The sequence below is a fragment of the Scomber japonicus genome, chromosome 3, assembly GCF_027409825.1.
Source record: "Scomber japonicus isolate fScoJap1 chromosome 3, fScoJap1.pri, whole genome shotgun sequence".
Taxonomy (NCBI): Eukaryota; Metazoa; Chordata; class Actinopteri; order Scombriformes; family Scombridae; genus Scomber; species Scomber japonicus.
Genome location: NC_070580.1, coordinates 13,853,634 through 14,089,974, shown reverse-complemented (window position 1 = coordinate 14,089,974; position 236,341 = coordinate 13,853,634). Strand labels below are relative to the sequence as shown.

At 42.1% G+C, this 236,341-nt stretch overlaps 1 protein-coding gene across 4 annotated transcripts; it reads left to right on the top strand.

The window, feature by feature from the left end:
* Window positions 1-60,148: 60,148 nt before the first annotated feature.
* On the top strand, window positions 60,149-216,284 carry LOC128356277 (plexin-A1-like). Of its 4 annotated transcripts, none has more exons than XM_053316767.1 (31): window positions 60,149-61,330; window positions 76,147-76,329; window positions 110,518-110,658; window positions 130,527-130,627; window positions 133,485-133,608; window positions 134,460-134,613; window positions 135,685-135,784; window positions 142,143-142,257; window positions 158,730-158,930; window positions 173,638-173,734; window positions 176,408-176,598; window positions 182,845-182,996; window positions 185,784-185,907; window positions 186,028-186,164; window positions 188,567-188,734; window positions 192,334-192,427; window positions 193,545-193,781; window positions 195,708-195,851; window positions 197,106-197,340; window positions 200,361-200,509; window positions 202,147-202,403; window positions 205,158-205,224; window positions 208,625-208,771; window positions 209,185-209,344; window positions 209,976-210,079; window positions 210,429-210,525; window positions 211,993-212,183; window positions 214,406-214,575; window positions 214,842-215,054; window positions 215,142-215,292; window positions 215,469-216,284. In XM_053316767.1, exons 1-31 carry the CDS (start codon window positions 60,149-60,151, stop codon window positions 215,562-215,564), a joined length of 5,682 nt encoding a protein of 1,893 aa, XP_053172742.1. In that variant the 3' UTR covers window positions 215,565-216,284. The 4 variants fall into 4 exon arrangements, with proteins under 4 accessions (XP_053172742.1, XP_053172743.1, XP_053172744.1 ...); XM_053316768.1 differs by having other exon boundaries at window positions 210,429-210,537; XM_053316769.1 differs by having other exon boundaries at window positions 60,206-61,330; window positions 200,361-200,503.
* Window positions 216,285-236,341: the final 20,057 nt, after the last annotated feature.

Here is a 236,341-nt window from a genome sequence, read left to right as displayed (position 1 = left end):
CTCCTCATCCACTCTTCGCTAGATTGTTGTTTCAACCACAGCGGTAGCTAAGATTCAAGGCCAACTTATTTTATATTCCTAGTGATTCAGTTTCCTCGTGTCTCGCATGCTAACTTGTTTCTCTTGTGTCCCGGGGTCATTACTCACCTGCCTGTCCTCCTGCTTGTCCGTCTGCCTGTCAACTACTTCCAAGCCTCCAAGTTATCCCTGCCTGCAATGCTGTCCCTCCTGCTCACGCCAGCCACACTCCTCCATTACCTTAATTCAACCCTACTGTCACCAGATCCCCATTCCCTGCCATCAGCCTCTCATCCAGATTCTCCCCTACAATAAAACCTATTTTCTTGACATATATCCCCCTCCATGTCCTCATTTGGGTCCTTCATGTGTGTTCATAACAGTTCTCACACTTTCACTCCAAAATACTGCCAGTGTCCCCCTGTATACTGAAAACTCTGCTGACAGAACACTTGCTTTACCATGTTAGTCTTAAGTTGTACAAACTGGGTCCAGTCCATGAACTTATCTGTAAAGCATCCATCAATATCTCTTCCACTGTGTGAATATTTTCTTCCATTTGGAGGAGAGAAGTACAGAAAGGTTGGCTGGGGTCAAACTATATACCTTCTAAGATTTTGTACGTGAGAGATAGAGGCCGAAGCAAAGGATAGGCGTTCAGATGGAGTTAACGAAAGAACGAAAGAGTGAGTGAGAGTAACAGTAAACAGTCAGATGATAGATGAACGCCTGATGTGACTCAGCTCTGTTGCCGGCCAGCATTTCCATGACTGGCGAGTCGCCTGCACGACGAAGACAAACGACCCGGCAATGAAGGAAAATGAGGATTTTATCACCCATTTCCCTCTCACACCGTTGCCGGCCCACGCTCCCCAGATTGCTTGTGTGTGTACGTGTGTTTTTCTGCACTGGGAAGTTAACCAAATGTGTGTCCCGCTTTCCTGACAGGCTAGCTTATGGTCGTACGTTGGCCCAAGGGTGCAGTTTAGAGAAATCACTCACTCAGTTGGAGACTTGTGGAGAAATGCCCAAGGTCTGGAACATCTATATGTTACCTGGGAACCTGTGTGTGTGTGTGTGTGTGTGTGTGTGCAAGGGAGTGTGTTTAAAAGGACATTTATCTCATCCTCATATATAATTACACTGCCCTGGGGTAGGGGGGAGTTATCCAGCTCTACCTCCTCTATCCCTTACCTTCCCTTTCTTATCCTTACTAAGAAAGCCGACACGACTCTGCCATCATCGGAAGTCATTATGGGATTAACTTATTCCCAGCATATGGATCTCTTCCGCGGAGCCCATGAAGGAGGCTCCAGTTCTTCGCTTACCCACACACAGCTCACTCCAGCTGGGGTAATCAGCCAACAGCCCTGCTTCCTTCCGACTGGAGCTTCTCCTCGGGGGAAATCACTTCTCGATTCTCCACACTTCATCCAGAATATTAATCTGCCTAAAATCTACTCAAGAAAAAAAAGAAAGAAAGTTAAATGAATAAAATGCTTTTGGATTCAGAGGGGAGACTTATGAATTTTTTTGTTTCGTTTTAATCTTCACTGTATGAAGTAATAGCTGTGGCTGCTCTGTAGCTGATGATGAAACAGGCGCTTTTGTAATGATAATAACAGCGTTTCCACAGACCTGACAGGAATCTGCAGCCTGGGGGGGAGAGTAGTGTAACATCATCACTCCATGTTTGTGAAACTCTCACCCCCATGGGCTGTTGGGTAATGACACCTGCCAACATGCCAACAACTCTCACTTACTCTCAGGGCAAGATTAACAGTTGAAAGCAAAACAGTTTGTTCTGAAGGGAGAAGTTGATTGAACAGGCTTTGGAGGGTCTGTAATCCTCCTCACCTCAATTCACCTGTAGTTTATCATACAATAAATACACACGTACAGAAAAAATAAGACCGGTTTTAAAAGACTTACAATGATAAATATCAGCGCTTAGGCTGGCTGAAGTTCTTTATAATTCAAATAAAGAGGGGGAAAAGGCTCTACAAGTTATTAATCCGCTGTGTCACATCACAATGGAACAGTTCAAGGATTTCTCAGGCTAACAGGCACTATTTTATGAGCGCACATTCAGTAGGCCCTTTCTGTTCTACGCTGTCTTCACAACTGTGCAGCTGTCTTCAGCCTTGCTCGGGGGCATAATAACCATGTGTTGATGCCATACACACATACACACACACTCACGCAGACCCGTACACACAGTGTTAACTTCAGAGTCCCAAGTTAGTGTTTTTTCTAAATTGTGCCATGTGGCAGCCTTCTGTTAGAAAGACGCCACACACATTTTGGCGCAGGCTGGGCATTTATCTAGCATAATGTGATTCCGCTGACGTGCCCTCGCTCTCGGTCGCGGCGGGTCAGGATGGGCCGCATGGTTTGGGGTCGGCCCCTCCCTTGGGCCCTGTTTTTACTCACAGTAGCGCTGGCCTTTGTTTGCACAAATGTCGCCCGTCAGGGAAGCGAGGCTGATAAAAAGTGACGACCCCTGCTTTAAGTGATGCTATTCCTCTTTTCTCCTCTCTGCTTTGTCGTTATGTTACTGCCTGCACTACGTAAGGACATCTATCAGAAAGATAAATCAATTCAAGTCTACTTCCACCTTAACACCTCTATGTGTAGAATATGTGATTGGCTGTGTGATTAGATCTTTTAAATAATTCTGAGGAAAATAGAAAAACCTGGGAGAAAATTGGTGCAGGTTGTTTAGAGTATCCCCAGATTGGATCGATTGCAGGGGGAATTAACAGTGTGCATTGTTGTTTACACACAACACTGACACATTTAAGTTGATAGTGTAAAGTTGTTAGCAAAAAGCAGCTTCCTTGACTTCCTGACCACCTGAAGATTCACTGTCTTTTTAGCTCTGTTTTGGTCTCCACCAACTCTTGAAGGGAATATATCACTCTTCTCTCCTGCTTGGTGCTGCACAGGTAACAGAGCCTATTCACTTAAAGCATACATGCTAAATGCTCAGAGATGGCAGCGAATCACAATCACAATGATGCTGAAACTCTCCATAGATCTGAGAGGTACTGTGGAGTCTGGTTATAATTATCTGAGCATTCGTCACCTCAAGCAAACCCCTTTCACATTACACATATTTAATGGATTGAACATATTTAATGGATGGAATTTTGATTACAGCAGCTAAAACTAGCACAAGTAAGCACGCAAAATGATAAGCATTTGGCTGCAGGAAAGTACTGTATGCCAGTGAATAGAAAACAGAATACAAAAACCCAGCAAATGTTCATCATATTAAATTAATGATTTGTTACATCTCTACAAATCCATATAAATAAAAGAACTGACCTTCATCAAGCCTCAACTTCACAGAATGTCTGCTGTATACTGCAACCTCCCACCACATGCCGCCAACAAGCATGGCCTGTATCTGTCCTCTTTTTCACAGTACCCAAACACACATGGTCATCCTCAGGCCCTCTGGGATTTCGCCCATTTAAACTTGTGTGTGTGTGTGTATAGACCATCTTTAATTATCCCTTTTCCCAGGGTTTTAGATCACATCCATCCACGTCTAGAAGCTGGTTCTCTTCCCTCCCCCCTTTTCTACTATACTATTCTCCCTCTTCTTCTCCCTCTAGCTGACTCTTAACCACCTGTGGCCACCTGTGTTCGTTCCCTGTGTCCATACCACATCCCTCCCTTCACCTTCCTCCCTCTGTTATCCACTCATCCGACCGACCCTTTCTCCTACAGGGAGCCTGTCTCCAGAGTAATGGTTCATTCTGACCGATTGTTATGACTCCTTCAACCACAAATGTCTCTTGAGTGACAGCCTGAAAGAGGAGAAAATGCCAGTCAGATTGCTGTTTAAGATTGGCCAGGGGAGACAGAGAAGCCAATCTCTTCTGGCTGAGGGTTTAAATATTCCACCTAGATTTAGCTTAGGTGACAGCACTGTGAGACGAGAGGCTCCCCTCACCTTCATAGCAATTTCCTCCTGCAGAGATAGCTGCGGTGACGGGAAGAAAGAGGATGTCGGTTCAATTCCCACTGGGGAAAAAAAGAGTAGTGGGTGTATCTGCTCCAACATGAGACCTATGAGATGAATGTTGTGTGTGTACACTACTTTAACAGTTGTGTCTAGACCTTCTCATAGAAACAGCTTTACCAGATACATCTCTCCATCTTTCCATCTCTTCTTCCCTCTGACACCCTCTCTTTCATCTCTCTTCTTCTTTTTCCCATCCCCCTCTACTACTCTCTGCTTCCCTCTGCTCACCGCTGTGGTGGGTTCAGTTCTTGACAAGGCCCCACATCCTGCTAGTCGCTAAATGAATAATACATGCATGTTCTAGCGGCGCTCTTAGACAGCGGGAGAGAGAGAAAGGGAGAGGGAGAGAGAGAGAGAGACAAAGAAGAGCGCATGAGAGATGCAGTGTGTGTTTGTGTGTGTGTGTCAAGGATTGTTTGGTCTTGAAGCCCCTTATGGAAAGGCCAAAGCTGTCACAGAACTTTAGAGCCAGTCTATACACAGCATGCACTAGAGAAGATGTCTGCATTAGAATATTTAATGTCAGATACCAATCTTCTCTCTTTTAGTGTCTTAGCAGAGACTGGGTGGGAGGTTGTCGGTGCAATTCCCACTGGGGTGAAAGGGGGAGACCAAAGCAGCCATTAAGAAAGAGATTGAGAACATAATTTCAGTCGGCTTTGACTTCCATGACTCTATGTGTGTGTGTTTGCTTGCCGCTAATCTAGCAGTTAGGTCTCACCATTTATTCCGAGTTTTACTAGTTCCCTTAAACCCAGCAGAACGAGGGTTGCCCTACATTTTATCAGCTCCTCTCGTTCGGTTTTGACAGAGATCAAAGCAATATGCCAGCAGCCAGCGGAGCATGCATGCATTATCAATCACGTCTGTGGCTTTTTGTTGTACAGGAAAATATATTGCAGAACAAAGATCAAAAGGAAGAGGTCATCAAAGGCAGAGTCATTCTCTAGATTCACGGGTGGGGTGGGCTGGGGGGGGGGGTGGGGGGCATATATACGTCCACAAACAAATATTTTCGCTGTATGTAATTGTGCTCATGCGCTGTCGTGCTGTCGTGCTGTTGTGTATGTGCGTGACAAAGAAAAATGTGTGAACAAAAACATTTTCTGCATTCTGTCCTTTGACACTGAAATTAGACATGTGCATCTGAATGCTGTATACTTCAGAGAGCTTGTTATTTCTCTCTCTCTCTCTCTCTCTCTCTCTCTCTCTCTCTCTCTCTCTCTCTCTCTCTCACTCTCTCTCTCTCTTCTAAAGACAAGAAATTTCTGCTATAAGCGTGGCACGTTATCTCAAAGGACACATGCAGAGTCAAATGATTCGCCTCTCGCTCTGAACTATTTCCACTTTTACTGTAGTAGGAAAAATTGAGTGGATGAATGGGAGCAGTGGGGGTCTCTGGGCTACGTAAAGTTAGTGGAGGCAAGTGAGCCAGCCTTGTTTTAAGACGACATCTTGTGAAGTGAATTTTTTAAGGGGGTTTGGAGATGCAGTCTCAGCTGTTTCCAACGCTCCAGGTACAATGGGAGGTTCTGCCACCTCAGACGGCAGGTTGCTGATTGATGCACCATGACTTCACGCCTCTCACACCGACAGGCAGCTCAAGAATCTGTCTAACCTGCTCTGCACCAGACTCACACAAATATGCACAGACAATTTGTTTCTAGGCAGACTACCTGTGAGGGCAGCATTGCCATTGGCAGTGCCTTTAACCTTGCACCTGACCCAAATGTATGACGGTTTGTTTCTCTAGTCTAATTTTCACCCCCCCCCCCCCCACACACACACCAATATTCCTTCCATACTGCCATACTGTAAGACCTCATGCTGTTATTCTCATCAGTGGTTTAAGTCAACAATTTGCTCCAAACAGTTTGAGAGCTAAATTAACAAGGAGCACATGGCCATTTCCCATAATGCACCTTTTACAATATTAGCATTTTTCTTTCTGCATCGTGTAGAAAAGCCCTGCAGTTAAAGAGACACTTGTGACCAATGTGAACAAGTGTTGTTTCGGCTGTTAACAGCATTTTGTGCTATTAAAAAAAGCTGTGCATGACCATTTGTTGAATGAGTGTTGGGGAGAGTTGGGCAGTAATGCAGTAATGTAATGTAACACTAACAATCTGTGTTTGAAATTTGGTGAAATTTGGCATTTGTCAGTGTGTTCAGTGGACTGTCTGGTCATATTAGCTCTTTCACAGGAGCTATAACCTCAAACATAAGGGGATCAATGTGACTCCCAGTGAATCCAAAGTTGTCATATAGTCATGTTATGCCTTATTGGCTGGCTTGCCCACATTTATCACAAGACTACAGTCAGTAATAAGCTGGTTTTTGCAGTGATGAGATGTGTGTGAACCCCACGGCTTCACTGTGAGGACTTGTGGAGCGCTGCATGCAGTCACTGTGGGGCTAAGCTTGCAGCCAGTGATGAGTAAATGCCTTCAAACCAGGGGCTGAATGCTTGTTAACCACAATCTCTCATTTTTTATTTCTACACACATTAAATTCAAAAGATTTGACCTGTGGGTATGGCTTTGGAGTTGTCTAAAGGCACCTTTGCTGATGAGTAATTAGTAAAGTAATGTGATTCATTTTTAAATGAGTAACACATTCTCATGACTTGTTGGGACATACTGAGAATATGAATTAACGCAATGCATTATGTTGCAGGAGTGGTTTGAACGTTTCAGTGGATGTTATGATGCTTTGTTCTTGACATGAAATAAGATAAGCTGAGCTGCTGTTCTCTGTAATGGAACGAATCTTTCTCGAACTGCGTTTGGCTAACAAAATCTGACCAAACTACCAGAGTGACCTTATTTCTGGCCACCATCTGTCTTATGCCAGTAATTGTATTAGGTCAAATGTAAAACATTGGATTAAATTCATATACTGATCTCACAGTTACGTGCTGTAATCATGTTTTTCTTTCTGTGCGGAACTGAACGCGTGACATGTGGGCCTTCCTTTTTGGTTCTGTGGAGGTGAAGCAGTCTCCACGACAACAATGTTGATTCTTTGGTTTTAGTTTATTCCTTCAGTTGTTTTTTCCTCATAGTTGTCCACGGGATAATTTGTCATTGTACTTTTTAGTTTAGTTTCCTTACAGTCTGACCATGTGAAAGTTAGCCTTATGTAGACAAACAGGCATGCACAGATGAATATGTGGGTGATTCAGTTATATATATATAGATACCTTGACAGTTAGCCATAAATGCTGCTACAGGTGGCCACCCTCTGTGATTCATGTTGGTTAGGCTCTGAAACTAACAGTTGAAACATCATGTCTGTTTCAAAAGCAGTAGAAGGCGAACAGAGGTTACCCTGGTAGCTGTCTACGTGAGGCCTTGTTCACCTGGCTTTCAGTCTGAATCACCAAGAACAAAAGCTACCCTTTCTCTGGCCACTGTTTATCTTAGTGCCAGTAAAAAAATCAACCATTGGATATAAAATATTGTGTCTCCCCTTTGAAGTGATCTCTGTGAAATGTAACATTTCAGCAATCCGGCCATGGGGGTTAACAGTTATTCAACCTCAAGATCAATCTCAGAATACAACAGTTAAACAGTCTGGATGAAAAAACTGAAAACTCTTCTTCTGTGTTGTAGTTCTTTTCCAAGTTGCTTCTTGCCTCCAGCAATATTGCCACCCAATAGCGTGTGTGTGTGTGTGTGTGTGTTGAACCTTTATGGGGAAGAAATGAGTCCCTGAAATAATTCCTGTGTGGGGCTTGAGGTTGACTCGGTGCTTGAGTATACTCACATTGCTTAGGTGGCATCATGGTCAAAACTGTCGCACAACAAATACGCAACAATCGAAACTGTTGCAGAATGATTACGTCACCTCTAGAGTCCGGTGGCTCCTATCATGGTCCTACTCTGCAATAGACACATAACGACTGAGAGGACCAAGTGACAGAACATTCCTGTAAAGTTCCACCTCCTAAATTATACCTGAAACTTCCTTCATGGAAACGGGGCTAATCTTAACACAAGTCCTAAAGCCACTAACTTATATACAGATAATTGAACCCACCAAGTTATTTACACATGCTGTACATACACAGAGTAGAAGACTGACCAACAGTAAGACCATGCAGTGTCGGGGGCTGGAGTGTGAAGACTGCCAAGGTCACAAGAAATGTGAGACTTTTTCTTTTTGTATATGAACTGGACAAACTTAGTTTCCATAGCAACTGTGCCGGTAGCTTAAAGAGATTAATGCCCTATTAGAAAGTGCATGTGTATGTGTGTATGTGTCGTAGTGGCTGCCATGATGCATTGTCTTTATACCATGTACGGGCAAACAAAAAAACCTAAAGGCTCTGTCCATCCAAACCAAAAAACCTCTCTCCCACCAATACACAAAACATGAATGGTATCATGTTTTTGAAAAATTAAAAAATGTGTCTTTCCAGAAATGTGTTTTAATTAATCCACAGATCTTACTTTCAATAGTTTTCATTAAAAACAATTCCTCCTGACGAAATAGCAAATCTAAACAAAGTTATCTACATGGATTGTAATGGAGGTAAATGACAAAAAGTTTTTGTGAATTAATCATTATTAATGGACTTTGCTATTATATTTGCCATAGAGTACATAATTTGAGGTGTACTAAGATTAAATTATTTCCAAAGACTCTTAGCCCCTGTTAAACACAGAGTTCACAACCCAAGCTTTTTCATGTGTGAGTGTGTGTATGCTGTGACCCTAAAAGTGGGTTTAAAAGCATCAGAAGATTCACTACCAAGACAAGAAAACAGAGAAACTCTCCTGATTAACCAGAGGGAAGACAAGCTTAAAGCTGAGAGCAGATGACATGGCACAACCTTGCACGCTTCAGCTAGCACAGCAGCTCAGCACAAACACAAGTAGTATGGCACAGTATGATGGCATACTGCTGCATGACAACCTCCTGTCATTAAATACGCTTCAGTACAAAGCAGGAGCATGACTGTAAACTCTGCTCTGCTCTCTCTTCTACATCCGGATCTCTCTGTTTGCATCTGCACTATAGTTTCATTCTCGCTCTCACATGTGAAAATCCACAGTCTGTAATTTACCTTCCACATCCCAAGTGCCTCTTAATCGCTTGTTCTCTCTCCTCTCTTTCTCTCTTCCTCCCTCTCTCTTTCTTTTCTCGCCTCTTCCTCTGCCTGAGAATCCATTGAGGATTCACAACAATAGAGTTGTAGACTGGATTAAGCAATACAATGTCTGATGGAGGGGGTGTAGTGCGAAGAAATCAATGGGCAGATGTGATTTCCTAAGCTGCTAAACATCCTCTGACACGTCGGCCAATTAGCTGTGTCAAACGGGGATATCTTAACTACGTGTACAAGGTCATTAGATAAGTATGTCCGTAGCACTGGAGCTTTCTGCACACGTATTTGTGTGTGTGTGTGTGTGTGTGTGTATACTGAGACAAAGAGAAGTATGAGATGGAAACATTTTAAAATTGAGCGTAGTGTAGTTCCTTCATCTTGATTACCTGTATGCATTGCTTAATAACATTTTGGATTGCACAATTTGCAGCTTGTCACACTCATCGCAATTGCATTCAGTTTAGAGAAATGAATGGAAAGGCAATTTTGCCATCATTCCTTTTTCATAAGGGGAATAAATGCAGCTAGAGCACACTATATTGGTTTGTGTGTGTGCCTTTCAACACAGTCACTGCTTTTCATCCCTCTTCTTTCTGCTGTCACAGGACACTTACTGGAGAAAATTAATGACAGAATGATGCCTTTTTATTTATTTTTTAGTCTCTACAATGAAAAAGACCTCACAATAGCAAACAATAACTCACACATTTAACTGTACACTGTCCTCTGTGTTATTGGGAGGAAAATGGTTCTTAGTTGTGAGATGTTTCTGTTGTGCTGCTCATACTTTCATTTTGGTCAAATCCAGCTGTCCTTTATGCTTTAGTAATGTGTACATATCTGACTGAATGAAAGAGGAATCACAATTATATCAATGTACCATTTAAATAATGAGGATGCATTGTTCATTTGATCATTTCCTTTTTTAATACAAAACGTGAGCTAACTTCTCCATCGCTCATCTTCAGCTCTGAATTTAATTGCTGCTGCCGCTTTAGGTCAGCTGACAAGATTGGATGACTTAACGTGAAATTCCTCCTACGAAAACCTCGGAGCGAGTGGCGAGGCGATGAGGTTGTATTATGGGTGCAGTTATTGCTGACTATTGCCTCGGGGTAAGACATGATGGCTGCAATATGGAATAGTGCCCTTGATAAAACAGCCATGGTGACACAAACTTTTTAAGAGCAGCTGGAACAGAATAAGATTAAAAAGGAATCCTGTAGTGACTGCTGCTTTAAAAGCTATTTAACTCTCATTTTCACCTTTTATAAGTAAATATTTTTACAGTAAGTAATGTTCTACCTCTCTTCGAGCTGCATTTACCAATATAATTGTATACAAAAAAAAGGGAAAAAAGAGTCATTCATACTGAAAAAAAGAAAACTACCAACCAACTTTACGGTTGCCCTCAGCTCTAAGCCTCATTCAGCTCATTCTTTGAGTTTTACAACAACATAACTGTTTTGTATCAGTCTCACTGTTCCCATCAGCAGTGTTTCCAGGCACAGCCAGCACTTGTTCATAGAAAAAAAAGCACAATATATGCTCCCTAGGCACCAAACAGCAGACAAAGCTAACATAGTGGAGCATTTAGCAGAAAAAGACCCAGATATATTTCTGAGGAGTTGGTGAAGATCAAAGCACATCTCAAAGGAGAGTGAATATTGGACTTACATCTGTCAGGTGAACAGGAACATGACCCCGAATGAATGCTAATGTGACTGTTTGTCTGCTAGAAGTAGAGAACTGTTTGCTAACACATTTTCTTCGGGGGAAAAAAAGAAAATACTTATATGCTGTATCCTCATACAGAAAGGAATAATCACCTACACTAACTGTTATGGCGATATGCAGATGTCAGAGGAAGAGATTTCAAACATAAGTGACAGACTTCTATGTCACTCCACCCATCTAGGGTGACACTTTTCTCCTTTCATTAGCTGTCAGCTTATGGCTCCTGTGGCTTGTTAATATATAGCAAATGAACATTGATTAAACTTTCTACTTTTACAGCATGTAACTTTTTCCCCTCCATATGGCAACAAGCTGTATGTCACATTTGATGAAGCAGAGACAGCATTAATTGTGCTCTGTGTCATATTGCAAGAGGGCTGTAACATCTAATGATAATCACCTTGCTCATGCTGTTCGTTTTATATATGATGTAGGTTGACTGCCACTATATTTGTTGAAGAGTACATAAACGTATGACATCAAAAACCCTTTAAGAAGGTCTTGGCACTGGATGAATTGTGACAATATAGACACTTTTACTTGTGATTGGCTTTTTTATTTCAATTATGTTGTTTAACAAAGTATAACATGATGTGTAATATAATGCATTTTTCTACCTTCTATGGCCTGTGGATATCCATGTTAGATTCCAGATTAGCTGCAGACACAGTGGCTCCACATGTTAATGTTTGGTATCATGCACCAAATCGATAAGATGACCCCTCTTGGCCACAATCAGCCCTGTAACCCCACTTTCCTCACATTGTATCACATTCCTGTATGACCAATCGACAATGCGACAGGTAGCATTGTTTAGCATTTAAATTACTCTCTGTCCCTCTATTTCCTCCAGGAAGAAGATTGCACTGCCAGGCTCATCTTAGCATCCTAGCATATGATGTTGTTTTCCCAGTTTGGGCGATGCTTGGCTGACTGAGTCCAGGACAGCTGTGAGTGAGGGCCACTCACTGCTCTGTCAGGGGTGGAGACGGAGGCACTGAACTGAGGCCAGCCGTCCTGTGCTACTCCTACATGTCACCTTTTCTCTCTGTAATGGGTTCTTGTGTGAAAGGCAGTCTGGAGTGAAAAGGAGAGAAATTGTATTTCCCTGTGTATGCTTGCGTGTGTGTGTGTGTGTGTGTGTGTGTGTGTGTGTGTGTGTGTGTGTGTGTGTGTGTGTGTGTGTGTGTGTGTGTGTAGATGTGCCTAGTGAAAAATCCTCAGGTAACTAACATCAAGCCCTCGACCCCAATCTTATAGAAACCCCAAGGTCTTACCACGGAATAGATTATATAAATTATTTTGTGTGGATTACATATGGAAACACTGAGTATAACATCCTCAAGGCCCTCGCAGAAAAAAGAAAACAAAGAACCCATAAACTGTTTTTATATGATGTGTGTATGTGTGTTTAGAGCTCAAGTAGCTGGATATGAGACACTGAGAGGGTTTGGAATTATTGTGCGTTTCAGGCATTTCAGTTCCTTTAGTATTGATTAGAGTACAAAGCAAAAAGAATATTTATGTTTTATGTTCATTAGTTCACCCACACGCAGGGTGTAGGTGGGCTGAAGTAAAGTAATGTATGAACTAAACTCACCATGGTGCCAAGGTAACTCAGCATTGTAGAGGTGAGTTGTGAAGAGGAACATGGTGAATGTCTTTTCTCTGCAGTTGCTATTCGTAATGACTTTCTCTGACTACATCTACTCATAAAACTGTTTTTGTAGAAGGGCAGTTCATTTATATCATGATTATTTTTCTTTTAATTATTTCTGGTTTAAAATCCAGGCCACTTTATCTGAGGACAACATCCCCCCTCCTCCCGCCTCTAAGCAAGAGAGCATGTTGTGCAGTATTTCTATGACCTTGGGCTGTTCAACATAGAAAGAGAAAAGACTCTCGTATTCAAGTAATCATGAGCCAAGTGGTGGAGCTATAATAAAATACTAACTGTGAATGGGATACCAGTTTTGCAAACAGCTGACAATAAAAAAGGCCCCTTTAGATTCTGAATCAAACTTCGGATGACAAGAGTCTGTAGCAGCTGAGGTTGGTTACAGTGCATTTGAAGAGTGGTATATGTACTGTAGATATCCCAAACCGCAGACTCTGCACAAGCATAGACAGCTGCTTTAGAGAGGCAAGACAGGATTTCCTGTTAAAATGACAATCTGAGAGTTGTCTGGTTGCTAAAGTCTGTTGCACTGACTTATCAGTGCAGAGAAGGACAGACAGAACTTTTGTCTTCTCTGTGGCTCATATAGACAGGTGACAAATTAAAGGAAAGACGAACATGATGTCTTAGTAAGGTGTTCACCCAGAACAGCTTCCGTGTTCCTTGGCATTGACACTTCACTGTCTCTACTGGAGGAATGAACACAATTCTTATTGACCATGATGATGGTGGTGGAAAGCTCTGTCTAACACGTCGGTACAAAATTTCCCATAGGTTTTCAATAGGGTTGAGAGAATGTGACTGTGAGGGCCATAGCATATGATTCACATCATTTTCAGACTCATCAGACCATTCAGTGACCCCTTGTGGCCTATGGATGGGGGCATTGTCATCCAGGAAGAGACCACTCTCATCAGGATAGAAATGTTTCATCATAGGCTAAAGGTGATCGCTCAGAACAACTTTGTATTGATTTGCAGTGACCCTTCCCTGTAAAGAGGACAAGTGGACCCAAACCATGTCAGCAAAATGCTCCCCACAGCATTACAGAGCCAATGGATCCCCTCACTGTAGAGGTCAAAAAGAGTTGGTCTTCTGTTTTTTCCTTACATCACATCACACTAAAGCACAAACATTACTGTCATTAAATGTACATTGTCAACCACAATTTCCAACCCTTTTACTGATGTCTTTCCCATAGATCTAAATGCAGGCCTGCTTAGCATTTTAAAAACATTTTTATGCCACAGAGCATGATTGCATGTTAATTGCTTAATTGTACCATGCAGAAGTATCCACATTTGTTATGTTTCTCCACTCATTTATTCAGGTTATCCTGTCATTTCTCACCCGTCTGTATATACTGTGTCACAGCTGCAGTTGAGCTGTTTTTGTGGGGGTCCAGTATTTCTACTAGCACCAGAGATTAGAAATCACTTACGCTGCTGTAGCTCGAAGTTGCCAAAGGGGTGTAAAACACATCCTGCATAGCTGGCACTCTATGCTGTTAGTCTTGCTTACCAAGAGGCTTGTGTGCATAATTGTAAACTACAGTCCACATTTCACTGTTTATTTTCTGGCATGTATCACACCAATATTAATTCAAAACGTATATGATAGAGTGAAATCATTTGAATACAATTGTTACTACAAAATAAAATCACAGATGTAACACTGACTGTTTATGATAAATGATTAATAACTTTTCAGGTCACCTAAGTTGACTGCCGAAAACATAAAGACCCAACAGTATTATCTAGAGGAACTCTCTTTCTGTTCAGCTGCTTCCATTTTGGATTCACCCCGAGGCTACTGTGATGTGAACAGTACTGTCTCTCTCTACATGGGATCTTGTGTCCTCTCCACCTTCTCAATAATTCAATGGAAAGAGGAGACGTCAGCTGTGGTATAATTACTGTGTGAGGGTGACAAGCTCCTCTGTCAAGGACAGGTTGAGACTGAGCTTTACAGTGCTGGAGAGACCTAAGACGCAGCAATAGTATGTGCCATGACACCATTGATGACAAAATCCTCAGCTACTGGGAGGTGATGAAACTGCAGGTAACAGTCACTGTTTATGTTTTCACTAAGAACTCAACTCACTGCTTAGTCATTGTAAATCAGCTGCAGAATTGAAATGGCCCCAGCAGCACCTCAAGTGTAACATTCTCAATGTTACACTTGAAAAATAGATCAACAGATACAGGTGCAACATTTCATTTGTGAACTAAAATTTGTATCTCAGGTTTTGGTATTGTTATGTAAGTAATCAACAGGCAACATGATCCATCAATGTTATACAGAGAGGTGTGCTAGATCTGATTTCAGCTCTGGGCCCAGCTGAGATGACAGACCCTGTTAACATAACACCAGCCAAATCCCAAACTTCCTGCACAGTATAACCCTCAGCATAAGCATACCTGCCAAGATATGACTAAAACTGTTACTGTCACTGAGACCTAAAGTCTGGCATGGACAAAAGCTTGGCATAGAGCCCCTGGTTTAAAATGAGGTAGACAAAGTATGTAGTCATTAGAAGTAGGTGTTTTGACACACTGTCTCCCATGGGTACCCAGCAAAAAGCTTGGACCAAAATGTAGAGTCTCTCTGAATAAAAGCACTAATTTGGAATCACTGGGCAGGTCCCTTATCTGTCTCATTCATTATAATATAAAACATAGAGCTGATCCAAGAGCAGCACTCATTAAGTAATTTGAAACTTACTTGTTTGAAAGCTTACAGAATAATGTAAGCATCAGAGGGTGAATGAGGAACTTCATTCTTACTGGATATATATATCTCACAACCTTGGATACGAATTTTATTCCTCAAATATCTCATATTCATTTTCTGCCATAAAGTGTCATTATAAAAACTGGAAGGAGCTTATAAAATTATACTCTGCTATATTTAATTAAACAAGACTAGTCTAGTCACCCTAATTGTTCTTTGAGTTTTTGAGTAAGGCACAGCAATGCTTTAAGTTTAATGATAAGGTCATCTTCACCATCCTAGTGTAATTGGCACTAAACACAGCTGAGACTGATGGGAATGCTGTTATCTGAGTTATACCAATTCATCTTGATATACATGTTTGTACAAAATCTCATGGAAGTCCATCTAACTGTTGAGATATTTTACTAAAACCCACAAATGTCAACTCCATGGTGGTACTCGAAGAAAAGCCACCAAATCATTAGGATAGATTGTCCAGAAACCTGAAAGTTTTTACATCAGACATCCTGATAATCTGACCTAATGCTTCATTCATACTAGCTGATATCTAGTACTTGTAAAAAGAAAAACACTTTTTTTTGCAAACCACACTGCTCCAGCATGTGGTAAAGTATTTTCTGACATGGTAGGGGAGGATTGGTTTGTGATTACTTTTAAGCCATATGTTACAATATTGTTTCAAGCCCACACACTGAGCAGAAAAGTAGTGAGATAAACTCTTAAAGGACATCTACAAAAGCAGCCATGAGTTGTACAACTAAAAGCATCAAAGCTGCCTTTTCGTCACTTCTCTTTCTCTTTCCTTCCTCATTGTCCTTCAAATCTCATGGCTCTGAAGTGGGCTGAAAAAAGCCATTATCAAAAGAAAGTCGCGACACAAGTACCTGTAATTTTTGATCCTAATGAAATGTGTGGCTTTTAATCAAAAAACTGGTGTTTCCTGGTCATCCTACCAAGCCCACCCCAAAGCGCACACATCAGAAACCGGCCACATTAAGTGTTTGATGGCAGCCAAGAGATGACACAAAGAGGCTGTTTGTAGCTAATTAGATTCTGTTCGCCTCACCTAGATTTTAATTATGATTGGGTACTTCAAAAATGTCCCCATCAAATATCTATGTACCTACTTTCAAGCTTCCTAAAAGAAGAAGGTGGGGAGCAGAGCTGCTAACTAGCTAAGCATAAAGTAGCCTTCTGCCAGCATGCCTGACTCAACACACAGCACCTGGGAAATATTGTGTTTGAAGTGCGTCATCTTATTTTTTTTATAATTGGAGGTGTGTTTTCTGGTTCCAACATGCTTCTAATCATGTTGCTTTATTCATTTGATATCAAAGCCATTGTTGTTTTTGATGGCAATTATATACATCATAGAACCTCTGTCGCTAATTGACTCAGAAAAGCTTTAAGGTATGGTGAACTTCTGTTTTCCACGCTGCAATTATAAGTTCTAAGCTGTTCTTAAATTTACACAAGACTCATCTGAGGAACAATGACATTGCAAATTTGTTGTATTTTCATTGTGGTCCTGCTCTCTTGTCACATTTATAATTAGAGGAATCAGTCTTCAGGCTTACCATTCATTCAATGTGATCCAAGTAGTTAATTTTGAGATTTATAAGCATCTTAAATTGATTCACAAGCAAATTGCAAATTATTATCTCACCAGACTTTTTCTCCCCAGTATGACAGATTGTAGCCCAGAGGAAAACATTCAGCAGCTGAGGATCTCAAGCGCAGACAGGTGATTCACTTCTAATGGATGTTAATATGGCGGACACGACTAAGGCTATTCCCAGTGGTGTACACTTACAGTTAATTGATAATTGAGGTCTATGAGAAGATGCACATTAAATCATGACCAATGAGCCTGCCTATAAGGTTGCAGCAATTTAAAGAACAAGTCTCCAGAGTCTTTTAAGGTTTCCCCCACAACTGAAATGCACTGCGGATGAATAATTACATTGGAAATATTCGTAACTCACATTAACTCACATAAGACATTACTATTTCAAACATGCAGCATATGCATAATGTTAAAGTGTAAAAAAAACACTTTAACCTCCGCCTACACCAAGTTGCTTAATCCTCTAATGACTTCATGTCTCCTTATGCTACTGTTTGATCAGGGACTTTGCTAATGAGTCCACGTCCACGATATGATTCTGTGATTTACTTAAATGTGATACCATGTCATGTTTCACATCAATAACCTGCAACATACTGTACATAAATAAATGTATTATTATTGCAATGCTTTTTACCATAAATTGATACAATGTTATTGGCCATCACATGCATGTCATTTTTAAGATTTAAACAAAGTCGTCACTAAACACTATCTTCACCCTCTTTGCATCTACTTAATACTAAAGTGCATGCTATTTACTATGTAGTCAGCATTATGTAGCTACTGATGTGGCTTGCAGGTATCACAATATTATCAAGAGTGTTATTCCAATATTGAGTTACATCATAGCTTATAGGTATGTATGCAAGATCATAAATAAAATAATTAAATTGACCTTCATTGCAATGTATTGTGGTCTGCTGTTGTATTGTATCAGACCAAACTTGGAAGCTTGGAATCATTAATTTGAATAATGTAAAACTAAAACAGGACATGATCATCATGACACAACACCAGTGGAAGTTCACAAATGATTGAAGTATCATCACTCCTAGCTACCACATTTAGACTAGTGTGAAGTCAGCCTAAAACAGAGAAAGAACAACTCAGATGTAATAATTTATCATTCTCATTGTTCATTATGTTGCTCCTTTGCTATGCTAAAGACACATTTCACCATGCAATTATATACACATTTGCATTTGCATTTTCCAGTGAAAGCTGTCAGATTTCCTAATTTAAAAATATCCCTGCGCTGGTTTGTTGTTATGGGAACAACAAAGTGTAGAGAATTATGGGATGCTTTTTTTGATCATGTAGTAAATGTGGGATCTGTGTGTAAACATTTTGTGTCATTGCCATAGTCATTGTTTTCACATAAAAAGTTTGTGCATGCTAATTTTTCCTAACTATCACTATGTAGTATAGCATGCAAGACCAACACAGCCAATGACTGGCCTAAAGGGAGACTGGTGTTCCCTTGTTATTACAATATGTTGGCCAGTGCTTGTACATTGAAAGAAAACAGTTAAAACATCTTATCATGGTCTCAAATGGGTATTTCAAGAAGTTTCTCTTTGTCCTGATCTGGCAGTGGTGTGCACAGATGGTGTGGTTCCATAATGGCCAGGGATCCTGAGAGATGAGATGGGACTGGAGCGACTGATATGCTATGACTGCTCTACCTAACCGTCAAGCCATCTTGTTGTTAGCCAATTAATGGATCATTACCTGGTTATCCTGTACTGTGCCCTGTGCCACATCAGGTTACAAGGCTACCAAACCTGCATTTCACCCCACCCACTGGCTCAAATCTGATTAGTTTAACCTGATTGGCACAGATCAGATGTTTTGTTCTTTTAAGTAAGGGGGTTTCGAGTTGCATGAACAGTGAAAGAGGTGTATTGAGTTTTGAGGATTAAAACACAGGGTTTTTGTTTATTTTATATATTTTTATCATGAATGACTGGAAACACAAGTTTGTGTGGATACATGACATCATGATATCTATGAATACAGTCTATTGTGTTTGTTATTTCTTTATTGTTCAGATAGAGTCTGCATAAAAGCTGTAGAATCTGTGACTGGATCTATATTCCTCTGACTTTGCCTTGTGTATGTGGATGCACACTATTAACACAAACAGTCTTGACTGTATATGGGTCTGTACAAATGCAGGTTAGTGTATTCTTTGTGTGTGTTTTCAAGGACAACCGGGATTCTTTTCTTTCCACAATCAGTCAATTCTTGTATTTCTCTGCTCACTTAAAATGTTTGTTCTTCTTGCCAAACACAAGCCCATTAATAGTGCATGAATAAAAAAAAAGCAAATAGAGAGCAAAACAGCAGCAAACCACCAAACAGCCACGCGTAAATTTATTTAATATTCTCTGTGCTTTCAGCCCAAGCTGCTAAGCCTGTGCACTGTCTAGTCAAATCATGACAGCCAAGATTAATCTGGCTCATTAAAAAAAAACATCACTGAGCACTGTATGCAAAACAACTTTTGGTTGTACACTGTAGTGAAGTATATAGAAGTGTTGTCATTTTTAAGGGCTGTGTCTTTATTTTGACATATCATACAAGAGTAACATGTACTGTAACACATGTGCTTTTCAACAACAAAGGACTCAACTTCTCATTTTGCATGCAATCCTTTGATGCTCTTTTGTATAAAGCTAATGTTGTACACTGATGTATTTGGCGTTCCATAAAAGTATTCCCATGAGAAGTTACAGCAGGCCTGAAGTGGAACTGGACCAACGTGAACTGCACTAACTCAGAGCTAATCAATGTGTTAGTGTTTTAGTGCGAGATAGAGAATTGCTTTGTCCAGAGGCCTTTCACATGGTAAGTGAGGCTAATCTCTTCATATTACTAAGGCCAAACCAACCATTTCTAATGGCAGACAGTGGGCTTTTGAAAACCATTGAAAGCTGGGTGGTGTGATAGACTCAGGGGAAACATTTCTGGCAAGTACTGAAATTCAGCTGCTCTTGTATTGGCATAACACACACACACACGTCTCTATCTTTCTCAATCAAAAATACACATCCCCTCTCCCTACGTTGGACACATACACATACACACACACAACACATGGAGCCAGGTGGTGTGGTTTGTGCCAGATCTTGCTCTCTGCTCTCTTGAGTGCAATTGGTAACCTGAGCTGCCTGTTTGAATAACTCAGTTATCCCAAAGCTGCCTTGCTGCAGAGACATCATGGAACAGTGCCCAAAACACACTTTGTCCAAGCTCCTGTTATTCACTGACTGTGTGATGAATATTGAAATTCAGCCTTCAAAGTCACTTTCACTGTCTCGTGGTTGCATATCATAAACAGAGAGTAAAAATTAAAAGTTGGCTGGATAGCCTCATGGCTTAAGCTTGTATCCAAAATCTGTCATCAGAGTGTCACTCAGTGAAAGTTAGTAGGTGCGAATGTGTCAGCTGATGGGATGTGACAGGCCAGCCTGGGGCCCCCTCATTTAATTAGGAGCCCGCCTTGTTTTATGGAGCTCACAACCAAAACTGTCTCTCATCGTCTCCAAGGCATTTTCTATTTTAAACACTTTTCACTGTAAATCTAAGTTTCTGTTATAGGTGTAACCTGCAGGTGTACACTATTCCACACCACATCACCCTGTGCCTATCAGGGCATTACTCACTAGTAAATATTGCAAATATAAACAACCTGCAGTAAACAGACAGTACTGTCTACGGTATGTTTTTCCTTTGCTGTTGCCAAATTCTTATGTAACCATGTTCCTGTGTCTTTTAAGTAGTTTTAAAATGTATTTTTGATGATGATGATGATGATAATGATTTTATCATTGTTATGATTAGCTGTAGTTGTTGGAGTGATAGAAGACATCAGCAATGTCTATGTTTCTATTTTATAGACATTTTCGAGTTAGTCAGGGTTGAGTGGCAACAGAATATGTTTAACTAACCATATTTATACTGTACTTTGTTATGCAGCCTTAATTTCTGCTGACCAGTTTTCATTTTCAAAAGTATGATTGTTTCGGTGAATATTTTTACAGTAATTGTGAGACTCCACAGGGTATTCTGTGTCAAGATGAGGCAAAGAGGAGAATTAGGTATTGTCATTAAAAAAACATATTTCATTAGTTTGTATTTTGTCACTAACTCTTTCTGTCAGCTACCATGATACCTTAAATGTGGCAAATGTAAGTGAAAGAATACAAGCCAGCGTTTGAATAACCTCTTACTATCCTGCTTTTGATGGTTGGACTGGACTGAACTGACTTTACAGGGAGAGATTATGTTTCACTGAACATTGTTTACTATGACTGCATGTCAAAGTGTCCTTGGGCAAGATACTGAACCCCAAATGGCTGTCATGGGTGTGTGACTGTGTGTGTGAATGGGGCTGTGGGGCGCTTTGCATGGGAAGCGCTCTATCGCTCCTGATGAGCAGGTTGGCACCTTGCATGGCAGCCTCTACCATCAGTGTATGGGTGCATGTCGAAGTGTCCTTGGGCAAGATACTGAACCCCAAATTACTCCCGAAAACTGTGCCATCGGTATGTGAGAGTGTGTATGACAGATTAGAAACTCCTCCAGATGGGTTTGCATAGCAGCTCAGTGTATGAATGTGTGTGTGAATAAGTGTAGTGAAAAACTTTGAGTGGTGCTATATAAATGTAGTCTATTTAGCCTACCATGTGTGTGAATGGGTGAATGTTGGCATGCATTGTAAAACAGTTCAGTTAACTACAATACAACAGATATAGAAAAAAACAGTTAAACTAATTTAATAAAAAAAAACATGAAACATAAGTTAAATCAAATCAGTTGAAATATATAAAACATTAAAAGTGTGGAAAGCGGATTACTGTTACTGTTTGTGACTATCACACATGTTCCTGTCTTACCAGCTGTCAGCCCGGGGCGCCCTCTATGGGCTCTATTGGGTACTGCAACACCAGAGAGCCTCCTCCCTCCCCTCCTCCCCAATGCCTCCTCCCTCCTTCTGGAGCCGGAGCTGCATTCCTCTCCTCTCCACTCCATTCACACGCAGGGAGCCGCCGGAGAGAGAGCACCGCCACTCCGTGACCAGAGTGGAAATGTCCCTAAGTTTTGGAATGTAAAACCATGGCGAGGATATCCCTTCTAAGGATCACTTAACCTGTAAGTACCGTGAAAACTCCTGCGTGGGGGATTTTTTTTCGTGTGGAAGCGGCGTTGTTTTTTTTTTTTTTGGCGGAGCCGGATGAAATATTTAGGTTACATTTTCCCCCCCTTGCTTTGCTCCGTGCGGTTGAGTTTGTCGTTGTGTCCCCCCTCCACCACCCATTCGCTTCTCCTCTTGTCTTCTCCCTTCTTTCACGAGTTTTGAGGAGCTTGAGGCTTCAACCAAACCCCCGCGGCATGAAGAGGACGTGTAGAGTTGTGCTAACCACGCAGCTATTGAGGTGTGTATCGGTGTGTAGAGGCTCGTTTCTCGGTGAGCGGTGTGGTGAACGTGCGCCCCGGTGTGACCAACACCAGTCGGATTGATCCACAACCAAACTGCGGATATTTAAACGAACCAACTTCTTAAAATCTGCACATTGCTTTACTAATTATCTCGCGTCAATCACTTAAAACTAAAAAAATATTGTCTATTTTCTCCCAAGTAAGCTCAGATTTGGTGCAGTGAGATAGTAGGTGAGTTTTTGGCTGCTTGGAGAACATCGGCTGCAGTGACTTTTTTTTTTTTTTGGTGTGGAAAAGCTTCACCTTGCAGTAAAAAATGTGGAGTCTTATAGCCTACTCAAAGAAAAAGCACCTGGGCTTGGAGCTGTGTTTGTTGTGCGTGTAGCTGTTGCATTGCCTCAGAGGAGGAATGCCTCCACCACCATACATAATTACAGGTATTCACAGAGCTGACACTCACTGTCGCCTGAATAAATAGTCCGGGGAGACTGGAGGAGGCTGCATGGCTTTAGATTAAACATTTGCTTCCATGCTTGTTTATGTCCTCGTTTCTTGAATGTATTCAGCAACCGGCTTTCTTAAATGGACCTAAGGGAGGAGTTGTGTTGGATTTCTCTTGGGAGGCAGTGGGGTGGTGGAGGGGGGGGGTCGTGGTGCTTGCTTGCTTGCCTTTGAAAGGGGGAAAAAATCGATTCCTCTATTAGCTTTGAAATAATTAGAAATTGTGTTGGTGTGGTGTGAAAAGAGCGTTAATCTGCTAACGAATGAGAAGCAATTTGTAAGCTTTGTTATTCGACAGCAATTGAATTTCTCTTTTGAGCAGGGATGGAGTGGCGAGGGCTGTCTGTGGGTGTGTTGAGTGCGCATTGGTTGTCAGCTATTGGAAATGCTCTCATGGCTCCATCGGATTCTCCTCAGTTCTGTTTAAAATAAAAAGAATAAAAAATCCTGGTTAACCAAATTAGACTACCTACCCCGACCCCGCACGCTACGTGAATTCATTTGGAGCCCATTTTTAAAACATGTATTCATAAATCATATTGGATGAGCATGCGCTTAGACATCATTTCAACCTTTTTTTTTGGGAAAAGGAGGGAGAGGCAAGAGGCTATGGACCAAAAAAAATCACTGCAATATTCCTTTAATATTTAGGTGAGGGTGTTACAGTGTATCTGATGTGCATTTGAGAAGGCTCACTGGTGTGTTTCTTCTTCTATGGTACAACCTGATCACCCTTATATAGGTATGATGTGACACCTATCACCTATAGTTCTTTATCATAAGTGACATGACCCAATTTTTTTGCCTCTGCTCAGTCAAGCAGCAGCCGCTTATTGACAGTTCAACGCGTTGTCTGGTATTCACACTGACTAAATGATGTGGGATTTGAACCGTGACATGAGTGTTTATTTAAGAGGTGGTGCCCAGTCACAGCTCTACATCATTCAGCTACAGACAGACTGACTTCTTTCCTACTGCACAACAGAAGTGTACCTGACTTGTTCAATCAAACCAAGCATCACTTTACACGAGTGTGTGATTGATAGCAAGGAGCAAGGAGTGGCAGTAATGTAAACCAACTAAGATATGTCTCTCTTTATGCCAGGGCTGTGTAATCTCACTATCAACAATCAAAAAAAAAAAAATGTAGCTGGCGCAGGTCTGCAGAAATGCTTTATCTTACACCTGTCCAAACAACATATCTGACTTCAATTGCAATACAATGGTGTAAAATCTTATTACAAAATGTATTGTATGTAATTTTTTTTTTTTTTTGTAAAACTGTGACCTTGTATGGCATTTCACATGAAAGCTGGCAACCCAGCCAGAAAATTACAAGCAATTTGCCTCAATCTTCCCTAATTATGATACAGATCTGCCCACAATAGACCAGCGGTGTCATGAATTTTTGAAAGTCGGCCCCGTCCGGTTTTGTCTGCCGTTGTGAAGGGTAAAATCTGTGATGTCCAAACTTTGGAATTCGAGCTGACATGTGCACTTTGCTCCCCTCTGGTCCTGCTTTTGTGTGCAAGCCCCCCCACCCCACCCCACCCCACCCCCCCCCATTGCATTCCTTCAGACCTTTTCAGTGAGCGGCATATTTAAGGTCTAATTAGATTGTAGATGGATGACAAAGCAGAAGAAGCTGTGCTCAAGTGGGAGGTGAATTGCAACTTTTGCGTTTTTAAGTCTGGCCCTAGAGGTTGTGTTTTTTTTTTTTGTGTGCATGTATCAATGAAAGGTTTAAGTGAGATTCCATCACGCTCACATGGGATTTTCTCAGCTGGAGTGAAAAACTACTTCACTGGGTCACTGAAATTGTTTATATATGTGAAAGGACTTTTCAGTGCATAACTGTATTCTTCAGGGTGTACTGTACTGTGATTCATTGCTTTTATGCAGCGAGCCGATATATAGACTGTGTTGGTGCTCGCAGTACATACAGCGTGTGTGTGTGTGTGTGTGCTGTTAAAATCCAGCTCTTTCCCAGTTTCCCCTCACTGTTCGACATTTTAAACCAGTGTGACAACCTCATCTTCAGGCATTTCCTTTTCTCGCCTTCTCTCTCTGTCTCCAGTCTCATGCTGCCACTCAGAAGTTCTCCCGTCTTCCTCCCCTCACTCTCCCTTTTTTCCCCCCTTTCCCTCTTTTTCTGTCCGGAGCCCACTGCTGTGTGCGTCTATCTCCCTAGTTCCACACCACCTCTCTCTGCCTTTTTGCTTCCTTCCATTTTTCTGATCTGTCTTTCCTTTCTCCTGTTCTCTTACTCACTGTCTGGTTACATGCTAGTTCTCTTCTTCTTCCTACGCTCTACCTCTGTGTTCCCCTTTTTTTTTGGAGAAAAGTTCATGGCCTAGTCATACTCGCATCATCATCCTGTGTCACTCACTGCATTCAGACTCCTTGGTACAATTTCCAGTAGTCTGAAAAAATCCCCTGTTTCAGTTCCTCAGCCAGTTCCCTGATACATTTCTGGATTGATTACTGGTGTTCTTAGCTCACCAGTCCCTGACCGTTGCTCCTGTTTGGTTCAGTGTATGAAGAAGTGTTCACTAGTGAAAGAGGATCCCATCCCATACTGATATAGGGGATATGTCAGAGAGCGTTGGGGGCGCTTTAGTATAAAATCTGCACCCGTGAGTGATCGAGGGCTTCCTTGGCACAGCGGAGCTGTAATGCAATCTGCTTTCATATCATAGCCGGTGGAGATTGCATGTTTTTATTACATACATTTTCATTTGTGTCAGTCTTGCTAAAGAGGTTAGCTGGAGCGCTGTGTCGCTGGCACTCTGCTGCTCTGACTGCGCTTCATTCACTCTGCTCGTCTTGTCTCGTGCTCTTTTTGTTTTTATCAGATCAGTTTTATTTTTCCTCTATTTTCATCTTTCCTTCCTCCCTTCCTCCCTTCCTTCCTTCTTTCACATCCTCTCCTACTTCTCTATATCGTCACCTCTCTGTCCATGTCTGAGATTCGTCCCATCCTCTCTCCCTCTCTGGCTCTCCCACTCTCTCTCTCTCTCTCCCTCTCTGAGTGTTTTGACTGGGTCTATGGGGTTTGAGTGGAGCCCCGAGGCGAGGAGCCACACAGCAGCAGCAGCAATATTAAAACGCACTAAAGAGGGAACAGCAGCAGGGCTCTACCCAAAGGCCCTGTTGTACACACACATGCACAGACACACACACACACACACACACAGCTCTCATGGTGCTAACACCTCTCTAGCCGACAAGCCTTAATATGAAATAAACTCACTCGCCAATACCTGGCGGGCCTGTCTTGACTGACTGCTCAAATGGGAATGACCTCCATTTGGCCTGAATAAGTTGCTGGGATTGAGAGTCAGTGGGCGGTGTTGAACTGCAAAGCTGGTGCATTACAAATTTTATCAAGAGGTGAGTTTGCAGGTGAGCCGGCAGCATAAACCCTCATCAGTGCCAATCAAGAAGTGAATTTAAAGGCAGACGACGCTATCTCCAAGCTTCATGTTTTTAAAGAGGAGGGTGCGCTCGAGGCTTACAGTTTTATTTTAGTCCCAGGAAACCGCTGGAATTAGAAAGGATGCACGAAGCAAGTGCCAGTGTGAAGAATTTGAAATGAAAGCTTGGTTTGTATTGTTTGATGCCATGACCTTCTTACAAAAAGAGTCCTTGTTGCATTCTTTGCTTCAGTTGTAGCCAAATAAATATGACCACTGTGGCAGCAAAGCAGAAATTTCCCTAGCCAGAAAATGTTTTTTTTTTTTTTTCTCTCTGAGGAAAGCAGCCTTAGTTTCTCTGTCTCTGTCGTGCTCATCCAAGTGAACTGTCTGTTATGTATAATTAATTTTCTCCTCTCTCCCAGTTTATTTTTATCGCCCACTTTTAACCATTCCTTCAAAGGACCCCTCCCCCGCTCCCGTCCTCCACACTGCCTGCTGAAAGTGACAGCTGCTCGGGTACGGGGGATGCTTTTGAAGCAGGCACTAAAAAGGCCACTCACTCAAGACGACTTGGAATAGAAAAATCTCTGCCGTTCTGACAGTATCAAAAACATGCCTGCTAATCTGGCTGCAAATTGAAAATAAGCTCCATCTCCACTGTAGTCTGTGCTGCCTGTTGGGGGAACAGAATTTACACGGGCTCTTTTTGTTCAAAGGCTTGTTGATTAGTTTGGTTGAAGTGTTAAAGCAGAGTGACGAGATTGACTTAAGTAGGGCACAAAGAAGTTCTCTTGTTCACCGTTTTGCAGGCACTTGGTTTTATCGACAGGAGCACTGCATCGGATTTATTTTCTTGTAAAGTCAAATTGACTTTGCCCATAATTGTAAGAACGGGCTCTCATCCAAACCAGAGGAACAACATCGTCATTGGTTGTATTTGACCCTCATCCTCTGGCACGTCAATGCAGAGATTGAGTTATAGCCATCCTGAAGGTTCTGCCGGAAGGTCCAAAGATGCAGCATTGACCCCGGTTCCACTTCTGACCCAGTGGCCTTGTGTAGAAATCCCTTCGCTCTCTGCTGCTAGTGGGCACAGCCTCAGCATATGAGGTTTCCTTACTGGCATGCTAATGCTCTTGTCAGCATTCTGTCCATCTCTCAGACACTGAGATAGACAGGCAGCTTGGGTCCCTGATTTGCGTCGACATAAAAAAAAAGGCTTATCTTGTTGCATTCCCTCCTGTGAAGACTTGCTATTGATCAGGAAGTCACAATTCCTTCCTGTAACATAAGACAACACCTATACTGTCGTCTGTATTGTATTCTAAATGAATTGCAAAGGTGTGCAACTTGCAGGAGAGGCCATGCTCAGGGCGTTCAGTTATTCTGGTTATTCCTGTATTATTTCTCTTCTGTTTCTTGCTTGGAGTTAATCTTCCACAATCACCACACACACTGGTTATTTTCAGGTGGATCTCTGATCAGTTTTGCAACCTTCTCTCAAAAAAGCAGGTCGCAAATGGTACACTATAGTTACGGTTCATTATTTTCTTGGTATTTTAAAATAATGTTTTGGGTGTATCAGTGTTTATAGGGAAAAATTAACTATTTAAAAATGTGAAAATGTTTGATGAGCGATCGAACCATTTCTTGTTTGTTATTATTTGAGTAAAGGGATTTTGGCTCATTTGTATTTCTCTCCATGTTTCTATTGATGTTTTCTGTTTCTGGGCTGTACTCATCTTTTCCTCATGCTTACAGTCATTTCATAGTAAACTAAGGTGAAAACTGTGTGTGTGAGGGGGGGTGTAAAATGTAGCAAAAAATCTGCTTCTTGAAAAAAATCTGGTGTTCATTGTTTTGTTTAAACTCAGTAAAAGCTGAAAATGATGAGTCTGTGATGTGCTGTGAGTACACACAACAGTAGATTTACAGTATTGATCACACAGCCATGTCAGAATGACTCAATGTTGCCAGGACCATCAGGCAAAACCAATATCTGCCTCCCAAATGTGCCCCTGAGCCAAACACACCAAATTTCACTGGTTCAGTGAAAAAAAAACAGCCAGATCTTTGGAATGGAATGTATCCGGCCCAGCCTGTCAGTATCATCTGCAGAAAGTGTGAGTTGCTGATGCTGAGATAGTCTCAGTTTAGATGAGGGAGCCTACTGGTTGTTTACCGTGCTCACTAGAGTCTGTCTGCCTCTTCAGGCATGTTTGGCTTGTTAATGAGAACCACTGTGTGAGAGAGGAGGCAGCGCACTGTGGGTGTGTGCCTGTGCATGTATTTGCATTGAGATAAGCGGTGCATCGTCGATGTGCATTCACTGATGTGCACTGTATACAGGAGGAGAATATACAGGATGCTATCTGGTAATGTTTTGTGCGCGTGTGCATGAGGTCTCCTCGTGTTGAATGTAAGGCAACGCTCTCCACTGTGGAGGAGATGGGAGCGGGAAGAGTTTACACAGGCACACAGACATTTATTATTGTGATTAATGATAATGGTGCTGCAACCCATAATTGCTCACTACTTTTTTTTCTCCTCTCTCAGACTCTGTATCTCCCACTTCTTCATTCCTGTCTTTTATCCTTCATCCCGCCTCCGTGCACACACACACACACACACACACACACACACACACACACACACACACACACACACACACACACACACACACACACACACACACACACACACACCCTCTTGGTTTCTGTTGTATTTACCAAGGGGAATCTTAAATAATTCAGGAGCTCTGTACTCCCCAGCCCTGTAAATAAGACCAATAGAAGGCGGGCCTTTTTAAAGAGAGCCATTTGCCCAGGGAAAGCATGGCCATGTGCTAGCCTATAAATCAGCTAGCTAGCTGCCTGTCTGGCCCATTACTGTGGCGGTGGCGAGGGCTGGCCAGCAACAACCTCCATGTTAGCGGAAGGGAGGCCAACTCGTTCTAGAAAGGTCACTGGTTTGGCGTTGCTGCCTTTGAAGCATTGATGAGCAGTCAGAAAATGTGTGTAAATGTGCGTAGGATGCAGGTAGGATCACTATTTTTACTCTCTTAGATGCACACTGGTTTGTGTTTGTGCACACTCACGCATGGACACACGCTCCATGGCTCATAAACCACACAGTCTGATGTCAGCACCTGCATGTGTGTTTACCAGATGGAGATATGTGCTGATTTATTCGTTTTGTTTACCACTCCATTTTTCCCCTGAGTGCCTGGCACTCTTTAGATGTAGGTTGGTTGGTGCTTATGGCTAGTTTTGTGTGTGTGTGTGTGGGTGTGTGTGGTCAGGTGTGCTGATACTTCACAGAAAACCATTCAATAAAGGAACAAAACATTTGAGTTTTTCAGAGTAACAGAACCGGCAGTTAGCCCATTAAATCCACTATGCGATCCCACTTCAGCTGCAGAAAGAAGGCTAGATTTTGAATAGCTTGAGCCCTAAATCACTCCAGAGCACTTCCCAGCCTCTCACGTCCCCATGTTAAACTCTCAGTAGCCACTTTTCCACAGCAGGGCCAAGAGGAACCCGTCAGGTTTTGAGGCCAGCTCAAAACTTTTCTAAGCTCTGATTGAAAGCAGTATTAGTTCATTTGAAACTGCAGCCTGATTGACAGTTGATTGGTGTTCGTAACAGACATCTAGAAGAACCACAGAAATGCCATATTGAAGAAAACATACATACAAGCTTGTTGGACCCTCATACTCGGAACAGGACGACTTGCTCTACAACCCTAATCAGTGTTTATGTCCCTCTCTGAATAATAGCTTGCATTCCTGGCATCTTTTGCCCCATGCTTACTGTGAAGCCAAATTCAATTTTTCAAACAACAAATGTAATTTGAAACTCTCTTTAAAACGGTTCAGAAGCAGCATAGAGTATCTTGCACCTCCTCCCTCTCCAACATTTTTTTTCTTTTCTACAGCCCCTTTTGTAAACTTTCTCTTTTGTGCTCCTCCCAAAGGGTTAAAGAGGGAGAAGTGATGAGTAGCCCGCCGTGTCTGGCCTCCATTGTGCGTTGGCATTTTGCCACTGCATAGCATGTCGACCATAGACACATGTACAAGGGACTTTTCCCTATTGGAAGGCGCTACAGTTACCCAGTAATACTATCCTCCTGCAAATCAATGCAAATACTTTCTAAAGGTTAGTGGGGTTAGCAGGCTAATGATAACACTGACATTTCATGGCCAGCTCAATGCAAAAAGACGTCAGTCAAAGAGATTTAAAAGCTTAACTTTTGCATTGGTTCACTCTTTTGAATGCAAGCTCCTTCTAGCTGAAGAGCTTGGAGTACCTTCATTCAACATCTTCTGACTTTTGAGATGCACCAAAATGATTTGGTTGTTTTCCTTCTCCTCCCTCAGTGGAAACATCTGCTCGAGGACCATAAAACCCCCGTTTCCCTCCCTTTCCAACCTTACATAGCTTGTTAAGAGGAAAACCACTTGGCGGTGTGTTGTGCTGAATGCTGGTAGCTGCTCAGCCTAATTCTTTTAGCAGACCTGGGTTACCTCTACGCTGCAACGGCACAACCCGGGGGTGCTTTTAAGTCGCCTCTCCCTCCTCGACCCCCTGTGGAGGAGAGGCAAGCAGAGCAGGGGGACTTTTGGAATAAGTACTCCAGGCCAGACAATGGTGGGCCGCAGGGAAGGGGGTGGGGAGTAGATTGTAGCCAGAAATAGAGGCGGTGCAGCAGGAGGAGGAGCCCTCCAAACTGGAAGGAGGGATGGGATAGAGGGAGGTCAGAGGTTAGACTGATCCCTACTTTAAAGGTGGAATGGGGCTATGGAGGTTTTATTACCAGGGCCCTCTTGTAGCTTTTTGCCCAGTCTGGGGTGCGTTACGGGGGAGGGGCAGTTAGGTGTGTGTGAGTGCAAGCTATGCACTGCTATCCCATGATGGATCCAGTTGTGCTCGTTGACCTCTGACCCCGTCCTCCTCTCTCCCCTGATCGGGAGCTGTCACACAGGTCAGTGACTCCTGCGTGATTTGAAGTAGTAGTAGTGGAGAGCGTCTTCAAGTGTTACTCACCGCTTGTTTAGTTTTTCCTCTTCTCTCAGCTGGTAGAATTTGTGGGGCGGATAAGGAGGCCGAGCATGTGACGAAGCAGCAAGCAAACATGAAGGAATGCGTCAGCGATACCATTCAGCTCCTGTCGGGCCGCCGCATTCCAAATGAAATGGGGTGTGTAACTTGTGACTGGTGTGATGTGCTGATCCGTGGCAGCTGGGAGGAGTTGCTTCCTTTCTCTTCCAAGTTTTTTCTCTCGGGGGGCTGTCCTCCTTCCCTCCCTCACCTCACAGAGATCCATGATTTCCTTGGTCTCCATTGCCTGTGGAGGAATGTGGCTCTTCTGGTTGATCGGCTCCACTCTCCATTGTTACCCGAGTTTGACACGAACAGCAGACTGCCCTCTGACAAATGGCGGATAGTAGTTGTCTGGCATTATTTCAGGCAACACTGAATGCTGAGTGTAGCCAGAAACAATGACATAAAACCAAAGATTAATTTTAGACCAGATTAACAGGCCAGAAAATGTTACATTTTCAGAGAAGGAGGAGGCGGCGCTGCTGAATATCATCCAGCTAAAGCATTTTTTTGGAATCAGTTACTTAGCTGTACATGACTCCCAAACTACTAGTGTAGACAGATTTAAAAGCCATCGCCACATGTGCTGCACACAAAACATGGGTGCAAGCTGTTTTTAGCCCGTTCCAGAGGCACACCTCGTTGTGCCCTCAGCTATCAGCGCTGCAGTCAAACTTGGCCACAGCACAGACACATTTTCAAAAGTAGCCCGGCTCCCAGTCTGCTTGTAGCTGCATCAACATAAAAGCCTTGAGCGTTTTAGATTTGTGAAAGGGCGGGATAGGAGAAATCTGAACAAAATGATGCCAGTGCCTGCACCTCGGCCAGAAACGGCTGAGGGGAAAAGGAAAAAAAGGAAAGGGAGAAGAAGACAACAGAGGAGTGAGGGAGGGAACTTGGCAGTGCCAGCGAACTCAGAACAGCAACAAGCCAGCTCGCACCGAAGAATAATAAATAACGTCGTTGCGGAGAGAAGCTCTTTTGTGCGAGGCGGGGCGGAAAGAAAGAAGCAGTGCGGGGAAAGAAGGATGACAACAACTCTGAGAAGCTGAGTCAAACTTTAATTAAGGACCGAAGGCAGCATTGGAACAGCTGCTGTTGCTTGCGCCACCCCGCCACACCGGCTTTACGGCTTTTAAATTTTTTTTTAATTTGCATGCCAAACAGATGTTAGGAGGGGGTGGCGATTTTATCGGACCAGAGGTTTGGTTTCGGGGAAGAGGAGGAAATTAAACTCTCCCACTCTTTTAGACGGGTGATTTCAGGGATTTAGTTTTAAGGTCTGTTGGTCACAATGATGATGATTGTGACCCTGTGATATCTTGTTAGCTCCCCCACATTACAGTGTGATATTTAGTAAAGAGCACAGGCTCTATTGAGCCGCCTGTGTAATTCAAGGGCATAAAAAATTAAATTGTTACTTATGCATTCTGTTCACTGCGAGTTGTGTAGGATAATAACAGCCTGAATCCTCAACTGTAATTTGTAATTCATCGCTCTGAATAATGCAGGACTTTAAATAAGGCTATGATTACATTTGTGGTTATCAAGGTAGATGTGTTATAGATTTAAGGTCACGTCTTTCAGCCCTGCCCGGTAATATCTCCTCTGATAATGAGCGTTGTGCTGTACTTGTCCTTTGCGGTCAGCGCTGAGGCACGGCAGCTATGTCCACTGGAGCTCACAACGCTTGTCATACAGTCAGGTGATATTCACACCAGCTGGCACGCTGTGGAGTTTCAGTTTTCTCTGCCTTCTCTTATCCAAACGTCTGCCATCATCAGTGTGAAGGAATCCCATTTGGTCGGGCACACTTACCTCCCTTATCAGTGTGTCTGTCTCTTTCCCTCTCTCTTATTCTGTCACTCTCCTATGGAGGACGTGATGAAAATGGCTGTTTAATCATGCAGAGAGGTCAACAAATCAAAGCGCCAGTGCCGAGTGATTTAAGGGCCTATTCAGAACACAGCTGGAGGGAGAAGGAAACGAGGGGAAAAGAGAGAGGATGGCGACAGGCAAAAAGAGAGAGAGAGACAGGTTGGGGTTTGATTGCTGTACGGCACAGGTCACCTCTCATGCACTTACCACTGGTCTCGTTTCACCAATAATTGTGCGTGATAGATGGATATATGGACAGGGAGATGAATGGAGAGAGTGGGAAGAGGGCGGATTGGCAGAGAAGCTCACATTAGGAAGCCGACCTGCCGTACACATGCTTCAAAATCACAGGACCTCATCAGCAGCGGTACAGACCCACGCCTTTCTCCCATTAACTTAAGCAGGCTGCTTCCACTGTTACTGCCGAGTTCCTCACCACACACACACACACACACACACACACACACACACACACACACACACACACACAGACACAGACACAGACACAGACAGAAATGCCGTCTGCAGACAAGGCAGTTCTCACCTGAATGTCAATGGGAGATGGTGACAGATGGGGTGGGAGGACCAGGGGAAGTAAAGACAGACAGAGACAGTGATTGTCCCATGCTCTTTTCACACAACCCCCCCCCCCCCCCCACATCCAGTTTATGATATGAATATTATGTACATGGTTCCAACACACAGGTTAAACAGCTTGTCATTCACACAGCTGTAGCTTCATACACACGACTGTCACAACAGAATTTTAGAAGAGCTTGTGTAATTCTGCGAGCTTAACAGGATTATCAGATTTCAGTGTCATTAAAGTGGCCGCAAGCAACAGTGTTTTCAAACTGGAGATTCAATAAGGACTGACAGCACAGACTGACAGTTCTTTAGTTGGTCAGCCTATCAAAAGTTAATGTAACAGGTTGTGCTCTACATGAGCGATGATGTAAATATAGTAATAGTGTAATTTATGGCTGAGAGGTTGGACATTTGCACCATTATCTACTCTACTGAAGTTGTAGAAAATATAGTTTTATTGTACAGTCGCTATAGTAACCTCTGCAGGTCCAAAAATAGCCGTATCTGTTATTAAATGGTAAACAAACAACTTGGCTCGTGAGCAGGGTGAAGCCAAGAGCTCATAACTCATGTCGCCCCATTCACACCAACAGCAATAACATGTCTGCAATATCATGGCAAGGTGATTGTCTCCTCTCCATTACTTAAACAAAAAAAAAACAACTTTTTCCTCTCTCATCCTCTTTTAAACACAAAATCTGATTTTGATTGCTGTGCTACAAAGATTTTCCAAACATTTCAATGTGTGGAATGTAGCTTTTTAATGGTTTATTCATTAGACATGGAAGTGTAACGCAACTTTTTTTCTTCCCTGATCTGATCACTGTATATATTTCCTTCATGCTAACATCGCAAAGAAAGATTGAAGGGAATTTCACCTGTTTGTGACAGCGGTCCTGCCTGATCAACTTTATTGAGTCAACTGTTATAACTATTATTGACTTGAGCTCCAGTTCACACGTCACCCTGACACAGCAATTTTCCACAAGGGTAGTGGGTTAAGTTAATGTTTCGAAGGAGACGTCTGTCACTCCTGTCCTGTATTTTTCGCCTGGCTGTTTCGGTTCAGGGATTTTCTTATCTTCTGTTTCCTCTCTCTGTCTATGTCCATGTTACCCTGACTAATCATACAGGGTTTATATTTTACATTTTTCTTTTGGATTATTTCAGTGTGTGACCCTAATTCATCACTGAGTCTTTAAAAGCTGTGACAGTAGTGAAAAATGACAGCCACAATTTTCAGATCCAAAGGTGAAATCTGCAGATGGCTTGTTTTGTCCAAAGATGTAAAAAAAAACCTCAAAGATGTTCAGTTCTTAAAACACATAAAACAGAACATTTCAATGTTTGCAATTGTTGCAAAAGGCCAAAGATTTAAGGGCTTTAGCCTCTCAATTTTGGCGATTTTCAGCTTTTTTTGTGTTTAAATATAATTTTAAACCGAATATTTTGCGGTTTTTCACTGTTTTCATCACATTTCTAGATCAGTTGCTTGATAAATTGAGAAAATCATTGTTAGATTAATTGTTAATGAAAATAATACTCTTGCTGCACTTCTTCAGGAGTTAGAAAGGTCTTTTCTGTTATCTCGTTTGTTAATCTACTAAGGCTAAGGGCTCAGGGAGCTTGAGAACACATATCCATGTCTGTTTTACAGCTGCAGCATTCAGCGGTAGAGATTTTGTTACTTTGTGCTCACTGTGGCCCGCTTGTGTTTCCGATACAGCCGCTGAGTTAGTATCTGTGGAGTACCACTCTAGGAGATAGCTGTGGCCTCTTGCTTTCTCTCTCTCACTCTCTTTCTCTCCCTCTCTCCCTCCCTTCCCATCTCTCTGACCTTGCGTCGTTGTGTTGATGAGCGCTGAGTGGATACACTCATGAGTGGTTTGTGTGCGCACGTGTATGTGTGTGTGTGCTCACAGGAGAAACCGTGGGAGCTCCATTTGTTGTGTAAATGCAAGCCGCTAATTGACTGCCGGGGCACGCAGCCTCTCCTTCAGCGGCTGAACCCTGCCCTCCGCCGGGTCCCAGGGATCCTGCCAGGGGAATGTTTGCCCCCTCGCACACACAGACACACACGCTCACAGCACCCTCCCTTTGTCTCCCTCTGTCAGAGCGGGCCTGGCGCGGGGCCAGTGCAAAGATGGACACAGCGCAGGCCTCTCTGTTCTCCCTCTGTCTGTCTCTGTGTCAAGCTCTCATAATGAGAGGCTGCACGGCATTTTCTTATCATAACGCGCTGTGCTTTTTGACGCTCATTTGGTACAATTTCTCATCTCAGAAAAACCCAGCAAGTTCTCTGTTTCTTGTACTGATAATGAAAGTGTTGATCATCTTTGAAGCAAATAAAGGATGGAAAATCTTGAGGAATAAGTACATTTACTGGTACTGGTATTAATTTTATCCTCTAACACTGAAAAAACCAGAACTATACCAGCTCAGTTTTAAGCCATCATTCAGTTAGTGCCCAGTCCACTAGCCACAGTAGCCATATCAGTTTTAGCCTCAGTCATAAGCCCACATGAGACAGTTAGCACAACTGTTGGCTGGCTAGAGGCCCAGATCTCTCTCTGTCTTTCTCTCTCACACACGGGCACAGTAGTTCTTATGTAAGGCTGTCTGAATTAACAGACTGCAACTACTGATAATGCCCTTTTGACCTTTTTAAGTATTTGTGTCTCTATCCACCTTTTAAATGCAATTGCCCATTTGTAATATTGAGGGTAAAGTGGGTGTTTCTGTCAGTGACATGTTGGTATCCTTTACAGAAAAAAAGTCAAATGGCAATGTGGCGGGATGATCTAGACAAAATCTGTTGATAATAAGAAAAAGTGGGGAAATGATCAGTAAAGTTGATTGCCAAAGGGGTACTGTAAAGGCTCTTTGTTCATTTAACCTAGCTGGAACAGCATTTCATCTGTATTACAGTAAATAATACTTATATATAAATCTCTTGTGATGTTTTGGCTTCTATAAGTCAAGTGTTGCTTGCACACACAAAACAGACTCTGGCTCTAGCTCCTACATGACACAGAAGCTTGTCATGGGTTAAGGTGCATATGGAAAGGGTCTTTTGTCTGCCAGGAGGTGTCCTAATCCAGCTGTGTGGAGCTGTAGCGGCTGTCCGCTTCTGGCTGGTGTATTTGAGGAAATGTGTGCTGAAACATAGACAGCGGGGCCTCAGACGGCTCAGAGGTTCCTCAGTGGAGGTTTGTAAATGTGTTTTGTGTATCAAGGAGACTAGTATGACGGAATAACGGAAATGCAACAATACCTGAATTACAAGATGTGGTCGGAAAAACATGTACACACACACACACACACACACACACACAGAGGATCAGACCTTCCATACTCAGGTTTTCCCAGGCCAGTTCATTGTTCTGTGGAGGTAAACATCAGGGAGCACAGAGAGAGGAAGAGACAAACAATAAACTGACACACTCTCCCGAAACACTCTGTTTAGACTGCAAACACAAATGAGCAAGTGTGTGTTTGTGTGTATCCAACACCATGGTAAACTGCAGTTCTGAGAAAGAGAAAAGGCAGGTTGCCGTGCAGGACCTGACGCATAAAGATAGCAACTCGCCTACTTCTCACTGTTAACCTTCCCACGGTACCAAGCATTCAACATCAACTACATCACTTTCTATTTTGGGCTTTCAAGAATGCAGAGAATGCAGCGGATAGGCAGCGATACCCAAATGAAGTCAGTCTAATAGGGATCCACATTTAAACACTGTCGTGTTAAGCGTGTTCGATGTGATATTCACAGTGTACCTCGCTGGATTCACCGTATATGCATAAGAAGGGTACTTGACTTTCAAAACTGGTCAACACTTAAATGTGAAGGACTATTATTTTAGCCGCTCAATGGCTGCTAATGAGACACAAAGAGACAAAAGAAAGGATTTAACATCAAGCCCGCCACTTATGCTCCAGAGACAACAACAATAGGATTAGCTGGAACGCTAAATAACTAAGGCCTAGGCCAAGCCTCTTACACTGTCACAAGGCCCTTTTTAATGTGCTTTAATATGGTCACCCGCTCTTTTAATGTAATAAACTGGCTATAAATAAGGTGCACAATAAGTTCTTTCTAGATCACATGAGAAATATGCGCATATTTCTTGCTGGACATGACTGTTTCTTGTGCTGTTTAATAAATTGAATCCGAATACTTCTCGAGATAATAATTATTATCAAATTGAAGAATTCTTATGTCCATTATTATTGTTAAAGTGGTATTCAGGCTATGGCGATTGTCTCCTGTCTTCTTTGTGTTTATGTTTCACAGCGTGATGCACTCAGTAAGTGGGGCTGTTAATAAGTTGCCCAACAAGTTTGATTCATCACTATAGCAGAACTGGAACATCTAGTAACCACATGTGGAAACAAAACACAGTGAGAGAGAGAGTGACAGCAAAAGATTGATTTTGAGTATCGGTATCGAGGAAGTGTTTATCAGTCGCTCACCATTAAAAGCAAATGTATTTCCTGTTTTGATCCCCACTGTAATCCCCACCTCTGCCTCGCAAACACATTCACTGCCAATAAAGCTTATTGAATCCTATTGACTGTGTGCGGAAGCGGGGAGAAAGAGGGAGAGACAGAAAACGACAGGGTGGCAGGAAAGCGGGGTGAGGGAGTGAGGGAGTGAAAAGCAGAAAAGAGGAAGTGAAACTGAAAACACAGGGAACAGGGAGGAGGAGTAGGAAGAGCGACGGAGCAAAGAGAAAAGAGAGAAAGTAAACGAGACTGGGAAAGAGCAAATCACTCTTCCCCCCTGCTAGCTGTACCAGCAGTATTGCTGCCAGACAGGCAGTGTTGAATCTGAGTCAGCAAGCCTTGAACTGGGGCCCTAGCCTATAGCCCTGGGGCCACTCGTAACAAACACACACACACACGCACACATACACAGATACACACAGACACGGTGTCAGACCTGTAGCCCTATTCTCCTCAGCCCTCCAGCTCCAGCCCTAACTATAGCTGTTCAGCCAACCACTCTTAATTAGTAGCTGCTGTTGCCGCCTGCCCTGCCCCGGCGCCACTGTGGTAAAGCCCCAGCCCCATGTCTGTGTGTGAGAGCGATGTGTTGGAGGTTCAGGTTGTGTTTACTCTGTGCATCAGCTGCAATGTTGCCTCTCTGCAGCCTTTGCACAAGCGGTTGTTTTCATTGTTCACGCAAGCTTATAGTTTTGTCTCTGCCACCCGAGTGAGTGGGTTGAGGGTAAGCGTGTGCAGACGTTACAGGTGGAAATGGAAAAAACAAAAAAAATAAAAAATAAAGGCATAGTTGTTTATGCTCAACAGACACTGTGGTTTTGCACATTATAGTGTTACACCACAATGCTCTCCTGTTGCTGCTTGAGAGGAAGCTGGCACTTTTAAGCTGCCATCACAGAGGCAAAAGTAAAATGCTTTCCTTTATTGCCACTGCTGGAAGATCACATTGAGTTAGTGCAGGAGAGAAGACGTGCTCTGAGCGGCAAAAGAGACTCAAAAGACCGCGAGCAAAATCAATATTTCCCTGATTTCTGATGTTCTGGGAGCAGTTTACTGCACAGTTCCTGGAGATTGGTGCAGGATGCTGTTTCACTATTGTTCTTGCTGAGGTTTATATGTCTGTCAAAAAAGAAAGAAAGTGTGTATGTGTGTGTGTATATGTTTTTCTGTGCACTTTTGTATGTATTTACAGCTTAAATAGTTGGCCATACTTCTATGACCACAGGAGACAAAGACACTGCTGCACACAGAGCTCTTGCTTGCTCTTTGGTCATGTTCAAACTCTATACATCTTCACCCCCCCACCCCCCTCACCCCCACTTCCCATCACGTCTTGTCATGTTCACGGTGAGAGGCGGCAGTGAGGGTCTCGTCCAAGCAGTGGATCAGACTAGACTGACACATTTCTCCCCGAGGATACCCCCTTTCAGTACAAACACATAGCTTGAATAACTCCACCAGCCAACTACCGCAGCCACTGGCCTGCTAATCAAAACCACATTATAACCCGATAGAGAAGGGGAGAGACTTAGCTTAGCTCAGCACAGGAAAGAGACACACACACACACACACACACACACACACACACACACACACACACACACACACACACACACACACACACACACACACACACACACACACATAGCTAGAAGAGATCAGATCGCTTCACATGCACCCACATTCATATCATCTCCTGGAGGAACGCAGGCCGCAACCCGGCAACACAGTGACCCAAATCAACAGCATCGCGCTCCTTTCACTCCCATGGCTGGATCTAGGCCACGCAGAGTCACGCCTGCTGGGTGAAGCAACTCATGCATTGCCCATCACCATCCATTCACACACAACTACATCAGTCCATATATTGATGGGTGACTCAGAAATCCATTGTGAAGTTAGAGATTTGGTTGTGTGTGCAGCCAGTAGCTTGTAAAATAAATGTTAAGAGAGAGAAGCGCTGCAGTTGAGCCTTTCTAGGATTTCTCCTATTTGACACGATAACAGCTTTAAGAGTGTGTACCCCCCCCCCCCCCCCTCCCTTTTTTTTGGTGGTGAAAGCGGTTGTGGTCACCCCTACATAATCTGTCCATCTCTTTTTACTTCGGGTCTACTTCCAATCGCCCCTGCCCCACTGAATCAGCTTATAATGGAGCTCCATATTTCAGTGTAGCTGTTAAACTCCATATGTAGCTGCATTATATCTCTTCTTTAGTGACAGACTGATGCGTGTGACTACTGAAAATTGCAATCAAAATAAAGACTGCTGGACTGAGCCTTGAAACCTCTACATCTGCTTTGCAAACACAGTAATTTATTGACCAACAGCACTCCTTGTAACCATATAGCTCCCAAAATCCTAAAGTTTTTTCTCCTCCTTTCCTGTCTTTACAGGAATTAATGACCACTTCCACACAGACAGTTCATTTTGGCTCGTGTTTGCATTGCATACTGTTTGGGTCGGCAGGTTAGGGAAATGGTTTCATTTTTTTTCCTCCCCCAAGCGAGAGTTGTCTGCATTTCCAGTAAGAGTTTCATTTGCATTTAAGATGCTAATGTAGCCTTTTGGGTGAGCAGAAATGGCTAGAGTGTGCTGGCCTGGCGCTTTGTTTTGTCTCGGTTATTCATTAGGCTTTAATAATTGCTGCCTCGCGCCTCATACAAACACCGCCACAAGAAATGGATTCACTCCATTCTCTCCCTGCAAAGGTCAAGGCACATAGCGAGACACCTCCCCAACACACAAATTCACGATTCATGCATCATCTCTCTCGGAAAATGTGCTTTCTCTTGGCTGATTGAGCTGGAAACCTGCTGTTTGTGTATGCGTGTGGGTGTATGTCTCTTGCTGCTGTGTTTGAGGCAGCAGGTCGAGATGCGAGTATTCCTTGAGAGATAGAGAGAGACAGAAAGGGAGAACCAGGGATCTTCTGAGGATATCTCCGTCTTTCCCTGCGTGGGCATTGTGGGTAGAGGTCGCCTGCACCACTCTGGTGACAGGTTCTTGCCATCATACAAGTCTTAACCTATGCCCTTGTGTAATCACATGAGTTTTAACAAGCCAGAACAGATCATACGAGCCATCCTTCAGCACATCAAGGGAAGGGTCAGCCGACCTGCAGTGGAAAGTGGATTGCTTTGCGGCGATGGAGACCAGCTTAGTGCTGAATCCCATTATCAAACAGCGTTTGTCAAATAATAGGTCAAGGCCCACTTGTACCAATGACATATTAGGTTGTGGTTTAATTCCAGAGCTTTGTACAACAGATTTTTTTCTGTGCCAAGTGATTTGCCAGAGAACAAAAGGTTGCTTGTATTAAGTCCTTTCAGACATTTGGACTGAAGGCACAGCTTGATCTTGGTTTCTTTGAAAAAGAGTACATTAATAACAAGGCTGGTAATATTTAGAAGGCCTGCAAACATACCGCAAGAATAATTGTCTTGTTTACTTTGCTTGATATAAGGACCACAGGTGCTACTTTTATGAGTATTAAATATTTCTCTGCACTTTCCTTGGTAACAATAACAGTTTGCTTTCAATAATATCAATATCAACCACTTCAATATTACTACACTGCCTGTCTCTTACATTTATGAATTGCTGAAACTAACAGCCCTCATGTCAGAGCTCCATCCTATACTATTCACCCCAGTTTATATTTCTTGCATCATTACCAATGCCATCTACATCACTTTGAAGCCAAGAGACATAGCTTCCATAAACACCCAAACAACGTGCGATAATGGCACTCAAATAATGCCCGGGCCATATTTTCAGTGTGCTCTGAAAGTGGCTGAGTGGCTGAAATAAGCGAGAGATCGTGGAGTTATGAGTGGCAGTGGGTCCCTGGGGGACCATGAAACATGGCAGGTCATTTGCCTGGCCAGTGTCGGTGATATATTTATACATTACAGCGAGGTGGCCGGCTGAGAACGCAGAGGAGGGGGCTGAGATGTAGAGGGAGCGAGGCGCTTATTCAGCAGGCTGGAATGCAATAGAAACACACGGGCGACTTAATCAGATGAGGGGAAATAACATTTAAACACATTGAAAGCCACAGGGAGCAGACTATTTCTTATCTTGCAATGATTGCATCCCTCAGTGATGCTGTGTCTGTCATGCACAGCAGTATACAGACCTGAGACTAAAATTACTAGTTTTATTCATCTCCTCAGCAGGATGCACTCTGTGTGGGGCTTTGTAGAGAGAAGTCTCTTCTTCTTTGGGAGTACTGTTGTCAGAAAGTTCAGGCCTATAGCATCCAGTGTTTGTGGCTGTCCTATAAACCATGCCTGAGACTGTTCACATCGAGCTCAGAGCTGTGTTGAGCAAGACGCTGATATATTTAGTCTCCTCTTCTCTCCCGTTCTTCTTTCCTCTCCTCCCCTCTTTGTCTCTGGCATTCCTCTCACTCACCACTCTTCCTCTCATCTTCCCCCGCTCCCACCAGCCTCTCCTTATCTCTCTTCCTCTGCACTCACATTTCTGTCTTTCCAACACGTCTTTCCCTCTGTGTTTTTCTTTTTCACTCCACGTCTGTTTTTATCCTCCCCCACGCTAAAACCTTCTCCCCAAGGCTCTACCTCGTTCTGGGCTCTGTTGCTGTAATGATACTAACTGAAGCTCTTTGGACACAGTTCTTTTTCTTTCTTTCTTTTTTTTTTCATTCACAGTTCTTCGCCTCCCTCTGCCACATTTAGAGACAGGGATGTTTATTGCAAACTTAGATGGACACAAAGACCATTGTACACCCACACAACCCGCCCTGTTTACACGAGCGCCAGGTTGAAAGACAGTTGCTGTAATATGACCTAATGAGCACGTGCTGGAGGTTGCTGTGTGTTTTGTCTTCAGTTGAACGTACCTGCTCCCGCCTCTTGTCTGCCCTGTGACTGACTCACAATGGCTGATATTACTCGTCCTTCTGGACCAACCAGTAGGCCTGGCCCTTCCTTTTGGGATGGCTCCAAGAACAGCTAGGCGCCTCCCAAATGGCTCCAAAGGTCTGATCACGAAATGAACTTGTTGGAGTGAAGACTGAATTCTACTTCGACTTCAGTGCTCAACATTTTAGGCTTGAGTAGCTGAAAACTATATCATCATCAGTTATTTTGTCATATATCATGTACGTCTATCCTTCTTAAACAAGGAAGACAAAGCAGATGAAGAAAAAGAATCACATGTAAGATTAAACTTCAACAATAACACAAACTATTCTCCAGATGGTTATACTTTGATGCTTGATAACACACAGACTTTAATTAGCTCCTATATCGAATGGAAAAAAGATGAATTCAGGGTCTGCTGAGAGACATTTTTTCTGACTGTCTCAATTGAGAATGCCTAACAGGTTTTAGCCATTACAAAATAATTCCTAGCTCCTCTCATTTAAAGCCCACACAGTGATAACCGCTTGACTATTGAAGCACTCGATTAAAACTCTTTAAAAAATGTGGAATCCTTGTTGAAAGTTGTAGTGCGGCACCATAAAGAGTATTGTTTTGAAGTACTTTGTCTAAGTTGAAGTGGTGTTGGGTGTAGTTATGTGAAAGGCACTCAGTTGCCCACTTGCTAAGGGGCAGTAAAAAAAAAAAAAAAGTTTCCCTTTTAGCTAACATGCACAGACTGTTCTGCGCTTATCTTCCTCCATTCCTCCTCGTTCTGCCTCGTTGGATATCTGAAAAGGTATCGTAGACTCCTCTCATTTCACCCCTCTATCGCTCCCTCTCGCTCTCTGTTTCCATCACCTTGCCTTTTCACCTGCACCATTTTCTCTCTCATGTCTCTTCATCTCTCCAGCCTGATTATAAAGCCTTTCTCATTCGATCACTCCCCCCCCCCCCCCCGCTCTTCTCTCTCTTATAGTTTCTCATTCTCTCTTCCAGCCCAAATCTAATTCTGATTTTAAAGTCAGTGGACATTAAATGGTGCATTTAAATAGCTTTTTTTGTAGTATAAAAAGTGAACGGTAGAGAAAGTGGAACCTCAGAGGCACCGTTTGCGTCTTGGTTAACAGTTACTGCTGTTTGTGAATAAGGTATTAGTCACACACACACACACACCCACACGAACACACACACACACCAACCCCCGTCTGTCTCTGTCGCTGCCTCTATAGTGAAGCAGTGATGCATGCGCTTCACCAGGAATACAGTATGTGCTGACTATCTGGGACAAGACAGGAAATCTTCTGAGCTCACAAGCCCCCTTTTCTTCTTCCTCATGAAAACTATTCACGGGTATATACACACACACACCCACACACACACACACACAAGCACACACACACTGTCTCTTGGCTGGTATATTCACCGGCATAAAAAAAAGGGCTCATGAGCTAAAAACGGTCAGAATAGATGAGCTTCCTTTGTTTGAGCTCCACGATGATGTGACTGAAAGTAATTTGCATTGGCCTCACATGACTCAGATGTAACAGTGCTATTTAAATAAAAAAAATGCTCCCTTCCTGCAGAGTTTCTGGACATCAGGGTGTCTTTGTTGAGCTCTCTTTTTTGCGAGTCTTTCCGTGTGTCATGATGAGTTTGACCTTGTGGGTCTTTGTTTTCGGGCGGCTCATCTGTTTCTTGAGATTCATGCAGAACAAAAGCTCACGCCACCTCGTTTCTTACAGTAAACTCTGAGAATTTAGTTTTCCAAATAACCTGCTAGAACTACCGTCTGTTGCCCTTTTTAGTTTTTGTGCCATCTTCCATGTAGAATTTGAACCCATGCTCCTTTAAACCTGCACCTTTGCATTTACCCTGTCATCTTGTAACCAGTCTGAGGACATAAATCGCATTGGACACCATGTGACACAAGCCAAACGTCTTGTCTTAAAGCATTTAGGACAATGGATAAAGTCATGCGGTCATAGCCAATGATATGGTTACTAATACTCCTCAACAGCACGCATCCGGAAACAATATGGGCCTTAATGGACAAAGATGGATAAGGACGCTGTCCAAGTCAATTGTGAACCAGCCCAGATACACTGTGAGTTCTTATGCTTGTGTGCTGCCATTGGAATAAAACAGGACATTAATCTGTATAAACTTGTGCTGAATGACGTAATGATTCAGACCGAGGGAAGAGGTATGGCAGATGGTCAGTCGGCTGTCTGTTTTAATAAACTCTATAAGCAGAGACGGTATCAAGTGCAATGGGGCACCAGAAGAATTTCACCGCTGAGAAGATATGAGCTAGATGAAGGCATGTCAAGTCTGTTTGAAGTACTCAGGTCAGATATTGTTCTCTTTGTGATCTAATCTCAGCAGGGGAATCAAAAAGGATTTTGTCGGGATAGTGTTTATCAAGAGATGCATATTTCATCACATTCTTCCTGTTGTCACAAAAGCCAGTGATGATGCCGCAGATATTAAAAGGCCAGGAGCAGACTGTACTTTAGACTTCATTTTCATTTTTCAGATTCCTTTTATTCTCTGTGTTTTTTTTTGTTCTCAAGATTGAAAGTTGCCTGAGATGAAGTTAGATTTGGAGTAGGTATCAGCAGTTTGACATATTATCTTATTGGCTGTTTTTCTTTTGCGAGTTGACCATTTATCTGATGCTCGAATGCAACGGCGTGATCCACAAATGCTCACGTTTGAAAAGGGGAGGCTAAGTTTATGGCGCTGTTAAAACAAAAGGAGACAGCGATTCTTTTTTAATGCCTTTCTCCTTGAAGGGAAGCAACTCCCCTTCCAGGCCAACACCACCACCATCACCAGCATCATCCTCCAGTCCTCAGAGAGAAGATTTATAATGGCGTGCACTTGTTTTAACAACAATCAACACTGTCTGGAAAGCTTTAACACAGCAGTACAGCAACAAGCCCACTCTAGCATCCCGGCTGTCAAGGGTTAATCAAGCCCTAAGTAAAATATTCAAGTAAATGGCGGGTGTGAAGAGGATAATGTAGACGGAGGGAGTTGCAGTTGAGGACAGCAGCTTTTGGTAATAAGCTGTTTCGGGCAGAGCGGGCTGCATTCCTTTACAGTGAACTCAGCAGGGAGAATATAAGCAGCGTTATGGAGGAATGCGCTGGCTTTGTTGTTACAGAAAGAGCTCACATACCTTACACAGCCCACAGTTTTTATCACTTCACTGCACTTTTAAAGTTAGTTTCACCAAGCAATATCATGAGACGTTTCTTCACTTACATCCTCAATTTCCCATTTTTTGATCCCACCTCTGTCAGTCCAACGTCTGAACCTGTCCTCACTTTCGCTTTCCTGACACAGACACCTGTACAAGCAGCTTGAAACGATCAGACCACAACACGATTAGTGGTGTGAATGACTGTTGGGAAACCACAAGGTTGTTTGTGGTTGACCTTCATTGTGACTGGCATCCCTCTGTGTTTACTCAAGTCATGGGCTGGCATGTATATGCATGCCAGGTCTGTGATTAGCAGCAACAAAGCTCATCACCATTGACACGGACCAGGGTATAGGGGTGTGCTATATTGTATTGTTCATGATGATATTGGTATGATTTTTTAATGTGACAGAAAAGATTCATACATTATTATATCTATCATGTATTGTGATAATGGCAATATTCTCATTTCTTGACATAATGACAGTATAGCATTACTACAGTACAGCAGCAACAAACATGACTGAAAGCAAAAGTAACATTGCTACAGGCTCCATGGTGGATGGGCGTATGGGTGGGGAAGTTTTGGTAACAAAAGATCAGATGTACAACAAACCACGGTAATACCCAAGAAGTACAAGAAGACTGTTAGAACAAAAGGGGGAAATATAACAAACTTATCTCACTGATTCAAGCGGTAGCACCCAGTTGAGTATGATGAGAATCAGAATTCCATCTAGGAATGTTTAGTCATATTGTTAAGAAGATCATCATCACAGAAATATCCTAAAAAAAGTCAATTTTCTTTTTTAGAGCTATATTGCCCATCCCTATGAGAGTAGTTCCCTAAATGAGCTATGTAGGTGCAGCTTTGTAATTTCCAAACTGTGCTCAGACTGTGTCTCTTATCCAACAGGAAGATGTGCCTGACCCCTAACAATCACATTGCACGTAGAGAGCTCAAATGCTGCTTTTTGGGTTGTTCCTGGTCAGATAACAAGGGTTATCAAGAGTGAAGTTTTCTTAAATCTCAATTAATGGCCATCTACATGGACACCAGCAACAAGTTTCCTTCCGTAAAGCAACAAGAAGTCTTGACATCAATGTACCCAGGGTCATTAAGTCACACCACGGTCCGCTCCACTCCAACTAGGCTGTAGTTATCTCTACACATGCTTGAGATAGGTTATCTACCACACTGAACTTTTAGCTGTGGGTATTCTTTTGTTAAAAGTTATGTTCACATTGCGCCACAGTGCATAGTTTTGAATACGTTTCCTTGGTGCAATCATACACTTGTGGAATGCTAATTTGTCTGAGAGAGTTTGGTCATCAAATATTGTTATATACTTGAGCTTTGTTGGCATTAGGCATGGGATGATAACCGTGTTCAAGGTATACCGCGATTTGAAAAACCACAATAACCGAAACCGACAAATTTTCTGTCATACCGTTCCTAAGTTATGAGCAATTTTTTTGTCTGGTCAAAGACAAGAAGTGCTGGTCAAAGACAGGAAGTGCTGGTCAGTAATCCCTCAAGTGGTGCAGCTGCAGCGTAGAGTATCACAACCCCTCACACTGTCATTACAGTGTATATTCAGATTAAATTAACATGTCTGTCTTTATTTTTCTTACTTTTAGGAACATTTTAGAGCTGTAATCGCAATATCGCCATACCGTGAAACCGTGATATTTTTTTCTTATGGTTATCATACCGCCAGAATCTCATACCGGCCCATGCCTAGTTGGCATAAAATTGCACCAAGCAATTTGAAATAATATTTCGTATTTGAATGAAGAGGTGGAAAATTAATACATTTTTTATCTGATTCATCGATTAATCGAAAAAAATAATCGACTGATTAATCGATTATCAATATAATCGTTAGTTGCAGCCCTATTATTTTTCACATTTTTCTTCCGGGGGCATACCCCCGGACCCCCCTAGTGTTGCTAGGTGACTGACATACAGCACCGTTGCTACAAAAATTTCAAGGGGAAACACTGAATCCACCTTTAAGTCTGACAGCGATAAAAAGCATATATGAAGAAAAGTAAACTGGCTAAAAATGCAAAGTGTGTGTAAATAATCGAATACGTTTTTTTTTTTTTTTACCAGCAAAATGTATTTATTCTGCTTTATGGAGTAAGTTCATTTCATTTTAATACAGTTCAAGTTAAGTTAACAAGCTGCTGTTGTGTGTCATCACCTCCTCTGATCAGCTGCCTGAGCTGTTCTTCTCTTAAAGCCATCTCAAACACAGGAAGCTTTAGCTTTATGCTACAGACAATAGTTACAGTGTGAGCCGGTGGTGAAATGTTGATCGCCTACCACTTCAACCTCTCACACCACATCGCCTACCTCTCCCACCTTCACACACTGACACACACACACACACACACACACACACACACACACACACACACACACACACACACACACAGACATAGGATTTGTCATGGAAAGAAAGACCGATTTGAGAGATTAAGAGTAAACCACTAATCTAACGGTGCCTGCATCAGTGTGTTTGTGTATCTGTGTGTGCCTTTTTTTTCCTCTTCTTTTTTTTTGGAAACGTGGGCAGGTTTTATGTGATGCCTGGTTGAATGGCGTTTCATTCTGTCTCAGCAGTTGGAACGAAGGCCTTTTGTTTTTCCGTAAATTTCACCCCTGTGTGAGAGGAAGCGGGGAGGAGAAAATGGGCTCCCATGCTCATAGTTAAGTTTGTTGTGATCCACATAAATTTGGTGTTTGAGCAGTTGGTAATTTGTTGTTGTTTTTTTTTGCATGGCTATGAGTCATAAAAGATGGAGAACAAAGGAAATGCAGAGAGAAGAGAGTCATTTGGCAGAACTGAGAAAGGGTTAGAAGACAAGGGTGAGAGAATCTAGTGACGTAGAGTAGTTAGATATATAGATGGAATACAGCCTTGAGGTAAGATACACACACACACACACACCTGTCACATAGATTACCTTACACACACAGACTCGAACGCTGTATATTTGATGAGGTGATGAATTCCTCGTCGGGGTTCGTCTGCAGCACATTCCCTCTGCATACCAGGTCGGAGCTGACTTGGTGTCAGCGGTCAGATTCAGAGAGGTTGCAAGAGCAGGCAGGAGTGCGTATGTGTGTGTTGTATTACACACACAGTATGCGACGACCCCCTGCTCCCCCTGTCTCATATTTGGCAAATGCAGGCAGAGCAGGGACAACTGTGCACTGTCGCCTCAGAGCACAGGCACATGTGGGTGGTTGACATATAGGCCGGAAAAAGTATTTTTTTTTAAAACTTCATTATTTTCCCTGAAAATTATTTTTTTGTGTTGTTATGACTCATAACTTTCCAAATATATATGTGTTCTTTTAGATTTTGTGTCGAAATATGCATTTTTTTCATCAATTTGCTGCATCAGTGCCTTAAATTGTCATATGGTGTGACGTGAAAACTATTTCATATTAAGTGAAAATGGGGTATTTATTTTTTTTATAACTCACTTCATCAAACATTTTAATTATGACTGCTTTGATATTTAACATTTCCTTGTGAAAATGTGCAATATTTCTGTTTATTATTCTAAGTAATCATGCAAAGGAGTACATCGCTCCTCAATCTCTCAAGATATTTTAGATTAATTCTCTTAAACCTTGTAACAACTGTAAGAAATTGCTTGAGACTCTTGCTGATACTAATTTCCTTGTGTTCTATTGATATTTTCATGAATTACCACTAACAAAGCTGTTTTTGGTCACAATTGTGAACGTCACACCAAATGACATGAGTGTCACGCCATATGATAAACTGCACCACACCACAATATGTCAATGCAAAAAGAATTTTATATGTATTTAACACAAACAAAACAATTGAGGAAACAGGTTACACATGAATTTCAAATATAGAATAACATTCACATAACCTTAATGGTTCAGTATAAACTCCACTTAACATTGTGAATTCAGTAATAGTATTGAAATGACATTGACAATCTGATGAATTGAAAGTGAGTATTATGTTTATGTTAATATTTTTAAAGCATGACAAAAAATTATCAACACACTTACAAAAAACATTAAAAATGTGAAGAAACTGAAAAGTGTGTCAGCATGAATGTTATCATGAATGAACATTGTAAAAATTAGTGTGTGAATGAGTTATAACAGTAGCACCTTTGTAGCAAACAGATTAATGTTCTAAACTGCATTAAGGAGATTCACAGACATTCATAGAATCAGTATTTTAACATAACAGTTAACATTACAATGTACAATTCATACATTAATATTCCAATGAATCATGACATTTGATATTTGTTTTGTAGTTCACGTGTTTAGAACTAGAAACTGTGAAAAGCTAAAAGTCTTCAGACCATATGAATGGACACTGAAGGGCTTAATTTTTCCTTTTTGTTTCTTCTCTTCATACCTGTTAAAGGAAAATATAGAATGATTAAGATTTTTAAACATTTAATTTCAGGTTCACTATGGTAGTAATAGTAGTCATAATATTACTATGCTGGTTGTGGCCTAGACTTTCAACCTCTGCTATAGCTGTGTCTGTCCTATGTGAACTGGCATCATCTATTTACTTTCTTCTCCTTTCCCTGAGGACTTTCTCTCTCCTTACGGGGTCTGCATTCAGTCTTTCCCTGTACTTGCGTGTCCTCTCCTTGCTGGACATATCTGCCTCACTCTGACAAGAAATGCAGGACAAAGATCTTTTAATATGCACAGTATGGCAAACTGTACAATATGGTCGCATGAAATATACAATTGAAAAGTGGATTATTTATCATATAGATAATATTTTTTTCTGTCAAACCTTTTACATATATAAATATTCATGTAAAATAAAGTGAATGTCATATGGTGTGACAGATGTGTCATATGGTGTGACTTGGAAAACCAGTCACACCATATGACACAGTGTCACACCATATGACATTCTGATCAGTTAAGCTAATTTATTAGCAAACTAAAATCAGCTAGCTGATAGTTACCATGTAATTAGCCACATGGCAGCAATGATTTTTAAGAATTAATAAGTAAAATCTGTGAGAAATATTTATTTTTTATGCAAATAATGCCACACCATAAGACACAAAACATCAACCACTACTGGTGATGTCAGATTCATAGCTTTTTAACTAAAAATAAAAAAAGCACCACTCACCTCATGAATTTGCAAGTCACTCCAGAGATGTTACTGTAACTTCCTGGTTGGGTGTGGTCCTCTTCATCATTAAGATGTCCAAATTATTGCCCGTTGAAAATATGCATTATAGTGTCACACTATATGACGACCATTTTGCGGACAAAATGTATTTGGTCAGAACTTGTTTTGACATTATGCATAGACATCAACACTTTATGTGGCTATTGATAACACATTATTATTTTATATGCACTGTAGAACTATCAAATATTCATAATTTATTTGGAAATATGCTCTTATTTCTGAGGGCACAGATATGCCGGACAGTCACACCATATGACATTTTTGATGTTTGGATCAAAACTCTAAGTATAAATCTTAATACACCCACAACACCTTTGGTATTATTGTACTAAATCTTGTCAGAGGAACAACATTTAAATATATATTCTTAAAAAACATAATTTTTTATCAGTATGTGACACACGGACTGTCACAATTGTGTTATTCGTCAACCACCCATATACACATTTACATGATCAACTACACACACGCACACACACACAGACGTATATCCCTGTGTATCTTAAGTAACGTCTGTTAGCATATAATCCCATTTACCTCTGAAAACACAAGAGTGTGTGTGTGTGTGTGTGTGTGTGTGTGTGTGTGTGTGTGTGTGTGTGTCTTTATTGTCACAGGGACTGAGGAGAAGAAGAATTCGTGTGATGTAGTGCCCACAGTCTGTCTACTGTCTCGGAGTGGCAGCTGTCACACACACACACACACACACACCCACACACACACGTTTGTTATCCACAAAGCACACTGGGTGTCAGAGAAGCAGTTGTCCTTGCACTTATTACTGCTCCAGCCCTTGAATTTGTGAGTAGATTGTCTGTCAGTTTCTCCCCTCGTCCTCTCGTCCTTGTGCAGGCTGCTGATTTAAGCCCAGAAACAAATAGAGGAGAACAGCGGAAAAAAGTGGTATCAGTGTGTCTGTCCAATTAATACACATTAATGAACAGTCTTTTCTGTCCAGTTTTCATGTTGTTTATCATCATGTATTTAATGGCCCTTTGGCTCATGATACTCACTGAGAAAACATTTTACAATCTTCAAATGTCATTATTTCATGTAACAGAGCTTGTAAAGCGACTGCTGTAAAGAATTTATTCCTGGCTAACGTACTTGGGCAAAATTAATACAGAGCAAACGGAGGACAATCTTTGAGATTTTTGTTTCAAATCTGTCGTTTTCCCTCGACTCCTTCACGTCAAAGGTGGATGCTGGACCAAGCCTAGATCAGGTTTAATCACTCCAGCCGCTTTGATGGCTTGAAAATCAACCTAGCAAGGTGCTTTAAAGACAAGGGGCTCAATTTGTTCCAGTGTCTGACTTGCTAACATACACATGGACAAGCAGACACACACACACACACACATACACGTATACACTACTTTTGTACTCTGGAACAGGGCATTTGTTTTGGCAGGCCACCTGCCACACAGTTAGAGAGAGGAGGGCACTGGCGCTTGTCCTCCACTAAACTGATTTACGTTGGCACTAAAACAGAACTCATAAGGGCTTTTTATACGTCCCAAGACTTGCCAGTCAGCTTTTTCCCCTCTAGCCAAGGCAGGAAGGAAATGATACAAGATACCACGATATACAATACTGCTTTATTGTCCAACCTCTTGGAAAGTGGTCATACCTCCTCAGAAATTTGTTTTGGCTTGCCAGATGACTTCAATACAATATGAGGACAGTTGTTTTTGGCACTAGCTCATATTGCAGATGTTCTTTCCTCATCATCAATTGCTTTGTTTCTCACTTTGTTTTTCTTGTTAAAGTAATCATATGAAGTAATGCCACAAAAATGAACATCAAATCTCAGCTTTACTGTTTCTGGTTATACTGACCCTGAAGGACGCTTAAGAAACGCCATCCTTATTCATTTATTAATCTGTTTTCTGCTGTCATTCAGCTGTTATTGAAAGAAAGGGGGAACAAATTCCCATGGACAGTGACAGATGGGCTTGAATATTCCACTGAGTTATTGTAATGATGTTGATATTCTGTGATAATCCTCAGCAGACAGTGTGATTGCCATGTTTCAGTGTTCAGATTTGAGTTGGTGCTGTGTAGTGAAGCAACGGTGAGGACATTCTCCTGTCTGTTAGTACATTTGTGACAACACCGGTGATTACATGGGACATTTTACAAAATAAATGTATCTTTCATGTTTGATCTGTGAACCTGCCACCGACATTGCAGATATATTTAGTCACCATACATGCATGCGCTCCACTTCACACCATCTCTCTCTGATATTCAGTGCATCATTTTAAACCCGACAGTTAAGGATGGATGTCTGTCCTCTCTGGTCCAGCTTTTGCTGCGGGACTCATTTTGCGGGCCTCACTCTTGTTGTGCCTTTGAAGGTGTGTGTATGTGTGTGTGTGTGTGTGTAGATTAGAGGTGCTGCCTCCAGATGCTGCCACCTTCATCAGACAACGGTTACAGATTGCCTCATTAATGTTATCAGGTTCCCTATTAGCATCAGGTTTAAATCCAAAATATTGCCAAATAGGCGCTTTTGCCTTTCGCTTTGACACCAAATTACTTTGGTCACATTATAAATGAAATCTGTCTGTGGTGCGACTCTTGCAGCTGCAGACGGTCACGAGGAGACACTTTCAGTTTATTATTGTAATGTCGGTTGTCCCATTAAGTGTTGATAACACACTTTGTATTTTAAAAGTTAGAGGGCAGTGATAAAATGAACTGAATGGATTTAATTTCTATTAAGAAGAAAAAAAAAAAGAAAAAAAGTAGGTAGGTTAAAGTGGGCAAGTATTGTAATGCAACACTGATAACACAGAGCACTGCAGCAAGCCTAGTAACAGGACTGATGTGTTTAGTGTGATTTGAATTGGTAGCCAGCTCCCCCACCCCCCCTTCAGCCCTCTTAGCCCCTGAGATTGACTTGCCGCCTCAAACTGGGACATAAGTCAGACTGGTTTTCTAACCAGGCTGCAAATTACTGCTCTGCACAGAGTTTACCTGCACTGTGTTTGTGTGTGTTTGTGTGTGTTTGTGTGTGTGTGTGTGGGTGTGTGTGGGTGTGGGTGTGTGTGTGTGGGGTGTGTGTTTAGGTCTGAGTGTGTGTCTGTTGGAAGCACAGAAATAGTTTAGGGAGCAGCTCCACTTCCTCAACCCTGTAATAACTCATTCAGTCAGACTTTTCTTGAGTTTACGTCTGCCTATGAGTATGTGTGTGTGTGTGTGTGTGTGTGTGTGTGTGTGTGTGTGTGTTGTTTGTCCAGGGATTGCCACCCATCCCTCCGTCCGTCCGTCCGTCAGTGTGTCGGCGGGGTAGGGGGTGGGGGGGTTGGTAATCCATTCTTCCCATATGCAGATAGCGGCGGTGAGATTAGGCAGACCCTGGGAGAGGATTAAGGCTTCGGGGCTTGGCTCCTTTTCTATCTTACCTCCTCTCTAACCATCCCACCCCCTCTACCACCCCCTCTACCGCCTCCTCCCCGCTTCCTACCACCCCCTCCTTGCTGTTCAATCCCTCTGCCCACCCTACACCCATCTCCCACTCCTCCCCCGGGCAAATCTCCAATCTCTGGAGTGTGTTTGGCTGCTGACTGAAGAGGTGGAGGGCAGATTAAGATAGAGAACCATTATGTTTTTTTTTTTTTGGTGCTTGTGTGTGTTTTAATTTGCATGCACATAATGTATTGGTTGCTTCTTTTTGTTTTGTGCTTTTTTTAAGTATTTGTGCACATAGATACCATTCATGCACAGAGAAGGTATGCAGTGGGTGTAGGGGGGGGTGTTGGAGTCTGTCCAGTGTGCGTCTTTTAAGTCATATTGCTTGCCGTTTCCTCTTTGATTGCACTATGGTAGGGTTACAATAATTGACTCTGTGCATATGCGAGAGTGTGTTTTGCAAATTATCATTTTTTTTCCCCAAGTCATTTTCCTATCTCCCTCACTATATAGTCCATCTTTCTTAAAAAAAACCTCAGTTCCACCTTCTCTCCTCTCCCAGATGTGACCCACATGTTGTGTGATGCAGAGGGCAGAGAATTTGTCTAAGTGTTGCTGCTGCTCCTCTTCCTTCCTCATCATCATCCCTCTCTCACCACCTTCTCCTCCTCTTTCTCCCCTCCAGTGGAGAGTGCTGTAATTGATATGCCACCGGCAATAAATCAGCACAGCTCCGGGCCTGAGCAGCGACCATTATCTGAACAGACAGGTTTAGCTGCTTTGGAGAAGAGGCTGAGAGAGAGAGGGAGAGTTGATTCAGTTCAGCTCACAAGAGTCACCAACAGCTCACCACTTCAGCAGCCTCTGGTATTTCCTCACGACGTACATGGAAACACACCATCACCACCATCTCCTCTAAGGATTCCCGCCTCTGTTAAACTAAATAAACAAAATGAAGTAAAATGAGAGGACTCCTCCCTTCCAAGGCTTTTTTTCCCTCTCAGTCATGTCTTCTAACTCTCTTTTTTTAATCCTGTATTCCCATTCCTAGTACCCGTAGTGAAGCACTACAGCCCTTTGTCAATTGATAGGACATCCTGATATCAAATCCAATCAACTTGGCCCCTTACTGCCCGTCCTCTCTAATGCTTTTCCCTGATGTGATAACAGCCTCGGCTCCCTCCGATATGGTGACTGCCCATTCCCAAAGCCACAGACACGCTCCGGCCCATAATGATTGACATGTTTTTCCTCGATGGTGCCAGATATGGCTTGCTACCTTGCTCCTGCCGCTCTTCCCGCCATTTCACTTTAGCTCTGGAGGAAATTGAAATTGAAGAGGGTTCTGAGGGATAAGGAGAGAGAGAGAGAGAGACAAAATGGAGAAATTTGAGTGAAAAAAAAGCAGACTGTGTGTAAGATGCTAAGTGACTACATCCTCAACTGTTGGACACATCTGCCGTGACAGGGGATGGAAGTAGAGGAATTGAGGGGAGAATTTTGAGGGCATTTTGAAGTTAATCTCATGAAAGAAGATAACTCTATGCTGTCTTTTTTACTAACGTGTTTGTTAAAGTGTGTTGTGATGTCATCATCTTATTACTGGGATAGATAACAAGCAGCCAGAGACCCCCAGATGCAATTTGTTGTGCGATTCACACTCTATTACATCAAGCTGTGGCTGGCCTATATGAAGAAGAATTACTGTAGGGACGATTTCTTGTGTCAGATTCTCTCTCCTTCTTTATCAGGCTCTCTCATTTGCTCGCTCGCTCTCTCTGCTTCATTGTATCTTTCCCTCGCTTGGAAATGACAAAGGAAAATGAGGCAGACAGCCTCCTTATGCGTTGCCACGCTTTAAATTGACATCTGCTGTCGTTGCGCAGCGCGACTGTACCGTTGAGCAAGAAATTAGTTTTTTTTATAGGCTGGCTCGTCACTTTATTGCGGCTGGTTATGTCGAAGAGGCCGTGATCCGCGTCTAGTCGTTTTAATCTCACAGAGTGGAGAGTGGGGGTATATTTGATAACTGTAGCTCAGGCCCTTCTGTCTGCTGTTACTGTGCTTAGGTGCCTCGATTCACAGGCTCCCCTGGTGTTTGATTCAAGCGCAGGTAGAGCCCTGATTAAAATGCAGCATAAGTGCTGCCTTTTGTTTGGCTCCCGCTGGTCCTCACTCACCCTTCTGCTCTTCTCTTTCTATGCTTTTCTGTCCATGCAGTGTCTGCTTCCCTCAGTCTCTTACTTTCTATTTTTTTCTTGCTCTGCTCCTCTTTCTCACCTTGTTTTCTTTTTATCTCTGCTATACATTTGTCTTCTCCCAGCCTTTCATTTGTGGACCTCTCCCTGAACCTGACTGGCTTTGTCTGAGCTGAGCTATGGTTTGCTATTCCACGAACAACGCCACTACAATTTCTCTTCTCTCCTTCTCAGACTCTCTCTCTCCCCCTCGCTCTCTCCTGCACTTAATGTGCAACAGCAGTGACCAAAATTGATGTGCAATTCAATGACTCCTCTTACAGAGGTGTCTAATTCTTTCAATACTTTCAAAAGTGCACTTTTCCCCCCTTTAGTGTCTACTCACACTTACCTACTTTTCAAAAAGGCGGCTGAAACACAAGAGACACACAGATATTGAAACACTCATTCATCCCTCTGAGCTCGGTAAACTGACCACACTCCTGACCTGCATGCTTGGTGATTGATTGGCAGATAGCCTTGTTTCTGAGTGGCTCACACCAGAAGGGGAACAGGAGGCGAAAACCAAGATAAGGAGAAAAAGGCAAAACCCATATTCCTTTTCGCCTCTCTCCTCTCCTTTTGATTTTCCTCTATCTCATGTTTTTGCTCCCCTCATCCCCTCCTCCTCCTCCTCCTCCTCCTTCCTACCCTCCTTGTCTCTCCGTAGCGTCTCTCATCTTTTCCGATTCGGTGTGGTCATAAAACACCCTTCGCGCAGACACTTTGATAGTCAAGGTGAAATTGAAGCTTGGGGTCCCTGGGAGTGTTGTGTCCTCTTTTGCATAATCAGCATTTACAGGAGAACTAATGTCCCAGTATTGCAGGAGCATGATTGGCTTGTCAAGTAGCAGCACACACACACACACACACACACACACACACACACACACACACACAGACAGACAGACAGCAAACCTCCTCCTCATCATTGTATTGTAGTTGGAGGATGCCCAAAGGAGCCAAATACTCACTCTCTTGACTCCTCCTCTTCTCCTCCCTCCTGTCTTTTACCTGTAAACCTTCCATCCTATAAATTACCGTACTCCTGCCCTTTAAACTCCCTCTCTGTTTTCTGCCACATCTCAGGTCGTCCAAGGATAACCGCTCTGGGGTATAAAATGTGCTGTATGAAAAATTATTTGTGCATTTGTGAAAAGCTGCCAGATGAAAGCAGAGCTGAGTAAAATATGTATTTGCTAAGCCTTACCTCTTCCTCAGAATTAGCTGGTGTGAGAGGGCAGATGCAGCAGTGAGGAAGGGAAACATGGGCTATACGTTCTGAAGGTGTTAGGCCACATCCAGACCAAAAAAATAGCACTTATTTGTGAACCGCTCTCCACATAAGCAGTAGAACGTGAAGAGAGTGTGCTGACTGTTGTGTAGAGGGAGGTGCCTGGAGTGGCAGTGTGTGAGATAGTGACCCTTCAATGTCAGTGATGGGTTAATTGTGTTGTATTGTCAGCAAATATCTCAATAATGTGTTGGCAAATGCAAGTATCGGTTAGACATTGCCGTGTATGTGTGTGTGTGTGTGAGCGCATGTTGGTGTTGGATATATGTGGGGGCACCACCACAGTTGAATACATTTATGAAAAACCCAGTTGCTGAATTGTGTTGGATGTATTGCCCTTAAATTGATTGAGCATCATACCAGACACTTCTACTGCATTCTTAATCAGCCAGCCTGTGTTTCTCATCAGATAATGAGACCAAATCTTATCTGAAATAAGTTTGACTAAAATGAGGAAACATTATTGTATTTGGCTTGACTACACTGACTGAAATGTTCAGTGTAATCTGATGTTTCGATTGACTAAAACTATAATAAAATAGTTAGGATTTTCTTTGACTTGTAAAATATATACAGTCTATATTGGATCGCATATTGGATATTGGATATGATTGCATCTTCCTGAGAGAAAGCAGAGTATTGGGCGACCTGTTATGCTGCCATAAGAACCTAATGCCTAGATACAATTGCCAAAACTGCAGGCATAATTACAGCGGATTACTGGTTTCCGTGTTGATACTGTTTAAACAGACAGGGAAGCCTTCAAGCAGACCTGGCTATAAATTGCTTGCTGTCAATGTAACAGTGCCCACTGGCACTTTTTCCAACACATGCCTCCTCCAAAGCCAGCATAGTAACATAGAAAGTTATGAAATATTAAAGAGTTCAGTGGTGTGAGTCTATAACTCATTCCAGCAAGACTCACATTATGTGTACAGAGCCTTTAATAATCGGCCCATGCCTCCTCTGCTATCTTCCCTCATAATTAAATGCCGACACACATTTGCCTTTCAGACTTGATTTGATATCATTTATTTATCACTGGGGCAAATGTCAGCTTGGATTTTTTTTCTAATTTTGGCTGTGCAATTTGTGAGCCTTGTAGGCTTCCCTGCGTGCTTCATGCATAGTCAATATAAAATGTTCCTTGGACGCTCACAGTGTTTTTCTTTTTCTTTCTTTCTTCCAGGGCTCCCACATCGTGCCTCTGTGGATGATGTTTCTGATGACGGCTTGCCACACTGAGAAGAGGACAGCGGATTGATAGGAGTGTTGTTCCCCTTTCTTCATCCCTCTCTCTTTCCCTCTCAGTGTCCTCCCTTATTTTTTGACAGTAGCACACAAGCAGAAAATCCTGACTTGGGACTTGGTAGCAGAGCTTGTACTCCTCCTCCTCCTCCTCTTCCTCCTCCTCCTCCTCTCTTTCTCCTTCCCCGTCCCCCTAAGCCTTGCCTCTAGACAGCCCAGATATGTATTCCCTCGCTCGGTCAGCGACCTCCCCTGGCCTGGGGAACTTGTTTCTCCTCTTGGGGCTTTTGTTCATCATGAGTCCATCCCTCTCTGGAGGCCAACCTCCGCCATTTAAACGGTTTAATCCTTCTGTGTGGGGGCTTACACATCTGGCCATCCACAACAAAACTGGAGAAGTTTATGTGGGAGCTATCAACTGGATTTTCAAACTATCTAGTAACCTCACCAAACTGCGCAGCCACATGACTGGACCTGTGGATGACAATGAAAAGTGCTACCCTCCACCCAGTGTCCAGTCCTGCCCTCACGACCTGGCCCAAACCCCCAATGTGAACAAGCTTCTTCTTATAGACTATGCTGAGAACCGCCTCATCGCCTGCGGTAGCACCTCTCAGGGCATCTGCCAGTTCCTACGTCTGGATGACCTCTTTAAGTTGGGTGAACCCCACCATCGCAAGGAGCACTACCTGTCCAGTGTGGCTGAATCAGGTACCATGTCAGGGGTCATCATAAGCTCCCCCGACAGTAAGACGAGCAAGCTATTCATCGGAACCCCCATTGATGGCAAGTCTGAATACTTCCCAACCCTGTCCAGCCGCAAGCTGATGGAGAACGAGGAAAACGCAGACATGTTCAGCTTCGTCTATCAGGATGAGTTTGTTTCCTCTCAGCTCAAGATCCCCTCAGACACTTTGTCCAAGTTCCCTGCTTTTGACATCTACTATGTTTACAGCTTCAGCAGTGAGCAGTTTGTATATTATCTAACAATGCAGCTAGATACACAGCTCACTTCCCCTGATGCCAGTGGAGAGCAGTTCTTCACCTCCAAAATCGTGCGCCTCTGCGTGGATGACCCCAAGTTTTACTCCTACGTTGAGTTCCCCATTGGCTGCACTAAAGATGGAGTAGAGTACCGGCTGGTGCAGGATGCCTACTTGGCCCGCCCGGGCCGTCAGCTGGCCAACTCTCTGGGGATCTCTGAGAATGAAGACATCCTCTTCACGGTCTTCTCACAGGGTCAGAAGAATCGGGCCAAACCACCCAAAGAGTCAGCGTTGTGCCTGTTCACCCTGAGGAGGATAAAGGAGAAGATCAAAGAAAGGATTCAATCCTGCTACAAGGGAGACGGGAAACTCTCCTTACCCTGGCTGCTCAACAAGGAACTGGCCTGCATCAACTCGGTAAGCTCTAACCTCTCAATATCGCTTCTTTTTTGGGTTCTAGTATAGTAAACACCTTCTTAAGAGCTTTTTCCTCAGAGCCATTCAGTGTACTTATCTGCCAAAGCATACTTATTTTTTTTGCTGCATTAATGTTATAGACCATTCAGAAACTGGTCTTAAAGGAAAATATGTCAACACTGCTTGCTTTCACATAGTTGCTAGAGCCTTTTGTCAGAGCACGACTGAAAATATTCACCCACATAATCCATATATTGGAAACTACTCTTGATGTCAGTGAAATGAGTATCCTTAAAACAGTCTGTTACTCCTCTTTCTTCCTCTGACCCTATTACTCTCTTCTGTTACATGGTGGTTAATTGATTACTGGCCTAACCATGCTACATCCATTCAAATGGACCACTGCTGCAGGCCCGCGTTGATTAACAATGTAAAGTGTGAAGAGCTCTTGTTTCTTTCTCCTGCTGACTCCCTTTTTCACTTTTCTCCACTTAATTTTTGCTCTTACCACAACCTCTTGGTACTTTGATTTAGTCAGACAGGGGACATCATTAGCCCAGTCCCTTGGATTTGTGAAATGTCACTCAGGAGTTAGCGTGCGCACACACACAGACACACACACACACACACACACACACACACAGTATGATTTGGTGCACCGCAGTGCGAGATCCTGGGGGATAGCATGAGCTAGTCTTGGTTTTTTTACGAACTGATCCATGGAGCATGGCCCCGCATGCGTTACAGAGGACACGCACACAGACACACATGCAGACCTTAAAGCACCACACAACATCACACTCTAGCTTCCTCTATGGTGAACATATACACCTGCTCACATCCTGCGCTTATACTGTCTGACCTTCATTCCTCATTAATTTCTGTCTCCCTCTGCTCACCTACTCCTCTCATATCTTTCTTCAGTCTGTTAGTGTTTTGTGTGCCTCACTCTTAGTTGACCACCTGTCTCTGTGACCCCATTCTTTAAAGCCACACATCCATCCCCTCCATCTCGCTTGCTTTTAAGATAGCTTAATTAGAAGACCTGTTTAAAGCTTTTTCTTTACATGTCAGTGCACACAATTTTTATCAGCATGTGTCTTTGCACACATACACACACACACACACACACACACACACACACACACACACACACACACACACACACACACACACACACACACAATGGAGTGGGACAGCCTATAAGAACAGCGCTCCTTCTCTTTATAAGACTTCATTAGCCTGAGTGCACAGGTGTTTTTGTGTGGTAGTGTAAGTGATGTGAATGACCGACCAAGTCAAATTTGTCTCTTTCACTTCTCTTTCTTCCTCCCTTTTGCCACCTTCTGTAGATGCAGTCTCTTTCCTGTTCAGTGGTTGTCTTCATTTTTGTTTTTGTGGCTTTTCTCTCTTAGGGCCCATCACACTGACAATAGCTTTGAGGCAAAAAAAAAACAGACTATCTCATTTATTTCAATTAGACCTTTGCACTGGTGCTGCAGAGGCTTCATGTGCAGAGTACTGTGGAGCAAAATTGTAGGGTAGTGAAGCGAAACATTTCAATCTACTTTTTATGCGATGTAGTGCAACAAAATCAGTCCAGTCAAATATCGTATGTGCCAGTGCTCATGCCAGGTAGATGAGTTTGTTGCATTATGCTGATATGATGCTTACCCCCCTGCTTATATTTGGATGAAAAAGGAAGATTTTGCCGTCATGACAACTCTATATAGATGGATGATGCAGCCTCAAAGGAATATAAAGCACCATCCAGTGTCTGTGCTTTTGATAAGACCCAAACCTAGACATGGTGGTGGTTATGATCTTCCAGCTGTTGTTCTATGAGTGAATCCTGCTTTGAAAAAGTGATGTGTCTGCCATATTAGTCCTACAGTCTTCATTTTTAACTTTTTTTAAATGTTGAACTATCATCTGTCTTTACATTCATCTCAAGGTATTTTACAGTACTTTGATCCTTCAGTGCTCCCCGTCCCATTGTACCAGTCATCCCTGTTGAGAAGGATTCACCTATAATTTATCATCGCTCAAATATCCTCTCTCAAAAACTCTCGTCCCATATAAGCTGTCAGCAATAATGATGTAATCGCTTCAAAGATAAGCTGATTGGCTGACCCCATGACAGCAGCAAGGCCCGAGAGGTCAGCCTCAGGTTAATGATATCTGCCACATTCCCCTTAAGCAGTGACCTAATGTCAGCTACCCACTACTGACCTTAACCATAGTCAGCGGTCCCAAGGACCTCAAATCTGACCTCGGAGTGCCTTAATGTCATTTTTCAGTGTGTGGGAACGGCCACTGTGCAAAATAACTTAACATAATAAGAACAGAGAAACACAGAAAGAGCTGCATCACAGTGCATAACATGAGAGGTGTTATTGTATCAACTGAGAATGTAAGTAAGTGCAAAAATGTGCTTGGCATTTAATCTTATATATAATACACATATTTTAACATGTCCACATCTTTACATAACCATAAGATTTGATTTCATACAATTCGTATTTGATCAGGTATCTCTACTAGAGCTGCAACGATCACTTTATTAATGGGATTACCTAATCGACAGAAAAATTATTGGCAATTATTTTGATTGATTAATTAATTTTATCATTTTAAATCATTTCTCAGTTCCAGCCAGTCGTTTGTGTGGATTTGATACTTTTCTTCATTTCATGTGTCTCAGTATGATGATGTCATTAAATATTTTTGGATTTTGGACTGTTGGTCTTACAAACAAGGCAATTTAAAGATGTCCCCTTGGACTTTAGGATACTGTGACGGATCTTTTTCACTGTTTCCTGGCATGCTAATGAAAATAGTTAGTTGCAGCTTTGGTCTCCACCATTCAGACTTTTTAAGGGCTCATGCGAGTGTGAGTTGTTATTTAGTTTACTTCCTGATTTAAAAAACAAACAAACACATAAATTGCACCTAGTTAAATATACAGTTAACTATTCAGCTACCAGGTGTCAGGCTTTCACTGTTGGCTACTATATGGCAAATATATGAACTAGTAATATCCTACTCTCTAACACATCTCTCTAACCTTTAAGCTACTGGTATTTTTAGCGCTGAGACCCAACCTTGATTTTTCCTAGCCACTCCAGGAATTCAAATGCACTTTTCTAACCTCTAGGCTGCAAAGTCATAAAAGCCTATCACAGCTACTTTTTGACTGAGCAGTGTGGGAAAGGCTCTGTGAGGTGAGGGGGTGGAAGGTGAATAAGTTTAGCTTGACCCTTCCATAGAGCAGCGGAGGGGGGCAGAACAGGGGTGGAGAGAGGGAGGGCCCGGACAGCTGTTAGCCACACAGACATGATGGATGAGCAGGCGCTCTGTGGGCTCCTCGTGTGAACTTCATATTTGCTCTGGATCATAATTTCTAACCTCAGACCCCTCATTAGGATGACACGTTGATAGTGAAAGTGAGATGGTGTCTGTTTTTATGTAAACACAAATGTTTGGGTATATTACAAGTCGCACACATACACCATTCATCACCTCAGAGCCATTTACCTGGCTATATTTGTCTACTGTGTTTGTTTGTGTGTGTGTGTGTGTGTGTGTGTGTGTGTGTTTGTGGCTATGTGCTTGCTTGTGTGTCTCTGTTTTGTCCCTGAGCTTTATTAGTGAACCCCTGACCTTCTCTTCGGTTCGAGAGTGGATCAATACAAACCATTTCCACAGAAGGAGAGCGAGAAAGAGAGAGTAAGAGGGTGAGAGACAGGGTGGTGAGAGGGAGATGAATGCAAAAAAAACCAGAAAAACTGGTGAAATAAAGGTAGTAGAAAGGAGGGAAACAAAGAGAAATATATATAGAGGTGAGGAGCAAGTTGCAGGAAGTAAACAAGAGACAGAGAGCCTGAACTAGTGAGAGGAACAAGACAGAGAAAGAGGGATAGAGATGCAGCATGTGGGTGTAACAATGACAGACGATAAGGGAGTTGGAGAAAAAAGGAAGAAGCCAAAGCGAGGTACAAGAGAAAGGAGGGGAATTTTGAAGGGTGGTGTTCAGGAGATGAGAGACACAATGAGTATGAAAATAACAGAGCGAGCCAAGGAGGCTTGAAGGGAAAAGAGCAAGAGATTGAGAAAGAAAGCACAAAAAAATAAAAAATGAATTTGTCCACAGTCCACACAAATCTGAAAAGAATCCCAAACCTGATCTACGGTGCACAAAGTTGTCCACATTGTTTTTTTGTCAAATGATCAAGTCACGTTTGGAGGCATTTCTAACCCCCTCTGGAAATGACTGCACTGACTGTAGACATGCACATCTAAGCTAACTCATGTTGCTTTTTCCCCAAGCCAGACAACCAAAATAACATAGATGAAGAATGGAGATATGTTACTATTGGACAAGTGAAATGTCTAACAATATCAGTCATCAGGAGTTTGATGAGGAGCCCTGTTCTGTGGTGCAGTCACAGCTGGCTAACTGCACTTTGGCTACGACTTCACTCTTATGTTTGTTACGTTGACTTGCCAGACTGATCATCTCTATAAAATAATCCAAAATCCAATTTCAGACCACATGTGTTAGTTTTTATGGCTGTTTGTGTCCATACTTGACAAAAGCAGTTCAAGTCTGAGCCGAGGGGAAATAAATCACGCGTGTGCTGCCAACTTCACCATTGCATTTGAGAGCGAGATAGGTAAAAGAAGTGAAAATGACACCGCAGTGGTGATTTTTTTTAATGAGAGTGGAATAAACAGGTTGAGAGGAGGATGGCACACAGGAGGAGGAGGAGGAGGAGAGAGCAGAAAGCCTTTTACAGCCAGGGTGTGCTTGGAGGGAGAGGCAGTGATTCACCGACACAGAGAGGAAAGAGGAGGAGGGCGAGAACAAGAATGATAGCCCCAGAAATCTTTTCACTGCCACTGCCAAGAACAGCGGGAGAAAAGGGCGAATGACAGAAAGAGGGGAGAGAGAGATAGAGGGGAGGAGAGGGGGAGCGTGATTGAACACAGGCTGCTGCACAAATAGTATCGGTGTCCGTCACCTGGCCACTACACTGTCCTCTTCAGCAGCACGCCTCTCTGTCATGTCAGCCGTGCGTATATGTGTGTGTGTGTGTGTGTGTTGTAGCTCATCTGACATGGTGTGTATCTCTTAAAAAGAAAGGTGCTACAATAACATGGACTGGAGAACACAACAGATTTTCCTTATGGTGTGCGTTTCTGGAATAGAAATGGGATAAATTCTCATGATGCGTCTTTGCTACGAGGTCACTTTGCTTGAATATATTTTTTTAACTCACTAAATTCAGATGTAAGTGATGGCCAGCTGTTTATCTCCACAGCAAGGAAGACATTAAACTTGAGAGCAATAACCTTTTAGGTCATTAAAGTGCACTTATTTAGTTGTGGAAGGTCATGGAAAAGTTATGGAATTGAACCGCAGAAAGGTGATATCAAGGCGAATGATTTCGGGCCATTCAAGGCATTTTTTTAATTATTAGTTTTTTCCAATTTCCAATACTTTAGCAGCTGTCAAAAATGACCCCCTGTGCCCTGTTAAAATACATCCAGATCCTTCCTTAATCTTTCTGCAACATCAGTTTCAATGACAAACCTTTTGTTCACGGAAATGATGCAGAACACTAGAGGAATCAATTGAAGGAAGCTGTGATGTAAGCTGTATTTCCTTAATGCCTAACTATAACTATAAATCAAAATAGAAATATTGGTTTGGGATTGAAAATCAGCACACACTGAATTTAATCTGGAAAATAAAATAAAAACCTCGATCACAACATTCCTCGTCCTCATTGTAAGTAACTTGTCACTACATGAGGCTCATATCTGACACAAAGACTATTCAAAATGTCAAGCTGCTTTCTCTCCGCCACAAGAAGGATGGTGAGCTTTTGAACTGTCACAAACCAATGCATCAATCAATCAGTCAGAGAATCAATCATAAATCAATATAAAGTGTCCATTTGATGTTGCATAGGCCAGCTGTTTGTGTGGCCATTTGTGACATTGATGCTAAGCCTGAAATCCATATTGAAATGGTCACTTATGTAACATTATTTAGATATTTGAGTGGCTTATTTCTGTAGAATCTCTGTGCTTAGAAAACATTACTTGTGAGACGATGTGGGCGGTGGTGTTATGTCCTTTCCTCGGAATTTGCGATGATGTGTGATTTTGTTTTTGTCTTGTAGGCAGGGCTCTTTTCTTTGCTCAGGCGTGTGTGTGTGTGTGTGTGTCTGTGTGTGTGTGTCTGTGTGTGTGTGTGTGTGTGTCTAGTCAAAGCAGCTGCTGAGAGAAGCATGGTTATCACAATAAGTAGCGTCCTGTGGTGAGCTGCACCCTGGAGACTGATTACAGCAGTCTAGCAGATGCAAATGTAGTAACCAATCTCTTATACCTATAGCTGATAAGAATGCTCTTTATAGGAGAGTATTACACTCACTTACTGAATTGGATCCACCGGAGCACACACAATCAGTCTTTGCTTTTTTCGATGTTGCATTTGCTCTTAGATTACTTTCTGATTTTGTGAACTGATAATGAAATTACAGGTTTTCTCTTTGCCGTAAACCGAAACGATTTACATCACAGAAAAGACAAAGTAGAATTGACTCAGAGGGCGGCCCCTAACCTTATTAAATCCATAATTATATTTATCATTATATCGTATATTATATTATCCATCATCAAATGAATGTAACTCACTTGTGTTCTGTGTAAAACACAGTCCTATTTCTCTGGACCTAATCTAAAAGGATGTGCTGGCAAATGCGTTTAAGTAATTAGACCTGATTAATTGAGCCCGAGTTGATGAGCAGAGTTAATTGACAGTCTAAAGTCTCGAGCTAGGAGACACCGATTGGGTGGGTTGTCTTAAATGCAATTGGTACTAATAGGTCATGTTTCGTTTAATATTTGCTGATTTGATTTGAAATGAGGAATTTGTTAATTTTCATACAGGATAGACTTTCTGATTTACATCCTCTGTGTGTGTGTGCGTGTGTGTGTGCGTGCGAACAGTGTCACGCCCACTCTGTGCTCTAGTGTAGCTCTCATCCCATTATTAAAGGACAATAGAAAACCTTTTGGAATAGACCCCATGCAGACTGTGTGTGAGCTGCTTAATTCTCTCTTTCTCCTGACCTTTCTCTCTCTCTCTGAGGAGTGTTTAGCTCAACAAATCCCCATCTCTAGCACCACTCTAATGATACTAATTGTCAGTGTAATTATGTATTGATCTGTGCTGTGTGTGTGTGTGGGTGGTGTGTTGCGTACATCATTATCAGGAGTAATCAGAAAATGTGGGGTACGGGTTGTGTCTGTGTTGTGGATGCCAACATCGTGTGTGTGTGTGTGTGTGTGTGTGTGTGTGTGTGTGTGTGTGTGTGTGTGTGTGTGTGTGTGTGTGTGTGTGTGTTTCTCTTAAATTTCTTTTTAAATGTTTTTTTTTTTCTGTGCTATGTGATCGCAAAACAGCACCAACGTCACCCTGCTTCACATGTATACATACATTCCATCTGGATACTTTACATAAGAACAGGTTTGACACCTGTGGGTTGAACAATAAGTAACAATCACTCCTTTTGTCTTCTTCAACAGCACATTTTCTTTTAGATGATCAGATCATTTCAACATGCACACCTGGATGGGATCATGCTATGATTTCTAAATGTATTATGTTTCCTGTTGCAAGAAGATTCTTTATCATAGTTTACATTAAAAAGCAAAAAAACAAAAAAGTGAAGAGAAAAAACATGTTGATGTGGTAAAATCCTTCAAAATGGGAAAAAAAAGGTTTTTAATACAAACTTAAATTTTTCAACTTGGACCCCATTTTCCATCTTTTTGTGTCTAAGTGACTAATAGGGACAACAATTCCTGAAATTGGTCCAATATTGAGCGAGAGTGCTAGAGCCAGCAGCCACGAAATGGGCTGAAATGTTATCCTTCTGGAGCAATAGTGCCTCATCAATGTGCGTCGGCTGAAAGTGCTTGTTTTTACCACTGACAGGCTCAGATTGTTATTATCAGTGTCTGAAAACATTACTGAAAGCCCCCCAACAGAGAAATCAAACATTTACAGTAACATAAAACCATAAAGAAAAATAAAACTGGTTGCCTTACCCTCTCGTGAGATTTTAGAATGAGGCTTCTCCTCGAGCGAGACTTGGTTATACACAAAAAAACCCAACATTTTATTTCTCTGTAGGGATCCTTAGAAAGAAACAGAGTTATGTACTTTGTGTAAGGGCACCTGTGGTAGTTGATGATGGTGAGAGGCAGTGTTGTTACTCATTCACTTTACCCCCAGCCCCCTTTACTCAGCTGGAGTTGGGGATTTGAACTGATGATCTTCTGCATCACAAGCACTTTCCTCATTTCCAACTGCCTGTGAGGTTACACTGGCATCAGTTCATGGCATTCAGTTTCAGTGTCTGTATGCTTCTTCTTTATGTACGTTCATGTTATTGTTTTTTTTTTTGTCTCTACATACTCCATACAGTATCTATTATTTCTTCTGTGTCTCACCCATTTAGTTGGATTGTGGTCTAAATATGTGGTGACAGCTTTTGGAAGCAGCTCTCTGAAAAGGTGCCAACTCCTTGAGGTTTCAATGTCTGCCTGGCGTGCACTCAACATAGAAATGACTACCCTGCAACCCATGAATATGGAACTGGTGCAGTCATCTCTTTTCTAAATTATTGATCAATGAGGATCAAGTAACATATTTTAGAGAACAGCTACAGCGTCTTGGTAGGAAACAATTCATAGAGTGTAAACAAGACGAAAATAAATGTCTTCCTGCAACAGATTGTTTTTGCTTGTAGTCTTCAGTTTTGAATCAGTTAAATTAGCATAATGAAAAACTTGTTGTCAGTGCATCTTGCGTTGTGTCTAACACCTTTGAGAAGCAACCAATCAAACACACTCTGTCTCTAAGGAGTGTGTGGCGTCACAGCTGACGTTGGTTGTGAGCCTCATGAGATTTCTATCTGTTATTCTAAACTCACAGAGGGCTTGTGTGAGTGGCTTTTACACTCACGTGTTATATCTTCTCTACTTGTCATTTAGCAGGCTAAACCTTGATTTACAGTAGTTATTGGCTTATTATGGCAGTGATGTTTTTAAGCAAAATGAAATAGGAAACTCACTGTCAGATCCTCTGAAGGTTTAAAGGAGTAGCTCACTGCAAAATTAAAAAAGCTCACTGTAAGCTTGGTGGCTGTAGAATAAGATGGTGAGTCATGACTGTATTACCACCAGTAATTCCTTTAATTGAAACATGAATTGCCGGTGGGTCTAACAGAACCCCCCACTTAGATGAGTATGCTTAAGAAATGTGGGGAAAACATAAATAACACAACAGCCTGAGGATCTTTGTACAATATTCATATTTATCTATATGTATCAACTTTGACATGAACTTTTTGATAGCATTCATATTCACCCTATGGATACCATGAGATGCTACATTGCTACATTGCTCTCCTGCTTTGTAAACAAAGCATACATACAGACACACATGTTAGAAAAGGTACCTGCATTAGGCAGTGTAGGGGTAAGGTGTGACTTAAGGTTAAGTTCAGGTGAGGGTTAGAGTTTGTGTCAGGGTATCCATAGTGAATAGAGTCAATGCAATGTCCCAACATGGATAGCTGTGCAAACCTGTGTGAAAATATTTATATATGTATATATATATATTATATATACACACACAAACAAGCACATGCAATCACACACACAGATAAATTACAGGCTTGTCTTGAACCCATGCCGTCAGCATGAAAACAGCCACTTGTGTTCCTCCCTATTCTGTCCTCTCCACTTGTTTCCTGCTCTCTGTGATACAAACACACAACTCTGTGTAGTTTTTCAGTGTAAACATGTTTTTATTTTGAAGCATAGCGCCTGTCAGGTGCAACCCTATTCATGTTTCTGTTGCTAAATGAATGAACATGTTTGTGTTTGACATACATGTTTTCCTGTCACCTTAATAGCTGTAATTCACAGCAGTGCATGTAATCAATATCACCATGTATGTTCCTGCACATAAGCCCATATTGTGTTCTGCTGTTTCCATGTGTTTCACTGAAAGGAGGTGACTATTGACAAATTCCACTTGAGGTCAGCGTAATGTGTGCCCAGACATATTTTTCTGACGTAATGCGTTAAAGAAATAGCCATCATAGGGGAATGATTATTCAACCATTTCCTGCAGTGCGGGGCAGCCAGCGCACATCTGTAATCAGTCAGTGTTATTGTGGGCTGAGATGTGTGTACACGCGTGTTTGGTGCCATATGAATGACTATATTTCATCGTTTTGCAGTGTGAAGTGGCTGAGGCAGGGTGAAAGCGGCTCCACCCATGGAGAAACCACAGATTTGGCTGTTAGCCAGCAACACACGTGACCTCGAGTAGTTCCTAGAGACCACTCTGGGTTTTATAAGTGTGTGTGTGTGTGTCTTGTGTGCAGTCCTCATATATTGTAACAGCAGTAACTAGGGCATGTATTTTTCTGTGACCTTGAATATCAGTTGACAGCTCACATGGACTGTATACTGTATGTACACACCATACATGTAATAATTCCTTCTCAGCCTGTATGTTAACCCTTTCACAACTCCCATTAAAGATCACAGCTGAGGGAGATTTATGTGGTTGTCAGGAAATGAATCAGCACCTTTTTTGAGACCTGATCACTTATTTCAGTCATTTTAAAGCCTAAATTGCAAATAATGACCAGTTCCACTCTTTCACTAGTGGATATGTTGTGTTTATCTCAGTCTTACATGACAGAAAACTGAATAGGATTAGGTTTTGCCCTGTTAATCAGAAGAAAACAATACTTTTAAAATGTCGCTCTGGGAACGTCAAATTGATATTATTATCTGACATTGTAGAATTGAATCATCTAGAAAAGAATGTGTAGATTGATCAATAATAAAGTAGATAAGTAGCAGTAGCAGCCTTCATATGCAATACACACATTTATCATGTTTTTAATAAATGCCTTCATCTTTGTGAAATAATAGATAAGAATAGTAGTAGAAAAAACATCATAAGCTCATGTTATCAGTTTTCACATGACACACGCACGCACACACACACACACACACACACACATCCTCTACTGCATTTGTAAGACCCTGTTGCCAAAGTCAGCGGAAGGTTGTTGGTTTAACTCCTTCATCCTCGGAGGAGTTGAGCCTCTTTTGAAAAACACAGCAGAACGTTAAATACAGTCTCCGGCCAACAGCCCCGCAGAGACCGCGGAGGGGAATATTCTTTCCACGGCTTTAATTCACGTGGGAATGTTTTAGTGCCTTAAACTGCAGAACCCACATCAGAATGTAGCCCCCATTAAAAAGCTTTCCAACCTCAAGGGAAAATGCCTTTTATTCTATGCTGATCCATGCTGTTTAAACCCTCTAGACCTGCAGGAATGCTATAGCACCTTTACCCTCCAGTGCCCCAGAGAGACCTATATGGACTACTTTATGTGCGTGCGTGTGCGTGCGTGTGCGTGCGTGTGCGTGCGTGTGCGTGTGTGTGCGTGTGTGTGCGTGTGTGTGTGTGTGTGTGTGTGTGTGTTAACCCATATGGACTCTAGAGGCTACTGTATACAGTATTTCCAACAGTTAGTCTCCTCCATAGAAGATTGATTAACCCTTTTAACTGGTTTCCCTTAGGCTCGGACGTCACAGGATTGCTTTTGTGCTTGTGTGTGTGTTTGGGTGGGTGTGGGGGGGGGGGGGGCTGACTCTAATCCAGATTGATGGATTACTTTCCCATGACTATATGGTTTAAAATTGCTGCCCCTAGTTGTATGTCATATGAAGACGATGGGATCAGTTTTGTTGCTCGTAGCAAAATACGTTCACGCGCACACACACGGAGAAAATGGACTAGATGCTTTGGTTGAATAGTCGCATGTGTCCCGGAGTGTGTTTGTGTGTGTTTGTGCGCAGGTTTACAAGTCCATACATGTGTATTTGTCGGTGTTTGTTGTCTGTCAGTTGCCTTTGTTCCTCTGAAAGAAATTGCCCCCCAGCCATAGTGGTTACAAAAGAAAGTTGTTTCAGGTAATGGCTGTGTGTGTGTTCCCGTCTTTCACTTTCTTAAACACACACACACATACACACACACACATACACACACACAGCCATACATACAAATGCTTCCGTTAAAATGTCTTCTCTTCTTTTCTTTTCGTGTAACATCAGTATGCAGAAAGAGAAAGAACGATAGAGCAATCTGTTTGTTGACTTGAGTTAATAGTAAGCTGACCACCCTGCATCCACCAACCTCTCCACTCTTTAGAGAACATAATGTGGGTCCAAAGGGGCGTGCGAGGGGAGAAATGGTGGCAGGGAGGGATGGATGAAGAGGGAGATGCAGAGCGATTAGGGGAGGAGGGATGGATGGACAGAGGTAAAAAAGGACAGGGAGGGGGCGGGGTATCGATGTGCGCTCAGTTACTGTAGGAGCTGGAAGCAGACGGAGAGAAAGAGGGAGAAAGTAGAAAAAGGCAGAATAAAGGGTTATTGACGTGCGCTGAGCTGCAGGCAATTTAGGCAGATCGGGAAGGAGAGAGCGAGGGTGGGGGGTGTTATCTTTTCTCCTGTGTGGATCAATCAGATGATGTAGTGATAAGACTGTGGATTACACCACCATTTACACACTCCCCAAGTGTGGGTGTGCGAGTTTACCAACTCACACATGTGTCTGTTGGTTCTTGTTAACACACACTAACACACAGTCTAGTTCCACACTTTAGCAGACAGTCAGAAACCCCTCGTCTGACACACACGTTTCACACTCACATGTTTGGTCTCTGTTGCCAAAGCAGCATCCAAAACAAGACATAAAAAAGTGTTTGGAGCTGGAGCAATTAGTTGATTAAATGCTCAGCTGATCAACTGAGAATTAATCACCTATTTTAATCAACTATTTTGATATTCAGTGAATTGTCATTTTTTGAGAACTAATACCCAAATTCTCTGGTTCCAGCTTCTTAAATGTGAATATGAATGTTTTTTGGGTTGTGGACTGTTTGTTGGGATAAAATATGTAATAGACATTTTTCACCATTTTCTAACATTTATAGACCAAACAACTAATGAATTAATGACTACTATTGTTCTGATTAATTGATAAATATAAAATGTCAGAAGAAAAAATGTTTAAATGCTCCTTACCACTTACCACTTACCACTTTCAAAGTTTCAGCATAAAACAGAAAAAGGAAGCAAATTCTCACATTTGAGAAGTTGGAGTGAAGGTGTAGCACTTTTGGTTGATAAATGACTCGTGAGATTTGATGGAAGTTCCTTTACTGACATTGACATTTCAGCACCAATCAAACCATACTGAAACCAGACTTTGAAACTGTGCACGATAGAGCGAGCGTGCGACAAACCCTTCATTGTCCGTGCCACTTTAACCTACTTCATAGGGAACTGATTATACTGTGTGTGTGCAAGTGTGGTAAGTTGTTAAGCCATCATATGGGCCAGTGGGTTGCCTGGGGCGATAGTCCCCTTGTGACACTGGAATGCTCCAGATATTGTCACATGGTCACCAGCATTACCACCGTGTCACTGGCGTGACTGAACACTTTACAATATGCCAAAGCTTTTGCATGGTGGGATTCTTTTTGGGAGAAAGAAGGCGTTTGTTTATGAATGGGCCGTGTTTGAATGGGCTACTTAACACGTTGGATAATCAAATAAAAGCGTTTAAGTTAGATGATGCACCTTCAGCCTCTATGCTCTCCCACTGTTATGTGGAATTCAAGTAACAAATAGAGTTCAGACGGCTGTGCTGCTTTCATGATTAGCTTTGAGGGGCGTCCTGGAGAGTCATTTGACGTTTTAGGCTTGATCCAACTCAGGACCTTTGTTCTGTTTCACTTTGAACTGTTTAACCAGAATTAGGCTACAAAATACAAAAAAGGACATCATACTAAATATGAAATCATACTTTGTGATGAATCCAAAGAAAGTGATAAAAGATAAAGTAAATTGTGGAGATTTAGAACAAAAGCCCTCAAACTTTTATGTGCTTCTCTTCCTGCTTTACATTTCTTGTACTAAGCACCAAAGTGATGCGTAAACACCTTCATTTGTGTATTTCTTTGGTGTGAGAAAAAACACTCAACATCATCCACTTACCTTTCACAACCATACATTTTGAATTTGTCTTATGAAGGCACATAATAGTTATATACTACAGTTATATATTGGGCAGCCAATTTTATCGGCCAATTATTATTATTATTATTGGCCTATTACAGATATATCAGTATTGGTCTATAGGTTATCCAACATGTGCCAATATTTTTTTATTATTAATATTTCCTTTTTATTTAAGTCATGCAAGCAGCTTTTTATATATATTGATAGTTTTTCTTCATTCAAATGTAATATGTACGTACATATGCTTTTTTAATGTTCTGTGTTTTTTATTTCAAATAAAAAAGACTTTATAGTAAAGTCTGTTGTTAAACTGTAGAATATCATGCCTTGATAACATGTCTTTACCATGTTTGATAACCTTATTTGATTGATCGTTGCAAAAAATGTGTGTTTATGTATATATTATGTGTAAATTATAATATGATCATCGGCCAATATGGATATCAGAATTCTTTTACTCCCTAATATCTACAGTAAAAAAATCCCTAATATCCCAAAAATCCAGTATCACTAGAACACATAATTAATATTGTAAAATGATGTTGATGATGATTCAAACTACTTTACTCCGTTGTCATGCCTCTTGTCTGATTGTTGTCTTTTCTTCTGTCCTCCAGCCTTTGCAGATAGATGACAACTTCTGTGGCCAGGACTTCAACCAGCCCCTGGGGGGAACCAGCACCATTGAGGGCATCCCGCTCTTCATCGACAAAGATGATGGCATGACCTCCGTGGCAGCTTATGACTACCGTGGCAACACTGTGGCTTTTGTCGGCACGCGCAATGGCAAGCTGAAGAAGGTATGAATAATATATATTTTTCTTTTTGTTTGTGGAAAATGTTGGTTGTCTTTTGGTTTTGGTTGATTTTGAGGGTTGATGCTAGGTAGTGTTTTCTGCTTTCCTCTAGTACTTGGCATTTAATGGACATCTAGCAAAAAGGATGTAACCCATTTAGGGACATGTGTTTTCTGTTGTGTACGGCGAGAAGCCTGTCAGCATGCCAGTGGTGTTAGTTAGGGTCATCACTGAGTGAATCTGGGTTAAGACTTAATCGTTTTTACACCAATCACTGCACAGACACTTTTTATGCCAGGATTAAATGCGTTCAGCACCATTTTTCTCACGAGCGGCCGTTTCCAGCAAGACACTGAAGTGCTTCTTTAAAGCCTTTTCCATTTTAACAAGTAATGTAATGCGAGGCTGTGGCTATTCCCTCATTGATTGTCATGTTAGTCACTTCAGACATAAAATGTTACTGCTGCTGTGTCCCAACACCACGTATAGCCTCGCCTCTAATTTTAAGAGCTCGCCTTCAATCAACCCAACAGCTTTGGCCGCTGAAAGGCTCAGCTGTGTTGTGTCGTCTTTTTTTCTGCTCAGCTGTGCAGCACTGAGTAATTCAGGTGCATAGATTGAAGGAAGCACAGAGGATAGAGTAATGATGGATTGATTTCTATTAATGTCTTTTAGAGTCTGACTTTTAGGAGCAGTAATGGATTGTAAGTTTTCTTTCTCTGAGTAATTTTGGAGTGAATTTCTGTTTTACCACAGTAATGTAGCTGTTGAACCCTCATGAAGAGGAATGAGAAATCTCGTGGATGAAATCAAATTAACTGTAAATTCAAGTAACAGAGTGGCAACTCTGGATTGATACGGCTGACTTATACACAATTTGTAGTGTGTATGTTAGCTATACACTCTTACAATGTGCTATAATTACAATTCCTTGTGTAATATGCTTGTGTGCAGCTTGTGTATTTGTTGCTATGTGTCACGTCGTTGTGCGTGTGTGCATGTGTGCATCCAGTCTATGGAGGACAGAGCTCTCGGGGTAAATGGTAACTCATTAGAATTCACCCGGTTTCCCTCTGCACTGCTCAAGACCTGTCATCCATTCAATATTATGAATGTATAATCAGCCCATGTGTTTGTGCGCTTTTAATGCACGTTTGTGTATTCACGCCAGGTTTGTGTGTTTGTCACTCACAGTACGCATAATAATGTGTGCGCTTGTGACGGCGGGGATCTGCATGCACGCGTGTGTGTTTGTGTTTATGAGGGAACGGGAGACAACAAACAATACAATGTTGACTAAGATTCAGCGCTATGCATTTGTCAAAGTGACACCCATTCACTTAGCTTGGCAACAGTCCCTTTATTTATTTAGCTATTCTTCCTTTCTTCTGTACTGTTGTGCACTCTGGCTGAGGTGTGTGTGTGTGTGTGTGTGTGTGTGTGGAACATCACCTGGGAAAGTAATGCTACAGTTAGCTGTTGAGGTGTGGTGTATTTTTATTTGCATGTGCATGTTAAAAAAGTCCCTGGAGTACTTTTGGCTGCTCTATGGTTCAGAGAGAGAGAGAGAGAAAAACATTTGCATCAAAGGAATCTAAAACCTGACATTTGAGCACAGACATTCACACAGAGTTTCACAGCAGTGCCAGTGTGTCCTGTTGTTAAGAAAAACTTGATGAACATTTTGACAATAATGGAGAGTGGAGAGTAGTTAAGAGAAAGATGACGGAAATATGGAAAAAGAGCAACCTAATTAATAATCTGTGATTCGACTTCTCTGATACCACAAATACTCCTCCTCTCTGTGTGGGTGGTAGTGAGTCGGCCTTTCCGTGAGTGATTTTTATTTGTACGATTATTATATCATTAGCAAAATTAGCAGTTAGACTCCTGAGGAGCTCGCTTTTTAGCATCCAGCGGTTGTGCCAGAGTGCACGCAGACCATGAAGTAAAGACGGAGCATGGTCCTGTTCTTACTCTTGTCCTCTGGAGAGCACTAGTGCTGAATGCTGTTTATATAGCCGTGCCTGAGGGGCTGGTACAGAGAGAGTGGTAGGGGAAGAGAGAATATTGGTAGGATGGATGAGTGTGCTTCAAGGAGGAAGTTTTCTGGCATATTGTTTAGTCACAGTTTGAGAGAAAGAGGCGGGCACTGATAGCATTTATAAAATGCGTGCATATGCCAACTGAATTTTTTGTCCTCTTCAGAATCCTTGAAAACACTTTAAGAAACATTTTATTACTTGTAACTTCATTTCTTTCCTCATTTAGCTGGACTTCAAGTGTTTTGATATCATGTTTAATCTACAGTTGGAGCCTATTTTTAACCAACTCTGCTGCCTCTTGGGCTCAGGCTCTCAAGGTTGTCCACAGCTACAAGAGAGCAGCATAAACAACATGTTCAATGCACTAATGAAGTCCCTCTGTACTCCGGTGGCCACACACACTCACACGCACACACACTCTCACAGGGGAAGCTTCTACTAATGAGTCCTGGTTTGATGGGACACAGATAGGAGAGATACAGGGAAAAAGGAAAGGAGATAGAGCGAAAGATGAGGCCGATAGAGAAGAGCAACGAGAGGCGGAGGAAGAGAAGGAAGTGATGAAGAGAGGTAATGTCCACTGGTGTGATTAACTCATTCCAGCGGTCATCTGGATACCACTGCGGTCAAGGACACAGCAGCAAGCCGGCCATCCGCTGCACTTAATATTTAGGATTAAAAGCCTCCATTCTCTTTGACTGTTTCATTATCTCTGTCTGCTTTGCTTGGCCTGTCATTGGTCACCGCTTGTCTCTGTTCGTCTGTCAGCACGCCAGCTTTACATACAGTAGAATATCTCATTCTCTCTACTATCCTTTTTATGTCTTCCCGTCTAAAGAAGTGCTGTAGCTAAGCCACTTCTGTCAGCCGAGGAAAGCAGTCAGCAGATGGACGTTCAAGCAATTTGGCCAATTCTCTCGGCCACTTCTGCACGTTAAGGCACTGTTGAACATTGACAATGAGAGGGCATTCACCGTGACACACACACACTTGCGCACATACACACAGTCTCGATAGGTGGTCTGAGGAAATGAGACAAAAGAGAGGATCCCAGGCGATAATCCAATACCTATTGTAAGTCCCTTTTTATACTGCACACACACACTCACACTCACACACAAACACGGGTTAGGATTCCTCAGCTGCGCTTTCCATCGGGGGCCAATGTGAGCCATCTGCTGTGTGCATGTGGCCAGTGTGCCATGTGGTAGGAGCCCCCAGCGCCCGCTGTGTGCACCTTGTGTCTGTGCCAGGCTCAGGTGGGTGAGTGCGGAGGTGCCGTCCAACGCCCATTCATCTCATCGGGGTATCAGTGAAGCAAACCCAGAAGCTGCAGGTACAAGACTAATTGGAAAAGTTAAAACTATCATTCTATTTATATAAACATTTAAAAAACTAAGTTTAACATTGTAAAAAAATCCTTGTAAAGGACATTTAGTAGCTTGTGGTTAGTGTGAATATCTCATAATCAAAAGATAACACTACTGTCTGCTGTACCAGCCAAAGTGTTTAAGTTACCTAATTAACATTGGCTCTAGTGTCCTTGAGCAGGAACATGATCTGCTATCTGTTAGCTCATCATAAAGGAGGAGAGGATGACGGCATCAGCCAAGCAGCTACAATCCACACATCAATTGCCAGATGGTATTTGACATGTTGTACTTGCTCTGCACACAGCAGGCCCCACGAAGCCACAGTTGGTTCTTTTTTTATAAACGATGGCTCTCTCTAGTTTTATTTGATCAAAAGCTGGTGAGAATCAATATTTAATGTAGGCATGAAAAACTGTAAAGCTTTGTATTAAGTACGGTAATACAAAATAATCACAGGAAGACAGATTGTCCCCAGGGTTGATACCTTAATTTATACTTGAGGTTAGTGCTTTGCCCAAACTGAAATTAGTACCCTCAGCTCTTTAAATACATTCACAGATTAAGTGTTTAAAATGTAAAGCAGCTTCTAACCTTTTGTAAAACTGAACTAACCCAAGTCAGACTATCCCAGCACTTGTAATTAAACTCTAGCTGTGGCTGCTTGATCAAGAAAGCTATGATCACTTCTCTTTATTTGAAAGAGCTCTAAAACACAAGCGAGAAGTGATGTCATGCTAGCTTAAGTATTTGTGCTTTGTGTGTTTGGGGTGTATATTAATGTCAGCTTATACATAGATTGTTTCCATAGTAAGTCCACTGATGGCATAGTGTTCTTGGGGTTAATAACAAGTGACAGGTTGTCGTTTCTATGTGTATATTGCTGTGTGAAGGCATTGATGTATTCCATCGGGACTGCCGGTGTCAACCATCAGGAGACTGTGTCAAAGCCTAATTGACTGATGATTGTTATTCTATCGTTGCACAGTGCTGCCCTGTAAGACTCCGCTGTGTGTATGTGTTTGTATGTGCAGGCACGTGTGTTTGTGTTTTGCATTTAAATGTGTGTGTGCACTTCCTAGACTTAAATAGACTGGACCTCCACCACAAGTGAGGAAGAAAAATAAACACAGTGTGAAAACACGGCAGTTATATTTGACCAGTAGGTACAGTCATGGGGGTTTAATGATGGAAGAGCTGTGTGTGCATGTGTTCTATGTGTGTTCTTATCTTTCTGCTCAATAAGTTATTAAACTGAAAATTCTCACCAGAAAATATGGCATAGAGACTTTGTTCCTCTGCGTGTGTGTGTGTGTTTGGTGGGGGGTGGGGGGGTGGGGGTTGTGTCATCATTTGGCTCAGCCAGCCAAGCCACGAGTTGGCCTGGGCAGCAGCACAGAGGCTGTCTTTGTGCAGGCGTTTGGTCGCCCTCGGTCATTAGTTCACACAACTGCATGCAGTCACACACACACATACACACACACAGACACACAGCCACGCAGAGCGGATGAGAGAGGGACGGGGGGGAGATGGAGATGTAGAGAATGATGAAAGGGATCAGATACGGCTGGGGGAAGAGAATTTGAGACCGAGCGCTCAAGACAAAACAGATAATTTACACATTGCGTTTAATACTGAGTTTTTCCACTTAATTTAGCTCTTTCCCAGAGCGCCATCAGTCACCCAATCTTATCAGGATGTTCCCAAATTAACAGCAAAATGTGTCATTTTCTGCAGCGCTTTCTCTTCTCTCCCAACAGCACAGCTTTTAAATGGCGTTTTCCTATTACATAAAGCTCACTTAAGCCATAATGTGCGGGTGTGACAAGCCAAGCATATACAGTATATCTTTCTCACCACACGGACCCTCTCTTAGCATGCAACCTAGCATGAAATCAACGCAGTCTAATGAGTTACCTCCCCAGCTAGCTTCTCATAGCTATTTACTGGCCAACCAATAATGCTCAGGGCACAGCTAGACTCAGGGTCACTGAGAGTCCACATGGGAGTATATATCTGTGCTGGAAGCACTGCATATTTGTCAGTTTTTGAGTATGAATGTGTCTCCTGTATGCGTGTGCATGTGCGCGTCCTGTTGAAGCATGTGGATATCAATTATCTCTCATCATCACCATACCGGGTCTTTCTCCCATCTGTTGGCATGTCCTCTCATGAAGCTACACTCCACCAAGCAAAGCATATAACATCTCCCTGTGGACGCACTCACACACACACACATTTATACACAATGACATGCATAGGCCTTGCAGGGTGTTATTGCAGCATTTCATACAGTGAATATGAAATGTACATGTGACATCAAGCTTTGGGTGCTGCCACCTCTGCGTTTCTCATCATGTGACAAATAGTTATATAGATCGCTGGATGCTTGAAAAATGTCAAGAACACATCCATAACACTCGTTCTCGCTGCAGTAGCCACTGTATAACCACAGTTATGAATTAGTAAAATGAATCATCCATTGCTTCTTCACGTTGCCTCTCCGCTTCTGTTCCCCCTCTCATTTTCTGTTTCATCTGCTGCTCACATATTCTCTTTCCGCTCCGTCTCTGTCTCCTCCTGTGATCAAAGATTCCTCTCCCTGATAATAGTTGAGTGTTGTGTATGCGTAGAGATGAGCTGTAGTGATCGCTATTTTTCTCTAATCATTCTCTCTCATTAAAGAGAAGGGCAGGGTGTGCACACACATACACGTGTGCACGCGCAAGAGTGTAGACGCACGCACTTGTGTGTCTGTTAGCATGTAAAAGTAGGGCGCGCAACTGTGCAAACACGCACACACTTTCACGTCTTAGAAAATAGCTTGTAACACTTATGTTGTAAGGGTAGACATTAATGAGGGGTCTTCTTAAAAGATTTAATGCCACCCCATCTCCTGCAGACACACACACTCGCTGATCCACCCACACAGTCTCATTAAACTGGTGTCTCTAACTCCACACCTTCATCCTACAAGAGCCTCATCTGCCATAATGATCCATATTTCCTACCTTACTAACAAGCACCAGAGACATTAAGGGACACTGTGGATCGCTGCAGGTTGATTGATCTTATCAATTCCTAACAAATATCACTTCCTAAACTCAAAGCCAACTATTACCTGACAATTTCACCATTGCAGTGCTAAATGTTCAAAGTTAATCACCTTTAAAGCGTAGGATAAGTTACGATGGGCTCCTATGTTAGCTAATGCCATTGATGAGAACAGTTCAGTCCTTGATAATCTCTGCGCTAATGCACTTCAGCCCGCTTCAGCAGAGTGTGACTGCACTGCGCGGTACTCATTCACTACCTCTGCGTTCCCATCCTAATTCGCTACTACCAGGGGTTAATGAGGCAAAGTGAGGAGTAGATGGAGAGAGAGAGAGAGAGAGAGAGAGGAAAAGCTGAGAGAAGGCCGGGAGAAAAGGGAGACAGAGGGAAAAGAAAAAGCGAGGGAGATGAATAATAAATGTGCCATGCTAGAATCCATTTTTAAGGGAAGATTAGAAGAGTCTGGATGCAGACTGGGATACTCACATGATCCAAGCGAGGGCTAGGCCAGCCTGTTTCTAGGTCATCTCCATTAGACATCTCGGGATAGAACATCAAAGAATCCCTGATTTTAATAACATATATATGTGCAAAGTTAGGCACTTTAAATTGTCTGAGTTTCTTCACTTTTACACTGAGTTGTCAGAAATAGTTATAACCTGCCTTATTGAGAGATATATAAAGTTCATAAAGCATATTCCTCATTAGGCATGCATGGAAGTTTTATGAACATTGTCAGTATGTCAATATCACATCATAGCTCTAAATGAAATATTTGGGTCAGGTTTACGGTGAGTGCTCATTGTTGTTAACATGGGACAATGTTTGTGTGCCTGTATGGAGGGAAGTTGTGGGTAAGGAAGGGAATTTAATGTCCTGCTACAGCCCTGTCCATGCCAGCTGACACAGCCAACAACACACCTGGTGGATGGCGCAGTGCCGAGACTTCCGCGAGCACGCTCACTTCTGGCAAAGCACACACTCACACATACAAACACACGGACACCCCACACACGCATACTGACACCAGAAGGGGATGTCATATCTCAAGCTAACAAGCCAAAATGAGCGTATTCATGCAGGTATATACAAACTCGGACTCACACTGGGGCAAGTTGGATGGCAGCGCAGTGTCCAGAGGGTCAGGCATGAGCGGCACAGTGGGTGTAGATTACCTTTGGCCCACACTGGCTGTATACAGGGGCACACACACACATACACACACACACACACACACACGTCTCACACACTCATTTCCTTGCAATTAAGCCCAGCAGATCGCAATATATGCCTTGGCTTCAAAGAGACTGCCTTTAAATGGCTGCGCAGCTCTCTACAAGGCCGCATATGGAAGCAACATAATGTTTTAGCCATTAAGTGGCAGGAATGATCAACTGGTTACAGAAAGACACACTTGCATAGAAGTAGGAAATCATGGGTAGCACCGATGCTTCCCTTTAAATCTCTGTAAACAACAGGATGTGAGGAGCTTCATCTGCATTACGCCAAATGACGAGTATAAATGAGTGTAAATATATGAGTTACTATCAAATGAGCTAATCTAGCGTGAAGAATGCAGACAGCAATACACACAAACACACTCTCTTATGGGAAGTGACTGGAGCAGGCTTATCAGATTACCCATTGCGAAGCTAATAGATTCTTAATAGATTGTTTTTGATTAGTTCCTCTGGTTTAGTGACATTAAGATGATTAACGGTTGTGTACATACACAGGTCAAAGATGCAACCCACATACATTAACATGCTGGGTTTTATTAGTTAACAAAAAAGAAAACGCTGTAGCTGGTGTGGTTTTTCCACTGTTTCGGTTCGAGTGTGTAACTCTGTCACATGGCTATCGTATGCTTTGGGAGCATTTCAGGGCCACAATGTTCAGGCTGGGCATAGAATTTGCTCTCTCTTTCTCTCTCACCCCCTCTATCTCTTTCTCTCTCTCTCTCTCTCTCTCTGCAAAATACCCTTGAGATACACACAGACGCACAAAAACAACTCCGAATTCAACAGCTCCCCACGTTAATCCTTCTCACACAGCATGGTTTTGTCTCCCGTCGTCTTAACTAATTACCCCCCCGTCCTGCATACCCCAAAGGGAATAGCTTTAGCCTGAAACCTAGTCACAATGTTAGTTGGCTTGGTAACTTGCCCCCGGCCTGCCTGGTTTTAGCCCATTTGCCTCTTGACCACTGCTAGCCATATTGCACTGACCCCGTGGCTAATCCTGTTAGCATAAGAGTTGGTGATAGTCAAGCGGAAAGCCAATCCGCCATGCTGGTGTAATGCCCTCTGGCTAATCTTTTAGTGTAACAGTTGGCTAAAGTGAACCTATTTCAGTTTCTTTGACTTGTTTGTTAGCCGCTCTACCACGCGAAGCAGCAAGTCCACTCTTAATTACTGAGTCCACATTACATTTAGTGCTAATTGAGAGGAGTAACTGTTCTTCCAGCAGTGGCTTACGCTTTTGTTTTTAACGTTAGCAGAGCTAGCAAAGAAACAGCTAATGGCTCTATTATTGGTGGAGCTGACCTTGTGGCTTTACCATTTCCATCTGCTAAGCCCTTAAAAATGAAGAATTAGGCGTTTAAGAGGAGGCTCACTGGGCAAAAAGTGTTACTCACTCTCTCGCAGAGGGTTATTTCTTTTTTATCGCCTCTCTCTTTTCTGTTTCCCTATATTCCTCCTCCTCCTCCTCCCCCCATCCTGAGTCTCTTAAGTCGGAGAGACAGAGAGAGCTCATCGTCTCCTCTTCATGGTAAAATATTTATCCATCCTTTCCTTTGGTTCAAATGTTTCAAACTGATGGAGTCTTTAATTAGTCATGTATGCATCTATCTCTCTTCTCCCTGCCTGTCTCTTGTTCCCCCCTTCAGCTTTGGTCTCGCCCAGCCCCTCTTGTTTTTCTGTTTGATTTTCTCACACCATTGCTACTGTCTTTCTGCTCCTCTCCTTTCTCCATGGAATTAGTCATTAACTGACTTGTGCATCTTCTCCCTGTCCCTCCCTCCAACAACTTTTTCCCAACACAGTCTTTCCTTTTTCTCCTCCCATCTTATTCTCACCCTACCCACCTTCCTTACACCCCCACTCATCCCCTCCTCACTTTCTCTTCACCATCTTTGCTATGATGATCCTGGCCACAATATCAGTTTACAGTGCAGAATTAGTGCATCAAGAGACACAAACCCCCCCCTCCACCCCTCAGTTTCCCTATATCTTCTCTATAGCATTAATTGGACAGTGTCATCCTAAATTGGCTAACACCAATTAAGCCCTCACTATTATATTTAATTGGTCATTTAGCTTGGCTACAGTTAGAATGTAGTGTCTCCATGGAAATGGTTTAGCTGGCCTCCCGCAGCACATGTGGCCATTTCGGAGACAGTTTCCTCCTCCCTGTGGGTTTCACAATGGTCTGGCCAGCTACTGCTACTGCCAAGAGCAGAGACAGAGGGGTGGTGATGATGGTGTGCATGTGTGTGTGTGTTTGTTGGGGGAGTAACAAATGGCAGAAGGAGAGATATTCTCCTCTCTCTACCCTTCCCTCTCTCTTTCCAACCATCATCACACCCCTCTCTTTCTCCACTCCTCCATCCATGTGTTGCTGTTGGATTAAGCTAATTAAAGCACTGCAAACAGGGTCCCCAGAGCGAAGCCGCATACACACACACACACACACACATGATTATACACACACACGCACACAACAGGAAAAACAGGCAGGAAACATGAGAACAAGCTCACATACATACAAAGGCATGCACTACACTCTACATGAACTGTAGCAGCAGATAGATAGCGTTTGCTTGTGTGGTAACCCTACTGTACAGTGCGGCCCATTATATCAAATCATCATGTTAATACTTTATAGACCACTTTCTTGTAGTGCAAACAGGCTAAAACTCCTCTTCAGTGGATTTCAATGGATATCTGCGCAGATGTAATTATTTGTCATTAGTGAAGAACTGAGCATAAGTCCATGTAACCCCACGTCAATATGCATTACATCAAAGCTAACCCCGCATCTTCAGTCTGTGTGCGCTGCAAGCTTCAGCCTAAGGACTCCCAACTATGTGTTATCATCCGTAAGAGCCTTGTGCTGTCAATTTATGGGTCGCTGGCAGTGAACTAGTGGCCTAGATATAACACACAATCCTTTTACTTCAACCTTGGTGTATTTTCATGGGCGCGTGTGTGCATGAATTGAGAGAATATGGCTGGTGGTTTTTGCACATGGCAGTCATTTTTAGGACATGATTGATTTTGCTTGTGTATATACAGCACAGGTGAGTTTATTCATACATGTACTACTACCATATATGGAACAAGTCCGCACATGTACTGTGAGCTTAAATATGAAAGAACAATGTGTCTTGGGGACCAAAAAAGAAATGGGTGGGGTCAGATGAATGAACTAGCGGTGGACAGAAGGAAGCCATTCATCCTGTCAGAGAGAAAGACAGGAAGAGAGGGTACGCTTTGCCACTTAGAAGAAATTCCTTCCGGATGTTTCTGCTGGCAGGATATTGGCTGTGTCTCTGGAAAACCGCCTGCTTCCAGGGAAACCTATTGGATTACTGATAACCTTGGAATGGATAGGGCCAGCACAGAGGGTGTGTATGTGTATGTGGGTTCAGTTTACTTCATTCTTTTTCTCCCTCCTGTGTTTTCTATTCTTTTTCTCACTGAATATGGTGGTTTCCTCATTTAATTAAAGCAACGACAGGTCTAAAATTAAATATGTGTGTAGGTTTGGCTTTCAATGTTCACTCTAAATTGTATTTGTCCTCCCATGCCATGGCGAGGGTATGGCTTTCGACTGCACTGATGCCCCGTGAGAGACCTGTTTTATTATTGCGCGGAAGATTTTAGAGCGTTTGAGTACACAACAATAAACCCAGTCACACCCGAGCACACACAAGCACACACCCAATAATAAGGCTCCAATAACATAGGGGTCTTTACTCCAAGTTGTCTCCAAATCCCCCAGTGGCAGGCCTGCTCCTCGGTTTCCATGGCAACAGTAGTCAGGGCAGCCACGGCTAGCGATAGCGAGGAAGAGGAAGGATGACAGAGAAAAAGACACAGAGAGAGAGAGAGAGAGAGAGAGAGTCATAGGGAGCATTGATGTTTGTGGTGGAGGCAGGGGATTTGAACACAGTCACAACATTGAAACTGGGTTGATCCAACGTTGCTGAACGTTAGAGTTGCACCCAGCGCTGCGGTGGGAGCACAGCTTCAACTGGGGTTGGAAATAAGTGGGCTTGTAGGTCATGTTTACCCCTGTGTGTGTGTGTGTGTGTGTGTGTGTGTGTGTGTGTGTGTGTGTGTGGCAAAAGAGAGAGAAAGTGAGAGAGAGATGAAACTGCAGAGGCAGCACACTCTCTCATTAACTCCCTCGGTATGTTCATTCTGTCTACATGTTTGTGTGTGTGCAGATGAGCTTTGTGTTTGTGAGGACATGCTCAGCCATGCACAACACAGTAGATTCAGTCCACACTCCCGGTTGCTTTGATATTACATTTACAATATGGGAATATATGATGCCATTGTTCCCGGTTTGTTATAAGTTAATATAATGTGAGTATTATTTAACATTGTATAAAACAAGAACAGTTAATCTTACTTATAAGCTATGTTTCCTTTAACTTCGTTTAAACGCTGACTTGCACTTTCTTGACTGTGTATCAATATGTAGCATTGCAATATATTGTAAGCATTGCCATTGCCAGAGATGTGAAAAGAATTACAGAAACACTGTAGAGGGGAGAATCTGCTCTCATTTCCTCTCCTCTCCATATACAGGACTGAATAGTGCAGCAGAGACGAGATGCACAGCAAACAGGCAGTTAGTGTCAGGACTCCGATGGAAAATCCATAGTTTCATTACAGACCCAGTGGTATGAATGTGGCCGGGAGGCGACCAAAGCTCTATCATGGGCCCTACGGGAGCCAAAATGGCTGCATTTAGTGATGCAGTGAAGTGAAGAGGAGGCAAGAGGGTCAAGACTGCCGCTGGGAATGAAGTGTGTTAGAGAGACAGAGAGAAGCCGCCAGATAAAGTTCATGTGCATTAACTGGCACAGCTGCAATTGTACCCCACTCACCTTCTGAGACTCCTGCCACACTGTGTCTGTGTGTGAGCGTGTCAAGGACCTCACAATATGATTTGACATCAGTGCTGTGGGTCGTAACATAATGCCATTTATTACACCTTAGATAGTGAGTTATATTACATACAAGGTGCTTCCTTTTACAATCTCAATGACTTCTGTTTGCTATAGCCTTTAAGAATACTTGTTATCAAATTAAAATAAAAATGCACAGCTATTTTGTGAATTGCAGCCCCTCAAATAATAATGTGTAATAATTTCTGCAGTGATTCATTATGAATATCATGCTGATTTCTAGCTTAAAAATCAAAACTACTTATTTACTTTGTTCATTTGTCTTGGGATAAATGCTAATGTGATGTAGCATGATACTATCATACTGGCATCCAAAAACTCTCCTAAACTCGTCGTCTTTATTTCAAGTAGAGAGATCCCTCTGTTTATCACAAATCACACATGACTTCCCCTCACACACATCTTTCACTTTTTCTCATCACTAAAAATCAAGCAGCACATTAAAGGCATGCAGCCACTTAGAGTTATTGGAAAAGGCCGGAGGTGAGTTAATCTGGGGGAAGGTAGTGCTGAGTAGATCCAGCCTATTGTTTGTTCCTCTAGGTGATTAGAGTTAAGAGTCAGGCTTTAAGGGAAATTAGCTTTCGATTGGACTTTCTGATAAAGATGTAGGATTGTAATTGTTTGTGACCTTCAGGAACATGGAGTAATGACCTGGTGAGGCTCATTGTCCATTTATTTGCTGAAAGTTTTCTGCGCACGCCATCAGAACTGTAGGGAAATGAACAGCCACACTGCACAGAATTTATATTAAACCTAAGATTTTTAGGAAAGGTTTATCTCATGGCCAACTAACCCACTTGGACACCATCTCATCCATCTATGCCTCCATCTCCCCATCCTCCTCTCTGGGCCCATGATGAATTGACAGCTGTATTTTTGTCACATCCTCACCTCCACGTGTACCTAACCAGATGATGTAATGTCGAACCCTAGAAAAACAAACCAATTCCTCTGAGGAAGAGGCGAATGAGGAATTGCAGAGGAGAGCTGGAGTAGAGGAGTAGGAGATGAGAGGGGAGGCCGTATACACACTTTCTCTCTCACACACACACACACTTAATCAGACTGATTGCTTGCGGCTCTGACTCCTCTCATTGCATCATCTCTCTAATGCATTGGTCCTGCATCACTCTCTCCTGCTGTGCGTATGTGTGTGTGTTCAAAAAAATATGCAGGGTCCTCAGTAGACTGGTAAAAGCCACAAGGGACATGTCCTGCTGTTATGAAACCTTGGGTGTTCACCAAAATATATGTATGTATGTGTGTGTGTGTGTGTGTGTGTGTGTGTGTGTATGTGCTGTGCTTGTTTACAGCCTTCGGATTCACATCTAGTTAAGTCTGTTAGATCCAACAGTGTTGATATGTGTATAATATTTATCACAGAGTCACTTTGCTCAGAGCACATTTATATGGAGTCAATTTCATTAGAGGTGGAACCTGCATCCCTCAATGAAACAGTTTGTGAATAACTAAATGGAGTATTGAATGACTGGATGCCTGGATAGATGGAACAGCTGATCAAGTGAGTGTGCAGTCAGTGTTTAAAATGCACAAACAAAACACATATTCCTGCATGTTTTCACCTTCCTTCGCCTTACTTCTGACCCCCTTTTGAGACTTATACATTCACTTACAAACACGCACACCAGCCCTGTGACTCCTTCTTCATTCCCATCTCATCTTCTCACAGAGAGCGATGGAGCCAGGAGCAATGCAAATTGGGTAAAATGTTCCGGAAAGTGGCTTTTCCCACTGGGACTTCTCAACTCTGAGTTAGCAATCTCTCTCTCTCTCTCTCTCTCTGTCTCTCTCTCTCTCTCTCTCTCTCTCTCTCTCTCTCTCTCTCTCTCTCTCTCTCTCTCTCTCTCTCTCTCTCTCTCTCTCTCTCTCTCTCTCTCTCGCACTTGCATTTGTGGGTGTATGAAAGCAAATTGTTCCTCATGTGCTCATGTGCATGGGAGGGTGCACGCCCGGATATGTGCATATGTGTGTTCCTCTCTCTCTTTCCCTCAGGCTGCCATGGGCTATGGACCATCTTCCATGATTTTGCGGCGTGTGAAGAGAAACGACTCAAGAGAGAAAGAGTGTGTATGAAGCAAGGCAATGGTGGGAATTGAGGGCAACTCTATCATCAGACCTCACCAATTAGCTGCTAGAAAGGTCCAACTGGCTGTTAATTTGACCACCAGAATAGATGGAGAGTGAGACAGAAAAAAGAGAGAGTGAGCGGGAAGAGGAGGAAGTGGGGAGAGTTTAGGATATAGGGGGATATTTTAGGTTTACCAAGTATCCTCTGGTATTTTCACAGTGCAGTGTGAAATCAGGGTTTCAAAAGCTCATTACCTTCATTTTTTGCACTCAGGACTTGTCAACTGTTTGTCATTCAGAGGAAAGCTTCCAGTCTTTCACAGCTGGTCTACATTGTTAATCCTTTAAGTAATGTTCAATGATGTACTGCTGAAAAATCATCACCCAAATGCTGATATTTTCTTACATGAAAAGGTCACAGATGATATTTTACATACTGATAACGACGCACAGATATGCCATTGCATTGTTTCCTTGCCTTTGTGTTAAATAGCTGGCTTTATCTTCCACAAGCAGCTAAACCTGTATTACTTTGAGAAGAAGCCAGAGTATTGACAAAGCATTTAACTGCCAAAAAAAAAAAAATTAAAATCCATGAATAAAAGTAAAACAATCAAAATAATCCGGCTGCTGTTGAAATCAGGTTTTTCAACTTGCTCAGAACAGCAAAACTCTGCGAGACTGTCGGTTTTGAATGGCTAAAATAAAGTCTTTCATATGTTGCCAAGTCTCTTTATCGTTGAAGAACGGCATCACATGCCCTCCTCTGAGCGTGAATGAAGTTTACCTCCAGATGAACTGCCAGACTTGGTATGTTTTTCTGGCTTTCGGCATTGCTCTCAACATGTCCGTTGTGGGGGTTGTATTGTGCTGGTTTGAATTTATTGCCCTCTCTGCATGTGTGAGTGAGTGTGCGTTTCTCTCTGTGTGTGTGTGTGTGTGCGTGTGTGTATATGTATGTGTGTACCCTCCCAGTTAGGGCGGACAGTGAAGCATTGCCCTTCTGCAAATGGGCTGTGGAAAACCTACAGGTTGGACCATCTGCCTCTAGCGTGTGTGTGTGTGTGTGTGTGTGTGTGTGTGTGTCTGTGTGCGCAAGCATGTGTGTCTTGTGACTTTTTTTCTGAATGGAAAGGTATTGTCTATTCAAAGTTTGTGACCTGGCCTGGAGCAGTTTAACCAAGCACACACACAAACAGTAGATTTATGCAACGGCTGACTCAACAGAGTTGGCATTGGAAAACTTGGAGGATGCGGGAGAGGAAGACAATGGGACTGTGATATTTAGCTTTACTGGAAACGGCGCAGGAAGGAGGAAGAGGGAGGAAAGAAACGCAAGGAAGAAAACTTTGGAGAGAAAAGGCAAGAGAATGGGCAGGGAAAGGCAGAACTGTAAATAGTTTGAGTTACAGAGGCAGGGAATGAGGGAGAAAGAGAACAAAACAAGCTTGTGAATGCATGTGTTGCCAGAAACAAACACCATCTATCTCCAGTTACAATCTGTTAGTAGTAATATTGGGTTGTAAGGATGTTGGATACATTTTCATCATGGCACTTATCTCAACAGCCTGGCAAACGGAGCACCATTAGACATATTTACATCAAATCCCTCCCTCCACTCTCCACCTCCCCTGTGTTGTCTCCCAGGGGGAAGCCAGCAAAGTGTGTGTTTTTAAAACGCAAGAAGAGAGCCACGCCATCTGTAATGCACTCGTTCCTGGAAATAAGAATATAAGTCTAATTGAGCTTTTTAATTGTCCTCTAAATCCTGCTGAGCGCCCATGCTGCTGCTTAATGGCTTGTGTGTGTGTGTGTGTCTGTGTGTGTTTTGCATGTGTGCGCATGTGTCCGATTTGTTTTTGTAGTTTTGCAAAGTGTGCGTGCGTGTGTGTGTGTTTACATGAGTCAGGAAACAGGAGAAAAGGAGAACTGCGTAAGAGCCATTCATGATGGGTCTGGTGCGTCATTTCAGTTCTTTTAAAGCCACTTTTGAACCTATTTTTGTGTGTAAACAGCTAATTGGTTGCCAATGTGACAGTTCAATTCTAATCTAATCACATAAATTACCCATTGTATGGCATCAACACAGACTGTGTGAGGGAGTGGATATTTAATTTCTCCATGGCTTCGAGTCAAGTTAGCACAGCTGGAATAGAGTCATCATTATGTGTGTGTGTGTGTGTGTGTGTGTGTGTACGCACAAATGTGTGTGTGTGTGTGTCACTCTATAATTAACACCACCTCCAATCAGGCTTTATCTCTTTGATTGCATGTTGGTGTAATTGTCCGTGTGTGTGTGTGTGTGTGTGTTTTTGTGGATGCATGTGCATGTGTGAGAGAAGGCAATCTAGCACGAAGGATTTCCTTATTTTCCTATATGGGCTACTTCCCATGCTCATACACACATCCTGTTTCTGTCTGTGGGGCAGTGGGAGCGAGACGGGAGGAAGTGAAAGGGCAAGATAAGCTGGCAGATGTTTGTTTGTGTGTGTATGAAAGAGAGAGAGAGAGAGAGAGAGTAAGCTAAAGAAAGAGACACAATACAGAGTGCGACTATAAAAAGCAATCTTGTGACAGTCCAGTGCTCTCAGCTGACTGTCTGGAAACTTCGCTGTGCATTCTTTTCCTCTCGCCTATTTTGGTCCTGGGGATTGAGCGTTAGTTTAGCGTTTTCCATGCGTACGTCAAGGAGGTGACACACATTAAGTCTTAACACAATTTTCACTTACTTCCTCTCTTTTTACAGCTTTTTTTATAGCGCAGTGCCCTGCAGAAGGAGACTGAGAAAGAGCTGGTTAGAAAGCAGACTGCAAAGGAGGAGATAAGAGACTTAATGCTTAGTGACATGTGTCACAGGCTGCTTTGTCAGGGACACACAAACACCGATACTGGAGCTGTCTCTTTAGATGCTGATGGCGGCGCACAGGATCCTGATGCCTATGCCATTTCTCATTAGGTTATGCTTTTACATACTCTGGTTGTGCTATACCACACACCGGCACACAGAGAAATCCCATGTATCTTCCTGGGAAAAGAAAACACTGATGAAACTGTCTGAGGAGAGGATCACATTTCTTTTTCAGGTCACTCCTCTGTCTTTCAGTTCCTGCCTGGACCCCTCTTCCAAATTGAATCTGACAAATGGTCATCTTCCTTATTTGTCTTCCTAAAGTTCTTTAGTTCTGGCTTCACTCTCTTCATACCTCCCTCATGTCCTCCCTTGCTGACATAAAGGAATGAGAGTTGACCCAGCTGGTCGCCACCTTAGACAAACTGTTCTCTGTTCCTCTCTTTATTTGTCTTTGTTTCTGTCTCACCAAAACACGCACACACATTATCTGTTAGTAATTGGCAGCCAAGCAGTCTTAGATTTTTGAACAGTCACACTCATCAGCTTTTCTTGAGCTTTCCTCTTTTTTTCCCTCCTCCATCATTGCTCCTTTTATCTTTTCATGTGTTTCTTTCTGTCCTTCTTTTTTTTCAGAGCTGCCCTGCTCTGTATTTGTACTCTGAGCCTGTGGGACTACGCTTAGTTCAACTCTCTCAACACATTACAACATAATATTTTAGTTCTGGTTTTGTGCCCTGTAAATCATGTGAACACAGTTTCCCTATGTGGGAAACAAACCATTTGAAACAAAGGGCTCACGAAAAACTTGCGAAACTTTGAAAACAATCACTTCCTGGTTTTCTTGGTAATGTCCCTGTTGATCTGAATGTTGCCAGATTTGTTAATGCTAATTGTATGAGTGCTGCCCAGCTCGGGATGGAATCAGGCACCCACAGAAACATGCAGCAAGTCAATTACAGCTTCTAATTGTCATAATTTGGCAGGAATGTGGTTGAACGTGGGTGGGCCGTATCATCTGGATAGCTTTGGGTGTCAACCAAACCCATCCCCAACTCCCCTCCAGAGACTGCAGCCATTGGTCGGGCCCCATTGTGTCACTGTGGCTACAGGCCAAATCAGAGGCGGGGCATCTGTCCCCCACCTGGTTGTACCAGCTGCTCATTGCACTGCTGTTGTGGCATGCGGGAGTGTGTGTATGTATGTCTGTTTGCACGCCAACCCGAGTGGAGGCAGAGTGGTCCATGTGTGTGTATAGGAGTGTATTCCTGTATGTTTGCGCATACTGTACACCTCCTCAGCTATAGTCTATCTCTAACTGTGCCCTCTGTGACCCTGTGGTTACATAAGGCAGTTTAAAGTGGAACTAGTTGTGTAGTCAAGGTATTAATAGATGTTATTTGAGTGCAGCACGCAAAGCTTGCAGCCCACATATAGAAGCATACGATGTGTCTAAATCTGTACCCACCTCCTGGTTCAGTGTACCCATCACGTTTTTCAACTAGAAAGTGGTGGATGAATTATTTTTTTTAATCATTCTGATCCTCTCATTGATAGGGAGACAACATCTGCTTCCTGGTTTTGTACGTTTACTTCTTCTCATTGACTGAGCTCAGAGCACTCTGCAAACTACATTCCTCTCATTCCTATTTCTGTCGCTATGTTTCATACCCACTGTTTAAACTGTAAACTTTTGCAATAACCAATGACCTCCTGGCTACAGGAGATTCTGAATTAGAGAATTGAAACTTAATTTAAAGTCCAGTTAAATATTGAGCAATTACAGTATTTTGAACATTGCAAAACCTTTGACCACTTGAGGCAAGGGTGAAAACCATGTCGAAATTTTATCTTTCTCATTTTTCCTTTCCATTGGCGTCATTTCATGAGTAACATCATGACTATATTGGATTAAATAACACTTGGGACTAGGTCATGTCTCCACTTCAGTGTATGTGTGTGTACGCGTGGGCTTGCACACATGGCTAGCACATCTGCTGAATGTCACTATGTATTCTCCACAGCTGTTCTCTCTCTGTCACTCACTCTCTCTCTCACACACACACACACACACACACACACACACACACAAATGATGTTGTGTGTTTTAATAGAGTCCGGTAAGAGCGATGTGTGGTCTCTTATCCCCTGTTCTCTCTTTGGATGACTTCAGCAGCTCAGTCTCTCTGTCTCATCCTCTCAGTTGCTCAATTGTGTCTTTTCAGCCTGTGTCGGACTACACCCTTTTCCACTCTCTCTCCCTCTGTCTCTCTGACACACACACTCCATAGACTGTATATAAAGATGGATGACGTGTCCTCTTCCTACCGCTATGCAATACTGAAGCCAAAATATCTCCTTCCCTATTGATGCCATCTTGCTTGTTTGATGTCATTTGGAGCCAGAGTACGCGCAGTAGAGTCAGGCGGTGGGATGACGGCCCTCGCCACCTGACGGAGTTTTGAGAGCAGCTTTCAATCATGATGTCACACCCCCTTTTTAAATGATCAAATAACGATTTAAAAACAGAAAAAAAGAGCACTTGAACAAATGTCCTTAAATGACAAAAACTTTCATTGGGAAAAATGTATTTGACGTGCACATCCATGCTAGCAGACGGGGGCGGGATTTGTGACCTTTATTGCAGCCAGCCACTAGGGGGCGGTTGAGATTTTTTGGCTTCGATTATGGCAAGTTGTCATATGGTCCGTCTTTATATACTGTCAATGAAACACACACATATGGAGAGAAACATTTTCCCCCTCTCTCTGTCCGGTTCACTCTGTTGGCTCTTGAATCAGTCATGCTCGTTGTATTTGGTGGGCAGCGGCCAAGATCGTCCCCGTGGAACATTACAGCACACTAGGAGAGCAGAATGAGCCGGGAGGGAGGGAGGGGTGGAGGGAAATGGGAACTGAGCTGAGAGACGGAGTGAGATACAAAAATCTAAAGAGGAGGACAACACAGAGATGAAGCGGTGGAAGGAAAGGGATTGAAAGAGTGTAGTGCAGGCGTGAAACCACATTGCTTTAACTCTCACTTGTTTTCATGTCCGTGGCAGATTTCCCAGTTCTTTCTCTGTCTCCTCCTTCAGTTTCAGAAGTGGATTCCCGGCACCAGGCCCCGAACCCAAGCCAGGGACTTTCCTCTGGCTCCTCCCCAATGAAGAGTTAGCAATCTGGGCAAAAAAAAGTGGGTGGCCTCACCTGGGGCTGGAGGGGCATTAAAGCTGGGTCAGGAAAGGAAAGAATTAGTTATATTTTGTCTTAGCCACAATGCTGGGTCAGACTTTTGGTTTCAGACAGCAGCTGTTGTCTTTGCTTTGGTGGAGGAGTTGGCAACTTTTCCTGAAGGAAGGCAGAAGAAACAGCAGTGCTACATTACACTAGTTATAGAGTGTGTATGTGCATACACAAAGCTATACACTGAAAAAAAGGCACAGTCCACAAACCGCCATCTCATCACCACTCCTCAAGGATTTCTAAGATGTGTGTACACAAATATGCAAGTTCACCCGAAACCACGTTCTACAGATACTAATGCATATTTTCAGCCACCCCCATTTCCCAATCCAGATTCGGTGCATCAGTAACCTCATCCACCAGGTCATCTCTCTCAAACTCTCAGCAGAGGGCATTACATTAAGCCTCACGCCAAGAAAAACAGAGTTCTGCATGATAGAGAAACACAAATACAGCCCAGCCGTGTTTAGCTAACAGCGCAACCCCCCCGGACGTACAGATCACATACCACATTACCATTTAACTCAACAGCAAGGCACAGATCTCACACCCAATTTTCATTTTTCGCCTTTCTATGTCCTGTAATGTGGAACTAACACAGCACATGTAGCAGAGCGCATACACACATACACACATACACACATTCCTCTCTCTCCCTCCAGTGAATGTCATGAGGTCACTGTGCCAATGTCTCATCTGTTACCTCTTTGACATATGGAGTGTGTTGGTGGATAAGACTAGACTGGTGTGTGTGTGTGTGTGTGTGTGTGTGTGTGTGTGTGTGTGTAAATGTGTGCACAGAGATGTTTTCACACGTACAGAGGCATTAACACACTTGCAAACATATACCAGCACACACAGATACAGTTGTTGTTGGTAAGGCTGTAGTGGATTGTATTGAAGGGCAGGATTAGGGCAGTCATGTCAGGAATGTGCCTCCGCCTCTCCTCTACAGAAACCAGGAGTAACACACACACACACACACACATACACACACACACAGAGCAATCGCTAAACCCAACACCCAATACCTTTGCCTGAGTTTGCACTTTTGACCTTCCTATACAGTAAGTAACAGGCAAGGTTGGTGATTTGGATTAGTATTATAATAATTATCACAACATTAACAGCTCATAATTTCAAATATAGTGCTAAAATCATTAGTTTATTAATCAGTTTATCTTTTAAAAGCCCAGTCACACCAGCAATGTGTGAAGGTGACTTCAAGTGACGCCAGAGAGTGCAAAATGGAGGAATTGTCGCTTATTGTTAGCTCTATTGCTACGCTCACTTATATTTAACCCTTATACATTATATATACATTGTAATTTAATTAAAAACCTGCCGAACTCATGGAAAAACAGCCCAAATTCTGTCCACCCACCCAAACCTATTTTTTCCCCCACACAGTTAAGCGGAAAACTGCCTAATCTAGCAACACTGAGCCCAGCATGCTTCTGGCTTGCTAGCAAGTTAGCCATTAGCTCACCAGCTACCTGCAAGTAGTCCACACATCATCAAGCTTCTTGCATCGCCTGTTTCATTAAGAGAAACACAAATGAATTTGCTGATTCATTTATCAAGCCAAAAAACATGAAGCGTTTGCTGGTTTGAGCTTTTTAAATGTAACATTTCACTGCCTTTTTTTATTGTATATAACTGACGTGTGTGCAACTTTTGGTCAGATAATGTAAGATTTCAGCTCTGGTAAATTGTAAGGCACTGTGGCATTTATCATCATTTTTTTGACATTTAAGATGAAGAGCATGACAAACAGACAGTGTTGTGTCTCAGGGTGGAGTGGTTCATCTTACTGGAAAACTAAACTTATAGGATCATGTTGTGAATAGCGTAGTATGCTAGCAGACTACCATGCACAAATTAAACACACACACATACAGGGCCAACCACTGCCAGCCCGCCACTGCTGTAAATCGCTCTAAACCACGCTATAAAAGCTCATTTTAAACACCATCTGCATTCCTCATTCTTTATAACCGCCAGACGATATTTGTGTGTGTGTGTGTGTGTGTGTGTGTGTGTGTCTGTGTATGTATGTGTGTGTTCTGTCATTTTCTTTGTCCTCAAATCTCCTCATTTAAGCCACCAAGCTTCCTATTGTTACCAGTAACCTTATATTTAATTTAAAACATCTTCTGTGTCGCCAACATTACAATGTTGTGGTTTGGCTGGGCTCAAGCCATTTTGTGCCCAGAGCTCATCTCGACTTTGTTTACGTCAGTCAACAACTTCTCCCTGTCTGTTCTCTGTCAGTCTGTCTTTTTCTGCCTTGGGTGTGTTTGTGGTCAGTATTGCTAGATCTTGTGAGAGAAACAAGCAACCAGGGCTATGGAAACAAACCCAAAAGATGCAACTTGGCTGAAAAAACTGCCCAAAACAGGCAACCTTTCCTAGAGGGAGAGGGACCACTTGATCAATTAATATATGTGGGAATTTATTTTGTATTCCATTTGCAACCATTAAAAAAATAACTTTTAATTTGACATTTTTCCTTTCTGACAAAACAACAAAAAAATTAGGTATGAATAAATAAATTAATGAAAAGTTAAGAAGTTGGATAGGGATGGGGATGGGATATAGAGAGAGCGGATGACAGACAGCAAAGGGTCTTGGTTGGGATTGAACCTGGGATGTTGCAGTAAGCACTCAGCCTAATGTTATGTGGTATGTGCACTAACTGGTAAACCACCAGGGTGCAGCTAAGGATTTTAATGTCAGCTGGAACATGCGTGATTATGAGAGCAGGCAGTGATATTTGACAACTAAGATGAAGCTCAGTCAAACTTTATTTAACACTAGACACAGAGGGAGCAAACCCAAATAAGAAACCCATAACTACCGATATATGTAAGCGACTTGACACAAAAACAAGTCCAAAAGTCGCTTATAATAAGCAGACTTGGCATCTGTGTTTGTGGTGTGGGAAGGAGCTGAGTAAGATTTTTTTCTTCTTTTCTTTTCTTTCCTTTTCTTTCTTTTTTTTGCCTGTGTTTTGGAAAGACAGAAGACAATGTTGAGGAAAAAAAACAGAGAGCTCAAAATAAAAGAGGACGATTAACCGGAAAATGAACGTGTCAAAACAAAAATAAAGAGGAGGGTAAAAAAAAAAAGGGAAAATTGAAGAAGAAGCAGAGCTGTTTCAGGAGGGGAGTTGATATAAAATGAACAGAGGGAAAGAAATGAAAGAGGCGGAGGAGAGGGAGGCATTTGTGGCCAGGAATGGTTTGGCACACATTACTCTGAGGTGTGGTTTTGGCCTGGCTCCCATTAGCCTCTTGTGTTACATCCATTACAAACATCTGCACACACATGCACACACACACACACACACACACACACACGACTACACACTCTTACATGATGGCACAGTCAAAACAGACCCACATCTTAACCACCATAAAATTCCTCCGCCATAATTGTGCTCCTCCCCAAGAAAGATGGAAATCACCCATAACCCCCCCCATCTCTCTCTCTCTCTCTCTCTCTCTCTCTCTCTCTCTCTCTCTCTCTCTCTCTCTCTCTCTCTCTCTCTCTCTCTCTCTTCTCTCTCTCTCTCTCTCTCTCTCATTCTCTCTCTCATTCTCTCTAAAAGATGCTATTAGAGGCACCAGTGGCCATGTAATCACTTTGGCTCTCCCACAGGAAGACACACACATGCGCTCACAAACACACACACACACACACACACACACACACACACACACACCTACCTTGGTAATTACAGCTGAAGATGAGGTCCTATTTGCTGTAATCCTAGTGAATGGCTGATCTAGTCAGTAAATGGTGGGTCAAGCGGTGCTGCATAGTGTCACATCAAGAGCTGCATTGTCTGTGTGTGTGTGTGTGTGTGTGTATTTGTGTGTACGTGTGTTACTTCAAGCTATTAATTGATGCCTTTTTAATGTGACTGATGTAGATTAACTCAGTACACACAATTGCACTCTTGCATGTATTCACTGCACGCAAGCATTCTGTTACACATGCAAATTGATTGACCGTCTCACACACTTTGTGTGCACACTCTTTTCTTTCATACAAACATAGCCTCCCCCCACTCCTACACACACACACACACACACACACACACAAACACACACACACACACACACACACACACACACACTCAATACAAACACTTTACTCCCCAGCTGATTTCTTCCACTGTTTGTATGTGCTCCGCTCCTCTCCTCAAACCTGCATACACACTTCATAGACGATAACATCGGTCCCCCCTCGCTGCATTTAGCACTCTTCCCAATCTTTGTTTAGCTTCCCACCTTCCTGTGTGTGATAAGACTAGCAGCTTGTTAGCATAGCTCTCACTTTCTCTTAGTGGCGTGACTGTTTAGTAGTGGTCCAGAGATGCCAGTGTCACTACACAAATCATCTGCTTGGTTTCTATTCTTATTTGCATGCATCCATAGACATATAAATATTAAATATGGTCTTTAAGTGTATGCATGTAATGTCTTTAACATAAATATCCTCTCAGCAGTCTTTGATGTAAATCTGTAATATTATTTCGGTTGAGATATTCCATAAGGGATTTGTGTTGCGTCTCAATGTAAGAGGAGGTCTTTTCTCATTTGAATGGCGACACTAAGAAGGCATTCAATTGGAAAGCTCTATCTTCAAGTCTCATCTTATTGTATATGATAATGTTGTGGTGCAATTTCTTCCCCCGTTTGCAAGACAGCTGATAAAATCAGTCATAGTAAAGCACCTCTGTAGACGCTGCGCTTTTCACACTCACAGCTTTGTGTGTGTGTGTGTGTGTGTGCGCGCGTGTGTAACTCCATGCAGATGATTGAGTTAGCATGATTTAGTGATGGTCGGAAGATGAAATACCGCCGCCGCGCCGCGTCTAGCAACTCGCTACACACACTTATCTGACGACTGCTCGCTAAAGGCATTTAATTTGGAGGGAGAGAGGAGGGAGGAAGCAAAGGTAAAGAGGAAATACTGGGGGAAAAAAGAGGTACACTGGAGATGAATGAGAGGGAGAGAAATGCATTGGAGGGGGGAGGCTGAGGATGCGAGACACGGGTAGAGATAGAAGGATAGAGCGATGACAAGGTCTTTTAATTTCAGTGAGCATGAGGATTAAAAGTCCTTAACAGTGATGAATAGGTTTAATTTGCTGTTACAGCAGCTCACTTTCTCTCGTATTGTTTACACATATTGTATGCATGCATGCATATGCTCTGGGAGAATCACACCTCATGTGGCCTTCATTCCTTTTTTCTCTAATTTTTTGGTATTTTCTCAGTTTTTGCTTCTCCTGTAACTGTATGTGTTTATGTGGTTGATGTAGATGTGGTTGTGTGTCTGTATGTGTGTGTGTCTGTGTGTGTGTGTGTCTGTGTGTGTGTGTGTGTGCACTTGTGTGAGTATGTGACCTTTCATAAGCTCTGCTGGTGAAAGGCCACAGGCTCACACATGAATAACCATGGCATAGACATGCTGGTGAATACCAAAGCCAGTCAATGAGAGTTGGCATAGTAAGTAACCTGATAGGACAAAATGCACTGGTTTACACTGCAGGGTGATATAACTGAAAAATGGATCTTGACAAAATGTTTCAGATCAGTTGATATTTTTCAGTTCAGATATTTTTAACAAAATGTTGAATTAGACTACTTTACCCATCAAGGCAAACAAGGAATCATTTTAATATTAACATCACAATGAAAAACACACACGACTATTTTTAATGCATAGTTTCCTCACTGTCTGCACACGTTTTCTCATGCCACACTGTTTCTGTTGTTGTATCACATGTCCGTGGTGCAACTGATCAACACACCTGTTAAATAATTGGCTGTTTGCGTGTCTCTCGTTGCACACTCCGTTATCAAGGGATGTCTTAGGCTGTTTGTGAGCCAGGAAGGGAGCGTGCTTGCAGGGGTTTGTTCATGCAAACGAACTTTGCATCTTTATTGTGTGCTATGGAAAATTCCATTGAATTTTCTTATTGCTATTAATGAATATATTGCCAGGACATATCGCCATGATTTTATCACCCAGGTCTATTACGTGGACACGTATTCGAACTCACTGATGAGTGCTTGATGTAAGTTTCAACAGATATAACGGAACCTGCTTCAGAATAGAGTCCAAATCCCCCTTTATACTTCCACTTCTATTTTTAGGTGAATTAAATGCTCATGAAATTGCATCTCGTTTCATCCAAATCTCAAATCTCCTCACAACACATTGTTTTTTTGGACAGGAACACTAGATTGTCATGGTAGATAAAGAAAATAAGAGCCAGTCTTGTGCTGAAACATTAAAAAGATAATAGACAGACCTTTTGGATAGTTTTTTAATGGAGCAGTGATAATGATAGACGGGTGCTGGAGAACCTGGGATTCTTTGTGCTTTTTTAGTACAGGAGACTTGCAGGTGTGTGCATTAGTGTGGGTGATGTATAAATAGTGTGTGGAAGAATTACTGTAGGGAAGCGAGAGTGTGTTCGTCTGAGAGATTTAAGCTGGTTGAAACATTTGGATGCAACACAGAACAGAAAAAAGGAAGAATGATGATCTTCGCTGCATACTTTTCTCATTTCCATTTTTCTTTCCCTCTCTTCTCTCCATCTGGGCTATTTGTCTAGGCTATATACTATCCATCTATATACTTATCCATATAAAAACACTAAAGGAATAAATAATCTCAAGAAGCACTCTTTCACAAATACTGATAAATAGCATGCAGACAAAGATCTTTTTTAAGTAGAAAGATGGGAGTGTAAAGTTCATGTTTGCATCTGTTCTCCTTCCCAGACCTTAAAATAACCCATCTCAGACACACACTGTGTTTTGATAGCAGACACACTGACGTTCCTGTTTGTGCGTGTATATGTATTTGAGTGGACGCCTCCTCCATCATTGTCACCATAGCTCTTTGTCTGTCTTGGTGCTGTTGAGGGATGGGCTGGCTGGTCTCTGACTGTCTGACCCACATATGGTACAGGTTTACTCTGTTCTCAGCTGTACTTTGTCTGCATGTGTGTGTGCACTGCAGGGTTGTGGTGATGAGGGATTTGTCCCGTAGATGCATCGGGGCGATCACTCACTCATGTGTGATTCTCCATCTGCTCACACACATACACACACATACACACTTTGAGCAATCAGAGAGAAAAGGAGTGTCTCTTTTTTACTTTTTTATTTCCTCCTGTATTACGTACACACACACACACACACACAGCAAGAAGGGGAAAAGGTGCGTTACCTGACGTCTCTTATGGCGACTGTTGCCGTTTCAGTAACAATTGATGGATTTGTTTTGTGTCTCGCTGTGCTCAAGTTCTGCCAGGCACACAGTGCGATAGGAAGTGAGTGATTTCAGCTCTTTATCTGAGCTCCCCTGCCGCAGATAGAAAATGCAGCTTAAAGAGGGACAGGGAGGATAGGGGAGACGTTTACATGAAGCTGTCATTAAGTAGTTTCCACCGAGCTGAACATAATGCGGTCAGACTCTTGTTTGCATTTATTTGGCTGTGTGTGAAATAATCACACACACACTGACTCTGTTGAGCGGTCAAAGGTCAGTATTTGGATGAACTGTGAGGATAAATTAGCATAAAGTCTTGCAGCTATTCCTTCTATACTAAATAAAGTCTGGAGTTTTTAATTACATGATCACATGATCCTCACCAACCTTAGCGAGGAACACACACAGTAAAGGGGAGGCCGTTATACTCTCAGAAGTAAGGCCCTGCTCAGAGCAACCAAGTGGTATGTTACCTTACCCAAGATCACAGAGCTATTGGGGTCCACTAATAAAAAGTGTTTTCATCTGTTGTTCTCTCATTCACTCCCTCCCATCGTTCTGTGACTATAGGACCCTGCCACTTTTCTCTTCTCTATTCATCACCCTCTCCCCGCTTTTCTTCATTTCCTTTTGTTCTGAAGAGGGCCACACTGAATCTCCCACTTCAGTAGGGCCCCTTAAACACACATACACATCCGCACGCACACACACACACATACACACACAGACATACACATACATACAGAAATACACATGGGGCCCTCTTCCACATCAAAGTCAGGAATGTGGGGCCTTCTGCTATTATGCATGGGTAGACCTAGTTATGTTTAGTTTACCCCTCTATAAAGGTGGCGGATGTGCACTTGTGTGTGTGTGTGTGTGTTCCTACATGCTATTAGCGAGCCGAGTATGCTTTATGTTCCGCACACATCTCCAAATGCGCTTTGAAATGTCAAAGCCATTACCCAGCTACGTGCTCACGCTGGTGTGTTATGGATCTCGGGCCGACATGGGAACACCTGGACCATTTCCATCTGTTCCTTCTATGTGATGCTAATTCACTGTCTTGGAGAACCCCCCCCCCCTTAAATTTCCGTTCTTTTATTAAACTGTAGTGCAAAAAAATTCAACACATGAAGTGCTTCTTTGAATAAAGTTTCTCCTTCAGCTCGTTGCAACATTCTTTAACTCCATCATCCCTGCTACCAACACTTTTCTTTCCCTTGTTCTAGTTCCCCCTCCTCCATTTCTTCCCACAGTGCATCCATGCAGTAGAAGACATAACTCTCTCTTTCTCTCTCTCTCTCTCTCTCTCTCTCTCTCTCTCTCTCTCTCTCTCTCTCAGTTTCTAAGTCTCTCACTTTCATGTATACAAGCTCCATCAGTTGTCACTTGCGGCTATGACAGGCATCATTCTCATTGACATGCCACTGTCTTATCACCCGGCTCTCTCACCGTCATACCCCCAGCCTTCCTATCACCTTATGGCTGTCCTGTGTGTCTATCAGAGCTAACCAGGCCTGCCTGGCACAGATAAAACCCGGCATTAGGGGCTTTTGGGTGGATCTTCGGGTTGAGGGAGGTGTTGCTGCACAGAGAACAGATTAAAAAAAAAAATAGATGTTGGATGTAGTGGGAGGAGGAGGGGTGGTGTAGCTGGGAATCTTTCATAGTGGTGATATGGTGTGGCGTTGGTTTTAGTTGCAACCCTTTTTTCATCATACTGTAATACACAGCTTATGCAAGCTTTCTGAATACCAAGAGGCTTGTAGCACACAGGAAAATTCAGAGATGGTAATAAAATCCCTGAGGATGTCGGGGGGGAATGTTTGTGAATTTTAGAAATGACCCACTTTGTATGGACGCACTAGAAGTTATTTTACAACTTGTTTAGCTCGTTTATCGCATTAGACATCAGATTTCAGTTGTTTTCAACATTGCAGGGCCACTTCTCTCCAGAGAGCGCAGCTGTAGCGGAGGAAAAAAAAAACTCCTTCATTTCTTTGTTTTCGCTGTTCTGCTGAGCTGACAAACAATATTAAAAATCCAGGAAGGAATAACAATTGTAGGTCATGGAAGTACTCTGAGCAGCAGTTACAGAAAGTCTTGAAATTTGACATCAGAGCCATAGAGAAAGCAAAGTCTAAAGTTTTTTTTTTCTGTTATAACTTATTCAGCTGCCTTTTCTATCCTTTCCCTGTGGCTTTTGCTCCTTCTTAAAGGTTTATTATATCTCCACTCATTTTACCAACTTGGCTTTTATCCAAATCTTGGTCTTCAACTGTCTCTTTTTTTCTTCCATTTACTTCCACTTTGTTTCTTTGCTGTCTCAATACTTCACTACACGCTCATTACTTAAGACAGTGCCTCTAATGTGTTTGTTAATGTTACATTATACATGTTGATGAAAGAGCAGAGACAGGCTTTTCCTGAAAACACAAGCTTAGCCACCGTCCTGCGAATCCATCCATCACACACTTAGCAGAAAGCAAAGTAAGACAGAGGGGGGACAATGAGACAGCAGCAGTGTCTCACATAATCACTGACGACTGCATTGATTTTGTGACTTGGCGCACACACACACACACACATACACAGAGCTGTGCATGCAAACATAAACATAAATCTTTACATGTGTGAAAAAAACAGCATAAGGTGCTTGCTGATAAATGTGACTTACACACACATATGCACAGGCATGCACACACACACACACACACACACACACACACACACACACACACACACACACACACACACACACACACACACACACACACACACACACCATTAATTCCCAACATTTGTACACACTAAGCTCTTCCAGCAGAAGCTCTAAACCCTCCTCAGTGAATGGCTGGCTCCTGTTAACCTGATTATTAGGTTGTAACCCTTGACTCTCAGATGCAGTCATTCTGTTTGACTTGATTACACAAATGGCCCTTATTTATCCCATCCATCCATCCATCCATCCATCCATCCATCCATCCATCCATCCATTCATCAGTCAATCTGTTCACTTTGTATCTTCTACAGTCCTTTGTTCTCTCCCTGGTTTCAATATTCTCATGATGGTTTTGGCTGCAGTGCCTGATGAATATATTTATTTAAGGCGATTTATTACCTGTTGTTTTCACACGTCACTCGCCCTCCCTCACTCACCCCCACTCTTCCGTTTTCTCTCTTTCCCACCTTTCTCACTCTTTGCACACATTTTTGAATATTATCACTGCATATGATCTAAAAGGGAAAGAGTGAGTAAAACAAAAGGGAAACAAAGAAAGGAAGGGGTGAAAGTGTTATTTTGTTAAATTTAGTAGCGCAGCAGTCAGTGTAAGTGCTGTGTTTTGAGTCCCTGTTTGGAAGTGTACAAAGTGAGATGAAGTACGTTTGTACATTTGCAGGCTGGACCACGCACAGACAGGCAAGCAGATGGATACAAATGGAAGATAGGAAGGCTGACAGAAAGGCAAACTTTTATTCAGTGTATTTTCTGTGTCCAAAACCAGTCTCAACTTGCGACTGGTCATTAGCAGCTGAACTGGACTTGAGTGTCTGGTCCAGAGATAGATGTGGCTGCCAATGGAAATGCCTCTTTTTTATGTTTGAGAGAGAGAGAAAATGATGCCGGGAGCACACCGAACAAACACTACTCTTTCACCTCTGCACGTGTCAGCTGGCGTTTTTCCTTATTCTGTTTGTCTGTTCTTCAAAACTCTGTGTGTGTGTGTGTGTGTGTGTGTGTGTGTGTGTGTGTGTGTGTGTGTGTGTGTGTGTTTAGATGCGAGCCATCCCTGAATGAAATGTATCCTTTGTTTACGGGCCCATTATCTAGATAATAACATCCATATTTCCTCTCATCTCCAGTGCTTTATCACAGCCTCATGAGCACTTTCTCTCTATCTCTATCTCTATCTTTCTCAGCTTCCCTCTCTTTCTCTCTCCCTGGCACCCACACGCACAAACACACACACACACATACACACACATGCACGCAGGCAGTGAGAGATAATGGGATTGTTGCCCCTGGTTTCTTTTGGTGAGATTGTAAATAAATTCTTCCATCTCAAATGTGCGTTCAGCACGTGCATGCGTGTGTGCATGCACAGATCTATCAAAGCACTTATTAGGGTATGCATATCTATCATCATCTGCCCATGTGGGTGTGTGTTTCTCATCATTTTCATCTATCTGGGTATGAACCTATCTGTGTGTGTGTGTGTGTGTGTGTGTGTGTGTGTGTGTGTGTGTGTGTGTGTGTGTGTGTGTGTGTGTGTGTGTTTGTGTTCAGTATCATTTTCCAGCCAGTCATTGCCTGCTGTCCCTTCCTTGTCACTGTGGGCTGATAGCAGTGCGAGTCGACAAAGCTCAGTAATGGAGAGCTGATACTTGCCGCCGCCGCCGCCCCCCCCCCCCTCCCACCCCCCCAGTCGCTCTGCGCTTTTCATTTGCTGCTGAGATGTCTTTGGCTCACAGCCATCCCAGCCAGCCAATCTCCTATCTTGTATCTGCACCATTACTTTCCATATCTGGGGAAATTATTCGCCATGGCTCACAAAGAAAATTTGAGCGTGCCGTGCACTCGCTCGCTTGCAGTGTGCTACAAATTGTTATGTTTGTCCACAGGTGTATTGGGTGATTAAGTTCCCATTAAAAGCCAAAGATAGTAGCGCATTGTTATTCACTCTGGGCTTTATGCAGGGACTCCATGTTTTCATACGCGCCCATTTTTGTCATTATTTCACTTTTAAAAGTGTTTTCATTAGTTCCTCCAAGGTGCTGAATAGATCTGTCTTTCCTACAGTTGTAATAACACTGGGCCTCTGTAATCATGCCTCTTTTCACAATCATGATACTATATTCAATACAGCTATTAACACAGCTTTTCAATTAAGCCCTTTACATGGCTCTGTAAAGCTGTCGTTCTCAACCTTTTTCCAACATGTCGGTAATTTCACGCTGCCTTCCGCTATAATAACCACCGTCACTGCTAAAGTCAATGTGGCCCATTTCTCCAGCTGAACAAAACGTACAGAGACTATTATATGTGCAGACTCTGGTTTAAAGAAGAAATATGTAACGTGCAACTGTAGATACATTAGTTGGATATTGCAAGGCAGATAGAAGTGAGAAAACAAAGATTAATGTGTCACAGTGTTTCACTATATCTTTATGCTAGTATGTGTTTCAAATATAAAGCCATGTTGTTTTAGATGTATTATAATAAAGCAGCATATTTTTCAATGTATTTTCTGCTGTTTAATACTGTCTTGACTTCTGCCAAGCAACAGGTTACAGTAGTATTCTGAGCTATAACATTACTCTCACTTGCTTTGTATGAACCTGCTGCTTCAGACTCAAATCTCTCATCATCTTGCTTTCTGTGCTGTATTGCTGCAGCGATTAGGTAATGAATTGTTAAGTTGATCGACTTGAAATTAAATCAGCAGCTGTGTTGATAATTGTTTGTCATTTTTTAAGGAAAAATGTCAAACGTGCTTCATTCAGATGTGAAGATTTGAAACTTTTATGTGTCATACATGATAGAAAACTGAACATTTTTAGTCATCACCTCTCACTCTAAGAAGTTGTAATGGGCTTAGACAAAATGATACTGATGTTAGTGATTAATTGAGAAAATGATTAGCAGACAGATCCATACTAAATGTAATCTACCTTACTTTCCTTTCCTACTTTCAACGTTAATCTAAACTTATTAAATACTACAGCAGCTGCAGGCATGTGATGTACACGGTTTATAGAAGTGATTGAGATGGCCTGCGAGGCTCACTCATTAATACATGTTACTCTTGTAGATATTGTTATGGCAATAAAGATGCAAATGGTACTCACTCTGTTCAGCATAGTTTGTGATTTTTCATGAACAGTGTGAGGTTATATGATTCCTGAAAATGGATATTTGATGAAATGACACATCTCTACACATTTCAGACCTGGAATATATCTGAAGTGCTTTTCTACGTTTGTAAGTTTGAGTGTGATTCTAAATGTGATTTCTTTTGTGATTCCCTTATAGATCTTGGTGAACTCTGTGAGTCCTAACCGTCCCGCGGTGCTCTATGAGAAGGTGACCGTTAGCGAAGGAGGAAGCCAATTACTGAGGGACATGCTGTTTAGCCCGGACCAACAGCACCTCTACACGCTGACTGACAGACAAGTGAGTTCATTGTTTGAGACACAAACGGAAATATGCACAAATTAAGAAACACGTGCGCAGAATACATCTGCCTGTGCAGCTGTGATGTGGGAACTAAACTGCAACATAACAAGTCACATGGAATCAAACTGATGGAATTCCTGCTTGTGGTGAACACACACCCAGTATGTATGCCATTATGATGGGTATATGTATATAGCCATCATTAATCACCGCATCCAGCATGCCTCAGCACTGCAGTTACTACAGGTGACAACACGGGGCTAACAATGCCTTGTTAACACACATATCTGCAGTTAGATATTTTATTTGGGTGGACCCACAGGGCTACTAAATAACACACAAACACACTCGCATTCTGTTGTATTGCATAATTGCAACAACAGTCTGGTTCCAACTGTCCAGAGCACACCTCACCCCTATTAGTCACTAGTTGTGGTATATTTTAACCCTCCTACCCACTGAACAATCACAACAGAACTCATTCCCATGGGATGTAATTATACAGAAACACACACACACACGCACACACACACACACACACACACTCTGATTCTCTCTAACCAACTCCAGCCACACGCACGACAGTTCGCTAATAATCAAGATGTTACATGCACACAGACATGCAGAGAGCGTTAAAGGTCACATGTGGAGTGTGTGTGTATGTGGCCGCGGTCATTACCAGCTTCACCGCTGGTGAGGGCTGTGTCTACTTTGATGGTGAGACAGGAGGGTGGTGGGTTTTTTTTTTTGTGAGGGGAGGGAGGGAGGCGGAGGAGAGCGTGTCGCATCTCTGTCGCTCCCCAGGCCCAGCTGCTCCCCTCGTTTTTCAGTCTCATTAGTGTGGTGAGTGAAGGAAGCAGAGATGGAGCGAGGGGGGCGGGAGTGAGGGTGTGTGTGGGGGAGGTGGTGGGGTGGGGTGGGAGAGTGGGGTTGAACATGATATGAATATGTCTGTATTTAATAGATCCAAAACGAGCTTTGGGAAAAGACTGTCTGATTAAAAAGGGTGAGATATGTGTCTGAGGTCTATTTGGTGGAAGGTGTTTGAGGAGAAGCAAGTCGATTCTGTAGCTGCTAAACCAAAGTGTGGCTATGAAATGCAGTGTTTTCCATTGATTCATGACATGGACCTGTAGCAATTATATAAACTGTGATACACACTTTATACATTTCCAGATGAACTACTGGAATACGTGTGTATTGTGGTATGGGCTGGGTATTGTCTAAAATGAATGTAGGTGCCAATAGCATACAGACTTTCACTCTCAATCTATTCTTGTTTAGTGGTGTGAGACACAAGCACACATATGAAAACTTTTCCAAAATCAGAAAAGTTAAGATCAGGAAAAATGTGATTTCGGAAAAAAAAAGACTCTAATAGAACATGTGATAGTTGATACTGGTGAAACATTAAGATGCTCATGTATGAACTGCCTAAGGGGTAAGGGCTCTAGCCTTCTCCATCTCATATGATTCGATTCATATCTAGATACACAAATCATGATCCAACAGAATAATGATAGACAAATCAATTTTAACAGATTTGATTTGGCCATAATTAGTATTTGCTATGTGTGTGACCAGTGTTACAAAAATAAAAAAGGTTATTTCTTGCCTTTTTACCTCAAATACTGAATCAGAAATAAAGTTTTTTTCTACTGCAACACAATGACACTGTAAACATGGGCAGTGTGACACCGGATAGATTTCTGGCCCCACTCTAAAGATGATGAATGATGATGACTTTATCACTAAAATGTAGCTGAATGGGACTTGTTAATTTCAGTACCTGAGACAGTGTCATCATTCTGAATGTGATATTTTCAGAAATACTCTGTGTGTGTGTGTGTGTGTGTGTGTGTGTGTGTGTGTGTGTTGAAGCAGCCAGTCAGAGATAACGTTAGCTGCTTGTTGTATGCTCCACTCCTCTCTGCTACTTTACTGTCAGTGCACAACTAGCCTTCTTAATTAGTTGGAAGGTTTGACCTGCCGCACGAATAATTTATGATGCAATTGTGAATTTTGCAGACCGTTAATGCAATGTAAAATTTTCAGGCAGTGTGTTACTCAGTAGTCCAAGGGAGATGAATCACTTTTAGTAGCATAGTAGCAACACAGAGACACATTTTTCTATAATGAACATGTTAAAGATCAAACTTTTAAATTATCGGTTTGTTTTCTAGAAATGTGTAGAGTAATACACAGGTAGGTGTGTGTATGTGTGTGTGTGTGTGTGTGTGTGTGTGTGTGTGTGTGTTGTGTCTTTGTGGACTGCTTTACTTAATCTTGGCATCTAGAGCAGCTAAGGGCACGACGGACGCACAATCACTCACCTTTACTTATAGACACTAATACAAGACATGAACAATGTATCTGTTCACACACTTGTACACTTCATGTACGCACACACACACTTACAACCATTAACACTCCAAGGACGTTCTGTCTCCATCCTGCCCTTTTTCTTCAGAACTACCCCCATGTTCACACACATACACAGACACACACTATTATCTTGCTGTCTGTTTGATCCCCATTAATGGTTACCAGGCTTGGGTTAAGCAGAACGGGGGGCTGGGGTTGCCAGCACTCCTAGCTAAACCCCCTCTCCAGCACTAATGACTGGAGGGGGCAATTCCCTTCTCTCACCCTCCATCCTACCCTCATCTTTATCCTCTGCCCTCCATCTATCCCGCCATGCCCCCCATCCCTACTTTTATAAATCCGCGGCTCGGCTGCTACACACACTCCCATGTTTCCATCTAAGCCCAAATTGAGTCCTTCCCTCTCAACTGCCTTCTGCTGATCCCATTCCCATGTTTTTAATGATCTCTCACTATCGCTGCTGCGTCCCTCTTTTCTCTCTCTCACTCTCACTCCCACACACACACACACATACACACACACAAACACACACACTGTGTCTTTCTTGGTCTGGCACCCCAATATTTCTCTTGACATGCTTGTGAGCTATGAACCAGCTAGACCCCGCAGGTCATCTGGAACAGGCCGTCTGGTTATTCTGCGGGACTCCACAAAAATTGGTCAAACTGCTTTTGGCTTTTATACTCCAAGTCGCTGGAACATTGTACCCAATCATGTTAGGCATGCTATTACGCCATCGTCTTTTAAAAGTAATCTGAAAACATTCCTTTTTAGCTGCGCCTCTCAGTAGTGTAGTTTACTGGTTTTAATTAATACTTTAAATTATTCTATTCCTACTTTTTCTTAATAGTTTTTAACTCACATGTATTATTTATGTATTTGTTTTAATTGTGTTAACTTATGTCTAAAGTTTTATCTTGTACACTATTCATGTAGTTTTTGTGGCTGCAATTTCTGTGGTAGTCAGAGCTCTGTGAAGTACATTGAACTTCCACCTAGAATAAAATCTGGTACATGAATAACGTTTTGCTGTCTAACTTTCTAAAAGCAGGCAGAGGTGGAAATTTGTGGAATAGAGAGGAGCATGGATTGATGAAGGGGAGGTGGAGGACTTGAGGCATGATGGTAGGGGGCTGGTTTTGAGATGAAGCAGGGTACTACTGTATGACACACACACACATTTATCCACCCAGAACCACACACCAGTAAGCTTGCATGAGAAATGCAGCTATGCTCCATTTTTCCCCCTATTTTCTAATGAAATAGATACACATAGCCCTGCTCTCATCCTGCAAGTAGATGTGTGTGTGTGTGTATCTGTGTGTGTGGGTGTGTGTGTGTGTGTAGCCGGTTGTCCACGGGGGTTCCTCAGACAAGCCAAGCACATTAAGGTGTCACTGGACATATCCACTGATGCGTAGCCCACGACAAGTCGCCACCCCACACACACTCACACACACACAAATGAAGGCCCAGGCAGTGAGTCAGACTTCGGGGTGAGGCCCAATGATTTATGACTCGCTCTGTTCCAGCTATATTCATCACTGTCATTATTATCAATGGAGGATATGACAGCAGGAGAGGATGGCCTGCTGCGCACGCACATGTGTGTATGTGTGCTTTAATTGTGTGTGTGTGTGTGTGTGTGAAAGAGAGAGAGAGACAATATAACTGTTAATATGATGGACTCAGTAGAAGTATGTCAATGATATTGGTTGATAAGAGTCTCACTACAATTACTTGTTTCAGTTAAAAAATGCTTTCATAAATGTTGTATGTTCCGCAGATTATCATATGAAAACGGAGAGCCTCTCATGTTTGTGTATGTGTGGTCTTAACTAAACTGACTTCTCAAGATATTCGAGGCTTGTTATGGTCTTCTACTGACAATTCTGACAAAGACACAGGTTTAAAAGATTCCTGTCATCCACATTTAGTTTAATTTAGATTCTGTTTTTAATCAGGGATTTAACCTCTGTTTATGTATTTGTCTATGTCTCAGAAATAGCTGGAATTTCGAAAACTTGTATAACATGAAAAGCTCTACCACTCTGTGTGTGTAAAATTGTATAGCAGATGGAAAACAGTTAGGCTAGGACAATGACTGCTAAAAATCTTCTTTTTTTCATATTACTTGTCATATTTACCAGACTATATATTATAAAATAATTTTCCACCTTACGGTGATGCTCCTATTTATTCTTTATTTATATATATATAATCATGTACTATAAATGAGTATCATATTCAGGAGTGAAGAATACTAAAATATGGTTCTATTTTTCATATCTTGTTGACTATCAAAAGAAATAATATTATAAATAGATTTGAATAACACTCTGACTTCCGTTATCTCAGTATCTCATCTTTTAAAGTGACATTATTTTAACAAAAACTTGTGTAACAGACTGCTGCGTCTGAAACTGCTGCTCCAGCCTCTGAACTGTGGTCAGGAAACACAGGGGGTAGTGTTTTTATAGATTCAGACCTAAGTTGAAGCTACCTCTGGGGTTATCATGTGAGAGCTTGTAGCATTTATCGCCTGACAAGCTCATACTGAACATTCTGTTACATTCACTGTTGTGTTATCTCTAGCTTACGGCATAATATAAATAAATAAACATTTCGCCTTCAGATGCATATTTAAGACCTTTTTCTTTACAGGGTTTACACTTTGAAACAAATCAGCTCAATCACCTCAGTCAGCTACAGATGGTTATATATGCTCGCATCGTTTATTGATTCAGAGGACAAAAATCCATGCTTGTTGACTAAATTAAAAGTTGCTTCTGTCTACTTCTGTGTGAAATTAAAGACCCATTGTGTTAGAACTCACTTAGAATTCAGATAGATAAATCTGCCATTGTAGACTTTTGGGACGTTTTGACAGACATAGCAACAGTAACTATGGCAACAACAGGAATTCTGGATTTGGAACTCCCAAACATGACCACATTAGTTTGTATGATGTCATCTCACATACACACACACACATTATGATTATGACATCACACATGATGTCATAATCAAAGCAAAAGAATCTCTATGACACGTTGTTCATGTCATCAGGACATTATTTTATGTCGCCAGATGTATGTAAGTAGATCCCATATTCAGTACTGTGGTTACATTTCTGTCAATTGAGACAAAATCTTTCAAAGAACTATTTGATAACAGATAGACAACACCCTGTTATTGAGACATTTCAATTTGATAACAGATAGACAACTGTCTGTTATTGAGACATTTCAATTTGATAACAGATAGACAACTGTCTGTTATTGAGACATTTCAATTTGATAACAGATAGACAACTGTCTGTTATTGAGACATTTCAATTCAATAAGGGATTCACAACTTTGAACAGACCACAACACCAGACGCCATGGTTTCAACAGTATCTTCAATAGTCTGGGGATCTTACAACTGGACCCAGGACCTGCTTTACAGCATTTACAGCTGGGCCACAAAGGTTTACCTGGTCAAAGAGAATGAGGAGTTAAAAACTGTTCTCCAAGGTGCTAAGGAACAGAATTTACTTCAGGAGCAGAAGTTCAGTGAGCTCTCCAAAAAACTGGACAAACAGGTGAAAGAAAATAAGTCTCTCTGGGACCAGATTGAGTATTTAACCAATGAACTCCACAGAGAGCGAGGCTGGAGACAGCAGCAGACCAAACTGTACCAAGCAGAAAGAGCCAAGTATAACCAGGAGTGTAAACTGAAGGTCCAACTTGGCAAACGACTTGAGGAAACTGAAAGACAGTTGGCTCATCAGCAAGAGTCATTTAGCAGAGGGATGGAGAAGGTCAATGCTACCTACCATGAACTCTCTCAGCATTATGCTTATGTCTACCAGCAATGGGGAGACATAAAGCAGATGTATGATGCTGAAAAGGACAATAATGCCACCCTTCAGGTGAAACTTCAGGAGCAATATGTATACTATTCTGGCCAAGTGTCCAGTTACAAGGACCAGCTTTGGGGTTTGGAGAAGGAGCACAAAGCCCTGTTTAAGAAAATGGAGCATGAAACAAAAGCTGCTGCTGATAGAGAGGATATCCTCCTTATGCAGTTGGAGGACATGAAAAATAAAATCCACCAAGAGTCCATGCCAGTGTCACAGGACTCTGAACAAAAGGAAGAGCAGTACATCCCTGTGTCACAGGACTCTGAATATGTGGAAGAGCAGTACATCCCTGTGTCACATGACTCTGAATATGTGGAAGAGCAGTACATCCCTGTGTCACATGACTCTGAACAAGTGGAAGAGCAGTACATCCCTATGTCACATGACTCTGAGCAAGTGGAAGAGCAGTACATCCCTGTGTCACATGACTCCGAACAAGTGGAAGAGCAGTACATCCCTGTGTCACATGACTCTGAGCAAGTGGAAGAGCAGTACATCCCTGTGTCACATGACTCCGAGCAAGTGGAAGAGCAGTACATCCCTGTGTCACATGACTCTGAGCAAGTGGAAGAGCAGTACATCCCTGTGTCACATGACTTTGAACAAGTGGAAGAGCAGTACATCCCTGTTTCACATAACTCACCACCTCCAATAGAGGTGTCCGTTATTGTACTGCAGCCTGCAGCCTGCAACCTGCAACCTGCAGCCTGCAACCTGCAACCTGCAGCCTGCAACCTGCAGCCCGCAGCCTGCACGCTGCAGGAAGAGGACTCCATAATTATCTTACAGGATTCAGATTCAGATTCAGATTCAGAAGATGAGACCAGCGAAGTAAAATATGTATATGAGGAAAAAAAGAAGCCCTTCTGGAAAAGAGTCCGTCACTTCCTCGGCTTAAGAAAGAAAAAGAAGAAGAAAGTGCACTTTGACATCCAAGTGGATTATTCCACTTAAATACATGCAAGTCAGCATCAATATAAATTTAAACAAAAAACAAACAAGAAAAAAACAACAACTAAAATAACAAACCCATCCCCCAAAAAAACAAAAAAGAAACAAAAAACAACAAAATAACCTAACCCCCTCCCCCCATAAAACAACAAAATAACCTAACTCCCTCCCCCCATAAAACAACAAAATAACCTAACTCCCTCCCCCCATAAAACAACAAAATAACCTAACCCCCTCCCCCCATAAAACAACAAAATAACCTAACTCCCTCCCCCCATAAAACAACAAAATAACCTAACTCCCTCCCCCCATAAAACAACAAAATAACCTAACCCCCTCCCCCCATAAAACAACAAAATAACCTAACCCCCTCCCCCCCAAAACAACAAAATAACTCAACCCCCTCCCCCCATAAAACAACAAAATAACCTAACTCCCTCCCCCCCTAAAACAACAAAATAACTTAACCCCCTCCCCCCATAAAACAACAAAATAACCTAACCCCCTCCCCCCATAAAACAACAAAATAACTTAACCCCCTCCCCCCATAAAACAACAAAAAACCCCGACCCCCTCCCCTAACAAACAATAATATTTATAAATTGTATATATGTACATAAATAAAAATGCATATAATTAATATGTTATACTGTAAGATATATAAATGTACATAAATGAAATAAATCAATTCAAAATAATGTTTAGCCTTTATTGTTGTATCTTGTAGTTGTTACACATTAGTTGGTGGGTCATGTATGGGCATCGCTACTTCTTCTAATACAAGGTGTCACTTAAAGCAGGTTGTACACTGGTTGATTTTGACATATCCAAACTTTTGCCCTGCCATGTCCTTTTCACAAACTAAAAACAAATCAAACTTAATTCAAATGGTAAACTTTTCCAAACCCCTTAGCCTCAGCCAAGCAGCATGTCTGGTCCTGAAGGGAAGGGCATGTCTGCTGGTCTCTGCTGGCTGAAGGTGGAGGAGAGGCAGATATGTAGTCCTTTTAACCTTGTTCTGATAACCAGTCAAATAGTCTTTTTTAAAGAATAATTTGAATAGAAGAAGGCCCTATTATAAAACTAGACAATTGACAGTAGATATGATACATCTTCCACAAATCAGCACTGATGCCCTTTTCCACCACGGCCGCTGATTAGTGTGTTGAGAGTCATGTTGTTGCTATTAATGTTTTTCTTCTTTTGGGGCATCTGTGGCTCAGAAGACTGGTGGTTCGAGCCCAAGCTCCTTCAGTCCACATGTTGAAGTGTCCTTGGACTAGATACTGACCACCAGTGGCTGTGCCATCAGTGTGTGAGTGTGTCTGAATGATCTATTTGGATCCGATCACTTTTAGCTGGGATGGATCACCATGGATGGGGATAACCTACTCTATGCTGAATGGCTAACCTGCTCTGAAGTACATTATCTTCAGAGGATCAGATCAAAACCTGCCAGTGGACTGACCAGATCCCTGGTTGCATTGAGTCTTCATTCCAACAGGATCTTGACAAAAGTCATGAATTTACAAACATGTAACCAATAATACAGATACATTCATTTTTTATTGGTCACTAGAATCACAAGAGTCACACTTTAATGTTTCTTTTGTGTCCTCTTGGGTTTAAAAATGGAACTTCTAACAAATAATACATAATGCATTGCATTTTAATTGTGCAAAGGTTGTTTATTTGTATATTTATTAGAAATAATCCACACTCTCATCTCCTCTCTGCTTGGCCAGCACAAACAGTCTTACATTGTTTTTAACTTTTAACTTAAAAATATCCATTTAAAAGCCTTGGCCTTTCTTTTAATGGAAATGATGTCTAGTGCTTTTACATCTTCTATTCTAGTCATGTGATGATATTATTTATGTATGATCATATATAATATATATACAATATATCAAATATTATATTATATGTATTATATATATATATAATGCTTACATTTCACTTTGTTGAATATCAGTTAATACTCACTGAAATCGATTTCCTAGCAGGTTTGATAAGGGTCTGTTTAATCACGACCAGGCTATACACACATAAAGGCCTATTCATATTTCAAACTGTGTTATTGTCAGTGGGAAAAGGAAATATTTACTTTCAGATTACCAGCTTAGTTGGTGTTATTTGTTAGCTTAAGTTGTTTTTCGTTTTTGACACAAATGTGAAAATCTGCACTTAAAACAATGTCATTCTCTCAACTTGAACTTTTTTGAGTCTTCTCTCTTCTGTGCAAAAACTGGCACTGAGGGAAATCAGCACCTCATGCTGTCTTGGCTCAGTCAAGACTTTCAATCATCAAATCATTTCCTCTTCTGTTATCTAGCCAAAAAGGTAGAAAAGCTCAGTCTGAATTTGATGCCACAGCTGCCATTCTTGTTCTGCGCCTCAGTGTCATACACACACGGACACACACCCTTGTGTCTTTGTTGGCATCCATGCATGTGATAGCAGTGTTGAGTGTGGTGCTGGCTAATTGCTGAAAGCATGAATATTCATCTTCTCTGCTGTGGGAAGAAGGACTGTATGAACGTCCTGAAAACAGACAAGAAGGACTTGGAGGGCTTGATACAGTGCTGGGAAATGATGTATTCTGTGTATGCATGAGACAACCTTTGTTCAAGTGTCAAGGAGGCTGCACTGAGTGTTATAGAGTGTGTGTGTGCGCATGCATGCGCGTGTGTGTGTGTGTGTGTTGTTGTATATCTCAATCACATTTAGTACCAGTGATGGTTCATGTGCTTGTGCATTGATTCAACCACATCTGCATTGTAGAAAACTACTTGCACACATGCTCAGCATTTGAACATACATTTCTGTCTGTGTGTGTGTGTGTGTGTGTGTGTGTGTGTGTGTGTGGGCCACCACGCCATTGTCTGAATTTCCATTCAGCATCTGAAAGAGATTTCCCCCTCCACATTTCACCAAAACTCTCATCCCTCCAAGGAATCTGCAATTATGCACATGCACATTGTGCGCACACACACGCAACCATAAAGTGCTTGTGCCATTCACAAACTGTTGGTTTGAGTCCCTACAATAGCCAACAATGGTCTGTATTGTGTTACTGGCCCACACAACAGGGCCTCAAGTAATATCTTACCCAGAGGGGTTCGTCAGACATCAATCCACTCTGTGTGAGTGTGTCCGTGTGTGTGTGTCCGTGTGTGTGTGTGTGTGTGTGTGTGTGCGTGTGTGTGTGTCTGTCGGTCTGTTTACATTCACATATTACTGGTTCGCTGCCAATCTCGTTAGCAAACACATTAGCACAGACTGACATCAACACACATAATAAGCAGCTGGTTGTATCAATCAAGACTGACATTTAGTGAACTAGATACAGCTAATCAGTCACTTTCTAAGTAGCTCAAAGATTCATTTCCACAATTTATCAAACTCTGACCGACTGAGGAACTTCCGAAGTTAACAAGCACAAAATGCGGCAGTTAAACATCAGCCACTGTTGGCTGACACATTCTTACATGTAAGAATTTGATATAAGAACATATATATGTGTGTATGTGTATATAAAAAGAAAATGTCTCCCTTCACTTTGTTCATGAACTGAGTCCACTAAGTATCAAACCTGCTCATTTAGATTCATGAGTACAGCTCCAGTTTCATCTTTCCTGGTCACTGGTGTGAGTGAATACTCACGTGTGCTATACTACACACACACATGCATACATATATACATTCTTACACCACACACACACACACACACTTTGAGGAAAGAGGTGGTCATTGTTATGTAAATGTTAATAGACCTGGTGAAGCGAAGCGATGACGGGAGTACAGTGACTAGAAGGGAGGGGTGCTGTAGCAGGTGGGGGTGTAGCCATGTAGGTATGTGGCACTCAATTACAAGAGTTCAAACCATTATAACACCTTCCTCAGCACAGGACCGAACACACACACACACACACACACACACACACACACACACACACACACACACACACACACACACACACACACACACACACACACACACACACACACACACACACACACACACTGTTAATAGTACACTCTCACGTATATGCAGATGTCGACATTTGTAGACCTCTTGTCCTTTTCTTGGTATGACAAATGTCTGTACTGTCAGTTGGGTACTACTAATACATTCATGTATAACCAGAGTCAAATTGGGGAGCTTAGTGAGACGAAAAATTGAGTGTGGAGAAAGAGGAGCAGAGGCCAAAACCATAGCATATTACGAGCAGCAACAAAGAAGTTGTGTTTTATCTAACCCAATATTGATTCAGTTATTTATTCAAATCTTATACATTTAAAGACAAATGATTACGATGGTCTCAAAATGGTTTGAAAATTTCAAGAAACAAAGTATGATTTCCATTCAAATACAAATACCGAATTAGTTCGCTAATTGTTTCAACAATAATTTGAAACAGAGATTCCAGTAAAATACAAAAATATGTCAAGTATATAATGAAAAACAGTGAAAAAGAGAGTGAGTGTCCCCTTCCCCACTTCCCCCCTTCCCATTAACACTCATGACTTAGAAATATGCCTTGTCATCGCAAAGATTTCACATTCTTTTGCTCTGTCTTACTCTTCTCTACCTCTCTACCAATTAATGGAGTTTCCTCCTTTCTGTGACATGATTAAAGAAGAGAAGGGGGAAATAATGGAGAGAAATGAATTCCTTCTAACAGTGGCACATATGTGAGGAGATTGACCAAGATGCTGTAATTAAGCAGAGAGGGATGTTTTCCATGTCTTCTAATATTTCAGACCCTTTTTTTGCCTCTCACTTTTTCTCTTAATTGTGTTTCCTGCCTTTTCTCTCATGTTGCTCCTTCCTGTTGTATCTTTATCTCTTGTGGTTTTTCCTGTTTTTTACAAAATGTGTGCGCTTAATTGAGTGTGTGCGTGCCCCATCAGAAAAGTGTGCTCAGACACTTGTCTTGCGCGTGATGCTATCGGCCCTAATGGAAGTCTAGCTGTCACTAGATAGCTCTGTCTTTCTCTCATCTCTCTCTGTTTTACTCCGCTGTCTTTTCCCAAAGGATGGTGTGATAGAGCAGACTGATAGGGTTAGAAAAGAGGGTGAGATGGATAGGGAGGTTAATGGTTTCTCTCTCCCTCCATCTCTCCCTCCTCTCTCTGTCTTCTCAATCACTATCAACATCGCCGTACAATCGGTCCTCCTGTTGCCTGACAGTGATTGGGGCTGACTGATTGTCATGGAATGAGGCCAATCAAAAGCTGGCATGGCCTGCAGATCCCCTCAGAGTGGCACATCACTATATTCACTCCTGTGCCTTAACCACAAGCCATGGTGATGAGAACAATGAAGTGTCACTCATGCATAACAGCACTGAAAATTGTTTTGAATTTCATTCAAATTTCTTTTGAAATTCACGCACAGCCAGCCTCATCAGACCCGGTTATGAAGTATCAACTCTGGGGGGGGGGTGTCACAGACTGGGTTCTTCCAGTGTTCACTGTCAGAAATTACAAGAAGAATACCACAAAAATACAGCTATAAAGACATTAGAACATATAATAACTAGGGCTTCAACTAATGACTGTTACTCTTACTTTCATATCCGATCAACCGTCCAAAACCCAAAGGTATTCAATTTACAGTGATGTTAAGCTAGAGTGGGCACAGGTTTGGTATGTGCAGCGTAATGAATGAATCAAATGATTAATCAATCATAAAAATAGTTGATGATTAAAGGGGCACTCAGTGAAACTCAGTTTATTTGTCATACTACTGTTGCTTCTACTGTTACTACTGTGTCGTTGCTGGGGGCTCTGATGCTTAAAATAGTTCATGGAAAGTCTGCATAACAAACTGGAGGCATGGAGCTTGAAAGATGTAGGTGTTTACCATAAAAGGAAGGTCTAATGAAAGATGCTATTGAGGCACATTGTGGGTGTGATGTAAGTATCTATAGAGCTTGACTCATACAAGAGACAAAAAAAAAGTCAGGATATCTGGCATCTGATTTGTTGTGTTTGACTATTTTTCTTTTTAATTTGCTGTTGGCTCATTCAGTTCATAATTGTTTCAACAATAGCCGCGTTAAATTGTAATAAGAGTCCAATAGTACAGTAGTCAGAGAGATCCAATCATTCAGACCACATTAGCACGTGGTCAACAGGAAGAAGCCACAACATCAGGCTAAATTAATTCATGTGGATGGAGTACACATGACACATGCTGTCTGATATGCTTTTGGGCTGAAGGGTGATGATTTTTCCCATGCACTAAGGTCTTCACTCAATACTTCTTCTTTTCCTATCTGGAAGACAAGGCACAGGAAGTACATTACTGCCTCCAGCTGGTTAAAAACAAAAACCCATTTGGTCTTTGCGAACGGAAATGATGTACGTGTTTATTTGCATATAGAGCGGGGAAGTGAGATCACAAGTGGTCACTCGAGATGCATGTGGAGGCACGATCCAATTCCAGGTATAAACTGACGCACTTCTACTTGTGATTGGATCACCCAAGACGCATGTTAATGCCAGGTGAGAACAGGGCCTCTGCTTCTCTGTTGGTGTATATGGTGGTGGGTCGCTTGGCAGTGCTAATGAAAACGCCAGCTGTGTAGCTCCTCACTCCTCACCAAGTCCATTTACTAAAGTGACAGAGTCATTTACCAGGCAGCCGGCCTCCCATCCTCACTTAATTAGAAGACCTCTAGGCCTGTCTACCATAGCCGGTCACATTTACCTCTTTCTCTCCCTTTTCCCCTCTCTCTCTACAGTCTCTTTGTTCCAATTCTTTGTTTTCTGCAGTTTTTCAATCTCCGTCTCATCTTTTGTCTCTGTCTCAGTTTTTTTTCTAGTGCTCTCTCATTCCACTGTGTTTTTCTCTCCCGCTCTGAGTCAGGGTCTCTCTCACATGTGGGAGAGAGTATTATGGCGAAATAGGTACACAAAGAATGAAAGAGTGTATTGACCTGTAGTGTGAGATTAGCTCTTTTTTGGAAGAGTTAATGGGAATGTCCACGTGAGGAGAGGGTAGTGATGAAGAGTGATGAGTCTCCACTTTTTTTCTCAAACTTTTGTTTGTCTTTCTTTTTTACTCAATCTGTAATTTCTCTTTGGCTTTCTTTGTGTAACCACTCCTAACTGTTGATTTACTTTTCCATTTATTTCAGACATATTTTACCTCCCCTCAATGATAAAGCCTGTTGAAGCCATCAGCAATACTGATTATCATCATTATTCAACACAGAGATGCCACTCTTGTGTTGTTTGCTTTTGAAACCATTTTCATGTCTAAATCTTGCTTTTTCACAGATTTATTGATCACTTTTCAAAAGTTTTACACCAATTTTATTTGAAAGGGCTGACAGATTAATACACTGAGAAAGCATTAATACAGACGGACACCCTCTACGTGTGTTTGTGTGTGCGCGGGCCTATGTCTGTGGGCGAGCGTGAACCGTATATATGTCGCCTCATAGCGGTTTCCTAGGAGACGTGAATTTGAGCTGTCATCTTTATTGGCCTTGAATGTGGGCTACGTGCACACACAAATGACAAATAAATAAGTTGTTTGATCTGCCTCTTGTTTTCACCGGGATGAAGTATAGAAGAGGAGATCAAAACAGTATTTCAGAGGAGGGAAAAACAATGAGAGCAGATGAACAATTGAGCCCAGCGCAGGAGAAACAGGATAAAAAGATAAATTAAGGAGGAGAAAGGAGAAGGAGAAGCCGATGGAGAGAGTAGAAACGGAAAACAAAACGCAAATGTGAGAAAGATAAAGATAGCGATGGAGGGCAGGGAAGGGCAGTGGGCTGAAAAAATACTAGCAGGAGTGAGTTTTGAGAGAGAAAACCAGATCACAACTATCACAGTAGGCACTATTTTCTTCCACTGTGACACATAAAGACCTAATTCACTAAAACAGGCCTGCTGCAAACAATTTGAGCCGACCATTATGGCCAGATCTGTCAATAACATTTCTGCAGCGCATCATAGATTTAGTATTTGGTCATCATTCAGCAAACTCAATATGACAGCAGATTTTTTTTTTTTTGACAGGACGCAATGACACCATCACTGTTTCTCACTTCTTTTTTTTTTTTTTTATTCCTCCTGCCACACAACCTTTACCCATCTTCCCTCTCTTCTGCCATCCTTCAGCACTCCTCCTTCCTCTGCAGTGCCAAACCCGCGCTCGACTTGTTTGCCTCTCTTCTTATCTCTAACCAGTCACCGCATCGAGCTCCTAGCCAGCCATTGATCTCCTAAGCCCCTTACAATCCAGTCAATGCACACATGCTAACCCCCAGCCTTTGATACAATCCCACCCCCCTCCCAACACATTCAGTCCCCTGAGCAGGTATTCTAGCACTGGAAGAACTAACTCACTTACATGGACACCCTGTTGAGAGCTGTCTTTCTTCACTACGCCTAAGGGCTAGCTGGGAACTGTGGCCACTGGCGCTCCCATTTTCTAGTGATGTGTTGTAGGCGTGACACACTGATGCAGGAGATGACAACATGAATTCAAGTCAGTTGCACACTAACTAACAGGGGCTCACTTTTATCTGTCTTTATGTCTATTTTTGTCTTCTTTACTCTGTCATCCTGGGGTTATTAGTGCCAATGTGGGTAGGTAATGATTTTTTTTTAATCATGATTATTTTTTGAACACTTGTACATAGCTGTTCACTGCTACCACAGATGAAACCATGAGAAGATGGAAGATGATTGACGGTTATTGAAAATAACGCAGGTGTGGTTAATGTTAGTTTACAGAGAGAGGAGGCAATAAAGGAGTGATGACAGTGTATAACCTCTCCTCATCTTCCTTATCCTCCAACACTTGATGCCTGCTGCTTTACTGTCAAATGACAGAAGCAGTAGCAAGGAAAGTGTTTTACATATTTTTGTTTAAATTGGACCCTTTCTCCAAATTTCTTTTCTTCTTAGCCACCGCTAGTTAAGATTACAGAGAAAGTTTTGGATGAAAGGAAAGGAGTAATAAAAGAGCCACAAGTTTATGAGATTTTTGCTGGCAGCGGTACATAATACATGCAGTTATCGTAAATGTATCTCTGCTCTTTCCTTAAATTGACATCCTACACTTTGACCTTTGGGAGCCGTCCAGTATAACCAAATTTCAGTGCTGTAGGTCCCCGAGCTGCAGGATTAGAGCTGTTTGAGGTTAAGTGTTAAGCAAAAGTGGTTTAGTGGTAAGTTGGTTTGGGGAGGCACAGACGTTACTAATTTAAGAGTCTCAAGCAGATCTAAAAATAACTGCAAATAAACTGATTTCTTCCTCTTGGCTCCCACTCAGTTTAACCCAGAGAAGAGGCTCTTCTGGTAGACATCACCACACACCCTCCCCCCCCTCCTCTTCTTGTCCTCTACTATAGACTCCCTGTGTTTGAATGTTAAAAAAAGAAGCCGCAACAAGGCCGATCCTTTTATGTGTTCGGATTTAACAACCAATGAAAAGCTGCGCTGAAAGCTTTACAGGTCCTCTGGGTTTTGGGGGGGTGACCGTCGCAAAGCCTGTTAGCCGGACGTTTAAAGGCAGGTGATGGCGCTCTGTAAAAACAGATTGGAGAGGAAAGGTGGAAAGTTTATAGCAGAAAGGAGATGTCATGGCATTGCGATACGGTCAGGGTAGAAGGCTGACAACAGAGGAAGCGGGAGCGAGAAAGGAGAATTGAGTTACGGCGGTGGATGCTATTGTAAATAAGGAGATGGCAAGAGAGAGGAGATGGCGAGCTTGGTTTATAAGGTCATTTAAAGGAGTAATGTGACGCGCTGTCGGGAATTGGCTTTCATTAAAAGAGCCATTGAGAAAGAAATAGAGAGAGAGGAAGAGAGAGACAGCCTGTGTGTGTGTGTGTGTGTGTGTGTGTGTGTGTGTGTGTGTGTGTGTCTGTGTGTGTCTGTGTGTGTGTGTGTGTGTGTCTGTGGGTTGGCAGTTGCTGTGTTGCCAACACACTCAGACACCCCTTTTTTGGATCGTCATGCAGTTATACAAGTACATTCCCAGCTCCAGTAAAGCATTTTATATTCCCACTGGGAAAAACAACCATCATAGCCCCTCACCACATCATCAGCTTTCTGCCACTCCCACTGAATAGAGCTCATAGTGTCTTCACTACTACTAGTACAGGAACAATTGTGAGCATTAGGCCATATCTATCATCACACAGGGCAGGGATAAGGTTATTCTAGCTCACCGAGGACCCATAGTGTGTTAGTATGATTTATGTGGACCATTGTCCTTAATCACAGTCGTAATGATTTATGAAGAAGAGAGGGGGGGGGGGAATTGGTTGGCGTCCGCAATGATACAAGGAACAGCCCATTCTTGCGCCTTCTCTCCATTTTCTCCTCTTTGTTAAATCATAAACTATCTAAAAATCCTGTGATGATTTTTTTTTCTCTCCCAAGGTGTCCAATCACATATGCTCAATTATAGCTACTTTTTCCTCATCCGTCTATCCATTATCTGCTTATTCACCCCCCCCACCCACAGTCACCCTTTTATTTTCTTGGACACACCAATCCCTTGTTTCATCCTTCTTTCGGCTCTCCTTTCAAATGAAAACGAGAGTCACACTCGTTCTGACAATGACACATAGCGGCCGTCTGCCACCATATACCATCTACTCAGCACAATGTCCTCGCCAATTCACCCTGTGTGCGTCTTCTATTACACCTCGCTTTGCCACGATTCATCCATTCCTCCAGCACTTCCAGTAGATGACCACTTCCCTCTCCTCTCCTCCGGTCCCCATCGTTGCTCGTTTGCATCATTTCATCCGTCTTTCCGCCTCTGGGCAGCTAGCCAGCTTTAAAGCTACTGTATTGAAGTTTGTATTGACTTAAGAGTGGAAGGATAACAGCATGTTTTAGTCTGCAGAGTGAAGTCTGTTGAATTAATGAATGAGTTGCTTGAGAAAGGATGAATCTCTATGTCAGACAAGATGGTGGTGATTCAGGGGGCAGATAAACAAGCACAAGGAACCTAGAGAGTAATAGAAATAGCTAAATGTATAGAAGGGGAAGGAAGTAAAGGAAAATAGAAAGAAAAGGAGGATTAGTGGCTCATAGTGTCAAGTGTTTTTGTCTGTCTGCCCTCTGCCAGTGCAATATTGTTCCATCAAAAAGCCTCCAGGCCAGTCTGATACAAGGCATTTCAGAGCATAAATGAGTTCCATCATGTCATATCTGTCTCATATCTGTGCTGTACTTAAAGCTCACAGGATTCTCGGCCCCAGTTTAATATTTCAGCGCTGTGTTCCTTTTGTCCGCCCGGTTTCCGTCCTGCAGCTAACCAGCTTTATCTTTTACTGCGGGCCCCTGCTTTCTCTCTGCCATATGTTTTCTTTTCTCTTATCCCTCCATACATCTCCCTGTCACCCCCTCCTCCCATCCCAGTTTCATTAAAAAAAAAAAGAAAAAAAAAGTCAAAGTCAGTCTTCACTCAACCCGCCACTGTTAAAGTCCCCACATACCTCTGGATAGGATTCTCATGGTAAAATCTGTGTGTCCACGCTATAATACTGTTACCCAAGGGTAAGGTTGTTAAATGCTGTTACTTACTGATCAGCTGGCTCACTCTCTGCTGCATGATTTAAAAGAAGCCCGCAGTGGCAACTTGATATATGCGTGACTGTGCGCGCGTACACACACACTCACACACACACACACACACAGAAACAGGGATCAAGCAACTCATCGGCTCGCAGCACGATGGTGAAGAAAAGTTAAATGCAGTGCTGACACTTTCAGCACATGTGCACACTCAGACGCAAAAACACAAGTGCTTGCTTTGTAGCACACTTACATTCTGTGCATATGCTAGCAATCTGTCTGTGACACACTTAAACACACTCAATCCCGTGAATATCTTGAAATACACACACACACACACACTTTCAGACCCATAGGGGCCATGTTGTGAGCCATCTGTCATCACCTTTAACTGTAGTGGAGGGCTAACTTGAACGCTTGATCTTGTTTCTTAGGCAACATCTGTAGCCTATCACAAAGCTCGTACATCAAGTGTGGCTGTGAATGACTGAGTGACACACACATGCGCACATACAATCACACGCACTTTGGCCTTGTTGCATGGGCTCTGTTCAGATGCTTGAATTCACTCTCTGGCTGTCTCATACACACACGCACGCACACACACACACACACACACTGGGGTCTGTCCTGTCCTGCCCCTATGCCTCCCATTGGTTTTTGAGGTCACCTGTCAATCACAGCCTTGTTGCCACAGCCACCTGTCAGGTGTCCCAGCATGCATTGCGTGTCCTCTCCAATACACGCTTCACTGGAGGCTGTCACACACCGCTGGACCAGAATCGCTCACTAGAACACACGCATGCACAAAGACACACACTTTTCACAGGCTTGCTCTCTTTCTCTCAGGGGAATGTACATACACACACACACACACACACACACACACACACACACACACGCTTCGCACATGTTGGAAATTGAATCAGTTTGATAAGCTGTCAATTGCTCATCTCCATCCAGCTGAATACACCACTCATTTCACAAGTTTGATTACAATGAGGATACTAATTATTTCTTCATCACCTCTCTCCCCCTCTCTCTCTCCTTCCTCTAGGTGGTTAGAGTTCCAGTGGAGAGCTGCGAGCAGTACACTACTTGTGGGGAGTGTTTGGGCTCCAGAGACCCTCACTGTGGATGGTGTGTCCTCCACAATGTGTAAGTACCACACACAGTCATGCATGCTTTAACAAACTTTCACCCTGTCATGCTTCACGTGCAGCCCACTGCAGTCCACAGTATATCAGATAACGATGAAGGAAGTGTAGCAGTTTATTCATTTTGTTAAAGTTAGAGTGGAAGCGTGCACCTAAATAGTTACACACAAATTCCTGTGTTTTAACGTCCCCCTATTAAAAATAATTTAAGGGAATTAGGGAGCATTAGACAAGGTTTTTTGAATGTAAGGTTTACTGCAAAAAACAACAGTAGGGTAATTGTATTGAAATGATTTGCAGTGTATGCGGTACTTTGTGGTGGAGAAATGCTTTCTTTGGTGGACCCAAATTGAGTGTATCAAGTATTTTAAGATGTTTTCTCAACTAAAATGTGTTATACAAGTAGCATTGCTCCTTTAAGGAATAGCTCAGTGCGTAGAGAGCGTGTGTTCAATAGAGATAGAGTGTGTGTTACACTGAGGCTGCGGTGACCGGAGCAGAGAGTATATAGTTGGCAGAATTGCTGTGAACAGTGCAGTGTTGTACAGTCAAGGCTGTAGTCAGTGAATGCATGTTATAACTCCTCAAGACCCAAGCCAGGTTTATATGACTTGCTTTCATCCCAGCTGACTGGGGTTAGCCCTAAAGCTAGCAACAGCTTCGGCCCAGGTTGGCACCCTGCGTGGTAGCCCTTGCCATCAGTGTATGAATGTGTGTACAGTCCATTTACCATTTGCCACAAACCGTAGAGTCCAAATTATTGCACCTTATTAAGGCACACAGCAGAGTGGAAGTATGACTGATGGAGCCAGTTGTTACTGGAATGTGGCCTGTGTTGACTTGGGAAACGATTTTTTTTTTTACACCTTTTAATGACGTTAGTAAAATGCCTCCAACACCTATTAATAACTCACACAATTATGATTCATAGAAGAAAATTTAACTTGAACAACTTAAGAGTGGAGTGATGCATTTATCCTGTTTAAGCCTGTCAACCGGCTAAACCTGTTTATAGCACATAAATAACAACACAGTTTGGCAGCCTTCATCACAGACTCCCCCCCCCCCCCCCCCCATTTATCTGTGTTGGTATGTTGTGTGTGTTTGTAAGGATTTTGGTTTGTTACATGTGTACTTTTTAATACTTCACACGTGGCAACAGATTTGAGCATTCTAGTGCAATGTCTTGTGTTTGCTTTGAGATGACTTTTTAAGGTTAGGTATGCAACAGTGATGGTTTAGATTTGTAGTAATGTTTTAGAAAATAAATCTAATCCCTCATGCTATCGTTGCAGTGATATATGTAATCTCTCAGTTTTCTCCTTTCGACTGCAGGACGCGTGTGTGTTTGTGTGTGCGTACATTGAGAGAGAGTGTGAGAACAGTTACATGTTATTGAAAGGTGACGGGATGTTAAATCACATTTAGAACACCCCAAGCCCATTTGGCATAATGCCATCTCTCAGTGCATTAATTAAACTTACAAAACGTATCGCCAACCTGTCTTTCCTTCAGGCTCATAAACACATGCACATAAATACACCACATGAGTTTCACACACTCATCTTTGAATATTATGTACACATTATGTACAAAATCATGATGGACTTGCTTGAACAGGTGATAAACCCTCCATTTGGGCACATTTTGGTCTTCTGTCGTGAACATAGCTCGCTCATTTCCTACCTGATAGTGTTGCCAAAACTGGCTGAGGCCCCAGCAGATAAAATGGGCAAGTATTAATAGGCAAATTATTTATAAGCCTCATTTCAGCCCTCTGGTTCTTTTAGCCATATCTTATTAAGAGCCATGGTAGTTTAGAATACACACACACACACACACACACACAGGTGTTTGTAGACAAACGAGCATAGTCCATTCACATGAATACACACAGTCACACACCAGAAGGAAAAGAGGTCCGTAATGAGAAAACGTGAGCATACCTTTGTGCATCTCTACTCATGCCTGTGCAGAGTAGAGCAGAGACCCCAGTGTGTGTGTGTGTGTGTGTGTGTGTGTGTGTGTGTGTGAGACTCTAGGGAGTGGTTGGCAACAGCTTTTTCTTGCTGAGCGCGAGTGAAGGCTAACTAAACGAGGGGATGGGGGGCTGCGTGCAAAGGAGGCAGTTAGTATTTTTTTCCCCCCCTGCCTCCTTCTTATTGTTAAGGCATCACAGAGCGCCACATCAGCACTTTCCTCTCGCCACCAGGACCAGTTGTTGTTAGCGGGAAGGTGAAGTGATAGCTAATGCATTATGAATAGCTAATAGTAAAACCGCTGTGATACGGGGCTGTATGCTGATTTTTAGCACGATCAGTTGGCTCGTAATGAGTGGGAGGGGGGGAAATTGCTGACCCCGTTGATATATGGCTGGTAGGGACTCTATCATTTTTACGATTAAAGGAAACTTTAATGATTGACTGTATATCTCCCAAGAAGTTTGAATCGGGTGGGGCTGTAAACTGAAAACATGGGGGGGGGGGGGCTGGATGTTCATATAGCTTAGTGGTTCTTGCACAAATGTCAGGGCCAATAAGGTAATGATGTAAAGGCCTACAGTAATGGCTGTGGGAAGCTATTGGCCTATTTGTCTTCTATTATTGCCCCTATTTCTGTGTGATGGTGATGGTTGTGCATGTTTGTCATCTTAATATGATTTTCATATTAGCTTAACAGTTGCTCATATCCGTCTCTTCTCTCCTCCTCTCACATCTTGTCTCATCCACATCTTCTTTTCTCTTTCTCCTTTTACCTCTCTTCTCACGAGGATGCCTCTCTTTCTTCTCTTGTCTCTTTTTGCTTGCCCTCCACCCTCACCTGACTCTTTCTCCCTCTCTTTTATCGATGCTCTTTAGGTGCTCACGTAAGGACCGCTGTGAACGAGCAGGAGAGCCCCAGAGGTTTGCGTCGGACCAGAGGCAGTGTGTGGAGCTCACCGTTCAACCAAAAAACATTTCAGTCACCATGTCTGAAGTCCAGGTATGTCTTTCCATGTATATGATCTCAATTGTAGTGGAGATTTTTCACCTTGAAACAGTCTCTACAAAGGTATCAAACACACATTTGAAAGACTTCATCTCCTCTCATAGATCTAATTAGGCAGCTACCCATCACCTTAGGACAAGACAGTGTATATTGGTTTTTATAACAATTCAAATTGGAATATGGTTTTAAGAGTGAGGAGTCAATGTTTTGTACAAAAGCAAACTGGTATAAAACAATTATCTTAAAATCACACAGATCACACAGTGCATCTGTAAGTGGATGTACATTATGTCATTGCTGTGATGTTTACTGCAATTGGTAATGATGTGGAAATTTACATTCACCTTCAGTCATGAAAATCAGTCAATCAGAAAGTCATACTTCTACACCAGCAGCGCAACTTTTGACAATGTACTTGTGGAATTTAATTAGGAATTTGCATTTCTCAGTTTTGCCATCATATCATGCAAATCTGTAAGTGTGTGTATGTGTGTGTGCTTACGTGTGTGTGTGAGCCTTCATTCTGTCAGTAGCTTCTCAATGTAGCCACACAGATTTGACAGATTGCACTTTCTTTCTGCACATTAACACATACATATTAACCTTGCTGTAATAGCTGCCGCTGACTGACGCACGCACAAGCGCTCACACTATTTTATTCCTCTTTCTGTCACACACACACACATACACACACACACACACACATACCCAAAGCCTCACTCACACTTCTCCTCTCTCCCCCTCAACGCCCATTAACCCTCATGTCATATCTTATAACAATCCATGTACCACCATGTCCTTGCATTGATCTTGTACTGATTGTCTCTCTCTCTCTCCCTCCCTAGCTGGTCCTCGAGGCTCGTAATGTGCCCGATCTGTCAGCGGGGGTCAACTGCTCCTTTGAAGACTATGTGGAGACGGAGGGACAAATCCAGGGTGGACACATCTTCTGCCTGTCTCCCTCCATCCGGGACGTCATCCCAATCACAAGGAATAAAGGTCGGGACAGGAAGGGCGAAGGGTGATTAAGTCATTGGGTAGTGAGGTCATTGGTTGTATTGCAGGGCAGACAGGGTGGAGATTTGGAGACAGTTTTTGGGACATGTGAGGAATTTAGTAATGAGCTCTTAATGTTGGTACTGTGTGACACTTTTTTTAGTTTTATTTGTCCATCATCAACCAATCAACATGAGCTGATGTCTCCTCCTGAGAGTTCTTTTTCTACAGTGGGATTGGAGAAATCTAGAGTTGTGCATTGACCAACACAGAATTGTAATGTTACTGGATGATTTGCTTAGTGTATCTATATTCAGAATACCTTGTCACCACCAATAATGCTTTCTCATTTCTCTTTAAAGCCCCAAACACAAGTCTGCATTTTCTACTGGAAATAGAACTGTTTTTGAATTCCCATTATCATGCATTATGCACCGTTGTCAGTTTCACTCTATTTATTTTTTTCTAACTAAACGACACTGGTTACACCTCTAACTTCTTTTCAAAGCAGTATCTTCAGTGTGGTTTATCGTTATATTTAAAAATATCTGCATCCTTTTTTTTTTTGCCAAGATTACACACCTGTTTCATGTCCAATTCTGTCACACCGCAAAGATGATAGAAACTTGTTTGCTATCGGCATTCAAAGCGCCGAAGACATGTCAGATAGTGCGCTCTAAGTTTTCTCAAAGAGACATCTCAGTAGTTCTTCAACTGAGCCCATTATGCCCCATTATGAGTTCTCATCAGCTCTGGCATCCAAACACTGATTGGTGCTGCTATTTTTAATGCTACCCTACTGTGGCTGTGACATGAGTGGTGTGTTGCTATGCTACAGTGTTTCTCTCTGTGTCTCTCTCTCTCTCTCTCTGTGTGTGTGTGTGTATTATCTTTTGAGGTCACACAAGTGAAATGAGAATTTAAAGTGTGACACATAACTAAACATAACAGTTCGATGTCATGAATACTCAACATACTAGATATATTCTTTTACTGAGTATGAGTATGAGTATGTGGTATGTACAATGCTGTGAAATGTTAATATATTTACCCACTTCTGTTATTACAATTCAGGTGATAAACGGGTGGTGAAGCTTTATCTGAAATCCAAGGAAACAGGGAAGAAGTTTGCCAGCGTGGACTTTGTCTTTTACAACTGCAGCGTCCACCAATCGTAAGTTACAGTGATTTTTACAATACATTATCTGATGATTGTTTTAATTTTTCCCTTTTTGTTCTTTTGAGAGATGATCTCTCTGTCCATTCTCCCAACGGGCTCTCTCATGTTATGAGATACAGTCCGACACACATTTGCACACACACAAATATCCCACCCCCTTCTTCGACTGCCACAGGAGGCTTACGTTACTGTTGGAGTGAAAAATCGAATGTGCCGTATATGAGAAACGATTGGGATATGAGATGGTAATTCTAGTCTTATTATCGTAATCCATGGCACACACTAATGATACTTCAATGATTAATTCATTACACGATGGTCTGCAATAATGCTTCCAAATCACACACTCTAACCTCATTATAACCTCCTCCTTACCTGATAAAATACTTCCAGCTTTTTTGAGCGCTCAGATACTCCGTCTGCTGCTTATTTACACCAGACAGACAAAGGCAAATACTGTAATACAGTGAATTAAATCTTTGTGTCATTTCTGATGTCTCCTTCACACTCCAGATGCCCTCAGCTTTTCTGCCCAATCACAGTTCACTGCTTCTCCTAATCCACCTTCTGCTGAAAATCTCTACCACCCATAGAGCCACACCCCTAGGTCAGTCCTTCCCCATGCTTGATGCACCCTGCCAGGGTAAAAGAATCCTCCAAGTCCTCAACCCCACCCCACATGATACCCCTCCCTCCTGTCAGTCCATGGCTGATCCAGGGGAGGCTAAAACGTCTGCTGGGGTATTAGCCTCGGGGCAGCAGATGGTTCGGAGGCCCCTGGGGTACCGCGGGGCTCCATCCTGGCTTCCCTCTGGATGTTAGATGAGCCTCCTTCGAGGATTGTTCGCAAACACACACACATAGACATGCAGAGCCACACCTCACCCTGCTCTGTCACTTACAGCTCATTGAAGCCCTAAATGCCTCTGACACCTAATCCGTTATTGTGACCTTTAACCTAGCTCCCCCGTTTCCCCTGCCCTGGTACACAATCCCCTGCCGCAACAACAATAATTAGCTCAGCTGGTTAAGGGTGTGGTGGTTTACAATGTCAACTCACGGTTAATTCATGTCCCATAAGGACCCAGTGATGTTTGCCTTAACTCTTTGTGTCTTTTACTTTCAAGGGTATGCCATGCAAATCCTGTGTGTACAAATTGCTTCAAGTTCAAGTAGAAAACACACAATAAAACTAATAATGGATGCATTGAAATGTTAAGTATAATTTAAAGATTACAATATATCTCATAATATGTAAGTGAGCTCAAACCAAATATTAGAGATGCATGAGAAGTGACGCAGACAAGAGTCACCCATTTGAGAATATTACCCCAATGAACTGATTAAATCTGCTTCTAGGGCCAATCTAGCACAGCCTCCAAGTGATGTAATGGACATGTTTAATGAAGTTACAGATATGGCACGTTGCATCTTCGGCAGTGAAACTGATGGCGAAGAGAGATGCTGAGATAAGAATTCCATTTGGAGCTGGCACTCTGGCCCACATATGCACGGTGCCCCCCAGGCGTCAGTGTGTGGTGTCTGATGAGATCAGTCTGGTAATGTTATTGGCGTAATGACTTCAGGCCCACACGGCCACATGCAAGGCTCCGTTTCCAGAATGCTTGGTCATTCTTTACAGAACGAGAGTCTTTTCTCTAATGGGCTTAGAATCAAAATACTGCAGGCTTTTACAGGCGGAGGGACGCAGATGTTCTCGAAACACGTGGAAGCACATTTCCAAGCAGACACAATATTCTGCCACTGCACTTATGTTTGCTTTCGCTTCTCAGACAGCCCAACATTGGAATTGCCATATCGTGTTTCTTAATAGTTTACGTTCACATGCTGTCACCCAACCCCCCTCCCCATCCCAAAAAACACACACCCCTCCCGCTTATTTACTCTACTGCTGACGTTGTGGCCCTTGCCTTTTCAAAAATGCCATAAATTTGCATAGTCGTATTAATCTAATTAGAATTCCCACTGTTTCAGTTTAAGGGTTGCCGAGATTGAAATAGAAAATCACCCACAGCCATGATTGCTCCTTAATTAAATATTTCCATATGCTTTTTCTCATTCCACAGCCCCCCATTTATTAAAGATTGGGAGGATAGTCTGGCAATGAATCGGGGTTTAAATGTCTGTATAACACCGTATGAAGCCCCCATATACCAGTTCTTGATATGGTTAATGTGGCTCGGACAGTTACTAGGTCATTTGGTGTGTGATTGAGAGTGCTCGAGAGAAAAAAGGTGCACCGAATGTCATAGAGAACAGTTTTAATATAGAGAAGAATGTAAAAAGTGTTGAACCAAAAAGAAAACGGAAGATAAATGTAGAGATTTGAAATAATTTTTTAGCATTTTGTTTTTCTAATGCTGCCACAATGTCTGACCCAATCATACACATTCAGATTGCACTCTTTACTGTAAACTTAACACTCAGACTGTAAAATTATTTGCAATTTTTTTTTTTTTTTGGTGCTTGGTTTTATCAACCCCACCAAATGTTAAAGGGATGATAGGACAGGCTATTGTAGAGGACCATTAAATAATTCACATCCACGCCTTTGAAATGAATAGTATCCACTAAATAACTCATTTTGCTAAGTGCAGGAGTGTCAAACGCACCTCAGTAGGAGAGCGGATTATATTTAGCACTCCAAACTGACTGAGAAGGGGAGAAAGGAGGAAATCACAGCCTATTGTGTCAGGCCTAAAAAAACACTACTGCTCAAAAGCTAGCGTAGCTCGATTAGCATCTGAATATGAACGGATTGAATTAGCATTATGAGCGTGGCCATACGGGGAGCGTGTCTGCAGCCGCTCAAAGCCCCCGATTGGCTATGGGGGTGATGGCGAGTGACAGAAAGGCGGAATAAAGATACTGGGGGTTGTGAAAAAAATTAGCCCACCCCTGGACAAGAGAGGCAAAATGATCGAACGTCCCCAAATGGCCCTGGGTGGGCTTTTCCTTAAAAGGGATGCACCCAGGCTAAAAGAGAGGTTTTGAGATCCTAAGGCGACTCGTGACAGGGGGGCCCTGGTTACTTCAAGGAACCAAAGAGTGAGCAGTAGGGGGTTGTCAGACAGAGGCTAATGCTGGCCTTGGGTGGCACATATAATGGCACCTTCTTCTATTTCAAAGGGCATAATCATAAAAGTCGCAGAAAGTTAGCAGTGGTTACCTGCTGATATTTTGCTCGTTATTTCAAAGTCACTGGTACACTAACAAGGTTGATATGACATGAATAAAAGATAAAAGTCAGGTATTGTCAGCTTAGCGACAGATGTGTTGACGGGTGTTTGGTTGTGAACTACTAACTATACATTGTGCTTCTGCTGCTCGGTTCTGGTTACCTGCTGTGTTGAGTTGGTGTTGTACTGTATTTTGATGAGCACAAATCCACTGGTGGGCCCCCCACACAAAAAAAACAACAAAAAAACATCCCAACTCTTTGACATCCAAAGAAGTGATTGTTGCTGAGCTAACAAATACCAGCAAGTCACACAATGAGCCTGGCTAACTTGCCTCGTGTTCATTTGTCTTGCATCAGTAACATCATTTGCTCTTTTGTTCTGTATTGACACCCCTTCTTCTGTTTTTTACCAGCTCACTTGCAACAAAACATTGACCTAAAACCCCAGATCTGCTCTTTGAATCTATGCTACTGTGGCCAGACGTCCCAGTTTGCCCGGCATTGTCCCAGTTTAAAGCTGGGTGTCCTGAGTTCCAACAAATATTTGTAATATCTGTACACTAAAGTGTCCAAGTTTTCAACATTCACTACCAAACCAGCATGGTTTTCACCACAATTATATTAATAATTTTAATATACTTGTTTTTAGTGTTTACATAAAAACAATAATTGTACATTATTACCTAACCTGACATAAAAACATAAATAATGCACCACACATCTGTATTCATCACCGATTTGTCTGTACATGTGTTAATCAAACAGTGTGTTGTTGTCAAGGCTGTTGCTAGCCTATGACGCTTGTGGCTCTTTCTGACAGAATCTTTCAGTAAGCTAACAGTTAGCTGTCATGCTGAAGAGAGAGTTTCTCTGAGAGCTAGAGCCCCCCCCCCCAAAGAAACAACCTCTAACTGAGAAGAAAGAATGAAAAGTTTTTATGTTTTAGTCTTTGTAAACTCACAATTAGCTTGTGGCATTATGTTGTAAAGCTAGTTATTTTAATGTTGTAGCTTCTAAAGTTATTTATAGGCCAAAAAGAAATTTGCACCTTGGTTTGTAAAAGATAAAATAAAAAAAGAAGCCACAGTCAGCATTTAGTCAGCAGCCTGCATTATACCTTGGTGGATTTTGGGAAACAACACATAATTTTTTGTCTGCTGAGGCGCTGTCCATGGTATCCAAGTACATACATGGGCATGAATGTGGGGTACACTCAAAGGTACCAGTTTGGGATTTTGAAATTATGGTGACTTTAATTTATGCACTGTATGCTAAGCTAACCTAGCATAGCCTAATCGCTTTCCCTCCATTTGCTGGCAACACTGACAAATCTCCTATTTGCTCTTGTGTGGTATTAAGAGGCCTGTTATTTCCTCAGCCACACATCCCTCATTCTAAATGGACAGCTTCTCTCAGCACAATGCTAAATTGGTCAATTAAAGCGGCAGTGGGATTGAATTAAGCTCCAGCCTCTGATCTCACTCAAAAGGAGGGGTCTGGGCTGGAAACGATCGCTTAAAGTGTGCACCTAACAAACGAGCGGCCCTAATTGATCCAAATGAATCTACGTCAGGGTTTGATGGATTCGTATATGTGCTCCATCTCAGAGCTCTAGAGTTAAAGCCCTCATTTTTCATGCGGATGCGGGGAAGGGTAGCTGGCGTGTTACACAGGGTTAAAACACACTTGAGAGCTTGTCGGGATTGTGCTCATAGCAGTTCAGACAGATGCGCAAATTCACACCTGGCAGATGTGCTTGAATACAAATCAGACTGCATGTTGAGCATCTACACGCACCCTTTCATTGTTATGGATCCAGAGTTACTTACCTTGACTGCATTCAATGTCGTATTTTATTATATTTCCAATAAACCATATGCTCACACAATCCATGAATGCTGAATGAGTCACACAAAAAGAATTGTAAAACCGGACTACAAGTTGAAGACAAAAGGGCTTTACTAAGCTTTATAATTAAATGAAACCATTTTATTTGTGGACTCGTAATGGCTACATTAGATAATGCTGCACACATAAATGAGATACAGAGTAGCGTAGCATCTCTTCGGGCCTGAGAGGGGACCAATAACACGAAGCGGTGTTGATAAACTGTGCACTTGAACCTGTCTGGCTCTCTGCTTTGGGTCCCCTTACATCACACACACACACACACACACACACACACACACACACACACACACTGCCCAACTTCCAACCTAATGTTTCCTCCCTCTCCCCTGAGACTCCCATGCAGAGCCCCTCAGGCTGCACCCCCTTCCCTCTCATTCTATTTTCTCTCTCCCACGATACCTGGCGTCTCCACCTCTCTCAGGGAAATCCACCTGCTTTTGATCCCCTTCTCTCTCTCTATCTTTCCCTCTCTTCTTTCTCCCATCTTTTTCTTTCAGCATGTCTATCTGCACCTCGCCTCTACTAAAGCAGGTGAATTTAAAATGGTGGAGCGCTCTTAGCCCCGCGGATGAAAGAGAGCTTTAGACAAAGAACAGGGGGAGAGCTTTTTAAAATGAGACGGCAGCGAATGAAAGGGATGGATAGAGCGAGAGAGGCAGAGATGGAGGGACAGAAAGAACGGCTCAGGACTGAATGGATGGAGAGAATGATACAGCATGGGTATAGAAAGAGGGGAAAGAGGTAAAATATATGCAGAGAGTAGAGCGATTGTGAGGGGGATCATTGAATAGTTAGAGATGGGTGGGGAGTGATGAATGGGGGAAGTGAGGGGGGGGGGAGGTTAAGACAGTTGATAGATAGGATGGAAGATGATGGGGATGAAAGGTTAGACGATTCCAGGCAGGGTGGGAAAAAATCCAAATCTGATAAATAGGAAATAGAAAATTTGAGAAAAAATGAATAGTTAAAGAAACAAATACTTAGCATGCTGTCTTATGTTGCTCCACAGTCAGTACAGTACTCAGTTTGACTAAGAGTCAAAAAAAAAAAGAGATGTTACTTTTCAAAGTTGTTTTTCTGGTCCCTGGTAAATTTTACAATATGACACCACCTCATTCTGTCCTATGTTTGCCTTCACTCTGCTTTGTCAAATGAATGCAGTAAGAGAAATCATTTAGACTCATGTCAGAAAGCTGCTAACTTCATAACCGTCACCTCTCATCTCTCTCTCTGTTACAGCTGCCTTTCCTGTGTAAACGGCTCATTCCCATGCCACTGGTGCAAGTACCGCCACATGTGCACCCAGAACGCCAACGACTGCTCATTCCAGGAAGGACGGGTCAACATTTCTGAGGTAAGATTCATGCTGCTGATTCGTACATATTGCTGTCGTTTTTACAGCCATAATGCCATTTTATGTGTTTTTCCCCTTGGTGCAAATGTGAAATAACCATAAAGATGTCCAAGAGATGGGATTTCCTGGCTGAATGTAATTTCTTATATCTATTTGAGAAAATGTATCATAGCTCCACATGATATAACCATTTTCCAGATATACTGGCTATAGCTCTGATCATATAGTGAAAACTTGATGTTCTCCCGCATGCAAATACAAACTATAACAACATCTAGCCACAAAGAGCATTTGGCTGCGCACACACCTTAACCCTCACTCTTTTTGCGGCTTTTGCCTCAGGGGTTTCCTCACATCACCCTGCTGTGTGTGTCTGCTGTCTGCATGTGTAATAGTGGCTCTTGGCACAGTGACAATAGCTTGTGTACTGTACAGCAATAATTTTGTCGTGACCCATAAGGCCATAAGCAGGCTGGGATGAATGACGATCCATGGAAATACTGCCTTGTTCTTACATAGTCAAATGCTGCATTAGCATAAAAGCTAATATCAATCGTGCCGAGTGGCGGCTTCAGCGGGCGACATGCAAGGCATAACAAGTGTTTGTCAACTGCTGGAGTGTATACAAGGATATTAGTGATGGACACACAGTCACTTTATGTTTTCACTGTGATGTTCTCATATATTATGTGATATATGTATCTCATATATGAATATATATATATATATATATACATACATATATAAACACAGATTAATGCATTCAACTGCATATATTCTATCTATATATATATATATATGTGTATGTATATATAAAAAATCAACAAATTAATGCATTCAACTGCATATCTTCTCAATGGACTTATGGTTGTAAATCCACTGCACTCCCAGGTGACTGAGAGTCATGCCTGTGCTTTATCTGATTGACGCGGCACACACAAATGCACACACAAATACACTTACAAATACACACACTATCTCCTTATGTTTGTGGCCTGACTCTCCCTGTTATCTCTATGCAGATTAAAGCTTCCCTTGTTCACCCTCCTTTATTAATTGGTCAACCTTTATCCAATTACTTTCCCCTTTATCTCTTCTCTCAACCGGCGCTGTGTAGAATCCCAAACACTAGCATGCTAAACCGCAGCCTCTGTCTCTGTCCAAAACAACACACGGGCCCAGCCTTCACGGCTCACAGAACTAACGTTAGCGGATTAGTGCGCCCATCTGCAAGACATGGGGAGAGCGCTGGCTAGCACACTCTGAGCTGAGAGAGGCCAGAGGGGCAACGGATGGATAAACAGGAAAGGCCTGCAGTGATGAAAGGAAAAACAGAAAAGCAGGATGCAAAGCGCAACTAAACATATAAACTGGAGAGGAGAGGAGGTCGTATGAATACCAGACGAGGCAAAACATGCATCATAGTAAAGTCTACATCTGTCCACAAATGTAAAATTCAACTTTAGGGTTGATAAAACGATGTAACTTCCAGAAATATCTTCTGAAGTACAGCATAACTCTGTTCAGGGGAGATATAAAAAGACATTTTTGGTGCAATATGTTTCAGGGTAGAAGCTTGGTACAAACCAGGATAGGCAAGAACAAAGAGAGACAGCATGTCAAAGGGAGAGAGACAGTTGGATGGGGATATGGAGGAGATTGAGAGGGTGGAAGAGTGAGAGAGGCAGCAGGAAAGAAGGGATAGACAGACCGGCTGACAGTGGCATGTGGACAGAGAGACCTCTCCTGTCACCTCGTCTGCCCAAGAAACCACCGACCACATGCTCCACTAGAGATCCATCATCTGCACTGTCACACATGCACACACACACACACACACACACCATAGACACATAGCTGCCACACTTTGTCTTTCATGCACAAAAGAGTAAACATTCTGACAGTGACATGCGTACACACACACACACACACACACACACACACACACACACACGCATGCACATGGAGTCATTCATCATCGTTCTCCTAGCTGCCATATCCATTAGTTGCGCTCTCAATGCCCCAACAAGTACAGCTCTTCCTGTAGGCTAGACTTATACTTCTCCTCTGCAGGACCAATTTCTCTCTCTCTCTTATATCCCTCCTCACTTTGATGCTCAGTCACTTCATCTTTCTCTCTTTTTCTTCACCTTCCTTCCTCTTGATCGTGGATTATATATTTTTAAAGAAAGGAGAAAGCTCACCTCATGGTTTTACCTCTTTACCTGCTGGTGTAGCGGGAATGGATCGACACGCCATCAGGAATATACACCTTGTTTAGTCTAACAGCCCAAATCCATTTTATGGAATAATCCAGATTTGTATCCAGATTTGTGTCCAGATTGAAAAAAAACATATGAAATACGATTTTTGCTAATCGGATCCTAGACACATTTGGAGGTGGTTTGAAATGTCATTCCAATCAGATTTCTACAGGTGCGTCTCAATCTGAAGATTCTTGTGTCTTGTGCATCACTCTCAACGCAAAACACAATGACGAAATCCAGAGTAACGTACGTGCATCAGACCGGCTGGTAAATCCTCGCCGCTGCTAGCAAAGCGTTACAACTGACAACACAGAGAACAACAGACAGACGCTGAAATAAATGGTCTTCTGGCAATTTGGGGAAGAAGACAGATCCCCATTACTCAGGCTTCCATTTTGGAAAGCCTCGTCACCAGCGTATCTTGTTACCACAGCAACCCATGCAGATACATTGGAGATGTCTGGACACACAAATCTGATCTGATCACTTGTAAATAAGATTTTGAAAGACAAATCAGATTTGCCTGCAATCTGAACAAAGCATGTATATGTGTGTTTGATAGCATTCCATTTGCACATAATGCTAACACCTTTAATTTAGACCTCAGATGATCCTTTTTTTCCCCATGCCGTAGCTTAAATCTGAATATAAATAGCCGTGATAAACAAAAGAGTTAAATCTGCTCACATGGCAGACATTTCAGCCAGGCTCTCTCTCTCCTGCAGTTATGAAAAAGTGGACAGGATTGGGTAAGACTCCTCGTCAGACTGTGATCAAAGGCCGGATAGAAGTTTTCACACAGGGTTGAGAGGTGGCTGCTCCCCACGTCTGACTCTGTGTGGTCTGAGTGGTGTTGCACAGACTAGACAGTAGGGCAAAGAAAAGGAATACAGGACCTGCCAGTGAGACGTGTCTGTCCAAGTCCTCGTCATCACTTTCCAATGAGATAAACATTTGACAGTCGGACATCAAACATTTCTTTCTCCTCTATCCTTCACTCACTAGTCTTCAATTTTTCTCTTCTTCAAGTGTCTCCCTCTCTTTCTCTGACAGTATCTGAGTCTTCTGTTACCATGGCAACCAAGAGGCTCGGTGTGTTGCTGATGAAGGCTTTTCTCCCCCCCCCCCCCCACCCCTTCCTTTGTATTTTATGTTCTCCTTCTCGCCCTATCTCATCCATCTTTAATTTGTTAGACTAAATTATATGTATAAAACATTTCTTTGAGATTGTCAAGGAAAAAAAAATCAAAACAAAACAGAAGTACAAAGAAAAAGAATCTGACAAAAAAAAATGTATTAAACAAACCAACCAAGGAGTAAAAGTGTTGTTTGTTTTTTTGTGAACAGACTGTGTCAAGAGCAAGGAGAAAGGTGGGTGAGGGAACAGATAGACAGAGTAATCGGGGAGGAAATAAATATAATGAGTGACATTTCCAAATCAAATATGCATGAATCAACAATGCCTTCAATGGCACAACAAACAAATTCTTAAATTAAGGAGCAACCGGGCGGAAAAGATTGCAGTAGAGGAGTAAGAGTTACTTTATTATAAAAGACAAAAACATAAAAATCAGGAGAGATTGGAAAGCGTCGCCAACAATAGGATGAAAGGTCTTCTTTTGTATTATTCCTTTACTCTTAGGTGAACATTTTCACTGTCTGCCACAGTCTCCTTTTCTTTTAAAGGAACTTGATTGCCATTTTCTCCATCCACTTTTCTCCTTTCTTTCTTCTCCTCCCCTTTCTACTTCCACACCCCTGGAGAGAAAGTGCTATTCTGAGCCAAATCCTCGATAAGTGCCAGGCAAGGTTTGGGGTGGCTGGGCTCCGCTATGTTAAGACATGCTTACGTGTTTGTTTTGCTGCAAAGCAAAAGCTCAGTCTCACTCGAGCAATCAAGGCAGCGGTTAACTTGATTGAGAATTGTGGGTATGGTGCTGCTTTTCTTTTTCTTTTTTCTAAATTGTTTGGCTGTTGCCTTTTCCCTCCCTGCCTATTCTCATTTCCTAGTAAGATTTTATTTTTATTCAATGTAATGCTAATATAGTAGTTTCCTTTGGGTTTAAATCCAAACTGAGGAAAATCTAATAGTGATGAGCACCACATACGACATGTTAATATTCCTAGTGTTTCTTCAGATGTGATTCAGAGGTTTACATTTATGTAGCCATTATAATCATTATGCTGTTAAGCACTGGAGCATTGGCTTCCTGTTACTATTCAGCCACAGCAGAGTCTCGGTCACTGCGCTCCTCTGCATGTATTTTTGAAGTGTCCTCCACAGCTGGAATCTGTAGCTCCAGTGATGAATTTTTTCACTCTTTTATAAATTCAACACCTTCTGCTCCTCCTCCTGTCCCCTCTCTGCACGGATGCACATCGGATTAAGCGGCGTCACCACCATTCCCCTCTTTCTACTCCACCTTGTACCTTTTCCTCCCCCTTAACCCACTTAACGATGCATATAGACTAGAGGCACTACAGTAGACTACAGTACAGAAGTATCAAGGCAGAACTGGAGTTGTGCTGTTAGATATTTCCACATTCACACACACTGAAGCTCTCCTGTCTGTTGCCAATTACTCGCATGTATTGTTAGTGTATGACACATTATCCCTAGATACTGCATTAACAAGAGAGGCTCCATATAGGCTGCACTCAGAACAAAGCATAACACTACACATGAGCACATTTTCTCAAGCTGTTCCTCTCACTCTCTCACTCACACACACCCTGAGCTGAGCATGTACACTTATAGCACACACACATACGACCTATACATTCTTAAACAGTCATAGTAACACATGCTTACAATCCTTCTCCCCCTCTCTCTCTCCCTCTCGCTCGCTCTCTCTCTCTCTCTCACTCGCTCACTCACTCACTCACTCACTCACTCACTCACTCACTCACTCACTCACACACACACACACTACACACACACACACACACACACACACACACACACTACACACACACACACACACACACACACACACTACACACTACACACACACACACACACACACACACACACACACACACACACACACACACACACACACACACTGTATGGCAGACAGGGTTATTTGTGATAGAGGTGCGAAGGCCCCGGACCGTGACATTCTGGCACACTGTGTTTACCCGGCTGGTACTCAGACACTAAGCAGAACACACACACACACACACACACACACACACACACACACACACACACACTCACACACACACTCCAGAGAAGGACATCCCACAGATTGCAGGGCCAAGGCCGCTTGAGGGGACTCACTGCGTGCATGGATATACGTGTGTGTTAGTCTATACTGCTTCAGCGCGCGTGTGTGACTGTCACTGGTTCTTATCAGGACAAAGCACAACCAGCAGCTCAGGGCTGCAGGGGGCATGTGGGTGAGGGAGAGGGTAGAGTGGGTGGGTGGTTAAATAATATCCACCCTCTCCTCTTTTTTTTTTTTTTTTCTATCTCTCTCTCTTTGCTTCTCTCTCTCCCAGTATCTTATCTGTTGGTAATATCTGTCCTCACTGTTTATCATCATCCTTTAGTATTTCTCCCTTCTCTCCCCACACAGTGCCCTCACCCAAATCATATTTCGGCAGTGTCATTCGTCCTTTTTTCTGCCCAATGTCACGATCCACTTTTTCTGCTCTTCTTCCCTTCGCTCCATCCTTCCTTTTTCCACCTGCCGTCTTTCTTAATCTTTCCTTCCCTTGCCTCATCTGTCATCATACACAACTTGCCTTTTTAATCACCATTGTAAACTATCACTTTGGCTTGTTTTCTTTTCTTTCCATTAGTCCATTTATTTGCTCTTTCCACCAAAATGCTTTTTGTTAGCTGATAGTTGGACTCGCCTGAAAACACACACCCACACGTATGTTTCTACCTAATATTAAGAGGAGATGTGCTTAAGCCATATTTAATAAAATATAAACAATGTTTGGAAGAGAGAGAAAAAACATTTAATGAAGAAAATGGGTGGAGGTGGGATGTAATTTTCCCCCCACACTCCCACATGCAGCTCTCCAAAACAGTACAGTGCATGTATTTCACTGAGGACACACCAGAGACAGACATGCTGTAGGTGCTGTAATGGAGACCAGATGTAAACACAGAGAGAAAGGGAGAAAAAAAAAAGAAAAGTAAGAAAGAAAGAAACAAAGACAAGGGGAGTGAGTCAAGTAGAGAAACTCTGGCAGTAACAAGCAGCAGATTACATGCAGAGTGACGCAAGTTATTTTCCAAATTCTCTCCATGGTCGGAGGGAAGGGAGGGAAAGAGAGTAAGAGAGGGAACATGGGGAATGGCGAGAGGAAGTGGAGGCGACAGGGTGAAGTAACCACATGCCCTCTTTGCCAGATGGATCCCAGTCGGACCGTGACGGGCCAGTGTTTAACCCTTGATTTGGCTTGGTTTGGTAGCGGTATACCTCCTTTAGCTGCTCAAACCGCTTCTGACAAGCCTCCAACCCTCTCCCCCTTTCTTCTGAAATTTCTCCGGAAACTTCTCAGACATTTGTCCAAGAGTCGATAATCACATTTCAACACGGGGTGAGACTGTATCAGGTGTTTTGGCAAACTCTCTCCTACATCTCTCTAATTTGTTAATAGAGAACAATGTGGTGGATTGAGGAAATGTAAGCGTTTTTTGAGTACTGGTAATGTAATTCAGCCCCACAGTCATGTTGTACCTCCCCTGTGTGTGTGCGTGTGTGTGTGTGTGTGCGCGTGTGTATGTGTGCGTGTGTATGTGTATGTATGTGTTTGCGTACTTCCCGCACAGTCAGGAAAAGAAAAGGGCAGGAGAGATTTGGATCTTTTCCCTGGGTGCCGTTGTTATGTGCACTCGCACACAGATGTGTTCATAGGCGAACACAAACACATGCACGGGCTGTCACATATGCATGCAGATGTTTCATCTCCCCTTCTCTCTGCGGCTATTTTTAGCCGCAATGTCCCACAGCTCATCTTTTCTTTTTCCTCTCCTCCAGCCCTTCCTTATGGTTTTTCAGCAGCTCTCGCTAAATTTCCTCTCACTTGTTCTTGAAGACTGCAAAGCCCCGCACCGTGCATCAATGCTGCACCAACAGAAGGCAGGGATGGTGGGTCGTCTTGGCTGGTACACACTGTGGAGAGACCAGCCTGTCGTACCCTAAGAAGTATGCTTAGTAGACAACTGTGCAAGGACGGCCGAGTTATATTTATGGAAAAAGGGTGGCGTCTACTAAATGCAGCTTGTTTTAGGTCTTACATTTATGCAGATTTGAAGGACACTTGGTCTAATTGGTTGAAAAGTGTTAATCCTGATATGACATTGAGAACATTTTTAATGCAGGCAGTTGAGCTCAGCACAAGCAAATGCAAGTGTTAGGTGTAGCGTTGCTGCTAGGTTATTCTCTCCTTGATGTAATCCTCTGCCACCCGGCAAGGCCCACTGATGCAGAGAGTATCATCCCAGCTATGCCAACATGCTGGCTGCAGAGATGAATACAAGATCAGCAAGAGCTTAATGAAGAGCAAATGCGAAGAAAGATTCACACAAACCGGCGTACATAGACACACGCGGTAATGCGACGATATGATAGATGCACAGGGGTTTGGAGGCCATGCATGAGTGTGTTTCAGTATTTGTGCCTGCGCCAGTGTATGTCTATGTGTCAGTCACAGGTCCCGGTGGTTTAATTATTCAGGCTGTATTAAATCTTCATTTCCGCAGCCCTCACAGTCAGCCTGCCTAATGGTGAACACAGATGAATATTGCATTTTTACCGTCAACCCATGTGTGTGTCAGAGAGAGAGAGAGAGAGAGAGAGAAAAGAGATAAATGCAGAGTCACATAGAGAAAGAGATGATGGCAGCTGAAGACAGACGAAAAACACAGCAAAGTAAGCTGAAGGAAAAACAAACTCCAAAGTGAAGGGAGAGGAGAGAAAGAAAGAGTGTGATTGAGAAGCAGCGATTGCCTGCTGGGATGGAGAGGCGTAGAGAAAGAAAGAGGCGGGAGGAGGGAGGGGGGTCCTAGTGTACGGTGGCATCAGATCTCACAACACTAGCTAACTGTCTCTGTCGTGTTTGGTTTTTCACCATGCTGTTTCAGTAAAAAGTAGCCTACACTGATTTGTAATCCCAACCTCCATTTTTAACTGACACAATTGCACTCCCATGGAAACCCAAGATGGACAGTGATCCACTTCCTACATGTGCAAGCTTTAGTAACATGGAGGTAGACTCTGGTGCCACTGGAGCGCTGGGTGTCACTGAGGTTTTAAAAAGTCTGAATTTAAGGCTTTAAATGCTGTTAAAATGTCAGCAGGGTTTATTTATTCCTCACCACATGATTACTTAACATTATGTTTAATTCAAAGCACTTCCTGGTTACAGAACAACACTCATTTCTACATTAGTTTTTTCATTTTTTTATAAAGCATTGGACACTCGACAGTTAAGTAGGTAAAAGATGACATAATTGTATGGTAGGTTGTTTTTTTTTACTGGTGTTGCATTACAGTATATTACTCATACAACCCTAGCATCTTAACATATTTTTAGTTGCTCTACTGCAAATGAAGCACAATGTTCTCATCACATAGTGGTCTAGATGGTGGAACTGATTGTTGTTTCTGGGCTGTAGAAATGGAAACTTCTGTTTCTTAATGGTTGTTTATTTTCTTAGCGGCATAAATTAGAGTATTACAGGGCTTGCTCGTCTGGTTTCTGCACTTTTTCCAGATTCTTGATGACCAGTCTTTTTAACACTGATCCCCCAAGCAAAAGTGCATACTAAAGCTGAGTTAACATCATTTTGGTTTGAATGTCCACTTCTTTTAGATAACAGAATTCTCCATTTTTAGTCCTATAACTGAAATATGGAGCTGTCTGCAGAGAAGAGTCATAGGTAGCAGACAGGAGAGCATATCTGCCTCTGAAATCAAGGTTTGTCTTTGAAAAGCTGAAAAGCAGAAGGTTTGATCGCTGCTGACATATCTGGGTTAGAATGATAACGGGGTGCCAGGCGTTCCTCCCCCCCCTCTACTCCCCCTCCTTCTTGACTGTATGAAAATCCATAAGGAGGAGAAGAAAAAAAAACAGATCCTCTCTGAAAAAATATTCACACATTCCTGCTTTTTATTGTCTTATAGCGCACTGTGCCGTCTATGTCGAGGAGATAAACTGTGTAGGTTTGGCAGCTTGCTTGTAAGTCAAGGATAAGGGATTAGGAGATGAAATCAACATATATGAGCGTCTGGGTGGTGCATCAAAGTGCCTAGTGTAAAAGTGTATATGTGTTTGTGTTTGTGTGTATGTATATGAGGAACATGTATGTAGGTAGATGCAGTCAGGCTCTTGTTCTGTGATACTTTGATAATCCAAGCTGAATAGCATTCACGTAACACATTTTCCTGCATCTTGCTTTAATTCAAACTCTGTTTCTACGCTCCTATCATTCCTCTGCACTCTCTCTCTTTCTCTACCTCTCTCTCTCTCTCTCCGTCTTTCTGTGTCTCTCTCTCTCTCTACCTCTCTCTCTGTGTCTCTCTCTCACTCTCAATCTCTACTTCCCTGCATCACTTCTCTCTGCTAGGAAACGAAGGGCGTGGGCGGACAATCTCACAGTCCCTTTCAAGGTTCAAAGTCCCTTTTCTTCCTCCGCTTCCCTCGCTCCTGCACTGTTCTACATGTTGCTGCCTTATTAAGTTGTTCCACTCTCTCCCTCTCCATCACCCTCTCTCTATCTCTCTCTCCCTCCCTCCCTCCCTCCCTCCCCCACAGTAAGTGTCTAGTTGGTCACAGAACATCTTTCTGGTTTCTGCCTGCTAATGAGCCAGCCTCAACTTTGAGTGCACACACACACATGCACACTTTCTTTCACACATACATACATATTTCCATGTATGTACCACCACTGTGCAGCTTGTGTAGATTTTCACTTTTAATAAAGACACACCTGCTGTTTAGTGGCTCTATAATGTGCGTATAATTGCTTGTAGATTTTAGCCTATATTTTACGTTGACACACGCCTACATACGCTCCCTCTTAACTCTATTACCGGTGATTTAATGGGAAGGCTTTTTTTGTCTCACTCATCTCATCCCTGTGGCTGGTATGAGTCCCAAAGACACCACACACACACAAACACACTCACACGCATGCACACACACACTCAAACAAACACATGGCTGCTGGCCAGCTGGTACATAGAAGATGAAGGAAATGGGGAGTAAGTGGTCCTAGTTTTGACATTATGATGTATGATGTGTCATGACATGGTATTACATGGTGTACACTAATTAAGAAATAATTTGGAATCAGAGTTGTGTGAATAAGATTAGTATTATGTGATTTGTCAAAATATTTTACAGTAAAAAAAAACAGTTAACAGTACTTACAATTAATAAATCAACTCCACCATAAAAACAATTGCATTTCATTGAATTTGAGAAACTTATTGTTCAAGTTTTCTTTCCCAGTGTTATTCATTTGTTCATTCTAAGAGCACTGCAGACATTGCAGAGGTTAGAGGTTTCATCCCCACTGGTGTGTCACACAGCCATGATACATGCATACACCCTGTCATGTAGGTACTCAGGGTAAAAGCATTCATTCGCCTCATATTATATAATATTAATGTGCAGTGAATTGGATCAAGGTATAGATGGGACATCTTTAGTATCAAAGTCGCAGACAGATCTTTGGTTTCCTATATAAGACCTCAGTCACTAAGCCTGGGGGGGGGGGGGGCATGATGACAGGTGGTGGGGGAGCATTCAGCACTCTACATACAGTATACCCCTTTGTCAGGTCCCAGTAACACACACACACACACACACACACACACATACACCCTGTCCCTCTTATTTGTACCAGTGTGCCCCCCTCACTCCTCTGTGGCCATCCATGCCATCTCATCTCTCCCTTGGGCTCCCCATATCGCTTTACTTCATTATTTAGCGTGTTATTTTTTCTCCTCCCTGATCTATAGTCCCCACATCACAGAGGCAGCTAATTAATTATGGATGGATTTGAGAGGGGGGTGGTGGAAGGAGATTGGGGGGTTTAAAAAAAAAAAAAAAACACACACAAAAAAAAACGACCAGACACCCGCCTCATTACATATGCGCAGTGTTTTTGGAGCTTTATTAATTTATATCTTGTCAGGCTATGCCAAAGCCTTCAGAACTCTTTTGGCTTTTTAATGCATTTATTTATTTATATAGCATCCTGCTCTTTTCTTGAGTCTTGATCCTCCCAGTCCCCCCCCACCCTCCCCTCCCTCCCTCTGCCCCATCCCATCTATGTCTTGATTTTAATCTTTCACCTTCTACATATCTGCATGCACACACACAGATGCACACATGCTTGCCGACTGTCTCATTATCTGCTCTTGGCGGATGTTAAAAGGTGTTTTGCTCACCTGCGAGTGGAGATTATCTCATCCGCCCGCTGAGCACTTCTTTTTTTATAATGAATTTTTTTCTATAATTTTTTCATTCGGTGTGGAACGAGGTGGCTGATGGTACACATCAGAGCGTATGGAAAATGAAGGAAGGAATATTTTAGAAGTGGCTTGACCTAGAACGACAGCTGCTTGTATTCGAGGAAGCTTGTGGCAACACTCAATCAAAACTGGCATCTGGGCGTCAGCAGTGAGATGTCATAAAATTGAGGTCAAGCATTGTATTATTGTAAGAATAGCATTGTTAAGAAAATGATGGATTTGGCTGAAAAGTGGCTTTTTTTCTGTCTAAAAGAGCATGAACGATGAAAATACAACAAATCAGGGCGTGAAATATGTATTAGCTGCAACTGCAATCAGAGTAAAGCAATTTCCTCTTATTCTTCATGCAGGAAATTTTCAGCGAAGTAATATATACAATACATCTTAATAATCTACATAATTATTTATGCTTTTAATGTTAACGAATGGGAACTGTAGAACTAGCCTTAGGCAGCAAAGCTAACAGCAGCCTTTGAGGGAAAACAAACATGAAGAGGTAAAGAAAGCCCTCTGGCTACTTTGCTTTGAACAGAAGTTGGAGACTTGGACGTCAGCCATTATAAATACACACTTTGTAACATATACAAATACACACACTGTTAGGCCAAACCAGTTAGGCCAGGAGAGTTTATTTGACAGGTAATGGTGGATATTTGTTTACCTGACTTTTCATCAACTGTTCGCTCACATACAAAGAATTTAACATTTGGCAGTTTTCTGGTATAGTATCCACATCTGTTGGTGTTAAACATTCTTATGAATATGTCAGAATGCCAAGACAGTGATGAAATCTCAAAATAGAGCAGATGTTTTTTGTGCTGCGTTTTGGTGAGGAGAAACCATCTGTGGCAAACAATCCTTCATGCATCTCTTCCACTGCAGGTGCTCGTGTAACTTTGCAATAAATGACTCGTACCAGTTACAGTTAGGATGAAGTGAACCTTTTAATGATGCACAGTGTTTTCTGTGCAAATAGGGATCCAAGTTTGGAGCGTTCGCGCATAGTAAAAAAAAGACATTCTGGGTCTGTCAACACTCTACATCAGTTCACCCAATTACCTGTCACTTGGCCTGAAGCATTAATGGCATACTCACATGTTCCTAAATGCAAGTATAGGTTGTACACAAGCACATGAACTCCCACAGATATATTCACAAAACCCACCTATTTTTACACACACACACCAACCACTCACTTCCTCCTCCGTTGGTCCTCCTGAAATCAAGCGGATGGAGTGTCACATCTGGCCTAGAAAACCACAGTATCCGTCTTCACGAATGAAATGAAAGCCGGGAAGTCAGGAAAAAAGGGGGGAAATGGGAGAAAAAAGATCTCTTCCAGCTTCAAAGGATCCCCCTGGTGAAATATTGTTTCAATGTACTCTGCACTTTGTAGCCCTAATGCCGGCTTTGAACTGTTTTGGCACCTGTCACAAATACTGATGAAATAGTTCTCTCAGCAGAGCATTTTTTCCTGTATCCCTCTCCTCTTACCTCAATATTCTCTTTTTCCTCCCTCCCAACTTCATCTCTGTCTCAAGCCTCATTATTCAGGACCCCTCCCCCCCCCCTTCATTTGGTAAAAAAAACAAAACAAAAGCCTTTGCATTCACTCTGAGACACAGTATCTTGTATTTGGGGAAACTAGGGGCTTCACGCAATATGATTTCTGAACTCTTCTAAACTCTTGCAACATATCACTCATTGACTATCCAAGCACTGGTTCACTTGCTATTAGCTTGCATTACTATTATGGACAGACTTTAAAGTCTTTGATGTGAAGGGCTGCAAGTCTAAATTAAATTTATATATTGGCAGGCCACTAGCGCACCTAATGTTATTCGCTTACTGCCCAGATAACCTATTTTCTGCTTCTCAGTATGATGACTGCAAAGAGCTCCAACACTACTCTTAAAAATCTTTTTGGCTGTACCTACCAACGACAATACAGAGGACCGAATCAAGTAAAAGGGAAGCATAAGGAAAGATGACTGCCAGAGAAAACGACAAGCAGACAGCTGAGCTGACATAAAGTCAATAGACAGATGAATAAAACATTGGTTAGCTGCAGCTTGCGCTAGAGGCTGTGCTAGCTTCTAACACACTGACTTCTACAAGTTAGCTTTAGCAGCAGAAGATGCTGAAACCTTCTTTTTTTCTTCTTTTTTTTTTACTTGTGGCACCTCGGACGATGCAAGCCCACAGCTTTTGACACAAGAATCATTTTTTACTGAGACAGGACTTCAAAAGCCGCTAGTGCAAATCAATCTCTACTTTGTTCTCTGTCTCCTTCTCTCTGTGTCTCTCTCTTTATCTCTGGCCCCCTCCATCAATTTCCAAGCGTTGTCTGAGGCTCCAGGCAGTTAATTAAGTGGGATGTTGTCGAGGGGGGCTTGGGTACGTGGTGCGGATGAAACTTTGACTGTAGGATAGGTGGAATGGATGGATGAAGAGACAGAAAAGGTACAGAGGGATCCAGGCATCTTCTTCTCTCTTCACTCTTTTGCCTCCTCTGCCTCTCTGTCTTATGTATTTTCTTTTGACTTTCTATATCTTTTTCCTCTCCTCGCATCAACAGCTGTCTGATGTTCCCGTTTCTCTTTGCTCTGCTTCCAATTAAACTTGCCTCCTCTGCTCCTTCTTCCTCTCTTCTCTCACTTTCTCTCACATCCTTTTCACTTCCCTCCCCTCTCTCTCTCTCTCTCTCTCTCTCTCTCTCTCTCTCTCTCTCTCTCCATCTCTCCCCTTCTTTTACTCCCCCTTCCTTCTCTTCTCTTTCTCTTCCTCTCTTTCTCCCACCCTCACCTCACTCCCTCCATCTGAGCCGACCATTTTGCCTCTTCCTTCCCTCTGCCCCTTCCCCTCACCCACCTTCCCCTCACCCACCTCCCTCCCTCCCAGCTGATTATACATCAGTTCTCCTGTAGCCTGCTTCTTCCTATAGTATTCCCCTCTCTCATTATGTGTTGTGCATGTGTTTGTGTGTGATCAGACACACAAGGCCAGGGCTAAGCAGGCTAATGAACAAACTCAGGCATTGTGTTCAGGCCCCCGGGACGCGTTGTAGCTTCTAATGTACAACAGCTCAGAGTAGAGGAGGGGAAAGAAAAATTCACTGACAGGGAGCCAGCTATCTGCTTAAAGGAAGAGCTATAATGAGAAGTAACAGAGAGGGTATGCAGTGGATATTGCAGTGGATCTGGTCGATGTTTCCCTCTCCTATCCACAACACTTGTCAACATATGGCTCCTCTACACTTTACGGTACATGGAGTTCAACATTTGACTAGTTTAAAGGATAAAGATTTTGTATTTGTTTAAACTGGTTGTTGTTACAAGGCAGAGCAAATACCTACATGAAATGTGTATTTTTCTATGAATGAGTGATTTGAGTCTTTGAACTAAACCCATTGCTTCAAACTCTCATTTTTGAAAAAGCGTAGCTGTAACTTCAGTTTCAGTTAGTTTCTCACTACATTTGCATTAAGCCCGCCACATGTCTCTTATTATGTGAGTCACTAAACAGTGTCCCCAGGTTATAAAATGTGTGATTTGTCAGTCATGAAGTGGTTTGTTATCCTTTTGGCTCGAACACAGGGCGGGTTAGTTCCACCCAAGCTTTAACTCATGTATAAGATCTGTCACCCACCCCTTGCTCTCTTTTGCTCGCTCTCTCTCTCTCTCTCCCTCTCTCTCTCCCTCTCCCTCTCCCTCTCCCTCTCCCTCTCTCTCTCTCTCTCTCTCTCTCTCTCTCTCTCTCTCTCTCTCTCTCTCCCTCTCTCCCTCTCTCCCTCTCTCTCTCTCCCTCTCATTCCCATCATTGAAGAGATCTGCGTCACTGACCAATCATGGCATGAACACTGTAATGACTTTATTTCTTCCAGCAAATGCACACATGCATATCCACGAAACATTATATATGGAATGTACTGTCCAGTCTTATATAGACTCACATTAATGCCACTCCACAAAAGAAACGTATCTGTCCATACATATTTTTGCAAAGACACACACACACACCCTCCACAGTTATACAGTCCAGTGGTGTGAGCTATTGGATGGGCTGCCTCCAGATGATCTAAACAAGGCTGTCAGCTCTGGCCAATGTCAGTGACTGATGTACACACACACACACACACACACACACACACACACACACACACACACACACACACACACACACACACAGCAAAAACAAAGTTTGCAAGCTCATTACTCCATTCTGCACATGGCCATAATACACTGGGGATTTCTTTCCATAACAATGCAGCACTGTTGTGATGAGAATAGTTTTATTGAGTAGATAATCTTTTACGAACTTTGTCTCAAAAGCTCTCTTGCTCAAGTGTTGTCTTGCTACATTTAAATCTGGTGCAAGGCCAGTGGGAGTGTTGCACAAGCCATAACACATGTGAACAGTGCATCCCAGCACAGCTCTTTAGGCTGAGTGTCTGGCATGAAGTCAAATATGTAACCCACGGCTTGCTCGCTTCTTTAAAATCCTTACTCTTGTCAACAAACAAGTGACTTATTTCATCACCTCTTCTCTTATCTTACTGCTATTTGCAGCTTGTTTGCTCGCTCTTCTGACTGCAACATCCCTGTCTTTTTTTTTTCTTCTTCATAACAGCTTCCATCCTTCTGGCAAAAACAAAAGTTGAGCATCTCTCTCTTTTTTCTCTCCCTCTCTAACTCTGCAGGACTGCCCACAGATTCTGCCCTCAACCCAGATCTATATCCCTGTTGGAGTGACCAAGCCGATCACCTTAGCTGCCAAGAACCTGCCCCAGCCCCAGTCAGGACAGAGGAACTACGAGTGTGTCTTCCACATCCAGGGGGAGACGCACAGTGTCCCCGCCCTGCGTTTCAACAGCACCTCCATCCAGTGCCAGAAAACAGCTGTGAGTAAGACCTAAAAAATGTGCAACGTTTGGGTTTGGGAAGAAAAAGAGAGAATCCCAAACTGGATGGATGATATTTTGTTGTTGTTTACAGGTAACCTGGTGATTTAGATATTGTGTCATCCAATTCAGTTATTCAGGTAAAGCATAGTTGTGAATAGGACCAGAACCAGTATTACCTAGACTGAACCACAAATGATACTTAGAATTTTCTTAGGCTTTAGCAGAGTAATTTAGCATTATTACTCTTGACCTAATCGATGCTACTAGGTAACTAAATAATGATCACAGTGAGGACATTGACTCTGTCAGGGTTTAAATAATGGCCTCCAACATCTAATGACCACTTTGGACACTAACATGCTCATTGTCCTGATAGATCACCATGCACTACTTGGACACAGGCTTGGTCACAATCTAGATAAATGGCCCAATGCTGCATCTCCCACATTGAACTGATAGTTAGCAAATAGTTATTGATGTCCAGAGTTGACTCAGACATTATTCGTATAGAGACGAGGTCATAATAAGGCTTCAGTAACAGGGAGGATTTTCCCAGAGCATACGGATGGAAATTATAACAGATTATCATGGTTTTAGTGATACATAATTTAAATCATTGGTGGAGTGTGAAGCTGCAGTGGTCAGTCATCAACATGCTTGTATGATATTTAGTGTGTGTGGCTTTTTTGGCTGGGAGATTGTGTGTCAGATTAAAGTGTTTTCAGGGATGGGTTGTTTTTTTAACTTAATTTTATTATTGAATTTTCATCAACAGCAGTACAAATATACATTTTCATACACTTTTCAAACACATTGTTGCATTGAACAAGTGTCCATATTCTTATACAAAGATCTGTAAAGGGATTCTGCTGATATCTGCTATTGTAAAAAAAAAAAAAAAAAAAAAAATTCTCAGCCCGACCATGATAATCTACTTAACCTGTTGACATATTCATAGTATATTTGGTTAGTGAATCTTAAGCTTCCCTCAATCTTATCTGACAGTAGGCTATTGACGTCTCTACGATTTGCATTTAGATTTATTAGACTGGTCTAACTCTTATTTTGTCATCCAGTTTTCACTGTTTAGCATCCTTCTTTCTTTTCCTAGCATATGTAAATGAAACAATGCAGTCCTTAGTGTGTGAATAATGCGTGCTGTAGCCCAGTCCCACAGTATAAGGGCTGATAGGTCAGAAGAGATATTGGTATCTATATATTTCTTGAGCTATACTGTGATGGAGGTAAATTCTTTATCATTAAGGAGGGATGCATTAAGTCTCCATTTTTTGTATATTAGCCTATATTCCACTTTAGTGCAACAGGTTCATGGTAAGAGATAGTGATATGCAATATCTCAGTGTCCACTACGCTCTACTTTCTGGGTAAAGAAATATTCAGTCCTTGAATAGGATGTGTGTCTGCTTGAATTGAAAGTGATGTCCCTGCTTATTGGAAACTTCTCCATATATCTACAAGGCCTGCTTCTATAGATTGATGTTTAAGCATTCTCACTCATCCTACATGGGAGAGCTTTGGAGGCAGTTTGTCGATCCATTAGCTGTGACATTACACAGTTAAGATCTCCTCCAAACAGCAGCAGCCCAGAGCTACACTGTAATATCATATTAAACAGCGGCCTGATCAAACAAGGCTCATCCTCATTAGGTGCAAATATGAAGGACACTACTGTGTCATCGAGTCATTGATTAACCAAGATATATCTGCTGTTGCTATGTTTATATACCAATGTTTTTTTTGTGTGTGAGTAAGTAAGTAACTAAGTATCTAAGTATACTCCACATCAGATACATTGGTTTCCTATAGAAATGCAGACTTACAGTTGGCTTGCTTTAGCCAGTGCAGAATTTTTTATTTTTTTTTAACAATATATCTTGTAATTTTTAGTGTGCCCATTACTTACAATATGTGATTTATAACTGCAGAAACAATAGATTTGCACATAGTTGGTGCATATTGTTATGTGGATTATGAGGAGTGGAAATAAATATTGAAACCAAAAGGAGTGGGATAAGTAAGATTACTTAAAACAATAGGACTCTGTATAAAGACAAGACATGGTAATGTTGTTGTTCCTATGTTCAACACAGGATCCCCAGAGAACAGAAGGATCAGGGAGAAAAAAAGGGGGGAAAAGTTATTAAGACTACAGCTAACTAACATTAGCAATAGTATGGTGGGACCTAGTTCCAAGCCACTAAAGGCAAGCAGGAAAGGTGCACAGTATAGATTAAATTTTACTGTGCTTCTGAGTGTGCTAAGATAAAGAAATAAAAAATAAGTTCATAACCATTCAGGCTCCTGCAGGGCCTAACACAAAGTCAAAGTCAAACAGCTCCTTGTGGTAAAATAGTCATCTGAATTAAACATTAAATTAAATTCAGAAGAAATGTTTATAGTCTCCTATTAGAGTAGCCACTATAGAGGTAGATAATAATTTAAAAACGTTTTAAATCATAAAAATAATGTTTTGACTTATTAATATGTTAGATATGTTTAATTAAATATGAACCCCACAGTTTACCCCTATACTTAAATGCAACAGGGTCAATTCAAATATAAAAAAAAACAAAAATGAACAATGTGTTAACAATACGTAAACATATAAAAGTCATTCATCATAATAATCAGTTCTGACTGTTATTATGAATGCATGTAAGGAGACACTCGTTACTAACTATGTTCTGAACATACTCCATGGCCTTTGTGGCATCTAGAAACCCCCGGTCCTCATCCTTGTGTTACATCTAGAGTCTGTTACAGTCTACTCTTGCCAGCCAGACTCCTTTTTGTCCTCATAGTGCCTATCCGTGAATGCGGCTCTGGCTTTGGCAACTCTGGGGGTGTAACCTGGGAATATGGCAATCTGATTCCGATGGTACATCACGTGGAGCCATAGGGCATCTTCGTCATATTTTACTTTGGTTATGACCGCACGTCTCTTCTCCCAGTCACCAAATCACCCGGTGGAACTACACATATAGTTAAATTTTTGATGTCTTTATCAGTGAACTTTTAGGCTAGTCTTCATATACCTATAACTGTTTTAATAAGAACATATTGTGCATTCTGCAGTAGCCCTGAGAAGGACGTCCTATTCCATACTTCGCTCACTAGCACACCACTTGTATAAGTTTGTAATAAGAATTAGAGTGTGGGTAGAGGATTTACAGGTAGGCACAGGTATTTGTGGATGTGGGTCTTTGCCTGCTCTGTGTGTTGAAATATGGTTTTGTGTGTGTGTGTGTGTGTGTGTGTGTTTGTGTGCGTGTGTGTGCATGTGTGTGTTTGTGAGGCTTCAAACCAGTGTGACAGATAAGAGGTAGCTAGCGTTGCGCTTCACTGAGGCTGAAAATGTGAAGAGGAAGTCTGTCTGTGAACCTAGTTGGGAGCGGATTGATCATGTTTACAGCTCGACTCTATACCTCTCTCTCTCTCTCTCCCTTCCTCTATCTGCCTTTAGAGCTCATCTTTTTTCTCTCCCTCCACACTCTCTCTCTCCGTCTGTCATACTTTCTTCTTTCTGCCATTCCCTACTTTCCTCACCATCACTTCCTCGTCTCTCAAAGACTAATTTCTGCTGCTTACCCCTGTCCCTGTCTATTTCTAGCTCAACATAAAATGCAGTGCAACCACGCTGAGATTAGATAGGAGCTGGTGCTGTTAATTTTGTGCAAATTGCAGGTGTTACAGCTGTGATCACAACATGTCGTGTATGGATGAAGATATTTCACAGATTAAAAACAGTAGATACATACAGGAGTCTTAAGCATCTGGTTAACATGCTTTAACACCTTGAACTAAAACCATCTCCTCCTGTCTATATGTTCCACTTTATCTTAATAGTCAGAGATTTAGCCAGTCATGTGCATATTAGCAGACACATATGTACAGCACACACCGGCACTTGTCTCTGCAGACCTGTATAGCTTGCCGGTTTCCCGCAATGACAGCTAGCGCAGCATTCGATTCTGCCTGTATCGACGAGCAGTCTTCAGGTGCTGGCACATACTACCCAGTTGTTTGTGAAGGCAGGGATAATAAGCCAGCAATAGGGTTGTCTCTCCACAGAGATGTCTGTTTATTGACTGTTTATTGTAGCTGCAAGGCCAGCACTAATCAGCAGCAAAGCCTAACCTCGGCCAAAAGCTGAATTTCTCCATTTGATGTCCACGAAGTAGACATGCTTGCAGCAATTAGCCTTGGGCTGTCAGCGCTTAGCCCTTGTTAGCAATTAGCAGTGCCAACTTGACTGCATGGTCAGATATTGATGCAGCAACTCTGCATCAAGTCTACATGAGACCTTAGTGAGATTCAGTGAATGAAAAAAAGATGCCAGCTGTTTGAGTTTGCCATTAAGGCATAATTCATACAGGCCTGAGTTTATGAGTACAATTGTGTATCATGAATTATTAGGATAAGAGTCTTATTATAGCTCTAGAGCAGTATTTCAAAAGAATGGGGGTCTTAAATATTAGTTTATCCATTCCCATCTTTCCTTTTCATGCACACCCTCCATATTTGTTCCTACTTTGACAGTGTTCAGCACCAACTCAATGAATCATGTATGACTCTGCAGTAGAAATAGACTTCATCTGTTATGCTCCGTACACAGTGCTGCCTCAGTTTGTAGGCACACAGCTATGAGGATAGGGGTTAATCTCTGTGTGTGTGTGTGTGTGTGTGTGTGTGTGTCTGTGTCTGTGTCTGTGTGTGTGTCTGTGTGTGTGTGTGTGTGTGTGTGTGTGTGTACATGTGCATCCTTTAATATGCCTAAGGCTATGGATCCCAGGATAGTTGTGTATGTGTGTGTGTGTGTTTATGTTTGTGTGTTCCACTATACCGATGCTGGAAGACTGTTAAAGGGAGATTGCTAATCAATGGGATAAACACAGGGGTGCTAATCCACAGTTTAGCCTTGTGTTTGAGATACACATAAGTGTTTACCACTGTGTCAAACTAACACTCACTCACTCACTTGTTCTTGGAAAGACGAGGACAAGAGCTGAGGAAGAAAAGACAAGAGAGGTGAAGAAGACAGAGGAAAGGATGCATACAGAGGAGTTTCAGGAAAGAGGGGTGATAAGAATGACAGAAAAAAATGGACAGGAGGAGAGGTAATGCTTGATGGCAGTGAAAACTGCAAAAAAAGAGATGAGAGCAGATGAGATAGACTAGGGAAATAGGAGTGTAATAGACAATTTCAGGTGAGATGAATGGGGAAAAGTGATAGGGAGAGTGATGTTTAAGAGAACAGAGGGGGGTAGACAGAGATGAGAGGGTGTGAGGGAGGACAATCAGCTCAAAAGTCTCTCCTGAGGCTAAAACTCATTCTCCTCTTTCATACAATATCATCACACTATCCAAAAGAAGATACCTATCCACAGGATATTCAGGATATCCACAGTCGGATCATGTTTAAACTCTCGTTTCCCATACTTTACTCCTTTTACAGTGTCCATAATAACTTAATACTCCTATATAGTATCCACTAACAGGAGGCTGCCAATAACCTTCTGTATATATGGTACGCATGATATATAATAGTGTAACATCAGCACCATACTAACCTTATTGGTGATCCATATCTGCTTATGAGGGAAAATATTGGGCCTATGGTATTTCTGTATAAGGTTACCGTAGATACCAACTGATCCCAAAGGGGAAAAGAGGGAGTGTATCACAAGACATGAGAAAGAATGCACTATTGGAAAAAAAAATGCTGGCTTACACAAGCGGATACATGAAAGAATTAAGGCACACAATATCCAAGGTGTGAAGACTTTGAAGAATCATATGTTCAGGGGTTTCTTAAATTTGCTCAAAGCTCTAAATTATGCCGTGTTGAACTTTTTTAAAGGTTTATATTGTGAAAAGAATAGATCGTCAGACACTTTTCTTCTCCTCTTTAAGCAATTCTCACTTTTGAAGTTGGGTTCTCAGCCAAGCATAATTCAACATTTTTGGAACTTGTGAAAGTTGATGAAATGGCAGATTGTCCAAGGTCCCATAGCAAGTTAACTGGAGAAAAACGCTGATCATTTTGGGAAAAAAAGAAGTCCTCTGTATTTCTTAGTGCCAAACAAGCCCACATTAGCACTGACACATACGGAGGCATTCGCCAGGCCTTATGGTAGCAGTTAGCTCCGGTCAGCAGCAACCAAAACAACAAGCTGGCGTCTGCGTTGGTTCCTTCCGGTTTTCTGACCCGGCCCAGGCAGCTTCCTGGCATGTGGGCCAATAAGATGCTGAGATGTGGGCAGGGAAGTTGCGCTCAGAACGGCAGAGGGGTCACTTGGGAGTGAATAAACACATGTACACATAATGCTTGCACACACGCAGCACACTCACACAGCCGCACCCGGGGGTCAGAGAGGCTGATGGAACACAGCTGGGCGTTGCTTGAAGGCCGAGGTTTAGAGAAGAGAATTGGAACTGTTCAGGACTTTTCCTTTCTCTGTTTCTTTATCTCCCTCTGTTCTTAGCTTTTTCCTCGTTTGTACTCCGGTGTCTCCATTTTTCCTCCTCCTACCTCTTTATCCTTCTTTCTTGTTTCTCCCTGGAGGGCAGGAATGAGTGGACAGATAATATCAGCGCAGGCCTTACACCATTACCTTCCGTCTGATAAACTGCTCGGCCACTCCATCACCCTCTTTCTCTCACTCCTTCACCAGTGAGGGGAAAAAAGGGCAGCAAAAAAAAAAAAAGAGAAGGAGCAGACACGGGGGCAGGAGAAAATCTAGTTTGGGATAGGGTGTCTGCACGTTATTCTTCTGTGTGTGTAGAGAGCAGCTGTTTGTTAAAGGAGAGATGGGAAGTATCAGGGGTCCTGATGGCATCCAATTAAGGCAGATAAAATGATGATGAATTGCAGTTGGGCAGCAGAGACGGATGCTCGTGTTCGTGTGTGTGTGTGTGTGTGTGTCTTTGTGTTTGTGTGTGTGTGTGTGCGTGTGTGTGCGTGCGTGCGTGCGTGCGTGCGCGCGCATGGGCTCAAACACACTCGCACACACATGCAGGAAAAAAAGCAGAAGACGAAAAGCAGCCATAAAGATTTCAAGATGTTAGGGGAAGAGAGAAGAGCAAGATGATGAAAAAAGGAAAGAAAGGCAAGGACGTTTTGGAGGCAGATACACAAGGAGAAAGAGGGGGAAATTTGAAGGATAGATGATGAGGAAGAGAAGGAGGAGGGAAAGATGAAGTGTGCAATGAGAGTGTACAGAGCATACAGAGTTTGGAGAAGAGAGAGAGAGAGAGAGGACATCGCAGGGAAATAATCTTCTCTCTTCCAATGGGAAATGAGAGATGTATCGCAGACAAGAAAGATGGAGAGATAAATGAATGGATGGATAGACGGAGCAAATAAAGGTCTAGAAGAAGCCAGACATGTCCATAGGGAAAGCAGTTAACACAAACCACACCAGTCTAATGGTGTCAAATGCCCCTACATGGTGTGTGTGCGTTTGTGTGTGTGTGTGTGTGTGGTGTGTGTGTGTGTGTGTGTGTGTGTGTGTGTGTGTGTGTGTGTGTGTGTGTGTGTGTGTGTGTGTGTGTGGCTCATGTTAACTTCTTTTCCTCTGACTTTCTCAAGTTTTTATATATATATATATATATATATATATATATATATTTTTTTTTTTTTTTTTTTTTTTTTTTTTTTTTTAAACCAATCTAGATTTGACTTACTGTAACAACTAGAAATGTGAAAAAACAACATTTAAAAACCATCTCATTTTGAATAAATCATAACATGCACATTATTATTACAGACACACACACACACACCCAGTACTAAAAGTGGCAGAGACAGGGCTAATGAGGGCCTTGGCGCTGGTCAGTGGAGGCTAGGCGCAGTGGAGCATGGCCTGGCACAGCTTGATGAGATATAAACACTAGACCTGCCACCGTAGTCAGCCACAGCACACACTGACACTGTTTTAATTGGCTTTCAGGCTCTGTGTGTGTGTGTGTGTTTAGTGTGCGGATGGGTTGAAAGTGCTTTGGAAATTCTCTGGAATTTATTGTGAGTAGCTGCAGATTATTCTGTTCCCCTATCATGTAATACTTCAGACTGCCCTGATCAGATTCTGAAGATGCGTCTCATCGCTCTATTGTGGCCTTTTCACAGTGACGCTGATTGGCCCTATCAGCATCGGGTGTTTGAGGTTGTTTCTCATGTAGTATCTGTATTTCAAAATGCCACCGAATGAGTCTTGAGAAAAAAAAAAAAAAAAATCAACAACGCAGCCACTCCTCTCCTTCCCTCTCACCTAGTCGTATACCTGTCCTCCCCCCTCCTCCTCCTCATCATCTCTGTCCTTTCATTGGCTCACTGCCTCTCCTCCTCTTTGACAGGTGAAGAGCGGCGCTCCCACGCTCGGGTCCTGGATAAATAAGAATTAATTGCTGCTCGGCTATGAGCATATGCCAGCTTCTCCACCCATCCTCCACCCCATTTTCATCATTTTCATCTCCCCCTCTCTCTCTGCAATCTGTAACCTTTACATTTTCTTTCTCTCATAGCGTTGCTCCACCCCTTATGTCCTCAGCGATCCATGATGGTTTGATGAAGAAGACAGGAGGAGGGTTAAATCGCATTTACATTTACATGTTAAATGCATATAACAGCCTACTGTATGTCTCATATGTATATTGAGTCAGCTGTGTTTTCTGTTCTTCTTACATGTATGTAGTGTGAGTGCTGCTTCAAGAATGGTGAAGCACTGCAGTTAGGTGTTGTGTGAATCGTGTAAAATGTGGCCTATATTTACAAATACTGGTTGGATATATATTAATAGTCTGTGTGAGTGGTGGAGTCGACGAAGGAGAATGGCCACCAGAAGAATGGCATGATTTGACAGAGGGGGAAAATAGTTGAGGATATTAAAAATACGGACATTTTTCTGCAAATAAACCAAAAATCAGCCTTTTGTCCGGGGAGAAGTCTAGTAAGCTTACAGTAGCTTAATGCGTAGGCTGGAAAATAAGAAACATTGGCAATAGCAGCATTATTTTTTTCCTCAAGCCAGCACTTTTCTCCTCTCTCTCTCTCTCTCTCTCTCTCTCTTTTTTTCTCCATCACTGAAGAAAGTGTGTGTGTAAGTGTGTTTGCACATGTGCGAGTGTTGGTGTGTGTGTGTGTGCGCAAGAGATAAGCTGGGTAACTGGGTCCGGCCATGCTCCAATCCTGTTAGCATTAGCGATTAGCACTGGCTAACAGGCCTCTATTATGAACAGTGGCTGATTCCACGCCGTCTGACCCCACACATACAGTACATACACACACACGCTAAGCTATAGGAAGGATTACCACTTGATCCTTGATTAGGAGGCTATATCTGCGTGGAAGTTATGTGCATTTATGTGTGTGTGTGTGTGTGTGTGTATAAGGATGTTGTGTATTCATCTATACATTGACGCACACAGTGTGCCGGGTCTTATCTAGACTGGCAAAACTCATTTCACTTGGACCGGTTCAGACTGTGTCCTCTACTTTTCTTCAGCATCATCCCAATATGACATCTTTCACAACTTAGTCACAATCTATTTAATATCTATAATAATCTCGATTGAAAGATGTGACATGTTGGGTCTTAATTATTGATGACTGTCACCTTGAAGAAGCCATCTATCATTGCCTCCTCTCCTTCAGTGTTCAGTAACGGAGGTCCAGCTGGCCATTTAGTCATGTTTGCTTTGGCAGTTTTCTGCTGGGAGCCGGCTGTGAGACAACCTCTCCTTTCCCTCTTTTATTCTTTCTTTCTGCTCATCTTGTTCCATCTATTTTTCACCTCTCTGTGACTTCAACTCGGTCTCTTCATCACCATCAGACTATAGTTTCTTTTCAGTTATTATCTCCTTATCGTTCTTGTCTCCAAAGTATCTATCCTTTGACATTAACACTCACTCTGTCTTCATTTGGCTTTCTCTTCCTCTCGTATCCGTCTATTGTCTGCTCACATAAGTAAATACACAGAAAAGAATGCTCTTCACCAAAAAGCACAAGGGCCTTACAAGTTTTAGGTCAAGATTGTAGACACGGATTGCTCTTTTTGTAGTATCACCTTCTCATTTTAAACTATGCTAGATTTCAATCATAGAACTTATTGATTTTATTTTATCCATTTTCATTTTTCACTTCCCTTTCCACATGCAAATCATGACCTTTTTGAAAGTAACCTTCGTAATGTTTGTATTTTCATATTGGAATCTACTGTGCAGTGAATAAATCATGCACAAGGCGCATATGTGTATTCCCTGAACCGTGTATTGTGCAACAATGCTGGTTCAGTATAAAAGTTTAATAAGCCTTTGGTGCAATGAGAGGAGATGAGCTTTAGATCATAACCTTTCCGATGCCTCCCCCCCACCCTCTGTTGCCCATTAAACATACATACACGCATATATACACTTCTCCCTAACTAAATATTCAGGATTTTGTCAAAGTGAAGGTACATGCTCAAGCAGATCCCAGTAGCCCCTCTCTCAACACAGACCTCTGAGTATAGATGTGCAAACACAGACATGTACCTGTAACATGGACAAAAAAAAGGGGAAGAGGGCAGGCAGTCTTATTGTTTTAGCTGTCAGCACCTCCACACCTTTATATGTGTGTGTGTGTGTGTGTGCGTGCGTGCGTGCGGGTGGTGCAGTTTTTCAGCGAGAACTCTTGTCAGGGTGTAAAGCAGGGTTAAGAGGTCCCGCACACATCTATCATCTTTTTCTCTATGAGCGGAATTGGCCCTGTCGTGTGATTCAGAGGGGGATCAGGCCATGTTCTTATTGGCCGGTCAGCAGTGAAATGGGGGTGGAAGTAAAGGGAAGCTTGACCCCATGTCCTTTGATTGTAGCCTGTCTTTGAGTCCGGGGGGCCTGCAGCAGAGCAGCATGAAGAGATGTGGTTAATGACGCTGGAATAGAGAAATGGTAACATATTTGTCAGCATAACACTCAAAGAAAATGATTCTTAAAGTCTCATTTTTTGACATTACATGTCCCTGAAATTATGGTTGTCATAGCTGAGACTTTATTGACTTCTATCATAACATTTAAGACAGAATTTAAGGCCAGTGTCAAAGAGGCAGCCTTAAAATTGAGAAATGTAATTTATCCAAATAACCAAAAATCTTCTAGCATTTAACAACTTTTAGCTTTGGTTTGGTCCATTAACCCCTATAAGAGAATATTTAAATCTTTTTAGGTTGCTAAATCCAATCCAACCACTAGTTTCCTTCACTTTTCTGCCATGTCTTTCTAGGCAGGTAGCTTGTGTTGCCTCCTGTGCCGACAGAGGCTGTCCAACATTTTATATGAGCCGGCACAGTTTTGATTTAGTCTTTTTGGCCAACCCAAACACTCAGAAACCCTTTCTCTCAACGAGCAGTCACTTGATTTACTGTTTATATAAAATATAGCTTAATGGAGCTTTATTGCGGGTTACTGTTTTGGTTTTAAACACACTTCCAGTTTTAACCACCACGTCATGTTCTGTGAGCGAGCAAAACCCACCTGTTGTCTCCTGTTAACATGATCCACCTGCAAACAGGACTGATTGTCAAGAGAGCCAGTGCTTAGTATAAAAAACACCTTAATCTGCAACAAGTTGAACAATTGCCAAACACAAAGCTGGATAACACCCCTCACTATCTTTTTGTCTCTCTTCTCTCCTTCCCTCGTCATTTTGCTCTTTGTCAGTTCATTCTTTGTTTTATCTCATCAGTCTCATTTTTTTTTTATCCCACACGTTCTCTCTTTATCTCCATCCTGTTGGCTTTCTTTTATTCTCACTCCCCTCCTCCATCCATATGTCCTTAGTGCAGTCTCCCTGTACATCTCCTTTTCTTTTTCCTCTCATTGTCTTGGCTTGTACAAACTCACTCACACACGCACACACACACATAAACACACGCACACACACAGTTAAATACACTCATATGTTCTCTTCATCTCTGCCCGGTGACGGAGTGCTCTCATTCCCAGGCAGACTGGGTGGTCTCATGGGAGGGGGAGAGGGAGGGAGAGAGGCAGGGAGGGAGAGATTGAAGAAGTTCATATGCTCGGACTTTAGTGGAGAGAAACGATAGCTGATGTCCAAAACATGTGGTGTTGTGCGAGTGTCTTATCTTCCTGTGTTTGCATGTGTTTTTATTTATCATTTTTTATTTCCTGTATAAACTGTGTGATCTGTCTTTGATGCGTTTGTTGGCACCTCTCTCTTGGAAACCATCCCGTTTGCTTAATGTATAGTATAGTGTGTGTGCGTACGTTTCTCTGGACGTGTTTGGTATATGCAGTAACGGAATCCATATTTCCCTGTTTGACCGTGGGCGTTCTGGGGGATGGTGGTAGGGGAGAAAAATTCGGACCAAGATTTATAGGGGAGGAGGTTTGTAAAGAGGCAGAAGGAAGAAATAATGAGAGGGAGGGAGAGAGAGAGAGAGAGACAGAGAGGAAAAGGAGGAGGAGGGAGGGAGGGAGGGAGGATTGCAAGAGAGGCAGAGGAATGTGTGAAAAGACCAAGGCAGACATGTCAGGGAACAAATTGAAAATGCCAATTTCACTTTAGCCCCCACCAGCTCAGGCGCTTATAGCCCAGCCCCGGCCTCTTATTCCATGTGTAAATGAATGGTGTCCACAGAATAACACACAATCACCTCTCTCTATCCATCTCTCCCTCGCTATTTCTCCTTCACCCATGCTGCTGTATCATCCTCTCACCACCCTCTATCTCCTCTCTTCTCCTCTCCTCTCGCCTACCCCGCTTCCCCATTTCCCCATCTTCCCTTTCAACATCTTTTTTTTTTTGCTCTTTGCACTCCACCTGTTCCCATCTCACCTCTCCTCTCTGTCTTTCTGCCCCATCGGCCATACCAAACATTTTCCACCCTTTTAGCCACCTCGCCACTTTTCACTCTGTCCAGTATTATTGTCATTTTTCAGACTATCCTTTTCTTCCCGCCCCCATCCTCACCTTCCCCATTTTCTATATGACCCTACTGCATTAACTACTGTAGGATTCATACCGTGTTGTTTACCCTAATATACCAGATACACTGGAGCTTATAGAAGAAAAACTTCAAAAATCTCTCTCCTTTCATCCTTCTCTCTTGATGTCATGACGATCCAGTTAGTGCAGTGGTGAGGTCTACAGCTAGATAGCTTGATATACAGTATATATATACAGTAACTTTCTGTAAAGTGGAGTTACTCAGGGGTAAAAGTTTCCTCTTCAGTGGTTCATGACTGCTGAATAAATCAGAGCACCAGAATGTGCCTTAAAACACATTTTAAAATAAGCTCAGAGAGCAAAGTAGGAGTTCCTCTGAGATACGCGGAGACATCTTCCTTTATTTGGATATCGCTATGCCTTCAGGCCCTGCTCAGTGTAAATCATCCAATCACAAATGTGAAGAACGAATTAATCAGCCATTCACACATTGTGACATTGCTGTGTCCTCTCATTTTCTTATCTTCTCTATGCACATTTCTTGGTCCTTTCCCCCTCAAATACATTCACATTCACTATTATTGCAGATGTCAAGATAAATCCTACTGTATCACATTGGAGTGGGCTAATATCACATAGTAGTGAAGTTGTAGCTAGATTCAATCTGTGAGGCCCTGTAGCCTCAGGCAGAGGGCTTTCACATTGGATTTTTATCACCACTCCACTAGAGGAGAATAGTCCTGCTATCTCTCACCCTGAGGCCACTGAAGATAGTGACCATACCAGTGGTAGTGAGAGTGAGCGGGTACCCTTTGACTGACAGAGGCATTAGGGTCAACACGGAAGTCTCGCCAGCCATCAGCTAACATCACTGCAGCAGTAGTCTCAAAGCAGAGAACAGGCAATCTCTCGCTATCTAGTATCTGTTTTATGTTATATCAAAGACAGCTAATGAATGGAGTAGTTAATAATGCAAAATGTGTGGGTGGAGTGTGTGGGGTTCTTGATGAATGACTATTTTCAGATGATTGTGTGTTTACCTCAGTCAGTGTTTGGCTGGCTCGTATGTGCCAGTGAGAAGGGGGTGGGGGCGTTGGGGGGAGTCGGTGTAACTTCTAAAGCTGCATTTTATTTGCCGGTGATAATCATTGCTGATAATTTATCCATTCTGAGGCTAGGAGGGGTCTCATAGGAGCTCTTTGTGTTACTATTCCTACAGCTAATGCTCCGCCATCACATTGCTGCTTTTGAAGCTTGTTGTCTCATTTAAAGTGATTCCATAAAACTGATTATGCAGACGACGAGTCAATTACATTTCAACTCTTATTAGTTCAGGATGCAAAAATGAAATTAGATGAGAATATTATTGTTGAAGATATATTACGCTTTTCATTCATCACTGGAATGGAATGAGTCATACAGTGATGGGGATCCCAATCTCCTAATCAACTCCGTGCTCTGCCAGGCAGCGGTGGATGTGCTGCGTGTTAAAATCACAATATAGCCTGTCTCTCATCATTCATTTTTATGGCCCTTCAACTGCGTGAGCACTGCAGGGTACGACATTACTACCAGTCACTAACTGCACTGGGTTTGCTCTGGGTTTTGACTCATTTTCTTTCTCTTTTAGTCATTTTGCATTTTATAATGGTGGTATTTGTCTAAGAAAAAATATTGTTTCAGGTAATTATACCTTACAGCGAATGCTAATCTTGATTTTGTTCTTTTATATTTCAGTATACCTATGAGGGCAACGACATCAGCGACCTGCCAGTGGATTTGTCTGTGGTTTGGAATGGAAACTTTGTCATCGACAATCCCTACAACATCCAAGGTGAGTCCGTGTGGGTTCAAACATGATCAGCCATCATTATCATGACACGTTACAGTAGCATCACACATTAGTTCTACTGTAGGTGTCTTTTTGAGCAGTCTACATTAGAGTTTATTCAGTAAAACCATCTTAAAAGCACTTTGAACCTTTTTTTGTTCTGTTTTTTAGATATTAAAGACACAAATCAATCCCATGTCATGAAAATGACAAATGAGTCATGGCTTATAGAGCATGTCACAAAACAACAATGCAGAATCTGTAGAAACATAAATAGTACATGCAGTAGTTCTATAACTGTGGAAAGCCAGCTCCAACTGCTAAAGTAAATCATTTATATTGTGACCAGAATCCCTTGGCCGACCCGCCCTTTTCAATATACTTTCTTGGTCTGTGACAAGCTCAAATACTTATTACATACTGTTTGTGTGTGTATGTATGTGAGAGTGTGACTGGAATACTTTACCATTTAACAGTTTGCATAAAATGTGTGTAAAGATATCTGTAAAAAAACAAAAAAAATGCAACTTTAGCAATGAGCTCGTTAGCTTGCCCGTTGGCACTCACACCACTGTTACAGAGCACACATCCTTTACTGTACATTAGGTTATTTATATTAACTAATACATATATTTAAAAGTAGCAAATAAATAGCGGTAGCAGATCTCAGTAGTAAAAGACTGCAGTCTCAAGTGAACAGACAAAATAAAATGACTAATCAACTTGAGGCAAAGTGATCTGTTTACTTGAGCATAATATCCTTTGCAGTGGAGCTTAATATGTGAAATTCAAACTTTAGTGTTAACAGTGCAAAACTAACACTAACACATTTCAAGGTCAAACTTATCACTGACAGTAAAAGCTTGGCAAGAAGCATCCCTCACACGGTTTGTTAAAGAAAGCAGCTTGTGCTGTTGTTACTTTGCTACTGCTTAAGCACTGATTAATTATAGATTTTCTGTTACTGATGATCACTTACTGTTACGCTTCAGTAAGACTGTTATTAAGCAGGAAGGTTCATTTTTGAGTTAAGTTATTTTATCACAAGACTGTTACAGTGATAATCTAATGTTATACTGGCATTTTATCTACTTTTTAGGGCCAAAATGAATAAAATATAACACTGTAATTCCTTAGTTATTTCTCCATGTTGCAACTCTACAATGCATGTTGTTTGGATCACAAATATATTTAATAGAATAATATTTAATTTCATCCCTTATGAAGCAAGTTCCACAGTGTATACTTAGGCTTACATGTATTATCATCTACAATGTATATCCATTTTTGTCATTATAATACAACGCTTATTTATAACCATACCATCCAAACGAAGAACAATATGGTTTAGGGTTAAACACATACACATACTCGATGCGCCGCTGTTGGAGATGACAATGAGATCATGTCTGTTGGATATAATTACTGGTAGGACAGTCTTTATTGTGCTGTCTCCATAATTATTACAGCCTGTACAGCGCAGCGGGGGGGCTGTAACATTATTCTCCTGCTGTGAGGTAAAGTAACATCATCACTAGCTACCACTGCGTTCGATATAGCCTGGCAATGACGTGCAGGAGGAGTTTTGTACAACAGAGCGAGCTGCATTGTCTGGTCCCGTTTGTTACTCTTTGATGGCTGAAGACGCAGTAAGGAGCTTGGATTTTTTTGTAGTGTTTCAGATTAGAAGCTTTTACATCTGTAAGGTCTGTGAAGCAGCGATTGTTGCCATTTTGTCTGTAATGTAAGCTAACACCATTGTCACTTTGTTCCATTTATTGATGTCACTCCCTGTAGTCTACAGTAAATGTATCAAACAAGCTCTTGTAGTCTCACATTTCAAATATACCTCATGCTGCTGGCTGAGACTGATATCTATTACTCGGATGTGTCACATATACCATACATGGTGTATGAGCATACATTAGGAACACACTGCAATCAACCATAATGGGGTGTTTACTTTCGTCGAGGCAACATAAAATGCTTTGATAGTCCATGGTTCTCTCAAGGACAAAGTGTTTTTAAACTACATAGGTTACATACAACAGCATTGACAGTTTACAATATCAGCGGCGTGCATCAGTGTTTGTGGTTTGTGTGTTATCACAAGTGTAAATCTCCTCAAGTGCATCTGGAGGCGACCTACAGCCCAAAAATGTCTCCCTCCCCCTATCTGACTCTCTTCACTCCCTGTTTCTCAATCATGATAATCATCTGGTGGAGTGTGAGAGATGCTCACTTGTCTTAAATACTGATATGTTAATGTAATTAGAAAGGAGTCGTTTAGCAGCCCGTAATTGGTACAGGGTTGCTTTAAAGCTGCTCCATGACCAATGGGATTTGGGGATGGAATAGCAGAGAGAGTGGGAAAAAAAAAAGATTTTGCTGTACAATTCCTGGGGCCTTTGGGAAATAGCGTTTTAACTTTGTCATAGTGACATTGAACAAGTTTTGGAATTTTTTGCATGAAAGTTGGAAAACTTAAATTGGAGGCTTTTTTTGTTGTTGTTATTTTCAATCTGTTCTACCCTTCAGGTTGTTTATCTACTCAGCTGGCTTATGCTATAATAATTCAACACAAACTATATTGATGGTTTGGTCATTTTACTTTCTCACTGGCCTCTTTCCACATAATTTCTTCATGTTCACTTTGCTTCTCTTTCTCCTCTCCAGCCCACCTGTATAAGTGCTATGCACTGAGGGACAGTTGCGGCATGTGTCTGAAGGCAAACCCCAGGTTCGAGTGTGGCTGGTGTGTACAGGAGAAGAAGTGCTCCCTCAGACAGGAGTGTACTCCTCCAGAAAGCACTTGGATGCACGCCACCACCGGAAACAGCCGCTGTGCGCACCCCAAGATCATCAGGGTAAGCTGTGATAGTACTGACACAAACTCACACATAACACCATAAAGCAGCTCAGTATGCCACTGAGACTTATCGAGGTGACAGGTAGAACTCACCTGACTGCACAAGTGTACAACAATACACAAATACTGTACACCCTAATGAACTTACTGTACAACAAACATACCAAACCGTTTTACAAACCTATATTTTTGTAAATCCAGGATTTACCAATGTGGTGTACCACTTGTATGTCAATTATATCCTACAGAAGTATCCAACAAAATTATTTTTATGACCCAACAAAAACAAATTTGCAGAAATATATATTTTACATATATATATATATACACTACCGGTCAAAAGTTGTAGGACACCCCAATGTTTCTAGTTTCTAGCAGTCTACCACTTACCTTTGTACCATTTCAAGCTATTCATTGGACTTGAACTGGCTGAATTTCAATAAAAACTGGAAAAATTGGGGTGTTCTAAAACTTTTGACCGGTATATATATTTTTTTTTGTTTGTTTTGTTTTTCATTTAATGTCTCAGCACACTGTACAAATAATAGGAACACATTATGACATGTACTGTTTTAAATGACGCCATTGCCTCACACTTCAACACCTTAAAGTCCATGAGGCCAAGGAACAGCCTGCTCTAAAATCAACATTGCATGGAGCTGCCAAATGCAAGTTACAGAAATAGTCTTGATAGGAATACACAGGAGTGAGGTGGGAGGGGGTTGAGTGGACAATACACCCTTTGTAGTGATTGCTTCTTGTTCTGCACACCTGGAAACTGAAGACTTGCCATTTGACACAAATCAGATTGCCCAAGTCAACTCGTTAGTAAAAGTTACTTCTCCAACGGAAGAGATTTGAAATCCCTACCTGTGCTGCATCATAGTTAGGACTCAGTGAGCGAGGGGAACATTATTAGAAGGGGAGGCGGCAGGAAGGATCGACATCTTAGAAGCCATCACCATGACTGCAACCATAACACAGATGGGCCAGCCAGGAGGAGGCAGTTCTCACATACTAAGACTGAACACACTGACATGATCAGAGATGATGGCTGAACACAAACACACACACACACACACACACACACACACACATTCACTCACACCTGAGGAGGCAGAGAAGGTGATTGTCTGGAGTGTTTGTGTGTGTGTATATGTGTGTGTGTGTGTGTGTGTGTGTGTGTGTGTGTGTGTGTGTGTGCGCGTGCAAGAGAGAGACAAAGAAACAGAGAATTTTGGAGTGTGCTAATTGTGTCCCACCATGGGCGCGGAATGTGTGTGCGTATGCGTGCATGCATCTGACAGGCCAGGTGAGCTAAGGCGTCTAAACACCATGGCGTACCCATCTGTTACCACCAGTAACTGTGGCGGTGGTCCTCGTCTGACTGTGACCTGGGTCAGTGTCCCTGCAGCTCACCACTGGGACTGACATGCACGTGCACGCTTCCTCTCACACATGCGCACACACACACAGTTTGAAAGCCACGCACTGCTGTGTGAGACGAATCATGATGTTCTACCATTCCACTCATTCTCCTTGCTTAGTTATTTGTCCTTCTGCTTTTCTTTTCTTTTTTCTCTCTGTTTCTGTCACTCTGTCTCAGGCTTTTAGGGGTTTTCTCGCTTTAAATATAATTGTATCTCCAGCAGGACGAAGCATCATCTCAATTGAAACGGGGGACAGTTCTCCCCCATTTAAATGGCTGTGAAATATATGTATGGTTTATAATGCATTCACTCTTACAGACTTGTATGGCTCGAGCCCTCAGTACATTTCCTGTGTGACACGGGTTCGTCTCCCTGTCATGCATAATGGAGATATTGGATAATTGGGGCACTGGCACATAGATAAATCCGTTAGCTAATGCTGTCTCTCTCTTCTTGCTCGCTTCAGTTATCTCTTTGAAACAAGCGTACAGAGGCAATTGGGGTGTGTGTATGTGTGTGAGTGGAGGGGGGGGGGGGGTGAAGTATGTATGAAGGGGTTGTGTGTGTGTGTGTGTGTGTGTTCGTGCAAGCATGTGCTCTCGCATGCATATTGAGAGGTAAATCCTGGCCTCAGGGCAAGATGTTGGTGGCAGTCAAAAAACAGGCGTAGAAGAGCTTAAAAAACAGCAGGAGGAGAAACAAACTGCAGGTTTGAGAACACAGGAGAGACAAAGATGAATAGAAGGAGAGAGAGGGAGAGAGATTCACCATTGAAACACTGGAGGAAGTGTTATCACCCAGTCGCACCGCCAGCCTCACCTCTCCTCTCCACCTTTGACATTTACAGTGTGACATTTAACGCCAAAAGAACATCCACAAGCGACAAAGAACACCTCCCCCTTTTCTTCTGCCATTTCATCCTTTAGTTCTCCCAAAGAGCATCGCATCCGCCATACAAATTGAATATTACTCCACTTCTCACCATCCGCTGGCTCAAATCCCTCTTTCCTTGTTTGATCCCCCCCTTTTTTCTCTCTGTCTCTCTCTCTCTCTTCTTTTTTGCTTTATTCAGGCAGCTTTGTTCGTTTTTTGCAGCATGCTAGCTGCTGTGTGGCCATTAGCTAGCGGATTAGCCGCTAATTTCATTTGGACCGGAGAATTTGTGTTCGACCGGGAAAGAAACACCACTAGAGAGAGAGTGTGTGACCAAGGCAGACACACACGCACACTTGCACACAGTATACACACAGCTATCCAGAGCTTTCAGAGCAGCAAGTGTTGAACCCATTTGGAGAATACTATTGCTCATTTGACATTGTTCAACAGTGTGCAGTTGGGTCCTGTTCCACTAATAACTCTGGCACCTAAGTACTGCTCTCCAAACAGGGCAATTGGTGATTTAGGCTTTATTTGGCTGGTTTTAGACATTATAAGAATTCCTCTGTTGGGCTGTTTAAGTGCAACTTTTCCTGTGTTTTCTGATAACGTGCTTTAAAATGAATTTCTACTTGATTCCCAAAAAGCAAAAACACAGTTCAGCCTGGTGTGCCAGTGTGCACAAAAAACACTTCACACACACAAACTGACATAGTCTCTGTGAAGCAGGCCTTTTAGATGTAAAATCACTTTCAAAACCACACACACAGTGACACAACACACAGTCACACAGTTGGATGCTGTCTCCCAGTGTAGTGTAGCAGTGTCCTAATACTGGCCTTGGAGGCTGCTTGGCCCTCCATCATCCATCATCTCCCGCCTGCCTTCTCCTAAGGGACAGGAAGAGCATTACAGCTAGCCCTTAGAAACCAATTAAAACAACACAGCTCATGCCAGTGTATGAGTATGTGTACATGTGGGTGTGTGTACGTGTGGGGGTGTTCATTTTTAGTGTGTTAGCATGTGGCATACCTGTGCCCTCTGTTGTTAGCCACATTGTGATCTATATGAGAAAGTGTGTTTTGCATTTGTGTGTGCTCTAAAAGTAATGTGTCTTTGCGTGGGAAAACATCTTAATGTGTGTGTCTCGGTCCGGCTTCACAGCTTGTGTGCTTGCGAAAGGCCAATGATTTCTCCCTCATGTATTGTTGAGCTGCAATATTGGCCTTTTCCAGACTACTTTATCTTTGTCTACCTCTTTATTTTCCCCTCCTTTTGTCTTCCTTCATGTATCTTCTGTATCTATCCTCCTTCCCTTTATCCATTTATCCTTTTCACTTTCCCTCCCAGCCTATCATGTCCTTCTGTCATCTTCCCATTTTGCTCTCGCTCTCTCTCTTTTGACCAACATCGAGAGAGAAGACTTTCTCTTCAGAGGCTTGTATCGACTGGACTGCTGTGATTTGCCAGTTGTTTTTTTATAGCTGAACAATAAGTTTCACTGTTACAACCTTGAGATAAATTTAAAAAGAACAAACCAATGCTGAGTAAATACATGCACTTCTTCATAAAGCAGTGATTAAAAGTGGATGACACCTCAAATCTGTTTTTTTTATGATGTTGTGGTCTAAACATGCTCTCAGAGTTCAGCCACAGAAACATAATTGGCCCCAGTGTGTTTTTGACTTCTGTCACAAGTTTGTTCTTTATGTCTGTGAGGCAACAAACATCATATTTTCACTTCTTGACATGTAAACATTTATAAACACTTCTCTTATCCCATTTCTTCACTCACTTCATTGCTTCCATCATTTTTTGTATGTTTTTTGTTTTTGAGAGGCTTTTATTTCACAGATAAACTTTGGAAGCCTTACGCCATGTTCGTATCATCTCTCTCTCTGTGTCCCCTGCTTCCTCCTCCTCTAACTAGCAGATGCTATCTGTGCTCTGCCGCTCAGCCGGCCACAATAGGCCTCACACAAAGCCGCCGACACAACGGGACAAGTCGGAGACGAAGAGAAAAAAGGGAGTTTGAATGGGTGTAGAGCACTGCGACGGCGGGAGGAGAATTGAGCGAGTGTTTAGGCTGGTGGCTTTTATCAGAAAGGGCTTTTTGTTTGTGTTGTTTAGTTGTGGATGTAACAACTTGTCTATGTATGCGTGTGTGTGTGTGTGTGTGTGTTTTGATAAGCCAGTGCTTATGGAGAAAGAGAGATTTGATTACCATATCTGAAGATTGTGACTGGTGCACTGCACTACTGTGTGTCACTCACTCTTTTGTCTCCAGCTAAAATATATGCATTCAGGCACACTGACAAAGAGATAGGGAGTGAATTAAAAAGACACAAGTCCAGAGAGGAAGTGGGAAAGGGCAAGGGAGGGAGGAGGGATGTTCATCATAAGCCTAGTTGATGTAAGATGGAAAACACTCCTTAATTATATCACTGTGGCATTTCAGTTTTGGCCTGCATGACACTGGGCTTTGTTCCCATTGTGTGTCTCTGTTCTGGGTGTCCTGAGCACCTGTGGCTTTTACTATCCCACCACCTTTTTTATAATGATGTCAGACTGGAGTTCATTGTGAGGTACCAGGTGGGGAAATTAAGCAGCCAGTGAGTAGGTTGGGAGAGTGAATCTAATTTATCCATGAAAGTACATCTACTTAAAGGAGTAGTTCTGCATTTTGGGTATGCTGATTTGCTTTTGGCAGAACATTAGAGTCAGATTGATACTACTGTCATGCTGGCATGTCTGAATAGAACATATGAAGCTACAGTACAGCCAGCAAGCTGTTAGCTTAGCATAAAAACTGGACTTGGGGATAAACAGCTCTACCAGAAGAAAACAAAACCCGCATGCCCCCTTAAAAGCACAGCGTTTTTACACCTTGGTTTTTTATATAGATTAAGCAAACAAGATATACACTAATTGAGCAGTAGGCAGACATTGTTACTTTTGGTTTGAGCTAGCTCGCATTTTTCCCGTTTTCCCACTCTTTTCATTAAGCTAAGCTAAATAGCTCCTGGATGTAGGTCCATATTTGCTGCAGAAACAAATGTTCTCATCTAACTCACATCTAGAAAACAAATGTTGAACTCATCTCTCAACATGTAGAGATGTGTTTATCCATTCCTGCTGTCTATCTTCTCTCATTAACTACACACAGTAGAAAATGAATTGTGGACATACATTATATGCAGTGCACTTGATGCTCACACAGCAACAATGAGCACATAATGACTGATCATTCATTTCATCCTTCCTTGATGGCAAGAGGGTCAGTGTGCCCTCACCCCCACTAGACGTCACCCAACCACCTACATGTCATCCGCTCTATTCTCCTCCCACCCTGATGTGACAAATGACCCCCTCCCCCGCCAGGTCCTAATCCAATTAGCCTTAGCCCTAATTATGCTAGTAATGAGTGATTACCAAAGGGGCTATTGTCTGTGTCAGGGCTGGATGAATGGGACCGTGATTAGCGACTGAGCTAGCCTTGGGTAGCCATTAGCACTTCTGCACACCTTTCACAGACCTTTAGGGGAAAGAGAGGGAGCAGAGGTCACTGTGTGTAGTAATTGTGTTCAGTAGATTAATCGTCACAGGGTTAAATGCGAGATGTAAGTGACAGCTTGATGGGTGGGTCCAGGTTAAGTGTGTGAGTTGGCAGATTGTGAATATTTGACTGAGTTGAGGTGCAGTTAATGGATCCAAGGTCATTTTTCATCTCACTTAATGAGGTAGAAAGTATCTGGTTCTTGTAAAATGGGAGATGACTGTAATGACTTAAGGAAACCATCAGATGAATTCATCTCGGGACATTCCTGCTGACACACAATATATGTTCTATGATGTACAGCTTTGGATAACAATTGATTGTCACATACAGTATGCTGTCTTGGTTAAATGATGTCCTCTTTCATTTGTTCCTCCCACAGCTGTCTCCAGAGACAGGGCCCAGACAGGGAGGAACCATGCTGACCATCATGGGTGAGAACCTAGGTCTGCAGTTCAAAGACATCCAGACCGGAGTCCGCATTGGCAAGGTGGCCTGCAACCCTCAGGAGGACCAATACATCAGTGCTGAGCAGTACGTTGACAGTATCTCTTTCTTCATATCCTTACTCTCTGACACTATACCTTCCTGCTTGTATTTGTCTGATATTGATGTGACACTAAGGGCTAAGCATAACACTGCGACTCTCTTTCAGACCTCTGTTTCAATAAAACCTCTAAAGGTTAAATACTGCTTTTCCTTTTCAAATAAAACCAATTCTATGCAAGCAGGAGTTTGGTACAGTACTGCAATTCTTATCCTGTTATAAAGTGCAGTCCATGTAAATCAAATAGTAGCTGAGTGAACGTAGAACATTTCATTCCACTAATAATCAGAATAATATAACCTTCATCACAATAAATTAGCCCATTCTGAGGGAAATGGAATGACATTTGAAGTGAATGGTATACATCCTTTAAAATCTGTTCTACATATAAAAGATTGTCATGTGCCACTTTCAAGGAAATTCTGAATCATGGCAGGTGAAACTACCATTAACTAAATACTGTATTATACCAAAGCTTGTGGTCAAGGTTCAGTTACATTTAGTTTCTTCAGAATGACAAATGTTAAACAAATGTGTTAAACTGGTGTGGATGCTGGCTCGCATTATTATATCTACCCAGAAATATTGGGGTCCTCGGTGCCACTACCAGACAAGTTGCCTCTTTATTTTATGCTGAATTCATCCAGAAGTAAAGAACATGCAATTTGGAGCAAGGAAAAATTGGGGACGCTTGTCACAGCTGGAAATGTCCTCAATATTCTCTTTCCAACTATATAGCTGTCATTTGTACATAAATGCTCCACTTTACTTAGTTTTGCAGCACAGTCCCAGCAGATTTTCTTTTCTTTGTGGCCTCTCACTAAGAAGGAAACAGAAAAAATGTGACTTTGATGGTTTGACAGTTAGCACGACAGAGTGCTGTGCAGCTCTCGCCAGCTATGACAGGTGTCCCCAAAATGGATTTAGAAATATGGCAGTGACTCTGAGTGACTTGATTTATAATATTTAACCTCATATATAGTGATGTTTACGTGGATATACCAGTAATAATGATACCAGATAATACCAGTTTTACATTTGCTTCTGTAGCTCTCAAGTGATATTATATGGGATCTGTGTTGTAACTTTTCTTGCTCAGTATGTCTTAGTGATCACATCCAAAACCACCAAGGTGTCAACGTTTAACCCGTCAGCCCTATAACACTGCATTGGCCTGTTGCCATAGCACCAGGAGAAGGAGAAGGAGGAGGAGGGCGCGGCTGGCAGTCAGGCTGTCATGCTAATTAAAAGTGATGTTAGCCATACGGTGCCATTAGTGGCCCGGTTGCTCTCGTCATCCCTGTGACCCTATCAGAGCTGTAGCATAGGAGACAGGATTGGGTTACGGGACTGACAGCACAGGTCAGAGGTCATCTGCTGGAAAGAGTGGAGAGAAGGAGGTGCACTGATTGTTGGGCAAAATGTAGACACATTGTTCTCACTCTGGTTTCCTCTTTCTTTCTGCCAGAGAATTAACTTTGTAGAGCCCACACACATCTCCTGCTTCTGTGATTCAGACTGGAATTGAATTGCAGGAAAATGTGGCATCTGTTGGTATGTTAGTATTAGTAGGCTTATCATTCACCTCAGTCATTAAACATTTATTAGATGGATTTGATTTCAAAACAGAACCTTCTTTTTTATTGCCTAATTAGTAGTTTCTGTTTGGTAATTTGACATGTGTTTAACACATCACATTTTACTTCAATCACTTGATTGAGGGAGGTGTGATTTATAACATTGTCATCTTTACAAATGCAATATGAACTTGTCCGTCTGTCTAACCACGTAATAACAGCCCAGTGTAATCATTTGTACAGTAATGATGTGAGTGAAGCCGTGTTTCTAACTGAGAGCTGTCCAGCATTTTAATCACGGCCCCTGTCATAGCGGGTGGACCAGGGAATAAATGAAAAGGAAAATAAAAAACAATGGAAACATACAGCATCGGAATGTGAAATTCATTGTTGTCGCAGCGCTGCAGTTGCCATGGCCACCTGCAGGGAGGATGGAAGCGAAGAAGGAGAGTTAATAACTCATCTCAGGGAGTGAGGGAAGCTGAGGAGATCTGTAGGATATGAGCTCGTTCAATTAATCAGTCACTCTCTCTCTTTCTCTCTCTCTCTCTCTTTCTCTCCCTCTCTCTGTCCCTCTCTCTCTCTCTATCTATCTCTCTCGCCCTTTCTCCTTTCTGTCTCATTCGTTCGCTCTGGCTAATTAACAGTCAAGTGTGTCTCCAGTGGGTGAAACATGAAGGAAGTGTGTGTGTGTGTGTGTGTGCGTGTGTGCGTGTGTGTGTGTGTGTGCGTGTGTGTGTGTGCGTGTGTGCGTGTGTGTGTGTGTGTGTGTGTGTGTGTGTGTGTTCCCCCCGTGGGCTACACTGCCACTCCTCCCCTCACTCAATCATTTCTCCAGTGGATTTTCATTTGGCCAGCCAGTGCCCAGGGCAGAGTGTGAGGCTTATAGTTCTACAGTATGCACTAATGTAGACACACACAATATCTTTTTTCTTTCCTTCTTTCTTTTCTTCTTTCATTCTTTCTTTCCTTCTTTCTTTCTTTCAGAATAGAAATGTTGCAGTATTGTCTCTTCTGTTCCCTCTTTTCTTACCATCTTTTTTTTCTTTGTTTGGTCAAGCTTCTGTCTTCTGATATAGCTAGCTCATTATCAAGCAACTATTGCAAAGATGACAATTGACGGCCATGAACTTAATTATTTTTGGCGGCACCGATAATCACGCTCATCTCTTCACTTCCTGCATTTCTCTTTTTCAGGATTGTGTGTCGGCTGAATGATGCGACAGGTTACCGGGTGCAGGAGGCTCAGGTGGAGGTGTGTGTGAGGGACTGCATTCATCCTGACTACAAAGCAGTCTCAACTAAGGCCTTCACTTTTGTGGTATGTGTCATTGATTTAAGAAACAGCTATGTAAAAGCTTTTTTGACATCATTGGTTTATCACTGTCTAGCAGAGCCATGATTGACGTGCCTGCTTCTCTGCCTGTGTGTCCCTCTTTAGTCTCCGTACTTCACCCGCGTCAATCCCTCCACCGGGCCGCTGTCTGGAGGAACAAGGATCACCATTGAAGGCAGTCATCTAAACGCAGGCAGCGCCGTGTCTGTAAAGATAGGACTTCACCCCTGCCGCTTCGAGAAGTGAGTGAATCCAAAGTACTCAAAAATCTACAGCGTGTTCATAGTTTATAACGTCCCTCCATGTGGTGATTCTCTTTTTTAAAAATCTATTTTTTTTTCTGGTCACTGCCTTTGATTTGCAGCAGGTTGGAAAATTGGAGTCAGTAAGAGGATGACCTGCAGGACTATAATTCACAGCAATTGTGAGAATGATGGTATAGCTTTTCTCAGGAACGCTGATATCATTGCTCAGTTACGCTGTTAAGTACATGGCCTACATTTTGTCCGAGGCATGACCATAATTTGGAAGGAATTACATGGTGTTGCTGCTAATCGGTTACTCACATTTTACTCATGTACATATAATAAATACACCTTTATTTTTCCCTTTTTTGTTTTTTAGAAGAATCTGCCACTGTTCTCAGTCATTCTAGAGATTGTGCCAGGATTTCAAGATGAGGACACATAGATCCAGTTTGATATGACTAATTCCTCGAGCCAAGAACTCTATTGTTTCTTTGAGTCCCTTCTTGGCAAACTGACAGGAAACCAAACTCTGGATTAAATCCTCTCATGTATGGTGTCTGACAGATGGCAGAGAATAGAAAGCTCACAGAAAAAATTGTTAGTACACTAGAACAAGCTCCTATATACTATAAGGAAATTTCCAGGCAGAAGCTTCACTAGTCAAGGTGACTGTTGGCGACTGTTCGTATGATACTGCTGTTTTTATTATAGTGGTTTCCTTCTCTGAGGCAACAAGTGACAGGTTAAACTAATGAGCTTGGACCTATCAAGTTCTTTTTATATTATATCAAAAGAAAAAGTAAAGGCCAATTTAAAGCTCTGTAGCACATTCCAAGAAAGGTGACCATAATAGTCTTGGCCTTTCATTCACTGAGCAGTAATAACCTTTACGGCCAAAGTAATGAACTGGTTGAGTCCATCTCTTTAATGTGTCTTTGTATTCAGTGGGGCCTCTGCTTTAATCAAAACCTATTTACCCCGAGTCACTCATCCTCTTATCTCCCTCCGCAACCCCTTCTCTTTCCTTCGCTTTTCTTTCTTTCCGTATCCCCTCTTGGCTTTCCTTTGTGTGGCCACAACCTTGTCAAAAATACGTCTGCGGCACCACAGGGGCTCTCGACAGCAACGGTGTTGTGAAAACGGTTGCCATGGAAAAGCAGCATTAGTGGAATGTGAAAACTTTGTTTTTTAATCGTCATTCCTTTTCTTTTTTTTTATCCTCTCTTCAGTAACCTCTTAGTCTAAGTGCAGGTGGAGGATGTTGTTGAAATTGCTTCTTGAGAGACAGCAGGGATATGTCCCAATTCTGCAGCTTTTTTGTTTTTTTGTTTTGCACTTTCCTTCCTTTCCTTTCCTTTCCTTCGTTTTTGCTCAGTCTCGCAATCCAACCCTGCCCCACTGCAAGCCACTGGAACAGAACCAGCAAAATAGGTGTTCACTCTTTCATCTTCTCCACCATCTTCCATCTTTCTGTGGATTCCACTTTCACAGCAGATAACGGCAGAGGATTTGTGTACGGATCAGCTTGCTCTTCTCATGTTCAAAATTTCACACTGCGCCGCCTGCCATCATGCCTGCACAGTGCGCACACACCCATTTGCACACACTCGCGGGGCGCAGTAGGATGTTACCAGACGACGAGTGACAGAAAACACACACTTACACGATGTTAATGCTCTGCCTGCCTACTGTATTTATATGCAAATCTACAGCACTCCACACTGTGCACAAGCTAGCGCACACCTGCTCGATACGTTGTTTCACAGGTAGCCATCCTCCCACTGCTTACCAAGCAGTGTTTCCCCTTGACAGGGAGGAGGGGACAGTGCAATGAGCCACTGGTGTGGAGCACAAAGTTTCTGGCAGCAGCACAAAGTTTCCCAGCGGGTCACAGCTGGCTGCCTGTCTGCAAGGGAGGGAGTTACATCACACAGAGAGACGACCAGCCTGATCTGCCACTTCAGATCTATCAGCCAGAGAAAGCGCAGGAGGGAAGGAAAGACAGACAGAGAGAAAGAGAGAGAGCACGCTTTGAAGTATAGTACTCTGTGATTTGGGCTGATGAAACTACGGCTGGACAGACTGAAAGATTTTGGCCTTGTGAATAGACGACTGTGTCACCATTATGTGTGTGTGTGTGTGCCTGCTTTTTTGGCGCATCTGATAAATAATTTATGAGTTAGTTAAGGGTTGAAGTAGGATTTCTTTCCATGTGCAGTTTTTTTCTTGTGTCTATCTTTTTTTCTGGCAGATTCAACACCCATATATTAAAAATCCTTCTTAAGACTTTCTAGTATCACCCCACAGTCGACTCTTAGAGAAGCCATCACCAAACACTGTATATAACATCCTTCTCACCTCTCTTCTCCTACTCCTTTGATCTCCCGATCTTCCAGGCGAAGCAACAAGGAGATAGTGTGTGTCACCCCTGCGGGACAAGCCTCAGGCACCACCCCAGTCATGGTGGACATCAACTCTGCTGAGCTGAGAAACCCAGAGGTCAAGTTTAACTATACAGATGATCCCACCATCCTTAAGATTGAACCTGACTGGAGTATCGCCAGGTAAGGACACAATACTTTGAATCTTCCCACAAAAGTTAAGAGTCTTTTCTGAGCTAATACAGGCTTAAGACATGGAGGATAGTTATGTGTTGTACCTACAGTATCTCAAAAAGAACACTGTATGATTGATTCATTATTTCTCAGTATTGCATAAATGGTACAGGTCAACCCCGAAAGTAATGTACACTGAATAATTCATAGGAAAGATTTCAAAACTGGGCGATATTGGCTTAATCTGCTTCAAAATATATCGTTAGCCCCGTCAGCGATCTATCATTGTGTAATACATCGGCATGTCACTTCATTATCTATAATTTACATCAACCCAGTGTTTGATCTGCAATTCTGCTTGATGAACAGCTATAGAACATATACAAATGCATCAATACATTATTAATCTAATGTGATGGTGGTGCCATACATTAATTCCATATATTCAAGAAGTGTAGCCAACGACACTGAAATATGCACTCCATGTAAAAGGTGATAAATGTATTATTCTGCTTGCATACTCCCTGGCTGGGTCTCGAAGAAGATCCCTCTCCATTTTCACACACGTCTCGTTTTTCAAAGACATTATTTATTCTGTTTATCTTTATGTTTCAAAAGTAAATCTTTGAGAGCAGGAACAGCAGTAAAGGAGACTCCTGAAGCATTGCACCGCTTGTTGATGAGCTGCAGCAGAGATGTATCTGTAAATATTACTTGACTTATTGAAATGAGACTACATAGCCACGGGAAGATTTCCTGTGCAAACACAAGCTGTGTTGTGGAGCAAAAAAAAAAAAAAAAATGAAGCTTGGAGCTACCAAATGCTAATGGGCTCACTAGCATGACCTAGAAACTCCTCTACTCAGCTCACAAATGAAGCCAGCACACACACAAACACGCACTGTTGACTGCCTCATTTACCTCAAAAGTATAGTTCCAGGAACTTGTCGTACATTATTTCCCAAGCTTCTTTCCTTGATGTTTTTTTGTTGTTGCATTCACTAAATAATAATTCAACTAAAATAAAAGTTGTTATTCGAACAATGGACTCGTCCCAAAAACTATCAAGGGATGTAGTTCATAAGAAAAAGTAAAAGTCCGGAAGAAAAAAATAAAGTTACCTGCACTAGATTGACATCCAACACTTAATTTCAGTATTTATTAAGTTGCTACAACACCATCATGCCATTGTCACCACTCTGCTGCTCTTTTGAACTGAAATACAATTTATTAGTTGTTGTTTGTTGTTGGTGCTGTTAATGAAACTCAACACCTCACATTACAAGCCTTTTAAGAAAGAGGAAGAATGATGCCTCAGAAATCCCTGCTGAATGAATACCATATGTGTTACATTGTCATTAACGCCAGTATGACTGTACACAGTATAGTCCAGGTATTTATTTGGGATTAACACTTCCTATGACAGTCAGCATCAGGTTTTGCCACCAGATGGACTGTTTATTCAGGCAACAACAATTCAACGCATCACAGTGGGTTGAGGTGAAAATTGGAGCTGTTTTTAAAACTCTGCAGGGAGACAAAGTCTCTCATCATGTGAACGAGATGTGAGCGGATGAGAAGTCTCATTTGGAATTGGATGAATGAAAGGTTGAGGGTAGGCGAGGGAAAAGAGAATGAAAGTGTTGGCTCCAGCCGTGGGGGTGGGAGGGGGTTGGGGGGGTGGAATAACCTTAACACTCGACTTGTGTTTGTCATTTCACTCAGTTCTCCCAGAGGAGGAGGTGCATGGTTCTCTAGGCCAATTACACTCTTATTTACCGAGCTATTTTGTCGCTGTGTACCCCTTGGTGACCCTGTTACTGGGGCTATTTCAAACAGCACTGAGCATCCCTTGTCCAAAACACAAATCTGACATGACTGAAGCTTGTTCCCCTTACTTCATGAAGAGGTTCTTGGGCCAACAACACAAAACACACGGGGATGCAGAGATTGCGTGACACTTCATCTTGTTTACGCTGTGTAGAACAGTTTATGCAGTACACCAATGTTGTGTACAATGTGTGTATAGAAATTATTCTTATCCTCTTATTGAACTACCTGTGTGCAGTGTTGCAATGAAACAAAGCAGTTTTTACTGGTGTTCAACTACTGAATGGTCTGTGACATCTATGTGTCCTGCAGATAATATTCTGCTATTGATGAAAAAGATTTTTAAACAAGTACAGCGGTATGTAAAAATCCCAGATTCCTTTGTCTGCTCAGTTTTCACACTTGACCATATTTACCACTTCAACACGTATTGGCCTCTTTAAAGCCTCTCAAAAGCCCTCTTTTGCCTCAGGCAATTTTTCCTGCTAGCTATTTAGCTTGCTAGTTCTTCTACAAGGGCCTGTTTCACCATACAGCTCTGACTGGCCTTAACTCCTTCCCCAAGACACCAGCTTTTTCTGTACAACAAAATATAGCCAAGTAGTTAGGTAGATTGCAAGTCCCCAGCTACCAGAGATTTGAGATAAAACAGCAGAGGAAATAAAATGTTTTAGAAGAGCTTTCATCCCAGGCTTTACAACACTTTAACAACAATACAGAATGTGCTTTTGTTGGTGTCATATCATTGTTGGTTTCATACATATCAACATATCATCATTTGACCGATATTTGTTTCTGTTCATGGAGCCAGCAGTGAGTCACAGTGGCACACAGCTTCAAGCCTTTACCCCGCTCCAGTTTTAGGTTGTATGCTAACTTATTTAGCTGCTGTCAGAACACCTCACATCAGATAAAGTTCAGCCTCTCAGGCCAGCAGAGGCTGTCGAGAAGGCAGCGTGGGGGTATGGGACTCGCACCCATATTACCCATGTCTCTGTTGGTCAGCGTCACATAGACCTGAATAGGTCACAGGTGTAAAGGTTACAGAACATGTCAGATCATTGACAGCAGGGCAGTTGCTAAGTGTATCTCATGCTGAAAAATACCACAGTGCAAATTTAATATACTCTGAAAATATCTCCCCCTGGCTTTTGAGAGGTGGTGAGGAGAGGCCAAAAGCTTTGGCTGTCAGAGTAATGCAACATATTCGACTAACCCCCCCCCTCCCCCAAACCTCCATATCAGTTTAAACAAGCTTTTAACATTCATGCAAGGGCTTTAGCGTTAGTATCATTATCTGAAAATGGGCTTCCATGAATAAGCAGGCAAAAGGCTACAGCAGGAGCAAGCATTAATGGTAAATCGCCAACTGGAGGGCCCTCTTGGCTCCCACAGAGAACAGATTTATTAACATTTATCTCCACCGATAGGCCTGCTGAATAGTGTATGCACATGAATTTGTGACACACAAGTGCACATTGAACTGTTTTTATTTTCCCCTTACTATTGTAGAATGATGTTTATCCTGATGTTCTCTGAAACTTCTGGAATGTATATCAATTGCCTGTCCACTCTCAGTAACAGTGGCCTGCTTTATTTATAGAAGCAAAATACTGTTTGTGACAAATCTGTTATTTATGTCAGCATGTTCACGTCTTGTAAGTTTGGTTACACAGTCATTGGGATTTACATGAGCACCTGTGTCCTTTATAAAGAGACATGGGGGCCAGATTTGGGCTGCACTGCTTTACAATATATCTTCTTATCTCTTCCTTTAGTGGAGGAACCATGTTGACCATTACCGGAACCAATCTGGCCACCATCAAGGAGCCCAAAATGAGAGCCAAGTATGGAGCTGCCAAGTCAGAAAATGTAAGTGGTTGGACCGAGACACCCGCACACAGTTTTAATTGACAAAACAAAAAAAAAGCAGTGACTTGACTTGGCAAGTGAGACAGAGTAAGACCAGTACAGACACACAGGTGTCTCTCTCCACTGTCTTTCCCTCTACTTTCACACACTCCCTCTACCTCTCTTTTCTGAAAAAAAAAAAGATTTTCAGACGATGCACACACTCCTGAGACACAGACAGACGCACACACCTGACCCTTCGGTCAACCAGCCAAGGGCCCATTTTCTGTTTGTTTTTGATGTTGAATTTCCTTTTAGCAGTTTAACCTTTGAAATGTCAACCAGCAATAAAGCGGCTCTAGCAAATCCCCCTCTCTTCACCTAGCACCACGGGGCTTAGCTAACCTTTCTTCCACTCCTGTTCTTTGCTGAAAGTAAAAATATCCCTTTTTCTTTTGTCCCCCTCTCTGCAGTCGTTTATATTTTGCTTGGTTAATGTTTCCATTGACCTATAAACACTGTTTTTCCTGTATCCAGGTGATCTTACACACTCTTTTTGTTTCAGTGTGTTAGTAAATGTGACATATAGATATAACGCACTGTGAAACTATGCACAGGTCTCTTCAGCCGTGCTGTGTTATCATTAACAGATACTGGCTGACCTCTCCTGTTTCTCTGTATGTCATTACAGTCTAATTTGTTCTTCGGTGACTGATTTAAGTGTCTAACCCCACAGGGGTTTCCAGATGATATCAACACTGATTACGACACTGATGTTATTAAGCCAGCGTCTTCCTCATTATGTTATTATAGAGACATTTGATTACTCATATCACATAAACCCTGTTTCAGCCATTGCATATATAGATGATTATTTAACCTGATCTTTTCTATAGGGACTTTAAATGTACATTTTTTCTAGTTCTTGCCATCATTAAATGTCAGACAATGCTATTACAGCGAAACAGTGTAACAAGGAAGAAAGGTTCTTAATTTAGCAATTAAATCACCACATTAAACTTGATTTATCTGTGTATCAAATGTTCTCCTCTTTTTTCTATTCTACCTTCTCTCTGCCGTGGACCACCCCCCATTAATAACTTCCTCTCTCCCTTCTGTCCTTTCTTTTCATCCTCAGAATTGCACAGTAGTTAACAACACAGTGATGGTGTGTTTGGCGCCCTCTGTGGCCGGATCTGATAAAAGCTTCTCAGAGGTGGGCAGCAGTCCTGATGAGATCGGCTTTGTCATGGATGACGTGCGCTCCGTGCTGGTGGTAAACGTGACTTTCAGCTACCACCCAGACCCTGTGTTTGAACCTCTGAGCCCCACTGGCATGCTGGAGCTGAAGCCCAGCTCACCACTCATACTCAAGGTAAAACACCTTGTGCTCTTAGCATTGATCTGTTTTGGCCTTGTCTCTACCAGGCTTTGCTTTACATCCATCAAGTCCTTTCTCTTTATATTCATCTCTTGACTTTGCCTCTCACTTCTCTGTTTTCAGCTTCACTTCTCACATCTCTCTCTGTGCTTCTCAGTCTATCTCCTCTCTTTGTCTTTCCAGTCATCTTTTTTCCTCCTTTCTCCCTTCTTGCATCACCTTTCCCAGTTTATTTCTGCTGTGTGTCCTTTTCTCTTTCACACAGTAGACCACGCTTTAGCGAGGGAAAGGGAGGTCTTATGTCTGGCTGAGTGATGTCAAGATGGAGTTTGCAATGGTTTTGCATCAAAGCTTTTTATTGATGGTTACTCTGTATATAAGGTGTGGCATAAATGCCTTAAAACACACCAAGACATGAGGACAATTGAAGGTTAAGAGTGTTAGCTCTCAGATGAAACACTGGAAGAGCAGTAAAGCAGATAGCAATGTGCCAGTGAAGTTGAATATTGTTAGCAATGTTAAAAGCTCACAAATATTATTATATAGCTATAATTCTTGTGTAGACCTTCCTCTTGTTTTTAGAATATTTCTTTCAACACAGCTTTCTTTAAGATGTGCCTCAACTTTGAAAGATGATATTTCTTCGCCTACTGTGTCCAATGGGGTTTGGCGGCCTTAAAAAAAACAGTCACCTCTAAAACACCCCTTTTTAAAATCAGGTGCAAAGTAATGTTTATAAAGTGGACCCATGCTTTGTCATGCCATCTGCTCCGATTTCTATAAGAAAAGAGACTTCACAGCTATGTTTACTCCAAGCCATAGTGGCAGTATATATTTGAATGCCCTCCTAAAGGCTTTGCCCCACCCACCCACACTGCCTTTTGTCATGTCACCTCTCCTCTTGAACTTCAAAGCCTTCTCAGGAGCGAGAGAGGAAATTATCATGCAATTTCATGGAAAACTAAAGCCTTTTTTCTCTTGGCCAATCAGGGTGGAGTTTTAGAAATGATAAATCACGCCTCTCTCTTCTACAACTTTAAGTATAATTCTTTAATGAAAAACCCTGATTGCCCCATCATGCTCCAGGTAAAGAATTGCAGAACTACGCAGCACAGAAATGGCATCCTATAAAATAATTGCAGAGAAATTAGACATTCATTGAGATTTTCCCGCAATTATTACCTCCCACTCTGCAAAACATGGTTAGGAGTTAAGTGGATGGGGGTGGGGAGTCAGGAGTGGATTTCTGTTCAATTTATTAACTGTAGTTCCCACCACCTCACTGACTGGCAAAGTGGTAGCCATGACAAAGTCTATGACAAAGTGCAATTTCATGGACAAATGTGCACAGGATTCTCATATTATGGTGGCCATGCAGCTCTTTGCAGGGTGAAAATCTTCACTTTTTGTATGCTTGAAATAATGCAAATGATAACAAGGTGTCTTCAAATACAAATACAGCAGATTGGGTATTATTTTTATATCTGAACACCTCCTATATAATGGCCACTCACTAAAGAAAGGTTAGGTAGGCTGTGTTAAAATCACAAGCCACATTTTTGTTTGTGACAGCTTAACTCTTGGTTTGATCAGTTTCTATGAGAGGTACTATCATCAGCATCAAGGCAGCACCAAGCAGAAGTACTGTTGCTATGGTTACCGACAATTTCATGCATCTTGCACATTGATTTAGACCTGTGGTCAAACTGTTGACAGACACCTGCCAGCCAATCAGAAACAAGTGTTTGGGTTTTTTTTTTTGCCATTGCCATGACATAAATCACAGTCATAGTGAAACCCCTTGAATTTAAACTCATATTACAATTCTGTTCATGTTGACCACCTTTGGATTTACACTTTATCTACAGTATGTGATTTACACTTTATCTATGTAACTAAAACATGTGTGTCCTTTTCCAGGGCCGCAACCTAATTCCTGCAGCCCCAGGAAACAGTAAGCTGAACTACACAGTGCTGATCGGGGAGACACCCTGCATTCTCACCCTGTCTGAGAGCCAGCTGCTGTGTGAATGGCCCAACCTGACTGGAGAGCACAAAGTCACTGTGAGTACAGCTATGATACTTTTCAATGTCACTGTTAAATCACTAATTTAGAAGCTGTATTATGTACAGTATATGTATGTTTACTGAGTGTTTTGTGTCTGTCTTCATTATGTTAAAATGATTTGTCACACACTGAGCAGAGCATAGTGCCACTCAGGCGTTTGAAGCCACACAATATCTGAAAATGAGCATCAACCTAAAATCTAAGTTATATGTTTCTATCTTAGATTCCTGTTATTTTATCATCCCTCTTGATTTCATTTTTTTCTTGCCACATCTAATGCATCTGGCTTTTACATTTCCGTCAGCCTCTTCTTCTTCCGTAGCTCCAGTTCTCTATGCTGTTTCCGCTCTGGTATTCAGCCACCTTCTTTATGTCAATCTACTTCCTGTCTTTTCATTCATTCATTTCATTCTTTCCTACCCATCCATCAGGTCTAAATATCTTCAATTACTCTAGATTTCTCTTCCCCATTCAAATAACTACACACACACAAACACACACACACATACACGCATACACACACATCCCGTCTCTGATACTGTTGGCGGTGTTTGTGACTGTATTTTTGTCTTAGAGGCTTTTCATTGGTCTCGTTTGGCTGCCGTCCTCCTTGGGATTTGAACAGTATTGATATTCAATAGAGACCAAAAAATGGCTAGTGGGTGTGAGAGGTCTGCATCTATTTTTATCCTCCTCCATTTGATATTTCTTACATGTAAGCCAGTTGAAGAAGGAAGAAAAAGAAGAGAGGGGGAAAAAAAATATATCTCAACATTTTTGTGTTGTTTTTTTTATTTATTTTTTATTCACATGCTCTGCAAGATACAACTGTTTTGATGTGATATGGTTGAAAGTCATGTGTGTGCTTGTGTGTGACTGTGTATACTTGTTAGTGATTCACTGGTTCCAAAGACAGCCCCAGGGCACAGATGTTGCCTCCCCCAACCCAGATATAAAGGGTTTTGGGGAGTTTTGGCCTGCACTTAGCTCCACTCGGCACAGCTTGGTTTGCCAGTATAAATGCAATGTGGGAATCAGCACTGGAACCTTGCATCATTGTACATTATTACATTCATACTGTGTTCTTTATTGTGGTCATGATTTAGAATTGTAGTTATTGTATGTATACATTTGAAAATGCCAAAATTGGCTTGGGAAAATTCTGTTGCAAATGTACCCATACACATTTTATTGTTCTCACCTGCTTAATCAACAAGAGTGTAACTTTTCTCTTTGCCTCGGTCTACTAGGTGCGTGTTGGAGGGTTCGAATACTCACCGGGGACCTTACAGATCTACTCAGACAGTCTGCTCACCCTGCCTGCCATCATTGGTATCGGGGGAGGTGGCGGCCTACTCCTGCTGGTTATCATTGTGGTTCTAATTGCTTATAAGAGGAAGTCTCGGGATGCTGACCGGACCCTCAAACGTCTGCAACTGCAGATGGACAACCTGGAGTCCAGGGTAGCCCTAGAGTGCAAGGAAGGTGAGTTTGGATGACGCTACTTATATAATGCTGGTGTTCTCCTGGTTTCTTTCATCATTCGCCCTCCTTCGTTCTCCTCATCTTTCTCCCCAAATAACTCCTGCATCCCCAAATAACACTCTGGAAATCTCCCTCACGCTGCAGCTTATCTCAAAAGCTGCACAGCTCCCATTCAACAGTCCTATCAATTTCTCTCCCTGCTTCCCCTCTTACTCTCTATTTCTCCCTTCCCTCTCAATGCCAACTGTCCCCCTGCTGTTAGGTGGCAGCGGTGTGTGTGCATGTGTGCGTGGGTGTTGGTGTGATTCCAAAGGAGTACTTTGATCTGAGCCAGCCACCAGATGTTGGCTCTCCACCCCACGAGAGAGCTGCCTGGCTGGCCTGACTACCATCCGCACTGAGAGAGGGAGAGATGGAGGTTAGATAGATACAGGGCACGGAGGTGAAAAAGTGAGGGATGGTAAGGAAGGAGGGGCTTGGCATTGACCGAAGTAGGGTGGTGTGCTGGGGGGATAGAGAACAAGGGACTTACACACCAGTACATTAGCATATATTCATTTGGCAGGCGGCAGCATGGCTCCAGTGAGAGCCTACTGATGCTGTTACTGGTTTATCTGGCGAGAGAGAAAGAGGCAGATGGGAGGAGAGAGACAGAGAATACTGATAACCATAATCATCAGCATACAGTTGTATTAGAGATGACTTAACCTGTTGCACTGACTTAGAGAAGCTCAAATATAACACTAATTTACTGTGGGTTTTTTTGTCATAAGTTGAGACAAATGTAACAGAGGCAGAGAAATCCTGATTTTAAGTGCCCAATATTGGTCAAGCTCCAATACTGCTGTATCATAGTGCTGTATGCTGTATCCTACAGTTGTCAAAATGCAGCTTGTCTCTTGTCACCCCACACTCCCTGACTGTAAATGCAAACTACTTTCTGCTTAAAAACTGGTGGCATCACTACTATTTGGCATAGCTCCCTCCAATGCTATTGACAATGATATTCTACAACAGTTACACATATCTTTTGCCAGGGAAAAAATAATAGTAAAAGTATAGAGAACACAAATTAATTATCTGTCTAAACACACATTTGTTTCTTTGAGTCAAAATTTGCCCAGTCATTGCACAGAGGATGACTATGTACACTCCCCCTGACAGTCTTCATGTCCTGCTCTTTTGCAACTCCCTGCAATTACACACAACACACACATAAACCCACGCAGCAGGTCAAACTATGATTGGCTCGGGTGTGCGGTGGTAAGTTCAGGTGCTCTGACCCTGTCTGTCCCCCACTGTCACCACTGTCTGGAAGACGACAACAGGATGGATGGAGGGGGGTGGGGGGGCTGAGAGAGATAAGTAAGAGACAGTGTGTGAGAGGAGGGGAAGGGGAGGGGGTAGAGAAGAAGGAGAGATGGATAGAAAGATTATGAGAGAGGAAAATGAAGCAGAAACAGACAGTAAATACATTTAAAATATAGAACAATACAGAAAGAAAAGAAAGAACTTGAGTGGAATATGTGGTAGAAAGAGGGGATGGGGGATGAATATATAAATGGTTTCTTTTCTTTCTTTTTCCAGACCAAGAAAGTAGCAGGTGTGAACATAACATAAAAGCAATATTGTCGAGTTGGAGTGAAAAAATAGAGCAAAGTAGAGAGAAACATACTTATCAGGCATACAGAAAGAGATGGAGGGCATGAGGGAGCCAACAAGAGAGAAAAAATAAGATGGAGGGATGGTGCAGCAGAGAGGAAACCATAGGGGAGAGAGGGGTGACCTCTAAGATGTCACAGAGAGGGAGAAAAAGAGATAGGAAGAGAGGGATAGGGTGACACAAGCCATCTGTTAGTCTGGGCTTTGGTTCGTTATTTGTTTGGGTTGTGTTTCCATGTGTTGGTGTATTTTGGATGACGCTATAGGACACACACATTCTGTTGTGCTAATAGAAACATATAGCTGTATATATTCTACTCACAGGGGTTTAAAATGTATAAAACAGATGAAGCAGACCGCCAAAAGCATTAGGTGCAGGTGTTATTGTATTGGAGATGAATGAGAGAATGCTTTTGATCCCATTTGTTCCCTCTAGATGTGACTTGTGAAGCCACAAGGGAGCATACAGAATGGGGTCAGAACACACACTATCTGGGAATGGAAAATGTGTAAAAACATTGACACATGCACTCACATAAATCATCTGGGCACTAGGTTATGTGTTCATCTGTGGGGCAAGACAGGAAAAGTGCGTGTGTGTGTGTGTGTGAAGGCGTACAAGCATGCGAGTTGGCAGCGTGTAATGTGTGTGTACTCAAAGGCTCATGTTCCTGTGTGCAATTGCCATCCTGAACTCCCCTCCAGCCACTGAGAACCAGAACACTTTCCTCTGTCCTCTCTCCATCGTTCCCCTCCCGCTCTCAGCACAGAGCAATCGCATAATGCTTCTCTTCACCGCTACTCCTCCACACGCCTCCATCTTCGCCTCACTTTCACCTGTGTTGCCTTTCTCCTTGTTAACACAGCCGTTAAATGGTCAAAGTCAAGAAAAAGTCTGGCTCCAGAGTTGAGGTAGTCTTTCTGCAGGTGATTATTCAGCACAGCAGCCATAGCTTTTCAGTGCGTTCTTCTATTTTGTGTATCCTTTAAATGCTATGTTTGAAGACTTAATTTCCAAATGGGTCTCCAACACAACTTCAAAATTGAAGGATTTGAAGGCAGTAATAACCACCTTTTAAAGTAATAATTGCAAACGTTATATCTAAATACATGCTTCTTTGCCAGTTGATATCATACAATTGTATTTGAACCTCTAACCTCTAAATACCAATCTGGAGATGTAATATTCCCTAGAAAATTCCTCCACTCCACATGAAGAGATGATACCATGTACAGTATAGAAACAATACTTACTGTATTGTTAGCAAAACCAAGAAAATAAGATTCTAACATTAAGTATCATATTCATAACCATTATGATATATATACAACCATTTTCTGCATTTCTCTCTTTGCAGCCTTTGCAGAGCTGCAGACAGACATCCATGAACTCACTCAGGAGCTGGATGGAGCAGGAATCCCCTTCCTGGACTACCGTACCTATGCCATGAGGGTCCTCTTTCCTGGGATTGAGGACCATCCTGTGCTCAAGGAGATGGAGGTACGGGTCAGTAGAGATCGCTCCACACACACATACACTGAATGAATGAATGAATATTGTGTGTTAGATATGTAATTAGAAATAAGATTTGAAGAAAGGAATTTGGTAAATGATGGTAAGAAGAAGAAAATAATCATAATCCTCTTGTATTTGCTAGGATTGTAAGGCCTGGAAAAACATGGAGAGGGAAGAGTGTTTGTAAGACAAAGCTAAGCAGAAGTCAGAGAATCTTCTAATTCTCCTGAATTATTGATAGTTTTCCTTTTCCAAACTAATTTCTACAGTGTATGTTACAATACATAATACATTTTACAGACTTATTTTATGTAGGCTGCTTCCGAGTCAAGACTTAGAGACAGAAGAGGGTTCTAGCCCAAACTTGTAAAAAGAAAAAAAAAAGTAACTTGGTGGAAGGAACTTGTGGGGAAAGCTCCAGTTTGATGTAATATAGTGAAGGGAAGGTTCTTTTTTTGGGGAGTGAACAATGTCTGAGCTCCACTAAGACTTGGTACAAGTGATAGATTGCCTCTACAGGACCAAGCCTGTATGAGGCTCCTGAAAAAGCAATGTTCACACGTTCAATAAAACACTCCTCCCCTCCAATACTGCTCATTTCTCAAGAGGGAACACTCTATCACTCACATGAACCTCGGCTTTGTGGACACTGTAGCGCAGCATGCACACATACCTCCATCATTTCTCTGTATACATTAGAGTCTCACACATACATCACATGGAAATGCACACTTGCGCTTGGCTGACATGCATGTAAGGTGACGGGCGCAGGGACAGCGCTTTGAGACATTTGGTATCTGCTCATGCTATCAACTGTATTCCATAGGGATAGTGTAGCGCGACATTGGATTTTCATTTGTATGGCCCAGGCAATCACAGGCCACAGTAGTGCGCTAGCAGGCAGATCAATTTCTTATTACAGCATGAAGCTCACATTCTCACTTCAAACCTTCGTTTCTCTCCCTCAGAGGGGGAGCCCTGCCCGTTGCTTTGAGAGAGGAAAAGAATCAGTGGAAAGGACGTGGGGGGGGGGGTGGTGCGGTGCGGTAAGGGATGAAGGGAGGTAAAGAGAGAGGGAGAGAGACCTGGGAAAAATGAGATAGCATTGGGACAACTGTGGAGAGAATAAAAGGTAAGAGGTAAGACTGAATGAGGACAAGAGAGAGAATAGAAAGGCAGAGATTTGAAAACCTCGTTTTATGGATGCATCTGAAAGCTGGAACAGAATCCGTATTGCAGATTTTTATAAACATATTGTAAGAGTGCTTGTGAGGCTCTTTTGCCCTTTTGTACCCTTCATCTGATATTCCCTATTCTTGCACATACTCATTAATCCATTTCTCAACTGTGAATCACAACCGATTCTTTTCAACTTCCTTTAACCTCTTTCTTTCCACCCCTTTCTTGCATTATGATTCTACCTTTTCTGTCCCATCTCTCTTCTTTACATCCAACTAATTTCCTGCTTCCTTTACACTACCTTACCTACTCGGCTGGTTTTCTTCATTCATCGAACACTGTCTCTCTTTCTCTCTTTCTCTCTCTCCCTCTCTCCCTCTCTCTCTCTCTCTCTCTCTCTCTCCTCTCACACTCCTCTCACATCATCACTTCCATACCCTCTCCTCCAGGTCCCCGCTAACGTGGAGAAGGCCCTGACGTTGTTCGGCCAACTACTGACCAAGAAGCACTTCCTGCTAACCTTCATCCGCACCCTTGAGGCACAGCGGTCGTTCTCAATGCGAGACCGTGGCAACGTGGCCTCCCTCATCATGACGGCGCTGCAGGGGGAGATGGAGTATGCCACCGGTGTACTCAAACAGCTTCTGTCTGACCTCATCGACAAAAACCTGGAGAGCAAGAACCACCCGAAGCTCTTACTCAGAAGGTATGAAAAGAGGGGCTGAAAACATGTCACATGTGCACAGATAGTTTCCCCACTGGGGGTTCAAGTGTGAGGTTATGTCCCTTTTTATGTGTGTGTCCGTTTTTTTATATTCCTGACTGGGTTAGGACGTCCTCGAGAAGAGGAACTTAACTGAAAGTCAAAAAATAAAAACAAAAGTTTTGTCAGTTGTAAATGTTTCCTATACACATGCAAACGCAAGAAAATCAAGCAGATAGTTAGACTGATTATGAAGAAAATGAAGGATGGTGCTCTGCAAGAGTGTTAGAGAGTGAGCGATTAGTTTTCCATCGTGCAGCTGAAGTTACGGAGCAGGAAGGGGGACAGTGACTGTAGCTTTTAGAGGTATATATGACGTTACCTCCTCTATATCTCTCAACCCTGTCGCTGTCAGAGAGGATTACACCCCTGAGCACACACACACACTCCCAACGGAGCTGCAGTCAGACAGACCACTCTTTCCTCTCTCAAACACACATAGGTAGAGTGGGGGAAAGGTACAAGATATAGGGGGGGGGGGTGTAAAGGGGGAGAGGAGGAGGATTTGCAAGGGGAGGGTGTGAAGCATAGAGAGAGAAGAGAAGAATGTGAGGTGAAAGAGGCAGAGGCAGTGAGAGAAAGGTGGATGAAGCATAGGGAGGGAGGGAAATGGTGATTGACAGAGAGAGAGGGCAAAATGTCTGGAGGGAGACTTAGGCTGGAGGCAAATTGATGGAGGGAGTGAACGGGAGAGAAGAATAGAAAGGCTGTAGCAAGGTAGAAAGGTGCAATATGGTGAGAGAGTAGATAGGCAGAGGGGGGGAAAAGAAAGGGAAAAATTAGCTGGTGCAGACAGCCGGGCAGGAAAAGATACACGTATTTAAGGAAAGACACAATTAGAGAAATGGCCTGTCTCCAAATAAATTGGAATTAGACATTAAATGATAAAAAAGTTATGTTTTTTTCGTCTCCTACTTCTCCTCGGAGAGATATTTAATTAAAAATCTAATCAAATAAATGACTCTCAGCCAGTGTGCCTGTGTGAAGCCTTTTCCAATCCCCTCTTGGGGCGTACGGTCACAACATGCTGTCCCTGCTAACTACACTAGCCTCGGGAACTGGCGTTAATAAGCTCTGCAATTATTACACATGGTTCACCCTGTTACAGTCTCTTTTTTTTTTTTTTACTGCAATAGATAGACTTGAGATTTTTTTTTAAAGACGTATACACAGGCACAGGAAAACCCTTAATAGTCTTCTCCCAAGTGGGTTTTCATCCCCTATGGCGAAATGATGCTCTTCACATTGGGTGCATTTTGTTTGATTTGTACATTATAGGCTCAGACTGGCCGTGTGTGGCAAGGAAAAGTTGCATCGACCCCCTTTCTCCCTGTAGCACATGATGAAGAACTTTGGAACGATAGGTGCTGAGATGTTGTATCCCCTGAATGAGATGATGTTACAAATCGCCCACTATCAAGTCTTGACATGCCCAAAAGCGTGTTCTGTCCAGGTGTATTCGCTTCCCTCGTCCTCCAACCTTCATTTCCCCGTTGCCTCATCTTTCATCTGGTATATTTTGCTGACAGCCATGAAAAAGAAACTGTTCCACATACATCAAACAACGCTCCACAGTCAAACGGGAGGCTTGCGGAAGCGTAGGAGTTCATGTCTCGTTCCTGCTACAGGCCCTCACTGGTTCCACTAGTGCATTGGCCTAGTTTCCTGTCTTCTCCTTTATTCCCTTCCTATTCCTCAATTGTCATGAAAAAAAGAGAAGAGTTTTCTGTGCAAAGTTAACAAGAAACTATCTTTCAGTGCTGTCATTTCTCAATAAAATGTTCTTTTCTTCACCTTTGTGCACCCTGTGCCATGCTAATGATAAAAAAAGACTGATATTTACCAGAAGTTGGAAAGTGTAGGAATGTGGCCCAGTTAGACAACCCAGTAACCCCGTAGAAGACTCCAGATAGCTCTCAAGCATCCCCCCATTCATCTAAGAGAAAACAAGGAATGGATAATTAAACAGCAGTGAAAGGGAGCGATTGCAGAAAAGGAAGGAGGTAAAAACTGAAGACGATGATCGAGGGAGAGAAATATTGTTGTTTTTTTGTTTGCCCACCTGCCTTCCCCCACATTCCCTTAGTGCCGGTCTCCCTTTCAGCTGTTTAACAAATTAGATGCAATAAGTCCGTTAATTACAATGCCTTTTAATTGTTCTGTTTTCACTCACCGTTTGTTCACGTGTGTCTGCTCAAGAGCGTGCACGTTCGGAGATTCCCCTCATTACATGCTAGGTTTGTGATTAACGAGAGAAGTTACCGAATTATACTAATTGCTGTATTTTTTAATGAAGACGAGTGGGTTTGCGTAGAGGGGAGAAATGTGAGGGAGGGGTGTGGAACAATGAAAGAATTGGAGGGGTTTGTTTTGCCAAGTTGATTTGTTTGGGTGTGAGGTTTGGGGGAGGGGGGGGGGGGGCACAAGCCACCTGATAATGCGCTGTTCTCGCCGGTGTGGGTGGGTGGGACTTGTTTTGGAATGACTCACAAAATCTCCCAGTGTCTTGTGCAGAGGTTTATTGAGGTGTCAAAAAATAACTCTTTTTTTGTGTGTGTGTGTTCTCCCTCTTCCTCTTCAATTCCTTCCTCTCTGTCCTTTCACTGTCACTTTCTTTTTCTATTATTTCCCTCTCACCCTCACTACCTCACCGCCCCCCCCCCCCCCCCCCCCCTCGCCCTTTCATCTCTTTCACAGGACGGAGTCGGTCGCTGAGAAGATGCTCACCAACTGGTTCACCTTCCTGCTTTACAAGTTCCTCAAGGTAAAATTGTCAGTCACTCACTCACTCACACACACACGCAGACACACATAACTTTTGAAGTAATACTAATACCGCTGGTGTTTGAGAATAGAAAAAAATGCCATTCTAACACAAACACACGGGCGCGCACACACACAGCTGCAGCACTAGATAAGGCAGAGGCAGCAGGCTACCTATCCCTTACCTCTGCCTTTCATGTGGTAAATTGTCCTTTCTCTGAATTGAGGAATCTGCAGAGTCTGAAGCACTGTTCAGACACAGCTGGTCATGTTGTTGTGATTACCATAGCCTGTCGCACTAACCTGTCCTTTCTTTGCGTCCCTCGCTTGTATTCTTTCAGAGCAAGGAAAGTGTGTGTGTGTGTGCATTTACCTGTATGCATGAAAGTGTGTTTGTATCACCCTAAAGAGCTTTGGTGGCTTAGGAAAAGAGGAAGCCAGAGATCTTACAAAAATGCATTCCCACATTTCTTTGTCTGTCTGATTTTCTCTCTCTGGATTCCTCTCCCTCTGATATGGAATCAGAGAAAATTATTGAAGCTTATCCTGCTAAATTCTTATTTCCACACACATACATTCTCTACATTCAAACATTGCTGCAGCTAATCAGTTAGCAGCAGGGCCTTAAATCACCACCAGGACAGGCATTCTGGTGGACAGCGAAGCAGCCAAGCCCCCAGGGGTCCCAGCTAGCATCTGTGTGTGTGTGTGTGTGTGTGTGTGTGTGAGTGTGAGTGTGAGAGAGAATGTATTAGTTGTGTGTTTGCTTGTATGTGTGTTTTGGCTCCATATGCGAGAGTGGACAGGCAGAGTTGGGTTCAGAGACAAGGGAGTGGGTTACCAGAGGAGCTGCTGGGGATAGTTGTGTTATCCCAGCCTTGTTTTAAAACAGCTGTCTATCTACAGAATTAACTTTACTTTAACCAAAGTGGAAGGAGACATGCAAAGACGGAGGAATTAAGTGAGAGAAAAGGACTAAAAGCAGAAAAAAAACAAGTGGTTATATAGAGAAGAATTTTTGGGGATGTGAAAGAGGTTTTAAAATGAAAAGGAAGGAAGGGAGGGAAGGGGGGTTTGGGTGAAATGAGCACTGAAGCAAAGACTTGCTGCAGCTGGCAGCAAGGTTACCAGCCTAGCTTTTATCTAACCTCTGCAATTCAGTGCCTCTCTTTCTCCTGAGTTTTTAGGAGTTGCATAAAAGAAAGGCCTGGAACAATTTCAAGGTTCAGCCAGGTGTGAATAGAGATGGGTAAAGGTCAAGTAGTTGTTGGAAAGAGATGGAACTTTTACTTAATAAAGGGAACAAGAGTAAGAGAAAAAAAGCCTTTTATCCATTACCCTATTCTAAAGGTTCACTTGTCCTCCTTTGCACTAGCTTGTGGGGGAGTCATATGGTTACACTGTTTTTGTACCTGTCCTGAACTCCTGTATGTCAGTGAAAGGAGCTTTAGAGTTGATATATTATTAGAATAGAAATGTCAAGACTCTTTCAAAATGCATTATGCTAATTATCAAGTTATAATGTAAATACATCTGATATGTTCAATATTACAAGTCTCTGCGTGCAGACTGAGGTCAAAATTTATAACGTAAACATGAAGCATGGCTGAGATGCAGCTCAGAGCTGGTTTGTATGCTGCGAGACAGAGAGGACGTCAGCTGGTGTGCTGTGTTTTCTCCGTAGGAAGCAGGCAGTGCTAGATTATCCCACAGAGTTCATCTGACAGCTCACCAAGATGACTGACATGTGTTGTGATGCAGGAACAGACCCAACTGAGAGGTGGAGGGCAGGACTTCGCAGTACACATCTGACAATATGTTGTTTGTGAATTGCTTCAGAAATAACATATTGGTAATTCGAGTACCATTATGAGACCATTGACATTTAGAAATACATTAATATGATCCAAACAATGTGCTGTCTTTAGAGGATGATTGAGGTCCGTTATCATTTTCATAGATTTGACCTTCAGTTATGACATTGTACTCACCAAAGTGATTGCTGAGATGTGAGAGCACAGTGATGTCACCTCAACAAGTTAATAAGCTAACAGTATAGCCAGATTATCAAGGATCCCAACCTTTTTGACTTGTGACCTTTTAAGAGGCTAAACCTTCTCTGTGTCCTTTTTCATGGGTTGAATCTCAACCAAAAAAGGTGTTTCCTCTTCAGACTGTTTATTTGAATAATCTTTAGAGGTCTGAAAGTGTGAAATGACCAAAAATACAAAGATTTAAAGAAAAGTTGAAAAAAAGTAAGACCTTGAGTTAGTTTGTTTGGGAACAGCTAGGGTTTTGTTTTTGTTTCGTTTCGTTTGTCTTTAGTAGAAATATGTTTTTCTCTTATTTCCCCCCTCAGGGAACCCCTCAGCTTTCTCCAGTGACCAATTAGGGTGTCCTGACCCACACATTGGGAACCAATGATCTAAGCCACTTAGTTGGAGGTTAAACCGAAAAGCTAGCACACTCAAAATGTCAGTGATAATGCCTCATTGCACAGGCAGTGTGTAAGCATGGTGAGCCAGAGTTAAACCACTGTTGATGGATGTTTCCTGTGGATAGTTTGTGTAATAATGTTACTGTTTACCGGTTTGTTTTCTCCTTAAAATAAGTTTGGTTCATCAGGATATTTACTTGAAACCAGTTAAACAAATTAGTTAATCTGCTCACGTTTCTTCTGACCTACAAAAATAAACTGGAATTATCCTTTAAAGGCGAGAGGAAACCAGCAGCTGTACAAGCAGCAGTGCTTAGTTGGCAGCCCAGCAGAACGAGTGAGTGAAAAAGAGAGATGGAAAGAGAGACAGGGGCCCAACTTCCCAGTGCTCGTTGCCTGGTTGACACGTCTCACACGCCAAAGTGCTTCTCCAAGCGTTTTTCACCCCTCAGTCGTTAACCTTCTATTAACTCCTCCATCAATTGCCACTCACTCACACTCACACTTTCTCTGATTTCTCTCCTTCTTGCCCACTCACCTCTTCACTCACACACACACACATACACACACAAACACAGATTTACAAAGGGTGTTTCTCCCAAAGAGACACTGGGGAGAAGCTTGAGTGTGTGAGAGAAAAAGTGTATGTGTGTTGTGTTCTGTCAGTTGTCAGGATGCCATTAGCCAACACAGGCCATGGCCTTGTACTTTACTAGTCTGCCTGTGGTTGGCTCACAGAAGATTGGAAATATAATTGGAGGGTTGCTCAGCAAAGCTATGCACTTTTTGCTGTCGAGTTTTTTGTTTTTGTTTAGTTTTTTGCACAGTTGCGTTTGTAGTGTTCATTTTTAACAATCTATCTTTCTCTCCCTTTCCTTCTCTCTTCATCTGTCCCCTGTTTGTCTTTTACTTCAACCTGTCTCCCTCTCTCCCTACCTCCACATCTTTCCTTTCCTGTTTCCAGGAGTGTGCTGGGGAGCCTCTGTTCATGCTGTACTGTGCCATGAAGCAGCAAATGGAAAAGGGACCAATAGACGCAATCACAGGAGAGGCCCGCTACTCCCTCAGCGAGGACAAACTCATCAGACAGCAGATAGACTACAAGACTTTGGTCAGTACACACATGTATTAGTGGACACAGACAGTTTGACCACATATTTGGTGCTGGATGAAAATGTAAAACAGATGCACACATAGAGTATATTAACACAGATTTAATGTGGCCAGTGTTCTCAGAAAGCAAGTCCAAATTGTTCAATCAGTGCTCATTGAGAAACCAATTCTGAAACCACTAGGAGCTTTGATGCAGATGAATAGCACATACAATAGTAATAAAAATCTACATGTGCTCTGTTCCACTGTTGAATATTGATTCTAAACTGCTGTGTGAGGCGTTGGTTTGCAGGTCAAAGATCCTTGCAGGGTCATGCCTCCTCACGTCAATAGTAAACACTCCCACCCTGTGCTGACTGTCTGGTGTAAGTCTGACCCGTGCCCTTTGCCCTCTGACCACTGCTTCTGTAGACGCTGCACTGTGTGAACCCGGAGAACGAGAATGCTCCCGAGGTGACAGTGAAGAGCCTGAACTGTGACACAGTGACACAGGTGAAAGAGAAGCTCCTGGATGCTGTGTACAAGGGCACACCATACTCTCAGAGACCAAAGGCCTCAGATATGGACCTGGGTAAGGAAAAGGAAAACTACTCCACACACACACACACACACACACACTTGTACACACAAAAATACATACACAGAGCACAGGTGCACTGCTACAGGGGGTAAAGAGTGAATTATTTCAAGCGCTCTCTGAAGCAGGAGGGGGCCCTTCAGAAAGGAGAGGTGATTCTGCAAAAAAAAGAAAAAAACTCAAGTGAGGAGCCAAAAGCCTCTAAAATTATGCATTGAGCCCAGTCTAAATTTAATTCAGGCAATGAACTTTGCTGGCTGCATCCTTAACTAAATCGCATTAACTTGGCATGTAGTTTGGAGGAGGAAGTTGTCTGTGCAAATTGATTAGTGTGCCTCAGAAGTGGGCAGTAAGTGTGGCTGTGAAAGAGAGGAAAACACCAGAATTGTCATATCTAAGTGGAAATTGTACTCACTCAACTATATTGAAATTTTAAGTATGGGTTCAAATACCAGTGTTAAAATAATGCATATCTGTAAAGTAGATAAAAAGTAGATAGTAGATTAACTGAAGGCATATTGTGTAGATTCACAGACTCGCACTTGGCTCTTTTTCTCTCATAATTTTCTGTGTACACAACCTTACCTGTATCTGCTCTGTGTTCGTGTGTGTGTGTGTGTGACAGAATGGAGGCAGGGTAGGATGGCTCGCATCATCCTTCAGGACGAAGACGTCACCACAAAGATCGACAACGACTGGAAGAGACTCAACACACTGGCTCACTACCAGGTACCCTGCTGCCTAAGCTCAACATAAATCCCATGAGACTTTGTGTGTTGTTGAAAGAACGACATCTCATTGATTTGGATGAGTGTTCTTATTGCTGGCCAATTCATTCAACAAACAGTAGTTGGTAAAATAGCTGCCACTGTTTTGGCTCAAATTCAGCCCGTTGAAACAATGTCACCTTTGTCATATCTGTTTATGTTGCATTTTGCCACAAAATAAAATAAAGAATAAAATACTTTAACTAAGGTAGTAAAGACATTTCATTTTTGTTTTGTGTGGTTAGGCTATAATCTTGCTGCTGGACATTTTGTGCAGTGATAACTAATCTTGAAAATCTTTTTTTTTTCAGGTGACAGATGGCTCAGTGATTGCCCTGGTGCCTAAACAGAACTCAGCCTACAACATCTCCAACTCCTCCACATTCACAAAGTCCCTCAGCCGATACGGTACGAGAGAAGGTGTGTGTGTGTGTGTATATGTATGTGTGTATGTAAGTGTGCACCCATTTCACAATATGTGCAAATGTATTTCCAACATGCTGCCTCTAAAATACCCATACTGCTTTGAGATTCTGACTTGTATGTTTTAAATTGAAGTAGTTTTGCACTTAGATTTGTGTCTGTCTGTGTCTCTGTACTAATTCTGTGTCTGGCACCAGCTCAACCTGTTGAGTTGATCTGCAATTCAGTTCAAGACCAGCTTAACAGCAGTTGTAGTTTATGGACCATAAACACTAAAGCCATTATAACTACTGTAATGTTAAAATGGAATTACACATTTTCATTTTTGCACAGTGCCTGTTTATGTTGTTACATGCAATCCTGCTTTTGTGCAACAAAGGCTTAAAAGACAGCAGATTGGCTCGACTGCTGGTTAAAGTGGATAACTGAGTGTGCCAGAGCTTGTTGCATTTTGGGTAATACTTTAACCTCCAACAAATGACCCAGCAGGTGTTTTCTCCCATGCTAGTCCAAATATATTTGAGAGTACATTTAAGTTTTAAATGAAATGACTTGACTGTATTTTGGTGTGTCAATATGTCTCAGAGGTATTTTTATGCCAAATAAATGTCCATGGAGCACATGTTAATGCCAGGTGCGAAGTGGATACTTTTTTCATCTCTGTCTCTCTTCTGTTTTCTAAGTCACACTCTGCTACTGAGCTCTGCCGCTGTGACATACACATAAATATACACTAACACCCCAATCACACTTGCTCTGAACTTCCTGGTCCACATTCTCTCCTGACATTTTGAACTGCTCAATCCTTTCCTGCTTTGTCACGCAAGTGACAAGCATTCAAACTGAAAGCGTAATGCTCTATGTCACAAAATAGGGGATCACTGTCCAACAAAGGGAGGGAGGGAGGAAGGAAGGGAGGAAGGGAGTAGGAGAGAGCGAGAGGGAGAGTGACAGACAAATTTATTCTGGAATGAAAGAGTGACATGCAAGTAGAAGAAGCTGTCACCTTTCAAAAATGCTTTTAACTTCAGAGAGATTTTTCTCTCCTCGGCTGCTTCAGATTTCTTATTCATGTGGGGTTTTTTTCTACCTACAAGGCTTAAATTATTTCCCCTTGAAATGGAGATTAAGTCTAAAGGAATTATAATTTTATAAACTACAGAGTTACTTTATATATGTAATCATATTGTATGTATCTAATGATACCTTGACTGTCTGTACCAGTAGACCTTTGTATAGAACTTCAAACAGAGATACAGAGCAGAAGTTCTGCACATAAACTTCATCCCTGAACTTCCTTAGAAGAGGGGCCAAAGAAAAATTCCTCTTATCTTATTTACCTTTTCATCCCATAACACTAAACTAATACCACAAAGCTCATCTTCAACTCTTTCCTACTGTTATTTTTGGCACTCACCTCTCCTCCGTGTTTTGTCCTTCTCTTCCCTGCAGAGAGCATGCTGAGGACAGCCAGCAGTCCAGACAGCTTGCGCTCCCGAACTCCCATGATCACCCCCGACCTCGAGAGTGGCACCAAACTGTGGCACTTGGTCAAGAATCACGACCACTCAGACCAGAGGGAGGGTGACAGAGGGAGCAAGATGGTCTCTGAGATCTACCTGACCAGACTGCTCGCCACCAAGGTATCAAGAAACTGTACATTCACACACACACACAAATACACACACTTGTTTGTCTTTATATCCTTGTGAGGACATTCATTGATATAATACAATAGGTAATGCATTCCCTGGCCCCTTACCCTAACTTTAACCATCACAACTAAATGCCTAAACCCAATTTTAACCTTAACCCTCAGATTGCCCGCACGTGCATGCACACACACACACACACACACACACACACACACACACACACACACACACATTTACACTCCTTTAGTCAAAAATCCCCACTCCATCACATCCTTGTCATGTAGCTCACTTCCACCAGTCCCTATTGACCTTTGTTTGGTGGTACTCTCAAGGCTCATTAACATTTTTCATAACCTTTTGCACAAAGACACACATATGCACAGGAATGAGTGTGAGTGTCTTAATTAGGAGGTTGACCTTTGACTATTGAGTTGTTTGGTTGGTGTTACTTGGCCCTCTGTTGGTGGCCGCAGGGCTTATAGGCCCAGGACTTTACCCTGCAATCATTATTAACCAAATTCCTCTGTGCCCTCAAGACCACACAGTGAAACCCAAGTTCAGGTTTTATGCAGCATGCGTCTTCAGATGGTGGTCTGAAATGTTACCTGGAGTCAGGCTTGTTGTTTGTGATGATGTCCTAAAGAGACAAGCTTTAGTCAAAGTATATTTGTTCCCTGAACTCCACTCACAAAATGTTTTGTGAGTCAGCAGTTGCAACCCTGGAATTACTTTATATTCTGCAGTTGTTCAAACTGGTACAATGTGGGCAACTTTTAGACACTTGTAATTGTTTATCAGTTAGAGGGTTGGTTAGGTTGTTTGATGGTCCAATACACGAATCTCCTAACAAAGCAAAAGTTTCAGCTCTAATGGTGTATCTGAAAATTGTCCATACTTTTGAATTCAATTAATAAGAATGACTTATTTTCTTACACAGCATCTTGTTTTGGACTTATTTTTTTACACAGCACCAACTCAAGAAAGCACACAAGACAGTTAATAGTTTAAAACACTTGGTTTAATTCAACTCTCAGTTACATATGTTTTTAAGCCTGTACAAAGGCCTAATTTACATATTGGTGGTCCATGAAATCTTCATCAGTCTTCCTCACTTAATGTACAAAGTACACATGAATCCTTGCTTTTTCCCCCAAATTTACTCATTTATTCCTGAAAGGATGCAGGCATGCACACAGTCACCCAAACACGCACAAACTGCCTGCACAACCTATCAACAGTGATAGGCTTTTGGTCTCATTTGCAAATACAAATGATCTTGGTGATTCAGCTCACCCTGATACTTCCTCTCCCCTGATGTTTCACTCATTAGCTCTAGATTTCCTTGTCGGAGCTTCAGGTAAGAAAGTGCAAAGTTAGCGGCATCAATGCTCCCACGATTGAGAAGTGATTAACATGCAAGCCAGAGGAAGACAATGGGGGAACTTAGAGCGCTGCAGTTTGTTCTTATTTATTACAGCCCCCACAGCTTTGTGTGTTTAGGAAGCTGATTTGTGGATGGGTGAATGAAAACAAAACTGCAGATTTAACTTCTGGCTGATTTAAATAAGGTTTTGTTAAAAAAAAGTGGCCTGGTGCTTACAAATGCTAAATAACGTGCAGGAGACTTGTGGGAAATATCAAATCATTTCAACTTCAGAGGAATTTGTGAGGATTCAGAATTGTTTGATGTGATAAAAAACATTGCAGAACAGCCTCAGGCAGAACTCTCATCGGAGCCCATCCTAAATACTGTAAAGAAGACTGAGCGCTCAGCATCATCACAAACTCTCAGAAAGTCAGAGTACTCAAAGTAAAGCACTGTCATTCTCAAACATCCGCCACTGACAGCCATCGCCTACAGCCAGACCAACACCACCAAAGAGGAGCATGCAAGCAGAGGCAGCTGTTTAATTGTCTTGTAACTCAACTGCTCAATGTTTAATTTAAGTGTAATTAACAAGGATGCTTTTTTTTTTATATATATAATGAGACGGGAAGGTGTAGAAGGCTTAATTCTTTACCTTAAAGTCTTTCTGGATAAACCTTGACCTCCTCACATATCCCTTGTGGTTCAGCATGTTTGAGGAATGAAAAAAAAATGAAAATAAAGGTATTAAATCACGATAGATCTTCTGTATGGACACACAAAGAGATTTTTTCTTGTTTTTTTTTTTCAAACTAACTAAGCCAGTCTTATCTGCACCACTCAGGGTACGCTCCAGAAGTTTGTCGATGACCTGTTCGAGACCATCTTCAGCACAGCACACCGGGGCAGCGCCCTGCCGCTTGCCATCAAGTACATGTTTGACTTTTTGGACGAGCAGGCCGACAAACACTCCATATCAGACTCTGATGTGAGGCACACTTGGAAGAGCAACTGGTAAGTGATTGTAGACTCTGTGTGTGAAAAGGCATCATTGCTTAGTTAAATGTGAATGAAAAAGACTGTAAGCCAGCGACTATGCAGCACTTAAACATTGACAGAGCAGCAGAATGTACAGTGTCCTTATTCTCTCTATCTCCCTTGCCCGGAGTATTTTATCACTCACAGAGCTGTATATGCAGCTTCATTCATTCACTGCATCCTAATAGCTTGTCAAGTCTGACTGCAGCTCCTCCTCTACATCTTTTGTTTCCCCCTTCTAGTCTTCCACTGCGGTTCTGGGTGAACGTGATCAAGAACCCTCAGTTTGTCTTTGACATCCACAAGAACAGCATTACAGACGCCTGCTTGTCTGTGGTGGCCCAGACCTTCATGGACTCCTGTTCAACATCAGAGCATAAACTAGGGAAGGATTCGCCTTCAAACAAACTGCTCTACGCTAAAGACATCCCCAACTACAAGAACTGGGTAGAGAGGTACGTCGATATATGTGGAATTTGTTTTGTCCTACAACTGTTTTCGAAAAATTGTGCAAGATGTCAACCCTTGTTGTGTGTGTGCAGGTACTACTCCGATATCTCCAGGATGCCGGCCATCAGTGACCAGGACATGAGTGCCTACCTGGCGGAGCAGTCACGCCTGCACGCCAACCAGTTCAACAGCATGTCAGCCCTACATGAGATCTACTCCTACATCGTCAAGTACAAGGATGAGGTGAGATCTCAAGCTTTTCTAATAAAATCTAGATACATTTGACTAACTAGCAGTTCATCATTTAACCTTAATTTGCATCCTAGCGTAGTTCTTTGTGTCTACATGCGTCTGTGTCATGCTTACATAGGTGATATTTTAGTCTCATCCACTGACCTCTTCCCCCTTTCTCTCTCCAGATCTTGTCGGCTTTGGAGCGGGACGAGCAGGCGAGGAGACAGAGACTGAGGAGCAAGCTGGAGCAGGTCATCGACACAATGGCCCTGGCCAGCTGAGGACCATCCAACACCTTTCGTCTCCTTCTTCTCTTCACTCCTCCTTGCCATCTGTCTCTCTCCCTCGCTCCTCTCACCAAGACTACAAACAAAACTCCAACCCCTAAACAATACGACAGACAAACTGCAAAAGGACTGAAGCAGTATACTGCAAAATGGGGGGGTTCGGCAGAGATGGGCGGGCCTGTGTACGCTTACATGTGTATGTGTGTGTTTGTCTGCAGCCCTATATGGCGTGTGGGCTAGTGTCTGTGTGAGAGACTGGGACACCAGACATTTTCACACATGCATACATGGAGAACATGTCAACATGACAGCATTTGATTATTGTGGATGTTTGTTGGTGTTTGTGGTTTGCTTGATTTTGATTTCCGGAGTTTTGTCGTGATGAAGCGGTGGTCAGGAAAAAAAACGATGGAAACCTGGAAAAGAACTCCATATATGGCGTCATTAGCAGGATGGACCAATCTGTGATGAGCCAATGGAGAGAGGCTCTCTAGTTCATGTGACTCCAACGGGCGTCACGCTTTTAATGGATGTTGGGGTTTTATTTTTTTCCTTCTTTCTTTTGTATAAATGTAATCAACTGCCCACTCTCTGATCTCTCGCCACTTGTATTACTGCTGAATTTGCACAATTTACAGAAACGTTACAAAGGAAGACTATATAGATATTATATATAAATACAGCTACGTTTTTAAAGAAAGATTAGGGAAAAAACATTTCGGTTATTTTTCCTTTTCATTTTAACCAACAAACACAATAAAAATACAACAATAAAACATGATTTGATATTTCAAGTACAAAAAAAAAACAACGTAGACAAAAAAAAACAACGAAAAAGAAACAAAAAAGTCGTACTGTGCCATGTTTTCTTTGAATGTTGTTTAGTGCAAAGACATTTTGTTAGATGGAATGTGCTACCGTATGATTTTTAAATATGAACATGCCTAGTGACTGAAAAGAAATGTTCGAGTGACGACCCACCAGAAGATCCTTGTTGAAAATGGCGGAAAAGCGAGACGATGTGCAGAGTTGTTGTTTGTTTTTTTTTTCTTCTGGAGTTCAGGACAGTTCATGGTGTCACAACGATGACATGAAGTTGCTATTTTTTTCTTATTCAATCAGTGCAATCTTTTGGTTTAAAAAAAAAAACAAATATATACCCACAGGATTGTTGCTTTATCGTGGCCACATTAGTGTCCAACGCCACAGCTGGTTCCTCTCTTCAAAGGTCAAGAAATGGCAGTTCAGTGGATCATGTTATAGTGACTGAACAATGAAGTACCTACATTGCACTACCTGAAATATTCCTGTTAGCCCCGATAAGACGAAACCACCATATCTAACTATTACGATTCCATGGGTATTGGGTTTGTGTTATCCATCCCTTGAAGGGTCATTAATTTAAATGCAGTCCTGCAAGAGCAAAGCCAAAGTCTTGGTGCTGGCAGACTTTGTTTACGTCTTCACAGGAGCCACAATGAGGTCAGGTAGAGCTTAGTCGAGCCCCTTAGTCATGAAACAAAGTGGGAAAAGCTGTTTTTAGCCCAAAGCCACATTTTCTTTTTCAATTTTCTCAATATTAATACCCAGATAGAGGGCCGACAAAAATACACCAAGCGCTTCTCTCCACCTCTAACCTATCTATTTGAGACAGGGGGTTTTAGCTTTTTATCTGTGAGGGAGGAATATATAAAGATACAGAGGTGAGACACCTCTGTTCATTAGCTCCATGAGGCTGAGTAATCCTCCCCTTAGCCTGCAGCTCTTGTTTCAGAACTAGCCTATTGCCATGTGTGGCTTAAGCTTTTTTAATTATTGCTCTCTTAAGAGGATTTCTTTGTTTCTCCTTTTTTTTTTTTTTTTTTTTTTTAAGTCTTGAAGTCACGGTTTTTGACTTTGTGGTGAGAAATAATGTTTTCATAGTTTTTTTTTTTTTCTTTCTGCTTGCCGAAAACCAAACTGTGGTCTGTACAATGTTTTTGTTGATGTTTTCATTTGTAAATTGTATACTTTTTCATGCTGAACAAACAAAAATGTTTGTCAGGTTTTTTGTTGTTTTTTTTTTGGTTTTGTTTAGTTTTTTGTCTTTTTATTTTCGACATGTAAATTGTACATTTTGCGGTACACAGAAGACAAAATTCTCTTGGGTTTGCCTGAAGTTGAAGTACTTGACCGAACTCGAGGTTTATTTTCCTGATCTTAAGGATCAAAAATGAAATTGTTGCATCAGATGAGCATCTGTGTCTTTGTGATGGAAATGTGACTTGCTGCTTTTACTCTCGTACCTTGTTTTTCTATCAAACATTAGGGCTGTCATTTTATGCTGATCATAAATGCTGTCGCTGTCCATTTTTACGCCAGGTTCCTTAAAAACAAGACAAAACAACACAACAACAATCTTCTCCTACACCCACCTCCCAAATTACTGTCAACCCACCGGTCTGTTTACATGTCTGAGATGTGACATTGCTTGCTATTGCTGCAAACATGAGCCTAGTTCAACTGGATGCCTGTTGGAACTTGATAGTTTACTCTAAACCTGCCAAAAAGGAGTCTTTAGGGACCACTCTGGTGGTTTTGGGGATAGAAATTTCATCTTTTAAGCTGACCATGTTGGCTACACATAAAAGAATTTCTGTAGTAATCATGTATAAGAGAGCATGCCACCAAACAAATATTTTGAATATGTTTTCCCCTCTCTGTATACAGCTGACTTTTTGCTGCATCTGTACATTTTGGTGCTTTTACTGTAGATCACATGGCAAGGAATCAGGAGGCTGCTGAAGCCACAGCTCAGCATTGCTGTTACCAACAGTCCTTTTCTAGGATCTGTATGAGTACAATGTACAGTCGAGACAAATCCACTCAAAGCACACAGACAAAAACCAGCTGAGACTACGGTGTCCAGCTTGTGATCTGTCAGGCTTTTTAAAGAAACTTAAACATTCTCCTCTCATTCTCAGGTTCATGGTCCATTTGTGTTATATTCTGTTTGTAATTTGGTTGATTAAATGGCTGGTAAGGGGGGTGGCTTGTTTTTTAGTTTGCATGGCTACTTGCAAGTCCAGATGAATCTTTAGAGGAAAAAAAATCCAATCTCTACCCTTCAGTTTACACTGTTGGGTGTAATAATTGACTTGTATTTATTGTTGTTGAGGTGGTAAAAAGCATGTCTGTTGTCAAAGAGTGTTTGGTGTCATCAAGAGAAGTCGGCATCAACTGCTGACTAAGAGCTTGTCACATTAACAACATGCCGACTGTAGTTTGACAGTAGCTGAGTTTTCTGCTGTTTTTCTGTCAAATCAGAACAAATTAACAAGTTTACTGTGCTGCCTTCAGTATGAGCAGATTCAGCACAATAGTCATGTATCTCATATTTTATTCTCAGCTCTTAAGACTTGCTTAGTCACACTTTTGCCTTTCCAAATCATGGTCAAATCAAATGCAAGTCCTGGCACCGTTCTGTTTTCCGTTGTATGTCCTGCTCTCTTCAGAATTTGGAAAATCCAGTAGTTATTTCTTTTTCTTTTCATAATGGAAGTTGCAAAGGATCCAAGGCAGAGCTAATGAATTTCAGACGGAGTTGGCAAAGGAATTTTAATACTACAATATATGATACATTTTTAGAGTTTCAGACTTGAAGCGACTGTCACAAGTTTGCAGGTCAACATTCATTTGTGTAAATATTCTGTTATTTCCTATTTTGCAGATTTACTACTTGTAAATAAACACGCATCAAGGAGAGATTAAACATTTTTTGCTAAATAAAATGTGGCTTGGATCTTTTTTTCTTTTTTTTCTTTAATTTATAGAAAAAGCAGTCATGCATATCTTTTATTTTGCTCTCACGATCATTTAATGCCATTTAACATCCAATACATGGATGTACTATAGCATGGGGATTAGGATTGTCTCTGTGTAGTCAAGGCTACAGAGAATCCTAATGTGTGTATATTCACTGCACGTCCAACACTCATTTCCAAAGACTTTTCAATCATGTGTAAAACCCTAGAATCTCATTCTCAGTGATTCAGTGACCAAGGAAGGGGTTGAAGAATTACCACATCTACTGTACATACGTTGTGTTTTTTCATCATGCTAGCAGAATGGATCTATGTATGGCAAGGTTGGCCAGACAGTCCACCACTGTGGTTAAGGCTGAAATATCCATATAATCTATAATGAAACAATTATTGAATGGGTTACCATAAACATGTTTCAAACATTCATGGTCCACAGAGGATAAGTCTTAATGACTTTGGGGAGCCCATGACCTTTCCTCATAGATTGTCATGAAATTTTGTACAGACATTCATATCCCCCGCCCCCCAAGGTTTATAATAATTTATAAGTGATTACTGACTTCATCTAGGTCCATCATCATTATCTTTCTATAATGCCAAATACCTGCAGAAATAACAGCATTCCCACCAGCCTCAGCTGTAGTTTGTGTTTATTGCCAAATACTAAATTAGTAAAAAATAAATGTTAGCAGTACCAATAAAATGTTATCATTAACATTATACCTAGGGCTGGGCAATATGGACAAAATCAAATATCACGATATTTTAGACCAAATACTTCTGTTACTATTGCAACAATATTGTAGAGATGGCTGTTTTCACAAAACATTTACACTATGACATTTTTGATAAATAATCATCAGTAATGTGGATATAATGACAAAGTGGGTAAAAGGTACAAAACAGAACAGCTAGAACAGTCTGGTAAGTTCAGAAAATCATATGTTTTACTGTAATGCAGCCTTTAAAACCAGGAAAAGACAACTCTGATGACATATTGCGATATTACGATATCCAAAATCTAAGACAATAACATGTCTCACGATATCGATATAATATCAATATATTGCCCAGCCCTAATTATACCTGTTTAGCTTAATGCTCTACCACTGTGTACAGTATGTCAGAGCCACTAGCATAGCTGTAGACTCTTACTGGTCTTGTTAAAGGTAGAATATGTAGAATGAGCAGAACAACGCCATCTAATGTCTCGAGATCGTAGTCGCAACAACCAAAAAGTAATTCCAGCAGTCGGGTTGCCAGGTCCGGTGCCGGATTTTATTTTAGCTCTAACTCTGTAAATATACCACTTTATCCACATGTCTAACCTTTTTAGGCGAGAAAGTAGCCATTTAGATCCACAATGTGACACTAATTTGTCCAAATAACATCTGTTTAAAGTTTTGTTCCTGCGAATTCGGAGCCACTGAAGTTAGCCGTAGCGAGTAACGCACTTCCGGTCATTTTCACAAAATAAAACACCCGTTGCCTTTTATTATTAAGAAAACCATAACGATAGAGTTGGTGCTTTTATTTTGAAAACAGGAAGCGAACATACCCTCGCTGTAACTGACTTGAAACCACAAGGTACATTACATTGTAACGCCAGTGGGAGTAGCAGCAATGTCTCTGCGTGTACTGCCCATAGACTGCCTAATCCTAAACACCGATTGGCTTGTGTGTGGTGTCGTCAGAAGCAGAAGAGGCTCACGGTCGTAAACATCTAGTCACGTGTACTCTGAGATGGACGCGCAGGTCAGGAAATGACGTAAACGGACCGTATATGGTTTGTTATTTGTGTTATTACGTTACCTGTTGGACTAAATACATGGACATATTGAGGAAAGTATTCCGGTTTTATGGAAAACGGATTTCATATTTCCCAAGAATGGATACTTGGTGAGCTGTACAGAAAGTGCTGAGTCATAAGATGATCGTTGTGGATAAAGGGAAGACTTTGAAGGTATGTAGCATTATAGCTTTTCTCACTTAGCTGAGTGGCTAGCCAAGCTAATCGCTAATACTATTACGGCTGTGAACAACCATATAAGTCGTGAGTGGTCTTGAATGAATCAGAACAATCTAAGCTTTCCAACAATGTACGGCATGAGTATATATGTTTAAGGGTTGGTGTTTAAAACATTCAGAAGAACGTGTGGCTACCTCCTAACATCCGTCCTGTCCCGTGAACGGAACAGCGTGCGTTAAGAGGTTAATTATCAAATATCAAAATCCGAATAGCGTCAGAAAGTCAACCCACTCTCCACATTTCCATTGCTACCGTTTTGATACTTCATGGTACACAAACAAATAGCATCTCATATGAAAGCTAAGACCCTGGCGAGTTCAACAGTACCACTATTATTGCGCTTAAAACTCAGTGAACCAGCAGCCAAAGAATAAAAAGTTAAACAACCACTTATTTACAGCGACTAACACACACAGAACGTGTCAGAACGTCATTGTCGAACCCGTCAAAAAATTTTAAAAATATTAATTCAGACTAAATATTTTTTTTTATGGAAAAGCAATACTTTCATTCTGTACCCCTCAAAACGCCCCGTGGCTGTATTATTTAAAAAAATATATAGCTTTTAATAAATATTCTACATATTCAACCTTTAATCTAGCTGCTTTACACCTGCAGTTGATTGTTGTGTATTCAGAATTGCACTTCAAATGTGACAAAGCAGTCACAGCTGTAGCCTTGCTGACTGTGTTTCTCTGTAGTGAAGCAGTAAAGATGAAGATGACATTTTTCTTTGTCAGGTTAAATAGGATTTATGTATGAATGGGTATCCATAAAATATTAATACCTTTTTGGTAGAAGCACTGGAAGCTTGAAGTGGATGCTTATCAGATTTGTGTTCTACTTATTATTTAATTAGACAGGTTGTTTTTTTCTTTAATTTTTTTTATTTTTATAATATTTTATTCAGTAATTGTGCCCATGTGTAGAGTGTGAAAAGGCATCATTTTTATTTCTGATTGTGTCTGCACTAAACCAAAAAAAAAAAAACGACACCCAGCAGGAATATTAATTCTAACTCCTTAATGGGTTATGTCATTTAATATCAAAGAATTAAGGTTCAAAATGTTCACAACCAAGGGAAACCTTCTCCTCAGCCTCCAGCATGACAGCTTCCCTCCTCCACCTCCCTGCCTTTCATAACATGACCAGCGTCATTAATCATTCTTATGGGAATGTACTTGAGTGGCTGGTGGGGGTTTGTTCTCCGGAGGTGTTAATACTAACACGTTTACCCCCTAACCATACATCATGCTTGCACTGCCCTCAGCTTACATGGCCACTTACATGGAAGAGTGGCTCTGGGTGCGTAATACAGTAGTGCGTCAGCTGGCTCAGAAAGGCAAGGCCAGTGATTTTCATAGCGTGTATTGTTGTGAAGACAGATCAGGAAGAAAGCATATTGGAATCAACCAAAACCACCTTTTCATGGTCTGCCTTAAACTGTCAGCACTTCCTCTCTCTCTCCCCCAGCGGATTCAATGAGCCTAGATAGACAGAAAATGTTATCGTTCGCACCATGTGTAACCAGCCGGGCTAATTCAATTAAAATTCCATCCAAGGAGGAACGCTGAAATTGCGTAATGGTCGTGGGAGCACTGAATCTCGTAATGATCCTGTCAAGAGGCAAATGATCTTGCAGTGCGAACATTATGATAAATTCCTTGCAAAGCACAAGATGCTGCTTCCTTCACCCTCCTCCACCTCTCTGTGCATGCAAAATTCTGTTGCCATAGTTAATAAAGCCATGATCTATATTTGCCCCCCCTCCCCTTTCCTCTTTAATCTCGTTTAGTTACAATTGAAGAGGGCTCTGTGTTTTATCACATGCTGAACCCAGTGAAATTGGAATTCTATTTTAGCTGAGGAGTCTTTTGGTATCTGTCAATGTGTGTTGCATCAAGAGCTTGGCGGAACCGAGACACCATGAGTGGCAGTGTTAACTATAGGGCCCCTAAATCCGGTGAGCAGTTCAGTTGCTCCTGGCGAGGCGAAGGTGACAGCCGTGACTGGTTGGGGGATGCTACGAGATGGATTACTGCCACCGTTCTTAACTTAAGGTGCACAGAAAAAGCTGTGTGTGTGTGTATGTGTGAAGGAGAGGAGTGGAGTGGGTGTTAAGTACAGGTGCTGCCAACCTTCAGCCCACCATAGACATACACACACTACACAAAGCTCCCCAAGGCAAGTTCAAGTCTGCAGTAGAATATGGAGAAAGATAGTTTGATCCAGATGTCCACTTACAGTATAAACCCATAACCAGGTAGATAAAGTTAAAACTGCTATAATCAAATCATATATATTTATATTAATCTAGCCTTAAAAAAGTAAGATCATTAAAAAAAAAGTTAGCTCCTAAAAATGAATTGAGATTGAGATAATGTGCTCATAAATAAGACTAAATAGTTAAACAGTTCTAAAGTTTTTGATATTGAAGGCACAGAGGAATAATATTGATAAAGTAAAGGGTAAAAAAAAAACACAGGTTGTACCTTTTTAGTTTTGGCTTTCATGTTTGATTGGTTGTTAAAGATATCAGTTGGTGCTACCTGTGTTAATAATTGGCCGCAGGTGAGGAAGTGAGCAGCAGATATGGCGTGGTGGTTTAGAAAATAACATGGGAGAGAGACCTGAGGGGAAAAGGAGGGAAAAGACAAAGCTGTTGTGGAGAAATGCTGTTGTAGATAGCCTGATGTATGTTTAAGTAAACAGAAGAAAAGTCCAGCTGTGGAAAATAAAGTGCATATCTTGCTTTATCACAGTTGATAAGGGAGACTGTTATATGTGAGTGTGTCTGTGCTAAGCTAAAGTCGGCCTGGTGTTATCTGTCAGACAACTAACTGTGTTTCCCAGGCTGACATTGAACTGCCTGCATTTCACCACTGCCGGACCATGAACTGTTTCTCCATGTTGGACGCTGAACTGTAAGTTGGACTTCTGTATATGTGTCTTTATTTTTCTTAGGATAAATCAGCCACAGCACACAAGTCTGCAACTTTTGTTATTTGTGTGTGTATTGTGAGGGGAGTGTTTATGGTTTAGTGTGTAGTTGGGTATTCTATTAGAATGGCTAAGGTGAAATAGTAGAAGAAGGGGGAAAATTAGATATTGTTCCAACTAAAACTGAGGTGATTTAAGTTTTGTATAGTAATATTTTGGTATTGCCAATTGATCAGTTTCACACAAAATGTTAGTTGTTATTACTAATGTAGCATTGTCAGGGTGGAACCCACAGAGACTGTGCCACCTGACTGCTGTTCCCTTTAGCCCAGTGGAGCTTTTTAGTGTCTTTTAGCTCATGTTTTGGTTTCACTGTGCAGCCTGCAGCTTCACTGTTTTCATTCGCACTGTCATCACGATGGGCAGCCACTTTCAACACAAATGCTTACTGTACGCTACCTGCTCAAGCAGCAGACAGATAAAGATAGAAACCTGCTGATGATGAGTATTTAGCTGCAAAAAAGATATATTTCTGTCGACTACTAACAGAGCTACAAGGAGAGTGAATATGTGACTTTTCCTACTTAATACTCATAAGGTGACTACAGTTTCACTAATACAACTTCCAAAACAAGTTTGGTTGCTTTCGGGTGCAGTTTTGAACTGAACAATAACAGTATATTATGTCCCATTTTGGTACAGCGGGATCACTGCATGGATAAGGAAATGATTGCACCAACTCAGGCTATATTTGGCATTTGAGTATGGCATTGAGAAACACTTGAAATGATCTGAATCTATCCTTATAGTTTTTTGTTTCTGTCATCAAATTTTAAGTCCTAAGATTAGAAAGCAAATATTGGAATCAATTAATTTAACAAAACCTATCTATCCTAACCCAGATTGATGGTTGTTTATCTCTATAAAGCTGCAAACAATTCTGATTAATTAATTTCCTGCCTGATTAGTACTTCTCCTCAGGGTGGCTAGCACAAAAAGGGAAAAAAACAACAGTTTAACTATTTTGTGATATATTTGAGGTCAGTCATTTGGATATATGTATAAACTTTTAGAAGCAAAAAAAACAGCAATGCAACACATGTACACTACCTGCTCAGCACCAAACGGTAAACAGACACTGAGGTAGTTAATAACTGATGTAGATTGTCTTAATGGACGTGTTGGAGCATCTTGCAGCTAAAGAGACATTTCCTTTGGGAGTCGGTAAAGCCCAAATAACATGAATAGTGGTCTAATAATCTTCAGCTGGACGACACACAACTCCAAATGAATTATAATGTTGCTCTCTAACTGTTGAATGTCAATAAGTAGCTGACAAGTTTTCCATATCAGTTAAAAATGAGATGATCCGTCAGTGTTGTATTTGTTTTCACTGCCGCCAAGAGTCTGAAAAAAAAAGGATATTTACACAATTGAGGCCAGCGAGTGCATTTAAAAGAAAGCTTTCACCATGTCTCAGCATCAGAGGAAGAGGAGGAGGAGGAGGGAAAGTTTGCTGGCTGATGTTTCTCTGTTCTGACTGGCTTGTTAATTTCTCCACAGGTAGAAACCATTACACACAGCGTCTTCCTGTCAGGGCCAGAGAAAATCCATTCCCTGCTCCACTGACCTAAAGCTTCCTGATGTCTGATTAACACACATGGCTTGGCAATCTATATAGAGCACTCCAGAGCTTTTAAAGAGGTCGTCTATAGTATCTTCTGGACCTAATCTTCTGAACACAGCCCAGCCATTCATGACTGATGGTAATTAATGTTTTTATAGATCACTTAAACTGAAATTTTAGACATTTCTGTGTTCTTATTTCACGTATTTCCCTTGTTTTCCCTTTGAGCCAAAAATGCTCCAAATCGATTACAGGTTGAACTTCACTTCCATCTGTCACCTTGTGCACCTTTTTGAGCTTCCCTTCCTCCCTTAGACGCACACATACACACACACACATACAATAGTTCCCGATGGAGACCCCCCTCCCTGCTGTGAATGGGAGAAGGGGGTCTGTCCGATTCGCCTGTCTTCCTCCAGCAGGTGAAGGGTCTGTCCCCCTGGGATTCGGAGTAGTCTGTCCGATTAGCCCATCCACTCCTCACACCTCCACTCAAGGATGGCGAGATCAACTGTGTCCCTGTGTGCAGGCATCTTTATGTGTTTGAGCGCTCATGTGTATGTGCGCGTGCCAAAATGCTTTCACATGCATGCATTGTTTCTATTAGCTCTGTGTGTGCATATGTGGAGAGTCTGTGTGCTGTCTGGAGGTCAGTGAGGTCAACTGCAGACTTCCCACAAGACAACGTCAGTCAATTCAATCATGACTCCACCAGCGGATTGATAAAATGCCTTGGAATTGTTGCTAATGGCTGCAGTCCACAGTAGCTCCTCTCCTTTCTTTCCACCATCATACATACATACACACACATGCAGACACCCTCAAACACACAATACTGCCTACTTTGATCTTCAAATGTGTGTCTTTGGCTGCAATTTTTTCGCTGTGTTTTTCAGCTTCAGTGAACCAAACTTGAAAGGGGCTGCTTTTCCTCCGAGAGAAGAATGAATCTCTTTAGGTCTATTGTGGCATTAAGCTTTGAGGGGGTACAACAAAGAAGTCAAATAGATATGTACACATTTTTCAGTTGGTTATTTTTCTCAAATTATTTGAATGGCTCTTGAAAGAGCAGTTCTTTAGACAATAAGCAGAATTATTCTCTCCACTATTTCTCTGCTCGGTAATTAGCTACGATGCGTAGCAGTCACAAAAAGATAAAATTGCATTGCATGTTCTTTAAAGATAAGAAATTAGAGCAGATGAAATAGAAAGAATATGTTTACATTTTGTTTTTTTATTCAGACACATGCATATGTGAAATCAGCTTAAAAGTCACTTATAATGAATTTCACAATAAATTATTAATGCTGATTAGACGTATCAGAGGGTGCCAGATGCTTCCTAAATCCCTCAAAGATTTCGCCTAAGCTTTGCCCTTTAACCCTCACATTCAGTTTGTCTGTCAGCCTTTCATGTGTGATCAACAGAGTAGCTCTGAACATGCTACTTTTCACTCCGCCTCCACACAGCCACCGTTGCTCCAGTGCATTCACCCCTGTCACTTTGATGTCAGAGGGACGCAGTGTGTCTTAACGGCCCGGCGCTCATGAATTAATTAATCCCTTCTTGGGAACGTCTCAAACACAGCAGCTTGTGATCAAGTGCATTGTGGGATTGAGATAAGGCATGGACATTGCCTGGCAATGGAACTGACACAAGGACCCTTAATTAGTTCAATTAATTAACCATGGGGATGAGGCCATGGTGGAGGCGTATGAGTATAAATGTGTATGTGTGTGCAAGTGTGTGCGCATAACAGCGTTAACAGCTACTTGGAGATTGAGGTTTAACTACTGGTGTACAGTTCTTCACCAGGTTGTGGCAGGTAGATAAGAGAAAGGGTTAATTATGTAGATGGACACAGTGCTGCTCAGGGAAGCTGTATTACACCTGCTGTTGCAAGTATCATATGGCATCACTTCATGCTGTACCTGTAAAAGATGATATTTCTTGACCTTTGGGTTTCATAGACTCCACATGGGACAATGTCATCTTCATCATAAATCTGATACCCCAGATGTATGTCTCAGTAATTAACTACACCTTGTCTGTTCCCTCTGGTCAGTGAATGTCATGGTTCCCGGTGGTTTGCTCTATATTCATATAAACATTTTACATAGTTGTCTATTGATACCTGTGGAAGCATCAATGGAACAGCTAGAAATACTTGGTGAGAGTTAAATAGGGAAAGTAGAAGTATAAAGCTAGAGCCAGGAGCTAATTAGCTTAGCTTAGCAGAAAGACTGGAAGTAAGCAGAACCTATAACTACTCCTCTGACCAGGCATTGTGTTTAATAAGTGAATTTAACTGCTGCTAAGCTGATTTTTCACTTCAGACAGTTCTACTTCTTGATGCCAAGCTAAGCTAATTGCCCTGGTGGCTTTATGGAGCTTTATAGTGAGTTTTCAGCTCATTGTTTAGCTGTCCAATCCTCAAGATTATTGTTTTGGTTTACTTTCACCACTCTCATAGTGTCAGGCAGCTGTTTACAGTGAAAAAGCTTTATTTACCCCCTTTACACAACCTCAAAATGTACTCAGCCCCAAATATAAACAGGAACAGTTAACAACTAGCTGGTGAACATAGCCAAGCATATAGCAACTAAGCGTTTTCTCTCAAGAGCAATTGGTAAAAACAAAAGGGTAAAAAGACAGTTAATAGTGAACATATATTTGACAGGTGACAAGAAAAATGAGGACAAATGAATGATAATGTTACATGTAGTAGGCCATTTGTAAATAAGTGACAATCTGCTATTAAATTAATTATTTAAAAATCATACAATGTGATTTTCTGGATTTTTGTTTTAGATTCCGTCTCTCACAGTTGAAGAGTACCTATGATAAAAATGACAGACAGAAATTACAGTCTACATGCTTTGTAAGTGGGAAAACCTGCAGAATCGGCAGTGTATGCAGTGCAGATGCTGTACACCTGACATACATTTTTAAAGAATGACTGTATTTTGAGTAGAATTTGTATGTTAAGCTAGTCTATGGTAGCCTAAATGACATTATTGTCTGTCAAGGGAAGAAAGGGAGTTCAAAAGGCAATAGTTTTTGCTTCTGCTCCAAATTAATTGGTTTAAATGATCTCCAACTGCGGGTCACGTTAACTGCCTGTTTATGTACAAATGTTGGAGCTTACATCCAATAATCATCCTTACATGCTAAATTTAAGTTAAGGACAAATTATAAATGATGGCAAGTCTCAAGCATATCCATATAAAACCACATAATGAAGACATCATACAGTAGTCGCTGTCAATTGATCAGACTTGTCTTAAAAAGTATTTTCATTATGAGCAACCCACGTTCTCAGTGAATGTGGTGCCCTGTTTTAACAGGGCTGCTTCTCACTCAGTCTGCTGCTTACTCTACACTCCAAACTGTTACTTGAATTACTGCATGAAATGAAAATTCTGCTGCTTCTGCTCATCTACCAACTAGCACAGCTGCCAAATGTTCAGATGTGCTTTTATGTACTGTAGCGGGTGATATTACAGTGTGTATTCCCTGGTAGCTCATACATCAGTGTGCAGAGAGTATATAAAAATGACTCTATTCACACCAAAACTCAAAAGATATCTTGCTGTGTCATTCATCTCCAGCACAGTTAATGAGCCTGAATGCACAGGTTGTCCTGACTGAAACGCAAAAAGAATACTACAAAGAAGTGTGGGAGTAAGTTAAAAGTAAGAACACAGTGAATGTATGCGCTGTGAATATTGATATATAGTACAGTATTGTACACATGTTAATCTAAATTCATTGTTCATAGCAGTGTGACTGACTTCACTTTGCACTTTGTCACAGTCGTTTCTATAATTAAACAAATAAACAACCACGTTCTGAAGGCCAGGAATCCAGTAGAGAACATTAATAGAAAAGACTTCAACACAGAGAGGGGGAGGAAGGAACAAAGAGGAAGAAGTTTACAGCACACAGTTCACATACTGCAGGACTCCTAGTGCCTTTCTATCAGCTATGAATTTTTTATAGCCCCTGTTGCTTGTCGCTGCCTCTCTCCTGCCTTTGTGGTCTGAGTTCAGTTTTTGCTGGTGCTGGAGCTTTTCAAAAAAAGCCGACAGCCTCGACCTTCTCCTCTCTTCTCTGAGTGAATGGCATTTTGTATTGCAGTGTAAGAAGTGATGGAAGGGAGGGGGAGGAAGAGAGAGAAGGTTGGAGCAAGGCGCAATGGAAGCAATTGCTGCAGCACAGATGGACGGAGAGGTGCCTTCAATGTCAGGTAGCCATGGTAACCTGTCAGACAAGAGTCATCATGGGATTGTTGAGAGAGTTAAGAGCGATGATAACAACTGGTTTAGTACATTTCACTTCGCACTTGATGTAAAGGGTAAGCGTTTTGGCATCCAGCAGAGGAGGGTTATTGGTATGTATGTCATGGGAAACTATATGTGAAGTCAGTGTCACCATGGATGAAAAGACATGCAAAATACACACAAATCAGAGGTACCCAGCATGTCTTAGAACCACATACTGAGGGCACAGGCTGTTTAAAACAAAGAAAAAAACTTAATTTGCCTCAGTGCACACTCATATGCATACACTGCCAAAAAGCAAAAGTGAGATATCCCCATTAGTCAGGGTTGAGTAAGGATAGGGGGGCCTAAAACAGGCAAGAGTTAGAGCACAAGAGGAAAGAGAGTGGGGGGACGAGGCAGCAGGTGTGTGTCCGATAATGACCAGGTGGAGGTGGCTGGGCTCTGTTTCCCTCCATCGCTTCACTGAGTCCTGTGGGGGGTAAGAAGTGGAAGGCAGAATGAGAAAAAAAGGATGGAGAGGTATAAGGAGGTGAAAGGACCCGAGAGTCCAGGGAGGGGTTGCCAAGATGAGGCAGTCATCCTATCAGCCTCTCCTTCTATCTCTGTTGCCCTTTCCATCGTTTCCTCCACCTGAGTTCTGGTCAAAGCCAGGCTACTCTGCCAGATTGATGACTAAACGACTGGAGAACAGAAATGAGAATAGACCTGCAACATAGTGCCACACTGAGCCATTTTTATCACAAGAATTAGTATAATTTTCTTGCTTGATACAATGCCCTGAGTGTCACAGTTTATTATATAGTCTATTTGTGTAGGCCCATGATCTGAGCAGCACAGAGCCTGGACATAGAAAGCCTGAATGAAAGACAACTATTGTCAATGTTATAACAATTAAACCTGCATTTGACTAGTAAAATGTAATTCTGAATATGAATGTTCTATTATTTCTTCAAGATTTCATGAAATGAACACTTGAAAGTCCTAGAAAACATCTACCTTATCTTCTGTTGTGTCCTTAAGCTACACTAATGAGTGTAGCTAAGAGTCCAACCAATAAGGTCATCCACATTTTTAACAGTTCTACCACATTAATCATAAAAGGCTACTGGTTTACACTTGACCATGATCCTTCATTGTTCTGTTTCAACAGGAAATACATCACATAATAAAAAAGCAATTGCATCATTTCATAAAACCTTTATAAGGTCAACAAGTCTCCAAGATGCCCACATCCTTAAACATCTTCTCCAGACATGTTGACATATGATGTCTGTTTTGAATAATAATTTGTATCTGAATATGCAAATATCATTCATCTTAAATTGCTGAATGTCTCCTATTTCACCATCCAAGCCCATACTTAGTGTATACACTGTAGGCTTGTGTCAGTTGCATATTGGACCATAATTGGCTCCAAATTAGTTTTGATGTCACAAATCCTGCTCGTAGGTACACGTCTTAAACTGAGATTTAAAGTGAGCACAGAGGAACTATCTGTCTTCAGCAGATGAATTTGAGAATAGTGTCAAACTAGCATACATACATTTTTGACTTTAAATCCTTAACAAGAGTATTGATTATTATTACTGAGAACTAATTATCTGCACTGGAATACAAAAAATACCAGCACACTGTTCAGCACACTAATCATTCCCAGTTCTTGTTTTCATTCTTTATATTCATATAAAGGTGAGAGAGAGTGAGCACAGCCATATACAGGCAGTTTGAGATTTGACGCTATCAGCTCCTAAATATAGCCTTAAGCTGCAATGTGAATGGGGTCCAAGCACAAAGGACAGTCTTTGACCTAATATAAACTTCAGAAGAATTTGAAAACAGGCCACATGCATTAAATGCCACATGGTGAGCAAGTCTTAATAGACCACCTGGGGATTCAAACCCTGGACCTTTGTATCCCCACAGAATGAGACCTTCTGATTGGGCCACACACCTTCTTACGACTTGAGGCAATGGCATCACATTATGCCAGACTGGGGTTATATTTGATTACATTTGTTTACAAATTAGATGACAGAGAAATTGTTGTTCTTAAACTACCAATGACAGCCAGATATTGAGTATCGCAGACTCACCATATGACTGATCTGAGTAGAGAAAAAACAGATATGGACAGATTTGTCTGGACCAACAGAATCCAGGAAAAGTTAGAGAGAATTATAGGCCAAAATGTAAAGTTTGTTGTTATAGTGCCACCATCTTGCCCCAGATACTTTAAGTGCAGAGGAAGAAGAAGAAGAAAAAAATAATCCTAACAGATGCAGTAGAGTTCCAGCTGCTTTGCTGCTTGGATCCCCAATTACTGTAGATAACTGATCAACTCTGAGTCCAGTGTGATTTTTTTTAAAAACTTCAGCAACTTGGCAATTTGAGTCACATATTTCATATATTTCATATTTTTTGAGTCTGTATTTCTCAAAATTAAACCCCACATGTGAAGCTGTACTTTATAACTTTGCACAGGAGTGGCCCAACTTCCAGAAATTATAAAACCTATAAAATGTGTACTGTATGTCCTGCTGGTAGAGGTGATGATGGTGGAAAAATCATTTTGCAACAGTGTTACCTATCACTGGTGAGTCCAGCTATCCTGGGATGGACCACTTAATTTTTTTCATATGTGTCAAACTCGTCTGCTAGTGCTGATACCTGACAGCTAAACTGAATTTGTTCATCTGAAATGAATTTTGAGTCGATTTTGTGTGAAGTATCAAATAGATGATGGGGGCACTCCTGCTAATAAGACATGTATGTTTCACTAATGCAGTTTCTCATTGCTGAAGCATCCGCTGCAGTTTTACCTTTCTCTGGCATAGTTGATGACAGCATGTCCTACAAGCTCTCAATGAAATGTGGCATGTTGAGCTGTCACTGTATGATTTCACAGTGTGTCTGAGTGGAGGCCTCCATCACCTAAAGCAAAGCCTTTACTGAACGGGTCCAGTGCCTCAGCCATGGTACATTTAACTGCACCCACTCCTCTGTCGTGTCCAGGTCACTGCCTCTGTGGACCCAAACACATCACAGACTTTTTTTTTACCTCTTCAGTGTTTTAGTACACACATAATATTGACACTGAAATGTAAATCTATTTTTATCTCTATCCTCCTGTAAAATAAAAAACACAAAGACACACATTTATACTTTCTTTGCTGGAGCCTCTGATTATGAAAACCTGCAATTTACATATTAAACTGAGACCTTAATACATAGCAGAATGACTTTATACTTTTAGAAGAGATCACACTGAGAAACACATGCACACTCTTTCATCAATCATACTTTATGTACTTATAGACTTATTCCTTAGAGTTGTTTTGACTAGTCATGAGATCTGAAGTTTTGCTAATGTGAAGCACACAAGCTCAGCCATCTGAGCTGCAAGCTGTTCACTGTTTGCATTTGGAAGGTCAAGGTAAGATGGTAAATTCACTTTGAAGAAGGAAGTAGGGAGAAGCATTACGACTGGTGTAGATCTACAGAACATTTGCAGAACAAGGCTACAAAGCAAGTGACATTAGCCTATTAATCAAAATTACACATTAAAAACACACAGATTTTGTATTTCATATCCCTGTCAAATTGCCATTTGTCATATATCTATGGAGAACATTTTATGCATTTCAAGTCCATTCCTATTTCTCCCCGAAGACATCATTGGCAGTGGAAGGTTTTCCTCTTGGCTTGGCAGAGTGCTCTACGTGGATTACACTTCTCTGGTCCTCTTCCACTTAAAATGTGGCACACACTCATGTTTATCAAATCACGTGTTTTGACTGAGAAGCCAGAGTGACAGTCTTTCAAAAATCTCAGGGACAATTTGGAAGGGCATGATAGGTATGTATGCTGTGTACAGCTGAATATTTCTTCAGATGCTGTGGTAATGTCAGTGCCTGAGGAGCATGAGGTCCTGGTTTGTGTGTAGTACCAACTTAATATCATAATACCTTCAGGCTGAAGATTTTTCTGATATGATCAGAAGAATTTCCTGCAGCTGGAAATTGTTAGAATGTAACACAGTGAGGGCAGGCCAATGATAGTGGTGTCCACCACCACAGATGCTAGCAGTAGCCAATATCATGTCAGTATCCAACATGGGGTCCACTACTGATTATGTATTCACACTCACAGCCAATCCAATCAGTGCATTTGCAAAATTAATTCAGAGTGGTGTCATTTTTCTACATTTCTGCAAAGCACACCTGACGTCATGCCCCCATTGATGCATGTACATTTGAAAATGCATCTTGAACTGATGTTCTTCATAATTCCGATAATTTATGTTGCTGGCCTTAGTCTGTCTGGGTTAGGGAACATAGCCTTGGAAAGAAAATATTTCTAATGTAACACGCACTAATATTTGACCAGTCATTGGTCTGTGCCTCCTGTTCAAATTGGAAAAATATCTTCTCTATATTTTTTTCAAACTAAAATCTGTTTCTGAATTCATCTGAGGTGCAAAAAAAAGGCCAACTAGCTGCACAATCATGTTTGCAAGGCCTTGTGGTTAAAGTTGCTGACAAGGATTTGAGAGGAAATCAGTCATGTTATCTTCTGAAAATTAATTGATTTGATAATTAATGGAACCAGGATGAGCTGAATGGATTCGTGTGGATGTTTGCAGAATGAAATCTTGAGATCTTGTGAGATGGGGCTTTGAGCAAAGAGGATGCTCATCAAGTGACATCATCTTTGGTGTGTCACTCCCATGTAAAACATTTTTGAGAAACTTGACTTGCACTCACCATCTAAAAATGTTGAAATGCAGCAATCTCTAAGTTTCAATCTAAGTTTCTGTCACATCTGTTGTTTCTTTCAATTTGACTTGTTTTGGTGCTCTCCTCGTATTCTAACAACAGTCATGAACTTAAAATAAGTGCATCCATTAGCCCGTACGCAGCAAGTGAATTTACCAGGAAAGTTGGTGTAGCTGCATCTTGGAAGTATAAGTTGCAGAATGAAAGTTCAGTTGAAGTAGTGTTAGAAAAGATGAGTGTAAAACTCAGTTTGGAGATGCTGCTGTGTTTTGTGTCACTGCAATGTTTTTCATTTTCCCAGGCTGGGACCTCAGTGTTTTGCTGGTGTCACAATCTTTGACAACTCAGTGCTATCTGCCTTGATTGTTTTCCTGCTTGGCAGATATGATGTTTCTTCCTCCCCATCCAACCCCCACACAATCTCCTTCTAGAAAGTTTGTTATGTATGCTTTCATTCAGTGGGAAGAAAAAAAAAACACTTGTCAGAGTCATTTTGAAAAAAACTTTTTTTGTTTTTTCCCCCCGCAGAAGAGAGAGCAACTTTGTGACTGAAAAGAGCAAAGAAAGCGTGAGAAAAACAGCCCTTTGATGGATGGTGAGGCACAGGCAATTACAGACAACATACCAGACACTGCACATAGTAGATATCACACACACCACATACACACTTGACAATATATGCACATATGTTCAAGAGACTGGAAATGAGAGATAATCTTGAATTCTTTTCTTTCTAGAAGAGGCGATACATCCCAGCTAAAATCCATTTAAGGCTTCCTGCTTGGCATACTGATAAACATACTATACATAAAGTGCACACACACGCACACACACACACACACACACACACACACACACACACACATTCACTCACCCACACACACACACACCCATCGCCTCCAAAAAATTGTCTCCCACATGCAAGCACAGACAAGGCACCGCCAAGTCCGATGCACTTGTGTTACTAGCGTACAAAGGCTGACTTCCTTATCATTCCAGGTTCAATTACACACACTTGCACTCATACACACAAATGAGGGCATGCTAGGCAAGGTGGCAGCCACACTATTGGTTTTTGAATGTGTTTCCGAGCTGCAGAAGGGAGGGGCTGTAATGCAAGGAGACAGATTCAGGTCACTCACTCACTGCTAGGATGAATATAGAAGGAGAAGGAGAGAAGGTGCTGCATGTTGGAGGGAAATAGAGTGTGTGGGATGAGGCGAAGGACGATGAGATGACTGACGGAAGAGAGACCAAGTCCTGCAGGAAGATGAAATAAATATGGTAAGGTTTTAAGAAGAAAAAAGAGAA

Coding starts and splice junctions, on each gene's coding strand:
- LOC128356277 (XM_053316768.1), top strand. CDS start 60,149: ATGTATTCCCTCGCTCGGTCAGCGACCTCCCCTGGCCTGGGGAACTTG. Junction 130,628..133,484: donor TGGTGTGTCCTCCACAATGT/GTAAGTACCACA, acceptor GATGCTCTTTAG/GTGCTCACGTAAGGACCGCT. Junction 185,908..186,027: donor CTAAGGCCTTCACTTTTGTG/GTATGTGTCATT, acceptor GTCCCTCTTTAG/TCTCCGTACTTCACCCGCGT.